This window comes from Dipodomys merriami, unplaced genomic scaffold (genome assembly GCF_024711535.1).
Source record: "Dipodomys merriami isolate MVZ:Mamm:240054 unplaced genomic scaffold, mDipMer1.0.p SCAF_11, whole genome shotgun sequence".
NCBI lineage: Eukaryota > Metazoa > Chordata > Mammalia > Rodentia > Heteromyidae > Dipodomys > Dipodomys merriami.
The window spans coordinates 3056227-3300019 of NW_027202382.1; the positions used below are offsets into that span (position 1 = coordinate 3056227).

General features: G+C 41.8%; 3 protein-coding genes and 1 long non-coding RNA gene across 9 annotated transcripts; 2 read left to right on the plus strand and 2 right to left on the minus strand.

The window, feature by feature from the left end:
* The first annotated feature begins 63427 nt into the window (after positions 1–63427).
* Positions 63428–176347, plus strand: Dennd4c (DENN domain containing 4C). 5 transcript variants are annotated; one of them, XM_070007875.1, is made up of 33 exons: positions 63428–63445; positions 77825–78146; positions 83773–84025; positions 87073–87142; positions 89558–89727; positions 91687–91925; positions 94919–94985; positions 97408–97466; positions 99865–100009; positions 104886–105061; positions 111061–111161; positions 113938–114156; positions 117927–118072; positions 121205–121240; positions 121341–121471; positions 124204–124336; positions 128924–129130; positions 131379–131507; positions 134910–135054; positions 135311–135457; positions 140454–140576; positions 143365–143511; positions 147285–148435; positions 152536–152713; positions 155157–155266; positions 155671–155846; positions 160741–160923; positions 162531–162726; positions 165379–165624; positions 166961–167078; positions 171604–171754; positions 174395–174459; positions 174760–176347. In XM_070007875.1, the coding sequence occupies exons 2-33, from the start codon at positions 77842–77844 to the stop codon at positions 174894–174896; spliced, it is 5859 nt and encodes a 1952-aa protein (XP_069863976.1). In that variant the 5' UTR covers positions 63428–63445; positions 77825–77841; the 3' UTR covers positions 174897–176347. The 5 variants fall into 5 exon arrangements, with proteins under 5 accessions (XP_069863976.1, XP_069863974.1, XP_069863977.1 ...); XM_070007873.1 differs by lacking the exon at positions 63428–63445 and adding an exon at positions 63560–63771; XM_070007874.1 differs by lacking the exon at positions 63428–63445 and adding an exon at positions 67795–67895.
* A 2446-nt stretch (positions 176348–178793) lies between these two features.
* On the minus strand, positions 178794–182836 carry LOC138817470 (small ribosomal subunit protein eS6). Its single transcript, XM_070007878.1, has 6 exons — positions 182742–182836; positions 182131–182262; positions 181382–181592; positions 181064–181210; positions 179039–179196; positions 178794–178927 (listed from the first exon to the last, which is right to left on the minus strand). The coding sequence occupies exons 1-6, from the start codon at positions 182745–182747 to the stop codon at positions 178832–178834; spliced, it is 750 nt and encodes a 249-aa protein (XP_069863979.1). The 5' UTR covers positions 182748–182836; the 3' UTR covers positions 178794–178831.
* Positions 182837–187930: 5094 nt separating this feature from the next.
* Positions 187931–201127, minus strand: LOC138815924 (uncharacterized). The gene is made up of 3 exons (XR_011368526.1): positions 200764–201127; positions 197909–197994; positions 187931–188825 (listed from the first exon to the last, which is right to left on the minus strand). It is a non-coding gene; the product is annotated as an uncharacterized lncRNA (long non-coding RNA).
* Positions 201128–201445: 318 nt separating this feature from the next.
* Acer2 (alkaline ceramidase 2) lies at positions 201446–243089 on the plus strand. Of its 2 annotated transcripts, XM_070007883.1 has the most exons (6): positions 201450–201636; positions 215333–215447; positions 216197–216338; positions 223189–223326; positions 234338–234475; positions 237922–243089. In XM_070007883.1, exons 1-6 carry the CDS (start codon positions 201529–201531, stop codon positions 238106–238108), a joined length of 828 nt encoding a protein of 275 aa, XP_069863984.1. In that variant the 5' UTR covers positions 201450–201528; the 3' UTR covers positions 238109–243089. The 2 variants fall into 2 exon arrangements, with proteins under 2 accessions (XP_069863992.1, XP_069863984.1); XM_070007891.1 differs by lacking the exon at positions 223189–223326 and having other exon boundaries at positions 201446–201636.
* Positions 243090–243793: the final 704 nt, after the last annotated feature.

Genomic DNA, 243793 nt, shown 5'->3' on the forward strand with positions numbered 1-243793 from the left:
TGGATGTTAAATCCAAAATGTTAGGTGATACGACAAAATTAACAGGACTTAAGAAACAAAGAACCTCCATTCATCTGGTCAAACCACTACTAAATATCCCCATGCTGCTGATCACATGTATGGTGTATATGTGTATACCGTTATATGTTATAGACCGTGATAGACAATTTGCTCCAGGAAAGTTAGAATGAGCTTGTGACTTTAAATGAGCATCATTATTCCACAATACTGTGAAATTTGGGAAATTATGTAACCACTTAATCACAATAAAAAAAAAAAAAAGCACCAGAAAACTAGAAGTGGCACGATGGCTCTAGTGGTAGAGCATGAGCTTTGAGCTGAATTGTTTAGGAACAGCTCCCAGGCCTAGAGCTCAAGCCCCACAACTGACAAAAAAAAAAAGAGAGAAGGGCTGGGAATGTGGTTTAGAGTGCTTGCTTAGCATGCATGGAGCCCTGGATTCCATTTCTGGGTACCACATAAACAGAAAAAGGCGGAAATGGCACTGTGGCTCAAATGGTAGAGTGCAAGCCTTGAGCAAAAGAAGCTCAGGGACAGTGCCCAGGCCTCAGTTCTCAGGCATGCAAGGCAAGCACTCTACCACTGAGCCAACTTCCCAGCCCTATTTTGTCATTTCTAATGGCTGCATAATATTCCATTGTGTATAAATACCACAATTTTTTGATTCATTCATCTGTGGTGGGGCATCTGGGTTGTTTCCATATCCTAGCTATTGTGAACAGTGCTGCAATAAACATGGAGGTGCATGTGTCTTTGTATATTGGTTCCTGTTGTTCAGGGTAGATGCCTAGAAGTGGTATGACTGGGTAGTAAGGGAGGTCAATCTTTAGCTTTCTGAGGACCCTCCAGACTTCTTTCCAAAGTGGTTGTATAAGTGTACATTCCCACCAGCAGTGTAATAGATTTCCTCTTTCTCCACATCCCCTCCAGCATTTGTCATTGGCTGATTTGTGGATGTGGGACATTCTGACTGGGGTAAGGCGGTATCTCAGGGTTGTCTTTATTTGCATTTCCTTCACCACCAGGGATGATCAACATTTCCTCACGGTGTTTCTTTGCCATTTTTATTTCTTCATCTGAGAAGTCCCTCTTTAGTTCCCTTGCCCATTTAATAATTGGTTTGTTAGGTTTGGGAGGGATTAGTTTCTTGAGTTCCCTATATATACTGGATGTTAACCTTTGTCTGATATATTCCAGCCCCTCTCTTTATATGTATAAAAAGCTGAGTGCAGAAGATTCTTTTGCTAGTCATTGATTACCTTACAAGTGATTATGAAACCAGGAGTGATGTGCTGTGGCTACAAATCAAGCGGGGGGGGGGGGGGGGAGTACAGAAAAGAAAAAAGGAGATGGCTGGTGGTTGTAGCTCAAGACAAAAGTGTTGCCAAAAAACACTGTAGGCCCTAGTTTCAATCCTCAATACTGGAAGAGAAGAAGGAGGAGGAGGGAAGGGAGAGGGAGAGAGAGAGAGAGAGAGAGAGAGAGAGAGAGAGAGAGAGAGAGAGAGAGAGAGAATGTAGGAGCTGGTGGCTCTTTTCTGTAATTCTAGCCACTCAGGAGGCTGAGATCTGAGGATTCTGGTATGAAGCTACTCTAGACAGAAAAACCCTGAAACTCTTATCTCCAATTAACCAGCAAAAATAATAATACTTTAAAAAAAAGGCCCACTTGAAGTGTGTGGTTCAAGTGGTAGATCACTAGCCATGAGCCACCAGGGAGGAGAAGGAGGAGAGGGCAAGGAGGTGATTTTTTTTTTGTCGGTACCAGGGCTTGACCTCTGGGGCTGGGCACTGCCCCTAAGCTCCTTTTGCTCCAGGCTAGCGCTCTGCCACTTGAGCCACAGGTCCACTTGGTGGTTTTTCTGTGATTAATTAGAAATAAGAATCTCAAGGACTTTCCTGTCTTACAAACTTTCCTGCCTCAGATGGCTTTGAACCATGATACTCAGATCATAGTCTCCTGAGTAGCTAAGATTACAGACATGAGCCACAAGTGCCTATCAGGAAGAGAAATTTTTAAGGAAGAGTGGCGTGGGTTGTGATAACACATGCCTGCAATACCAGCACTCAGGACTGAAGTAGGACAATGGCAGGCTTGAGGCCAGTCTGGTCTACGTAGGGAGACAATGGATGAGTAAAATGAAAGGTATATGTGAGGAAGCAGCAGGTGCAAAAGCCAGATCCTCAAGTCTGTGATGAACCCACTTTAAATTTTGTTCTGAAGGCTATTAGAAGAGGGATAACATGGTTTCTGGAAGCAATGTGGAAGATAGATTAGAAAAAGCTTAGTGGAGGATTTAAGAAAGATTTCAGAAAGAGAGCTACCTTGAAAAGAAGAAAGTACTAGCTTTGTCTGGTTCCTTTGGAAACCCTGAAGCAAACCAGAAATCTCTAGGAAGCCAGGGCTGTATTGAGGGCAAAGCCCGACTCCATCTACTTTACATTGGAGGTCATCTGTGGTTGTCCTAGAACACAAAGCAATCCCAAGGCCTGTTGCAACTCCCTTCACTAATTTGTTGGGCCTCTGTATGAGGTCTGTGGTAGTCACTGAAATCTCCTTAACTATCATGAAGTTGCTGATAATATTATCATCTCATCATCAGAAAATCATGACATCTGGAACCTGGATCAGTTTTGGGCTATGGTGGTAGAGCACAGGGGTGGTCACAGGCAGGATAGGAAGACAAAAATGGGTGTTTAAGTCAGGTGAAAAGAGCAGTTGCCCTAATGCAGACTGAGGGCCTTCCATGCTAACAATTATAGTATGTGGCATAGTGATTAACCACACCAGAGTGCAGGGTATGTGAACCTGAACCAACATATTTAACCACATAATAGTTCAGTTTCCTCACTTATAACATGAGAAACTAATAAAAACAGAATCCATCTTTTCAGAGCATTACCTAAAAGGTATGTGGTAGGGGCTGAAAAAAAGTATTAACTAGTAAGTACTGATTTCTCTGGCTGAGATAGCCAAGAGAAGTTTTACCTGTAAATATATGTACTGATAATGTTTTTCCCCATATTTATCATTTTGTGCTAATAATGTTTAAGAAATACTCAGACATCCCAAATATTTATATATTATTGAAACATTATTAGGCTGCCTGCTGTACTATTAATAATTTCAGGAGATCAGATTTCTAGGTGAAAGTTCGCAAAGGAGTATTGTCATTGCAACTAGAGCAAAGTTCAAAGTTCCACAGAGCAGCTGAGTTATTTTATCCTAAGATCAGTAAACTTTCCACCATCATGAGATGGATGTATGATGTTAACAGGAAATGACTCAAATCTAGAGCAAAGTTAGTCCCATGCACATTAAAATGTTGTGCAAGACAAAAATCCGTGCTAAGTGTCACAGACAAGGGGACAAGATACTGCATTGCTCAAGGTGCTGGTGTGCAATCAGTCTTTATAGCAGTCAGAAAATCGTTTCAGACTGGGGATGTCAGTCAGTGAACAAAACACTTGGGCTAGCCTGTGAGAGGCTTTGGATTCCATCTCCAGAACTGGAGGGAAAAAAAAAATGGAAAGGCAGATCACCATGTCCCAATGATGTGGGGATACTGTGAATGCCCTTCATGTACGTTCTCTGCTTTTTGGTTTCAATCGCATCTGTTTCCTAACCACCACCTCCTCCTCCTCCTCCTCCTCCTCCTCCTCCTCCTCCTCCTCCTCCTCCTCCTCCTCCTCCTCCTCCTCCTCCTCCTCCTCCTCCTCCTCCTCCTCCTCCTCCTCCTCCTCCTCCTCCTCCTCCTCCTCCTCCCCCCCCCCTCCTCCCCCCTCCTCCCCCTCCTCCCCCCTCCTCCCCCTCCTCCCCCTCCCCCCCCTCTTTTTGTCAGTTGTAGGGCCTGGGTGCTGTCCCTGAGCTTTTTTACTTCTACCACTTTGAACCACAGCTCCACTTCAGTTTTCTAGTAGTTAATTGAAAAATAAGAATCCCATGGAAGGGCTGGGAAGGTGGCTCAGTGGTAAAGCGCTTGCCTTGCATGCTCAAGGCCCTGGGTTCGATTCCTCAGAACCACATAAGCAAAAAGAAAAAAGCCGGAAGTGGCGCTGTGGCTCAAGTGGTAGAGCGCTAGCCTTGAGCTGAAGAGCTGAGGGACAGCGCTCAGGCCCAGAGTTCAGGCCCCACCACCGGACCCAAAAAAAAAAAAAAAAAAAAAAAAAAGAATCCCATGGACTGGGCTGGGAAGGTGTCTCAGTGGTAGAGTGCTTGCCTTGCATGCATGAGGCCCTGGGTTCAATTCCTCAGCACCATATAAGGAGAAAGAAAAAGCTGGAAGTGGCATTGTGGCTCAAGTGGTAGAGCACTAGCCTTGAGCTGAAGAGCTGAGGGACAGCGCCCAGACCCAGAGTTCAGGCCCCACAACTGGACCCAAAAAAATAAAGAAATAAAAGAATCCCATGGCCTTTCCTGCCGAGGCTGGTTTTCAACAAAGATCCTCAGGTCTGAGGCTCCTGAGAAGCTAGGATTACAGGTGTGAGCCACTAGTGCCTGGTTCCTAACTTCTTTAACTCTTTTCCATAGATCTCAATCTATTTATTGTCTTGCCTCAGCTAGTTTGCCTACTCTGTTCCCATGGTGGTAGAAGAAGAAATTATGTGATTATTATTATCATGCAGCTGTTAGCATTTAGCAGTTAGCATTTCAGAGCAATGCCTGATTTGCACTGAACACTTGAATGGTTTGTTTCAACCATGCTTTTGTTTACTCTCAGAAGATTGGAGAGCAATGATTTCCTTTCATGAGTTTGTCTCAAATAATCCTTAAACTTTGGACATCACATATGAAAATGTGGCCTCACCCCAGTTAGCTTGACTTGGACTGCTTTTAAATGTCATGTCAATTGAGAAGCAAGAAGCAGAGCACTCAAGAGTGGAGCTCCTTCTCTAGTAACACTGGCATGTTTTCAATTAGCAGACGGGATTCACAAGCAGGAAGAATGTGTTCTTAGGAGATCATAGCTAAGAAAAGATGGAAAATCTAGGAAACTTCATCTTAGGATCTTCAAGGCTTTCATTAGTCATGGGCTTTGGAGAAACTCAAGGAAGTTCCAAAGCCCAAATCAGCTGGCCTAGGACCAGATCCCTGGGATGAAGGGGTGGGGAGATTTCTGCTTAGAAGGTTTGCTCTCTCCTTAACCTAAAGAGACTAGGTGAAGGCTTCAGGACATTAGACAATCTCCCTTGGTGTCTCCTGTTGCTCCAGAAGGGATTTGTTCTCTCCTCTCTCCCTCTCTCCCTCTCTCCCTCTCTCCCTCTCTCCCTCTCTCCCTCTCTCCCTCTCTCCCTCTCTCCTTCCCTCTCCCTCTCTCCCTCTCTCCCTCTTCTTCCCTCTCTCCCTCTTCTTCCCCCTCCCTCTCCCTCTCCCTCTCCCTCTCCCTCTCCCTTCCCCCCTCTCCTGGTCCTGGGGCTTGAACTCAGGGGCTGGGATCTGTCTCTGAGCCTCTCGGTGCTCAAAGCTAGTGCTTTACCACTTGAGCCACAGTGCCACTTCTGGCCTTTTCTGTTTATGTGCTACTGAGGAATCGAATCCAGGGTTTTATGCATGCTGAGCAAGCACTCTAAGCCACATTCCCAGCCCATGCCTTTTGTCCCTTACAGAAGTAGGAGGTATCTAGTTCATCCCAACTTACTCCCTTCTGGAATGTACTCAAATATTGGAAGCATGGGGCTGGGAATGTGTCTTAGTGGTAGAGTGCTTGCCTATCATGCATGAAATCCTTGGTTCAATTCCTCAGAACCAAATACACAGAAAAGGCTGGAAGTGGTGCTGTGGCTCAAGTGGTAGAGTGCTAGTCTTGATCAAAAGAGCTCAGGGACAGTGCCCAGGCCCTGAATTCAAGCCCCAGGACTGGCAAATAAAAAATAAAAAAATAAAAAAAACATATATATATATGTATATGTGTGTGTGTGAATATGAAGCAACTATCCATAGACTTCTTCAAGAGGACAGTTCTGGTCTATTTCTGTAATGTAGTCTTCCCCAGTGTAAAATGGAGAAGGGAAATTTGGCTTGAGAATGGGAGTTGAAATAACATTATTTTGCAAGTACATCTTTTCTGTAAGAGGCAGAGCACCTAGTCTGAGATGTCATATATATATATACATACATCTTAGGGCTCTGAGGGACAAGCCGAACTCATAGCATCAGTGCTCCCTGGAAAAACATAACTTATCCTTATACCCCTGCAGGTTCCTGAGCTTCCACCCTGGGTACTCTAACCTTGGGCCTGAGTCAACTGAGGTAGCTCCTTCCCAAGCTCTGGGACACCTATTCATCTACAAGCCCCATTTTCCCACCATGCCTGAACCAGCCTCCCCATACAACTCCAATACCATGGTGGTAGAAAACACCCTACTGCTCCAGAAATACTATACTAAGACCCATTTTACTGGCTAGTTGACCCAGACATTAGGAAAAGTATCCCAATGCTGGCACTGTGCCTCTAAACCTATCATATTCTAGAATTATTATAGAAATATAGCCTTCTTTTTTTTCTTTTCTTTTCCTTCTTTCTTTCTTTCCTTCCTTCCTTCCTTCCTTCCTTCCTTCCTTCCTTCTTTCCTTCCTTCCTTCCTTCCTTCCTTCTCTCTCTCTCTCTCTCTTTCTTTCTTTTTTTCTTTCTCTCTTTTGTCAGTTGTGGGGCTTGGGTGTTGTCCCTGAGCTTTTTCCACTCAAGACTAGTGCCTACTACTTCGAGCCACAGTGCCACTCCTAGCTTTCTGGTGGTTAATTTGAGATAAGTCTCCTTCATCTTTACCAGCCAAGATAAAAGAGGAGGAAAGACAGAGGGCAGAAGATGAGAGATGAAATCAGAGACTAAATTAGAGGCAAGACAAGTTTAGGCCACCCATCAGAGATCGCTATAACTCCAAAAAGTCTGGGTATTGGGGCAAGCGATGCCCTTGAGCAGAACGGGCATGTTGAATTGAAACCTTCTTGTAGAACTACTTAAAGAAAATAAAATTATAATTTTTTTTTGTTGGTTGTAGGGATTGAACTCTGGGCCTGGGCGCTGTCCCTGAGCACTTCAGCTCAAGGCTAGTGCTACCATTTGAGCCACAGTGCCACTTCCGGTTTTCAAGTGCCTTATTGGATATAAGAGTCTCACGGACTTTCCTGCCTGGGCTAGCTTTGAACCATGATCCTCAGATCTCAGCCTCCTAATCCTAGCTAGGATTACAGGAGTGAGCCACCAGTGCCTGGATAAAATTATAATTTATTAAAAATCCAAGAAGGAGCCGGGCGCTGGTGGCTCACACCTGTAATCCTAGCTACTCAGGAGGCTGAGATCTGAGGATTGCTGTTCAAAGCCAGCCCGGGCAGGAAAGACCATGAGACTCCTATCTCCAATAAACCACCAGAAAACCGGAAGTGGCGCTGTAGCTCAAGTGGTAGAGCGCTCGCCTTCAGCTGAAGAGCTGAGGGACAGCGCCCAGGCCCAGAGTTCAAGCCCCACGACCGACAAAAAAAAAAAAAAAAAAAAAAAAAATCCAAGAAGGGTTGAGCTTGTGGCTCCTGTGGTCAAAATACCTGCTTAGAAAATACAAGGCCCTGAGGGCTGGGAAGGTGGCTCAGTGGTAGAGCACTTGCCTTGCATGCCTGAGGCCCTGGGTTCCATTCCTCAGCACCACATAAGCAAAAAGAAAAAAGCTGGAAGTGGTGCTGTGGCTCAAGCGGTAGAGTGCTAGCCTTGAGCTGAAGAGCTGAGGGACAGCACCCAGGCCAGAGTTCAGGCCCCACAACCAGACCCCTCCAAAAAAAAGAAAAAAAAAGAGAAAATACAAGGCCCTGGGTTCACACATCAGAAACATTATTTTTTTTTTTTTTTGGTTGGTCCTGAGGCCTGAACTCGGGGCCTGGGCACTGTCCCTCAGCTCTTCAGCTCAAGGCTAGTACTCTACACCACTTGAGCCACAGCACCACTTCTGGCTTTTTCTGCTTATGTGGTGCTGAGGAATCGAACCCAGGGCCTCATGCATGCAAGGCAAGCACTCTACCACTGAGCCACCTTCCCAGCCCCAGAAACATTACATTTTAAAACACTAAAGAAAAACTGTAACACCTCTGTACATCATCTTTTTGTTTTGTTTTGTTTTTATTTTGACCAGTCAAGGGGCCTGAACTCTGGGCCTGGGCTCTGTCCCTCACCTCTTCAGCTCAAGGCTAGTGCTCTACCACTCAAGCCATAGCACCACTTCTGGCTTTTTCTGCTTATGTGGTGCTGAAGAATCGAACCCAGGGCCTCATGCATGCAAGGCAAGCGCTCTACCACTGAGCCACCTTCCCAGCCCTGTACATCATCTTTATAATAATAATTTTTAAAAATTAAAGAAAAGAAAAACACCCAAGAAAAAATTCCAATCAGTAGTAAAGTCTGCATAAGACTTGCAGCAAACTAAAACTCTTATAGTTTAGCTATGTGTGAACCGGCGATCTTAATTTATTACATTCTGTCATGAATATAGGTTAGATTAAAGAACAATGTAGAAAGAAACCAGTAAGTAGGAGATAAGGAGACCTAAGAACAAAATAGCAAGTGAAGGGGAAAAGAACTCCCTGCACTTTTTTATTACCCTACAAAGATTTCCATTTGTTCTATAGTTACCTTTGAATTCTGTGTTCTGATCTGATTTATCACAAAAGTCTATGAACATTTATTTCTTTGGAAGACTCTCCGGTGATAACAACTAATAATGAAAATGCTCAGCTGTATCAGACTTGCCTTACATCAAACCAAAGTTTCTAACTGTGCTGACTTTCTGGTGACAGATAATACATGTCTGTTTTTGACTCAGATCCACTGATGGTGAAAAAAAGCTCCCCTTATTATATTTACAAATGTAGGAGAACTGGGTGTGATCCTCGCTGCTACTCAGGTGGCTGAGATCTGAGGATTGCAGTTCAAAGTCCATAAGATTCTCATCTCCAATTAACACCAGAAAACCAGAAGGGTGCTGTGGCTCAAATGGTTGAGCACTCAACGTGAGTTGAAGAGCTCAGGAACCGTGCCCAGCCAGGCCCAGAGTTCATGCCCCATGACCAACAAAAAAACATTTTTTTTAATGTAGGAGAAATGTTAAAGGATAATGAAGCACTGTAAAAATGGAGAAGGGAGAGAAAAGCCAGAAGAGGATCATGTTTTGAATATTAAGAAAGGAAAAAAAAATGTGAGAAAACCCTGAGAGGTTTTGAACTGACATTTTTTTCCAGTCCTGAGGTTTGAACTCAGGGCCTGTGCTCTGTCCCTGGGTCTCTTTGTGCTCAGGGCTAGCACTCTACCACTAGAGCCACAGTGCCACTTCCAGCTTTTTCTGTTTATGTGGGACTAAGGAATTGAACCCAGGGCTTCATGCATGCTAGGCAAGCACTCTAACCACTAAGCCATATTCCCAGCCCTGAACTAACAATTTGGACTGACAACAATATTCCATTTCTGATTAGTCTTTGAACTCTTGCTTGTATTCATCCTAGTAGCAGCACCTGAATAGTCTGAAACCCGTATGTTTTGTCTGCAATGTATAAACATATTAGTATAATGTACATAGTAATATAATTTTCAGTAAGTACAGAAAGTCATTATATTTGAATTTGAGGAAGTAACTGAACTAACATTATTGTCCCCACTCCCTCTTTTTGTGCCGGTCCTGGGGTTTGAACTTAAGACCTGCCTTGGGCTCCATCTTGAGCTTTTTTTACTCAAGGCTAGAACTCTGTCATTTGAGCCACAGCTACACTTTTGATTTTTTGGTAGTTAATTGGAGATGAGTCTAATGAATTTTCCTTGCCTGGCTAGTTTTGAACCGTGATCTTCAGCCTCCTTAGTAGCTAGGATTATAGGCATGAGCCACTGGTGCCTGGCTATGTCCCCCTTTTAAAGTCTGCAACAGTTATATAAGCAAAACAAAATAATCCAGAAAATAGTGACTGAAAAAAGTAAAGACTGGGCTGGGAATGTGGCTTAGTGGTAAAGTACTTGCCTGGCATGCATGAAGTCCTGGGTTCAACTACTCAGTACATAAACAGAAAAAGCCACAAGTGGTGCTGTGGCTAAAGTGGTAGAGTGCTAGCTTTGAACAAAACAAGCTCAAGAACAGTGCCCAGGTCCTGAGTTCAAGCCCCAGGACTGAAAAAAAAAAGAGGTAAAGGTTGTTTATATTCCATTTATAGCACTTAATTTCATAAGCTGAAAATGGAAAACTGAAGTGTTAATGGTTTTTTTTGGTGACTGGAATTTGAACTCATGGCCTCATGCTTGCTCAGAAGCAAAGGATTCCTCCCAACTCACAGCTGCCCGCCCTGACAGGATAGCCAACGTGGTATGCAGATTGGCCACAGATCCCACATTACATGTGAACACAATGCATCTGAAAACTTTGAGCAGAATGGGTCTGTAGGTGGGTAGGGAGATAACAAAATTCAAATGAAGAAGACCAGGCTATCCTGGAGATGAATAACTGTGTCCCCTGGGAGTATTCTGACTTGATTTCCCCACTGCAAGAAAACTTACTAGAGATGGATGTACTTCTGGGGCACGCCTACATGCCACAACTGGATAGTTCTATTAGAGGGTGCCAACAGTAAATATAATATCACAGGGCTGGGTGAGGCGAGGCTGCCTGCCTCTTATAGGGTGATTAGTATCAAGCATGTCCAGGAGGGTATAAAGAAATTGGCTACAAGTTGGACACTAGTGACTCATGCCTGTAATCCTAGCTACTCAGGAGGCTGAGACCTGGAGAGCATGAGTTGAAGCCAGCCTGGGCAGAACAGTTCCCAAGAGACTCTTGTCTCCAATAAACTACTCAAAAAAAAAAAAACAGAAGTGAGCCTGGCGCCGGTGGCTCACGCCTGTAATCCTAGCTACTCAGGAGGCTGAGATCTGAGGATCCAGGTTCAAAGCCAGCCCGGGAGGAGAGACCGTGAGACTCCTATATTTAATAAACCACTAGAAAACCGGAAGTGGCGCTGTAGCTCAAGTGGTAGAGTGCTCGCCTTGAGCTGAAGAGCTGAGGGACAAGCGCCCAGGCCCAGAGTTCAAGCCCCACAACCGCCAAAAAAAAAAAAAAAAAACAGAAGTGGTGCTATTGCTCAAGTGGTAAAGGGCTACTCTTGAGCAAAAGAAGTTCAAGGGCAGCCAGTACCCAGGCTCTGAGTTCAAGCCCCAGTACTGACACACACAAAAAAATGGCTACAAATGTGGCACACATATTTAAAACAACTAAAGAGTTTAAATAAAGGTGCCTTGTGTAGGTGAAAAAAAGAGGGCTTCCAAAAGCCAAAATAAAAACTCTAGTGTAGCCGAGTGCTGGTGGCTCATGCCCATAATCCTAGCTACTCAGGAGGCTTAGATCTGAGGATCGTGGTTCAAAGCCAACCCTGGCAGGAAAGTCTGTGAGACTCTTCAATTATCCACCAGAAAGCAGAGATGGAGCTGTGGCACCAAGTGGTAGAGTACTATCTTTGAGCAGAAAAGCTCAGGGATAGCACCCAGGCCTTGCCCCATGACTGACAAAAACAAAACAGTGCTAGGAGTGGGTACTTCCCTTTGAGTGTTGGCTAGGTAGACCACCCACATTCTCCTGCCATCACATCTGCTGGCGCCACTACTGTTGGCTGCACATCAGATCTGGACAAGTCCCTATTGCAAAAGATACCACATGCTCTGGTTGTAGGACATGGAGAAATCAACCTGAGAATGAACTGGAAGTTGCTTCCCTAATGGCTAGCATTCATAATGTGTTATTCCAGCTGCTGGGAGAAATGTCACCAATGCTCCTACTTGGCTACCCACACTATTTTGTTGTCCTCTCAGCAGGACCTGTGGATGTACCAGTATGAGTATAAGGAACGAAATTCTAATTAGTCTTCAGCCTGCTCCATGGAAGTGATCCATGCTTGATACTGTAAGCCAGGACAACAATCTGTGATTGGGAAAGTCATAGGCTCCAACTGGGAAGTTCTGGATTGTTCTGGTAATTATATGTGATAGGATAGTATACTAAAACTACTGCCTGGGCTAGGAAGGTAGCTTAGTGATAGAGTCCTTGCTTTTCATGCATGAGGCCCTGGGTTCAATTCCTCAGTACCACATAAGCAAAAAGAAAGCCTGAAGTGGCGTTGTGGCTCAAGTGGTAGAGGGCTTGCCTTGAGCTGAAAAGCTGAAGGACAGTGCCCAGGCCCAGACATCAGGCCCCAAGACCGACAAAAAACAAAAACTACTGTCTGAGCACTGTGCCCACAGGGAAGTGCTGCTGCCAGCCACAGTTCAGGGCAACCTCTTGCAATGGGTAGTGAACATAGTGATAACTCAAAACAAATACAGGGCTGGGAAGGTGGCTCAGTGGTAGAGTGCTTGCCTAGCATGCATGAAGATCAGAGTTCCATTCCTCAGTACTACATACACAGAAAAAGCTGCAAGTGGCACTGTGGGTCAAGTGGTAGAGTCTTAGCCTTGAACAAAAGAAGTTCAGGGACAGTGCCCAGGCCCTGATTTCAGACCCCAGGACTGGCAAAAAAAATAAATAAATAAATAAAAGTAAAATAAAATAAAAAATCCAACTGTTGGGCCTCCAAAGTTTCACCTACCAGGGTTTTCAGCTAATATTGTAAGATGATAGCATTATCATCAATCAAACATCCATCAACCCCTAGTTCATTCCATCACAGCATTCTGATCTCAGTCTCAGCCATCACCTGTAAAGGACAAGGGCAAAAGAAGAACCTGTAGATGCAGCCAATGGCCTGTTCAGAAGGAAGACGTTTTGGAAAAGTATTTATGGTATCCTTTCCTTTTTTCTTTTATATGTTATGTACAGAGGGGTTACAGCTATGTTAAGTCAGGTAATAGTGCATTTCTTTTTGGTCAATGTTACTCCTTCTCTTGCTGTCTCCTAATTTTTCCCTCCCATCCTCTCTCTCTCTCTCTCTCTCTCTCTCTCTCTCTCTCTCTCTCTCTCTCTCTCTCTCTCTCTCTCTCTCTCTCTCTCTCTCTCTTTCTTTATTTTTGCCAGTCCTGGGGTTTGAATTCAGGGCCTGGTCACTGTCCCTGAGCCTCTTTGTGCTCAAGGCTAGTGCTCTACCACTTGAGCCAAAGCATCACTTCCTGTGAGATTTTTGTCTCTGAGTAGTTTATTGAAGATAAGAATCTCACAGACTTTCCTGCCAAGGCTGGCTTCAAACTGCCGGCCTCAGATCTCAGCCTCTTGAGAAGGTAGGATTACAAGCTTGAGACACTAACATCTGGCATAAATATACGAGTTCTTTATAAATTCTGGTTTCTTTTATTTTGTTTTTGATTATGGGGCTTGAACTCCGGGCCTGGGCACTGCCCTGAGCTTCTTTTGCTCAAGGCTAGCGCTCTACCACTTAAGGCATAGCACCATTTTCTGTGAGACTTTTATCTCCAAAAGTACCCAAACAAATCCAGAAGTAGAGCTTATCTCTAAGGAACCACCAGAAAACCACAAGTAGAGCTGTGGCTCAAAGTGGTAGAGAATTAGCCTTGAGCTGAAAAAGTGCAGAGATAACACCTAGGTCCTAAGTTGAAACTCCATGACTGACAAAAAAAAAAAAAAAAAAGATGATGGATATGGAAACTATGATATTTATATACATATATATATATATATATATACACACACACACATACATACATATATACATACATACAATGGAATAATACTCATCCACAAAAAAAATGATGTCCTGTCATTTGTGACAATAAATATATTAAGTGAAATGAGCCAGGCACAGAAAGATAAATATGTATGTTCTTGTTCCTATGTGAAACCTGAAAAGGCTGGCTGCTTTCTAACCATGATCCTCAGATCTCAGCCTCCTGAGTAGCTAGGAATACAGGTGCGAACCACCAGTGCCTGGCATCTCTTCATCTTTTTTTTTTTTTGGTCGGTCGTGGGGCCTGAACTCTGGACCTGGGCGCTGTCCCTCAACTCTTCAGCTCAAGGCTAGTGCTTCACCACATGAGCCACAGTGCCACTTCTGGCTTTTTCTGCTTATGTGGTGCTGAGGAATAAAACCCAGGGTCTCATGTGTGCAAGGCGAGCACTCTACCACTGAGCCACCTTCCCAGCTCCATCTCTTCATCTCTGATAGATATCTAGGTTTATTCCATATCTTGGCTACAGTGAATTCTGTGCAGCAGGTGTGGATGTTTGTGCCTGTGTCCAAGTGCTCAGCACCTTTAGGGAAGATATCTAGAAGAATTACTTCATTTAAAGGTTGGAAAATATGACCAAATTATCTTGTAGCAAACATAAACCAGTCTACATTCCTACTAACAAGGTAGGAAAATGCCCGTCCTAACAGGATTGTGGTTACTTACCAGAAGTTAAAAGGGCATCTTCGAGTAGCTTCAATGTGCATTTCTTTTTCTTTCTCTCTCTTATTTAATTGTTATTATGAAGGTAATATAAGAGCAGTTAGTTACATAAGTCAAATAAGGAATACATTTCTTTTTCTTCCTTCTTTTTTCTTTTTTTGCCTGTCCTGGGGCTTGAACTCGGGGCCTGGGCACTGTCCGGAGCTTCTTTTGCTCAAGGCTAGCACTCTGGCTTTTTCTGTGTATGTGATACCGAGGAATCAAACCCAGGGCTTCATGCATGTTAGGCATGCACTCTACCACTGAGGCATCTTCCCAGCTCATGAGTACATTTCTTTTTGGACAATGTCACTCCTTGCCTCACTGTCTCCCAGTTGCTTCTTTTATTACAAAGGAGATTGGGAATTTGTTCCAGAATTTGGGAAAACAGGTTTATACACAAAGACGGGATAGATCTACTGTGACAAAGGTTTTCCCACAGTGCCCTGGTTTAGAAAGGAAGGTCAGGTAAGGCTCCACAGAGGAAGTGGTGAAGGATCAGTGGCAATTCTATGGCATACATTGATGATCACTGCATCTAGTTGTAGTAACTCTAACTGTAAAATTCAGGCAATTGAAGAATATATTTTTCTGGAGAGTTGAGCGGATTTCTGGCTCTACTAAGCAAGATACTGAAACCCCCTCTCTCCTCCCTCCCCCCTCCCCTACATGACTAAGCAAACCACACAACACAGGTTCTCCTGGAGGATCAAGTAGGAACGCTACAATACTTTTTCTACTTTCTGGATGTTGAGCGACATCTAATGGCCAAATGATAAATAACATCGTGTGTGTGTGTGTGTGTGTGTGTGTGTGTGTGTGTGTGTGTGTAATTGTAGAGTTAATATACAAAGGTGTTACAGTTACATGAGTCAGGTAATTAGTACAATTCTTTTTGAACCATGTCTCCCCTTCCCTTGCTCTCTTCCCTTGTTCTCTTCCCCTTCCCGTCCCTCTCTCTTCCCGTCCCCACCCACAAGACATACAGTTCATTTTCCACATAGTGTCTAGGGGTCTAGTGAGTACCACTGCTCTATTTGTTCACCCTTTATTTTGAGCTGAAGAGCTAAGGGACAGTGCCCAGGCCCAGAGTTCAGGCCCCATGACCAACAACAAAAGAGAGAGAGACAGAGAGAGAAAGAGAGAGAGAGAGAGAGAGAGAGAGAGAGAGAGAGAGAGAGAGAGAGAGAGAAGAAAAAAATAAATATAAATTTAAAAAGCTAGAGAGTATCAATTATTTTACTCTTGCTACTTGAAAACCAAAAAACAGTACAGATCGTGAGGAAGATTTCATCAGTCATAGTAGCAATAGGTAGAAGTTATAGTAGGAGGGCTGGGAATGTGGCTTAGTGGTAGAGTGCTTGTATGGTATGCATGAAGCACTAGGTTTGATTCCTCAGTACCACATAAAAAGAAAAAGCCAGGGGGCTGGGAAGGTGGATCAGTGGTAGAGCGCTTGCCTTGCATGCATGAGGCCCTGGGTTCGATTCCTGAGCACCACATAAGCAGAAAAGAAAATCCGGAAGTGGTACTATGGCTCAAGTGGTAGAGCGCTGGCCTTGAGCTGAAGAGCTGAGGGACAGCGCCCAGGCCCAGAGTTCAGGCCCCACAACTGGACCCCCCCCCCAAAAAAAAAAGAAAGAAAGAAAAAAAGAAAAAGCCCGAAGTGGCAAAGTGGCTCAAGTGGTAGTGTGCAAGCCTTGAACAAAAGCCTAGGCCCTGAGTCCAAGGCTCAGGACTGGCAAAAAAGTAATAAAAGAAATAGTTGTAGTAGGAATATTGAGTTGAATTGCCCTTATATCAGAGAAAGGAGAACTTTGTTGTTTTGGTTTGGTTTTTTTTGTTTTGTCTGTCGTGGGGCTTGAACTCTGGGCTTAGGCGCTATCCCTCAGCTCTTCAGCTCAAGGCAAGCTCTCTACCACTTGAGCCACAGCGCCACTTCCGGTTCCCTAGTGGTTTATTGGAGATAAAGAGTCTCATGGACTTTCCTGCCTGGGCTGTCTTTGAACCGTGACCCTCAGATTTCAGCCTCCTGAGTAGCTAGGATTACAGGCATGAGCCACCAGCGCCCGGCTAGAACTTTGTTTTTTTAAGACAAGTTGTCAGCTGAGCGCTGGTGGCTCATGCCTGTAATCCTAGCTACTCAGGAGGCTGAGGATGGTGGTTCAAAGCCAGCCTGGACAGGAAAGGCCATGAGACTCTTATTTCCAATAAAGCACTCAGAAAATCAGAAGTAGCACTGTGGCTTAAGTGGTAGAGTGCTAGCCTTGAGTTGAAGAGCTGAGGGTCAGCGCCCCTGCTCAGAGTTTAAGCTCCATGACAAAAAAAAAAAACAAAAAACAAAAGACAAGGTCTCAACATGTAGTCCAAGCTAGGCTAAAATTCACAATGCCGGCTGGGACGTTGGCTCAGTGGTAGAGTGCTTGCCTCACATGCATGAGGCCCTGGGTTCAACTCCTCAGCACCACATAAGCAGAAAAAAACAGAAGTGGTGCTATGGCCCAAGTGGTAGAGCACTAGCCTTGAGCTGAAGAGCTGAGGGACAGGGCCCAGGCCCAGAGTTCAGGCCCCATGATTGACAAAAATAAAAATTAAAAAAATCTCAATGCCTCTGTTTTAGCCTCCCAGTGCAGGAGAAAGGAAGGAAAAACTTTATGACACTTTGAACAAAGATGAGAGACTGACCCCTGAACTACATACACAGGCAGGTAAAATAGATTTGAATAAGTAAGACTGTTAGTTTTTTATTGTTCTAACAACTCCCTGAAGAAAGCAATTTAATGGAAGAAGGATTTCCTTTAGCTTATGGTTTCGGATGTGTCAGTCCATGGTCAGCTGGTTCCATTGCTAAAGACCTGGGGTGAGGCAGAGCATCATGGCAGAAACATGGAGCAGAGCAGAGCAAACCCACCGCCTCTCATGGTCAGTTAGCAGGGAGGATCCAAGCATCTGGTTGTTCACTATGCCTCCTCTGGGAAATGAAAATTAAGAGATTACAACTAAGCTTTAAAAAATTATATATAAAACAGAAGCAGAAGCTAGTGCCAGTGGCTCGTGCCTGTAATTTTAGCTACTCAACAGATTAACATCCTAAGGATTCTGGTTCAATGTCATCCTGGCCAAAAAAGTCCATGAGATGCCATCTTTAGAATAACCAACAAATAGCAGAGCTAGAGGGTTGGCTCATGTGGGTAAGGTATCAGTCAAGCAGGCCTGAGGCCCTGTGTTCAAACTTTGATACCAGCAAGAAAACACAAAACTATGAGAGAGAAAGAGAGATAGAGAGTGGCAGATAGGGAGGAGGTGGATAAGATATATCCTTCAAAAGCATAGCCTCAGTGACCTACATCCTACAACTAGGATGTATGTATGCATATATGGAAATGTCCCAATGAAACCCCTATTGTACAACTTATGTATGCCAATTTTAAAAAAGAATCAAACAGGGGCTGGGAAGTTGGCTCCGTGGTAGAGCGCTTGCCTTGCATGCCTGAGGCCCTGGGTTTGATTCCTCAGCACCACATAAGCAAAAAGAAAAAACCCGGAAGTGGTGTTGTGACTCAAGTGGTAGAGGGCTAGCCTTGAGCTGAAGAACTGAGGGACAGCGCCCAAGCCTAGAGTTCAGGCTCCACGACCAGACCCAAAATAAAATAAACAAACAAACAAACAAACACATAAATAAATAAATAAATAAATAAATAAAAAGAATCAAACAGGGCTGGGAATGTGGCTTAGTGGTAGAGTGCTTGCCTACTTTGCATGAAGTCCTGGGTTCCATTCCAGGTAAACAGAAAAAGGCAGAAGTGTTGCTATGCCTCAATGATAGAGTGCTAGCCTTGAGCAACAAGCTCAGGAACAGTGCCCAGGCCCTCAGTTCAAGCCCCAGCACTGGCAAAAACAAACCAACAAGCAAGCAAGGCTGCTGGGTGCCGGTGCTTCATGCATGTAATACTAGTTACTCAGGAGGCTGAGATCTGAGGATAAAGGTTCAAAGCCAGCGTGGTCAGAAAGTTGCCATGAGAATCTTATCTCTAATTAACCACTCAAAAACTGGAAATGGAGCTGTGGCTCAAGTGGTAGAGTGCTAGCCTTGAGCTGAAGAGCTGAGGGACAGCACTCAGGCCCAGAGTTCAGGCCCCACGACTGGATAAAAAAAAAAAAAAAGTAAAAACAAACATTATGCCATTGTTCACTCCAATTATTTCAGCTTCTCAGGAGGCTGAGGCAGGAGGATTATAAATTTGAAGTCAGCCTGGGCTACATAATGAGTATCTATCTTAAATGAAACAAAGGTAGAAAAAGAGATTCAAGGTTTGTGAACCAGACAGGTTGAGGAAGGTCTCACTACTGGGGGCTATTAGAATTTCCAACAGTGCCAGACATGAGGACATCCACTGTAGTCCCAGCTATCCAGAAGGAAAAGATAGAGGTAGGACTGAAGTTACAGGCCAGCTCGGGCAAAACGTTATTTTGACCTCATCAATCAATAAACCTGGGATCGTGGCTCATTCCTTTAAATTCAGTTATTCAGTTACTGGGAAAATGGAGGATTGTAGTTGGAGGCCACTCTGAGATGCTATCTCGTTATTTTTTTAAAGCTGGACATTGTGACATATGTCTACAAGAGATGAGAGTAGGAGGGGCACAGTGTGGGCAAAAATGGAAGACCTCTCCAAAAACTATAAAGCAAAAAGAGCAAAGGGTAACGTTCAAGGGGTAGAAGCCTGCCTGATAAACATGAAACCTCAAGTTCAAACTCCAGATCCACAAACAAAACATCAGTACTTGTCTGGGAGCAGAAGAGCTACACAGATCAGGAGTGGACTCACAGTCGGCCTACCAAAACCTGGAAGGTTCTTGAACTTGTGACTCTGTTGGCTGCATATCTTGGCAGCCAATAATGATTCTCTGCCTGGCACTGGTGATTTGTGGAAGTGAAAATACACCAAAGCTTGGAATTTAAAACAACCAAATTTTTTTTTTTAAAAAAGAGAGAGAGCAAAAGTTGAAGCAGTAATTACAGAGAGATAGCTGAAAGAGAGTCAATGAGTTTGCTCTTTAAATGTCAGCTTGGGTAGATTCCAACTGAGAAAAAAAAACAACTTTAGTAATTACTGAATGTGTCAGAGGATATACTTCTAGCCCATACTTGAACTGAAAATAATGTGATTTTTATATCATTTTAAAAGAACCAATAATTTTTTCTAACTGAAATAAAATACCTTTGTAAAAAAAGGCAAACAACAATAAAAACACTACTGAGTCCTCTAGAGATTGTAATGATATAGTCATCTAAATGCTTCAAATAGAGGTAGCCCTCAGACCACATTTGGAAAATAGTGACCTAAATCTGCTTAGAAAATGGAAGCTGTAAGAAATTGTGAAAATGTTTAGCCTCTTTGGAAATCTAGAGACTGGCCATAAAATATTGGCAGCTTCATTTTCCCAACTAGTGAAAAGGATTCCTGTTGGAAGGAATTGGTTCATTTTGGAAAGAGTGTGTTCTGTTCAGTAATCTCTGAAATACAGAAACATTTGTTTTCCCATCCTTGCTGTGCAAAAGGCTCACCAACCTTCAGTGAGGCAGGTCCAGACAAAATCTCAGCAGGCCTCTCTGGATATTGATGCACAAATGAAATTAGGTCAAAGAGAACATCCACAGCTGTATGAGGAAGGAAAAAACAAATCACGGAAATGCAACATAAAAGTACAAAGATCTGCAGCCCCCGACAGGAAACAGTTGTGCAGGATATGTGACACAGAGAGAATGGGGCTATGGCTGAGAAGTGGGGCACTCCATGCCCAAGGCCCAGAGTTCAATCCTCAGCATTCTAACTATATTTGTAGATCCCAGAGGTCCTCCTCTCATCCCAGATTTTCAATCTAGATGCTGCTTTTCAAGACACATATTTTTTAGTTTTAACTGGCACATAGTAATTTATATATTTGTTAATCTGGGATCCTAATGGCAAGAGTCTTTCAATATGCTTTCTTTCTTTCTTTTTCTTTTTTCTTTTTTGCTAGTCCTAGGGTTTGAACTCTGGGCCTGGGAACTGTCCCTGAGGTTGTTTGTGCTTGAGGCTAGCACTCTACCACTTGAGCCATAGCACCACTTCTGGCTTTTTCTGAGCTGTTTTTATTGGAGGTAAGTCTCTCGGACTTTTCTGCCCAGGCTGGTTTAAACGTGATCCTCAGATATCAGCCTCCTGACTAGCTAGTATTACTGGCGTGAGCCACCTGTGCCTGGCTGAATATGTTTTTAAAAAATAATTTAGAGGGCTGGGAATGTGTCTTAGTGGTAGAATGCTTGCTTTGCATGCATGAAGCCCTGGGTTCCATTCCTTAGCACCATATAAACAGAAAAGGCCAGAAGTGGAGCTGTGGCTCAAGTGGTAGAGTGCTAGCCTTGAGCTAAGAAGCTCAGGGACAGTACCCAGGCCCTGAGTTCAAGCCCCAGGACTAGCAAAAAAAAAAAAAAAAAATCATTTGGAATCTTGCAAAACATCTCAAATTCCCAGAGATTCTGAGTTCATCAATTCCCTACAGAAGCGAGGAAATATCATTTTAACAAGCTCTCAAAAGCTCAAAAATCTCAAATTAAAAATACTGTTAGAAGCCAGGAGCTAGTGGCTCACACTTGTAATCCTAGCTACTCAGGAGGCTGAGATCTGGGGATCATGGTTCAAAGCCAGCCTGAGCAGGAAAGTCTGTGAAACTCTGATCTCCAATTAACCAACAAGAAACTAGAAGTGGCTCTGTGGCTCAAGGTGGTAGAGTGCTAGCCTTGAGCAAAAGGGACAGTGCCCAGGCTCTTAGTTCAAGCCCGATGACCAACCAAAAACAAAATAAAAAATAGTGTTAGCCCAGTGCTGGTGACTCACATCTGCAATCCTACCTGCTTATCACAGTTTAAAGCTAGTCTAGGCAGGAAAGTCTATGAGACTTATCTCCAATAAACCAAGAAGCCAGAAGTAGAGCTGTGGCTCAAGTGTTAAAATGCTAGCCTTGAGCCAAAAAGCTAAGGGACAGCATCTAGGTTCAAGCCCCATGACCAGAACACACCAAAAAAAATGTGATCCAGGTATCTGTAATCCTAGCTTCTGACAAGGCTGAAATTTGAGGGTTACAGTGTGAAGTCAGCCCAGGCAGAAAAGTCTGTAAGATTCCTAATGTTATGTAAGATTTGATCACAAGACACAGAGAAACCACATTTTGAGAAGTTGAACCAGCAGTCCTTATTATTTATTAATATTATTAATAATAATATTATTATTGAAGAGGGATCCCATAGTGACCTGAGGATAATCAGGACACATGAGGCATGGTGCAAAATGGCGGCTGAGGTGGTCGGGCTTAAACAGGGTCATGGGCAGGGGGCAAGGTCACAGGGAGCTTGAGAGTTCAAAGTCTCCTGAGTTCCTCCTACAGGTCTGGCTGGTCTGGTAACTGTTATGCCAAGGTCGCAGGACCCCCCCCCCTCCAAGAAGACCACCGAGAATCAGACTCTACAGCTGTTTTATTTAAACGGGCTGCAGCTCGGGCCTCGTCCTACACTCCGACACAGCGGAGCCTAGGAAGAGAGCCCTGAGCTAAGGATTTGCAGGGCTTATAAAGGCACACAGTCAACCAGGTGTTTTGATTACCACCATGTGTTGCTTTGTTAGACAGAAACAAGCAACACGTGGTGGTCACTGCCTCAAACTTTAACCTTTCAGTAACCTATTGTCCAAGTCTCAGCCCCTGCCTCTGGGATTTCAGGCATATCCATCACCTGGGGGTGGGGATGGGGTTTCACCTCTAAAAGTTTTTGGAAATTCCCTATCATCCACCTTTCCAAGAAGGCAACAGTTAGACGCAGTATCCATTCATTATCTCTATTCAGCAACAAGCCAGAGGTGGAACTGTGGCTCAAATGGTAGAGTGCCAGCCTTGAGGGGAAACACTAAGGGAGCTCTGGCCCTGAGTTAAAGACACACACACACACACACACACACACACACACACACACAAAGACACACACACACACACACACACACACACACACACACACACACACACACACACACACACACACACACACACACACACACACACACACACACACACACACACACACACACACACACACACACACACACACACACACCAAGGGCTGGGAATGTGGCTTCCTCTATATCACATAAACAGAAAACGTCTAAAACAGCACTGTAGCTCAAGTGGTAGAGTGCTAGCCTTGAGCAAAAGAAGCTCAGGGACAGTGCCCAGGCCCTAAATTCAAGCCCCAGGACTGGCAAAAATAAACAAACAAACAAAACTAATTAATTAATTTTAAAGAAGGTACACGGAGGAGAGTGAGCTCCTTCACCTACATTGCTTGCAGTGGTGAAGGCTAGTGCCTTGTCACATGACTCTCATGCCTTCCGGTTCTGGGCAGCTGCCTTCTTAGTCACTGTGGGCACAGGGCAGGGCCCACTAACATCAGGGAACTTAACCATCATCTAGATGACCCTTAGGAGAGGCCCTTGTGGCAGGCCAATTTAAATTAAAGGACAAGGACATTGTTGCTGATTCTCATTTATTTTAAGAAATTCTTTAGTCTGTTTTTGTCAAAACTTCAAATTACAGAAGACATAAAAACAAGCTGGTAAGTGAAATTCACATCTGGTACATAAGACTGGTGCCAATCTGATTAGTCACCGAGCTCAGTTCAGGGTGGAGAGCATAACGGGGTAAAACATTAAACCAAAGCAATACTTTCTCATAACACATGGAGCTGCTTAAGAAATCTTTAAAATGAAAATCCAGCCTGTCTAACAGGCCAACACTATATTTTAAAAGGTAATTTTTACTTTTCTCTTCCTGCTGTACTCAGCTAATGGATTTTGTTGGGTATATATTATACTCTGTAAAATAAGATTTTCTTTTCTATTAAATAGATTTAGGGCTAGAGGCATAATGCAATGGTAAAGTACCTGCCTAGCAAGCATGAAACCATGAATTCAAACTCCAGTATTGCTAGGGGAAAAAATAAAAAAATAAAGAATATATATATATATATATATGTATCTATACATATATATTAAATTTAAATTGTATGAAAGCCTCCTTAAATTGAAGAAAAAAATTAGTCCTTTATGATATTCAACAATTATTCCAAGTTACAGAGACAACACTGAGGTTTAATTTATTTGAACTTGAACCCAATGTATAGTTGCAAGAAATCTTCAATAGAGACTTAACTATGTGATCAGTTTACAAGCTATATAATACATAGTTAAGGTAGTTAATATCTTTGAGCTTTTCTTTTCTTTTTTTTGGGGGGGGGGTGGGGGTCTGGTCGTGGGGCCTGAACTCTGGGCCTCAGCGCTGTCCCTCAGCTCTTCAGCTCAAGCCTAGCGCTCTACCACTTGAGCCACAGCGCCACTTCCGGCTTTTTTTCTTTTTGCTTATGTAGTGCTGAGGAATCGAACCCAGGGCCTCAGGCTTAGCAAGGCAAGCGCTCTACCACTGAGCCAACTTCCCTACCACTGAGCCAACTTCCCAGCCCTGAACTTCTATTTTCAATTCTGTGATTAGGGTAGAAATCTCTTAAGCCTAACTTAGAGGATCCAATGAAATAGTATATATGGAACCTCTTCTCATCCCTGCTGGAAACTGAACCCAGAGGTTTGCACATGCTAATCAGACACTCTACTAGTGAGCTAGATACCCAGCCAAGATTTGCTCTTTTTTTCCCCTATGTTTTCTTTTTCTTTCTTTCTTTCTTTTTTTTTTTTTGGGGGGGGTCCAGTCATAGAGCCTAAACTCTGGGCCTGGGCACTGTCCCTCAGCTCTTCAGCTCAAGGCTAGCACTCTACCACTTGAGCCACAGCGCCACTTCCGGCTTTTTTCTTTTTGCTTATGTGGTACTGAGGAATCGAACCCAGGGCCTCATGCATGCAAGGCAAGCACTCTACCACTGAGCCACCTTCCCAGCCCCTATGTTTTCTTTTTTTTTTTTTGTCGGTCCTGGGGCTTGAACTCTGGGCCTGGGCTCTGTCCTTCAGCTCTTCAGCTCAAGGCGAGCGCTCTACCACTTGAGCTACAGCGCCACTTCCGGTTTTCTGGTGGTTTATTGGAGATAGGAGTCTCATAGTCTCTCCTGCCCGGGCTGGCTTTGAACCGTGATCCTCAGATCTCAGCCTCCTGAGTTGCTAGGATTACAGGCGTGAGCCACCAGCGCCCGGCTTATGTTTTCTTTTTCTGATCCTGTGGTTTGAACTTGACCTGGGAGCTGTCCTTGAAGTTTTTTGTTGTTTTTTTTTTTTGGGTCCGGTCGTGTGGCCTGAACTCTGGGCCTGGGCGCTGTCCCTCAGCTCTTCAGTTCAAGGCTAGCGCTCTACCACTTGAGCCACAGCACCACTTCCGGCTTTTTTCTTTTTGCTTATGTGGTGCTGAGGAATCGAACCCAGGGCCTCAGGCATGCAAGGCAAGTGCTCTACCACTGAGCCACCTTCCCAGCCCCTGTCCTTGAAGTTTTGTGGGGTCTTTTTGTTTTGTTTTGTTTTTGCCAGTCATGGGGACTGAACTCAGGGCCTGGGAACTGTCCCTGAGCTTCTTTTTACTCTACCACTTGAGCCACAGCACCATTTCTGGCCTTTTCTGTGGAATCGAACCCAGGGCTTCATGCATGCTAGGCAAGTACTTACCACTAAGCCACATTCCCAGCCCTGAAGGTTTTTTGCTCAAGGTTAGTGTTAAGGTCCACCCTGGGAAGGCGGAGCAGACCCCTCCCTCCTCTTGGTTAAGCCTCTGCCCAGTACCTGTGTCACCTAGGTAACTGACACACCTGGAGGCCGTCACCTCCCCCTCCCTTCCTGAGGTCACGTCGGAATCTTGTGTGGCCTTGATAAGTCATGGCCAGGCTGTGGTTTGACCCTTTTTATTCCTGCTGCGTGGGCTTCCAACTTGACCAGATGTGGCCTGCAAATAAACCTTTCCCTTGCCTGAATACCACGCGCTAGTCTTTCCTCAGCTGCCAATTTAATTTACCTAACAGCACTCTACTACTTGAGCCACAGCTCCACTTCTGGCTTTTTAGTGCTTATTTAGAGATAGAGTTTCACAGCCTTTCATGCCCTGGCTGGCTTCGAACCTCGATCCTCAGATCTCAGCCTCCTGAGTAGCTAGGATTACAAGTGTGAACCACCAGTACCCAGCTAAGTTTTGCTTTCTGTTTTTAGATTTTTTTTTTTTAATTGGTCATGGGGCTTGAATTTAGGGCCTGGGAGCTATCCCTGAGCAATTTTGCTCAAGGCCAGTGCTTTATCACTGTGAGCCACAGGGCCACTTCCTGCTTTTGAGTGGTTTCTTGGCGATGAGTCGAGTACTTTTCCTGCCCGGGTTGACTTCAGACCATGATCCTTAGATCTCAGCTTCCTGAGTATCTATTATTACAGGCACGAGCCACAGGTGTGTGACAAGTGTTGCTTTCTTATATCAGAAACATGTATTGACTGTCTCCAAGAAAACATGTTAGAAATCAGGTCTGGTGGTCATCTTAGTCAAGGGAAATCAAGACAGTGGGGTGAGGATAAAGAACTTCCTTTTCACTATACAGTGCTTTTTACCATATGGAAAAAAAATGTAGATGTAACCATGATGGTCATAAACTTTAGGCTTTCATTTTCATTTTTTCATAAAGACACAGAAATAGAATTCGCATTTCATTTGTGTTCATGTTATGTTTGTTAGCATATCCTCCTCCATTTTGACTTAACCTCCATCTTAGGTCAGCAGCCCTTTCCCCGAAATCAGGTGACCAGACTGCAAGCAATTGTTAACTCCCAGGTCAGAGTCAGATAGCCTCCAGCTGCAGTAGCGGAATGCCTTCAGCCCAGACATAACCTCAACAGTTGCAAAGAGTAAACCTTGTTCTTGCATCCCTAGCCCCTGGCCCTGTAAAGCTATCCCCTCTGCAAGACAAGTTGCCTGTGTTGCTCCTACCTGAAAGGCACAGCATTGTTAGTTTGCCAGCAATAAACGTTATTGTCCCTCTGTTTGGTGTCTGTGTGATACTCTGGGCTGGGGCTTTCAATCTTGACCTTGAAGGCATTAAGGACAGGCCATCTTAAAATGTGTTGAAGTAATATATTATGTATTTCAAGTTAAATTCCTGGAAAACTGTAACTTTGGAAAGGTGTCCTTCCTTACATTCAGCAAAACTATAAAGATTCTTTGGTGAGGGGTATTTCTTTCATATACCAAGGCTGTCGCCAAGCTAGGATTACCAGAGATTTTTAATCTGGGCCTCAGTGAATATGAATAAAAACTGAAGTAGCCAGTCGCCAATGGCTCACGGCTGTAATCCTAGCTGCTCAGGAAGCTGAGGATCACAGTTCAAAGGCAGCTTGGGGTGCTGGGAAGGTGGCTCAGTGGTAGAGCGCTTGCCTTGCATGTTTGAGGCCCTGGGTTCGATTCCTCAGCACCACATAAGCAGAAAAAGCTAGAAGTGGTGCTGTGGCTCAAGTGGGGGAAAGTGCTAGTGTTGAGCCAAAGAAGCTCAGGGACAATGCTCAGGCCCTGAGTTCAAGCCCCAGGACTGGCAAAAAGAAAAATGGTCAAGCCTTTCCTTAAGGTCTTCTTTTTGAGTACATTATAACAGCAAGTATGAATTTTCAGTTACTTAGAAAAGTATTGGTATCTGTAGGAGGGTGGAGGGGAAGGCACAAAATCTGAGGATAAAAGGGTGAAAAAGTACAGCAGTGGAGTGCACTCACTGCGCACTGATGAAAGTGAACTATACAATTGGTGGATGGAGATGGGAGTGAAGGAATGGGAGAGAAAAAAGGAAGAGATGACACTGTATGAAAGGAAAGGTACTTATTACCTGATTCATGTAATGTAATTCCTCTGTATATCACCTCTATAATAACAATAGATTCTAAAATAATAATAATAGTTATAGTAATTCTCACTTAAGTAGAAAAGAAGCATTGGATGATAAATGTAATTATCATTGACTGGAGATTTATTCACTTTTTGCAAACGAATATTTACTCCTTGCCAGTCGGAGTTGGCTTACATTGTATAATCCTAGCTACTCAGGAGGATGAGATCTAAGGATTTAAGTTCAAAGCCAGCCTAAACAGACCAACTTGTAAAATTTTTTTTTTTTTTGGTCAGTCGTGGGGCTTGAACTCTGGGCGTGGGCACTATCCCTGCACTCTTCAGCTCAAGGTGAGCACTCTACCACTTGAGCCATAGCACCACTTCCAGTTTTCTAGTGGTTAATTGGAAATAAGAATCTCACAGACTTTTCTGCCCGGGCTAGCTTTGAACCGTTATCCTCAGATTTCAGCCTCCTGAGTAGCTAAGATTACAGGCGTGAGCCACCAGTGCCCGGCTTGTAAAATTCTTTTTTTTTTTTTTTTGTCCAGTCGTGGGGTCTGAACTCTGGGCCTGGGCGCTGTCCCTCAGCTCTTCAGCTCAACACCAGTGCTCTACCACTTCTAGCTTTTTTCTTTTTGCTTATGTGGTGCTGAGGAATTGGACCCAGGGCTTCATGCATGCAAGGCAAGTGCTCTACCACTGAGCCACCTTCCCAGCCCCATAAGTCTACAATCTTTTTTTTTTTTTGGCCAGTTGTAGGGCTTGAACTCAGCCTAGACACTGTCCCTGAGTTCTTCAGCTCAAGGCTAGCACTCTACCACTTAAGCCACAGCGCCACTTAAAATTCTTATCTCCAATAAACCAGCAAAACACTGGACCTGGAGTTGTGGCTCAAGTGGTAGAGCACTAGCTGAAGGTAGAGAAGAATGCAAAACTAATACAGTATTTTTTTCCCACATATTCTGTGTTCCTGCAGAACACTGGAATAATCATAACTATTAGTGAATATTAATTACTTGACACTCTCCTTCCCATTCTTCCTTATTGTTACTTCTGGCTTGGCTCTGGATCTACAATCATAAGTTGATCTTACCCTGAAATTTTACTATTTTTGTTTTATTTTATTATATATATATGTATGTATATGCATATGTATATCTATATCTATATCTATATCTATATCTATATATATATATAGTGGGGGGGGTCTTGGGGCTTGAACTCTGGGCCTGGGTGCTGTCCCTCAGCTCTTCAGCTCAAGGCTAGCATTCTACCACTTGAGCCACAGCGCCACTTCTGGCTTTTTCTGTTTATGTGGTGCTGAGGAATTGAACCCAAGGCCTCATGCATGGGAGGCAAGCACTCTAACACTGAACCACCTTCCCAGACCTTTATTTATTTATTTTTCCAGTCCTAGGGTTTGAACTCAGGGCCAGGGCACTGTCCAGGAGCTTCTTTGCTCAAGGCTAGCACTCTACCACTTGAGCCACAGGGCCACTTCTGGCTTTTTCTGTTATATTATACTGAGGAATCCAAGCAGGGCTTTATGCATGCTAGGCAAGCAGTATACTCCCAAGCCACATTCCTAGCCCCCTGAAAGTGTGTGTGTGTGTGTGTGTGTGTGTGTGTGTGTGTGTGTGTGTGTGTGTGTGTGTGTGTGTGTATGTGTGTGTGTGTTGGTCCTGGGGTTGAACACAGCATGGACATAGTCTATAAGCTTCTTTTGATAAAGGCCAGTGTTCTACCACTTGAGCCAAAGCTCCATTTCCAGTTTTTTTGGGGGTAGTTTATTGCATTTAAGAGTTTACTACTCCCCCACGGTATAAGCCCTGCTTTCACTGTATTTGATGTTGGTATATCTTGTGGAAGGGAAGGGAAAAAACAAATTGTTTAAATAGGGATACAGGTGGACCCATTGCAACAATGAGATGTACAAGTCGTTATGTCAAAAAATGAACTTTACAACTTTGGCCGGGAGGTAGGGGTAGGGTTGGGGGGGGAGAGGGGGAGATGGGAAGGAATGGGAAGGGGAAACAAAGGAGGAGGCAATAATGCTTGTTAAGAAATGTACTCATTGGAAGTGGCGCTGTGGCTCAAGCAGTAGAGCACTTGCCTTGAGCTGAAGAGCGCAGGGACAGCACCCAAGCCCAGAGTTCAAGCCCCACGACTGACCCCCCCCCCCCCCCGCAAAAAAATTACTCAAAAAAGAAATGTACTCATTATCTTGCCCATGTAATTGTAACCCCTCTATACAGTATTTTCACAATTAAAAAAAAAAAAAAGAGTTTACTGGGGGCTGGGAAGGTGGCTCAGTGGTAAGAGCACTTGCCTTGCATAAGGCCCTGGGTTCAATTCCTCAGTACCACATAAGCAGAAAAAGCTGGAAGTGGCACTGTGGTTCAAGTGGTAGAGCACTAGTCTTGAGAGTTCAGTCCCCATGACTGACCAAAAAAAAAAAAAAAGAAGAGTTTACTGGGATAAGATTCTTGAACTTTCCAGCCTGGGCTAGTGACCCTCAGATCTCATCCTCCAGAGCAGTTAGGATTATAGACATGAGCCATTGGTGCCCAGCTTATCCTAAACAATTTGAAAATTTTTGAAAAACTTTTGAAAGCATAACAAGACATAATGAGACCTTTGCAAAATATAGAATCTTGAACTAAAGCACTTTAAAGATGACCTTGTTAAGTAATGTTATGGCATAATTCTTGTATAAAAATAAAATAAAAGATGAAAGCTCCAGAGCTTTGGTTGGAGAAGGCAGGTATTTGGCTTGCATGGTTTCTTACCCTTGTAGTCCTCCAGGGAGCTCAGAGGCTCCAGGGCCCACCTAACCTGACTTAGTCCAACCTTCCCAGTTCACAGAGTAGTAAAACCTAGATATAGAGAGACTAGGGAGCTTTTACAGTTAATTGCAAATTAATAGGAAGTTAATAGATGTTCTTTTTTTTGTCTTTATGGTAATAACATTTGCTGAAGGACTTGTTTGGGGTAAGCATCTCTTTCTGCTATCTCACTTATTCCTGGCAATAACCCTCCTAGGAATAGGACAGCTAAGAACAACTCAATAGGTTTAAAGGTGAGAAGATAGATAATTTGTTTTTGGTCACTTAATTGCTGGCTAGCCTTTTAGGCTTCAGTTGCTTCATCTCCACTACATGCTAGTGTGCTAAAATGACCCAGACAGTGTTGCTGATGTAATACACTCTATTGTAAGGAGTCAGAACAGACCACCCTAAGCAAAAAGTTTTGGCATTTGGATTCTACTGAGCTGAAGCCCTGTGAGAAACAGCTGTCCTCTTATCGACTAAAAGCTGGGCATAATGTTTCCTTTTCTATTCAGGAAAAAATTACTAGTGATTTTCTCTTTCATTTAATCTTGTGTTCTTTTAATCTCCAGGATGAGGGTATAGAGTGTTTGTCTTGCACATACAAGTCCCTGGCTTTGAATCCTAGCCTCAAAATAGTAGTAGTAGTACTAGTAGTAGTAGTAGTAGTAGTAGTAGTAGTAGTAGTAGTAATAATAATAGGGCTGGAAAGGTGGCTCAGTGGTAGAGTGCTTGCCTTGCATGCATGAAGCCCTGGGTTTGATTCCTTAGTACCACATAAATAGAAAAGGCCAGCAGTAATGTTGTGGCTCAAGTAGTGGAGTGCTAGTCTTGAGCAAAAGAAGCTCATGGACAGGGCCTAGGCCCTGAGTTCAAGCCCCAGGACTAGCAAAAAAACAAAACAAAACAAAAAAAACAGATAAGTAATCTGGGTGCAGATGGCTCACACCTGTAATCCTAGCTACTTAGGCTTAAGATTTGGAGGATTGCAGTTTAAGACCAGACTTTGTAGAAATATTTGTGAGATTTTATCTCCAATTATCCAGTAAAAAGCCAGACTGGAAACATGGTTCAAACAGTAGAGCATTGGCCCAGCTAGCAAGCTGAGCAAAGCCAAGGCTGAGTTCAAAACCTAGTATCAAAAACAGTCTGGTGAGAGGGGAAAACTGGGAGAGTGAGAGAAGGGGTGACATTGTCCAAAAAGAAATGTACTCATTACCTGACTTAAATAACTATAACCCCTTTGTATGTCACATTTATAATAACAATTTTAAACAAAAAACAGGCAAGGCACTGATGGCACATGCCTGTAATCCTAGCTAGTCAGGAGGCTAAGATCTGAGGATCCTGGTTTGAAGCCAGCCTGGGCAGAGAAGTTCATGAGATTTTTTTTTTGGGGGGGTCCAGTCGTTGGCCTGAACTTTGGGCCTGGCACTGTCCCTCAGCTTTTCAGCTCAAGGCTAGCGCTCTACCACTTGAGCCACAGCACCACTTCTGCTTATGTGGTGCTGAGGAATCGAACCCAGGGCCTCATGCATGCAAGGCAAGCACTCTACCACTGATCCACCTTCCAAGCCCCATGAGATTCTTATCTCCAATAAGCTACTCAGAAAAAGCCAGTAGCCCAAATGGTAGAGCTCTAGTCTTGAGCACAAAGAGGCTCAGGGACAGCACCTAGGCACAAAACAACAACAAACAACAACAACAAAACAACAAATTTATTGTTTTAGCTAGGTTTGGTAATGCATGTCTATAAATTAAGATCTTTTCTGCTAAATGGCTGCTTGACATAACAAAGCCATGTTAGAATCAGCCATCATCTCCTAAAGCGTTATGCAACCTAAACTGTCTACATGTTCTTTTATTTCCATCCATCTCATGAAATAAGACGTTATTTCAATTGAGCCACATACTGCTATAAACAAAGGGCTGTTTTTCTTTTGTTCTGCTCTGGGGGTGATTCTTTGGGTTAACCCATTTCAAATTAGACGTTGGCCATCTTATATGACACCATGTTTCCTCAATCTGAACAAGAAGCAGTGACACATTAGGGACAAAACCTGGAAGGATAAAACCTGGGCAGAGGGCCTGTCCAGCTGCTTGCTAATCAGACTCTGTGTATTCTTCTAGAAATAAAATTTGTTTCATTCCATAGTGACACCTCGGATATGAAAATTCATTCCCCCAAATGCCTATAATCCCTTAGCACTTCAAGAAACCTCAGGATAGCAAGTTCAAGGGCAGCCTAAGCAATAGAGTGAAACTTGTCTCAAAAACAAGGGCAGGGGAGTGTGTGTGTAGGCTGGGGATATAGTTCAGTGTAAAGTACTTGCCTAGCATTTAGGAGACCTTGGAATTAGTCTCTATTTTTGATGATGATGATGATGATGATGATGTGTGTGTGTGTGTGTGTGTGTGTGTGTGTGTGTGTGTGTGTGCTGTGTATGTGTGTACCCCAGTACTAGGGCTTGAACCATTTTTCCATTCAAAGCTGGTGCTTAACCACTTGAGCCATACTTTTACTTCTGACTTTGTGCTGCTTAACTGGAGATAAGAGTCTCATAGACTTTTCTGCCAGGGCTGGCTTCAAATCTCAATCCTCAGAACTTAGCCTCCTGAGCAGTAACTAGGACTAAGTGAGCCATAGCCATTTATTATTTAAAACAAAACAAAACATCAAAAAAAATGTTGTTTTACAATCAAGCTGGTTAAAATTTAATGTTTTACATGAAAAACAAAACTTACCCCAATACTCCTGGAACTATTATAATAACTCACCTTTCAAAGATGAGCAATCGGTCTATAAAGATAACAGTTCTTGCACTTTGACCAAATTATTATGCACAGAAATGATTTCATCTGACATCAAAGTGGCATGACCCTTTCATCTTACTCATTTTATTGTTTCAAATAACATTTAAACTCAAGGATAGTTTGATACTTCCCCAGGTTCAAATTTCCTGCACCAAGGTTAGATCTCTTATCTCTTGGTATGTACATACCAGGCTAAAGAATACATTGCTCACTCAAAAAGTAAAACTACACTGACTTATGTAAATGTAACCCCTCTGTACATCACATTTATAATGATATTTTTTTAAAAAGTTAAACTACAGTGTTAACATTGATGTTATGGAGCCTGGGATGTAGCTGAATAGCTGAATAGCATGTGAAAACACACTGGGTTAATCACCAGCACTACAAAACAACAAACAGATACTGCAATTCTGTTCTGCCACTGCCATTCTCCCCCTTTTCCAATCTTCTATCAAGCCCCCTTCACAGCTTATCCCTTGCTCTGTAATGAGAAATTGCTCATAGTCCTTTTTTTTTTTTTTTTTTGCCGATTGTGGTGCTTGAACTCTGGGCCTGGGCACTGTCCTTGAGCTCTTCAGCTCAAGGCTAGCATTCTACCACTTGAACTACAGCACCACTTCCAGTTTTCTGGTGGTTAATTGGAGATAAGAGTCTCATGGACTTTCCTTCCCCAGTCTGGCTTTGAACCTTGATCCTCACATCTCAGCCTCCTGAGTAGTTAGGATTACAGGCATAAACCACCAGCAACAAGCTCATACTTCTTTAATACACCATTATACTCTGCACATCTCAGGACCTTGGCATATACTGCTTCTTTTACCAGAACTACTTGCCTTTCTCCCAGTCCTCTTCCTACTGGTCTAGAGAACTCTAAGATCCACTCAAGGATCACTTCTTCTTGGTGACCTTTACTATTATAATGACCATCCTTGTGTGTATTATAATTACTATCCTTGTGTGTATGTGTATGTTTATGCATATATTCCCTGGCACATCACTTGGCATACATTTATACTTGTGTCCTTAGTGGAAATTATGAAGTGGGAAGTTCCTGGGATAGAGATTATTCTGTTTATAAGGATCTTAAATAAACATAAGAGCAGTTTATCTTAAAATAGTCAGGATTATAAAATGTGTATAAAGTTGCATAGTTCCCACAGTCAGGCACTATTGGCTCAGATCTGCTCACATCCTAACTACTCAGGAGGTTACAGGAAAGTCTGTGAGACTTTTATCTCCAAATATCACCACACACCCAAAAAACACAGAAATAGATCTATGCCTCAAGTGGCAGAACACTAGCCAGAAGTGCAAAAGGTAAGGATAGCACCCAGACCCTGAGTTCAAGCCCCACTACCAGAACAAAAATAAACAAAGTTGCACAGTGTTTTGTTTTGTTTTGTTTTGAATAGATCAGCCAGGTCAGCCTGGTCAGCCAGGCACTGGTCACTTCTGTAATCCTAGTTACTCAGGAGGCTGAAATCTGAGGATCACCATTCAACGGGTCCAGCCTGGGCAGGAAAGACCATGAGATCCTTATCTCCAATTAACCACCAACACACCAGAAGTGGCACTGTGGCTCAAGTGGTAGAGTGCTAGCCTTGAGCAAAAAACCTCAGAGACAGTGCTCAGGCCCCTGAGTTCAAGCCCCAGGGCTCACAAAAAAAATAAATAAATAAAATAAAATAAAAATAAATAAATAAAAATCTTTGGTCAGTTTCCAGAGTATACTTATTATTTTGGGTAAGCAAGCAGGGTTAAAGGGAGATAACTGCTCATTTTCTGTTTTTTTTTTTAAAATCAAGCTTAAGGGGACATATAAGGCTTAAAATAAAAGAAAAATAGTGTTATTTATTTATGATAGAGTAACTCATTACTACAGCATATGTCTCTGAATTCCTGGCTGTTGTTTTCCATGCTTCCTTTTCCCCAATCTACCCTACCTCAAATTCATTGACAAGGATGCTGGAAAATTCAATGGAGAAAGAAAAGTCTTTTCTACTGTGCTGAGACAAGTGGCTGTCACATGAAAAAAGAATTCAGTTAGATTCCTACTTCATATAGTATATAAAAATGAAATCAAGCAGACCACCAGTGGCTCACATCTGTAATCCTAGCTACTTAGGAGGCTGAGATCTGAGGATCGTGGTTTGAAGCCAGCCCTGGCAGGAAAAGTCTGTGAGACCTCCAAGAGGTTTAGGGGCAGCATCCAGACCCTGAGTTCAAGCCCCAGGATCTGAAAAAAAAAATCAAATGTCATAGACCCAAATGTATGAGCTAAAACAATAACACTGTTAGGAGAAAATAAGACCTTTAGAAGCTTGCATGAGACAATGGCTTCTGAGATTATGACATTTAAAACACAACAAACCAGATCTGGTGACCATGTCTGGCATCTCTGCTCTCAGGAGGTTGAAGCAAGAGGATGAAGAATTTTATTTTTATTATTATTATTATTATTAATCTTTTGTCGGTCATGGGGCTTGAACTCTGGGCCTGGGTGCAGATCCTCAGCTCTTCAGCTCAAGGCTAGCACTCTACCTCTTGAGCCACAGCACCACTTCCAATTTTCTAGTGGTTAGTTGGAGATGAGTCTCTTGGACTTTCCTGCTGCGGCTGGCTTTGAACTTTGATCCTCAGATCTCAGCCTCCTGAGTAACTAGGATTACAGGAGTAAGCCAGCGACGCCGGGAAGGATGAAGAAGCTGAGGTCAGCTCAAATGACTCAAGTGAGATTCAAAGTCAGGAAGAAAGAAGGAAAGAAGACAGGAAGAAAGGAAGGGAGGGGGAGGAGGAACAGGAGGAGGAAAGAGTTCTATGGAACACAGTTTAAAAAGTACTTATCCTAAAAGACCCCAACTGTGTCTAATTGTTAGCAAAGCAAAGAAACTCCAGGAGCCTGTTTCTGTCCGCCTAAGGGGTTGCACTAAAACTCTGTCCAAGTCTACAATTACACAGCATTGAAAGAGCTAAAAACAAAAGCGAGTAACTATATGTAAACAATCTAAAATGTCTACCAATCATCCCAGTGTTTAAGAAATTGGAATTAAGATCAAAATAAGCAGAGAACTAAAACTACCTTTCTCAAACAAAACAAACAGTAAACTTTGGAAGAAAATAGAAAGTAAGTTAAGGTTTACTTCAAAGTGAACCGAATTGAACAAAGGGCAGTTGGTTTCATTGATCTTTTTTATCTCTTAGATAAAGGTAGCTAAGGGACCCTAAACACAAAGAATCTGGTTTCTATGCATCCCAGGAAGAGAGAGAAGCAGTGACTCAGAGAGGGAAACCTCCTGGAGAAACAACACAAATCCTTTCTAAGAGGCCACTGGGCTGGCAAACACTCATACCACAGATCAGAGTGGGGATGGGTAGAGATCTATCTGGCCAAGGTGCTGTCAATGAAGTAAGAAGCTATATTGAATAAGGGCCAGGGTAGCCTTCATATAGAAATACGGATATATGACTCCTGACAACATCATCTAATGCCTTGATACTTAAGTGAGGTCTGACAACCATCACCATGTACTAGAAATCAGAATTTACTAAAAATGCAGACCCTCAGTTTAATATCTCTTGAACTGAATCGTACTGTAACAGGATCCTGGCAATAATCTATGCATCAAAGTTTGTATGTAAGCTGGTAATAAGGGAAAAACCCCTGAGTTGGAGGCATGGCTCAAATGGTAGAGCACCAGCCAATAGGATCAGATGCTGAGTCTCTTCCACAACCAAAAAATTACAGCTGTGAGCTCTACCAATCTCAATAAAGAAGGCACCAAAGGCTAAATATCACTTTATGCTAATCCAGGCAAGGTGGCACATGCCCTAAAACCACAGCATTCAGGAGGCTGACACAAGATCTTGAGTTCAAGGCCAGCCTAGACTGTATGGAGAGACCCTATAGTAAGGTCTGTCCCTGGGCCATGCAGGCCCTTTGCAGACACCTCCTTATCTCTTGGCTAAGATTCCACCCAGTATCTGTTAAGTAGGTAACTGGCAACTTGGAAACAGTCACCTCCCCCTCCACCCACACGCAGGTCACATCCTGGGCCCTTGTGGTCACCTTAGGAGAGTTTCAGGCCCCGAGGTCACATCCAGATCCAACATGGCCGCACCTTTCCCCCACCCGGCCTCGCCTCTTCCAGTCCCTGGCCTACGAAAATCCTGGCCTGGGAGTGGGTCTCCCCTTTTCAGCCTTGCCTCTCCACTATACTCCGTGGGGGCAGCAGTTTGGTAAATAAACTTATCCTGCCTGAATAGTGCGTGGTGTTCTCTTCATCAGCTACCTAAGGAAACCTACCTACTTAATATACCTTAAACCTATCTCAAAAAAAAAAGTCACTTCCTGATAAAAGTGAAAACCCCTCTGTATATTACCTTTGTAACAACAAGAAATTTGTTTTGTTTTGTTTTGTTTGTGTTTTTTTTTTTTTTTTTTTTTTTTTTTTTGCCAGTCATGGGGCCAGAACTCTGGGCCTGGGCGCTGTCCCTCAGCTCTTCAGCTCAAGGTTAGCATTCTACCACTTGAGCCACAGAGCCACTTCTGGCTTTTTCTGCTTATGTGGTGCTGAGGAGTTGAACCCAGGGCGTCATGCATGCAAGGCAAGCACTCTACCACTGAGCCATCTTCCCAGCCCCACAACAAGAAATTTAAAAAAAAAAAATCTCATTCTTTAATTTGGTGTATGTATAGATTAAATCTAGTTAATCTTGGGGTATAATAGATTAAAATAAGGTAAGATTAGAAAGCAGTCAGGTGCCAGGGGCTCATGACTATAATCTTAGCTACTTAGAAAGGATCACAGTTCAAAACCCGCTGGGAGGGGGCTGGGAAGTTGGCTCAGTGGTAGAGTGCTTGCCTTGCATGCATGAGGCTCTGGGTTCGATTCCTCAGCACCACATAAGCAAAAAGAAAAAAGCTGGAAGTGGTGCTGTGGCTCAAGTGATAGAGCGCTAGCCTTGAGGTAAAGAGCTGAGGGACAGCACCCAGGCCCAGAGTTCAGGCCCCACAACCGGACCCAAAAAAACAAAACAAAACAAAAAAAACCGGCTTGGGCAGGAAAGTTTGTGAGACTCATCTCCAATTAATTGGCACTGTGGCTCAAAGAGGTAGACCACCAGCCTCTAGTAGAAAAAGCTCAGTGACAGTGCTAAGTTCAAGCCCTGGAACAACAACAAAAATTAGACAATAGAAAAAAGGAAGCAGATTTGAACTTTAAAAAAAAACTGTTTTGCCTGGCACAGGTGGCTCACACCTGTAATCCTAGCTACTCAGAGGCTGGGATCTGAAGATCATGGTTCAAATCCATCCTGGGCAGGAAAGTCTGTGAGACTTTTATCTCCAATTAACCACCAGAAAATAGGAAGTGGTGCTGTGGCTCAAGTGGTAGAGCACTTGCCTTGAGCTAAAAAGCTGAGGGCTGGTGCCCAGGCCCAGAGTTCAAGCCCCACAACCAACAAAAAAGAAAATAAAAGAAATTTCCAGTATTGGGGCTAGAATTCAGGGCTTGCAACTGTGCTTGCTCACAGTTGTCCCTTACCACTTGAGTCACAAGTCCAGCCAGTCTCTGCTGGATATTTTGGAGATGGAGTCTAGTGGATTTTTCTGCCTGAGCTGGCCTCAAACCATGATCTTCAAAACCTCATCTTCCTGAATAGCTATCAGCACTGAGACTAGTGCATTCTACATGGAAATCCTATGAGGATTGAGTCCATATCTTTCTCATTTTTTATTTTATGAATTCCTCTGCTTTATCCTCAATTCCTGATACCTTGTTTTCTACTTCACTCATTTTTTGCCTATTGTGCTTTGTAATAGGGAGACAGAGCCTTTCATATTTTCTAGCTCTTGATATCAGTTCTCAGAGTATTATTTTTGTCTTTCATTGAGCTATAAAACCTCTTCCTCCTCCTCTTCTTCCTCCTCCTCCTCCTCCTCCTCCTCTTCCTTGCCAGTCCTGGATGCTGTCCTGAACTTCTTTTGCTCAAGGCTAGCACTCTACTACTTGAGCCACAGCACCATTCTGGCCTTTTCCGTTTATGTAATACTGAGGAATCAAACCCAGGGCTACATGCATGCTAGGCGGGCATCCTACCACTAAACCACATTCCCAGCCTGACCTTTCTATCTTCTTATCCATGTTTTCTTGGGTGTCCTGCATTTTCTTGATCATTTCCTCCTGTATTCTTCTATTTACTTTTGGATTTGCCATTTAATTTCATCAGCCAATTCATTGCTTTAACAATTCTGTTGTCCTCCTCCTCCTCCTCTTCCTCCCTCCTCCATCATTTCCTCCTCCTCCTCCTCCTCCTCCTCCTCCTCCTCCTCCTCCTCCTCCTCCTCCTCCTCCTCCTCCTCCTCCTCCTCCTCCTCCTCCTCCTCTCCTCTCCTCTCTTACTGGAGTTGTTGATTTTTGTGTGTGTGTGGGGGGGGGGGTCCGGTCGTGGGGCCTGAACTCTGGGCCTGGGCACTATCCCTCAGCTCTTCAGCTCAAGGCTAGCACTCTACCACCTGAGCCACAGCGCCACTTCTGGCTTTTTTTCTTTTTGCTTATGTGGTGCTGAGGAATTGAACCCAGGGCCTCAGGCATGCAAGGCAAGTGCTCTACCACTGAGCCACCTTCCCAGCCCAGATTTTTTTTTTTTTGGTCGTTCGTGGGGCTTGAACTCTGGGCCTGGGCACTGTCCTTCAGCTCTTCAGCTCAAGGCGAGCGCTCTACCACTTGAGCTACAGCGCCACTTCCGGTTTTCTGGTGGTTTTATTGGAGATAGGAGTCTCAAGGTCTCTCCTGCCCGGGCTGGCTTTGAACCGCGATCCTCAGATCTCAGCCTCCTGAGTAGCTAGGATTACAGGCGTGAGCCACCAGCGCCCGGCTCCAGCCCAGATTTTTTAAGAGTAGCATGTTGTCTTGATTGCTCATGAATTTTGTGATCTTTCATCTAGATTTATTCATCTGGGTTCAGGATTTGTAGAGATCATTAAGATTATATATTGGGAGGGGCACAGAAATGAAGGGACAAAGGGTGAACAAATGCAGCAGTGGTATTCAATAGATGCTATGTTGAAAACGTACTATACAACTTGTGGGGGCAAGGATGGGAGGTAAAAACTGGGAGAGGGTGAGGGAAAGGGTGATTTAGTCCAAAAAGAAATGTACTCTTTGTAAGGTCCGCTCCTGGATGGCTAGCAGACTCCACCCTCCTCACAGCAAAGTCTCCACCCAGTACCTGTGTTACCTAGGCAACTGGGACACCTGGAAGAGGTCACGTCAACATCCGCTGAGGTCACATCTGAATTTGATGTGGCCACACCTTTCTCCGCCCATACCCCAGATAAAGGCCTAGCCCAGGCCCAGACGCCTCTCTGCTCTTTTCTAGCTCTTTCTCAGCTCTTTCCTTCTCTTCTCTTTGCCAGCTCCCTTCTCTTTCCTAGCTCTCTCTTTTCTAACTCTTTTCTCTCTCTTTCCCAGCTCTTCCAGCTCTCTTTCCCAGGCCTTTCCCCACCGCATGGAGGACCAAGATGGCCTGGTGCTAGGGGGAACGATGAATAAACCTACCCCTTACCTGAATACCACGGGCGTGGTGCTGTTCTTACTTGGCTACCTCTTTTTAAAAACCTAACACTCGGGGCTGGGAAGTTGGCTCAGTGGTAGAGCACTTGCCTTGCATGCCTGAGGCCCTGGGTTCGATTCCTCAGCACCACATAAGCAAAAAGAAAAAAGCCGGAAGTGGCGCTGTGGCTCAAGTGGTAGAGCACTGGCCTTGAGCTGAAGAGCTGAGGGACAGTGCTCAGGCCCAGAGTTCAGGCCCCACAACCGGACCAAAAAAAAAAAAAACAAAAACCTAACACTCTTTGACTGACTTTGGTAACTATCACCTCTATACACCACCTTTATAATAATTCAGAAATTTAAAAGATTAGGCATTAGGTTCCATGGCTGTTTTTCAGGTGGGTGCTGTGCAGTTGATGTCCCCTGGTGAGGCATGGGCAGGCTTTTGGGTCCAGCTGAGTGCCGTCTCTGGCTGTGCTGTGTCCAAGGTGTTGTGCACAGGACACACAGAAGCCTTTTGTGCCTGGTTAGGCATGAACCATGGAGCTGTGGGCTGTCATTGGTTCCAGCACTAGGATGATCAGGCAGGCTTCTGAGGGCAACTGAGCATAGACCCTTGCCCCCCTCCCCCCCCATGCTGTGGGCGAAGCCATCCTGCAAGGTAAAGCAAAGAAGGGCTTTTGGGGGTCAGCTAGGCACAGCCCCTGGGCACTGTGCATGGGGGTGTCCCACATATGGATGCCCCAGCTGCCTTTTGAGGCTGCCTGGTTTGGGTTGCAACTCTTAACATTGTGGGCAGCAGTTTCTCAAGTCGGGATGCACATGTGGGCTTTTGGGTCTGGCTGAATGCAGATCTTCCCATCCCAATGCTGTTGGAGGCCAGCAGTGCCCTGCTCAGGAGTGTACGTTCCAACTTGTGTGGGTGAAATAGGCCCTGAGAGGAGACTTAAGCTGGTACAGCTTCTTTCCAGGCTTTGTCTCTGGTTTAGGGATTTTAGGGGAAAAAAAACAAAACCCTCTAAACAAGGTTAACTCAACGTTGGCTCCGACCAGCCCAGTTCCTGGAATAGAAAGAATGCTTCTAGGGGCTGGGAAGGTGGCTCAGTGGTAGAGCGCTTGCCTTGCATGCATGAGGCCATGGGTTCGATTCCTCAGCACCACATAAGCAAAAAGAAAAAAGCCGGAAGTGGCGCTGTGGCTCAAATGGTAGAGCGCTAGCCTTGAGCTGAAGAGCTGAGGGACAGCGCCCAGGCCCAGAGTTCAGGCCCCACGACCAGACCCCCCCCCCAAAAAAAAAAAAAAGAAAGAAAGAAAGAATGCTTCTAGGTCCCCTCCCCTCAACAACCTAACCCACCTTGATTGTTCTGTTAAGGACTGACCGATAAAACAGATAGGTTGTAATCTGGCTCCTACTGGAAACATCATGAGTTTACCTCTGCCTTTTTTACGTGTTTATGGTAAACTCCTTTGTGTATGTTTACTGTAGGCTCTGCCTTACCGTTGAATTCTTGAGTCATTTAAACCAAAAGTGATAGGCTGGTTTAAACAGCCATTGTGTGACAAACTGTAACCTCATTGGTCACCTGCATGTGGTCTAGTAGGACTGTGCAATCTTTTGGGTGTGTGACAATCTCATTGGTCACCTGCGCGTGACCAGGCTCCACCTCATGGATTTTGCCTTTAAAAACCAAAGTACGTGGTCTGCTGGGGGTCGCAGTATCAGCTCCCGCGTCTGTGCTGCGGCCCTGGCCGGTCAGTGTAGGAACCTTCTCAATAAAGTTGCTTCTTCATTAACAACTTTGTTGTGGTGGGCTTTGTCACTCCAGACAACTAGGTGGGCTGGCCTGCCTGAGTAAGGGTCTTCCTACTACAGTGGGTACCGTCCCTGGTGCTATGGGGAGCTGGCAGTGTCCCTCTCGTGGATGCATGGATGGGCAAGTTTGTCTGTAGACCCCCAGCAGGACATTGGCAGCGTTATGGGGGGTGGGGGGCGCACATGTGGGCTTTTAAAGGTCCTCTGCACAGGGCAGCTTGAGAAGTATCACCGAGGCCTTTCCCTAAATTAGAGGCCCTGCTACCATCTCACCAGAGTTAGAGTTCCACCATGCCTATTCAGGCTTTAGGGACCAGCCAAGACCTTTCCCAGATTAGGGCCCCCACTGAGAACAATACAACACAGGGGACTGGGATGGGGGGAGGGGTAATGGAACTCTCAAATGGTTGCCTTCTGGTTCCAGGTAGCACTGGCTGAGCTCAGGGACAGGACTCTGGTTTGGAATTCCACCATTCAGTCCCTCTTCGTGTGGGTTTCCGAAGGTTCTAGCTCCTGCCTGTATTACTGGTGGACGGGATTGGAAGCCTTAGCCACTCATCTCTGACTCACACCTCAGGCACAGGTATGGTCTCTGAGTGGGAGCCTCAGGCTTTGTCCTTTGTCCCAGGTTCATCAAGTCCAATCTCTGACACAATTAGCTAGAGGCAGAATCCTCTGTAGCCTGGCGCAGACTCAGATGGAAGCCATCTGAGTGTTAAGCAGCCAACTTCATTCCTCGTCCCAACTTGGGAGACTGTAAGGTCTGCACAGGAATACCTCCCTACCTCTTGGCTAAGTTTCCACCCAGTATCTACTACCTAGGTAACTGGCAGACCGGGAAGCAGCCACCTTCCCCTCCTAGCTCACATCCTGGGCCACCTCACATTTGACCTTAGGAGGGTCCCAGACCCTGAGGTCACATCCAGATCCTGTGTGGCCACACCTTTCCCCCACCTGGCCGCACCTCTTCCTGTCCCTGGCCTAGATAAGTCCTGGCCTTGGGGTGAGTTGATCCTTCCTTCTGATTTGTTTTCTTCTGAGTTTGGATGTTTCTTGGTTGGCACTAGGCTCTTACTGCTTGCCTTTCCCTGGTGTACACTTCCAACTTAAATCCAACTTTGGATATAATTGACACTTAAAAGTAAATAAAACATAGTTAAAATTCAATAAGTTATTGAGAGCTGGGGCTGCAGCTCAGTGGTAGAGAGATGGTCTAGCTGTGCAAGCCCCTGGATTCCACCTCAAACACCACAAAATATTAAATTAGAGAAGCTGAATGAATGATATAATTGCTAAACTAAAGGGTGTTTTTACTTTTATTTATCTATCTACTGATTGATTGATTGATTGTGGGGCTTGAACTCAGGGCCTAGGCCCTGTCCCTGAGCTTCTTTTGCTCAAGGCTAGCATTCTACCACTTGGGCTACAGCACTGCTTCCGACTTTTTCTGTTTATGTGGTACTGAGGAATCAAACCCAGGGCTTCATACATGCTAGGCAAGCACTCTACCACTGAGCCACATTCCCAAAAACAATCTGTAAGGCTACTATGCCATAACACACTTCTTGAGGACTGGCTGGTGGCTGGGGCAGCCAGGATGATGTCTGGTTTGTTCTTCAAAATATCCCCAGCTATCTTTTTAAAAAAATTGCTATGGGGCTGGGAAGGTGGCTTATTGGTAGAGTGCATGCCTCGCATGCATGAGGCCCTGGGTTCGATTCCTCAGCACCACATAAGCAGAAAAAGCCAGAAGTGGTGTCCTCAAGTGATTTAGCACTAGCCTTGAGTTGAAGAGCTCAGGGACAGCATCTAGGCCCAGAGTTCAAGACCCACAGCTGACAAAAAAAAAAAAAAACCTATATTGTTACTATAGAGGTGATATACAAAGGGGTTACATTTACATGTGTCAGGTAATGAGTATATTTCCTTTTGTACAGTGTCATCTGTTCCCTCATTCTCTCCTATTCCTTCCCTCCCATAGCCACCCACAAGCTGTATAGTTCACTCTTATCAATGTCCAGGGAGTTCCACTGAAGCACTTTTTTGTGCCCTCCTCCCACCTTCCCACAGATAGGCACATATACAGATATACCGTATACAAGAATGCAGAATCATCAGAAAAAGCAAAAACAAATGAAAAATAAATCAATTTTAAAAAGAACAAGAGGGCTGGGAAGGTGGCTCAGTGGTAGAGCACTTGCCTTGCATGCATGAGGCCCTGGGTTCGATTCCTCAGCACCACATAAGCAAAAAGCCGGAAGTGGCGCTGTGGCTCAAATGATAGAACGCTAGCCTTGAGGTAAAGAGCTGAGGGACAGTGCTCAGGCTCAGAGTTCTGGCCCCACAACCGGATCCCAAAAAAAAAAAGAACAAGAAACCAAATTATACCTAGAGAGCTGGGTGTTGATGGCTTATGACTATAATCCTAGTTCCTCAGGAGGCAGAGATCTGAGGACTGTGTTTCCAAGCTAGCCAGGTCAGGAAAGTTCAAGAAACGCATCTCTAACTTACTACAAATAACTGAGGGGCTGAGAATGTGGCTTAGTGGTAGAGTGCTTGCCTAAGCTTGCATGAAAACCTGGGTTCAATTCCTTAGTACCACATAAACAGAAAAAGCCAGAAGTGGTGGTATGGCTCAAAGTGGTAGAGCGCTAGCCTTGAGTGAAAAGGCTCAGGGACAGTGCCTAAGCCCTGAGTTCAAGCCTCAAGCCCCATGACTGGTCAAAACAACAAAACCAAAAAAACAAAAACAAAACAAAACAAAAACCCAAAAACTGAAACTGAAGCTGAGACTCAACTGGTAGTGCGCTAACCTAGCAAAAAAAAAGTGTAATGCCAAGATCGCAGGACCCCCCACAAGAAGACCACCGAGAGTCAGACTCTACAGATGTTTTATTTAAACAGGCTGCAGCTCGGGCCTCGTCCTACACTCTGACACAGCGGAGCCTAGGAGGAGAGCCCCGAGCTCAGGATTTGTAGATCTTATATAGGCACACAATCAACCAGGTGTTTTGATTATCACCACGTGTTGCTTTGCTAGACAGAAACAAGCAACACGTGGTGGTCACTGCATCAAAAGCTCAAGGACAGCACGCAGGCCCAAGTTTACGCCCTAGGAACTAGTGCACACACACACACACACACACACACACACACACACATACACACATACACATACACACATACACATACACACACACATAAATCCTGGCACAAATTGCTCAAGAAACATTTGAGAAAATGGATACATGAAATAGCTGATTTTCCATGAACATACTTGAAAATAGGATATAAATTAGCTACTCTTAGAGGAATCAAACCTTACCCTAATCCCTGAGGTCTTATGAAATCAAAGATGAATTTACCTGACACTGAAAAGGACTATGAATCTTATGAAAGTAGCAATCATATGATGATATTATATAAAAAATTATAGAAACTTGGGGTTTCTTTTTCTTTTTCCTTTGTTGGCTGTGGGGTTCTGTGCACTGTACCTCAGCTCTTCAGCTTAAGGTGAGCACTCTACCACTTGAGCCACAGAGCCACTTCCGGTTTTCTGAGTGGTTTATTGGAGTTAAGAATCTCATGGAGGAGCTGGGAAGGTGGCTCAGTGGCAGAGTGCTTGCCTTGCATGCATGAGGCCCTGGGTTCGATTCCTCAGCACCATATAAGCAGAAAAAGCTGGAAGTGGCGCTTTGGTTCAAGTGGTAGAGCCCTAGCCTTGAGCTGAAGAGCTGAGGGACAGTGCCCAGGCCCAGAGTTCAGGTCCCACGACTGACAAAAAAAAAAAAAAAAAAAAAAAGAATCTCATGGTCTTTTCTCATGGACTTTTCTGCTCAGGCTCACTTTGAACCTTAATCCTCAGACCTCAGACTCCTGAGTAGCTAGGATTACCAGGGTGAGCTACCAGTGACCAGCGAAACTTGAGCTTTCTATAAAGTTGAAGTATAGCTTGGCTTAGCAGCTAAACTCTTGCATTGTAAATGTGGTGCAGTGAATTCAAAGCTCAGTACTAAACACACACACACACACACACACACCTTCCACATATACACGTGTATATACATGCGCACATAGCCAACGATTTGAGCTAGACATGGATTACATGCCTATGATCCCAGTCCTTAGGAAGTTGAGGTAAGGCAAGGAATATGGTAAGATTGAGGCTAGCCTGGACTAAATGTAGAAACTCCGTTTAAAAAAGAAAAGAAGAAGCCAATGTTTGGACTAAGTTCCTACACAGACCCCAACAGACCAGACCCAGACACACACAAAATCAAAATATAGTCATTCATTGAAGTTCCTAGTTACTAAGCTGTTTGATATTCAGAGGAATTAGTCAGGAGAGATAACAGCCAAATTTCACAAAGGCATATACTTCTTTTCTTTCATTATTAATATTATTGATAGAATTTTACTATATAGCTCAGGTTCCAGGTTAAACTTGTGGGCAGTACTGGGGTTTGAACTCATAGACTTTCCCTTACTAAGCAGATTGCCTACCATGTGAGATTCTCTGTGTACATTTTGTACTGGTTAGTTCTGCTTTTTTTTTTTTTTTTTTTTTGGCCAGTCGTGGGGCTTAAACTCAGGGTCTGGGCACCGTCTCTGAACTCTTTTGTTCAAGGCTAGCACTCTACCACTTGAGCCATAGCACCACTTCTGGCTTTTTTTCCCTGTTTATGTGGTACTGAGGAATCGAACCCAGGGCTTCAGGTATGCTAGGCCAGTATTCTACCACTAAGCCACATTCCCAGCCCTCCAGCTTAATCTTTTCCTTTTCTTTTTCTTTCTTTCTTTTTTTTTTTTTTTTTTTGGTCGGTCATGGGGCTTTTGAACTCTGGGCTTGGGCGCTATCCCTCGAACTCTGAGGTCTGAGCACTGTCCCTGAACTCTTCAGCTCAAGACAAGTGCTCTACTGCATGAGCCACAGCGCCACTTCCCCTCCAGCTTAATCTTAACCTTAAACTTGTGATCTTCCTGTCTCAGCCTCCAGAGTGCCCGAATACAAGAATTTCAGCTGTGTAGTGTCAAGTTTGGCCTAATAGGCTACTTTCAGTCTGCCTGATAAAAAATTCTCTTTGTCTAATTCACAAAGGAAGTGATTTGGGCTGGGCGCCTGTAATCCTAGCTACTTGGGAGGCTGAGATCTGAGGATCAGGGTTCAAAGTCAGCCTAGGCAAGAAAGTCTGTGAAACTCTTATCTCCAATTAACCACCAGAAAACCGGATGTGGTGCTGAGGCTCAAGTGGTAGAGTGCTCACCTTGAGCTAAAGAGTTCAGGGACAGTGCTCAGACCCCAGAGTTCAAGCCCCACGACTGACAAAAAAACAAACAAACAAAAAAAAAAGTGGTTTGAAATAAATTTCTGTGCACCAATCATTTTTTATTTTCCCAATTTTCCATCTCAGCTTTGAGATGTTAATCCAATTTTTGTTTTTGTTCAATCTATCTTCTATCTATAAAGCCAATGTCTTTTGCTTGTTCATTAGAACAAGTATTCTACTATATGCAAGAATTGCTAGAGGGCTGGGAAGGTGGCTCAGTGGTAGAGCACTTGCCTTGCATGCATGAGGCCCTGGGTTCGATTCCTCAGCACCACATAAGCAAAAAGAAAAAAGCCAGAAGTGGCACTGTGTGGCTCAAGTGGTAGAGCGCTAGCCTTGAACTGAAGAGCTGAGGGACAGCACCCAGGCCCAGAGTTCAGGACCCATGACCAGACCCCCCCCCCAAAAAAAAAGAATTGCTAGAATCAAAAAGGAAGCCAACTGATGTTGAAGCACACTGATGTGCACCTATATTTAAACTGTGGAGGCGGAGGCAAGAGGATTGTTTTGAGTTCAAGTTCAAGACTAGTTAACTAGTATTACACTGAGTACTGCCTACGTGGGTTCACTGAATTTGTATCATCCCCACCTTCCCTAATCAGTTTTTTGTTTTGTTTTTGTTCTGGTCCTGGGGCTTGAGCTTATAGCCTAGACACTATCCCTTAGTTCTTTTGGTCACCAGGACAATTAATGATTGTCAAGTAGGTGATAACCTGAAATAACCATAGAGTTGCTAAACAAAGTAGTTTCCAATTCCAGGAAAATCTCCACCCATTCCCAGGAAATACATGAATATAATTTTCTCTCTCTCTCTCTTTCTCTCTCTTGCCAGTCCTGGGGCTTGAATTCAGGGCCTGGGCACTGTCCTTGAACTTCTTTTGTTCATGGCTGGTGCTCTACCACTTGAGCCACAGCACCCCTTCCAATTTTTCTGTTTAGGTGGTACTGAGGAATGGAATCTAGGGCTTCATGTATGCTAGGCAAGCCCTCTACCACTAAGCCACATTCCCAGCCTAATCTGTACTTTTTTTAATTTGTTGGTCGTGGGGCCTGAACTCTGGGCCTGGGCACTGTCGCTCAGCTCTTCAGCTCAAGGCTAGCACTCTACCACTTGAGCCACAGCGCCACTTCCAGCTTTTTCTGCTTATGTAGAGCTGAGGAATTGAACCCAGGGCCTCATGCATGCAAGGCAAGTACTCTACCACTGAGCCACCTTCCCAGCCCATCATTTCTTTTACTCTACATCTTTAACCTCTCACACCAAGAGCTAAGATTGATTTGACTTGATCTCTTCTCTTATTCTTGGCCAAGAATAAAAAAGTCTTTTTTCACTGTTCAGTTGGTGCTTGGTCTTGTAATGGTTCCATATTCTGAGAGAGAAAAAAAGATCTAGTGATAGAAAGCAGTTTTAGAGTTCCAGTGAACAGTCCTAAGCCAGAGAATCACACCAAGTGTGCCATCACAGGACAGAGAGTTAGTCAAGAGAGGGGAAGCCAAGGAGACACATCTGAGCGCCTGCCAGCAGCTGCCGCTGCGGCGGCAGGGTCGCGGTCATACCTGAGACACAGAGAGTCCGGGATGAAGGATCCAGACGCAGTGGAGGAGAGGATTCTACTCAACACCAACAAGAACCGACAAGGAGCGGACATCTTCATCCTGCAGTTTGCAGACCAGAGACGACCCAGGATCCAAGACTCGGCATTATTTCTTTGTTGCTTTGTATGTCCCTCCCCCACAGTATAACCCCTGCTTTCACTATATTTGATGTCAGTATAACTTGTGGAGGAGATGGGGACAAACAAGTCGTTTAAGGATTCAGGTGGACCTGTTGCAACAATGAGAAGTACAAAATGTCATGTCAAAACCAGCTTTACAATGTCGGTGTGGGGGGGGAGGGGGGTATGATTGGGTGGGGGGGAGGGGGGAGGCTGGGAAGGGAGGTGAAGGGTAAACAAAGGAGGAGGCTGCAATGCTTGGTAAGAAATGTATGCATTATCCTGCCCATGTAATTGTAACCCCTCTGTACAGTATGTTCTCAAATAAAATTAAAAAAAAAAAGATCTAGTTAAAGAAAAACTAATAATAAGACATCAAGTCATGAAAGGAAGGCTGGGGCATGTTTAAGTGGTAGAGCACCTAAATGAGGTCCTGGGTCTGATTCTCAAACTACAGAAAAGAGGAGATGGGGAGGAACATAAGGGAGAGGAAGGAGAGAAAGAAGAGGAGGACAGAGAGAGGAGGGGGAAAAACTGTTTAAACATAATATCAGCTGGGTGCCAGTGGCTTATACCTATAATCCTAGCTTCTCAGGAAGTTGAAATCTGAGGATCACAGTTTGAAGCAACTTGGTCAGGAAAGTCTATGAGATTCATATCTCTAATAAACTACCAAAAAAAAAAAAAAAAGAGTTCAGGAGCACTGCTCAGGCCCTGAGTTTAAGCCCCAGGATGGTACACACATATATAGTAGTATTAATAATAATATAATAATGCAACCAGCAAGTGTGCTAGAGACACAAAGATATGAACCCCTAATCATAGGAATTTAAGGTACCGTGACAGGATTATAGGTTATTTATTTCGGAATAAGTCTTCTCAAATTGTTTTGTTTTGTTTTGTTTTTTGTCAGTCGTGGGGCCTGAACTCTTGGCCTAAGCTCTGTCCCTCAGCTCTTCAGCTCAAGGCTAGTGCTCTATGCTTGAGCCATAACTCCACTTCTGGCTTTTTCTTCTTATGTGGTGCTGAGGAATCAAACCCAGGGCCTCATGCATGCAAGGCAAACAATCTACCACTGAGCCACCTTCCCAGCCCAAGGTCTTCTCAAATTGTATCAAATAATTTGCATTTCCAGAAAGACAGCAATAAATTCATATTCCCAGGTACTCAGAAATTAAGTAGCTTAAACAACACAGGCTCAAGATGACTATTAACAATTTAACATTATAATTCAAACAAAGTGACAACAAAATTACATTCCTATCATGACATTATATGAATATTCAGCTAAATGTTAAGCAAGCCTAAGCAGCATGGTCCAATGGAATGTGCCGTTACATAGTACCTATGGGGACTGATGAGTGGTAACAATATCAGGAAACTTAGTTCTTCCTACTAAACTATCCCCACACTACACACAATGTGCAGGATAAGTGGATCTGTATCTGGTGAACAAATAGAGGACCAACACTAAATGAAAGACAGGTTTCAACTGTGTTTGAATTCAGGATGACAACTAGTCAGGCAGGTTCTTCTTGTCCCTTGGGGAAAAGGCCTGTTCAAACAGATGACTCTTGCATAATATCTTTTGGATGAATTAATTTAGAGTTTTTGTTACTGTCACTTGAGACAGGAGCTTGCAAAATTGCTCAGATTGGCATCGAACTCACAATCTTTCCAAATCCACTTTCTGAGTAGCTGGGAGCGCCATCACACTCAGTTCAAATTTAGGGTTTTAGCGACAACCCTTCACCTAAAAAGAGCTGGGTTCATGCCTGTAATCTTAGCTACTCAGGAAGCTGAGATCTGAGGATCATGGTTCAAGGCCAGCCTGGGCAGGAAAGTCCCATGCAACTGTTATCTCCAACTAAGCTACAAATGAAGCTGTAGCTCAAAGTGGTAGAGTGCTAGCTTTAAGCACAAAAGTTCAGAGACAGCATCCAGGCCCTGAGTTCAAGCTCCAGGTCTCTCTTCCTCTCCCTCTCTCTTTCCCTCTCCCTCTCCCCACCCCCCCCCCACACACACACATCTGCCTTCCTCCTCTCATATGAAACCATATATAGGACTGTTGTTAACTGACAATGTTTAGATGGTATTTACACTTAGCAATATTTTATTGAAAACACACCAGATAGTTTATTACATTTCAAAATATCTTGGATTTAGTCACAGACTAAAAAGTTTTTCTTCTAGCTGATCCTGAATATAACTTTTATAAAAGATCTCCTGCGAAGATGATCCTGAACTTTGAACCAATGTAGTCTCAAAATTCCTCTGGAAACATGAGCTCATGAAGTTTTTCTCCATCTAATCAAGTCCAGACTATTCTCTTGCAACATAAAATGACTCCCTCCAAACAGCTAAAGGTCCTTATCAGTTTCTTCTGCCTGCTTTGTTCTCTTTCCACTTGGCAGAAGAAGAAAGGGATGATAGTCACAAAAACATACTCCTATATTGGCAAAATAAACTCCATATTCACAGGGAGTCATTTGCTATTCTCTTATAAAGAACAAACCTTTCTTATGAGCAGAAATCCAGCTGTCTTGTTTGCTTTTGTTTCTTTCAGTCAACTTCTGATACACTATCACTGTATGGCTCAGGCTGGTCAGGAACTTGACATCCTGCCTCTACCTCCCAAGTACTGGAATTACAGGTGTGGGCCATCAAGCCTGGAAAACTCCTAACTCTAGATTCTGACTCTTCCCAGGACACTATTATTTCTCTCAAAGTTAATAAGAAACTCTAAAATGAACTTGATCATTAATTTATTTGAAAGAGCAAAATATACAATACTTCACAAATTTGAATATCATCTTTTCAGGGCACTTTGTGTTTATATGGTTTGCATTTCTATAAATCACTAAAATTAAATAATAATTAATTGATCAATCAATTTTGTGTGTGTAGGTACTGGGGATTGATTGAGGGCTTTATGCTCCTGGCTTTTTTGCTCAAGGCTAGTGCTCTATCACTTGAGCCACAGCTCTACTTTCAGCTTTAAAATTTTTTTTTTGGGGGGGGGATGTTGGTACTGGGGCTTGAACTCAGGGCCTGCATTATGTCCTTTAGCTTTTAAGCTCAAGGATGGTGCTCTACCACCTAAGCCACAGCTCCATTTCCAGCTTTTTATTGGTTAATTGGAGATAAGAGTCTCAGAGACTTCCAGCATGGGTTGGTTTGAAACCTCAATCCTCAGGTCTCAAACTCTTGAGTAGCTACAAGTGTGAGCCACTGATGTCCATTATCATTTATATATTATATATATATATATATTAAAAAAACTCATCAAACTCAAAATATAAGTAAAATGGTTCCAACTTCGCTTTTACTATTGAATTTTTGCTGATCTTGAATGGCAGTCTTCCAATATCTGCCCCTCAAGTAGCCTCTCCAGCTTGAGACACCATCCTTGACCTTTTTTTGGGGGGGAGGGTGTCAGTTTTAGGACTTTAACTCATAGCCTGGGTACTGTCCTTGAGCTCTTTTGTTAAAGGCTAGTTCTCTACCACTTTGAGACACAGTTCTACTTCTGTTTTTTTTTTTTTTTTTTTGCCAGTCCTGGGCTTGAACTCTAGGTCTGAGCGCTGTCCCTCAGCTCTTCAGCTCAAGGCTAGCACTCTACCACTTGAGCCACAGTGCCACTTCTGGCTTTTTCTGCTTATGTGGTGCTGAGGAATTGAACCCAGGGCCTCATGTATGCAAGGCAAGCACTCTACCACTGAGCCACCTTCCCAGCCCTCTACTTCTGGTTTTTTGAGTGGTTAATCAGAGATAAGAATCTCATGGGAGCTGGGCGATGGTGGCTCAGGCCTGTAATCCTAGCTACTCAGGAGGCTGAGATCTGAGGATCGCTGTTCAAAGCCAGCCCGGGCAAGAAAGACCGTGAGACTCGTATCTCCAATAAACCACCAGAAAACCGGAAGTGGCGCTGTAGCTCAAGTGGTAGAGCGCTCGCCTTGAGCTGAAGAGCTGAGGGACAGTGCCCAGGCCCAGAGTTCAAGCCCCACGACCGACAAAAAAAAAAAAAAAAGAATCTCATGGGGACTTCTCTGCTCTGGCTACCTTTGAACCGCAATCCCCAGTTCTCAGCCTTTTGAGTAGCTAGGATTATAAGTATAAGCCACCAGTGTCCGGTGCTACCTTTTTTTTTTTTTTTTTAACCCAAACTATACTTATACCAAATATGAAATAAAAATGATCTGTTCACACATGGGGAGAATACTACGCAAATTTTATTGCTGCTTGGATTTCTAAAAGGGTTTCTTTACCTATCTTCTCTCCCTTTGTTCTAAGAGTTACAGAATGTTATATTACAGCTAGGACTGCCCAAGATAACAGAACTTTTAAATGACCTTGAGCAGCAAAATATCTTAGTAAAGCAAGAAGGCAGAAGGGAGAGAAGAATACATAGAGAGCCCCAAATCTTTATATGATACAAAAAGCAAATTGATGTGTGATCCTTTGGTCTTTGTAGACATGGGAGAAAGAGAGAGTAGACACCCTCTGTTGAGCAAGTTTTGCAAGACAATATTCCAGGAGGTGATTCTCCTGTAACAATGAGGAAATCAGGTAAGTTTACCAGAATCAGAGGAAAATATCAGTGGTTCCTTGAATTATTTTCCTTGCTTAGCTTGGCTTCTCAGGGGATTCTGATCACTGGGTTTCAGAGGCCAGAAAGTTCTGAAAATTCTGAGTCTTATCACAGAAAGAATTTAAGACTGAACATAAAGGTGACTTAAACAGGAGTAAGTTTATTCATGCAAAGCAAAAGCAAAACCAAAAGCAAAGCAAAAGCAAAAGCAAAACACATGACACCATCAGGAGGCTGAGCAGACCCAATGAAGGTCCCAAGACTTCAAGCTTTTTTTTTTCTTCTTTTTTTTTTTTTTTATTTGGGTCTGGTCATGGGGCCTGAACTCTGGGCCTGGGCGCTGTCCCTCAGCTCTTCAGCTCAAGGCTAGCGCTCTACCACTTGAGCCACAGCTCCACTTCCAGCTTTTTTCTTTTTGCTTATGTGGTGCTGAGGAATCAAACCTAGGGCCTCATGCATGCAAGGCAAGTGCTCTACCACTGAGCCACCTTCCCAGCCCGACCACAAGCTTTTATTGGGATCTGAAGCCATGGGAGTGGTCAGTCCTAGAAAATTCCTTTATTATTTTTAATTTTGGAGATGGGACTATGTGTCATCAACTCCTCCCACACGCTGGGTAGAGGGGAGTTCTTGGACTTGGATAGTCAGATGGAGACTATTTCTTGCGAGATCCAGGGACTGTGGGTCAGCAAGACTGCTTGGTATATGTCACAAGCTTTTCTGTTAAAGTCAGCAGTCTAGAGTATCTGACTTCTTATCAACATCCAAGCCATGGTTCGAGCTGTATGTTTTCTTAACTCCCTGCCTAGCCCCTATTCAAATAGAGGAATCATTGGAGATGACCTTTTTATCTTTCACTTAATATTTTATTCTGAAACATTATGAGTAATATTATACAAGTGGTAGAGCACTTTGTTTAGCAAGCACAAGGCCCTGAGTTCCATGCACAATACTATAAAGACCAAAACCAAGAATTTACACACAGTATTCTATCATATGGATATATTACATCTAAGCAGTCTAATACTATTGAATATTTGTTGTTTTCAATTTATTCTCAGAGGTCATAGGTTCTAATAATGTTTTTATTTTTACTTTTTATTTTGTAAGACAGGGTCTGGCTATGTATATCCCAGTCTATACTAGAACTCATGATCTTCCTTGCCTTAGCCTCCTGAGTACTGACTGGCATTATACCCAAAACAACATTGACATTGATTTCCTATTTATTTCTTTTTATTTTTTATTTTATTTTATTTTTTTTTGTGGTTAGTGGGGCCTGAACTCTTGGCCTGGGTGCTGTCCCTCAGCTCTTCAGCTCAAGGCTAGCACTCTACCACTTGAGCCATAGCGCCACTTCTGGCTTTTTCTGCTTATGTGGTGCTGAGGAATGGAACCAGGGCCTCATGCATGCAAGACAAGCACTCACCACTGAGCCACCTTCCCAGCCCCTCTATTTATTTCTTTAGCCAGTCCTAGGGCCTGAACTCAGGGCCTGGACATTGTCCCTGAACTTCTTTTGCTCAAGGCTAGCACTCTTTCCACTTGAGCCACAACACTACTTCCCACTTTTTCTGTGTATGTGGTACTGAGGAATGAAACCTAGGACTATTGTGTTTCTTAAGTACTACATAATATTAAATTTCCTTAAATCACCTTGCCAATTTTCTAGACCATCACTACAGCGGAAGTTCCCACTACAATACAATCATGGTCTCACTGTGTAAATGCCTTGAATCTGGAATAATAACTTTTACACACCAATATTATTATGTGTTAGCATGTGCAGATAGGCCTTTTCTCCATACTTAAATTGTTTCCTCTATTCTTCTGAGATGAAAGTGTGAAGGTACCTACCACTTTGCAGCTGCCTCTTTTAACTGTGAAATCAATGGATTCTTTTCAGAGACCATTGTAGAGAAATGTCTTCACAGTTATATAAGTATACATTTCCCTCTAAGGGAAGTTCAAAGACCAGAAAAATCACCTTTGCCTTTTAACTTTACATAGGTGAAATGTTTGTTTGTTTATATATTTTGCCAGTTCTGGGACTTGAACTTAGGGCCTGGGTACTGTCCCTTAGCTTCTTTTGCTCAAGGCACTCTACCAGTTTAGCCACAGCACCAATTCTGTTTTTTTTCTGTGTATGTGGTACTGAGGAATGAAACCCAGGGCTTCATGCATGCTAGGCAATCACTCTACCACTAAGTCACATTCCCAGCCCTATTTACTTTTTTTTTTTTTTAATGTGCTGGTACTGGGTCTTGAACTCAGGATCCAGGCACTTTCCCTGAGCTTTTTTGCTCAAGGCTAGTTCTATATCACTTTGAGCCACAGCATCATTTCTGGTTTTCTGGTGGTTAATTTGAGGTCAGACAGAGTCTCATGGATTTTCCTGCCCAGGCTGGCTTCAAACCATGATCCTTACAACTCAGCCTCCTGAGTAGCTAGGATTACAGTCGTGAGGCACCTGGCCTTAAAAAAAAAAAAATTCACCCTCCCCCCCAGACCTGGGTTTTGAACTCAAGACCTTGTATTCTTTGTTTTTTTATTCAAGGCTGGTATTTTACCACTTATGCCACACTTCTACTTTTTGGTATGCTCTTTGAGGGTTCATTTACATTATAGTATTTATTGGTACTTAATTTTATTGCTGAGTGACATTCCATTATTTGGATATACCATATTTTTTTTTTCACCGAGGAGGATATACCATATTTTTTAATCAGTTGATGGACATTTGGATTTTCCTGGCTTTATGGCTAGTATAAGTCATACTGTGATGAATATTTATGTATGTTTTTGTGTGACTGTATGTTTCCAATTGTTTTGGAATTGTGTTAGGAATGACATTTCTGGTCATATGTTCACCAGAATGGTATGTATCATATTGAGAACTCAACCCATTTTCCTAAGGAACTGAACCATTTTACCATTTCACCAGTAGACTATGAGGGTCTCATCCTATCTACATTTTTACCAATGCTTGCTATTTTACTTTAAAAAAAAATTATAAGGGCTGGGAAGTTGGCTCAGTGGTAGAGTGCTTGCCTTGCATACATGAGGCCCTGGGTTCGATTCCTCAGCACCACATAAGCAGAAAAAAGCTGGACGTGGCGCTGTGGCTCAAGTGGTAGGGCTCTAGCCTTGAGCTGAAGAGCTGAGGGACAGTATCGAGGCCCAGAGTTTAGCCCCCACGACCGACCCTCCCCCCCCAAATATATATATAAGCTGGCTACTGATACCTCCTTCTAGTTATTCCAGAGGCTGAGATCTGAGGATCATGGTTAGAAGCCCAACCTTGGGCACGGAAGTTTGTGAGACTTTTTTGGGGGGGGTCCGGTCTGGGGCCTGAACTCTGGGCCTGGGCGCTGTCCCTCAGCTCTTCAGCTCAAGGCTAGCACTCTACCACTTGAGCCACAGAGCCACGTCCGGCTTTTTTTCTTTTTGCTTATGTGGTGCTGAGGAATCGAACCCAGGGCCTCAGGTATGCAAGGCAAGCACTCTACCACTGAGCCACCTTCCCAGCCCAGTTTGTGAGACTTTTATCTTCAATTAACCACCACAGAAGAGGAGCTGTGGCTCAAGTGGTAGAGCTCTAGCCTTGAGCTGAAGAGCTGAGGGACAGCACCCAGGCCCAGAGTTCAGGCCCCACAACCGGACCCCCCCCCAAAAAAAAAAAAAGAGTCTCTGGGACCAGGCCCCAGTAATGGCCTGTAATCCTAGCTACTCAGGAGGCTGAGATCTGAGGATCACGATTCAAAGCCAGCCGGGGCAGAAAAGTCCGTGAGACTCTTAAATCTCCAATTAACCACTAGAAAACTGGAAGTGGTAATATGGCTTGAGGTAGAGCACTGGCCTTGAGCTAAAGAGCGCAGGGACAGTGCCCAGGCCCAGAGTTCAAGCCTCACAACTGACAAAAAAAAAAAAAAAAAAACGGTCACGGAAGTTGAGACCTTTTTATTATTGAACTGTATTTTTATTTATTTTTAAATTTAATTGTTTTTTTTTTTTTTTTGGTCCAGTCGTAGGGCCTGAACTCTGGGCCTGGGTACTGTCTCTCAGCTCTTCAGCTCAAGGCTAGCGCTCTACCACTTGAGCCACAGCGCCACTTCCGGCTTTTTTTTTCTTTTTGCTTATGTGGTGCTGAGGAATCGAACCCAGGGCCTCAGGCATGCAAGGCAAGTGCGCTACCACTGAGCCACCTTCCCAGCCCTTAATTGTATTATTGAATTGTAAGAAGTGTTAAATATATTCCGGGTACCTATCTGTAAGGCCTGGTTTTATAACAAATCTGATAACTGAAGAGTATTGTACCAGAAATGCTCCCCTTCTTGAAAAAATAAATTGGTAGCTTAACTTAGGATGTGACAATGAAGTAATGGATTTTGGGTATTTTTAGAGGTGGAACGCAAAACATTTCCTAAAAAAATGAATGAGGAAAGGGTAGGAAGAAAAGGGAAGAATCTTCAATAATGCAGGTTTTGGGCTGGGCATAATTCAGTGGTAGAGCACCTACACAGCAGCAGAAGAGTATAGGTTTGATCTTTGCTACTGGAAGAAAAAAAGGAAAGCTAATGCAACTAATCTCTTTTAAAGTGACTTGGTGACTTGCTTTAGTAGAATCAGGCTGAAGTGACACCATGTGTCTTCCAAGAGTAATCAGGAATAAAAGATACTATGTTTAACATTTTTTTGTTTTGTTTTGTTTTCTTCGTGTGTGTGTGTGTGTGTGTGTGTGTGTGTGTGTGTGTGTGTGTGTGTGTGTGTGTTCTGGGGTTTCAACCTAGGGCCTTAAGCTTCTTCTTGGCTTTTTCAATAAGGCTGGCACTCTACCATTTGAGCCACACCTCCACTCCCTACCACTCTGGTGTATGTTTTGTGCCAGTCCTGGGCTTGAACTTAGGGCCTGAGCACTGTACAGACCTTTTTTTTCTCCCTACCACAATTTTTTGAGGCACAGTCCCACTGTATAGACCAGCCTTACTTTAAACTGTTAATCTTCCTACTTGCGCTTTCTAAGTGCTGGGATTACAGGAATGTACTACCATTCCTGGCTTTGCCCACTTTTCTCCCTCTTTCCCTCTCTATTTCCCTCCCTTCCTTTCTGTGTGTGCTGGTATTAAAGCTTGAACTCTAGGCTTTATAGTCTCCTTTGGCTTCTTTGTTCATGGCTGGTGCTCTACCACTTGAGTCATACTAACTTTTTATTTTTATTTTTTTGGGGTCCGGTCTTGGGCCTGAACTCTGGGCCTGGGCGCTGTCCCTCAGCTCCTCAGCTCAAGGCTAGCACTCTACCACTTGAGCCACAGCACCACTTCCAGCTTTTTTCTTTTTGCTTATGTGGTGCTGAGGAATCGAACCCAGGGCCTCAGGTATGCAAGGCAAGCGCTCTAACACTGAGCCACCTTCCCAGCCCCCATACTACCTTTTTAGCTGGCTAACTGGAGACAGACTTTCTTGGATTTTTCTGTCCAAGTTGGCTTCGAACCTAACATCTCTACCTCGTGACTAGCTAAGATTACAAATGTGATCCACTGGTGCCTAGATTGCTCCTACTCTTTTTTATGACCTCTTAGGATACTGTCCTGGGGGTCACTTACAGAGCTTTGTGCCAGTCCATCCTACTAGCCACATTTGGCTCCTGGCTAGACAGAGAAGGTGCTGAGTAACTGTAAGATTCTCACTGTGGCCGGGCGCTGGTGGCTCACGCCTGTAATCCTAGCTACTCAGGAGGCTGAGATCTGAGGATCGCGGTTCAAAGCCAGCCCGGGCAAGAAAGACCGTGAGACTCCTATCTCCAATAAATCACCAGAAAACCGGAAGTGGCGCTGTAGCTCAAGTGGTAGAGCGCTCTCCTTGAGCTGAAGAGCTGAGGGACAGCGCCCAGGCCCAGAGTTCAAGACCCACAACCGACAAAAAAAAAAAAAAAAAGATTCTCACTGTGAGCCCACAGTGATAGTGATATAAGATGTGAGAAGAGAACACAGAGTGGGCTACACTGGATCATTTGGATAAGACTAAAGCAGATCTAGTGTTTGCCAATGTCAATTTTATTTAGGATATTTTCTAAGCAGCCGCTAAAAACACCTGCAGATGTGAGGAACTGGGTCTACAAATATGTGGATTAGGTTTACCAAAATTGATAAGTTGAAGACTGGAACCAAATGACCTGCCAATCTACAAGCTTATTACACATAGAAAGTGGAGGCCACTCCTAGGAAATCCAGAGCAAGTTTTTCTGTTTTGCCAAATAAGAAAGAAAAATCTACAATTCAATAGATTTTTCTCAATGTGTAAATATGAAACCACCACAAATGAGACTGACAGATGGGGTCCGTACATTTTTCTGGGCTTTCATTTCTCCATTTGCCAAATGAGTTCATTTGAATAGATGATTTCTAAAGATTCCCTTTAGCACTAAACTTGTAAGTCTATAAAATATGTGATAGGCTTTTTTAGTTGTGGGAAAAACTTAAATATATAAAAAGTAAAGAACAAAATAAGGAAATCTCAAGTATCAACCAACAATTTCAACATATCCAATCCTTTTTTTATTGTTGTTGACAATCCTGGGGTTGTCCCTGAGCCTCTTTGTGCTCAAAGCTACTGCTCTTGAGCCACAGTGCCACTTCCAGCCTTTTTAAAATAGTTTATTGGAACTAAGAGTCTCATAGACTTTCCTGCCTGGGTTGGCTGTCAACTGTGATCCTCAGATCTCAGCCTTCTGAATAACTAGGATTACAGGCATGAGCCACTGGCACCCAGCATCCAATCCTTTTTACTTATAGCCCTACTTTACATTATATTCAATAACTTTTCTTTTTTTTTTTTCTTTTTGTCAGTTGTGGGCCTTGAACTCAGGGCCTGGGCACTGTCCCTGAGCTTCTCTGTGCTAAAAGTAGCACTCTACTACTTGAGCCACAGAACCACTTCTGGTTCTTGAGTGGCTATTTAGCAATAAGAGTCTCATGGGGACTTTTCCTGCCCAGGCTGGGTTCAAACTGGAATCCTCAGATCTCAGCCTTCTGAGTAGCTACATTTACAGGCATGAGCCACTGGCACCCAGATAGTTCGATAATTTTTTGGAATTTGGTAAAAACATGCCCCAAACAACAAAAACACCAGTCTACTTACTCCTCCTCCTGGAATCTTCCCCTGTACCTCTATATTATGCTAAAGCAAATCCTATTGTATGATTTACATTCTAACAAACTCTCTTTCATAAAAGGTATTCTACAAATAATTGGATAAAGTCAGTCTTTACAGATTTCCTGACTACCTTCTTGTACTACAATTATAAACATCGTCATTAAATCATTAAAGTAAGCTTGGGTGACATTATAGGATGGTAAGTTCACCAGGTAAGAATATACCTGATGGGGCTGGGAAGGTGGCTCAGTGGTAGAGCGCTTGCCTTGTGTTCATGAGGCCCTGGGTTCGATTCCTCAGCACCACATAAGCAAAAAGAAAAAAGCTGGAAGTGGTGCTGTGGCTCAAATGGTAGAGTGCTAGCTTTGAGCTGAAGAGCTGAGGGACAGTGCCCAGGCCCAGAGTTCAGGCCCCACGCTGGACCTCCCCCCCCACAAAAAATGCCTGGCAAACCAGGTATATTCACCAAAAGAAGAGCTATCATTAACAAGCACATTTTACCTTCTAGGCCTTACTGTGATATATCCATCATCAATTTCTGTGTAATTAGTCAACTCCCGCCCCCCCCCCCCCACTTGCTTTTTTTTTTTTGGGTCAGGTTGTGGGGCCTGAACTCTGGGCCTGGGCGTTGTCCCTCAGCTCTTCAGCTCAAGGCAAGTGCTCTACTACTTGAGCCACAGTGCCACTTCCAGCCTTTTTTTTTCTGCTTATGTGGTGCTGAGGAATCGAACCCAGGGCCTCATGTATGCAAAGCAAAGCAAGCACTCTACCACTGAGCCACCTACCCAGCCCATTGCCCCCCCCCCCCTTGCAACTAGAAAGTAGAAGTATTTGTTGTCTTATGGCTTCTGTGAATGAAAGAATGGCTTACTTGCAGGATTTTTACTCAGGGTCTGCTGGAAAGCTATAGTCAACTTGTAGGCTTGGGCTGTCGTCCCTTTAAGGCTGTCTGACATGGTAGCTGGTTTTCCCAAAAGCAAATACAAGAGGATGATATAATCTGTTCCAGACTGATGCATTCTTTGTAAACTTATCTTGTTAGTGATGTGCATCACTTATTAATATATTCTCTGTGTTAGAAGTCTGTAAGTCCATCCTGCATTCAAAGGAAAGGCCTAACAGCAGGATGTAGTAGGGCTTGTTGTATACATGAACGCCTATTACAGGTCCTGAAAATTACTTACTGAACAAGTCTACTCAATAGTGGGGCTGGGAATGTATCTGAAGGGTAGGGTGCTTATCTAGCTTGCATGAAGCCCTGGGATTCCTTAGTACCACACAAACAGAAAGAGCCAGAAGGGGCGCTGTAGCTCAAGTGATAGTGTGCTAGCCTTGAGCAAAAGCAGCTCAGGGACAGGCCCTGAGTTCAAGCCCCAGGGCTGGGGGCGGGGGGGGGGGGGGGGAGGAGAAGTAAACTGACCAACAGAGTATTAGACTGAGCTTTAGTCTCGCGCTTTTCACAAAAAGGCCGACGAAGGAGTCATTTGCAGGCATGTGCTCATTGTGCACCAATGTTGCCCGATCGCGTTTTGCTCTGCCGTGAAGTTTTTTTCTTCTTCGTGTGTGTGTGTGTGTGTGTGGGGGGGGGCGGTGGGAGTCAGGAGGCAACAGAAAAGTTCTGCCGATGCCGATGTGTTTTAAACCGCTTTCTTTCTGGACGATCACACTAGCTTACACACCGTCCTGGGACCCGCGTCGCCGTTCGCCTTCCGGGCCGGGCCGGGCCGGGCGGCGTCGGAGGAGAGCGGTCAGCCACCCCGAGAGCCGGGCAGGCTCCAGGAGCCCCCTCCAACCCGGCCCCGAGGTCCCGGAGAGAGGTGCAGCTCCATCCCGCGGGGGAAAGTCCGCGTTCCCGTCTGGAATTCTCAGTGACCTTGAGGAAGCCGAGCGGTGGCCACCTGCCTGAGGCCAAGGTAATCAACGCCCGTCCGCGCCGAGTCCCAGCCCCACAGGAAGGGGGCAAAGCCGCGCCCGGCGCCCCGGGTTCCGGGCCGACTCGACCCGCGAGAGAGCCCGCGGTAGAGCGAGCCCCACGGGGACCGGAGCCTCCCCAGCCACGCCGGGGTGGGAGAGGGTGGGGGAAGGGAGCGGGGCCGCGCGGCCCGGGGGCGGGGCTCTCCCAAGGGGCGTGGCTACCTCGGGGCGGGGCTCTCCTACCAAGGGGTGTGGTTATTCCCCGGGGCGGGGCCTGAGAATGGCTCCAGTAGCGCCCCGCCCCTCCCTTCCCCATCCCTCCCCCTTCTCACCCGCCCCCGCAGTAGGAAAAGGATGGGGGGGGGGAGAGAAAGTGCTGCTCTGTGCAAAGGGGCGGGAGGTGGGGGGGGAGGGAACAGAAGCATGGCTACCAGCTTGTGGGAACGGCCTCGTCCGAGGTAGCTCCTAGATCATCTTGCACCCGCCCTGAGGGCCGCGGGAGAGACGCCGCGCCCGCGCGAGCCCGCGCCCTGGGTCGTTACCCCCGCTCCCCTCTCCCGCCGCCAGAGGCGCCCCCTCGAGACCCAGCGCGCGCAGGCGCAAGCGCAGAGCGGCCGTGGCGGCGGTGGCTGAGACTGTGGGAGCGAGTCCCCTTGCCCCGCCCTGCCTTGCCCTGCCGTGCCCAGCCCTGCCCTGCCGTAGGCGCCCAGGCCGCGCAGCCGGCGCTTTCATGCCCCAGGAAGGAGCTGTGCTCGGGTGGCTCTCGCGGAGCGGGCGGCGGCAGGTGAGTCCGCGGCGCTGGGCCTCCGGCCCCGCCGCGGCGCGCTGCGCTCCCGCGGGGCCGCGCTCCGCCGCGGGGCGGGCTGAGTTCCGAGCGGCCGGCCCGCGAGGGGTCGCGGACGGGGGCGGGGAGCGGCGGCGGCGGCCGGATTCCTGGCCTGCTTTCCGCTCAGTTCCGAGGGCGGGGAGTCCCCAGAGCCAGCGGGCTGTGCGGGCGGAGGGGGTTGGCGGCGGGAAGGGCCTCCCTGCGCCTCCCGGGGCTCGGGACGATCGCCGGCTGGAGGCGCCAGGGCCCTGGGCCCGAGGGGCCGTCCGGGGCGGGGTGGGGGGGCATCACGGGCGGGGGTTCCAGGTGGGGTGCGGGTTGTCATCCCCGCGAGTGCTAGGGAAAGCTGGGGAGAGTGGTTGCGTCTTGGGAGAGGTTGGGTGGTCCGGGGACACCGGAAGTGCGATGGGGTGAGTGTGTGTGTTGGGGACCCAGACAGGTGTCGCAGGTGAACACATTTCCTTCTCTGCCCTGCGGTGGCCGGGGGGGGGGGGTGGGTGGTGGGCAGGGTGGTTCTATTCGACTCCAGAATGACTGCACGCGAATCCAGCCGACTCCAGAGCGAGCCCACCCCGTGCCGAGTCCCGTAAGAAGTTCTGACTTCTTTGAAGTGGAGGATGGTGCCTGTTTTTGTTCCTTTTTGTTTGTTTCCTGCTTCTTAGGCCTTTTCTTTCCCGAAGACCTTGCTTCTTCATCCGAACAAATACGGAATGACCCAGTTTTTCATTGGTCTCCCCCCCCCCCCCCCGGGTTAGTTTCACGTGGGAAAATTGAGGACAGAGAACGTAGTTACTTGAGCAAATGGGAGCGAAAGTATCACCCAAAACGTTGAATCCGTAGTGCTGCCAGAATGCTTGAGCCTTAGAGACATTGTCCTGCTGAGACTGCATGTTGAGATGTTGCCAGGTCCTAGGTTACCCGGGAACAGGTCTTCATTTCCAGTCAGCCCTGTTCCCAGGTGAAGTCAGGTAGAGGAAGTCCTGAGGTTACAAGGGGGCTAGGTTCTCATTAAATATTTGATTTGATGTCACCATGTACATGAATTACAGAACCTTTGGTGTTGTTTTTCTGTGCACACAGGTTAAAGGGAAAATGCAAAAAGAAAACATCTTTTTGCATTAAAGGATGCTTTTACTTAATCAGTACCGTCTGTTCTTTGTGTTACTGTTAAAGAATTAGTAAGCTGCCTTCTTGGTATCAGCCTTAGCACTCAGAAGGAAACTTGGATTTGTATTAATGAATATGATCTGTCTGTCTTTATAAGCTGTGTTGACTCACTTTTCTCGTAATGGCAAAGGGTTTCTGTACTCACTTCACACTTACCTCTGACTAGTATCCCTGGTTTCCATTTTGCAGAAAAGTTGATTGTGATTTAGAGGTCCACTCTGAACTGATCATATGTCACTTAACTATTAATTGGCCAGTAGTACCTTACCTAATGTACAGCTGTGTAGACTTGTTAATTTGAGTTAACAGAATAGCTATGATGTCAGAAATGTTGAAGTTGTATGTTGGAGTAATTTACTCCTGTGTAATGTGAAAATGCTGTTGAGAGTAAATACAGTATTATGTAGTATAAACTTGAGTTTTTATTAGAAGAAATTGGCAGCAAACTTGGTGTGTGGGGACTATTTGTAAAAGCAAAAGTTTTAAATTACAACGAACTGCAATGGTGTGTAGGCTGCAAGGATTCTTGGTGCCAAATTTGGAAGATTGTTTGGATGAGGTCTCCCTTAAAAAGAAACATGCTAAGGAGGTCTTTAAAAGCTAATTTGTAACTATGCAGAAGGATTTCACATGATCAGTAAAAACAAGGCATCTTTACTCTTTCTGTGTCTGCTAGGTAAGACCTAACCTCTCATATTTTCATTGGAGTTCCCTGCCAAGGCAAATATGGGTTTTGCATTGGCTTTGCTGTTCAGTTTGAAAGTTAGGTTTCGTTCAGTCTTATGCTTGTATCTTAAGAACAGGTGGTGAAGTGGAAAAGAAAGCTGCTGAGTCAGTGGCAGGTTGGCTCATTTGATGTGATTTGCAAACAGAATTTTCTGGATGAAATGAGTCTCCAGTATATGCTTGTTGAAACTTAGAGCAAATGAGTGTCATATTACATAAGCTGGTGCCACAAATTGAACCCCCTTTTTCAGACTGCTAGTTTAATTTTGTTGTCCTGGGTATATTGGACTGGGAGATTCCTATAAGACTTAAAATTTAAGGAAAAAAATATAACAAAATTACCAGGCCTGATGGTTCACACCTATAATCCTAACTACTTAGGAGACTGAGATCTGAGGATCATTGTTCAAAGTCAGTCCTGTCAGGAAAGTTCATGAGACTTTTATCTCCAATTAACCATCAAAAAGTCGGAAGTGGAGCTGTGGCACAAGTGGTTAGCCTTGGGCATAAAAGCTCAGGGACAGCACACAAGCCCTGAGTTCAAGCCCTAGGGTCAGCATGAGAGCTTGTGCGCACATACAGACACAGACACAAATTTAACAAAATACCATTGGTATAAAACAGTCTTTAGCCTCAAATTATAAGGCATTCAATTGGATTTTTTTATGGAAAGAAGTTAAATAGCTTATTAATTAAAAGTTTTTTTTAAAAAAATACTTAATGTATGTAGGCATTTGGGTATGAGCTTACTGTGATATTTAAAAACATTTTTTTTTTTTTTTTTTTGCCAGTCCTGGGGCTTGAACTCATGGCCTGGGCACTATCTTTGTGCTTCTTTTGCTCAAAGCTAGCACTCTACCACTTGAGCCACAGCACCCTTTGTGGCTTTTTCTGTTTATGTGGTACTAAGGAATCGAAGCCAGGGCTTCATGAATGCTAGCAAGCACTCAACCACTAAGCCACTTTCCCAGCCCCTAAAAACATTTTTTTTTTTTTTTGAGACAGTCTCACATACCCCAGAATGGCATGAAACCTAAGACTTTTCCTTCTTCCTCTGTTCCTCTGTTTAAGTGCTGGGATTACAGTTATTCACTGCCATCTCTGATGAAAACTTTTTTGTTTTTGTTATTACGAAGGTGATATACAGAGGGGTTACAGTTACATAAGTCAGGTAATGAGTACATTTCTTTTTGGGCAGTGTCACCCAAAAACTTTCAGAAAAAAACCCCCACATAAATTCAAAAGAAAAATTGAGAGTGTTCTCATTTATCTTACATTTATATTTTTCTGTACTGTGTTTCTGTTATACTTGTATACATAGTAATTAGAATAATGAACTAATCTAACTATACTTGCATATGATTCTGTGTGTGTGTGTGTGTGTGTGTGTGTGTGTGTGTGGTGTGTGTGTGTGTGTGTGTGTGTGTGTGTGTGTGTGTGTGTGTGTGTGTGTGTGTTGCTATACCTGGCAAGGCTTGGGCACTGTCCCTGAGCTTCTTTTCTCAAGGCTGGCACTATAGTACTTGACAGTGCCACATCTGCCTTTTTGTGTTTATGTGGTACTGAGGAATCTAACCCAGTACTTCAGGCATGCTAGGCAAGCACTCTACCACTAAGCTATATTCCTAGTCCTGATTTTCTAGTTTATACTTGGCATGTTTTTCCTGGCATACTACTGTTTGTTTGTTTGTTTATTTATTTATTTTGTTCTGGGGTTTGAACTCTGGGCCTGGGCACTGTCCCTTAGCTCTTCAGCTCAACGGGAGCACTCTACCATTTGAGCCACAGCGCCACTTCTGGTTTTCTGGTAGATAATTGGAGATCAGAGTTTCACAAACTTTCCTGCCTGGGCTGGCTTTGAACCATGATCCTCAGATCTCAGCATCTTGAGTAGTTAGGATTACAGCCGTGAGCCACCAGTTCCCAGCTGACTACTGTTGTTTTGTAACTTTGTAGTATTCTGAAATTTTATTTTCTCTAGCTTAATTTTAATAGTATACCTTTGTACCCTTAAAATAATGGTATAGTGAGATAATTTTGCCAATGTAAAAGTTTATAGCACTTTTCAAACTTGTTTTTTTGTAAGGTGGAGGCAGAGATAGGGGGACCCAGAGCCTTGTGCAAGCTTAAGCAAGTATTCTGCTACTGAGCTGTATCCCCAACCTTTGGATTTTTGGGACAGGATCTTGGTAGGTAGGTCAGGTGGCCATCAAATTCATGATGCACCTACTTTAGCCTCCTAAGTGCTGGGATTACAGGTGTGCACCACCATGCTTGGATCTTTTTGATTCTTTGAAAAGGGTAATTTTTCTTGGTACTACTTCTTTTGCAGTAGAACTATTTCAGTATTGTATCTAATGGAGAATTGAAGCGTATGGAACATGTAGAGTGAAGATTGAGTAGAAATAAAAATCTAATTCAAAATTCTGACAATTGTTAAAAGTTTATGGGAGGGTTAATTTCTTTTGCAATATAAGAAATAACATGGTTCTTAATTTCAGTAATACTGTGGGACTTAAATATTTCTAAGTATTCCTGTTGCAACAAACTTAATATCTACAAATTCATATTTATTTTTGGAATATAGAATAGTTATAAGAAGTCTTACGGTTATAAAACAGTAATAACAATCTTTAAAATATTTTGGGGGTTCTTCTAATGTAGTTTTTTAAAATGTGTATGTGTTGTTCACTAATCTTTTAATTTAGGAATGCTTAGATCCTGAAAGCATAAATGTTACTTTATGCTTATAGAACTTTTTTTACTCATGAAAAAAGTTCTAGCAAATACTGGTATCTCTGCTAGGGATCAAAAGAGGAGTAGGGTGACATAAAAAGTCAATATTGGGCTGGGAATGTGGGTGAGTGGTAGAGTGCTTGCGTATCATGCGTGCAGCCTCAGTACCACATAAACAGAAAAAACCAGGAGTGGTGCTGTGGCTCCAGTGGTAGAGTGCTAGCCTTGAGCAAAAGAAGCTCAGGGGACAGTACTCAGGCCCTGAGTTCAAGCCCCAGAACTGACCGTCCCCCCCCCAAAAAAAGAAAGTGAATATTAAGGCCTAATAAGATAAACAGTCTTAGATTAGAATAAGCACCATAACTACAGCCTAACAATTACAAAATACAGCAAACAAAAGATGAAATAAACACCTAATTTATAGATTGAGATGGTTACAAAGTAGAAAACGTTTGACCTCAAAGAATGTTCAAAAGGCACACAGTAGCCAGGCGCTGGTGGCTCATGCCTGTAATCCTAGCTACTCAAGAGGCTGAGATCTGAGGATCGCAGTTCAAAGCCAGCCTGGGCAGGAAAGTCCGTGAGACTCTCACCTCCAATAAACCACTGGAAAACCAGAAGTGGCACTGTGGCTCTAGCGGTAGAGCCCTCGCCTTGAGCTGAAGAGCTGAGGGACAGAGCCCAAGCCCAGAGTTCAAGCCCCATGACTGACCAAAAAAAAAAAAAAAAAAAGGCACACAGTAATGAAATAATGTGACAGATATTGGACTAGGGAGTATGAATCAAGCTGTAGAGCCTAGCAAGTCTGAGGCCTGAGTTCATACCCTACCACTGCCAAACAAAACAAAATGATTTTTTTTTTTTTGTCGGTTCTGGGGTTTGAACTCTGGGCCTGGGTACTGTCTCTCAGGTCTTCAGTTCAAGGCAAGCACTCTTATCACTTGGGCCACAGCCCCGCTTCCAGTTTTTGAGTGGTTAATTGGAGATAAGAATCTCATGGCAACTTTTCTGCCTTGGCTGGGTTTGAACGTTGATGCTCAGATCTCAGCCTCCTGATTAGCTAGGGTTACAGTCGTGAGTCACTGGTGCCCAGCAAAATGATTTTCTTTTCTTTTCTTTTCTTTTTTTTTTTTTTTGGGTCCAGTACTGAACTATGGGCCTGGGCGCTGTCCCTCAGCTCTTCAGCTCAAGGCTAGCGTTCTACCACTTGAGCCACAGCGCCACTTCCGGCTTTTTTCTTTTTGCTTATGTGGTGCTGAGGAATTGAACCCAGGGCCTCTTGCATGCAAGACAAGCACTCTACAACTGAGCCACCTTCCCAGCCCCGAAAATGGTTTTCTTTTAAAGTGACTTGTACAAGTACTTTCAGAGAGAAGTGAATGCGAAATTGGAGGAAATAGGGGATATGCCATCACGCTTTATTTATTTGTTTATTTATTTATTTTTGCTTATTTATTATTGGTACCAAGACTTAAAACTCAGGGCTTCATGCTCACTCAGCTGTCTTGCTTAGTGTTGACGCTACCACTTGATGGAGGAATAAGCAGAACTAAAAAGTAAGTCAGAAAGAGGGTACAGGGGTTGGGAAGGTGGCTCAGTGGTAGAATGCTAGCCTTGAGCTGAAGAGCTGAGGGACAGCGCCCAGGCCCAGAGTTCAGGCCCCACGACCGGACCCCCCCCCCCCCAAAAAAAAAAAAAAAAAAAAAAAAAAGAGGCTACAAAATGGCCTATACCAGGGCTGGGAAGGTGGCTCAGTGGTAGAGTGTTTGCCTTGCATGTATGAGGCCCTAGGTTCGATTCCTCAGTACCACATAAACAGAAAAGGCTGGAAGTGGCACTATGGCTCAAGTGTTAGAGTGCTAGCCTTGAGCTGAAGAATTCTAATCCCAGCTTAGAATTCAAGCTCCAAAACTGACAAATAAAAAATAAAAAAAATAAAAAATTGCCCATACCAGATATATAAAAACAAAACCAATACAAAGAAAAGTCAGAACCAGAGCGCTAGCTTTGAGCTGAAGAGCTGAGGGACAGTGCTCAGGCCCAGAGTTCAGGCCCCACGACTGGACCCCCCCCCCCCCCAAAAAAAAAAGTCAGAACCAAGAGGTGACATTGTCCAAAAAGAAATGTACTATTTGCAGGCTGGGAAGGTGGCTCAGTGGTAGAGCTCTTGCCTTGCATGCATGAGGCCCTGGATTCGATTCCTTAGCACTACATAAGCAAAAAATAAAAAAGCCGGAAGTGGCGCTGTGGCTCAAGAGTGGTAGAGTGCTAGCCTTGAGCTGAAGAGCTGAGGGACAGCACCCAGAGTTCAGGCCCCATGACTGGACCAAAAAAAAAAAAAAAAAAGAAAACAAAAGAAATTACTATTTGCTTGCCTTGCATGCATGAGGCCCTAGGTTTGATTTGTCAGCTCCGCATAAGCAGAAAAAGCCGCAAGTGGCACTGTGGCTTAAATGGTAGAGTGCCAGCCTTGAGCTGAAGAGTTGAGGGACCGTGTCCAGGCCCCGAGTTCAGGCCCCATGACCTACAAAATAAATAAATAAATAAATAAAATGTATTCTTTACCAGACTTATGTAACTGTAACCCTTCTGTATATCATCCTTATACTAAAAATAAAATATTTTTTTTCTTTTCTTTTTTTGGGTCCGGTCGTGGGCCCTGAACTCGGCCTGGAAGCTGCCCCTCAGCTCTTCAGCTCAAGGCTAGCGCTCTACCACTTGAGCCACAGCACCACTTCCGGCTTTTTTTCTTTTTGCTTATGTGGTGTTGAGGGATGAAACCCAGGGCCTCATGCATGCAAGGCAAGCGCTCTACCACTGAGCCACCTTCCCAGCCCAATTCATTTTTTTCTAAAAAAAAGTCAGACCCAACACAAAAGGAGCAACAAACACAGACTTTTATAAACAAAGTATGAATATTTATTTTTTGTTGGTTGTGGGTCTTGAACTCTGGGCCTGGGCACTGTCCCTGCGCTCTTCAGCTCAAGGCAAGCGCTCTACCACTTGAGCCACAGCCACTTCCAGTTTTCTGGTGGTTAATTGGAGAGAAGAGTCTCACAGACTTTCCTGCCTGGGCTGCTTGGAACTGCTATCTTCAGATCTCAGCCTCCTAGTAGGTGGGACTACAGGAGTGAGCCACTAGTGCCCAGCCAAACTATGGATTTTTGATTGTTCTTGTTTGTGTGTGTATACACATATGTTGTGAATGTATGTATTGTAGGAATCACATAATTCTGAGTGGGTGGCCTCTGACCCACTCAGGAATCAATGAGGACAGATCGCAGACAGTTGGTACTTCACAAGCCTAAAGCATAAAGCTTTATTGCTATAGTCTCAGACCATGGGATTTTCTCCTGGTTACCGAGGGTAGAGACACGTGCCATGATCAAGTCTTCAAAATCCCACTTTCCGTTAATGGTCTCTCTGTGGGTAATTTGAGCAACATCTGTTCTCTGAGGACAACTGTAACATCAGCATAAGAGGCCATCTAACCTGCTCCTCTACTGAGTGTCCTGCAGGGAGTTCCAAGGCCCCTTCACTTCTAGGCAGCTGGAGCAGTAGCTCTGGCATATTAGCTTCCTTTAATGGTGCCCTAATAGCCATTTTGAGCTGCACCTTCAGTCCTCTGTTGGCAACTGCATTGTCTGCAACACCAATACCTCTCCTGCATGACTTGGCAGGGAGCCTCATGTCTTCATTGAATACTGGCAGCCATTCCAAGCAGCCTCTAAGCTGCCTATAGTTTAAACATCCCTGTGGAGCCAGGTTGGACACTCTTGTTACTAACCACCCCTTAGGACTGACCTACATCTGAAGTCTATGACAATGACGTCCTGTAACTCATTAAGCATGATTGTTCTTTGTTCCCAGGGCCCCAGAGTAACAGAATCTCCAAGAATAGTCTGTCAAGATGGCATCTTATTGTTGCCCTCTGGGATAAGGGGAGCCATGGAATAACTTTTTCACCAAGATGTTTCCCACACCAGAGCCGTTAACTGCCTCACAAATCCATGTACTGGAGTTAAAGCTTGTGTGTTGTGTGGACTTTTCTTGCAAATAGAATTGGTTGTCTGGGGATGAGAATGTGGCTTAGTGGTCGAGTGCTTGCCTGGCATGCATGAAGCCCTAGCTTCCATTCCTCAGTACCACATAAACAGAAAAAGCTGAAAGTAGTGCTGTGGCTCAAGTGGTAGAGTGCTAGCCTTGAGCAGAAGAAGCTCAGGGACAGTGCCCAGGCCCTGAGTTCAATCCCAGGACTGGCATGAAAAAGAAAGAAAAAGGAAAGGAAAGGGAAGGAATGAATGAATGAAGGAAGGAAGGAAGCAAAGAAGGAAAGAATTGGTTGTCTGCTTTACCTTGTAATGGAGCTTTCAGTCCCTCTTTGCTGCATTTGTTTCTCTCTACTTTTTTTTTTTCCCTCCCTACTACCGCCTTTGTGATTGATGGTTCTCTTTCTTCAGAATCTAGTTTCTTCTGTGTCACTAGACTCTCTTCATTCACAGAGGAAAAGTGGCAAATGCTCCTAATTTGGCATCTTGTCCTCTCTGTTAGTAACAAGTTCTTCTAAAGCTCTTTATGCATAAATCTTAGACATTTTCCAACTCTTATTTGTTGCATGTTTGTTTGTTTGCTTTGGTGGTCCTGGGGCTTGAACTCAGTCCTGGGCACTATCCTTGAGCCTCTCTGTGCTCTAGGCAAGCGCTCTACCACTTGAGCTACAGCTCCACTTCTGGCTTTTCTGTTTATGTGGTACTGAGGAATTGAACCCAGGTCTTCATGCATGTGAGGCAAGCACTCTACTACTAAGTCACATTCCCAGCTGTTGCATGTTTTGTTTGTTTGTTTGTTTGTTTTGCCAGTCTTGGGGCTTGAACTAAGGTCCTGGGCACTGTCCCTGAGCTTTTTTTTCCCCCTTCCCCCACTAAAAATAAAATAAAATCATTATACAGTATCTTTTTTTTTTTTTTGTCGGTCATGGGGCTTGAACTCTGGACCTGAGCGCTGTCTCTCAGCTCTGCAGCTCAAGGCTAGCATGCTACCAGTTGAGCCACAGCCCCACTTCCAGTTTTCTGGTGGTTTATTGGAGATAAAGTTTCAGGGCCTTTCCTGCCTGGCCTGGCTTTGCACTGCGATCCTCATATCTCAGCCTCCTGAATAGCTAGGATAACAGGTGTGAGCCACCAGTGCCCAGCTTATACAGTATCTTGAACTGTCAAAAGCAAAATAACTGTCAGCAACAGTCCTTCACAGTCCTAATCCTGAAGTTCTAAGCATCCCCTGCTCATACCAGCAGGGACATTTTCACAGCAAAATAGTAGAAATGAAAGGAATTATGGCACAATGGATTTCTAAATTCTGTTATCTGCCATTGGTTCTGGGGCTTGGTACCTGTCCCCTTTAGACTATCTGCTGTTCATTCCAAAATCATCTTTAATTGAAAAGGTATCAGCAAGATTAATGACTGTTAGGGAATAAAGGAGTTCTGCTTGCATGCTGGCTTCTGTAAGGAGAAAATTAACATGACAGTTTTTAGAGTGCTTGAACTACCTTTAGAAACTATCATACATTCTTTTTTTTTTTTTTTTTTTTTGGGTCCGGTCATGGGCCTGAACTCTGGGCCTGGGCGCTGTCCCTCAGCTCTTCAGCTCAAGGCAAGCACTCTACCACTTGAGCCATAGCGCCACTTCCGGCTTTTTTTTTTGTCTGCTTATGTGGTGCTGAGGAATCGAACCCAGGGCCTTTGGCATGCAAGGCATGCGCTCTACCACTGAGCCACCTTCCCAGATGTTACACCTGATTTCTACAGTAGTGATACTTAGAAGGGAAAAAGTGATTATCAGCTAAGTGTGCTCTAAAACTCAAAGAAGACTGCTTGAGCACTTATTACCTAGACAAATCAAATTTGGGAGAGAGAAATGATTAAAAAAAAAAGTATTACCACTGAGCCACCTTCCCAGCCTCTCATACATTCTTTTGGTAACCTTTTAGGGAGAGCAAATAACAGTTCTAATACAAACTTTAAAGCTACCATCCAATAGCTGGTTAGTTTTACCATAGTCACAGTTATTATATTCAAAACATGGAGTGAATATAGTTCCAAATACCGTGTGTAAGCATTGAGCATTTCCCTGTACTGAGTAAGATTCTAAGCAATGTGAAAATTTTCACATTTCTGGACTGATTGCACAGCCAAATGGAATGAGACAAGAGAATGATAGTGGGTAGAATTTTAGAATATACCAATTCCACTAGAAACCAGCTGTTCTCTTCAGCTTTAAAATTCCCGCAATTCATTCTTTGGTAATAAGTTGAAGTGTATGGGCTAATATTTTATTGAGTTCTCCTGAACTCTATAGTTTTTGAAGAGCAGTCTCTAAAATCACTGAGCCCTTGGAGTCCCTACCAGCATGAAGGAAATAATTTACAAGAAGGTTCATTAAGTAAGAGTGCTTACATCTTGTTGTACCCAACATTCTAGTGCAGTGCTGTTATTGTAGGGGCAATGACCCCATCCATTTGCAGTAGATATTGTTCAGTTTTTAATAAGCCTTCTAAATATTGTAGGTAGAAAACAATTACTAATGTAATCTTATCCAAACAACTCAAGCTTCTTGCTTAGTAGGCAGGGGTCCTACCACTGGGAGCCACAAACTACAGTCCTTTTTATTTTGGTTATTTTTTAATTAGCTTTGCCTTTTGTGTGGGCTGATCTAAACTGTGATATACCTGTTTACACTTTGATTTATAGCTGACATGGCAAACCTGCCGTTTTGCCTAGCCTTTTCTGTGGAATGGGGCCTAATGAGTTGTCCCCCCCCCCCACCCCTCCCCCCGGCTGTCCAGGAACCTCAGTCCAATTTCAGCCTCTCAAGTAAGTAGGATTGCAGGTGTGAACCACCTCACTCACCTATATGTTTTTTAATCCCTCCCTGTTAGCCTTTATCTTCGCCTGGATAATGGATGCTTATAGAATTATTGTTTTGTTTTGGTTTGGTTTTTTTTACCTGTCATGGGGCTTAAATTCAGGGCCTGAGCACTGCCTCTGAGCTTCTTCGGCTCAAGGCTAGTGCTCTACACCTTGAGCCACAACGCTTCAGGCTTTTTTCTGTTTATGTGGTACTGAGGAATCAAACCCAGGGCTTCAAGCATGCTAGGCCAGCCCTTTACCACTGAGCCACACTGGCAACCCTAGAATTATTATTGAAAAGTTGTGTTGTAATTCTTTTCTTTGTTTATCTGCTTACCATGGAGATTCTGTATTGTTATGGCTGTGTTTATCTTTCTTTTCTCTTTTTAGGATACTGTTAAGTACCTTTTGCAGTGCTGGCTTAGTGGTGGTTAAGTTTTTGTTTATCATGGAAGGTTTTTATTCTTTATAATCGAGAAGCATAGCTTTGCTGTATTTGGTAATCCAGGTTCCCAGTTATTTTCTTTTAGAGCTTGAAGTACCTTATTCCATGCCTTACTTGCTTTACAGTTTCTATTGAGAAATTTGTTATAATTCTGGATAGTTTAACTTTATATGTGACTTGGTGCCTTGTTCTTGCAAATATTCTTTTCCTTGTTCTGAATACTTGCTGCTGTAAGTATGCTATGATATGTAGGGAGTGCTTTTTTTCTGGTCTTGCCTGGTATACTAAAAGCCTATTGTACATAGAAATTTGGGGATGGGGAATTTTCTAGCATTATTTTATTGAACATATTTTTTTTGGGGGGGGGTCTGGTCATGGGGCCTGAACTCTGGGCCTGGGCGCTGTCCCTCTTCAGCTCAAGGCTAGCACTCTACCATTGAGTCACAGTGCCACTTCCGGCTTTTTTCTTTTTTGCTTATATGGTGCTGAGGAATCGAACCCAGAGCCTCATGCATGCAAGGCAAGCGCTCTACCACTGAGCCACCTTCCCAGCCCCTTGAACGTATTTTCTAACTTTAGCTTGAAAATCTTCTTCTATGCCTGTGTTTTCCAGGTTTGGTTTTTGTAATGGTGTCCCAGAGGTTTTGTACATACCAGAGGGTAATTATTTGTCCCCTTTGGTTTTTTTTTTTTGTTGTTGTTGTTGTTGTTGGTCATGGGACTTGAACTCTGGGCCAGAACGCTGTCTCTCACCTCTTCAGCTCAAGGCTAGTGCTGTACCACTTGAGCCATAGCGCCATGTCTGGTTTTCTGAGTGGTTTATTGGCGATTAGAATCTCATGGACTTTCCTGCCTGGGCTGGCTTTGAACCACCATCAGATCTCAGCCTCCTGAGTAGCTAGAAATTACAGGTGTGAGCCACCGGTACCTGGCTAGTTCTGGTTTTTTTTTTTTTTTTTTTTTTTTTATTGTAAAGATACTATACAGAGGGTTACAGTTACATGAGTGAGGTAATGAGTACACTTCCACTTTAGTTCTGGGGTTTTAACTCATGGCTTGGCACTGTCTTCAAGTCTCTTTGTGCTCAAGGCTAATGCTCTACCACTTGAGCCACGGCACCACTTTGGGCTTTTTCTGAGTGGTTTATTGGAGATAAGCGTCTTGGGTTCTTTTCTGCCCAGGCTGGCTTTGAAGCACAATCCTCAGATCTCATCCTTCTGAGTAGCTAGGGTTACAGACATGCACCACTGATGGCCGGCTTGGCCCTGTTTTTATTTAGTTTTTAACCAGTCCGGTGGCTTGAACTCAGGGCCTGGTCACTGTCGCTGAGCTTCTTTTGCTCAAGGCTAGGACTTTACCATTTGAGCCACATCACCACTTCTGGCTTTTTCTATTTGTGTGGTACTGAGAAATTGAACCCAGGGCTTAATGCATGCTAGGCAAGTACTTTACCACTAATCCACATCCCAGCCTGTCCCCCTTGTTTTTAAACCTAATACTGTTTCTTTCTTTCTCTTTTCTTTTCTTGTCGATTGTGGCTCTGGGCCTGGGAGTTGTCCCTCAGCTCTTCAGCTCAAAGCGAGTGCTCTACCATCTGAGCCACAGCACCACTTCCGGTTTTCTGGTGGTTTATTGGAGATAAGAGTCTCAGGGACTTTTCTGCCTGGGCTGGCTTTGAACCGTGATCCTCAGATCTCAGCCTCCTGAGTAGCTAGAATTGCAGGTGTAATCCACCAGTACCTGGCTCCTGTTTTATATGTTTTTATATTTCTGTAGAAATCTGAGGGAAAATTAAATAAGTGATTATTGTTATGTGCTATATGACACATTGTTGGAAAAAGACACTGTAGGCAAAAAACTGTTAAAATGATAATAGCAAGAGTGTAGAATGACAATTTGATTTTAAGTCTGAAGAATATTCTAATTGACTCTTACTAACTCAAGGACTTGTTTTACTTGTAGTGAACCATGATAAAATACTTTCCTTAGTTAATGTTCCCCTTGCCCCCCCCCCTTTTTTTCCTTTTTAGGAAAGTGAACAGCAGCCATGATAGAAGACAAAGGTCCAAGAGTCACAGACTACTTTGTTGTGGCAGGTCTCACAGATACATCTACTCTTTTGGATCAAGAAATAAATCGTTTAGATACTAAGTCAACTGGACCTAAGGCTCCAATTACAGATATTGCTGTTATTAACAAATCAGCTGGGGAAACAGTACCTGAAGGCTACACCTGTGTTGAAGCCACTCCGTCAGCGCTCCAAGCAAACTTGAACTATGGAAGTCTGAAAAGCCCAGAAGTTTTCCTTTGTTACAAGAGAGGGAGAGATAAACCACCCCTTACAGATATTGGGTAGGTGACTTTTCTTTTTCTTTCAAAGGGACATTTATTAACTACCTCTTACAGATTTGGGGTACAGTGACTTTTCTTTTTCTCTCATGAAAGGAATAACATTTAAGGTATATAGTAGTAGAAATTTAAAGTCCTTGATGATGATGATTATTTCAAGATTAAGTCAAGTAGTCAGGTGCTGGTGGCTCACTCCTGAGTGCTGTCCTTCAGCTCTTCAGTTCAAGGCTAGTGCTCTACCTACCACTTGTGCCACAGTGCCACTTGGGGTTATCGGGTGGTTTATTGGAGATAAGAGTTTCATAGCCTTTCCTGCCTGGGCTGGCTTTGAACATTGATCCTCAGATCTCGGCCTCCTGAGTAGTTAGGATTAGAGGTGTGAGTCACCATCGCACAGCTTGACTGGCTTCTTTTACACAGTGTGTGTCGGCTTTATCCACTTTTTTTTTTTTTTTTTTTTTTGGTCCGGCCGTGGGGCCTGAACTCTGGGCTGGGGCGCTGTCCCTCAGCTCTTCAGCTCAAGGCTAGTGCTCTACCACTTGAGCCACAGCGCCACTTCTGGCCTTTTTGTTTTTGCTTATGTGGTGCTGAGGAATCGAACCCAGGGCCTCAGGCATGCAAGGCAAGCGCTCTACCACTGAGCCACCTTCCTAGCCCCGCTTTATCCACTTTGTACCAGTTGTTAGTACTTCATTCCTCCTTATTGCTGAGCTATACCACATTAATTGCCATGTGGCTATACCACAATTTATGACCATGATACATACTAATGCTGTTGTGAATATATGTGCACAAACATTTTTGTGGATGTCTTTTCATGTTTTTTGGGTACCTAGAATAGGCTTGATGGATTGTGTGAAAATTGAATGTTCCTTTTGAAGAACTGTCAGACTTTTCCAAAGTGGTTTCTTTTTTTTTTTTTGTGCCAGTCCTGGGGCTTGAACTCAGAGCCAAGACTCTTTCCCTGAGCTTTTGTGCGTAAGGCTAGTGCTCTACCACTTGAAGCCACGGCTCTATTTCCGACTGTTTTTGGTAGTTAATTGGAGATAGGAGTCTTAGGCTTTTCTGCATTGAACCTTGATCCTCACATCTCAGCCCTAGCTAGGATTAGGCATGATCCACCGGCGCCCCAGGAAGGGGACTGGTTTCTGCCAGCAATATATGAGGATTCAAATTTCTTCACATCCTCACCAAAATTGTTATTATCTTCTTCTTTTTGTTTTTTTTTTTTGTCCAGTCGTGGGGCCTGAACTCTGGGCCTGGGCACTATCCCTCAGCTCTTCACCTCAAGGCTAGAACTCTACCACTTGAGCCACAGCACCACTTCCAGCTTTTTTTTTTTTTTTTCTGCTTATGTGGTGCTGAGCAATCGAACCCAGGGCCTCATGCATGCAAGGCAAGCGCTCTACCACTGAGCTACCTTCCCAGCCCTGTTATCTTCTTTTTTTTTTTTTTTTTTTTTTTGTCAGTCGTGGGGCTTGAACTCTGGGCTTGAGCCCTGTCGCTACACTCTTTAGCTCAAGGCAAGTGCTCTACCTCTTGAGCCACAGCGCCACTTCCGGTTTTCTAGTGGTTTATTGGAGAGAAGAGTCTCATGGACTTTCCTGCCCGGGCCGGCTTTGAACTGTGATCCTCAGATCTCAGCCTCCTGAGTAGCTAGGATTACAGGCATGAGCCACTGGCGCCCGGCTTGTTATTATTTTCTTGATTGTAGCTATCCCAGGGGACACGAAGTGGCCTCTCACTGTAGTTTTGATTTGTGTTTGCTTGGTATTGTCTTTCATGTGTTTCAGACATTTGTGTATCTTATGACAAATGTATGTTTATATCTTTGCCTGCTCTTTGAAATATAAATTATTTTTTATAAAAGAAAAGCAAATCGTTTATTAATAATACAGCATGCATATATGCAGTCTGAACTCAGGGCAGTAGTTGTAATTTGGGGCCTTTGTGTCATTGAACAAAGAACTGTATGTAGAGAATTGACAGTACAAAGGGAGAGGAGTTTTCAGGAACAGCAGACTGGGCAGATTAATATATGGGAGAGCTAGTACAATATATGAGATTTGTTACACAGTGCCATTTCTGGACAGGTGTATCTGATAATTAGGAGCCTAAAATTTCTTTCAGGCAAATGGGTGTTTGGTAGGAAAGAGAGGTTTGTGTTCTGTTTCTCAGTTATCTTCTGTTCAAAGTCATTTTCCTGGAAAGGGGAAAAGAAAAAGGGAAAATGCCAGAGGGGGTGACTCTGATCTAGATTCATTGTATGTATAAATGTACTTGTTAAAAACCCCTATGCAACTAATTGGTGCTAATTTAAAAAAGAAACAACAGCAAAAGAAGCTTAATGACAAAGTAGAATATTTGGGATGTGGCAGGGGTGGGGATGTTTTTTGATCTCCTTTTGTGCCAAATACTGTTTAGAGCTGATACTACAGTACTGACAAATAATAACCCAGGATCCAGTATCCAGATGACTTAGAAGCTGTGTATATTGTGGTACAAGAGAGGCAGGCCTGGTCTGTAAGTTGGCAGGCCAACATCAAGGTGCTATTTATAGCCTTTTATATGTTGACAGATTTTGTGAATGGTGAGCCTTCACATGGAAGAAGTAGAAGGCCAAAAAATGAAATTGTTTTATTGTATCTTGATTTGTTTTGTTTTTCTTGTCTCATTTTGGAGATCAGGATGACCTTGAACTTCTACTTTTCAGTCTTAGGAATGCTAGAATTACAGACATATGCTACCACATCCCAGAGGCTAGCACTCTAACACTTGAGCCACAGTGCCACTTCTGGCTTTTTTCCCCCTGTTTATGTGGTACAGAGGAATCAAACCCAGGGCTTCATATATACTAGGCAATCACTCTAATCACACTAAACCACAAGTCCTTTTTTTTTGGGTCCGGTCGTGGGGCCTGAACTCTGGGCCTGGGCGCTGTCCCTCAGCCCTTCAGCTCATTCTAGCACTCTACCACTTGAGCCACAGCACCACTTCCGGCTTTTTTTTCTGCTTATGTGGTACTGAGGAATAGAACCCAGGGCCTCATGTATGCAAGGCAAGCACTCTACCACTGAGCCACCTTCCCAGCCCCAGCTGGCTTATTTTGAACTGTAATCCTTCTGTTTACCCTTGAAGTAGCTGAAATTATAGATATGAACCACCACACTCAGTCTTGAATTTGTTTTTCACATAGGGTCTCCCTATGTAGCTCCAGGCTGGCATAGAACTTGATATCTAGTCCAGGCTGTCCTTGAACTCAGAATTCTCCTATTTTAGCCACATGAGTACTAGCATTTATACCATCATGCCAAGCTTTCAGTCTAAAAATGAATGAATGAATGAATGAATTTAATAGTTTGGTTGTATGCGTACTGGGGCTTGAACTCATGGCCTCGAGCCTGCTTGGGTTAATTGCTCACTGTCCTCTACCTCAGGCCACACCTTTAACCTAGCCAGGTTTTTGTTGTTGTTATTGTTGTTGTTTGTCCATAATGGGGCCTGAACTCAGAGCCCTGGTACTATCCCTGAGCTCTTGCTCAGACTAGTACTCAACCACTTTGAGTCACAACTCTTGGTTTTCTAATTGAAGAAAAGCATCTCACAGACTTTCCTACCCCAGCTGGTTTTGAACCACAATCCTCAGATTTTAGCTTCCTGAATTTCTAGAATAACAGGCTTGAGCCACCAGGCACACAGCTTAACCTGACCTTTTGCTAGTTAATTGGAGATGGAATCTCATCGACTTTCCCACCTGGGTTGGCTTTAAACTGTGAAACCAGAAATAGAGGTGTGACTCAAGTGATAGAGCATCAAGTAGCTAGAGTAGCAGGCCCTGAGTTCAGGCCCCTAGTACTGGCATAGAAACAAACAAAAGGGGCTGGGAATGTGGCTTAGCAGTAGAGTGCTTTCCTAGCATGCATAAAGCCCCGGGTTCGATTCCTTAGTACCACATAAACAGAAAAAGCTGGAAGTGGCACTGTGGCTCAAGTGGTAGAGGGTTAGCCTTGAACACAAGCTCAAGGACAGTGCTCAGGCCTTGAGTTCAAGCTTCAAGACCAGCAAGAAAAAAAAAGAAAAGAAACAATCCTTAAGATTTGAGAAACTATAGGAGAGATCAAAGTTTTCATATATGTATTTTTTTTTTTTTTTTTGCCAGTCTTGAACTCATGGACTGAGTACTATCCCTCAGCCTTATTGTGTTTATTTTTTGGGTTTTTTTTTGTTTGGGGGGGGTCTGGTCATGGGGCCTGAACTCAGGGCCTGGGCGCTGTCCCTCAGCTCTTTAGCTCAAGGCTAGCACTCTACCACTTGAGCCACAGCGCCACTTCCGGCTTTTTTTTTCTGCTTCTGTGGTGCTGAGGAATCGAACCCAGGGCCTCATGCATGCAAGGCAAGCACTCTACCACTGAGCCACTTTCCCAGCCCACCTTATTCTGTTTAAGACTAGCACTCTACCACTTAGCCACAGCCCCACGTTAGGCTTTTTCTGAGTAGTTTGTTAGAGATAAGAGTCTCATGGACTTTTCTGCCCGGGCTGCCTGCGAACCATGATCCTCAGATCTCAGCCTCCTGAGTAGCTAAGATTACAGACGTGAGCCACTGGTGCCTGGCTAAAAATTTCTTTGTTACTATTAAGGTCATATACAGAGGAGATAACATTTCATAAGTAAGGTAATAAGTACATTTCTTTTTGTGCTATGGCATCCTGTCCTCTCTCTTTGCCAGTTTTTCCCTCTGGTCCTGCCCACAAGCTCATTTTCACCCTAGTGTCTACTAGGTACCACTGCTGCATTTGTTCATTGTGTGTGTGTGTTTTGGGTCCTGAATTCTGGGCCTGGGCACTGTTCCTGAGCTCCTTTTGCTCAAGGCTAACATTCTACCACTTGAGCTATAGCACACCACTTCCAGCTTTTTCTGTGATTAGAGATAAGAGTCTCAGGCTGTTCTGCATGGGCTGGATTTGAACCTTTGTCCTCAGAGCTCAGGTTCCTGAGTTGCTAGGATTACAGGCATGAGCCATAGGCACCTGGCCTTTGTCCTTTTTTTTTTTTTTTTCTTAGTTGTGGGCTTGAACTGAGGGCCTGGGTACTGTCCCTGAACCTCTTAGTGCTCAAGGCTAGTGCTCTACCACTTGAGCCATAGCACCACTTCTGGTTTTTGAGTGGTTAATTGGAGATAAGAATCTCACAGAGACTTTTCTGCAGGGCTGACTTCAACCTGTGATTCTCAGATCAGCCTCCTGAGTGGGTAGTATTGCAGGCATGAGCCACCGGTGCTCAGCTCTTTGTCTTTTTTTTTTTTTTTTTTAAAGAAGACTACTATCCTTGCCTGGAACTTGTAGCTCACGCCTATGATCCTAGCTACTCTGGAGGCTGAGATCTGAAGATCTTGGTTTGAAGTCACCCAGACAGAAAAGACCCTGTGAAACTCTTAATCTCTAATCAGCCACCAGAAATGGAGCTGTGGCTCAAAGTGGTTAGAGTGCTAGCCTTGAGCAAAAGAGCTTAGGGACAACACCCAGGCCCTAAATTCAAGTGGACAAAAAAGAAAAAAAATCCTTAAATTGAAAAGAAAACCATCCTTAACATGAACCTGTCCTTCTTTTTGTCTCCTCCCTTCAATGCAGTGTTTTATATGATGGGAAAGAAAGGCTTATTTCAGGATGTGAAGTGATCCTCGCAACTCCCTATGGTCGCTGTGCCAATGTCAACAACAGCTCTACTTCCTCACAGAGAATCTTTATCACTTACCGAAGGGCTCCTCCAGTTCGACCCCAGAACTCCTTGGCTGTAACTGATATTTGTGTCATTATAACCAGCAAAGGAGAAACCCCTCCTCATACCTTCTGCAAAGTTGACAAAAATCTTAATTGTGGCATGGTAAGAAGAAAATTGTTTCATTTTCAAAGTTTTCTTTTGAAAAACCAAAAGGGATACTTTTGAATTCCTGTTTACTGGAAGGCACATAATTCTCATTTTTTAATGATTCTTAACTTTAATTTTTTTAAGAACAGTGCTGAATATCAAGTCCAGAGCTGACTGGCTTCACATTTTATGATTCATAATGACTTTCTATTTAATGATGTAGAAAAAATCCTGCATATTTAATCCTATTCTATTTAATCATGTAGAATAAATCTTACATATTTAATATATTTAATCCTACATATAATGGATATCCAGGAAAAGGATACTTTAAGAATTGTTTTGCTTTTTTAAAATTTTGTTTTAGTTTGGGTTTTTGAAATAGGGGCTCACTATGTAGTTAAAAGATTGCCTGCCTTGTCGGGTGCTGGTGGCTCACACCTATAATCCTAGCTACTCAGGAGGCTGAGGAACTGAGGATCGCAGTCCAAAGCCAGCCTGGGCAGGAAAGTCCATGAGACTCTTATCTCTAATAAACCACTAGAAAAACCGGAAGTGGTGCTGTGGCTCAAGCGGTAGAGCGCTCGCCTTGAGCTGAAGAGTGCAAGGACAGCGCCCAAGCCCAGAGTTCAAGCCCCACGACCAACAACAACAACAAAAAGATTGCCTGTAACTGGCTGTAGACTGGCTTTATGCCTTGGCCAAGTATTTTGATTATAGGTATGTATTACTCTTCCTTTTTCCCGTCCCTTTTCCTTTTCCCTTTCCCTTTCTTTCTTTTCATCCTTTTTTCTTTTCCCTTTCTGTTTCTTTTCATTCTGGTGTTTTCTTTTCCTTTCGCTTCCCCAACTTCATAAATCCTAGTATTGTTTCTGTTGCAACAATAATGGTTTTATTAATTTTGGTTTTCAGTGATATCCTCAAGGACAGTTGCAGAGAGAGTGGGTGGAGTGTCCTTTACATTATCAAAAGAATTGTAGCTTTGGTTCCCTCCACCCCCCAGTCTTGGGGCTTGAACTCTGCCTGGGCACTGTCCCTGAGCCTTATCACCGAAAGGCTAGCTCTCTCCCACTTTGAGCCCTAGTGCCACTTCCATTTTTTTGGGTGTTAATGGAGATGAGAGTGTCACAGGCCTTCCTGTTTGGTCTTGCTTTGGACCACAGTCCTCAGATCTCAGCCTCCTGAGTAGCTAGGATTATAGGCATGAACCACCTGCACCCTGCTTTGTAGCTTTGCTTTTCCTGAACCATCAACTATTACTCTCTGACTTTCTTCCTTTGTTGGCAAGAGGGCTTAGTGAAAAAACTGGCTCATCATAATCACTTTTAATATTTAATGTTATAGCATCTGTTTATCTTCAAGGGAAGGCAAAGTGGTTTCTTCTCATCTGCTTACACAAACTTGAAATGATAGCAGCACTGAAGACTTCCTAATGCCAAACAAAAATACTGTGGCTTTTTAAAAGGACTAGTGAAAAGAATTCAACATATATATTTGAATTATAGTTATAGCCTAAAGTTTATAGCAAAAGTTTAATGTTGAGTTAGATTTTTTGGAAGTTATTCCAGGCCAAACTGTAGTATTGGCTGAATGTGGCATAGGCAGAGGTGACCATGTGCACCATTGCTCTGAGTGAAGGTAGGCTGATCTTTGGGCCTGATTACCTCACTGCACCTCAAGGACCCCACTTCCCGTGTGGGCCTCAGTGCCTGCTCTGCTTCATGCTTCCTTTTGCAAACACTTGATTGTAGAAATCTAAACCTTGTGAAGCTTTACTGTTTCCTTACTCCTTTCTTTTCTTTTAGTGTTTCTAACCATGTTTTGCTGTTTTGTGCATATAGTTGATGTAGGGTTTTGGCTTTTCTTGTTTTTGTGGGTCGTGGCCTGAACTCTGGGCCTGGGTGCTGTCCCTCAGCTCAAGACTAGCTCTCTACCACTGAGCCACAGCGCCACTTCCAGTGTTTTCTGTTTATGTGATGCTGAGGAATCGAACTCAGGGCCTCATGCATGCGAGGCAAGCACTCTACCACAGAACCACCTTCTCAGCCCCTGGATTTTCTTGGTTCTGGGATCACACTCAGGCCCTTGTGCATGCTAAGCATGCATTTTTCTTAATTACATTTTCAACCCTATAAGCATACTTTTTTTTTTTTTTTTGGTTGGTCCAGGGGCTTGAACTCTGGGCCTGGCCCCTGTCCCTAAGCTCTTCAGCTCAAAGCAAGCTCACTCTATCTCTTAAGCCACAGTGCCACTTCTGGTTTTCTGGTGGCTGATTGGAGATAGGAGTCTGCCAGACTTTGCTGCCCGGGCTGGCTTTGAACCACAAACCTCAGATCTCAGCCTCCTGCATAGCTAGGATTACAGGCGTGAGCCACTGGTGCCTGGCTTAAGCATACATTTTTTTTTTTTGTTGTTGTTTTTTTGTTTTTTGTCGGTCGTGGGGCTTGAACTCTGGGCCTGGTTAAGCATACATTTTAATTTAGCATTTTTTGTTTAGTTTTTTGAGACAGTTTTCAGTATATGGCTCTGGCTTAAACTTGCCACAGTCCTGCCTCTGCCTCCTGAGTGTAGGGATTACAGAAATGTGCTACCGCATCTGGCTAATCATAGTATTTAAAAAATTTTAAATTGTTATAATAAGGATGATGTACATAGGGGCTATGTTACATAATTATATATATATATATTACATAATTATAGGTTTTATTTATTTATTTATTTTTTTGGTCGGCCGTGGGGCTTGAACTCTGGGCCTGGGAGCTGTCCCTCAGCTCTTCAGCTCAAGGCGAGCGCTCTACCACTTGAGCTACAGCGCCACTTCCAGTTTTTCTGGTGGTTATTGGAGATAGGAGTCTCACGGTCTCTCCTGCCCGGCCTGGCTTTGAACCGAGATCCTCATATCTCAGCCTCCTGAGTAGCTAGGATTACAGGCGTGAGCCACCAGCGCCCGGCTTAATTATAGGTTTTAAATAGACTCTTAAATAATTAAAATCTTTAGTTGACATTTAGGAAAATAAATTTCACCTTTTTGTTTTTTGTGAAATTTCATTTATGTTTTACAGTGGGGTTCCAGTGTGTTTCTGTGTTACAAGAAGTCTGTGCCTGCTTCAAATGCATTAGCATATAAAGCTGGTAAGTGAATTAAAGATTTGTCTCTTTACTGTAGATAGTAATTGGCCTCAGAGAGGCAAAATGTGTTCCATTATGCCATTTATGTAAGCACCTATTCATAAAATTGAGCTGTGTATAATTTTACAATGTAGGACAAGTTTTCTTAAATGTATTATCTACTACAAGTTATACTAATATTTCCTCTTCCCCAGTACAGTATTAGTTAAATTAAAACTTTTACCCAAAGCAGCTTATGTGGACTAGACATTCAAGTTTTTGGTCTACACTTACAGATTTAACAATGTAATGAAAAAATACTTATTCTCTGACCTTTTATATTTTGGAAATCAGAAAGGTTTCAAACTGCTTCTTTACTTCTTGTATATTTCCTTCTCTTATCTTTGTGTGTCTGATTTGAAACATATGCTGCTTGCCATGAAAAGTGGACTTGCTTCCTTTCTCCCTTGTTGCAAAGAATCAGCTATATGAAGGAGAGGAGGCCTGAGAAACTTCTCTGCCATGAAGGTTTTGAGAATTCTATCGCCACATTCTTACCGCACAATAGAGTGTCAAGGGCTGTAAAGATTTAAGTGTGACCTCTTCATCCCACTGGTATGGTGGGGTAAATCTGAAAATACAGGTATGCTCCAGTTGCAAATAGAAGAGATATGGAATACTTTTTTGGGAAATGAAGCAGTGCCAATTACTTTTTAATTATGCACAGTTTTTGAAATGAAGGAAAGTCAGGAAAACCCATATTTGAAAACTTTTGTCTTCATAGAAATATATATATATATATTTTTTGGGTCCGGTTGTGGGGCCTGAACTCTGGGCTTGGGCGCTGTCCCTCAGCTCTTCAGCTCAAGGCTAGCGCTCTACCATTTGAGCCACAGCACCACTTCTGGCTTTTTTCTTTTTGCTTATGTGGTGCTGAGGAATCGAACCCAGGGCCTCATGCATGCAAGGCAAGCACTCTACCACTGAGCCACCAGGGCTGGGAAGGTGGCTCAGTGGTAGAGTGCTTGCCTTGCATGCATGAGGCCCTGGGTTCGATTCCTCAGCACCACATAAACAGAAAAAGCTGGAAGTGGCACTATGGCTCAAGTGGTAGAGTGCTCGCCTTGAGCTGAATTGCTGAGGGACAGCGCCTAGGCCCAGAGTTCAGGTCCACGACTGGAAAAAAAAAAAAATAATGATGGGCTGGGAAAGTGGCCCTGTGGTAGAGCGCTTGCCTTTCATGCAGGAGGCCCTGGGTTCAATTCCTCAGCATCACAGAGTTCAGGCCCCACAACCGACAAAAAAAAACAAAAAAACAAAAAAAAACGACAAAGACTAATGATAAAAATTTAGGGTCATAGCTGGGCGCTGATGGCTCACGTCTGTAATTCTAGCTACTCAAGAGGCTGAGATCTGAGGATCACATTTCAAAGCCAGCCCAGGCAGGAAAGTTCATGAGACTCTTATCTCCAATAAACTGCTAGAAAACCGGAAGTGGTGCTGTGGCTCAAGCGGTAGAGTGCTCACCTTGAGCTGAAGAGCACAAGGACAGCACCCAAGCCCAGAGTTCGGGCCCCACGACAAAAAAAAAAAAAAAAAAAAATTAGGGTCATTTTAAAGTATGATGCTGTTAATATGGCTGTAATATATCAGTTGTACATGATTCCCTAAGGTTTTTGGGGAAGGGAATTGGAGGAGAGATATCACTTAAACAGAATTTGCAAAGAGAAGCTTTATAAAAATATTATGCACTTGGTAGGAGACACTTTATATACAGACTTTTGGAGACTTAATTTGAACTCTGAATTCTACCACTTGGACTTGGAAGTTTTTAACTTGGGAGTGGTCCTTGTATTGGCGACATTTGAGTTGATGAGTTGATGTGTGGCTGCTTTGATCAGAAGGGGCTTGTTTATCACTGTTTTTAGAGTGCTTTCTGCTCCTGCCTCCCTGGTCTCCATCTCCAGTTTCTTTTCATTTGTTTATGTTGCATGTTTCTCATATACTGCTTTTATCTCAATACAAGTATAGAGGTGTTACAATTTCTCTTGCCTTGGCATTTTTTCATTAGTACACATTCCTTCATTTTTTTTCCCCAAAGACTAACTGAAATAGTTGATAAATTATGTGTATATTCTTAGCCATTCTTCACAGGGTGTTGGCATGTATAGAAAAAAGTACACTTAAGATTGGTAATCAGGATTGATTAACTAGAGAATATTGATTTGCATTTTTGTTATATTTCCTTTGAGATAAGCCCATGGGCAATATATAAAAAAGTAAGTTTATTTATTTCTGCTATAGTCAGAGGAAAAATGGGTTTTGAAAGTTTACACAAATGTTTCCAAGAAAATTGTTATTACAATATCCCCTGCCAATATAACTTAGGAAAAAGTGACTTTTAAGGGAAAAGTTGTCACTGTCTTTTTTCTCTAAAAGGTTTAATATTTAGGTATCCAGAAGATGACTATGAGTCCTTCCCACTCCCTGAATCTGTGCCTCTCTTCTGCCTTCCTATGGGAGCCACTATTGAATGTTGGGATCCCCAAACCAAATATCCACTTCCAGTTTTTTCAACTTTTGTCCTGACGGGTTCTTCAGCTGAAAAGGTACATCTTTGCCTTAGTGACTAAACCTATTTTGTCCATGCTTTTAATCCTATATTGTGATTCATCTCATATAATATTTATTCAAATCTTGTAAGTAGGGCTGGGAATGTGGCTTAGCGATAGAGTGATTGCCTTGCATGCATGAAGCCCTGGGTTTGATTCCTCAGCACCACATAAACAGAAAAAGCTGGAAGTGGCACTGTAGCTCAAGTGGCAGAATGCTAGCCTTGAGCAAAAGAAGCTCAGGGACAGTGCCTGAGTTCAAGCTCTAGGACTGGCAAGAAAACAAACAAGAAAAAATAAAAAACAACAAAAAACACAAATGTATATGATATTCATAGCAGTGTTATTCACCATACACAAGAGGTAGAAACAATTCGTGTTTATCAGTGGATGCATGAGTAAAAGAAAGTGGTAGGTCCATGCAATAGAATACCATTTAGCCTCTAAAACAGTTGAAATTCAGATATATACAGCAAATTGGATGAAGTTTGAAAACATGCAAAGTAAAATAAGCAAGACACAAAAGGATAATATTATACGATTCCACTTATAGGAGGTACTATTAGAATAGGTAAGTTTCAGAGACAAACAGTAGACTAGGTTAGCAGTGACTTGATTGGAGGTGGGGGAATAGAAAGTTATAAATGTAAAGGATAAAGAGCTTCTCTTGGTAGAGAGTGGTGGTAATAGTTGTACAACACTGTGAAGTTCAATACTGCTGAATTATGAACTTAAAATGGTAAAAGTGCTTTTTTTTTTTTTTTTTTTTTTTTTTAAACCAGTCCTGGGGCTTGAACTCAGGGCCTGAGCACTGTCCCTGAGTTTTTTTTTGCTCAAGGCTAGCACTCTGCCATTTGAGCTACAGCGCCACTTCCAGCTTTTCTGTTTGTGTGTTACTGAAGAATTAAACCCAGGTCTTCATGCATGTACTCTACCACTAAACCACATTCTCAGCCCCTAAGTTTTATCTTGTATGTATTTTACTACAGTAAAATATACAAACAAGTGTTGGTTGAGTGAGGACATTAGAGCACATTCTGTAGTGAGTGCTAAGCAAAAATACACTATATGGTTGGAAAATGAAAATAAATGACGAGATAACTGTCTATATGTTATATGCTTGGATGTGTAATTACAGTGGAAAAAATGTAGAGGGATGTAGATCAAAGTCTGTTATCTCTGGGATGGAATTTTGAATAAGAGTTTTAATTTCCTTTATCTGTGTGATATATATCATAAGAGATCTTTTCTCTTTACTTCTTGGCAATACTGGGGTTTAAAATTTAGTGCTTTGTGTTTCTTTTTTTTTGGGTCCGGTCGTGGGGCCTGAACTCTGGGCCTGGGTGCTGTCCCTCAGCTCTTCAGCTCAAGGCTAATGCTCTACCACTTGAGCCACAGCGCCACTTCCGGCTTTTTTTTTTTGCTTATGTGGTGCTGAGGAATCGAACTCAGGGCCTCATGCATGCAAGGCAAGCGCTCTACCACTGAGCCACCTTCCCAGCCCCTGCTTTGTGTTTTTTAGGCAAGCTCTCTATCACTTGAGCCATGCCTGTGGCCCTTATTTTATATTTAATGAAAGTAAAAGAAATGACTGGGACGTAGCTTGAGGTATAGCATTTGCAGAGTATATGCAGTCCTAGGTCCAATTCCTAGTAGCACAAATGAAAAAACACCCTGTTTATGGTATCATACATCTGTAATCCAAGCTCTACTGGGGAGGCAGAAACTGAGAGGATAGTATTTCGCCTGGGAAAAAAGTTGGTGAGACCCTATTTCTACCAATAAACCCAGTGTGGTGACACAGCTCCCAACTGAGGAAAGCATAGGTGGGAGAGTCGAAGTTCTTTCCTAGCCCAGAGGAAATGCTCTATGAAAAACAACTAAAGTAAAACTGGGCAAGGAGCGTGGTTGGGGAACTTAATTTTTAAAAACAAACAGAATTCTGTTACTTTATAGGTATATGGAGCTGCTATCCAGTTTTACGAACCCTATTCTCGGGAACTTCTAACAGAGAAACAGCTTATGCAGCTGGGCCTATTGACACCTGTGGAAAGAAAAATGGTCATCAAATCTATCAATTCAAACAAATGCATTTGCTTATTGTCACATTGGCCTTTTTTTGAAGCTTTTAAAAAATTTCTTATGTTTATCTACAAGCTCTCTGTGTCTGGACCACATCCTCTTCCCATTGAGAAGTACGTGTAATGAGTATAGAGTGCTGTCTGGTGGGAAATTGGAGGTGTAAATACATGTTTCATTGTTTTACTTATAGCTCTGAAGTTGAAAGGGCAGGTAAGTCATACTCACCCTGCTTTGTACTTAACTCCCTTCTCTAATGATTGACTGTGAACTTAAGAGTGGTGCTAATGATGTCCAAATGTAACTCTTCTGAGAATTTTGGCTGAAAAGTAACATAAAAATTGTATTGCATGTATTCTATTTTCTTATTCTCTAATAAACATGACATACTCATATACTCTCCAGACAAGTGGCCAATCCAAGTTCTAAATATAAAATTGATGTAGACATTAGTAAGGGCGAGCTAGTTGATGTTAAATGTAAAGTTTTGGTCTTAGTATGCAACACAATTCTTGTTTTTCCTCAGTTTGTAATTCTCTGTCATAAAAATCTTTTGTAAGAAAAAAAAATAAGGGGCTGCAAAGGTGGCTCAGTAGAGTGGTTGCCTTGCATGCATGAGGCCCTGGATTCGATTCCTCAGCACCACATAAGCAGAAAAAGCCAGAAGTGGTGCTGTGGCTCAAGTGGTAGAGTGCTAGCCTTGAGCTGAAGAGCTGAGGGACAGTACCCAGGGCCAGAGTTGAAGCCCCACGATTGACCAAAAAGAAAAAAGTGAAGCCACTGTCCTTTCTAAGCTTTCTTTTCTTATTTCTAGTGTTCATTAACATTAGCAGTTAGAAAACTTTTGAAAAATTAACATTCTGTGAAGTTTATGAGAAGAAAATCTGTGCATTTGATCAGGATTTCATATAAGATTACATCTTGCAGTTCAGTGGCTCCCAAGAGCCACTTGGGAGAAGCTTAAGAAACGTGCTCTTTCCTTTCCTTCCTTCCTTCCTTCCTTCCTTCCTTCCTTCCTTCCTTCCTTCCTTCCTTCCTTCCTTCCTTCCTTCCTTCCTTCTTTCCTTCTTTCTTTCTTTCCTTCCTTCTTTCTTTCTTCCTTTCTTTTTCTTTTCTGCCTTCTTTCTCTCCTTCCTTCCTTCCTTCCTTCCTCTCTCTCTCTCTTTTTCTTTCTTTCTCTCTTTCTTTCTCTCTTTCTCTCTTTCTCTCTCTTTCTCTCTTTCTCTCTTTCTCTCTTTCTCTCTTTCTCTTTCTCTTTCTCTCTCTCTCTTTCTCTCTTTCTCTCTTTCTCTCTTTCTCTCTTTCTCTCTTTCTCTCTTTCTCTCTTTCTCTCTTTCTCTCTTTCTCTCTTTCTCTCTTTCTCTCTTTCTCTTCTTTCTTTCTTTCTTTCTTTCTTTCTTTCTTTCTTTCTTTCTTTCTTTCTTTCTTTCTTTCTTTCTTTCTTTCTTTCTTTCTTTCTTTCTTTCTTTCTTTTGTCGTGGGGCTTGAATTCTGGGCCTGGGCACTATCCCTGAGCTCTTCAGATCAAGGCTAGCCCTCTACTACTTGAGCCACAGCACCACTTCTGGTTTTTTGGTGGTTAACTAGAGATAAGAGTCTCATGGACTTTCCTGTCTGAGTTGTCTTTGAACTGTGATCCTCAGATCTTAGACTACTTAGTAGCTAGGATTATGGCGTGAGCCACCTGCATCAGGCAAGAAAAAATATTTCTGAGTGGGTAGGTGGTTATCCAAAGGTAGTAAATCTAGGATTACATTCTGTATTAGTTAATTCTTTTTTGTCTGTCATGGGGCTTGAACTCTGGGCCTGAGCGCTGTCCCTCAGGTCTTCACCTCAAGGCTAGTGCACTACCACTTGAGCTACAGCGCCACTTCTGGTTTTCTGGTGGTTTATTGGAGATAAGAGTCTCATGGTCTTTCCTGCCTGGGCTGGCTTTGAACCGTGATCCTCAGATCTTAGCCTCCTGAGTAGCTAGGATTACAGGCGTGAGCCACCTGCGCGCCCGGCTCATGTATTAGTTAATTCTTTATGTCACAGTTAGTTGGTGTCCTGTTAACCAGGGCAATAAAAACTAACTTCTTTCTGCATGAGAGCTGTTTTTAAAATTTTTTTTAAAAAATTTTCCTGGTGATTACTGGGAGAAATCAGTATAGATTTTGAATCAGTGAATATATATAGGAAGTTTAGTGGTCATTTATTTAGATTAAGAAAATTCTTTGAAGTGGGACTGTGGCTCAAGTGGTAGAGTTCTAGCCTTGAGCAAAAGAAGCTCAGGGATAGCACCCAGGCCCAGAGATCAAGCCCCAGGATCAACAACAACGAAATAAATAAAAATTCTTGCAGGGTACTGGTGGCTCATGCCTGTAATCCTAGCTACACAGAAGGCTTAGATCTGAGGATTGCAGTTCAAAGCCAGCCTGGGCAGAAAAGTCCTCATCAGACTTTTATCTTCCATTAACCACTCAAAAACTGGAAGGGGCCCTGTGGCACAAGTTGATAGAGCACTAGCCTTGAACAGGAAGAAGCTCAAGGAAAGCACCAGGCACTGAGTTAAAGCCCCACAACCCCTATCCCCCCAAAAAAATTCTACCCTTATTCATGAGTTTTAAATAAATAGACTTGTCATAACTTGGATATTATATAGTGCTTTTTGTTTTCTTCTTTTTCTTTCTTTCTTTTTTTTTTTTGTCAGTCATGGGGCTTGAACTCAGGGCCTGAGTGCTGACCCTGAGCTCTTCAGATCAAGGCTAGCACTCTAGTCCTTTGAGCCACAGTGCCACTTCCAGTTTTCTGGTAGTTAATTGGAGATGAGTGTCATGGACTCCTGCCTGGGCTGGCTTTGAACCCAGTCCTCAGATCTGAGCCTCCTGAGTAGCTAGGATTATAGGCCTGAGCCACCAGTGCCCCACTGGCTTATTTTCTTTTGAGATAAGTTTTCACTATGTAGTTGAGGCCGACCCTGGACTCACAATCTTGCCTTAGTCTTCTGAGTGCTGGGACTATAGGTATATGCTACCATGCCCAGCTATAGTGATATTTAAGATTTGTTAAAATCCTTGATAGAGTTTATGAAAGTAATTATGTTTTTTTATTTCACAATCTTTCCTAGGTACATTTCACATTTTATGCAAAACATCCCTTTTCCTTCAGCACAAAGACCAAGAATACTTGTACAGGTAATTAAAAAGAAATGTACTTTGAGGGAGTTTTGCATACATTTTATTCCAGTCATTAGAGAAAGGATTCTCATAACCCTTTGAGGCGAACTAGTATGCATTCAGTATGTTTTTAAACATCCTGTATTTAATAGCTTTATTGGGGAGCCTTTCTTATGGAATTTTGGATTCCCTGACCTAAAGAATTGTAATAATGGGGCTGGGAAGGTGGCTCAGTGGTAGGGCGCTTGCCTTGCATGCCTGAGGCCCTGGGTTCGATTCCTCAGCACCACATAAGCAAAAAGAAAAAAGCCGGAAGTGGCACTGTGGCTCAAGTGGTAGAGCACTAGACTTGAGCTGAAGAGCTGAGGGACAGTGCCCAGGCCCAGAGTTCAGGCCCCATGACCGGACCCCCCCAAAAAAAAAGAATTGTAATAATTTATTGTTGTTGTTCGTGGGGGCTGAACTCTGGGCCTGAGTGCTGTCCCTGAGCTCTTCAGCTCAAGGCTAGCACCCAACCTGTAATAATTTTTTGATTTGCGACATTGTCATCATAGTTCATAAAGCCCATTCATAACCTTACGTAGCTAATTTTAGTAATATAAACTCTCAGGTTATGTTATGGTCATGTTCTTAGTATCAGAGTGACAAATATCAGTATGAAATAAACTGTGGTTAGGAGAAACTGAAACAGTCTATAGAAATTCTCACATTATCTGGAGGGAATTCTTTATTTTTCTCTGTAATAAATGGCAGACTTCAAAAAAATGGAGGGAGGAAGGGTAAACAAATGCAATTGTTACTATTTGGTATACACTATATGGAAAATGACCTATATAACTTGTTACTATTTGGTATACACTATATGGAAAATGACCTATATAATTTGTGGGCAGAGATGAGAGGAGGGAAACTGGGGGAAAGCAAAGGAAGGGGTAACATTGTCCAAAAATAGAAATCTGCTCATTGCCTAACTTATGAAGTGGCAACTCCTCTGTACAATACCTTAATAATAACAAAATTATATTTAAAAATAAATAAATGGAGCCGGGCACCGGTGGCTCATGCCTGTAATCCTAGCTACTCAGGAGGCTGAGATCTGAGGACTGTGGTTTAAAGCCAGCCCAGGTAGGAAAGTCCGTGAGACTCTTATCTCCAGTAAACCATTAGAAAACTGTAAATGGTGTTGTGGCTCAAGTGGTAGAGCGCTTGCCTTGAGCTGAAGAACACAGGGACAGCACCCAAGCCCAGAGTTCAAGCCCCAAGACCAACCAAAAAAATATACATATATATATATATAAATGGGAGGTCTTTCACCTAGGTGGCTCCTTCCTATGTAATCCTAATTCCTCAGGAGGCTGAGATCTGAGGATTGTGGTTCAAGGCCAACCCAGGCAGGAAAGTCTGTAAGATGCTTATATCCAGTTAACTACCAAAAAAAAAAAAAAACCAAAACAGACCTGAGCTGTGGCTCAAAATGGTAGAGCACTAGCCTTGAGCACAAAAGGTCAGGGACAGCGCCCACATTCTGAGTTCAAGCCTGCGATTGGCACCAAAAAAAAGAGGCAGACCTATGTAGATACATAGCTTGTTACATACATAACTTGCTAAGTAAGATTAGTATAGGATGAACAGGTCTGAACCTATTCAGAGATGTGATTCCATGGATTGCTTGCTTGGATAGGAAAGTTGCTGAATTTTTTTTTTTTGTCAGTTGTGGGGCTTGAACTTAGGGCTTGGGCACTGTTCCTGAGCTCATTTGCTCTTACCACTTTGAGCCACAGTTCCACTTTTTGTTTTTGAGTTGTTAATTGGCAATAAGAGACTCAATGGGAACTTTTCTGCCCAGGCTGATTTTGAACCATGATCCTCAGATCTCATCCTCCTGAGTAGCTAGGATTACAGGTGTGAGCCACTAGCACCTGGCTTGCTGAATGTTTTACGTCACATTTTTATACTACCTCCTTTTGGACAGTTTGCATACTCTCTTTGAGTAGCAATGGTGTAAAGAAGAAAGCTATTTAATATTTTCTCTAAGATATCTACATTATATATGATAGGATTGAGGCAGATAATTGTTGATCTTGGAAGTAAGAGGAGAAAATATTAATATATACAAAACAACTACCAAATAAAAGTACATACTAGTCTAGGGAGGAAATAAATTTGAGATTTTTCTAAAAAAAAGTTACTATAAACATTTTAACTAACTGAGTTTTAATCAGTACAATTACTTAAACTGCATTCAAACAGATCTCAAATTAACCTTTAAAAAGAATACAAATACTTTTAATTATTTACAAATACCTCTAAGTAAATACAGGTATCATTTTACATATTAGTTTTAAAAGAAAGTCTTGCTACTTACTATACTATTTTCCATTGATCTGAATATTTAGATTGCAAAAATGGTTTTGTTAAATTACTTTTTTGTTTCTTTCAGCTGTCAGTTCATGATGCATTAATATTATCACAGCCTGTGTCTACACCTTTACCACTAAGGTAATTTATGTTATTTATTTTTCTCTTTCTTTGGGGATTAGAGTGCCAGGAATTTGAACCCAAGACCTCTTAAGTGTCCAACACAAACTCTTAACACTGATCCATATCACCATCCCAATTATTGGTGTTTATAGTGCTTTAAAATGCTTTAGGGGTTACGATGTCAGAGTTAAATGTTATTTTGCAAACTAGGTAAGGCTATCGTAAATGTTTCTAAGTTTGGATATATGGAATAATTCTCTTTTCTTTTCATATCCTTCCTTGTCCCATATCTAGTTCATAACTAATGTTCAAAGTGTACTGAATTTAATTAGGCAGATACTGTGAATCTATTTACTTTTCCTCACATGCATCATTATTCCATACTGGAATGTCTGCCTACCTGTACTGCTTTATTATTAATTGATCCTTTTCCTTGCCTTCAGTTCCTTCCTTTCTTCCTTCCTTCCTTCCTTCTCTCTTTCTCTCTCTCTCTCTCTCTCTTTTCTATCTTTCTTTCTCTCTCTCTCTCTCTCTCTCTCTTTCTTTCTTTCTTTCTCTCTCTCTCTCTCTTTCCTTCTTTCTTTCTGGCTGTCTTTCTGTCTGTCTTTCTGTCTGTCTTTTTGTCTTTCTGTCTGTCTCTCTGTCTGTCTTTTTTTCCTTTGTCATGGGGCTTTAAGTCTGGGCTGGGCTGGGCACTGTCCCTGAGAGCTTCAGCTCAAGGTGAGTACTCTACCACTTGAGCCACAGTGCTACTTCTGGTTTTCTGGTAGTTAATTGGAGACAAGAGTCTCAGGGACTTTCCTGCTCAGGCTAGCTTTGAACTGTGATCCTCAGATCTCAGCCTCCTGAGTAAGATTACAGGCATGAACCACCAGTGCCAGGCTTCTTTTTTTAATTTTAAATTATTGTTATTATAAAGTTGATGTACAGAGGGGTTACAGCTCCTTCACTACCACCACCACTACTACTACTTTTTCCTCCTTCCCTCCCTCTCTCCTTCCCTTCCTCCCTTCCCCCTTTCTTCCTCCCTTCTTCCTTCCTTCCTCCCTTCCACCTTTCCTCCATTCCTTCCTCCTTTGCTATACTGGGGCTTAAAGTCAGGGTCTAGACACTGTCCTGGAACTTACCTTTTTTTTTTTTTTTTGGTCGATTTTGGGACTTGAGCTCTGGGCCTGGATGCTGTCCCTAAGCCACTTTGTGCTCAAGGCTAGTGCTCTACCACTTGAGCCACGGCAGTTCTTCCAGTTCTTTTCTTTTTTTTTTTTTTTTGGTCGGTCATGGGGCTTGAGCTGTGGGCCTGGGCGCTGTCCCTGTGCTCTTCAGCTCATGGCAAGCACTCTACCACTTGAGCTACAGCACCACTTTGAGTTTTATAGTGGTTTTTATTGGAGATAAGAGTCTCACGGACTTTCCTGCCTGGGCTGGCTTTGAACCGTGATCCTCAGATCTCAGCCTCCTGAGTAGCTAGGATTACAGGTATGAGCCACTGGTGTTTGGCTTGTGTCCCTTACCTTTTACTCTCAAGACTGGCATTCTGCCACTTGAGCCACACTCCACTTCCAGTTTTTTGGAGGTAGGTGTCTTATAGTTTTTCCTGATCAGGGTGGCTTTGAACCATGATCCTTAGATCTCAGCCTCCTGAGTAGCTAGGATTACAGGTGTTAACCACCAGCACCTGATTTTCCTCAGTTCTTTATCTTTATTCATTCATTTATTCATTCATTCATTCATTCATTCATTCATTTATTTATTTATTTATTTATTTATTTATTTATTTATTTATTTATTTATTTATTTATGGTTGGTCATGGGGCTTGAACTTTGGGCCTGGGCGCTGTGCCTCAACTCTTCAGCTCAAGACGAGGGCTCTACCACTTGAGCCACAGCACCACTTCTGACTTTTCTGTTTATGTGGTGCTGAGGAATCGAACCCAGGGCCTCATGTATGTGAGGCAAGCACGCTACCTTCCCAGCCGGTAAATAATTTTTAATACAGTGGTTTTATTTATTTATTTTGGTCATGGGGTTTAACTCTGGGTGCTGTCCCTAAGCTTTTTTTGCTCAAGGGTAGTGCTATACCACTTAGAGCCACAACTCCACTTCTAGCTTTTAAGTGGTTAATTAGAGATAAATCTTACCACCTTTCTTGCTCAGGCTGGCTTAGAATCTTGATCCTCAGATCTGAACTTCCTAAGTAGCTAGGATTATAGGCTTGAGCCAGCAGTGCCTGGCATAATGTTTTTAAGAAGTTTCAATTGATCATGTCTGTTTATGAATGCAGTGCACTTCTCCCCATCTCTCAACCCACTCATCCTCTCGTTACCTCATTCTGTTTGCACATATGTACATTGAATGTTTAGGAAATAGTTTCATAAATTTTCCAAAGTAGTTCATAACCTCCTTTTCTTTCATCTAGTGGAGCCAACTTTAGCACTTTGCTGATGAACCTAGGTCCTGAGAACTGTGCAACACTGCTGCTCTTGGTTTTACTGGAGAATAAGATTCTACTGCATTCTCTTAGGCCAGCTGTCTTGACTGGGGTAGCTGAGGCTGTTGCTGCTGTAAGTATAGAATTTTCCTTTTAGGACAAAATTAATGACAGAATTTGTATTCTTAAGACAAATCTTCAAGAAAAGCAGCTTTGGAAATTACTGTCCCAGTAAAAGTTCAACTTAACTATAATCGAGTTGCAAAGAAAAATAGGAAGGATGAAAAAAAAAAGGTGGTTTCCATTTGAGAAAAAGGATTAATTTCTAGTTTTTTATATTACAAGAGTTGTCCCCAAAGTAGATATAAAACTTATAAACCAAGTATCATGTTGCATGACTGAAATCTCACTATTGGGAGGTTGAGGCAGGAGGATTGATATAAACCTGCATTACAAATTGAGATGTCTCCAAAACAAGACAAAATCTTATAAATGAAGCTGATCATATTAATGGAGAAGCGCTGACTAATTTCAGCTTACAACAGCATTTGAATTACATGATTTCTGCTCTGCTCATTGGAACTCCCCCGCCCACCTCAGGCCTGAAGCTTGAACTGTGGGCCTGGGTACTGTCCCTGAGCTAAGGCTAGCACTCTACCACTTAAGCCATAGCACCACTTCTGCCTTTTTCTATGATTTAATTGGACATAAGAGTCTCACAGACTTTCCTATCTGGGCTGGCTTTGAACTATTATCTTCAGATTTCAGTCTTCTGAGATCTGAAGCCACTGGTGCCTGGCTGGTTTGCTTTTTAGACAGTCCTCAATATATAGCCCACTGTGGCCTGGCCCTAACCTGGCCTTGACTACTATTGTCTCAAGCATAACCATGATGCCTGGTCTCTTTTCCCCGTTTTAAGAATATTAGTATCATAAAAGTAAGGACCTTCTTATTTATTCCCAGAACTTACTCTAGCTGCCTAGCATGGAGTAGGCACTCAGTATTTGTTTAAAAAGAAAAGAAAAGAAAAAAAAACCCAAGTAGTTGGAATAGAAGATACTATATGAAAGCAAATGTACTCATTATCTGACTCATGTAATTGTAATCCCTCTGTATATTAACTTTAAAATAATAATAAAGCCCAGTAAAAAATAAAAAGAAAGCAAAAGAGTTGATGAGAGGAGTTTCCAACCCCCATAAAAAAAAAGAAAACAAAACAAATACTTGTGTACTAAGTAAGTATTGGTATGTCTCCAAGAGAAATATTGCTAAAACTAAAAGTGATAGTGGCATAATGTAGCTTATGAGCATGCTCATTAAGTATTCTTTTCTTTCTTTCTTTTTTTTTTTGGGTCCAGTCGTGGGGCCTGAACTCTGGGCTGGGGTGCTGTCCCTCAGCTCTTCAGCTCAAGGCTAGCGCTCTACCACTTGAGCCACAGTGCCACTTCCGGCTTTTTTCTTTTTGCTTATGTGGTGCTGAGGAATTGAACCCAGGGCCTTAGGCATGCAAGCAAGGGCTCTACCACTGAGCCACCTTCCCAGCCCCAAGTATTATTTTCTAATTGGGAATGTTGATGACACGCAGCACACTGGATGGCAAATTTGAAGTCATCTTGGGTTTTGTAGTGAGTTCAGGGCTAGTCTGGTCAATATAGTGAAAATATCTTTAATAGTCAAATAGACCAACAAACAAAAGGTATTACTTTTCCAGGTTCCATCCTTGCATATGAAAGCAAAAGTTGTTATAATGAGATATTAATGAACTGATCAGGTTCAGAAAGTTACCACTCAAATACTTCTTCCTAAAATATTAGTGGTTATTTATGTCCTTTTGCTAGAACCTTTGTGGCCCAAGTCTTTGACTGATTTCCACAATATAATGCAAGATCAAGTGAGAAAAATGCAAAGAAGAATTGGTAAAATTATAATAAATGCAAGATTTTACAGGTTTATGTAGCTAATATTGGAGTCCTGTTTGAATTGTAGGCAAAACCATTAGTAAATCAGGATTTGGTGTTTAGGCAGGTTGTTATTTGAAGAGGAATGATGACAAAGTAATAGTTTCAGAAGGAAAAGAATTAAAATATAAAAAAAGTTAATAGGGGGGCTGGGAAGGTGGCTCAGTGGTAGAATGCTTGCCTTGCATGCATGAGGCCTTGGGTTCGATTCCTCAGCACCACATAAGCAGAAAAAGCTGGAAGTGGCGCTTTGGCTCAAGTGGTAGGGCGCTAGCCTTGAGCTGAAGAGCTGAGGGACAGTGCTCAGGCCCAGAGTTCAGGCCCCTTGACCGACCAAAAAAAAAAAAAAGTTAATGGGCACTCATAGCAAAGATTGATGTGCATTTTTTTTTTTTGTGCCAGTCCTGGGACTTGAACTAAGGGCCTGGGTGCTGTCCCTGAGCTTCTATTATTCAAGGCTGGTGCTCTATTACTTAAGCCATAGTTCTAGTTCTGGCTTTTTTGATGATTAATTGGAGATAAGACTATCATAGATCTCAGCCTTCTAGGATTATAGGTATGAGACATTGGTGCCTGGCCCTTACCTGCTTTTTTTTTTTTTTTTTTAAATCTCCCTGTTTATGAAGGCATTGTAAAAGTCAAAAAGTATAGAGAAGGATGTCATATTTCTAAGAGCTTCTTAGTTGCAGATGTAATTTATCTTTGGTTGAATAAATAACAGTTTTCGCTCAAGGCAATCTTAAGTTCTTATAGAATCTCATGTGAGTGTTTCTCTTCCTTAGCAATTTGATCTCTTTTTCTAGGACTCCTCCTCCTTGTTCACTCTCCAGTCACACTGCCTTTTTGCTATTCTTGGGGCAGTACTTATGCCTTAAGGCCTTTGCTCTAGTTGGTCCTACTATTTGAAGCATTCATCTGGCAGATATCCTCTCTTTGGCTAAATTCCTTACCTTCAGATTTGAGCTTACTTTCTTTTGAGCCCTATCCTGTTTGTCTAATACACCTGCTTTTTACTCTCTGAACTTTAACCATCTTTACTTAACTTTAATTTTCCTTTTTCCCATAGCACCATCATTTTCAAACATAGTATTTATCACTTCAAACATGTATCATTATTTTTGTTTATTTTTTATGTCTTCCTGTCAGACCAGGTATCAGCAAACTATGGTCAAAATCTGCCTTTTAGGATTTTTGCTAATAATGAAATTATATTGGACATAGACCACTATTTGAATATTACCTATTACAGTATTACCAATTATTGTATTTATGCACAACAACAGAATTGTAACAGGGACTACAAGGCCTAAGTTGTTTGTAAAATCCTAGACTGTGAAGAGGACAGGAATCTTTGTTTTATTCACTGTTATAAGAACACAGCTTATTAAGATAAGTGTTAATATATTTGTTGAGTCAATGATTGAATACAAAAAAATCCCAATCCTGAATAATGGTGTGTAATTGGCTATAAATGCTAGAGGCTTTTCTTTGTGATGAGTGATGATTGAGAAAGGTGAGAAGAACTGAACAAAATCTTGAAAGACAGCAAGGATTTTGTAGTAGGAAAAAAATATCAATTATTAAAATTTCAATATTAGCTGGTTATTTAAAAAAATCTTTATGTAAACCCTCTCCTTTTCCTTTTTGTACTAGTCCTGGGGCTTGAATTCAAGTCCTAGACACTGTCCCTTGAGCTTTTGTGTTTAAGGCTAGTCCTGTACCACTTCAGCCACAGCTCTACTTCCAGGTTTTTGGAGCTTTTTGGAGCTTGTTTTGGAGCTTTTTTGGGCTTTTAAACCATGGTCCTTAAATCTCAGCCTCCTCTGAGTACTAGGATTATAGGCTTGAACCACTGGCACCAGCTTGTGAAACCCTTTCTAAAGCACAAAGGGCTTTGTTATAGAAAATTGGTAAAACTTCTTTTTTTTTTTTTTTTTTTTTGGTTGTGGGACTTGAACTCTGGGACTGGGTGCTGTTCCTGAGCTCTTCAGCTCAAGCTCTACCACTTGAGCCACAGCACCACTTCTGGTTTTCTAGTGGTTTATTGGAGATAAGAGTCTCTCAGACTTTCCTTCCCAGACTGGCTTTGATCTCAACCCCCTGAGTAGCTAGGATTACAGGTGTGAGCCACCAGTGCCTGGCTGGTAAAACTTCTTCTTCTTCTTCTTTTTTTTTTTTTGGGTGAGGTCGTGGGGCCTAAACTCTGGGCCTGAGCGCTGTCCCTCAGCTCTTCAGGTCAAGGCTAGCGCTCTACCACTTGAGCCACAGCACCACTTCCGGCTTTTTTCTTTTTGCTTATGTGGTGCTGAGGAATCGAACCCAGGGCCTTAGGCGTGCAAGGCAAGCGCTCTACCACTGAGCCAACTTCCCAACCCCTGGTAAAACTTCTTGAGGTATGTTTTATACTATTTTTCAGAGGCCAAGCTTGACTGAAATTGAGGTAAATTTTTTGATTATATTAAATATTTACTTCAACAGTTAAAAAATTTTGCTTGAAATCTTCAAGTGATTGTTGTCATTCCCCAAAGAATCATTAACTTTATTTTTTCAATTATATTTGATGTGGTGCTTAGGATTAAACTTAGATTTCAAGTACATTAAGCACATATCATGGTGCTATACCCCTAGCCCACGTTAATTTTTTTTATTGTTTTTGTTTTTCAGTTATTGTTGCTCTTAGTTTAATTTTGGTCAGAGTTTAATATTAACAATCTCAAAATGAATACATTTAAAAAGCATAAGTTTATGATTTTGGTGGCAGTTTTATCTCTCTTCTTTGACTCTTTCCATAGAAAGGGAATGTGGATTTTATATAGGTTTGAGAAGAATTAACATGGAAAGAGCTGTTGGAATTTTTATTGTGCTTGTGATCATTGACATGCTTGAATTTTTTAATTTCATTGGCTTATCATATTAAGTATTTCATAGTTGTATTTTTTAGAATGAAGTTTAAAGTTAAAAAGAGACTTCTGCTTTTCAGTAGTCCTTTTTCAGTAGTATTAGTTGATTATCATTGCAAATTTGGTTAATTTTTTAAAACTTTTTCCCCAGATGATCTTTCCATTTCAGTGGGAATGTCCATACATTCCCCTTTGTCCTCTGTCACTGGCTGCAGTGCTTAGCGCACCCTTTCCATTCATAGTTGGAGTTGACTCAAGGTATTTTGATCTTCATGACCCACCACAAGATGTTGTTTGCATTGACTTGGATACAAACATGTTGTATGTGTAAGTTGACTTGTTTTATATTATCTCCCTGAATAATTTTCACAATAATACAGCTTTTTAAAAACATCTAGAAATATGCTAGGAGGAGGATTCTTTTCTTTTCCTTCCTTCCTTCTTTTCTTCCTTTCCTTTCCTTCCCTTCCCTTCCCTTCCCTTCCCTTCCCTTCCCTACCTTCCTTCCTTCCTTCCTTCCTTCCTTCCTTCCTTCCTTCCTTCCTTCCTTCCTTCCTTCCCCCTCTCTCCCTCTCTCCCTCCCTCCCTCCCTTCCTCCCTTCCCCTCTCCCTCCCTCCCTCCCTCCCTCCCTCCCTCTCTTCCCTCCCTCCCTCCCTTCTTTCTTGCTCTTTCTTTCTTTCTTTCTTTCTTTCTTTCTTTCTTTCTTTCTTTCTTTCTTTCTTTCTTTCTTTCTTTCTTTCTTTCTTTCTTTCTTTCTTTCTTTCTTTCTTTCCTCTGTTCTTGAAAGTTGTTATAAATTTTCATCTATAATCCACAATTCTCAGCTGGTGACTGGTGGCTTACCCTTGTAATTCTAGCCACTCAGGAGGCTTAGCTCTAAGGATCCCAGTTGGAATACAGGTGGACAGACAAACCCAAGAGACTGTTATATCCAGTTAACCAGCAAAAGTACACATGGGGGTGTGGTTCATGAGCAGAATATCAGCCTTGAGTGAGAAAGCTAAGGGATAGCACCTAGGCCCTGAGTTCAAGCCCCAATATTGGCATACCAAAACAAATAAAAATCTCTAAAACAACAAAAAAAACAACAGTTATGTACAGGGCAGATATCAGAATCTGGGAAAGCTGTGTATTTGAAAAAAAATGTTCATTAAACTATTTTACATTTGGTTAATATACTCAGGGGATACATGTGTTTATCAGAAGAGAATGAAGGTTTGAAAAGAATGAGCTCCTTTCTGAGATTGAGAAAGGATATCTTTCTAGGTTAGTTCATAATCAGTGTAAAATAGGTTTACCTGTTTGGAATGTAATCATGAAGTAATGTGGTATTATACCATTTTCTTAGTTGTCAGGATATTAATTTTTGGTTTTTTTTTTGGTACTGGGGATCGAACCCAGGACGTTGCACTTGATAGGCAAGTGCTTTGCCACTGAGCTACATCCCAGCCCTAGGATATTAATTTTTAATACAAAGTTCTGTTCTTTAAATCACAGTTTGTGTTTACTGAAGATAGTAAAGTACAGCAGTGGTAGAGATACCAATTCAGACCATAGCAAACCACATTAATGAAAGAAAGAAGTAGCTTGGGATGGAGTCTAAGAGCTATTCCCCTCAAAAAAGGAAAGCAGGAAGAATTGAGAATTCTCTTAGAATTGGTGCCAACTTTCAGTTTCTTCTATCCTTTAGTATTAGAGATTGGCAAAAAATGACTAGATAAAAATTTGGGGTGCTGGGCACTGGTGGCTCACGTCTGTAATCCTAGCAACTCAGGAGGCTGAGATCTGAGGATCGCGGTTCAAAGCCAGCCCGGGCAGGAAAGACCATGAGACTCCTATCTCCAATAAACCACCAGAAAACCGTAAGTGGCTCTGTAGCTCAAGTGGTAGAGCACTCACCTTGAGCTGAAGAGCTGAGGGACAGCGCCCAGGCCCAGAGTTCAAGACCCACGACCGACCCCCCCAAAAAAAAAAAATTTTGGGTAAGGCTGGTATAGTCATAGTAGTAGAATCAGTAGGGAAGCTATACTTGTATATGAACCAAAAAAATTAGTTTAAAGAAAAAAAAGAAACATTTTTACTATTAACTTAAAAAATACTGAAATGAATGTGCCACTGTATTTTTAAGTTAGTATTGTGTATATTTGGATTTATTTAAATTGTAGGAGTAATGAACCACTTGTATGAAACAAAGTTTTTTGTTTTGTTTTTGTTTTGTTTTTTGCCAGTCATGAGTCTTGAACTCAGGGCCTGTCCCTGAGCTTCTTTTGCTCAAGGCTAGGACTCTACCACTTGAGCCACAGCACCACTTCTGACTTTTTCTGTTTATGTGGATACTGAGGAATTGAACCCAGGGCTTCATGCATGCTAATTAAGCACTCTACTACTGGGCTATCATGGCACAAAGTCTTATTCTTTTTCAAGTTGGAATAGATACCATCACAAACCTCTGTGGAGCATGTTTGACAATATTTGTCAAAACTAAAATTACATGTTTTGGTGCAGCAATTCTTGTAGGAGCTTATCCTGAAGTTTTATTTTGTATAAAATAATACGTGCATAAAGTTACTTATGGACTGACAATGTCACTCAGTGGTAGAGCTCATGCCTATCACTTTTGAGGCGTAGGGATAAAAAAATTGAGAAAAAGTTACTTACTAAAGCATTCATTCAAAACAGCATCAAAACAAAATAGTGGCTGGGTGCCAGTGGCTCACACCTGTAATCCTAGCTACTCAGAAGCCAGATCTGAGGGTCATGGTTCAAAGTCAGCCCAGGCAGGAAAGTGTCCAAGACTCTTCTCTCCAATAAACCACCAGAAAATTGGAAGTGGTACTGTGGCTCAAGTGGGAGAGTGCTCACTTTGAGCTGAAGAGCTGAGGGACAGCACCTAGGCCCAGAGTTCAAGTCCCATGACCCACCAAAAAAATAAAAAAATAAAATAAAATAGTATAGGTGTCCCAAATTTGAAAAATGGTTTGCTCACAAGTAGAATACTACTATTAATGCTAGTAAGTGAGTGAAGATATGTTCCATGTTGGGAAAGATTACAAAATGTTTACTACTAAATGAAACAGTCAAGCTGTACAACTGTGTACATCAGTTTGCTATAACTTATAGAAGAAAGACCAGGGCATAATTGTGTGTATTTGCATTTGCTAGTTTTGGCATGAAGAATCACTGAAAATATGTCCAAAATATGTAGGGTGGGAGAGAGCTGAAGGTCTGTAGATATGTTTAAATTTTTTTTGAGATAATCTTGCCATATAACAGGCTGGCCTTGAACCTGTTTTAGCCCCCTTAGTTCTGGGATTACAGGCTTGTACCACAATGCCCAGTCTTAAACTTATTTTTGAACTATGTGATCATATTAGCTATTTAAGATTTTTATTATTATTATAAAGTTGATATACAGAGGGGTTATAGTTTTGTATTAACTATGTTTAAAATTCCCAGTGGGTTGATGATTTGTCAATTGCATTTTGTAGTTATTTGGAAATTTTCTGTATATACTTAAATCTTTCTTGTGAAGGGCACTCAAGTGCAGAATTGTTCTGTTTTTCAATTAAAAGCATATGCATTGTATATGTTATGCAAGTGTTTTATCACTGAGCTACATGCTAGCCCATCCCTAGTGCTATTTTTGGGTCAGTTGTGTGCCTTGAACTCAGGGCCTGGGCTTTGTCCCTGAGCTCTTTTGCTCAAGGCTAGCACTCTACCACTTTGAGCCACAGTTCCACTTCTAGTTTTCTAGTGGTTAACTGGAGATATGGACTTTCCTGACCAAGCTGGCTTTGAACCATGGTCCTCAGATCTCAGCCTCCTGAGTAGGTAAGATTACAAGTGTGAGCAACCAGCACTGGGCTAGTTTTTTGTTGTTGTTGTTTTTGTTTTTTGTGGGGTTTTTGCCGGTCGTGGATCCTGAACTCTGGGCCTGGACACTCTCCCTCTGTTCTTCAGCTCAAGGCTAGTGCTCTACCACTTGAGCCACAGCACCACTTCCAGCCTTTTCTGCTTATGTGGTGCTAAGGAATCGAATCCAGGCCCTCGTGCATGCAAGGCAAGCACTCCACCACTGAGCCACCTTCCCAGCCCTCGGCTAGTTTTTTTAGTTCTTATGACTGTACTTTTTTCACTGTTTTTTCCCTCCTCCCTTCCCTCATTCCCTCAGTGAGTATAAATGAAAACCCATACTGTGGCTGTTAATTTTTACTTGGAGTTTTGAGACCATCCTGGTAATGTGCAGTCAAAGTCTAAAGGTTGACTGGCCTATAATAATGAATTCTTGAGGGATATTTTTCTTCTCCAGTTGAAATCTAAGTTGAGCCAACCTTACAGGAGCCTTAATTTTATTTGGATCTCTTAGTTCTAACATCCTTAGCAAGATTTTCTCTTGTTTACTGAGAGCCCTTTAAAATGCACAGCTTTCTGCTAATCCATTGGGCAGATGTGTTCCTCATGGTTTTGAATCACTGAAGACTTACCAGATTTCTTGCCAGCTAAGCATAAATTTAAAACAAAGTCTTATATTTATGCCAGCTTTTTGTAAGAAGAGAATTTTGTAAGCCCTTGTGTCTGCTTGCTTTATGTATGTATGTATGTATGTATGTATGTATGTATGTATTTTGTTGGTCATGGGGCTTGAACTCTGTTCCTGGGTGCTATCTCTGAGCTCTTCTGTTCAAGGCTAGTGTTGTACAACTTTGAGCCACAGCACCACTTCCATGATTTTGTTTTGCTTTGCTTTGCTTTGCTTCTACCAGTTCCAGGGCTTCACTCAGAGTCTTGTACTTGCCTGACTTTCTTATTCACAGCTGGCATTGAGCCACACCTCCAATCTAGTAATACCTCTGTGTGTGTGTGTGTGTGTGTGTGTGTGTGTGTGTGTGTGTGTGTGTGTGTGTGTGTGTGTGTGTGTGTGTGTGTGTGTGTGTGTGTGTGTGTGTGTGTGTGTGTGTGTGTGTGTATTTGTATCTATGTGTGCAAGTTCTGTAGCTTGAACTCAGGACTTGGGTGTGTGTCCCTGAGCCTTTGTGCTCAAAGCTAGTACTCTACCATTTGAGCCAGGGCTTCAAATCTGACTTTTTAGTGGTAAATTGGAGATAAGAGTCTCACAGACTTCCTGCCCAGGCTGGCTTTAAAGTGGGAACCTCAGATCTGAGCCTCCTGAGTAGCTAGGGTTTCAGGCATGAGCCACCAGCATCCTGCTTGTGTCTTTGATTCTTTAGTGCCTTATGATCATGAATAATGTTAATGGTGGAGTGATTAATTCTTTGACATCTTTATTAACTTAGTTTTATAGAGGAAAATTTCATTGTTACATTTCCACACATATTTATAACATTTCAGTTAGCTTCACTGATTAATCTATTTTTAACCATTATGAAAACAATGTATTTTAATCCATAAAATTCCAGTTCTAGTCCCTCAGTTTGGGGACCTAGTATTTTAGAAACCTACCAATAAATAGCTTGAAATCTTTTTCTTTTTTTCTTCTTTTGTCGTGGGGCTTGAACTCAGTTCCTAGGCACTGTCTGTGAGCCATTTCACTCACGGCTCGTGCTCTACCACTTTGAGCAACAGTGCCACTTCCAGATTCTGTTGGTTAATTAGAGATAAGAGTCTCAGGGCTGGGAAGTTGGCTCAGTGGTAGAGTGTTTGCCTCGCATGCATGAGGCCCTGGCTTCAATTCCTCAGCACCACATAAGCAGAAAAAAGCTAGAAGTGGTGCTGTGGCTCTAGTGGTAGAGCGCTAGCCTAGAGCTGAAGAGCTGAGGGACGGCACCCAGGCCCAGAGTTCAGCTCCCATGACTGACAACAAACAAAAAAGAGTTTCAGAAACTTCTGCTCAGGCTGGCTTCAAACCTTGATCCTCAGATCTTAGCCTCCTGAGGAGTTAGGATTATAGCCTGAGCCATTGGTTGGCTGTGAGACTTTTTTCTCCAATACACTACTCGTAAAAACTGAAAAGTGGTGCTGTTACTCTAGTAATAAACGATAGCCTTGAGCAAAAAAGTTCAAGACAGCACTCAGGCCCTGAATTCAAGCCTCAGGACTGGCATCAAAAAAAAACACCCCAAAACAACCTACTTCTGAAATGTAACTATTAAAGTTAATACTTTAATTTAGTATTGTACTTCTAAGTCCAGTCTTGAAATTTTGAGGGTTAGAATAGGAAAGTCAGATTTGCCTGAATTCCATTGAATGTCCTTAAAAAGCGCTTACTTGGACTGTAAAGGCAGTAAAAATTATTTTCTTTTCGTAAGTATTTTGTTTGATAAAAACAGATTTGAATTAACTCTTTAATTATGTTCCTATTTAATAGGTCAGATGAAAAGAAGAACATGAACTGGAAGCATCTTCCTAAAAAGCCATGCAAAAATCTACTTGGTACCTTAAAGAAATTGTATCCTCAGGTTTGTTCAGGTAAATAGAAGAGAATATTTAGTGGAAAGTAGTAATAGGGATGAAACCCAAGAAAAGCCTAAATAGATCTTTCCTTGTATCTTTTTTTTCTTTTTTCCCCTTCCCTCCCCTCCCTTGAACTTTCTCCTTCTTCCCTTCCTCTTTCTTCCCCCTCCTCCTTTCTTCCTTTCCTTGTCCCTTTCGGTTCTCCTCCTCTTCTCTCTTTTGAAATAGTCTGGTATGATAGCCTAGAAACTTGTCTTCCTACCTCAGCCTCCCAACTGCTGGGATTAGAGAAGGTGCCACTGTACCTAGTTTGGACTTTTTTTTTTTTTTTTTTTGGGTCCAGGCGTGGGGCCTGAACTCTGGGCCTGGGCGCTGTCCCTCAGCTCTTCAGCTCAAGGCTAGCGCTCTACCACTCGAGCCACAGCGCCACTTCCAGCTTTTTTTTCTGCTTATGTGGTGCTGGGGAATCGAACCCAGGGCCTCAGGCATGCAAGGCAAGCGCTCTACCACTGAGCCACCTTCCCAGCCCTAGTTTGGACATTTTTGTTGTTATTTTTACTGTGCTATGTATCAAATCCTGAGTTTTGCACATTTTAAGCAAGTGTTCTACAGCTGAAGTACAACTCCAGTCATTGATTTTGTTTTATGAGAGTAAACCTTACTATGTAGTCTAAGCTGGCCTTCAACTCCCTATCCTCCTGCTTGCCTTCCCCGAAAGGGGTAGTTTTAATGAAAGAATGCATATGAGAGTACTCTTAAATTTAAGCATAATTTTGAACCACTTAAAATTCTGATCCACTTAAAAAGACTTAGTTTTTATATAACACTTATATTAATGCGTTTTTAAAATTATCTTTATTTGTACAGAGGAGTTGGCAAGCAATTTAGGAATACAGTGCATCTTGATCAGTGTCACTCCTATCAGCATTCTCATTTAATCCCTCCTAACCCATTTCTTCCCTCACTTTTTCTTCATTTTGTAGGATATACATTGAATCTTGAGTATATTCTCTTTCCTTTCTCTTCATTTATTTACCCCTCTTCCTTTGACCCTACCTTGCATCTTTCTAGTACTGTTTCCTGGTATTTATTTTGTTGAACTGAGCCTTTCTAAGAAATTCCAGTAGTGCTGGGAAGGTGGCTCAGTGGTAGAGCACTTGCCTTGCATGCATGAGGCCCTGGGTTCGATTCCTCAGCACCACATCAGCAAAAAGAAAAAAGCTGGAAGTAGCACTGTGGCTCAAGTGGTAGAGTGCTAGTCTTGAGCTGAAGAGCTAAGGGACAGCGCCCAGGCCCAGAGTTCAGGCCCCATGACTAGACCCAAATAAAAAAAAGAAAAAAAGAAAAAAAGAAATTCCAGTATTTGACTTTTTCTTTCAATATACATATTCCAATTATGTGTCCTGCCTGCTAGCATTAATCAATTATTCTGCTCCCCCCCGGTTGTGGGGCTTGAACTCTGGGACTGGGCGCTGTCCCTCAGCTCTTCATCTTAAGACTAGCGCTCTACCATTTGAGCTACAGCGCCATTTCCAGCTTTTTCTGCTTATGGAGTGCTGAGGAATCAAACCCAGGGCCTCATGCATGCAAGGCAAGCACTCTACCACTGAGCTACCATTCCAGCCCCAATTATTCTTTTTTTGTTATCCATTTCTTCTTTTTCTTTTAGTGCCAGTATTGGGGCTTGAACTCAGGACCTCACATCCTTTTTTTTTCCCCTAAATGATTCTTTATTGAAATTAAGTATTGCATAAATCTCACAGTACTATGGCATAGTTATACTTAGCTAAAGTCACAAATACCTTTTACCTCTCATAATAATAATCATCATTATCTTAATCTACAAAGCTTATGAACTCTAGGAACTTTAAATAAAACTAGTTCTACTAAATCGGATATGTACATTTCTTTCCTTTTGCTTCGTGTCAGCTGTTTTTTCTTTCTCTCTCATTCTCTCTCTCCGATCACTGCCCTTGAGTTGCTTAGTTCACTTTCATTAATGTCCAGTGCAGTTGATGGGCCCCTATGCTGTATTTTTTCACTTGTTTTCCTCTGATTTTGTGCCTTTTTCCCAGCTTCCCTCATATGTGCACGTGCACATGTATATACCATATATGAGGTAAAGAACAAAGAGTCATCTAAAAATGATAAAACAAATTTAGAAGAGAGGACCTCACATTCTTGCTTGGCCTTTTCTGCTCAAGGTTAGCACTCTACCACTTGAGCCAAATCTTTACTTCCAGATTTTTGCTAGTTAACTGGAGATAAGAGCCTGGCAGACTTTTCTTCCTTGGTAGCTTTGAACCTTGACCTTCAGATCTTACCTTTTGAGTAGCCAAGATTACAGTTGTGAGCCACTGGCACCTGGCCTCTATCAACTCTTCCCCTGCCCGCGTGCCCCTTCTCCCCCCCACCTCCAGGCAGTGTCTTGCTATGTAGGCCAGGTCTCTCTTAAACTTCCCATTTCCTGTTTCAGAGTCTTGAGTTATGGAATTATGAATGTACAGCAACAAATACACTGGGCATTCAGTTCTCTATTTAATGTAGAGAGGAATTCCACCAAGTTATGTATAATACAGACTTGGTGGCCCACTTGTAACTCATGAGGTTGAGGCTGAAGGATTGAGAGTTTGAGGCCAGCCTAGGCTACACAGTGAGACCTTGCCCAATCCTCAAAAAAAAAAGGGTGAGAACTTTATATTGACTATTACTATGATCCATCAGTAAGTATAAAGAGATTCGTTCTAGTAGTATTAGTATAGATGATTAGTGCCATTTTTGTCTTCATCAGTTCACCAAAAAACTCAAGAAGGTTCAGCAATTGAAATGACTCCAATTGAAGCAGATTTCTCCTGGCAAAAGAAGACAACACAACTGGAGATGGAAACTCAAGAGGCTTTTTTGCGATTTATGGCATCTATTTTAAAAGGGTATAGAACATATCTCAGACCAATTACAGAGGCTCCTTCAAATAAAGCCACAGCTGTAGATTCATTGTTTGATCGACAAGGTGAGTAGCATTGCAAATGCAGTTATTTTTAATTGAAGTAAAGGACACGTTCTACTTAGTATTTCTTTCTTTTTTTAAAAATGTTTTTAAAATTGTTATTGTAAAGGTTACAGTTACATAAGTCAGGTAAAGAGTACTTTTTTTTTAAAAGTGTTATCCCTTCCCTCATCTATTTAGTTTTTTGTTTGTTTGTTTGTTTGTTTTTCCAGTCCTGGGGTTTGAACTCAGGGCTTAGGCTCTGTCCCTGAGCCTCTCTGTGCCCAAGGTTAGCACTCTCCGTACAACTTGAGCCCCAGCACCACTTCCTGCTTTTTCTGTTTATGTGGTACTGAGGGTTTCATGCATGCTAGGCAAGCACTCTACCACTAAGCCATATTCCCAGCCCATTTTTTTTTTTTTTTTAACTAGTTCTGGGGCTTGAACTCTGGGCCTGGGTGCAGTCCTTGAGCGCTTTTTTTTTTTTTTGGTCGGTCTTGGGGCTTGAACTCTGGGCCTGGGCACTGCCCTTGAGCTCTTCAGCTCAAGGCAGTGCTCTACCACTTGAGCCACAGTGCCACTTCCAGTTGTCTGGTGGTTAATTGGAGATAAGACTCTCATGGACTTTCTTTGCCCCTGGGCTGGCTTTGAACCATGATCCTCAGATCTCAATCTCCTGAGTAGCTAGGATTACAGGGTGAGCCACCAGCGCCTAGCTCTTTTGCTCAAAGCCAGTGCTCTACCACTTGAACCACAGTTCCATTTCCTGTTTTTTCTGTGATTAATTGGAGGTAAGAGTCTCACAAATTTTCTAGCTATGCTGGCTTTAAACTGTGATGCTCAGATCTCAGCCTGCTGAGTAATATTTAGTATTTTTATGAAGAAACATTCACAGCAGGTTTAAGAAATTGTATTAAAATTTAATAGATTTCTATGTATTTGTTATCCAACTCTGAATAATTTATTTTTAAATTTTTCTGAAAAATTTGAAAGTGGAGGCTTTATTAAAAAAATCAAATTGGGGACAAATTGGGGAAGAACAATGGACAGATGACTTTGGTCAAGATGCATTGTACTTATAAACTGATGCGTTGAATTGAATTCCCCTTCTACAAGTATTTAAAGATAATAAAAGAAAATGCCAAATAGTCAGTTATCTTAGTTACAGCTATTGATTTGCCTTTGTTTCCTTAGTTTTGTAGTTTTTGGCTTTGAAAGATTCCTGAGGGGCTGGGAAGGTGGCTCAGTGGTAGAGTGCTTGCCTCCCATGAATGAGGCTCTGGGTTCGATTCTTCCGCACCACATAAGCAGAGAAAGCCAGAAGTGGCGCTGTGGCTCAAGTGGTAGAGTGCTAGCCTTGAGCTGAAGAGCTGAGGGACAGCGCCCAGGCCCAGAGTTCAGGCCCCATGACCAACAGAAAAAAAAAAAAAAAAGATTCCCGAACAATTGTTTTACAGAATGAGGCATTTAATTTTTAACATTTTGATGAATATGACTTTGTTCCAGGAGAAAATATATGCTTGTTCTTTTCAGAATGTATTTTATGAATTACAGATTTTTTTATGTTATTCACTTGTTCTTACTGTGGTAACAACTCTAAATCTATATGAATTTTCACATGAAAATTACCTTCTTTTTTTTTTTTTTTTGTCAGTTGTGGGGCCTGAACTCTGGGCTTGGGCACTGTCCCTCAGCTTTTCAGCTGAAGGCAAGTGCTCTACCACTTGATCCACAGTGCCACTTCCAGTTTTCTGGTGGTTTATTGGAGATAAGAGTCTCACGGAGGGCTGGGAAGGTGGCTTAGTGGTAGAGCGCTTGCCTTGCATGCATGAGGCCCTGGGTTCGATTCCTCAGCACCACATAAGCAAAAAGAAAAAAGCCGGAAGTGGCACACTGTGACTCAAGTGGTAGAGCACTAGCCCTGAGCTGAAGAGCTGAGGGACAGCGGCCAGGCCCAAAGTTCAGGCCCCACGACCGGACCCAAAAAAAAAAAAAAAAGGAATATAGTAGGGTTGCTGTCATAAGTGCCTCTGGTCTGTCTGTAGAACATTTTTTCTTCATGTGTCTAGCCATCCAGGTTCAAATTCAGAAAAAGTAGGCTTTCCATTCCTCCAGAACTGGGTTATGCAGGTAGGTTTGAAGGGGGAAAAAGGGGACAAAAGATAATTGACTAACTGAAATATATACTAGATAGACAGAAAAGTGATAATTGAAAGGAAGGGGTAGATAAAAGGTCAAATGGTCATTAATTGGAGGTTTTAATGAGTTTACTCCCCTTCCCTCAATACCCCTTACCTTTGCCCCAAATAAAAACAAACAAAAAATTGGTAGAAGTAAATTAACGTTTTAGAAGCAAACCAAATAGATGAGAATAATGGAGTGAGAGTGATAGGAAAATTAGAGATTTAGGAGACAGAGCGGTTTCAGTAATGACGAGGAAAATGTAAAGAATGTGACTATATAGAAGTTGGAGAATGAGGTGAGATAGATCATAGGATCACTGAAGTCATGGAATTAAGAGCCTAGAGTATTCTATGATTTGTGTGTTAGTAAGCTTTTTGTCATTATGACAGAATACTTGAGAAAAACAACTTAAAAGGGAAAAAATTCATTTTGACTTGTTTTAGCCCATAGTCAGGTGGTTTCATTGCTTTTAGGCATGTGGCAAAGTGGAATAAACATGGATATGGCAAAAGAAAACTGCTCAAATTAATGGCATCTCGGAAGCAGAAAGAAAGATAAGAAAGGGCATGGGCTGGGAAGTTGGCTCAGTGGTAGAGCGCTTGCCTTGCATGCATGAGGCCCTGGGTTTGATTCCTCAGCACCACATAAGCAAAAGGAAAAAAGTCGGAAGTGGTGCTGTGGCTCAAGTGGTAGAGCACTAGCCTTGACCTGAAGACCTGAAGAGCTGAGGGATAGCGCCCAGGCCCAGAGTTCAGGCCCCACGACCGGACTAAAAAAAAAAAAAAAAAAAAGAAATGGCAATATACACCCTTAGAAGACAAGCTTCCATGGCCTATTCTTTTCAGCCAGGTCCAACCTCCTAATAGCTTATTTAGTGTGAAGTTTATTGATGAAGCTAGTGTCCTCATGATCCAATCACTATTTTTATGATACTAGAGATTAAACCCAGGACCTCATGCATGCTTAGCAAGCTTTCTTCTACTTTAGCCACATTGTCAATCACAATCACTTCTCAATAGCATCACAAGTTGGAGACCAAGCTTTTAACAGATGTGCCTTTTATGGGACACTTCATATTCAAACTATAATAGTGTGTAAGGTTATTGTCACTTTGAATCAAGTGCCCTTTTCTTCCTGAATGAAAGAAAAATGTTCCCGATGTCAGTATATGACTATATGATCAATAGGGAGAAGAGTGGACTAGCCAGATGCTTGAACTTCAGCTGAACATCAGACATGTAATGACTTTCAGAGGAAGGACATTGACTCATTGCTGTAGAGTATCAGAAGCTAAGAGAAGTGGCTCAAGCCTCAAGCCTATAATTGTAACTAATTAAGAGACAGAGATAGGGAGATTACAGTTTGAAACTAACTCAGGAATGAGTTTCCATAGTGGGAATCCAAAACTCAGTGAAAAGTTTAATCATTTAAATGCTTCTTTTTCATGAGTGAATCATGCAGACCAGACCTACGTATTGTTAATAGAAATTTTTTATAAATATTTGTGTATTTGTGTAAAGAGAATGTAATGTAGATGAACATTAAAACAATGTTTAAATATAGGTTTACTTTAAAATGGGAATTTTATTCTTACTCTGTTTGCTTTTCAGGATTTTTAAAAAGCCGAGATCGTGCCTATACAAAGTTCTATACCCTTTTATCCAAAACACAGATTTTTATTCGTTTTATTGAAGAATGTAGTTTTGTAAGTGATAAAGATACTGGATTGGCATTTTTTGATGATTGCATAGAGAAGGTAAGTTTGTCCTATATTCATTATTAAGAAAAAACAGCTGGGTGCCAGTGGCTCACGTCTGTAATCCTAGCTACTCAGGAGGCTGAGAACTGAAGATCACGGTTCAAAGACAGTCCAGGCAGGAAAGTCTGTGAGACTCTTATCTCCAATAAAATACTAGAAAACCAGAAATAGTGCTGTGGCTCAAGTGGTAGAGCACTTGCCTTGAGCTGAAGAGCTGAGGGACAGTGCCCAAGCCCTGAGTTCAAGCCCCACGGCCGACAAAAAAAAAAAGAAAGAAAGAAAAAAGAAAAGAAAAAAACAGCTTAGGACTGGTAGCTCATGCCTAAATTCTTACCTACTCAGAAGGCTGAGCTTTGAGGATTGTGGTTTGAAGCCAGCTGGGGCAGAAAAGGCCTCATGAGTCTCTTTACTCCAGTTAACTGCTGAAGGTGGTAGAGCACTAGTTTTGAGCAGAAGAACTCAGGGACAGTGCCCCACATGTCCCGAAAAAAAAAAAAAGAAAAAAGAAAAAGTTTGGCACACATGCAATTTTTTTTAATGGTTCGCTTTTATAGTTTTCCTGTCTTACCACATACTTTTTGTTAATTATTGTTGTTGTTGTTGTCTTGAAGGTATTTGGAAGTACGTTAGAATAGAAAGCTTTTCCTAAAGTATGTGTGTGCACACGTATACACACATGTGTTTGTGATCAGACTCGAGCACAAGTGTTTTAGAGGTTGTTTTTATCTGGGTTAAATTCAGGACTTCATGCTGCCTAGACACAGACACGTGCTCTACCACTTGACCCATGTTTCTAGCTTGATTTTTAACAGTGATATTACTTATATATGTCTAATTTTTTTGTGTTGTGTTGGTTTTGAGGTTTGAACTCAGGGCTGGAATGAGGCTCCTGAGCTTTTGTGCTCAAGGCTAGCATTCTTCTGCTTGACCAACAATTCCACTTTTTTTTTCTTTTTTTGGTGGTTAATTGGAGATAGAGTCAGATTTTCCTGCCTAGGCTGGCATCAAATAGTGATCCTCAGATCTCAGTCTCCTGTAATCCTTGCTGTATCTTACACCTGAGCTTTTGCTCACTGGCTAGAGCTTTATGACTGCCAAACCCTGTTTTTCTAATTTTTAATAGGCTTCTTAGTTTTGCTAAGCAGATCTTGGGCTTGATTTTTTTTTTTTTTTTTTGGGTCCGGTCGTGGGGCCTGCACTTGTAGCCTGAGCGCTGTCCCTCAGCTCTTCATCAAGGCTAGTGCTCTACCACTTGAGCCACAGTGCTACTTACGGCTTTTTTCTTTTTGCTTATGTGGTGCGGAGGAATCAAACCCAGGGCCTTAGGCATGCAAGGCAAGCGCTCTACCACTGAGCCACCTTCCCAGCTCTTAGGCTTGATTTTTAATACAAACTATAAAATTTGAGATTGTGTCCATAAAAAGCAGAATATTACTGTATTTCATTTTTTTGTGAGCCCTTGTGTTGCAGAAGACTGGAATAATTTGTTCTTGACTTTCATTAATATGATATAAAACTTCAAGGATGTGAATAAATCTTTATGTTGGTCCTGGAGTTTGAAGCTCAGGGCCTAGGTATTGTAAAATTTCAAGGATGTGAATAAAACTTTATGTTGATCCTGGGGTTTGAAGCTCAGGGCCTAGGTAATGTCCTTGAGCTTCTTTTTTTGGCTCAAGGCAAGTGCTCTTCCACTTGAGCCATATCTCCTCTTCTAGAACTTTAAGATTTTTGTTCATAAAATTGATGTTCTGGGCTGAGAAGGTGGCTCAGTGGTACAGTGCTTGTCTCACATGCATGAGGCCCTGGGTTCGATTCCTCAGCAACGCATAAACAGAAAAGGCCAGAAGTGGCGCTGTGGCTCAAGTGGTAGAGCGCTAGCCTTGAGCTGAAGAGCTAAGGGACAGTGCCCAGGCCCAGAGTTCAAGCCCACGACTGACAAAATATAAAATACAATAAATGTTCTAATATTTACTTAGGTGAGTTAGATAATTTCAGTCACTAACACAGTTCAGTAATAGTTTTTTTTTAACTTGGGAAGTCAAATTCTCTTACTAAATTAATCATTTTTATTTATAAATAAGATTTAGTGAAAGAACTATTCAAGTCTGGGCCAGATGGCACTGCCTAAAATCTCAGCACCACAGGGTGAGGAAGGAAGAGTGAGTTTGAGGCCTACCTGGTCTACATAGAAAGTTCTAGTTTTGTGTTTTGTGTTTTGTTTTTGTCGGTCAGTTGTGGAGATTGAACTCTGGACCTGATTGCTGCCCCTTAGCTCTTCAGCTCAAGGCGAGCACTCTACCACTTGAGCCACAGCGTCACTTCCGGTTTTCTGATGGTTAATTGTAGATAAAGAGTCTCACAGCCTTTCCTGCCCAGGTTGGCTTTGAACTGTGATCCTCACATCGCAGCTTCTTAAGTAGCTAGGATTACAGGCGTGAGCCACTAGTGCCCAGCTAGAGAGTTCTAGTTTATCTAGTAAAACCCTGTTGATAAAAACAAAAGAAAAAACTGATCAAAATAAAGCACTTGGTAGGTTTTTGTTTGTTTGTTTGGGTTTTTTTTTTGAAGGTTAGTGACTAACTGAACCCAGAGCCTTGTGTGTGTGTGTTTTTTTCTTTTTTTCATTGTGGGGCTTGAACTCTGGGCCTGGGCCTGGGCCCTTAGCTCTTGAGCTCAAGGTGAGGAGGGCTGTACCCTTGAGCCACAGCACCACTTCTGGTTTTCTGAGTGATTTATTGGAGATAGGAGTTTCACAGAGTTTTCTGCCCAGGCTGGCTTTGACCCGTGATCCTCAGATCTCAGCCTCTTAGGTAGCTAGGACTACAGGTGTGAGCCACTGACACCTGGCCAGAGCCTTGTTTTTGAGATAGCGTTCATTGATACTTTTTCCCTGGCCGGCCTTGAATTCACCATTACCCTGCATAGCTGAACTTCTGTGTATCACCATGTCAGACTGTATTTTCTATTACGTATAAGATATATATGTCTTAACTTAGAACTACAAGACTTAAAAAAATTATGTTGTGAAATTTTTATATCTGCTACTGAAAAAAATCAGAATTTCAGAAAAAGTCTATTATTAAATTCACTGTGGAGATTTTCATTAAAAATCTTTTTTTTCTTTTCTAGTTGTTTCCTGATAAAGGCATAGAGAAAACAGATAAGGTATTTTTTCTTTAGTGTTAATAAGAAAATAAAGAGTAAATTTAAATTTATATGTTGAAATTTCAGAATTAGATCTTACATGCACATTAATTATTTTCAGGTTGATTTGGATTCAGCAGAAGATACCAAATTAATAGAATTAGATGATTCACAGAAAAGTGAGCACACTGTATTTATAATGCCACCTGAGCCACCTCCTGACGATGGAAAGGACCTGTCACCAAAGTACAGGTAGCAGAATTTTTGTAATGAGCTAACTGGATAGTTTACTTCAACTTTTTTCGATTATTGGTAGAGATTCATGGCTGGGCTCTGGTAGCTCACGCCTGTAATCCTAGCTATTCAGGAGGCTGAGAACTGAGGATCTTGGTGAGGATCTTGGTTCAAAGACAGCAGGCAGGAAACTCTATGAGACTCTTATCTCCAGTTAACTACCAGAAAACCGTAAGTGACGCTGTGGCTCAAGTGGTAGGGTGCTCGCCTTTAGCTGAAGAGCTGAGGGACAGTGCTCAGGCTCAGAGTTCAATCTCCACAACTGACCCCCCCAAAAAAAATTATAAAAGAAAATAGATGTTCATCTTTGTGATTTGTGAAGGTTCAGTATTATTTCAGTGAACTAATAAAGATAAATTTTATATGGAGAGGCCTTATTTAAGAATTGTATGGCTTTGTTGTAAGGAAAACCAGATATTGATCATTATTTTCCTAGATGTTTAATTTATTTGAATCTTACAAATTTCTCAGTTATGAAGAAGAAAAATATTTTAACTTTCTGTGAGAATCTCCTTTTGGGAGTTTTACTGTTAATATAAACTGTGAAATACTTTGTATGTCTGTGCTTGTACTTGTTTGGCTTTTTCACTCAAGGTTGTACTTTACTACTTGAACCACAGTACTGTGAAATTACCAAAGTTACTGTAAATTAACAAAATCAAGAAAATTTAAAGTAAAGGATTAAGTCTGAGTAATGGGACTCAGGCCTGTTGGTGTCTCATCCTTTTATAATCCTAGGTCTTTAGGAAACTGAGGTTAGGAGGATTGCAGTTCAATGGCAGCCTAGGCAAACATTTCTTATCAACCCAGTAGCTGGGTGTGGTGGTACTTAATAGTCATCTCAGCATCAAGGGCTGAAATTGGGAGAATTGTGGCTCTAAGCTAGCCCCAAAGAAACTTCCATGAGACTCCATCTCAGTCTAAGAAGCTAGGTGTGTTGGCATGTACTTGTCATCCCAGCTATGACTGTAAGCATAAAAGAGGTAGATTGTGGCTCTGGTAATACATACCCATGCAAAAAGGATGCCATATTAAAAAAAAACAACAACCAGTATAAAGAAATGCTGTAGGGATGGTCCAATGTGCAGAAGACTTGAGTTTAAACCCTAGTACCACAGAAAAACAAAGAGGGAGAGAGAAGGGAGGGAGCAAGAGAAGGAGGGAGGGGAAGGGAAAAGAAAGGGAGAAGGTAAGAGAGGGAGGAAGATAGAAAAGAAGGAAGAAAGAGGGTTGATAAAAGAAAAAATAGAGAAATAGAAATCATTGCTAAATCTAAAAGAATAGGATTTGGATGAAAATTCGTTAAGAAACTAGAATGAGTTTGATATTGTTTATTATTATAAGCATGCTAATACACAGTTTACAAAATGTAATCAAGCAAAAAAAAAGAAAACATACATCATTTTAATATCAATACTTACATCTGATAATAACTTTATATATGCATGTCTATATTGTATGGATAAATTCACTTCATACATTTTTTGTAACCTGTTTGCCTTTAATATATTTTTCCATGCTGTGAAATTTTTTGCCTTATGATTTTTAATTGTTGCATGTAATCACTATAATTTAATTAGTTTCCTGTGCATTTGTTTGCAATTCTGTGCTATTTATATTTTTGTGGACATATGTAGTTACTTTGTGGGGAGCTATATTCCAAAAAAAATTCTGAAAAGAAAGTAAAATGAATACTTTCTTAAAATATGGAATTAATATAAATCTCAGTAGGACTGCATGAGAATGGAGAATATATGTATCTGGAACTGAGAGTTCTTCAATACTATTTTGATTTCATGTTACAGAATTCTATTTTACTTTGTCTTCTATAAGTTAGAATTTTGGTGCTGATATGCAAAATAAAAATCAAGGAGGGATAAAATAGTATCTCCTAGAAGATAATTGGCAAAGGAAAACAGACAATTTCTTAGAGGAAATCGAAAAGCAAAAATTAAATATATTCAGCTTTCCCAAAATTTCAAGAAATGCAAATCAAACTAATGAGTAGAAATATTTAAAACTTATCTGAGAGTAGATTATACTATTAGAGTGGGTTTTAAGAATTCTGGAAATAATTTGAGAATAGTTACCATATTTGGGAAAAGGAGGGAAGAAGAGTGGGGGGGAGTAAGATTGGTTGGAATAATTGTAAATATGTGGGAAATGTAATAATGAAATCCCAGCTGTATAACTAATGTAAGCTAATTTTAAAGAGTTCACAGATATGTATACAAAGATATTTATTGCTGTACTCAGAAATAACTTAATAATGTCCAGTAGTTGGTTAACTTATAGCACATCCTCCAAATAAAAATATGCTTTAATCTTTTAGATTCCAATGAAAGGTAATTTTAGGAAGAAAAACTTAAAAAAGCTTTAGATACTAAATTTTTTCTTTTTAACTGTGAAACACACGGATTCTGTTCAAATTATTATTAATTCTTAAGTAAGATGTTAGGGATTTCTGGTTGAAAATTATAGTATATGGGGAAGAATTAGAATTTCCATGTAAGAAGTTATATATCTTATAGATACATCTTATATTTTTGAAAAACTATTTCTTTATGTAAGGATTTCAAAGAACACTACTGGGTACTAGTAGAGGTTTAGAATATTTATCTAAATACTAGAATAATATGAAAAGTCAATGCATTTTAAATCATCAGTTCTATTTTTGCTTTTTATTTTAGTTACAATTTCTTTCCAAGACTGGATCTTAAGCTTTTTGACAGACCACAAGAGTTGAAACTTTGTTTTAGTAGACACCCTACTGGGAATAACATTACAAACAGTCCAGCTCTCATGGCTAAAAGAACTAAACAGGTCAGATATTCTTCATTTAAAACATGTTAATTTAAAATGTAAAGTATACTCATTACCTTGCTCATGTAACTGTAACCCCTCTGTACAGTATTTTCACAATAAAAACTTATTAAAAATAAAATGTAAAGTATATATATGTTAATACATAGTTTATATAGAATTTTCCCCCTCAGCAACCATGTAAAGACCTACTATAGCTGTTAATGCATTTAACTAGATTTCTTTTTTTTCTTTCTTTTTTTTGGTTGGTCTATGAGGCTTGAACTCTAGGCTTGGGCTCTGTCCCTCAGCTCTTCATCTCAAGGCAAGCGCTCTACCACTTGAGCCACAGCACCACTTCTGGTTTTCTGGTAGTTGATTGGAGATGAGTCTCAGGGACTTTCCAGCCCGGGCTGGCTTTGAACCATGATCCTCAGATCTCAGACTCCTGGCATAAGCCACTGGTGCCCAGCTTTACTAGGTTTTTTGCAGCCCTCCTTATTCATATTAAGACTAAATGTTTTGAATGCTTATGTTTATGCATTAGGATTGAGGTAGAGAACCTGCTTTCTGTCAAGGACCATTTAGATACTTATATCATTGGAAAGCCATAAAAAATTAGCATAGGCACACAGCTGGAGCAGCCAGCTAAAAGTATATATATCATTTTGTCATGTGCTAAATCAAATGATTTTGTGGCCCTTGTGTGGCCAATGGGCCAGATATTCCCAAACTGCATTTAAAGGAATCCTTGGGAACCAAGTATACTTTAAAATATAACTTCATTGAGACATAAATCGTATGCCACACAAGTTTATTATTTAAACTTTACAATTCAGTGGCTTTTAGTATATTCTCAGCATTGTACAATCACCACCAGGATTAATTTTGGAAACATGAATCTCCCAAATGAAAGCCCACATATTTTAAGCGTTAGCCTCACTGCCTTTGTCCTCCCCAGCAACCCTAATTTATGTTTTGTCTCCATAAGTATGTCTATTCTTGTCAATTTATATGGTGTTATTATAGTGTATGTTTCTCTGTGATTGTTTTCTTTCATTTAACATAATATTTTCACTTAGCATAATGTTTTCAAGGTTTATCCATATTGTAGCTGTATCAGTATTTCATTTCTGACAGTATTATTCCATTGTATGTATGTACTGCATATTATTTACCTATTTGTGGAAATGAAAGTGGTTCCTGCTTTTTTGGCTATTATAAATAGTGTTCCTGTGAACATTTGCATATAAGTGTGTGGATGTGTTCTTTCACTTCTCTTGGTTATATATGTAGGAGTAGAATTGCAATGCAATTCTGTGTCTAACCTTTTGAGGAAATGCCAAGCTGCCATCAAATGTGGGTATATCATTTTGCACTCTCACAAATATTGTATGAGTTCCAATTGCATAATATCCTTGTTCTAGTTAAATGCCTTTTGAATATAGTAAGTATGGAGTGATAATGTGGTTTTCATTTGTACTTCATCAATATTTAATATACTCTTTATAGTAAATACTGCATTTTAAAGGAAATTAGAGGGGCTAGGAAGGTGTCTCAGTGGTAGAGCACTTGCCTTGCATGCATGAGGCCCTGGGTTCGATTCCTCAGCACCACACAAGTAAAAAAAGAAAAAAAAGCCAGAAGTGGTGCTGTGGCTCAAGTGGTAGAGCGCTAGCCTTGAGCTGAAGAGCTGAGGGACAATGCTCAGGCCCAGAGTTCAGGCCACACAACCGGACCCCCCCCAAAAAAAAATAAAGAAAGAAAGAAAATTAGAGGAAATTTTAACTTAGGACAACCTAGATATGTTGCTTTACAACTATATCTTTACTAAAGCCAGGGTTACTTATATACCCCAATTCAATATCCTTAAACTGTGTATGATGGCTCATGCTTCAAATCTTAGTACTTGGGATGTAGAGGCAAGAGGATCTTGAGTTGGAGGCCAGACTGGACAAGTGAGGTACTGTCTCAAAAAAAAAAATCAAAGGAAACATCTTTTTTTACCTCAAAGGAAACATCTTTTATACCTATGTATTTTGAGGTTCTTCAAACAGGAAAATCTAGAATTAAATACTTAATCAAGGTTTTACTAATCCAACAAATATTATAAGATATTCCTTAATTTCACACAGTTCATGTTTCTTTCAGTGTTTGGAAACAATACCAGAGACTTTTTAAAAAATGTTATTAGCAGCAGTAATATTTAACAGACATATGTGAAAATGGAGCCATGTTACTTGAGTGGATGACTAGGTTGGGACTGATGAAAGAAGAAAATGATAGAAGTGATGATAATTATATATTTAAAAAAGCATTGTATTTAAACATATGTTGAATTGAAATCCCTTTGTACAACTACTTAGAGATAAGTTTTTAAAAATGTTACTTGAGTGAAGTCGAGTTTCTAAAATGGGATAATTTAATCACCCTCTTAGCTCTCATTTTCAACAGATTTTCCCCTCTAGTTAACTAGTCAGATAGAAAAGAAAAATACCTTAAGATCTTAGAAAAACAAGTACATCTATTTCATGTATACCTTCAAGTCTCATGGAGAAAAAGCTCACAAGAACAGTGCAGATAGGGCTTGGAAGGTGGCTCAGTGGTAAAGCGCTTCCCTTGCATGCATGAGGCCCTGGGTTCGATCCCTCAGCACCACGTAACAAAAAGAAAAATGCTGGAAGTGGCGCTGTGGCTCAAGTGGTAAAGTGCTAGCCTTGAGCTGAAGAGCTGAGGGACAGTGCCCAGGCCCAGGCCCAGAGTTCAGGCCCTACGACTGGACCTCCCCCCCCCCAAAAAAAAAAAAAACAAAACAAAACACCAGTGCAGATATGCCATTCTGACATATCTGGAAGGCTCTGTAGTTTCTGGGAGTATATAGGTTAACAAATCATCAGCAAATGATTTTTTTTTTTTCTTCAGTCGTGGGGCTTGAACTCAGGGCCTGGGCACTGACCCTTAGCTTTTTACTCAAGGCTGGTGCTCTACCACTTTGAGTCACAGTACCACTTCCTATTTTCTGGGGCTTAATTGGAGATAAGAATCTCATGGACTTTCCTTCCCTTATTAGCTTTCAACCACGATCTTAAGATCTTGGCCTCCTAAGTAGCTAGGATTACAGGTGTGAGGCACCTGTGCCAGGCAAAGTACTTTGTCTTTGTCTATGGTAGGGCTTGAACTCAGGGCCTGGATGCTTTCCCTTTGCTCTTTTTTGTTGTTGTTTTTTTTTGGATCCAGTCGAGGGGCCTGAACTCTGGGCCTGGGCGCTGTCCCTCAGCTCTTCAGCTCAAGGCTAGCACTCTACCACTTGAGCCACAGTGCCACTTCCGGCTTTTTTCTTTTTGCTTATGTGGTGCTGGGGAATGGAACCCAGGGCCTCATGCATGCAAGGCAAGCGCTCTACCACTGAGCCACCTTCCCAGCCCCTCCCTTTGCTCTTTTACTCAAGCGTAGCACTGTACCACTTTGCACCATACTGCTACTTCAGCAGATGATTTTAACTTATCTTTCTTCCACCTAAGAGAATGAAAACAGAAACTGAAAATATGCCAGTCGAACTACTAGAAGACCTATCATCATCTTTTATGGCTATGTTGCTTGCAAAAGAATTAGTATTTCCACTTTTTTTTTTCAGTGCTAGATATTGAACCCAGGGCTTCATGCATGCAAGTACTATATATACAGCAAATACATTCATGCAAGTACCAGAGGTATTGTACCACTGAGCTACACCCCTACTCAAGAAATAAGTTTGTTTTTTTTTTCCTGAGAGCTTTCACTATACTGACCTGACTGACTTTGAACTCATGATCCTCCTATTTCAGCCTCCTGAGTAGGTAGACCAGGCATATCCCACCTTGCTCATCTGGATTTTTTTTTTTTTTTTTTGGCTGGTCATGGGGCCTGAACTCTGGGCCTGGGCACTGTCCCTCACCTCTTCAGCTCAAGTGTAGTGCTCTACCACTCGAGCCACAGCACCACTTCTAGCTTTTTCTGCTTATGTGGTGCTGAGGAATCAAACCCAGGGCTTCATCATGCAAGGCAAGCACTTTACTACTGAGCCACCTTCCTAGCCCATCATCTGGATTATTTTTGTTTTTGTTTTTGAGCTCAGACTGGCATTGGACTCATCTGTTTAGCCCTGGTTGGTCTTGAATTTGCTGTCTTCTTTTCTCAGCCTTTCAAGTGTTAGACTTGGTATAGGGAGAAGGTTGGCAGGAAACAGCTTAGAGGAGTTTTAACTTTAGCAGGAAGAAGAATAAGACTATTGTTTATTAAGATTGGAATAGAAGAGCTCTGGAATTATAAATGATTAAGGCTGCGTTGTATAGTTTTGGTTACAATCTTATCTATGAAACACCTGTACCTTTTTTCTGTGTTATGAATGGTTTTTGCTTTTTAAGTAATTTCTAGTCAATGAATGTCTATAGAGTAGTAAAAAGTATTACTGTAAATGAATGTTCAGGGAACCACATGACAGTGTTAGAATCCATTCACAAAAGTTAAACTATGAAATGCCTTTTTTTAGGGCCAAATTTTGCCTGAAAACTTGGTCATTTCCTTCTTTCTTCCTCACTCTGGTAATCACATATTTTATTCTCTTTCTAGGAGATAAAGTCAGCTCATAAATTGGCAAAGAGATGTTACACAAATCCACCACAATGGGCCAAATGTCTGTTTAGTCATTGTTACAGTTTATGGTTTATTTGTCTCCCAGCCTATGTTAGAGTTTCTCATCCAAAGGTCAGAGCACTTCAACAGGCATATGATGTACTTATTAAGATGAGGAAAACAGATGTGGATCCACTAGACGAGGCAAGTATTACAAACTCAGTTACTGTTGTAAATTTTTCCCCCCACAATGCAATGCTAGGGATAAAGTCCAGGACTCACTTGCTTGGAGAGTGTTTTACCACTCCATTATGTCCATAGCCAAAAGATGAGTTTAAAATTAGGGCCTCATGCTTGCTAGGTAGGCACTCTATTTCTTGAACTGCCTCATTTTTTGTATTGCTATTTTCTGTGGGGCTTGTGTGTGTGTGTGTGTGTGTGTGTGTTGAGCAAGCACATACAGACACATATAGCCTGGAACTGGGACTTGAACTAAAAAGGCCTCATACTCATTCTCTGCCACTTGAACTACACTTCAGTTCCAGCATTTTGCTTGTTAGTTGGAGTAAGAGTTTGATAGATTTGTCTACTTGGGCTGGCTTAAAAACTATGTTCTCAGACCTCAGCCTTCTGAGTAGCTAGGATTGCAAGCTTGAGCCACTGGTGCCAACTTGTGTAGTTATTTTTGGGGTAGGGTCTTGCTTTATTATGAGGATGGCATAAACTATTCACTTAGCATGTGCACCACCATGCCCAGATATTAGGTGGCATGGAGCCTCAAGAAGTTCTTTTTGCCTGGAGTAGTGTTAAACCTTTATCTCCCATTTTAGCCTCTTCAGAAGTTAGGATTACAGTCCTAAACCATACCACACCAGGGCTAGTTACATACATGTCTTATGTTTCAGATTATTCATTTGAAATTGTAGCTCCTAGTTTTTCAACTTTGGCATAATTGGCATTTTGGCCAAAACAATTATTATTTGGAGAACCTTTCCTTTATATTGTAGGATGTTTAACAATGTGCCCATTAGATGCTGGTAACATCCTCTTCTCCACAAGTTATGACAACTACAAATGTCTCCTTGCCAATATGTCCTGGAGAATAAAATTGCCCCTGGAAAACTACTAATATATACTAATAATAGAATTATTTCATGTGATTGCAAGGTTAAATCAGTTGATAATACAATTGTGCCTTGTTTATAGTAAACATTCAGTGAACAATATGCTACATGCATTTGTTTATCTTTAAATTCTGAAAGAGGTAGGCATTGATATAATTCAGTTAACAGTTAAAGGAAAGTGAGAAACCTACTGCTTTTTCTCTCCACTATTTTTTTCTTTAAAAATTATTTTTGTGTCACTGAATGCTAATGGTGCACACCTGTAATTTTAGCTAATTCGGCAGCTGAGGTCTGAGGATCCACAGTTCAAAGTCATCCTGAAGAAAGCCTGTGAGATTCATATCTCCAATTTACCCCAAAAGCCCAGAAGTGAAGCTGTGGCTATTGGGACTATGATCTTATTTATGTTTCTGAAGGTATAGTATGACAGGCTATGTGTCACTACACCCATCTTTTCGTTGTGATGGGGTCTGGTGAATGTTTTGCCCAGGCTGGCCTGCAGCTGTGTTCCTCCCAGTTTCTGCCACCTCTGTAGTTAGAATTATAGACATGAGTCACCACCCACAGCTCTTGGTGTGCGTGTGCGTGTGCGTGTGTGTGTGTGTGTGTGTGTACACTTGAGTATTGGGGCTTGAACTCAGGTCCTGAGTGCCAGTCTGAGCTTTTTTACTCTAGGGTAGCACTCTTTTTTTTTTTTTTTTGGTCCGGTCGTGGGGCCTGAACTCTGGGCCTGGGCGCTGTCCCTCACCTCTTCAGCTCAAGGCTAGTGCTCTACCACTCAAGCCACACCTCTACTTCCAGCTTTTTTATGGTGCTTAGTTGGAGATAAGAGTCCCACAAGGACTTATGCCCAGGCCAGCTTTCAACCATGATCCTCAGATATCAGCCTTCTGAGTAGCTAAAATTACAGGTATAAACCATTGTTGCTGGGCTTGTCATTTTCTTTTAAAGACGTGAGTTTACAGACCTTTTTTGTTAAACTGGCATCTGGGAGCTACAATCTTTAATTACTTTAGCATAGAATATAAAGCATGGTGAGTAGGGAGATAGATATTTTAATTTTAGAAGGGAATTATTTTTCATAGTAAGGAGAATAATCATTTGCTGTGTAGATTTACTAGCTCGAATAAAGAGCATGTACACATAGGTCTTATCAATAATGCTGATAAATAGGTTTTAAAAGTCATCTATAAAAATGCTAAAGCCATTACAAAAGATGAAAGTGCTTAACAACTTCATGCAAAGAATTGAGTAGAATCTTTTAAGAAAATCTCTACAAGTTGTAAACAATAATATACTATTAATGGTTTGATATTATTTCCTGTTAGGTATGCTATCGAGTAGTAATGCAGCTTTGTGGACTTTGGGGTCATCCTGTTTTAGCAGTGAGAGTCTTATTTGAAATGAAAACTGCTAAAATAAAGCCAAATGCTATTACTTATGGTTATTACAATAAGGTAAGTAGGATTGACATTAAGTAATATATCTTATTAAGAATGACAGTTTTCTGTACCTTTTTATTCCGGGAAAGTTTCCTTAAGAGGAGATTTGGGGGACATATTCCTTTTTTCTCTTCTGTTAATTATGTACATGTTTTCAAATATTTAAACCTTTTGGAATGGCTCAGTCAAGTTAATTATTATGTATTGCTTGATTCCCTTTATGTGGTAAGAACACTTAAAGTGTACTTATAGTAATTTTTAAGTTTTTTATTGTCGGTCGTGGGGGCTGAACTCTGGACCTGGGCACTGTCCCTCAGCTCTTCAGCTCAAGGCTAGCGCTCTACCACTTGAGCCACAGCGCCACTTCTGGCTTTTTCTGCTTATATGGTGCTGAGGAATCGAAACCAGGGCCTCATGCATGGGAGGCAAGCACTCTACCATGAGCCAACTTCTCAGCCAATTTTTAAGTTTTTAATTAAAAATTTTATTAAGTTTATTATGTATTATTAATTTTTTTTAATTTTTATTTATCTTTTGCCAGTCATAAGGCTTGTACTCTGGGCCTGAGCTCTGTACCCCCACTCTTCAGCTCAAGGCTAGCGCCCTACCACATGAGCCACAGCTCCACTTGCGCCTTTTTTTTTTTTTTTTGCTTATGTGGTGCTGAGGAATCAAACCCAGGGCCTCATGCGTGCAAGACAAGCACTCTACCACTGAGTCACCTTCCCAGCCACTGTATATTAAATTTTTAAAGGCATGTTTACTAAGTGAAACCATAGAGCTCTTAAATGTATCTCTCTTGTTTGAGTGAAAATTTGCATCCTTCAATCATCCTTAATTATCCCTATCCAAAGTCCCTATAACCACCACTCTGTTTTTCTCTGCTTCTGTGAGTTCAGTTTTTTAGGTTCTATGTTTAAGAAAGAAAGGCAGGCTGGGAATGTGGCTTAGTGGCACAGTGCTTGCCTAACAGGCTTGAAGCCCTGGGTTCTATTCCTTAGTACCACATAAACAAGTGGCACTGTGGCTCAAGTGTTAGAGTACTAGCCTTGGGCAAAAGAAGCTCAGGGACATGCCCAGGCCCTGAGTTCAAGCCTAGGAGAGAGAGAGAGAGAGAGAGAGAGAGAGAGAGAGAGAGAGAGAGAGAGAGAGAGAGAGAGAGAGAGAGAGAGAGAGAGAGAGAGCAGGCAGTTTCTCTTACTTCAAGGTTCACTTAATGTTTTCACTTGTTTCACTTAATGTCTTCAAGGTTGTTGCAAGTGAGAGAATAGTCTTTTTTTCTTAAGATAGAATGTATTCCATTGCGTGTATGTACCACACTCTTTTTTTTTTTTTTTTTTTTTTTGGTCTGTGTGAGGCTTGAACTCAGGGCCTGGGTTCTTTCCCTGAGCCTCTTTGTACTCATGGCTAGTGTTATACAACTTGGGCCACAACACCACTTCTGGCTTTTGAGTAGTTAATTGGAGGTAAGAGTCTCATGAGGACTTTTCTGCCTGGGATGGCTTTGAATCGTGATCCTCAGATCTCAGCCTCCTGAGTAGCTAGGATTAAGGTTTGAGTCACAGGGACTCAGCTGTAACACATTTTTTAATTCGTTTGTTCATTATGGACATGTAGATTAATTCCATACCTTGGCTAATGTGAATATGGCTACAGTGAACATGAGAATGCAGATACCTGTTTGAGAGATCCTGATCCTATTTCTTTTAGATGTGAAACCAGTAGTAGGATTACTGGATTGTGTGGTAGTTCTGTTTTTAGTTTTTTGAGGTTCTCCATATTGTTTTCCATAATGGCTGTACTAATTTATATCTGATCACCATTTTACAAAGATTTTCTTTTTTGTATATTCTTAACACTATTGTTCTTTTTTTATAATACCCATTCTAACAAGTGTTTTATGATGCCATGAGGTTTTGTTTTTTTGTTTTTTTGCCAGTACTGGGGCTTGAAATCAAGGTCTAGGCACTGTCCCTGAGCTTCTTTATTTTTTTTTTTTTTGCCGGTCATGGGGCCTGAACTCTTGGCCTGGGCGCTGTCCCTCAGCTTTCAGCTCAAGGCTAGCGCTCTACCACTGGAGCCACAGTGCCACTTCCAGCTTTTTCTATTTATGTGGTGCTGAGGAATCGAACCCAGGGCCTCATGCTTGCAAGGCATGCACTCTACCGCTGAGCTACCTTCCCAGCCCCCCCTGAGCTTCTTTTGCTCAAGGCTAGCACTCTACCACTTGAGCCACAGCACCACTTCTAGCTTTTTCTGTTTATGTGGTACTTAAGGAATGGAACTAGAGCTTCAAGCATTCTAGGCAAACACTGTACCACTAAGCTACATTCTCAGCCCCCCCCCCTTTTTTTTTCCTTTTTGTGGGAAAGAGCAGTACTGGAGTTTAAACTCATAACCTTCTGCTTGCTAGGCAGGCATTCTACCACTTGAGTCATGTCCCAGCCTTTTATGCTCATTATTTGTCAAGTAAGAGCTTATGTTTGTGTCCAAACCAGCTTGTACTTCAGTCCTTTTATTTATGCTTCTATGTAGCTGGAATGATAGGCAAGCACTACCATATGTCTTAAGAACTTTTTGCTTGACTGGCAAGCTTCCCAAACTGTGCCTCCCATGTAGCTAGGAGTATAGGTGTAAACTATTGCTTTCTCCTAAAATGTTAATCTTCATTATTTTGGTGGGGAGAATGGTACTTGAGTTTGAACTCAGGACCTTGCAATTGCCAGCTAGATATTCTACCACTTGAATCACTCCTTCAGTTTTAATTACATTTCTGATGACTAATTATATTTAGTGGTGTTTTTTGGTGGTATTGGAGTATGAACTCAGGGATTGCTAGTTGGGCAATTCTACTCTTTGAGCCACATCTCCAGCCCTTTTTAAAATTCAACTTTTTTTTTTTTTTTTTTTTTTGCCAGTCCTGGGCTTGAGCTCAGGGCCTGGGTGCTTTCCCTGAGCATTTTTTGCGCAAGGCTAGCACTCTACCGCTTGAGCCACAGTGCCACTTCCACCTTTTCCTGTTTATGTGGTACTGAGAAATGGAACCCAGGGATTCATGCATGCTAGGCAAGCACTCTACCATCTAAGCCACATTCCCAGACCCCTACTTTTTTTTTTTTTTTTTTTTTTTTTGAGATGTAGGTTTCATGAACTTTTTTCTCCAGGCTGGCCTTGAATTATGTTTTTTTTTTTTTTTTTTTTGGTTGTATTTTGTTTTTCTCTGAGAAAGGTTTTCTCTGTGTACTCCAGGCTAGTCCACAACTAGTGATCTTCCTGCCTCAGTTTCCCAAATGCTATGCACTCAGTTCAAATATTTTTTTAATACGTGTGGCTGGCTGGTATAACCTTTTATATGTAATTGTATATTTTTCAATCAAATATTCCTTGTGATGCTTTTAACTTTTATTTTACTTTTAGGTAGTTTTGGAGAGCCAGTGGCCTAGTAGTACCCGCAGTGGTATCTTTCTTTGGACAAAAGTACGGAATGTGGTACATGGCTTGGCACAATTTAGGAAGCCACTTAAAAAGAGTATGCAAATCTCACCAGTCTCCCCAATATCAGGTACTGTGGGAAGAGCCTTCCTTTTTGAATCCTAGCTTTTTAGGCATATGAGTTTTTAATATGTAGTAGAGCTTAAATTATATTCTGGTTGATATTTTCATATACAACTAAAGACAGGATAGCTTAGTTCAAAGGCATTTTTAAAATCAGAAACCTAGAAAGTGTTGTGTAATTACAAATGAACTTTGGGTCATTCGTGTTTAGCATCAGAGGTGTTAGTGCATGAGTTATTGAACTGCATTGTTCTTACCTTTAGCTCCTCAGAGTGCCACAGGTGGAAGTGATGGGGACACGGTGAGCCACGGTAGCGTGGATAGTTCTAATGATGCTAACAATGGGGAGCACACAGTCTTCGTCAGAGACTTAATCAGACTTGATTCCATTGATAATCACTCTAGCACAGGTACTAAATCTGTATTTAACTAACCCTTCACTTACTGTCATGTTGAGCCTTTCCTCTTTCAGAGTTTTACAAACCTTCAGAGTTTGTGCAATATAAATGAGTTTGCAGAGTATTAATGAGAGAAAATGACACTGTACTTCTCTTTTTACCTAAAGTATAAAATAAACAAGAATGCTATAGACAATGTTCTGCCATAACACTTCATATTGTTCAGTATTAACTCATGAAGTATATGATACAGTTGTTAGAAATTGAGAGCACTTCAACATTAGTGACACAACTGTAAATTTTTTAATTAAATGGAAAATACATCTTAGAAAGTTGAGATTATGGGTATGAAAGAGGAAAGAAAGTAAGCCATGCACTATGAAAGTAAAAGATAGTCTGTTCACCTGAAAAGACTTTTATTTTTTTAATCTGAGAAGTTATTGTATATACATAACCATGGGCAAAATCTCTGTCCTCTAAAGTTAAAAATAAGTGTAATAAAAGTACCACTTTGGGCAGAAATATGTGTGTTGCACATCCTTCTTGTGTTGTTTTTTGTTGTGGTGGTGGTAGTGGTTGTTAATATCTCAAGTCTTCCTTTAAAAAGAATTCTGAATCTAATTCCTATGCTTCATCTGATGAACTTGTCTCAGTGACTGAAGTTTCCTTTTCTCTGCTCTTTGTTGCTCTGCTTTTTTTGCTCTGTGCTGTTTCTTGGTGCTGCATTTGTCCTTGGCTGTCATGGTGTGGGTTGCAGACAGACTTTTATGACATGAAGCTATGGATACACGTGTGCATTAATTCTACCCTTGAATGTTAACCACTTCAGGTAATTTTCCATTTATTAGGTTAAACTTTGCTGACATTCAAGGGTGGGGGAAAGATGTCATGTTTTAGTGTAAATATCATTACAAGTAGAAGCAGTTTCTTGGCTTCAGATAAGAGTAATGATATTAGCCCCTACTGAAATTATCCATCTAACATTTTTTGGTCAGTTTACAAAATGAATTTATTGTGGTATTTGAAAATATATTTTGCTTTGTTAATAGTTCTTACAAGGGCTGGGAAGGTGGCTCAGTGGTAGAGTTCTTGCCTTGCATGCATGAGGTCCTGGGTTCGATTCTTCAGCACCACATAAGCAGAAAAAGCCAGAAGTGGCTCGAGTGGTAGAGCACTAGCCTTGAGCTGAAGAGGTGAGGGACAGCGCCCAGGCCGAGAGTTCAGGCCCCATACTAGCCAAAAAACCAAAACAAAACAAAAAATAGTTCTTACAAGGTTGAGTTGTAGCATCATTGTATTGTGTAAAATAGTATTATTGACATTAAAGAACCCATTCATTGTTCACCTGTTGAGGTGTCTTTTGCTTTCCAAAAACCAGTCTGCTTGATTTTTGTGCCACAAACTACATTCCTGTATACACAGCAACATATATAAATCATTAATGCAACCTAAGGCTATATATAAACCACAATTTTGTTTGTAAAATTTTCAGTCCTATTGGTAAATGAACAAGTAGAAATTTTTGGGACTTTATTATTTTTTTTTGCCAGGGGGATTGGTCGTGGGTCTTAACTCTGGGCCTGGGAGCTATTAGCGCTTCGGCTCAAAGTGAGCACTCTACCACTTGAGTCACAGCTCCATTTCCAGTTTTCTGAGTGTTTTATTGGAGATAAGAGTCTCAGACTTTTCTGTCTGGGCTGGTTTTTGAACTGGGATCCTTAGTTCTCAGCCTGCTGAGTAGCTAGAATTATAGGTGTGAGCCACCGATGTCTGGCTAAGACTTTAATTTTAAAGCTGCTTTGTTTTGTTTCCTGTGGTATTTGTTTATTTTTCCTAATACTTGAGAAGAAATGAGTTTGACATATGAAAAATAAAGAATATAATTTTTGTTCTGAATCCATTTTATCAGGAATGATGATGATAACATGCAAATAAATCTCCTTCCCTTCTTACTCCTCTAAACTTTTATACGGCTCATTTTAAGGCAGTTTAGTTCTTTTTTTTAATTTTTTTTGGCAGTTTAGTTCTTTAATAGAAAAATAGCCTGCTAGTAATTGCAGGTAACTTGTGTAAAGACCAATACTTGGGGAAGATCCTTTGCCTTTTTCATATTTGTACATGAAACTAAATATTGAACCTTCATGTCATAGGTTATCTAGTGAAGGCATTCGATACTTTTGGAGTCTTCTAGCCCAAGTGTATAAATTGCTCATTTCATTAAGGCTTATTTTATGGAATCTTTCTACTTAGTACCTGATACTGAGTCACTGAGCTCCTTAGGGGTATATATGGATATAATCAATCCACCCTGTTCCCAGTATATTGTCCCATCTCATGGCCCCATAGTTAGGATACCAGACTTTCTGAGGGAACTGACACAACAGCCACTGAACGTAACAATTTAAAACAGTAGTATTTAAAGATACTACTTTTGACATATGGCAAACCTAAAGTCTGGGTGACAGTGTAATAAGTAGCAGAATATGGAAGGTACTACATAATTTGTATCATTCGTTGACATCTTTTTTGTTTTGTTCAGTTTTAGTTTTGAGATGGTCAGGTGGCTCAGGCTATGTAGCCCATGCTAGTCTCAAAGTCTTGCTGCCTTAACACTCCTAAATGCTTGGATTACAGGTGTGCACTATTTACCAGTACATTGACATCTTTCTGATTTCTTTCTCTGTGCTGGTACTGTGGCTTGAACTTAGGGATTTGTCTTCTCACTTGGCTGGTGCTATACTACTTGAGCAGTACCTCTTGTCCCCCTATTCCTCCCCCTCTTTTTTTTTTGGAGATGGAGTCTTTCAGATTTTTCTGCCCAGGATGGGTTCCAGCTTCAGTCCTTTGATCTCAGCCTCCTGAATAGCCATTGGAGCCCTGTTATAATGGAGTTCTTTAGTTACTCAGTTTTATTTTTTAAGTTATAGAACATTAGTTAAAACAGACTTTTCAGAAACTTACTTTGAAACAGTTTCAAACATACAAAAAGTAAAAATTTAGAAAAGTTTTGAATATCTTTAAACTCATTTCTTTTCAGATTGCTATACTGATTGGTTTCATTATATATACCTACATACTTATTTTTCCTAGATCATATGAACAGATTTAGCCCTTTTGCCTCTTCATGCCTCAGTGGTGTTTTCTGAAATTTGAGTCAACAAATTCAGGAACATATGGTACACTACTTTATCTATGTCTATATTCCATTTTTGTTTTCAAATTTACTTTGTAGTACTTTAATTGCCTCTCCTTAGTTACCTTTACCCTAGCCCAGTTCCTCAGCCTTTTTTTGGTCTCTTATGACCTTGCCCTTGTTGGAAAATTCTTTGTTATTATGTAGAAAGTTACTTAATTTGAGTTAGTATGATACTTTAAGAGTTATTTAGGTTATACATTCATGGGAATACTATAGATTCATACTCTTATCTTTCTTTTTTATTTTTTTGGGAGAGGGGGGGTTCCGGTTGTGGGGCGGTTCCGGTCGTGGGGCCTGAACTCTGGGCCTGGGCGCTGTCCCTCAGCTCTTCAGCTCAAGGCTAGTGCTCTACCACTTGCCACAGTGCCACTTCCGGCTTTTTTCTTTTTGCTTATGTGGTGCTGAGGAATCAGGGCCTCATGCATGGGAGACAAGCACTCTATCACTGAGCCACCTTCCTAGCCCATGTATGCCTATTTTTAAAAACATCTCCAATCCAAAATCAACCCCACAAGATTCTTTACCTTTCCTCAGTTCACTTTTTTTTTGGGGGGGGGGGTGGTCTGGTTGTGGGGCCTGAAATCTGGGCCTGGGCGCTGTCCTTCAGCTCTTCAGCTCAAGGCTAGCGCTCTACCACTTGAGCCACAGCGCCACTTCCAGCTTTTTTCTTTTTGCTTATGTGGTGCTGGGGAATTGAACCCAGGGCCTATGCATGCAAGGCAAGCACTCTACCACTGAGCCACCTTTCCAGCCCCCTCAGTTCACTTTTTAAAAACAAAACTACTTTGTCCCATAGTAGGAATCTTGTCTTCTAGTAACATCTTCTCACTTAATTTGCTCAGTTGTACTACACATATAAAACGATTACAGATTCATCACACTCATTCTCCTGTGAGAAATAAGCCTACTAAGCTATTCTAGGTTTGGCTTTTTCTCCCAGGTTTGTTATACGTACTTAAATAGTTTGGAGGATTAGGGGGCATAGCTAAAGTGGTAGAGTGCTGGCCTAGTAAGCATGGAAGCCCTGATTTCAATCCCCAGTACTGCCTGCCACCAACTCAAATAAAAACATTATTTGGATTTGTCCTCTTCTGACCCTTTCAGTGAGGGTTTTAATATTTCATATGAAAACGTGTTACATCTCCAAAAATAATACCAATAAATCACACTTAAGGAACTTTCTTTCATCTTTATATTTTCCATCTTATTTTCTTTTATGTATGGGAGTGGCGCTGTGGCTCAAGTGGTAGAGCGCTAGCCTTGAGCTGAGAGACAATGCTCAGACCCAGAGTTCAAGCCCCATAACCTACCAAAAAACAAAAACAAAAACAAAAAAAACCCAACTTGCAATGTTATCTTCTTCTATTTATGGTATATAACTATTTTCATTGCTTTCTTGTTTGTCATCCCAGTATTGCTTTTTGCAAACGTAAGCAGATATATGTGCTTTCTTTCTTACAAATAGGCAGCATACTACAGGCATACTTTAAAGGAGACTTCAAAGCATCTTACCCACATTGTTTTAATTTACCATGAAGAAAGTAAGATTCAGACAGTGCTTCAGACAGTGCTTTCAAATGTAGTATGGTCTTCAGTGTTGGATGTTCCTGTTTCCAATGTTCTTTACTTTTCACTGTTTTTAAAATGTGTTCCTTTGCTTTTCACTGTTTTTAAAATGTATTCCTTGTTAGCTTCCTTGTCTTTTTTTTTCTCAGAGTTTGCCTGTATATTTCAGTGGGATTTTCTTTTTATATTTTATGAATGGATTGTAAGTATACGAAAATATTTACAAACTTACATTCATTTTAACAGGTGGTCAGTCTGACCAAGGCTATGGGTCTAAGGATGAACTGATAAAAGATGATACAGAAACTCATGTGTCTGAAGAACAAGTGGCACAAGAGTTGATCACTAAAACAAAGGTTCAGATACAAGGTAAAGTCCTAATGCTTATGAATTGTACTTATTAAGATAACTATTAATTAAAATATTAATCCTGATGGATAATTGTGGTGATGATTTTCAGGAAATAAAGCCTAATTCATAGGCCTATATATTAAGGTAGATTTTGATAGTCTCTGAAATTTCAAATTTAAAATAAAGTTGCCTTTAATTTTGCACAATCTATTGAAAGATTCACTTGTCAAAGTTATATGGATACTTTGTGACAAAAGTAGGACTAAACTGAGCCATGAAATTTGTATTCCAGGGTTCCATTTATTTTAAAATGCTTTTTTACTAGCTTTCAGATACCTTTTTTTTTTTTTTTTTTTAATTAGTCGTGTGGCTTGAAATTGGGATTTGGGCGCTGTCCCTGAGTTTTTTTGCTTTGAGCCACAGCACCACTTGCAGTTTTCTGGTAGTTGATTGGAGATACAAGTTTCATGGAATTACCTGCCTGGACTGACTTCAAACACCATGATCTTCAGATCCTCAGCCTCCTGAGTAGTTTGGATTACAGGCATGAGCCACCAGTGCCTGACTAGTCTTCAAATACCTTTTTTTTTTTTTTTTTCCCCTGTCATAGGGCCTGAACTCTGGGCCTGGGTGCTGTCCCTCAGCTCTTCAGCTCAAGGCTAGCACTCTACCACTTGAGCCACAGCGCCACTTCCAGCTTTTTTTGCTTATGTGTGCTGAGGAATCAAACCCAGGTCCTCATGCATGCAAGGCAAGCACTCTACCACTGAGCCAACTTCCAGGCCAAGGCTTCAAGTATCTTTTTTTTTTTTTTTTTTTTGGTCGGTCGTGGGGCCTGAACTCTGGGCCTGGGCGCTGTCCCTCAGCTCTTCAGCTCAAGGCGAGCACTCTACCACTTGAGCTACAGCGCCACTTCCGGTTTTCTGGTGGTTTATTGGAGATAGGAGTCTCAAGGTCTCTCTTGCCCAGGCTGGCTTTGAACCTCGATCCTCAGATCTCAGCCTCCTGAGTAGCTAGGGTTACAGGCGTGAGCCACCAGCACCCGGCTAAGAATTTGATTTTTTTTTTTTTTTTTGGGGTCCGGTCGTGGGGCCTGAACTCTGGGCCTGGGCGCTCTCCCTCAGCTCTTCAGCCCAGGGCTAGTGCTCTACCGCTTGAGCCACAGCACCACTTCCGGCTTTTTTCTTTTTGCTTATGTGGTGCTGAGGAATTGAACCCAGCGCCTCAGGCATGCAAGGCAAGCGCTCTACCACTGAGCCACCTTCCCAGCCCCGGCTTCAAATATCTTAAGTTGATATTTTCCCCTGGTTTGTTAAAAAGTCTGTTTTCCCTTGTTTTTATAGGACGCATTGAGGTAGAGATGATTTGTTGTAATCATTTTGTGGAAATACAAGGAATACTTTGGTATATGGTAATAAGATATTCTCCCATTGTCTTTTTTTTTTTTTTTTTGCATCCAGTCGTGGGGCCTGAACTCTGGGCCTGAGCGCTGTCCCTCAGTTCTTCAGCTCAAGGCTAGCGCTCTACCTCTTGAGCCACAGCGCCACTTCCGGCTTTTTTCTTTTTGCTTATGTGGTGCTAAGGAATCGAACCCAGGGCCTCATGCATGTAAGGCAAGCACTCTACCACTGAGCCACCTTCCCAGCCCCTCCCATTGTCTTTTTTAAAAAAATTTCTTTTTGTGCCAGTCCTAGGGTTTGAACTCAAGGGCCTGGGCACTGACCCTGTGTGTTTTTTTGCTCAAGGATAGAGCTTCATCAGTTGAACCACATATCCACTCCTGTCTTTTAATTAAAGATAAAAGTCTCATAAAATGTTCCTTTCTAGGCTGGCTTTGAACCACAAATCCTTGGGTCTTAGCCTCTTTAGTAGCTAGGATTAGAGGCATGAGTCACTGGTGCCCAGTTCCCCTGTTTGTTTTTTGTTTTTTTGTTTTTTGGTGAGGCCTGAACTCTGGGCATGGGTGCTATCCCTCAGCTCTTCATCTCAAGGCTAGTAGCACTCTACCACTTGAGCCACAGCGCCACTTCCGGCTTTTTCTTCTTATGTGGTGCTGAGGAATTGAACCCAGGGGCCTCATGTATGCAAGGCAAGCACTCTACCACTGAGCCACCTTCCCAGCCCTCCCCTATTGTTTTACATAGATTTCTTATTTTATCCTTCAGATTTTGTAGAATCAAATTTTTTTCCTGTTTATCAAGTAATAAGTGTAGCAACTGAAGGCCAGTTCACTGAAAAATCAAGTTAGGATTATTGAATGCTAAAAATAAAACAATTTCAGTCAATAGTGGTAACCTTTATGACTGACATAAGTTAAGCCAATCAGCAATAAGTTATTGAAAATAGACATATATAGGCTGGGCGCCAGTGCTCATACCTATAATCCTGACTACTCAGGAGGCTGAGATCTTGAGGATCGAGGTTCAAAGCCAGCTCGGGCAGGAAAGTCCATGAGATTCTTATTTCCAGTAAACCACTCAGAAAACTGGAAGTGGCGCTGTGGTTCAAGAGGTAGAGCGCTAGCCTTGAGTTAAAGAGCTGTGGGACAGCACCCAGGCCCAGAGTTCAAGCCCCACAACCACCAGCACCAGCACCACCAGCACCACCACCTATCTATCTATCTATCTGTCTATCTATCTATCTATCTATCTATCTATCTATCTATCTATCTATCTATCTATCTATCTATCTATCTATGTATCTATGTATGTATGTATCTATCTATCTAGATATATATGTTTACTCTGATAAGTTTACTTTGATATTGGCACAAGTAAGAATGATAACATCCAAAAATTTTTTTCAGAGGTGTGTGATGTGTCTGCTATTGTAGCAAAACATTCACAACCTAGTCCAGAGACTCAGAGTCCTATTGACCATCCTGCCTGGGGCAGCAGTATTGTGAAAGCTCCATCTGGAATATTTGATATCAACAACAGGAAAGGTAGCACTGGTAAGTCTTTATATATTTTATTAAATATTGAGGCTGTGTCTTTAATGGCATTAGTTTGCAAACTTACTATAGTAGACATGTTAGAAATCCAGAAGTGAATCTGAATCTTATACATAAGCTAAAGAAGAGGTTAAAGTCTTGTTATTTAATGGTGTAGTTGGGAACTAAGTGTAATAGTAAGTGCCTACTGTCCCAGCAATTAAGAGTCCAAGACAGAAGGATCTTGAGTTTGAGGGCAGCCTGAACTATGTATCAGTTTCAGGCTACCATGAGCTACTTGGAGAGACCCTATCTTCCAAACAAGCCAACAGCTACAACAACAGATACAGTTGGCTCTCCGTGTTTATGGGTTCTATGCAACAAACCATGGATTGAAAATATTAGAAAAAACTTGCATCTGTGTCCAAGCTTTTTTTTGTTGTTGTTTTTTGATCAGTCATGGGCCTGAACAATGTGCCTGGGAGCTGTCCCTCAGCTCTTCAGTTCAAGGCTAGCACTCTACCACTTGAGCTACAGCGCCAATTCTGGCTTTTTCTGCTTATGTGGTGCTGAGGAGTCGAACCCAGGGCCTCATGCATGAAAGGCAATCACTCTACCACTGAGCCACCTTCCCAGCCCCCCAGGCTTTTTTAATGTCAGTATTTAATAATTGTATGAGGTATTTTAAATAAGCTAGAGATAATTTAAGGATATAAGAGGATGTGTCCTAAGTTATATGTAAATATGATGCCATTTTATATGAGACTTGAGCATAGGTGTATTGTAGTATAGAATACAAAGAGATACCTGTTTTAACTCTGTGTGTATGTGTGTGCACACATGCGCTTGGGCATGCGTGCCTATATTGGGGCTTGAACTCAGGGCTTTGAACTGTGATCTTCAAATCTCAGCCTCCTGAATAGCTAGGATTATAGGCATGAGCCATCAGTGCATAGCATTGCATTTAATTTTTTTATTTTTATTTTTATCATGAGTGTCCAGTGTGCTCTACTGCTGCATTTTTTTACCCTTTTGTATTTAAGTTGTTTTTTTTTTTTTGGTGGGTGGAGGGGTCTGGTCATGGTGCCTGAACTCTGGGCCTAGGCGCTGTCCCTCAGCTCTTCAGCTCAAGGCTAGCGCTCTACCACTTGAGCCACAGCGCCACTTCCGGATTTTTTTCTTTTTTTGTTTATGTGGTGCGGAGGAATCGAACCCAGGGCCTCATGCATGCAAGGCAAGCGCTCTACCACTGAGCCACCTTTCTAGCCCTGCATTTAAGTTTTTAAAGGATAGCTATGCTTGTTATTTGGGATGTCTTTCCACTTGTAGTACTTAGTTTCAGTTTGGCCACTCTTTTTATAAACCATGAGAGCACTATGCAGGGCTCCCTGTACTTGTCAAAAACCACACATGGCACATATATATACTCCTAACTATGAAGGAGACCTACATAGGAGGTTCTGGGTTGAAGACTATCTGAAAAATAACTGAATTGGTCAGTTTTATTTTAAAATTGAAAGTAAAGTGTGCCAATAAATTCCTATATATAAAATGAGAGCCAATGATACTTACAAAAATCTATTTCTCATACATTGGGAATAGTTTTCAAAGCAAGTATAATTTTTTGAGCTAATATTTCTAAATGCTTATTAACTCTAATAAGTTGACCTGATTATGACCAGTAGTACTAATTTAAAAGGTCAAAAAGAACCTTGAGGGCTGGAGATGTGGTTCATGTGAAAGATCCTGAATTCAAACTCTTAATATTGTTTCTCCATCCACCCCTTAAAAAAAAAAAAAAAAAAAGCAAGCCAGAATCCTAGCTACTGAGGAAGCTGAGATCTGAGGATTGCTGTTCAATGCCCGTCTGTGCAGGAAGGTTGGTGATAACTCTTATCACCAACAAACAGAAAACAAGCAAAACCAAAAGTGGAGTTGTGGCACAAGTGGTAGAGCATTAACCTTGAGTCAAAAAAAAAAAAAAGACGTCAGGGACAGTGCTCAGCCCAGGCGTTGGGTTCAAGCCCCACAACAGATGCACTCATGTGTGTGCGCAAAAAAAGAAGACTAGATCAGTGTGTATTAGAGACAACTTTTCCCCCCAACACTTTTAAGTCTTTGTTTAAACAAAACTAAGAATCTTGGGGCTGGAGGTATGGCAAAGGCATCAGACCCTGAATTCAGGATCAGGTTCTGGGAAAACAGAAGAGAGAATCTCAAATAAGAATAAAGGTTTTTTTTAGTTAGTTGAAGGAGTGTTTTATAACAGTATCATATCACTAGGTAGCTTACAAATAACAGAAATTTCTTACAGAGGCTACTGTCTTCATAAAGGGTTTTCTTTGAAATGTAAACTGCCTACCTTTCCTTGAATCATCTTGTGGTTGAAAGCGAGTGACAGTCTATGGAGCCTCTTTTCTAAGGATCTTAATCCTATTAATGAGAGTTCTACTTTATAACCAGTGATCTCCTAAAGGCCTTCCTTTAAATCATCACAGTAAAGGGATTAAAATTTCAACATAGGAATTTTATAGAGAAACATTCTGATGGATAATAATTCAAATAGAAAATAGCTTTTGGTCTGGGAGTGGAAAAAACTGTATAACAGCAGAGTGAAAAAGACTTACCCACTTCTTTCAAATCTGGGCTTATTTAGACTAGTGGCATATTTTTGGTTCACTTGATCAAATACTGAATCTTTGAGAGTTGGGCTCAAAAAAAATGTCTCCTTTATTTACCATTGCTTTGGTGGCATTTCACATAGTTGAAAATAGTAGGCTTTCTGATATTTGTTGAAGGAATGAATATATATGAAAAATTGTTAAAAACTCAAGGTATCAGCCTCCTTAGAATTTTCCAAGCCTAAGATACAATTCTGGGTTTTTCTACTTGAAAGCAATTTTTTTTCCTTTAAAATAGTAATGCTTTGGTGATTATAAATATATAGTTCCTTTGTGATTACAAATTTGCTTTGTGCAAAGTAGATTCTTGGTCAGCTTTTTGTTTTCCTTTTTGTTTGTTGTGGGGCTTGAACTCTGGGCCTGGGTGCTATCCCTCAGCTCTTCAGCTCAAGGCAAGTACTCTACCACTTGAGCCATAGCGTTATTTCTGGTTTTCTGGTGGTTAATTGCTCGTAAGAGTCTCACGGACTTTCCTGCTTGGGCTGGCTTTGAACCACAATCCTCAGTTCTCAGCCACCTGAGTAGCCAGGATTACAGACATGAGCCACTGGCACCAGCTTTTTTTTTTTTTCTTTTACACATGCTTGGGACCAATCTAGAGGCTTCTACATGTTAAGAAAGCACTCTACTCCTGAATTGTATCCCTAGCCCCATTACAAGTATTTGTTCAATTGAATATATGCAATCTAAGACAGAAGAGATTATATTTTCCAAGGTCTTATATTTAACTCAGAATATTTTTTGTAAATGAGCTCTTAAAATGTAAGAAATAAAAGTAGATCTGTGCTTACTGATAAAGGTGTTTAGTGAGGGATGCAGGGTACTTCTGTTTTGTTGATGTTTTTTTACAGGTATCCCTATGCCAAGACAGTGAAAACACATGGTAAAATTAAGACATCCAGAAAATTTAGAAGGTATTATCCCTGAGAGTCAAGGTTGAATAGATCCTGTAGGAGTACTTTTTTATATCTTCTCTATCTTCTTTATATCTTCCAAGTTTTCTGAACATTTTACTTATATCAAGTGTCACTTCCACAATGAGAAAAGACAATACGCATTTGTATGTTACATTGGAGAATGAATTCATTTTTAATTTTTCACTATCCTTTTTAGGTAGTACATCAAATTCATTATTTTCTACTCAAGATCCACTTGAAGATACAGTATTTGAAGTTTCTAATTTCAAGAAGAATGGTGACAAAGGAGAAAGAAGACAAAAGCATTTTTCAGAGAGGAGTTGTAGTTTTAGTTCTGAAAGTCGAGCAGGAATGTTACGTAAGAAGAGCAGTTTGGATTTGAATTCAAGTGAAATGGCTATCATGATGGGAGCAGATGCCAAGATTCTCACAGCAGCATTGACATGTCCTAAGACTTCTCCACTTCATGTTAAAAGAACCCATAGCTTTGAAAGTGCTAGTGGTCATCTCGTTGACACCAGGACTCATGTATCTGAGAGCAGTTGGGATTCTGAACGAAAATCATCTCCTGTGTTAGAGATGCTTGAGGAAAGCCAAGAATTCTTAGAGCCTGTCATTGATGATAATGTAGCTAAAACTACGTCATCAGTTACATTTGATAGTCTACAAAATGATACTAATAGCAATCAGTCCAGAGACTTGAAAGTGGGATCCAAACATCTAATGAATAAGAGAAGCAATTCACATGGTGCTGTTAAAGCCATTGAGAGGGAAGATGTTGAAACTGGACTAGATCCTTTGTCTCTTTTAGCTACTGAATGTATAGAAGAAAAATCTCCTGATTCTGAAGAAAAGATGCTATCTCCAGTTATTTCAAGGAATCTGGCTGATGAAATTGAAAGCTACATGAACTTAAAAAGTCCCCTGGGGAGTAAATCTTCTAGTATGGAGTTGCGTGGAGAGGGAAACACTGGTATTGCAGTCAGTCATCCTTTAAAAAGGAGATCAAGTCTACCTTTTGATCATGGTCCACCAGCACAGGAAAATCCAGAAAGTGAAAAGAGCTCCTCCGTCGTATCTGGGTCTAAAACTTTTACTGGGCGGCTTAAGCCACAAACTCCATATCGAACTCATAAGGATCGTTCAACATCTTTATCAGCATTGGTACGGTCTTCACCACATAGCCCACTGGGCTCTGTAGTAAATTCATTGTCAGGGCTTAAGCTGGATAATATACTCTCGGGACCCAAGATAGATGTCCTAAAATCTGGTATGAAGCAAGCAGCAACAGTAGCCAGTAAGATGTGGGTGGCTGTAGCATCTGCCTACAGCTACTCAGATGATGAGGTAAGAAAGTTGTATGTATATGTGTCTGAGATAGGGATGTTTTTGTGTGTGTTCTCTTTCTTAAAATAATGTAAACATGTGAGAAAACTAATAATGTAGATATATCACAACAGGATCACTTTGTAATTATATAGATGTAAGTTAAGTTTATTTTGTTGAAAGCACTAATGATTTGTATTTGAAATTAATAATACTTGGATAGTACTTTGAAATAACGTTTATTTATCTCCTTAAGACATATTGTTGCTCTGCAGCTTAATTCACAGATGTCATACTGAACAACAAATGATTGTCTTTAGAAAATCACTGTACATAGAATTATTAGATTCTTTTTTTTTTATTATTTTTTTGGGGGTCCGGTTGTGGGGCCTGAACTCTGAGCCTGGGCGCTGTCCCTCAGCTCTTCAGCTCAAGGCTAGCGCTCTACCATTTGAGCCATAGCGCCACTTCCGGCTTTTTCCATTTTGCTTATGTGGTGCTGAGGAATCGAACCCAGGGCCTCAGACATGCAAGGCAAGCGCTCTACCACTGAGCCACCTTCCCAGCCCGAATTATTAGATTCTTATGAAAATGTCAGTGAAGAAATATTTCTTACTTAGTGGAAAAACATTAAATTTTACTTTTGTGTCCACAGAATTACAAAGTACTAGAGTACTTATGTTTAATTTTAATAGCAACCCTATGAAGGTAGTAGTATTGTTATCATTTTATCAGAGAAGTTATTAACTTAACAAGTTCACGGAAGTAGTCAGTGATAGAACTAGGAATTGAAGTTAGGGAGATTGGTGGTAGAGTCCATGCCCTTATCTTAGCACTATCTTAGACATATTAAAAGAGATTCATGTTGAGGGCTGTCCAGAACAACTAACACCAGGTGAAACTTAACTTGGGCCAGGAAGGATCTCTTGGAAATTTATGATTAGTCAAAATGATAAGGTAGCAGAATGATGTGTCTGAGAGAATAGTGTGGAAAGACATGAATTTAAGATAATATAATTTCACATTGCTAAAAGAGACACAGGAAAAGAAATTTTACAAATAAGAATTTGTATGCTATTTGGAGGAGAGCTCCATAGAAAAAGTAATAACGGGGGCTGGGAAGGTGGCTCAGTGGTAGGCCTTGCATGCCTGAGGCCCTGGGTTTGATTCCTCAGCACCACATAAGCAAAAAGAAAAAAGCTGGAAGTTGGGCTGTGAGTTCAGGCCCCACGACTGGACCCCCCCCCCCAAGAAAAAGTAATAACGGGAAGGGGGGTGGTAAGAAGGGGTGGGGGCAGGGGAGGAGATGGGAAGGGGAAACAAAGGAGGAGGCAACAATGCTTGATAAGAAATGTACTCATTAGGGCTGGGAAGTTGCTCAGTGGTAGAGCGCTTGCCTTGCATGCATGAGGCCCTGGGTTCAATTCCTCAGCACCACATAAGCAAAAAGAAAAAAGCCAGAAGTGGTGCTATGGCTCAAGTGGTAGAGTGCTAGCCTTGAGCTTAAGAGCTGAAGGACAGAGCCCAGGCCCAGAGTTCAGTCCCCACGACTGGACCCAAAAAAGAAATGTACTCATTATCTTGCCCATGAAAGTATGGTATTTTCACAATAAAAAAAAAAAAAAGTAAAAGTAACAACAGAGATCGAACATCTTATTACATTTTTATATATATTACATTATATTCTTTTCACCTTATCATTTTCACTTGGAATTTGACAGTGTAAAATTCCATGTAGTCTTGGATCTTTTCATGCCATAGTCCTGGCATCAGTAGCAGTACTCTGAAAGGACAAATAAGATACACTGAATAATTTGAAACTGAAACAGTGAATTAAAATTCTTCCTGGGCATTGGTGGCTTATGTCTGTAATCCTAGTTACTTTAGGCTGAGATCTAAGGATCATAGTTTGATGCTAAAATGTCAAAGTGCATCTGTGTCTCAAGTGGTAGAGTGCTAGCCTTGAGCAAAAAAGCTCACAAATAATGCCCAGGCACTGAGTTCAAAACAAAACAAACAATAACCTTCTGTAAATTTTATGTTTATAAATTTTATCCAGAATTTAAGGTCAAGAGATATGAATAAAAATGACTCAGAGGGCTGGGAAGGTGGCTCAGTGGTAGAATGTTTGCCTTGCATGCATGAGGCTCTGGGTTCGATTCCTCAGCACCACATAAACGGAAAAAGCTGGAAGTGGCGCTGTGGCTCAAATAGTGTGCTAGCCTTGAGCTGAAGAGCTGAGGGACAGCGCCCAGGTCCAGAGTTCAAGTCCCATAACTGACAAAAAAAAAAAGACTCAGAAGAGCTTTTTTTGTATAAGTTCTAAAACATTTTTTATATTTAAATAGTAGGGAGATTAATTAAATATATAGTATATCAATAAAGCACATTGTAGGAGTTTAAATATAGTGGACACATTTAGAGGCAATAAGATACATGAGAAATGCAGTTACATGAGGAATATAGTTACATGAGAAATATAGTTTAAAGCATTCTAATTTATAAAATATTATATAATTATACATACTTTAAAACAAGTAGATGTATAACAAGATTGATATACTGTGGAGGGAACGAGGTTGATTGGGAGACATTGTGTACTCATATGGAAGTGTCAGAGTTCAGCCACCTTTACAAGTAATGCTGCTAATTGGATTTTCAATACCAACATCATGATAAAGGAAATACTTTTTGTACATTATGAAAATGGAACAATGAAGCTTGTTCTAAAAGTAGGGAGGAAGTATAAGGGTGAATGACAGGGAGGTGAGTATGATCAAGGTACATGATGTGCATATGTGGACATGTCAAAATGAAATCCCCTTGTATAACTAATTGATGCTAATAAAAATGTAGAAGCTGGGCTGGGAAGGTGGCTCAGTGGTAGAGTGCTTGCCTTGCATGCATGAGGCACTGGGTTTGATTCCTCAGCACCACATAAGCAAAAAGAAAAAAGCCACAAGTGGCGCTGTGGCTCAAGTGGTAGAGCGCTAGCCTTGAGCTGAAGAGCTGCGGGAAAGTGCCCAGGCCCAGAGTTCAGGCCCCATGACTAGATCCCACCCCCCTCTCCAAAAAAATGTAGAAGCTAAAAATGTTTTAAGCTAAAATTGATACTTGTTACTCTGAATAATCAGATTTCTTGTAGAAAATTTCAGGACAATTTTATTTGGAAAGATACTCTGTGTGTGTGTGTGTGTGTGTGTGTGTGTGTGTGTGTGTGTGTGTGTGTGTGTGTGTGTGTGTGTGTGTGTGTGTGTGTGTGTGTGTGTGTGTGTGTGTGTGTGTGTGTGTGTGTGTGTGTGTGTGTGTGTGTGTGTGTGTGTGTATTTTTCGGATGGCATTAAAAGCTAGAGAAGTTTGTAATTTCTGTGTGGTTAAATGACTAATAAGTGATAGAGAGCCTAGATCATCAACTCTTCTAAAGCACTTACCTTAATTATACAATGTCTCTTTAGTATGTAGCTTTTAGTATTCTTTCATTTCATAATGAATATTGTGACAACAGACCTTCTAAACATCTGTTGTTGCATAGTACAATTTAAAAAAAATTTTTTTTTTGTCAGTCATGAGGCTTGAACTCTGTACCTGGGTGCTGTTCCTTAGCTCTTCAGCTCAAGGCTAGTGCCTACCACTTGAGCCACAGCACCACTTCCAGCTTTTTTCTGCTTATGTGGTGCTGAGGAATCGAACCCAAGGCCTCATGCATGCAAGGTAAGCACTCTACCACTGAGCCAACTTCCCAGTCCAGCATGGTACAATCTTAACTTTTTTTTTTTTGCCAGTCCTGGGGCTTGAACTCAGGGTTTGGGCACTGTCCCTGAGCTTCTTTTGTTCAAGGTTAGCACGCTACCACTTGAGAGCTACAGCGCCACTTACAGCTTTTTCTGTATGTGGTACTGAGGAATGGAAACCAGGGCTTCATGCATGCTAGGCAAGCACTCTACTACTGAGCCACATTCCCAGTCCCAATCTTAAATCTTATGGGTCATTTGTTAAATTTCTTAAAATGTGAGAGAAGTTTAAAATGACAGTAGGATGAGTTTAAAAATGAGCGATAGTTTACGATGTGGAGTTTAATTCTGTAATCATTATATGTATGGTTTTATTCTTTTTAATTAAAGGAAGAAACTACTAGAGATTACAGCTTCCCAGCTGGCCTAGAAGACCATATTTTGGGGGAGAATGTGTCAACTAACACAAGTATTTCAGAGTTGGTCCCCAGTGAACTTAACCAGAGCAACACAAGTCTTGGAAGTAGCAGCAGCAGTGGAGATGTTGGAAAAATGCATTACTCAACAGGTATGAATTATGTATGTGTGTATTATGTATGTAAATAAGTATGTACTTGGGGCTAGACAAGTGCTTTACCATTGAGCTCTTCCTGTTTTAATAACCTGGCCATAAGTCCCCACTATTTTAAATGCCGCTTGATAAAATGATCTGATGTTTTAATTTTAATTTTAATTTTTTTGTCAGTCATGGGGCTTGAACTTGGCCTGGGCACTGTCCCTGAGCTCCTCAGCTCAAGGCAAGTGCTCTACCACTTGAACCACATCACTACTTCTGGTTTTCTGGTGGTTAATGGGAGATAACAGTCTCACAGGCTTTGCTGCTTGGTCTGGCTTTGAACGTGATCCTCAGATCTCAGCCTTCTGAATACTAGGATTACAGGCATGAGCCACCGCGCCCGACGCAATATGTTTTAAATAATAACTCTATCTTACTATTACTCTGTTTTTGGGTCCGGTTGTGGGGCCTGAACTCTGGACCTGGGCGCTGTCCCTCAGCTCAAGGCTAGCACTCTACCACTTGAGCCACAGCGCCACTTGCGGCTTTTTTCTTTTTGCTTATGAGGTGCTGAGGAATCGAACCCAGGGCCTCAGGCATGCAAGGCAAGCACTCTACCACTGAGGCACCTTCCCAGCCCTGTTACTCTGTTTTTGTCTGAGCTACAAGTACTCTGTTTTCTATTGTGTTTAATTTTAGGTGTATATATTTGTATATTTTTGTGAATTATATCAATTCTTAGGCTTTAGCATGCTTACGAATCATCTAGTGTTTTCAGATATGTACAGTTATCTAGCTGGATACCAATGGCTCATACCCATAATCTTAGCTACTCAGAAGGCTGTGTTCTGAAGATCAAAGTTTGAAGCCAGCCCCGGCAGACAAATCTGAGAAACTCTTACCTTGAGTTAGCCAGCAAAAATCAGAAGTAAAGGGCTGGCTCAAAAATAGTAGAGTGCAGCCTTGAGCAAAAAAGGTAAAGGCTAAAGGCCCTAAAATCAAGCTTCAATCTTGATGAAGACCAAAAAAAAAGCCCAACAAAAAAATAATTATGCACATAAATACATTGACTAAACTTTAGCCTAAAACTAGATTTATGGAATGGGGCTTTGGAAATATGTATTTTTAACTGTCTCTGGTTGCGTAAGTATTTGGCCAGATTTTAAAGATCATTAGAATTTCTCAGCTTTATTGTTAGAAATTGAATTCTTTTTTTTTTTTTTTTTTTTGATGCCAGTGGCTCACACTTGTCATCCTATCCTCTCAGCAGGCTAAAATATGAGGTCTGAAGTTCAAAACCAACCCAGGCAGAAAATTCTAAGAGACTCTTATCGCTAATTAACCAGCAAGAAGCTGGAAATAGAGCTGTGATTCAAGTGGTGGAGCAGGAGCAGAAAAGGCTGAAGGAGAGCTTGAGGGCCTGAGTGAGTTCAAGCCCCAATATGAGCACACAAAAATGAAATAGGACTTTTTTTCCTCTTACCTTTTTTTTTTTTTTTTTTTTTTTGGATATAGGGTCTCACTATGTAGTCTAATCTGGTCTCCAATTCATTATCTTCCTGCCTTAGCCTCCTACCTGCTGAAATTATAGCTGTGTGCCACAATATCAAGAGGTTTTTTTCCTCTAATTTTTTTATTGTGAAAAATTCCAAATGTTATGAGAAATTGGAAGAATTAAGTAAGTGAACAATTACATATTCTCTACTTAGACCTAATTAACTGTGGGGGGCTTGAACTCCTGGTCTTGCATTCTTGCTTGGGTTTTTTGCTCAAAACTGGCTGGAGCTCTAGCACTTGAGTCACAGCTCCACTTCCAACTTTTTGCTGATTAATTATCTTATGAGTCTTAAAGACTTCGCCTACTCTGGCTTGAAACCTGGATTCTTAGATGTCAGGTTTCTAAGTAGCTAGGGATCCACCAGCCCCCAGCCATAGACTTAATTTTATCATTTCTTTTTTTTTTTTTTTTTTTGGTCGGTCGTGGGGCCTGAACTCTGGACTTGGGTGCTGTCCCTGCGCTCTTCAGCTCAAGGCAAGCACTTTACCTCTTGAGCCACAGTGCCACTTCCCGTTTTCTAGTGGTTTATTGGAGATGAGAGTCTCATGGGCTTTCCTGCCTGAGCTGACTTTGAACCACGATCCTCAGATCTCAGCCTCCTGAGTAGCTAGGATTACAGGTGTGAGCCACCATCACCCGGCAATTCTTTCTAAATATTTCTAAGTATACCTAATTCTATATTGTAACCATTTGAAAAAATAGAGTAACCATTTGAAAATAAAGCAGATTTCACAATCGTTCCCTCCTAAATACTTTGGTATTTATTTCCAAAGCATAAGGACAATCTCCTACATGCTTTGGCTATTTGTGGTCCTGGGGCTGAGCACCTGATAGCCAAGCACTATACCACTGAGATTTGTCCCCAGCACATAATGTGTTATGTTTATTCTTTTCTAGGTGAAGTTCCATTTCCAAGAGGAATAAGGAGGCAGGACTTTGAAAAATCAGACCATGGTTCATCTCAAAACACCAGCATGTCTAGCATCTATCAGAACTGTGCAATGGAGGTAAAAGTTCTGTCTTCTGCCCATGATAAAGTGATATAAACTTACTTTTATTTCAGAGTATCATTTAACAGTATTCATTTTGTTGGGTTTGTTATCTTATAAGGCAATGAACTGATAGTTTCACCTGTAACATAATAAAGCTATTAATTCTGGATATGATCAATAGAATAACTAAAATTCTGTTAAGAAAATGACCTTTCCCAGATCTGAAGGATGAGACCCATGTGAATAGAAGCCTGAAGCTTTGGAGAATATTAAAGGAAAATTTCAGACCCTTTTCCAATCCAGTTTCAACTTGCTCATTCTCATTTCCTTAATAAAGCTGCATTTCTATTGTGAAAAAAAAATGACCTTTACAATGCAGTTTAGATTCTCAGTATTCTTGTTTTTTTTTTTTTAAGCAGGTTTTGATGTCAAGTTGTTCACAATGTAGAGCTTGTGAAGCATTAGTTTATGATGAAGAAATTATGGCTGGGTGGACGGCAGATGATTCAAATTTGAATACAACCTGTCCATTCTGTAAAAGCAACTTCTTGCCTTTTCTCAATATAGAATTTAAAGACCTAAGAGGCTCTGCAAGGTTAGTAATCTAAATGTTCCCTCAAGAGGTAAGTGCCCCCTGGAAGGCATGACTCCTGGGGCAAGAAAATAAATATCATAGCATGTTCCAGGCCTGCCTTTCTTCTTCTTCTTCACCATCAGTATTAGATTAGAGGATATTAGTAATAAAATGAAGACTGCTTTTCCTTTTTGTTGTTGTTTTTGATGGTGGTGGTGGTGTGGTGGTGGTGGTGGTGGTGTGTGTGTGTGTGAGAGAGAAACAGAGAAAGAGAGAGAGTGTGTTAGTTATGGGGCTTGACCTCAGGGCCTGGGCAATATCCCTGAGCTTTTTTTGCTTAAGACTAGCACTCTACCACTTAGAGCCACTTGAGATTTTCTGGTGGTTAACTGGAGATAAGAATCTCATAGAGGGGCTGGGAAGGTGGTTCAGTGGTAGAGTGCTTGCCTTGCATGCTTGAGGCCCTGGGTTTGATTCCTCTGCACTACATAAGCAAAAAGCAAAAAGCCGGAAGTGGCGCTGTGGCTCAAGTGGTAGAGCGCTAGCCTTGATGAAGAGCTGAGGGACAGCGCCCAGACCCAGAGTTCAGGCCCCACAACCTGACCCCCCCCCCAAAAAAAAAAGAATCTCATAGACTTTCCTGTTTCTCTGATCTCAGCTTCCTGAGTAGCTAGGCTTATAGGTGTTAAGGTGTGAACCACCAGCACCCAGAATACTTTTCCATTTTAGCATGTGATCATCAGTAGAAATATTCTTGGAACTGAACTTTGTAGGTAATTCAAAAGTCTTACGTTAGGGATTGTTTTAAGCTTGTCTTTGTGACCTTAGTTATGTCTCCTTAATTGTTGTCATTTGGTACAGTGAGATGGCAAATTTTAGATGGTAGAAAGGTACGGCTCAGTTTGTAGAGCACTAGACAACGAGTGTTAGTGTCAGGTATCCAGTTTGAGTGAACCAAAAAAATAAAAAAGTGAAAAGAAAGGGGCTGGGAAGGTGGCTCAGTGGTAGAGCGCTTGCCTTGTATACATGAGGCCCTGGGTTCGATTCCTCAGCACCATATAAGCAGAAAAAGCCAGAAATGGCTCTAGTGGTAGAGTGCTAGCCTTGAGCTGAAGAGCTGAGGGATAGCACCCAGGCCCAGAGTTCAGGCCCACGACTGGACCCCCCTCCCCCCCCCAAAAAAAAAAAACAAAAAAAAAATCTCACTGACTTTCCTGCCCAGGCTGGCATTGAACCACTATCCTCAGATCTCAGCCTCCTGAGTAGCTAGAATTACAGGCGTGAGCCACCGGCGCCAGGCGCAGATTATATTCTTGATGTATTATTTTCATTGGTCTGGGCCTCATTAATTCTCTTCCATTTCCACTCATTCCTTTATCCAGCAGACACCAATGAGCTAGATGTGACATATTCTTAAACATAGATGCTTATAAAATACAATATTTTGTATACTTGTGTATTTTAATTTGTATAATTAGAATAATATAGAAAAGCATTGGGGGGGGTATTGGAGTTTGAACTCAGGATTTTGTATGTTGGTAGGCAGTACTCAATTTTCAGGGGTTTTTTTTGTTTTGTTTTTGAGACAGGGTCTCACTACTTATTAACCTAGGCTGGCCTTGAACTCATGATCTTCCTGCCTTAGTTTCCTTAATGCTAGGATCATAGCTTTATACCACCACACCTGGATTTTATTATTTTTGTTTGCCTTTCTGAATACTAATAAGTTTAACTATTTCTTCATTATTAGTTCAGCATTTTCTTTTCCTTTTAATGAATTTTTTAAATAAAATTATGTTTTTGTTTGCGTAGTTCAAGCTGGCCTAGCCTTAGCCTCCTTTGACTGCTAGCACTGTATGTGCTTCACCATGACCAGCTGTTCAATATGGTCTGCAAATTGCCTTCCTATATTCCTTGCCTACTTTTCTGTTAAGTTTTTATTTGTGTTGATTTGACTTTAATGTTCTTGATAATCTTTGCAGATAAATCATTAATTTGATGTCATAGTCCACTAATTTGAATTGTGATTTGAATTTTGTTTAAGAAGTTGTGTTCCGTGTCTAGAACATTTTTTTCTCCCTAAATCATCTTTTTCTGGTTTTTGTTTTCTTTTGTTTTTCTTGGGCTGGGTATTGAACCCAGGGCCTTGCATGTGCTAGCTTTAATATTCTTTATATTATACCCTTGCTTGATATTTAAGTCCTTCATCCATTTGATGTCTACCTTTTATGGAAGAGGGTAAAATCTAGCTTATATTTCTCTCCATCTAGCCAGCCATTATGATCTACTCAGTAGCCTGTCTTTTCCTCTCTGATGTGTAGTGTCCTCTCTCCCCTGTAGGCCTCTTCCTGATCCTGCCTTCTTCTGTCAATACAGTGCTTTTCGTGAATCCCCAGGAAAATTCATCTAAATTTTCTATTGTAATTGGATTAGATTTATAGATTAATTTATAGAAAACTGAAGTTTTCAATGTTACTATCTTTTTTTTTTGTGGTCAGTTTGTGGGGCTTGAACTCTAGGCCTGAGCGCTGTCCCTCAGCTCTTCAGCTCAAGGCTAGCGCTCTACCACTTGAGCTACAGCGCCACTTCCGGTTTTCTGATGGTTTATTGGAGATAAGAGTTAAGACTTGTTTCACGGACTTTTCTGTCCGAGCTGGCTTTGAACCGCGATCCTTAGATCTCAGCCCTCCTGAGCTAGGATGACAGGCATGACCCACTGGCGCCCGGCCTCAGTGTTATTATCTTAAATATGAACAATGTATATCTATTTTTTCAGATTATATATGGTCTTTAGTATAAAGCATTTGGAATTATTTTTCCTATGTCTTATACTTTTTTCATTGAGTTGTGGTTTTTTAAGCTACAATGACAAGAACCTTTTAAAAATACACTTTCTAATTAGGTATAAAGTAGCTTTTTAAACAATTTTTATTTTATTGTAAAGATACTGTACAGAGGGGTTACAGTTACATGAGTAAGGTAATGAGTACATTTCTTGTCGAGCATTGTTACCCCTCCTTTGTTGTTCTCCCATTATCCCTTCCTTCCCCCACCTTCACCACCCCCCAAGTTGTAAAGTTGATTTCCAACATAGTGTCTTGTGAGTATCATTGTTGCAATGGGTCATCCCGTGTCCTTGTTTCAGCATTTTGTTATTCCCCTCCCCAAATTAGATAAATTTATACACAAAGATGTAGGGTACCAAAATCAAGTACAGTGACCACAGGTATAAAGTAGCATTTTTGGTCACCCCCTACATACACATATCAATATGAAAATTTCAAGTTTACAACAAAGTTTAAAGATAGGACCAGGATAGGAAGTACTAGGGATGGTGCTCTACCACTGAACTATCCCAGCCACTTAAAAAAATTTTTTTTACAGTGCATACCTAAATGTATCCACCTTTATATTCTCCAGTTTATATTTTACTGTACTGGCTCTAATCACCTGTTTATTTCCTATTTATCAATATATACTTTTATTCATTTAAAAATATGGAGAAGTGTTGGGCGCCAATGGCTCATGTTTGTAATCCTAGCTACTTAAAAGTCTGAGATCTGAGGGTCACAGTTTGAAGCTCACTGCCTGGGTGGGAAAGTTAGTGAGATCCCTATGTTCAATAAACTGCCAGAAATGTGGAAAAGTCCTTATGTGTATACACCCACATACACACACATACATGAAAGATGTTAGCACATGTCTCCTCCAAACACTTCAGCATGTGTATTACTAACTGCAATTTAGAATTGTAGTACTGGACTGGGAATATGGCTTACTGGTAGAGGTCTTGCCTAACATTCATGAAGCCCTGGGTTCAATTCCTCAGTAGCACATAAACAGAAAAGGCTAGAAGTGGTGCTGTGGCTCACGTGGTAGAGTGCTAGCCTTGAGCAAAAAAAACTAAGGGACAGTGCCCAGGCCTTGAGTTCAAGCCCTACCACTGGCAAGGAAAAAAATCATGAATTGTAGTACAAGTAATATGCTAACTTCAGATGTACCATTTGAAGAGTAAATGCATATATTTGTGCCCTTAGCAAGTTACAGAATATTAGTATCACTTCAGAAAATTCTCCAGTGTCCGTTATGAGAATCCTTCCTCACCTAATCCCTACTGAAAGGGAGAAGTATGAAAATAAAAGAACAGATATGACTAGAGACAAAACAGATTCCGGGCTGGAAAGGTGGCTCAGTGCCTTGCATGCATGAGGCCTTGGGTTCGATTCCTCAGCACCACATAAGTAGAAAAAGCTGGAAGTGGTGCTATGACTCAAGTGGTAGAGTACTAGCCTTGAGCTGAATAGCTGAGGGACAGTGCCCAGGCTCAGAGACCAAGCCCCACGACTGACCCAAAAAAAAAAAAAAAAAAAGCATTCATAAGCTGTAAAAATGGTACTGTAGGGGCTGGGAAGGTGGCTCAGTGGTAGAGCGCTTGTCTTGCCTGCCTGAGGCCCTGGGTTCAATTCCTCAGCATCACATAAGCAAAAAGAAAAAATGGTACTGTAAACAATTACAAATTAATATATTTAAAGTGCTATTGCTATACCTTTCCCCTTTTTCCTCCCCCTCTCCTTTCAACCTTTTCCCTCCCTCCCAACATCTTCCTGCTAAATTAGCTTCCCAATGGATATGATTATAGGTATATGCCAAAATGTCGGTCTTTTTTAAAATCACTATTTTTAATTTTTAAAAATTCCTTCAGGACTTTGTTTAGTAGTTCTCAAAACACACCATCTTGTATCAAGCTGATTTTAGGAGAAGAGGGAAGAAGGATTGAAAACAGAAGTATATGTTTGTAATAGGCAGTCTTTCCCTTATAAATTCATTAATGGGTATCACAAAATAATTCTAAATACAATAAAAATTGTAAGACTCGGATTTTTAAAAAGACTTCCTTCCCCTTGCTTCATTTTAGTTTTTTCTTGAAACCAAGTACCTCTGGTGACAGTTTACAAAGTGGGGGCATGCCATTGGCCAGTGAGCCCTTGGAGCACAAACCTGTATGCAGTTCAGCAGAACCTGACTTGATTAACTTCATGGATTTCCCGAAAAATAACCAGACAATATCGGAAGAAGCAAACCATACAGTTGACTCAAGGTACCATAGGAAGTAGAGAACTTGCCGTAGCAAGTTAGACACTCTTGTAAAAATTATATATTTAATGACAACCTGAATCTAGTCAGTTCTGGCATTTAAAAACTTAATCTTGATGGTCTTGGTGGTGCATATTTGTAATTCTGGCTCTCAGGAATGAGATTGAGGCAGGAGGATTGTGAGACTGAGGCCAGAGTAACTATGTACTATATTCAAAGCCAACATGAGTTACTTTATGACCCTTTGTCTTCATAAAACAAGGGTTGGAATTTAGCTGGTGGTAGAACACTTGCTTGCTTCATATGCATCAGACTCTTGGTTTGATCTCTACATAAAATTTAACTTGCACTTTTTACTACCACATAGCTTTTAAATATTTAATGAATAAAGCTTATGATACAACATTTTAAAAATAAGTTTAATGTTTTAACGTATATTTTACAAAATGAACTCAATAGTTAAAATGCTTTTCTGCTTAGGGCAGGTTCTTTTGTATAAAGTACATATTTTATTTTTTCCTGTTTGGCAATATTGTGATTTGGACTCAAGAGTCTCACTTACTAGGCAAGCAGTCTACCATTTGAGCCATTATACCCAGCACTTGGTTTTTCAGATAGACTCTCATACTTTTGCCCAGGGCTAGATCTGTACACATTGTCTTGGGTTTGTGTCCATGTCCAGTTAGGGGTTTGTTTGTTCTTTTTTTTCCCCATAGTGCCCATCCTAGGGCTTGAACACTGGGCCTGAGTGCTGTCCTTGAGTTTTTTGCTCAAGGCTTGTGCTCTACCACTTAAGCCTCAGCTCCATTTCCATTAGAGATGAGAATCTCACACACTTTTTTGCTTGGGCTGTATTTGAACTGTGATCATCATATATCAGCCTCTTGAATAGTTAAAATTACAGATGTGAGATGCTGGCGCCAGGTTTCCAGTTTGTTTTTTGAGACAGATCTCACCAACAATTTTCTTTGAGTTGGCCTCTTGTCTGCCCCCCAAATATTTGAGATTTCAGGTATGTGTCACCATGTTCAGCTCATATTTTACTTTTTGGCAGAGAGGCAGTGCTGAGATTTGAACTCAGGTATGCAGACTTACCAGGTTTACTTTTGTTATTTTGTTATTTGTTGTTATATTTGTTATTTTTTGAATAAGACCTTATGTTTGAATAAAGCAATGAAATGTAACTTATAAGTTACACCATAAATTCTCTTTTCAGTCCTCATTACCATCCATGTTCTTCTGACCAATTGTATAAAACTATGTGAAGAAAAATGAATTTCTTTTGTTGGTGGGAATACTGGGATTAAACATAGGGGCATAGGTGGGAGACAAGTGCTTTACCACTGAACTCTACCTTAAGCTCCAAATTTAATTCTATTGTGGAAGAGGAGGGGAAGGGATTGAGTCAGGATATCTCTCTGTAGCTCTGAGCTTAAGATACTCTTGCCTCAGTCTAGGATTACAAGTATGTGCCACCATATCTGGCACCAAATTTAATTCTTAAAAGGAAATGGTAATTCTTTTACATTTAAAATCTATTAAAGAAATTTGTCTAGCTCTCTGGATTTAGATTAATTTTCATGACTAACAGCATTTCTTCATTTTTTAAAGTGGTGAATTAAAGCAAGCCAGTGAAAATGTCCAAACTATGAAAATTTCATCTGTGCCTAATAGTTCATCAAAACGAAATGTATCTTTGACTCGAAGCCACAGTGTTGGAGGCCCTTTGCAAAATATTGACTTCTCCCAAAGACCTTATCATGGCATTTCAACAGTCAGTCTTCCAAACAGTCTACAGGAAGTTGTGGTATGTAATACTGCAATCATATTGTATACTCTTATCAGTACAGAGTGGAATATTGCATAGTTTGTAATCGAATTAATTACACAGAAAGTAGTAGACAAAAATTTCCTCATGAACTAATAACTTTTTAATTTTTAACATTGAGATTTTGAAATACTTAAAAAAATACACAGGAGAGAAAATGAGTCCCATGAATCATTCTCTAGCTTCAGAAACTTGTAGTTTATGACTATTCATTTTTTTATGTCAATCTTCATTCATTTTCTATTTTCTAAATTATTTTGCAGGAAGTTTCATCCTCTTTGTAAATGTTTTCAATATTCATTCCTAAGTGATTTGTTTCATAATAAAATCACAATGCCATTATATAAAAAATAAGAACTAATATGAAGTTGTTTAATCTTTGTTCAAATTTCTAATTATAATGCAGTTATCCAGAGTGTGTATGGGGGGGTGTTGTTAGAGGCTTCAGGATCAAGTAGAATACCTGCCTTGCAGTTATTTGGAATTTGCTCTAATTCTTTTAAATCTGTACAGTCTTTTTTTCTCCTTTTATTGTTTTTCATTGGTGTTACTAGAGTTTGAACTCAGACCTTGTGCTTGCTAGGCAAAAATGCTCTACCACTTCCCAGCACTCTTCTTGCAATTTGTTGATAAAATTGAGTCATTTGTCCTTTAGATACTGCAGTTTTCTACTGTCTTGATTTGGCTGATTGTAGCCTTGTAAATTGATACTTGTACTAGGTGCTTGATCAGATTCAGGGTTTTATTGCTTGTTTAGTTTTGTCTGATGTCATGGACCAGTGAAATTGTATGGTATGTTCTCATCAGTATTTGTGATATTAGCAGCTATTAATGTCCCAGATAACTAATTCATTAATAGCCTCTACTTTTTTTTTTTTTTGGTCCGGTCATGGGGCCTGAACTCTGGGCCTGGGTGCTGTCCCTCAGCTCTTCAGCTCAAGGATAGTGCTCTACCACTTGAGCCACAACGCCACTTCCGGCTTTTTTTTTCTGCTTATGTGGTTCTTAGTAATTGAACCCAGGGCCTCATGCATGCAAGGCAAGCGCTCTACCACGGAGCCTGGCCTCTATACTTTTAAATTATTATATAAAATATATCTATGAGCTGGGAATGTGGCTTAGTAGTAAAGTGCTTGCCTAGCATGCATGCATTAAACCCTGGGTTCACTTCCTCAGTACCATATAAACAGAAAAGGCCAGAAGTGGCACTGTGGCCCAAGTGATAGAGTGCTAGCCTTGAGCAAAAGAAACTCAGGTACAGTGCCCAGGCCTGAAGTTCAAGCCCTAGGACTGGCAAAAAAAATAAATAAATAAAAGAAGTAGGAGGAGGAGGAAGAGGAGGGAGAGGTAGAAGAGAGGGAGGAGAAGAGGAGAAAGAAATATATCTGTAAAGAGAAACTTGCCAGTGCCTTTTATTTGGTATTTTAAAGATGCATATTGTATTAAAAAGTCAGAAAAAAGTAGTCCTCCTTCCTCCTTCCTTCCTTCCCTCCTTTGACCAGTTTTCAAAATAATAAATGGCATTCCTAACACTCTTGAAGGTGATAGTTCAATTTGGGGGATTGAGTATCATAATTAATTTTCTAATTTAAGCATTTAAAAATTGCTGTTTATGCTGAGCACTGGTGGCACAAGCCTGTAATCCTAGTTGATGAAGAAAATGAAAGTATGAGGGTTGTGGTTCAAAGCCAGCTCAGGCAGAAAAGTTTGAGATTTTTTTTTTTTTTTTGGGTCCGGTCGTGGGGCCTGAACTCTGGGCCTGGGCGCTGTCCCTCAGCTCTTCAGCTCAAGGCCAGCACTCTACCACTTGAGCCACAGAGCCACTTCCAGCTTTTTTCTTTTTGCTTATGTGGTGCTGAGGAATCAAACCCAGTGCCTCATGCATGCAAGGCAAGCGCTCTACCACTGAGCCAACTTCCCAGCCCACTATATCTGGTTTTTATGCCAGTGCTATGTGTATCCTTTCCTTAAGAAGCCTTGGTTCTTTTTAGAATTAAATGGAATTTGAGACCACAATCTAGGCACTATTTAACTTTTCTAGGGGTTGTTATAATCAAATGTAAATTAATAAGATATAATTTTCAAAGGACAAAAAATACAGATATTAACACAAAGAATATCCTATTTATTAGAGTTGCAGAAATAAGGTCATCATTCTATACTATGTAAACTATATAAGCTATATAAATTGTGTCATCATAAATTATGTAAAATGTACATGTTTTTATATTAACTGAAAAGAAAAAATGCATAAATATATGATATAAAAATTAATGTTAGGGCTGGGAAGGTGGCTCAGTGGTAGAGCGCTTGCCTTGCAATGCATGAGGCCCTGGGTTCGATTCCTCAGCACGACATAAGCAAAAAAAAAAAAAAAATTAATGTTATTTTAATAGGTTTATTGAAATACAGCTAATTCTCTTGCAGTGGTTTAACTTAAGAGAGATTAAATAGCTTAAAGAAAGCTTAAGGACAGAGATTAAGGTTTTCATTTACTAGGATGTTCTGTTACATGTAATAATTTGTACCAAAATAACAGGACAAATAGAGAAGTATGATGTCCCTGAAAAGCACTGTTAAGCGTGTAGAATTAAAATAGATAATGTTCACTTCTTGTACTTTTTTTTAAAGGACCCTTTAGGAAAAAAACCTAATCCTCCCCCTGTATCTGTGCCGTATTTGAGTCCTCTGGTACTTCGTAAAGAACTTGAATCTCTGTTAGAAAATGAAGGTGATCAGGTGATTCACACATCCTCTTTCATCAATCAACATCCAATCATTTTCTGGAACCTTGTGTGGTATTTCAGACGTTTAGACCTTCCTAGCAACTTACCAGGACTTATCCTCACATCGGAACATTGTAATGAAGGTGTGCAGGTAGGATATCAATTTCTATACTTACAAAAGTAACTTAACAAGATAATAAGTCTCTCACTTAAAAGTTGAGGGATAGCACACTGGGACCTTCTATCTTTTTGCTTAGCTGTACATGACTTCCATTTCCAAGGTCTTTTCTTGCTCTAGAATTTATTTCTGCTCTTTCACAGTCTAGAAGTAATGAGACATATGGATGGAAAACAGTGTGTCTTCTCACTGATAGAGAAGTTATAAACAGTATTTCCACATGTAGCTATGTGGCCTGATATGGTCATACCTAGCTGAAAAGTTACATAGCTCTACAAGCTTTTCCCTTGATATTGGTGGCTCTTGCCTATAATCTTAGCTCCTCAGGATGCTGAGATCTAGATCCTGGTTTGAAGTCAGCCATGCAGACAAATTGGTGAGACATATATCTCACAATTAATGAGCCAAAAGCTAAAAGTAGAGCTGTGGCTCAGCCTTAAGTGAAAAAGCCAAGCAAGCATATAAGGCTGTAGGTGAATCCTGGTAGCTCATGCCTGTAATCCTAGCTACTCATGAGGCTGAGATCTGAGGAGTAAGGTTCAAAGGCAGTCCTGGCAGAAAGGCCATGAGACTTACCTCCAATAAACTACTCAGAAAAAGCCAGAAGTAGCACTGTGGCTCAAGTGGTAGAGTGTTAGCCTTGACAAAAGAAGCTTAGGGACAGTGCACAGGCCCTGAGTTCAAGCCCCAGGACTGTCACAAAATAACTCAGAAACTCTAATTTGACTTTGACTTTTTATTTTGAGATGATACAATACTATTTGGTAAGAAAATAGAAACACCCAGTTTGTCTTACTTTGCAATTTGTTGTAATGATGTTTATTTAACCTTTCATCTAGACTTGTGCTAGTTAATAAGTTGTCATTCCAGTCCTTGAAAGTCAGAATGAGAAACCTATGTCAGAACAGCAAAGAAATTTCTCATCCGACATTAATAGTTCAAAATTTTGCTTAAAATTCTAGGGCCAAAGCCAGGTGCCGGTGGCTCATGCCTGTAATCCTAGCTACTCAGGAGGCTGAGATCTGAGGATCACGGTTCAAGCCAGCCCGGGCAGGAAAGTCCATGAGACTCTTATCTCCAATAAACCACTAGAAAACCAGAAGTGGCATTGTGGCTCAAGCAGTAGAGCGCCCGCCTTGAGCTGAAGAGCGCAGGGACAGCGCCAAGCCCAGATTTCAAGCCCGATGACCGACCAAAAAAAAATGTAGTGCCAAAGTTTTGAAATAACTCATCTATTTTATATGTAATCAAGCTGTGTTCAGCCCATATTACATTTGGAATGCTAATATTTTTTATTAATGTCTTTTAGCTTCCTCTGTCATCTTTGTCTCAAGATAGCAAACTTGTATATATTCAGCTGTTATGGGATAACATTAATCTTCATCAGGAACCAGAAGAACCTCTGTATGTTTCTTGGAGGAATTCTAGTAAGTAAAATAGAATTAAAAACATAAAAGATTCAGTTACAACCCAAATCTCTTTCACAGGTAATGGATAAGCAAATTGTATATAATAGTAGAATAGTACTGGGGATGGGAAGGTGGCTTAGTGGTAGAGCGCTTGCCTTGCATGCATGAAGCCCTGGGTTCGATTCCTCAGCACCATATAAGGAAAAAGAAAAAAGCCGGAAGTGGCGCTGTAGCTCAAGCGGTAGAGGGCTAGCCTTGAGCTGAAGAGCTGAGGGACAGTGCCCAGGCCCAGAGTTCAGGCCCCACAACCGGACCCCTCCCCCCCCAAAAAAAGTAAAATAGTACTATTCAGCAATAAAGAAGAATAAAAAAGGAAAAGAATGGTATTAGATATTAACAATTAGGAGGCTAAAATAGGAAAATCATGATTTTGAGGCCAGTCTGAGCAACAAAGCAAGACCAAACAAAAGTCAGGAAAACAAGTGATTTTTATTATACTAATTCAAATTGATTTGCTATTCTGCTGACACTTTATACCAAACATCAACTAAGTTGAAGAGCAAGTTTTTATTAAATAGCAATTTGCTGGTTATTTTGAGAATAAATTTCCATAGTGGAAAAGTAGTATTGATATGTTGGTATAAGATTATAATTCCAATTATAATAAAAGTCTCATAGAGACTTCCAAGGATTCATGTTTCATTTTTACTCTTGTATAGTTAGAAGCTATTTTCACAAAAGAGATAGAGGCTTATCATCCATGTATTCAAAAGTTTTATTAGACAGAACACATCCCAGTATAAGCAGGCAAGTTATATTAATAGGCAGCACATAAGAGAAATGTTAAAATGGTTTATAAATAGAATAGAGCTGCCATAACAAAATACCACAGATGGGTGGTTTAAACAACATAAATTAATTTTCTTAGAATTTTGTAAGTCTTTTTTTTTTTTTTTTTTGGTCTGGTTGTGGGGCCTGAACTCTGGGCCTGGGCGCTGTTCCTCAGCTCTTCAGCTCAAGGCCAGTAGTTTGAGTAGTTTATTGGAGAAAAGAGTTTTATGGGGACTTTTCTGCCTGGGCTGGCTTCAAATTGTGATCCTTAGATTTTAGCCTCGTAAGTAGCTAGGATTACAGATGTGAACCACCAGGGCATGGCATAGGAGCATTTTTATAACAGCTAAAAAATGGAAACAACCTAAATGTTCATCATCTTATGAATAGATAAGTAAAGCAAAAAGGAAAAAATCAACTCTGGGGTTGGAGGCATGCTCATGTAGCAGTGTCAGCCTCAGTCAATGAGTTAACGTGTCAGATACTAAGTTTGAGTTCCAGTTTCAGACCAAAAAAGAAAAAAAAGAAAAAAGAAAAGACGCAAAGCAATTGGAAATTGTATATCCTAAAAGAGATTTGTATATCCTTACATTGGAATAATGAAAGGCCTTGAGTTCAAATTGGGTACTGAAAAAAAATCAGTGAGATAGCAATTCATAGCTACAACATGGATGAAGCTTGAAAACACAGGAAAATCCTGTCTCAATGAGAAGTGGTGGCCCATTCCTGTATTCTTAGTTACTGGCAATTGAAGGCAGAAGGATGTAAAGTTTGAGGCCACCCTGAATTTGAGGCTAACACTGTCAAACTTAGCAAGACCCTATTTCAAAAACCAAATATAAACAATTAGTCCTACGTTCAACCACCAGTACCAAAAAAAAAAATTGGGGGTGGGGGGGAGATCCGGTGGGGGGCCTGAACTCTGGGCCTGGGCACTGTCCCTCAGCTCTTCAGCTCAAGGCCAGCGCTCTACCACTTGAGCCACAGCGCCACTTCCAACTTTTTTCTTTTTGCTTATGTGGTGTTGAGGAATCAAACCCAGGCCTCAGGCATGCAAGGCAGGCGCTCTACCACTGAGCCACCCTCCTAGCCCCTAATTTTTTTTTTGTCGGTCGTGGGGCTTGAACTCTGGGCCTGGGCGCTGTCCCTCAGCTCTTCAGCTCAAGGCGAGCCCTCTACCACTTGAGCTACAGCGCCATTTCCGGTTTTCTGGTGGTTTATTGGAGATAGGAGTCTCACAGTCTCTCCTGCTCCGGCTGGCTTTGAAACACGATCCTCAGATCTCAGCCTCCTGAGTAGCTAGGATTACAGGCGTGAGCCACCAGCGCCCAGCCCCTAATTTTTTTTTTATTTAAGTAGTTATACAAGAAAGTTCCCATTCTACAAAACAGTATATGAATACAAAGTGTCTGACAACAAAGAAGTTGGTCACAAAAGATCATATAAAGATTCCTTTATATGGAAATTTCAGAAAACATTGCAAAAATATATAGGGAGAAAGCAGACAAGCATTTGCCTAGGGCTAAGGCTAGTCTTTTGGGGGTGGTCAAAGTATTGTAAAATTAGCCATGCATCAGTGTTTAATCCTGTAATTCTAACTACTTGGGAGGCTGAGATGTCAATTGAAGCTTGCCCAGGCAACCAAATCAGACTGATCACCAATTAACTAGCAAAATGGCAAAAGGGGAAGTGTGGCTCAACTGGTAGAACACAAGTAGGAGGTCCTGGGTTCAAGGCCCAGTACTAGAACAAAAAAGATGTTGTGATTATGAATATACTAAATACCATTGAATTGTAAACTCTTACAAAGTTATCAACATCACCATCATCATCACTGCTTTTTGAGATGCTATGTATCCCAGTCTGGCTTTGAATTTTCTGAGGAGCCTAAGTTGGTCTCTACCTAGGTTGAATCCCCAGTAACCAAAAAAAATTTTTTTTTGGTCAATAAACCAATTTTAAAATTGAATTAAAGGAGAATACTGAAGTTGCATATTATGTGTACTCTAAAGTTACAGTAATATAGTTTGAAAATCAAGTCTATTCAGTTGAAGAGCTGAGAGTCAGTTCATAACCCTTATTTCCTCTTGCTGTCATATTAGAGAACTGTCTTTATTTTTCCTTTTCTTTTTGTGTTTTCTTTTGACAGTACTGGATTTGGAACATAGGGCCTCACCATACTAGGCAGATGTTCTGCCACTCAGGCTACCCCCTGCAGTACTCTGCAGATAGGAAGACCACTTTTGCTGAGGCTGATCTGTATCATGATCTTCTGCTTCTGCTTCCCACGTAACTGGGATGAATGGCTCATGGAACCGCACCCAGCTTTTTAAAATTGAGATGTGGTCTTATGAATTCTTTTGCCTCATTTGACCTAGAGCTGTGATCCTCTTGATTTCATGCACTTTCTTTGAATTAAACAAATAAGTTGTTACTGGTTTATTTTGGAGCTGTGTTACATAAAAACTACATTACTTCATGACAAGCTCTAAAATGAGGCTGACGGGGGAGCTATTGTGTAGACATTACTCTCTCATACTAACATAGATAGTTAGCTCCCAGAATTACTTGCCATATTAAAATATTGTATTTACTTTATCCTAGCTAAACACCTGTTTTTTAGTTTATAGTTTTAATTTTAGCATGGTTCCACTCCACTCTTATGACAAAAGCACTTTTATAATGTGAGATCTGTATAAATGTTTGCCTTAAGTAGCTCTAGAAATATATTTGTCCTAATTAGGATTAGACTTTGCTGTGTTTAGTAGGAAATGACAGAGGCTTAAACAAGTAAGATTATTCTCTCATATAAAGATGTTACAAACTATATAGTATTGTATAGCATACATCTTTATTTTTCAATTAGAAAAGAAACAATTTTAAAGAAATAGTGAATTAGAAAATTTAGGAGAAGTAGGCAAACTCCTCTGCCATCAGAGGACCAGGATGCTTGTGTCTGTTTTATAATCAGTAGTTTTTGCTTCATGGCCACAAGATGGCTGCTGGAGCTCAAATTAGCTATCACATCTCAGCCTCAGGTAAGAAGCTATAATGTTGCGGGGAAAGGGATAGGTCCCCATTATCTTTTTTTTTTTTTTTTTTGGTTGCTCGTGGGGCCTGGGCTCTGTCTCTCAGCTCTTTAGCTCAAGACTAGCACTCTACCACTTGAGCCACAGTGCACTTCCAGCTTTTTCTGCTTATGTGGTGCTGAGGAATCAAACCCAGGGCCTCATGCATGCAAGGCAAGCACTCTGCTACTGAGCCACGTTCTCAGCCCATGGTTTCCATTATCTTAAGAGAGCAGAAAAATTAGTGTGTGTGTGTGTGTGTGTGTGTGTGTGTGTAAGTGCGTGCGTGCGCGCGTGCACGCGTCCCTCAGCTTTTGTGCTCAAGGCTAATGTACTACCATTTGAGCCATACAGCTCCACTTTTGGCTTTTGGTGATTAAGTGGAGATAAGATTCTTTCAGGTTTGTCTTCCCAGTCTGACTTTAAACAGTGATCCTCAGATATCAGCCTTCTGAGTAGCTAGGATTACAGGTGTGAGCCATTGACATCTGGCTGGTAGAGTAAGTTTTAGTTAGCATATTGTCACCTAATGTTGCAGTCAACAGAGAGGTAATGTTTACTAGACAACTAGAAATTGACAGAACTCTGGAAAAGAAAATGTCATTAATAATTGGAAAAAAATCTTACTGTGTTCTTATTATTAGATTCTGAAAAGAAATTGTCCCTTCTATCAGAGGAACAACAAGCCACAAGCACTTTGGTAGAAGCTATTAGGCAGAGTATTCGGCATAATGATGTGCTTAGGCCCATCCACCTGCTCTCCCAGCAAGTGAAACCAGACATGAAAAGACAAAGGTAATAGTATTCATATGTTTTACTTGATGCAACTCAATTTCAAGTTTTAAATTTATATACTTTTTTTTTTTTTTTTTTGGTTGGTCGTGGGGCTTGAACTCCAGGCCTGGGTGCTGTCCCTCAGCTCTTCAGCTCAAGGCTAGCGCTCTACCACTTGAGCTATAGTGCCACTTCCGGTTTTCTGGTGGTTTATTGAAGATAGGAGTCTCATGGTCTCTCCTGCCCGGGCTGGCTTTGATCCACGATCCTCAGATCTCAGCCTCCTGAGTAGCTAGGATTACAGGCATGAGCCACCAGCGCCCAGCCTATATACCATTTTTTAAAATAGCTGTAAAAGAAATACGAATTTGTTGCCTAATATGTATTTGTTGTTGTGATAAATGCTACCCAAATATATCCTTTCATTATTGCACACAAAGATATAATAAAAATACCTGTACACAGATTAAATTTTAGGATAATAAATCATTGCTATTTAAGATACACTGTATATTTTGGAAACTACTGCTGATCTTCATTGGAAATGATTTGTGAATTTATTCACAACAGTAAACATACGTGCTACTCAGGTAGGCTCTGTGATTACACACAGATCTTTTTTGTTCATTGTAAAAGTATGGAGGGTCAGAGGCGTAGCTCAGCAGTTGAGCACCAGATTAGGAAGTTGAGGCTCTGAATTCAAATACTAGTAATAAGTAATATATATAAAATGGGATTAGGATTAGAAGTCGAAACAATTTAGGAAAGTGATAGAAACAATATTCTATAAAGGACCTGACACTGTGTTGGTCCTTTAGTGTCAGCTAAACTGTTTGGCTCAGTACTGATCCCTGCCTATCTTGCTGAGTGAAGCTTAGTAGAAGCTTCTGAAAATTCAATTACCCGTGAATACTATTAATGTTTTTCATTCACGTTTTCTTTGAAGATAAACTCAGAAATGATAGGGCAAGAATTGACTGAAAAATGAATGGATTCACTGATTACAACTATGGATGTAGAGATGACCTCTTTACAGTTTAAAGTGTACGTGTCTGTAGTTTTAGAGTAGGAAGTAATACCAGAAATGTCTTACTATGGTTTCTGGCTTTTTGTAAAGAAAGCTACATGAGGTGTCATAGAATTAGTGTTAGTTGCTAATTTTTTTCTCCCTATAAATTAGTTTATCTTTTTTTTTTTTTTTTGTCGGTTGTGGGGCCTGAACTCTGAGCCTGAGCACTGTCCCTCAGCTCTTCAGCTCAAGGCTAGCGCCCTACCACTTGAGCCACAGTGCCCCTTCCGGCTATTTTCTGCTCATGTGGTGCTGAGGAATCGAACCCAGGGCCTCATGCATGCAAGGCAAGCACTCTACCACAGAGCCAACTTCCCAGCACCTAGTTTATCTCTTAAGTTTCCCACTCATCCTTATTTTTAATTTTTTTATTCTGCAGTGCTGGAGATAATTGAACCCAGGCTTTATTGCATGCTAGGCAAACACAGGGCCACTGAGCCATATTCCAAGCTCTTTATTTTTAGCTGTTGTGAAGCCTTTCCTTGTCCTTTTCCCTTTTCTTTTTCCTCCTTTTTCCTTTTTTCTTCTTTTCCACTTGTTTTGGGGAGGTTTTGTTTGGTTTCTTCTTGATTTATGATCTCATGTAGCCCAGGCTGGCCTTGAACACCGAATCCTCTTGATTTATGTTCTGGTGAGCTCCACCAGGCCCAACTGCGAAACTCATTTTTAATGTTTAACTTTGTGACATTCATATGTTCACACCAAATAAAAGTAATTTAATTTATTCTTTGCTATTGGGATGAGCAATAAAGAGGCAATACCACATCTTACTTTTGTCCAAGGGTTAAAAGACCCTTTTCTCCAAAATCATTACTTCGTTGGATGGCAAGAGACTTAAGACTCTGCTATTATAAAATTTAATTATAAATTTTAGTTAAATATTACTATACTTTTAATTGTAATAAAGTTACAAGTTCTTTTTGTCATTGAAGTAAATAAAGCTTTATGACCTCTACTTTCCTTTTTTTCCTTCCTGTCTTCCTTCACTCCTTCCTTTCTTCCCTCCCTACCTTCCTCCCTTTCTCCTTTCTTCCCTTTAATTTTTTTTTTTTTTTTTTTGGTCGGTCGTGGGCTTGAACTCTGGGCCTGTGCGATGGCTCAGCTCTTCAGCTCAAGGCTAGTGCTCTACCGCATGAGCCACAGCTCTTCTTCCTGCTTTCTGGACTTTCCTGCCCAGGCTAGCTTTGGACTATGATCCTCAGATCTCAACCTCCTGAGTAGGCGTGAGCCACCAGCACCTGGCTTTCATCCTTCTTTTCTCTTGCTGGCAATCAAACCCCAGGCTTTGAGAATGTTAGGCAAACACTATACAACTGAACTCCATCTCCAATTCTCAAGACTTTGAAACAGACACAGGACATTGCAAAAATAGCTCAGAATTCAATTTAGCATTTTCCACCCTCCTCAAAAGACATCTCATATACCTGTAGTATGCTAGCAAACCCAGAATGTTTATGTGGTTACATAAGTGTTGGTCATACAAAATGCTAAAGAACTTAATCTGTTTTTAATATTTTAAATGAGCCTACATCTGTGTATACATGACTTTATATTATTTGCCCATTAACTTTCAAAATACATTTGTTTTACAGGAGTTTATACAGAGAAATCCTTTTCTTATCATTAGTGTCTCTTGGAAGAGAAAATATTGATATTGGTAAGTTTGTTAAGTGAGGGATTACTAGAGTGGTTCTTAATTTTATTTGATAAAGTTCAGGTTTTTTTTTTTCACTGTAGCTGGTAGAATGGTGTTAGTCAAATGTTTAGCCCAGTGGTAAACTGTGTAGTATACACAAAGGTCCAGATTCAACCTAGCACTGAAAAACAGACCTGATAGCCAATATATAAATACTTGCTTTTAGAAAGATCACTATCTTTAAATGTCTGACTTGAATATGCAGAACTTGATTATTTGCAATTAACCAATTACAACTACATTTTTGAAAATGTCTTTCAGAGGCTTTTGACAACGAATATGGACTTGCATACAATAGTCTGTCTTCAGAGATTCTTAAAAAGTTACAGAGAATTGATGCCCCACCAAGTATCAGCGCGGAGTGGTGCAGGAAGTGTTTTGGAGCGCCTCTCATTTAAGTAAATGATTCATTTGGCTTTCAACACAGTGCTAGGGGAACAGATTGTGTCTGGAAACATTAGAAGTGCTTTCCAAATCCTAAGAAATGGTGAAAATTGAAATGTCTCAAATGGTAATTCACACTGAATCATCTAAAAATGCCATTAACATGTCCTTAGGTTTATTGATGTTGAAAAGTTTCAACTCCTAAACTTTCTCTGCTGCAAACTATTTTTGGATTTCACAGTATTTGTAGTAGGATAGTAATAGCGAAAAGAAAAAACAAGTCAGCTGAAGCATTTGTTATATTTGTTTATATTTTTGAAAGATTTGGGGAATGGCAAATCAAACTTGCCTAACCTCAAAGGAAATGAAATATTTCAATTGTAAGAGCAACTATTTGTGTGACTATATATGTAGGGAAGTTGTGTAGTTATGTGTATAAGTGTATATTTATTAAAATACTTAAATTGCATGTTGCAATAGTTTTCTGAAAGGGTTGTCTCATTGCCTTTTAAATGACTACTGCTAAACTAATCTGTAGTCATTAATCCCTAAATTACCTAAAAGTCATGACAACTGCCTTCCCTGATTTAAAATTTTAATATATATATATATATCACCTTTTTATTATGAAATATTTTGCTTAATGAATTATATCTTGAATATCCAGGTACTTCCATATTCTTCCAATACTGTGTTCATTTGCAGTAGCCTTAAAATTAACTTCATAACAGTTATTTGGAACATACCTAAAATGCACAAGTGTATAGTTTATGTCCTGAAATCTTTTCTTTTTCAGGCACATAAATCAGCCACTTTTTTTAAACCTGTGGGATAAACTTGCACTGCAAACATGTTTTATTCTTGTACAATATTTAGATTTATATGCTTTTGAGTAAAAATGTGCATTTGTAAATACTTTTTTTTAGGTTGAATTAAGTCTTAAAACTAAAGCTCATTGAGCTTGTTGCCAGTAGGTTTAAGAAAATTATGACCTCACATGCCTTACTTTTGACATTTATCATGCTTTTTGTTAAAAACATCCATTATGAACAATATACGTTTGCCTTAACTCTACATTTAAAACCCAAGTTTGTATGTGTGTGAATTTACAATAATTATGCAGGTGACTGAATCAGTTGACACACAAAATAATTACCTCCATCTGATACACTTAACAGCACAAATCCTACTATATGGCATAACCTTTTAAAAATTAGTTATTGTATCAGTGTTTCAACATTTGAAGTTTAATCTGACCTATGCAAAATTCTAGTCTGAATTTGTTAAAATGCTAAAAAAAGAATTTATCGGAAGTTGTGTACATCTTTATTAACTTCAAATTGGATCTTTTGCACTGTCTCAGGAGTATATATTTTGCAATTTAGAACACTTATTGACCCAACACATTTTGGATTTAACTTGCATATAAAACTTGCAGCTGAATAAAATGAAAAATAATTTTAAATTCACTGTGCTTGTCTGTTACATTTTAAGGGTCTTTGCAACCTGTAGTTAGAATTGTTGGGATCCCAGTATGTTTTTTTTCCTTGTCTTCTTCATAGCTTGAAATGACTTGTTCACCAATTTCTTTACTAATGTGTAAACAAGGTCTCTACACATGTAGGAAAATATAGGAAAGCATGGTGGCACATACCCATCCCAGTGAAGTTAAGGCAGAAATCTTGTGGAGCCAAGGAAAAACAAAATCTTTTTGTAACATTATTTATGGTGGTACTAGGACTTGAACTCAGTGTGCTGTCCCTCAGCTTTTTCACTCAGACCTGGCCCAGCTCCTTTTTGGTGGTTAATTGGAGATAAAGTCTCACTGAGTTTCCTGTCTGAGTTGACTTTGATTGCTTAGCAAAACCCGAGCTTGGTATTGTGAACTGTCTTCAGTTCAGCTTGACCATAGCAACTGAAAGAGCGTAAATTTTTTTTTGCTGTGTAGCAAAAATATCTAATAGGAAATTACCATCGTTTAGGGAGTTTTTGTTTTGAAAGCTGAAAGTATCCTTCACATCCATCCCAGGGGACCATGCAGAGGCAAGCAGGCACAGGATAAAGATCATTATTAAGATTAGAGGAGCCATATTTCTAAGAGGTGGGTCTGGGTGGAGAGAGGGAGGGGCCAGCTACATGTTGGGAACTCCAGGGCTGGGAGCTCAGGTCTAGGTGGAGCTGAGGACCAAAGGTGGGCATAATGCTGGTAAGTTTTATTGTAGAAAAATTATGCATTCACTTTTCTCCAGTTTGCTCTTGGCATACTTCTAATGACATCAGAATCCATAACAGAACCACTTGAATCAATGATAGCCAGTGTGCACACTCTGTAGTTAATTCCTACATGCTGCCCAGCTCAATATTATTGCCATTCAGATTTTCTCAAGACAAGGCAACTGTAATTTCCCTATACCCAGTCTGATAATCTTCAGAGTGCTTATACCCCACCTTGTAATTTCCACTTTTAAGTTGGAGTCTAGAGTAAAGCAGCTGACTGCACACCTGGGTGCCCTAATAAGAGCTTAATGTAGATCTACTGAATCCAGACTGCATTTCACCAAAACTACCACGCTGGTAGTGTGGTTGGCCATGGGGCTTGGGCATAATGAGTTTTGGGAAGTTAGCACTTTGCACCTTTTTGGTGGCACAATTGAGTCTTAGGGATTTTACTGCCTGGGGTTAGCTTTCCCCTGTGATCCTTACACTCTCAGCCTTGTGAATAGCTAGGATTATAGGTATGATTACATTTGCAAAACACTGATTTGGGATTTACATTTTAAAGCTACTTGAAAGGAGGTGCTGGTGGCTGACTCCTGTGATCTTACTCAGGAGGCCAAGATCTAAGGATCTCAGCTCAAAGCCAGCCCATTCAGTAAAGTCCATAAGATTCTTATCTCCAATAAGCCATCAGAAAACTGCAAGTGATGCTGTAGCTCATGTGGTAGAGTGCTCACCTTGAGCTGAGACAACACCCCAGGCTCCATGAGCGACAAAAAAAGCTACTTGGCATTTTGGTACCCTGCGATTCTCCCAGTCAGTTCACTGCCTGCCAGTGCTACATTAAGACCATTTCAAAAACAGATCCTAAGGGTCCTATTCCATTCATTTTCAGAATGTAGATAAGGCTCAGGTAGAACACCAACATGGTCAATATTGGCAGTCATCTCTCCATTACTCAATCACCTTTTGAAAATAGTATGTTCAATATTTTATGCCTAAGAATCTTTTTTTTTTTTTTGGGTCCGGTTGTGGGGCCTGAACTCTGGGCCTGGGCGCTGTCCCTCAGCTCTTCAGCTCAAGGCTAGCACTCTACCACTTGAGCCATAGCGCCACTTCCGGCTTTTTCCTTTTTGCTTATGTGGTGCTGGGGAATCGAACCCAGGGCGTCAGGCATGCAAGGCAAGCGCTCTACCACTGAACCACCTTCCCAGCCCTATGCCTAAGAATCTTAAAATTTCCCTCCCCCACGATATAACCCCTTTCACCGTACTTGCTGTTGGTACAATTTGTGGAGGGGAAGGGAAAAAAATCATTTAAATAGGGATACAGGTAGACCCATTGCAACAATGAGATGTACAAATTAACTTTACAACTTTGGCAGTGGGAGGGAGACGATAGGAAGGAGAAACAAAGGAGGCAACAAGAAGTAAGAAATGTACTCATTATCTTGCCCATGTAATTGGAGCTCCTCTGTATTTTCACAATAAAAATTTGAAATGTGGGCTTTGGTGCTGTCCTTCAGCTTTACCGCTTGAGCCACAGCACCACTTCTCGTTTTCTGGTGGTTTATTGGAGATGAGTCTCTCGGGCTGGCTTTGACCCGTTATCACTATCCCGATTTTTTTTAATACTTTGTCTGCTAAACGACTCTTTCCCCCCCATTTATCCCACTAAATAAAGCCAATAAAGGAGACAATTAAGGTCTTATTTATTTGTTATTTATAGACTCTTATTTTTGACTGGACTCAGACTTAGAAGTAGAAGCTCTCAGAGAGGACAGCCTTCGTCTCTTGGCAATCTGTTCCTGCCGTTTTTCTTTGGCTTCCTAAAAACAAAAGGGCACACAGTTATGGTTCTTATCTATGAGAAGCACAAATCCAAACAAAGCCAGTTCTGCTTTACATCCCCCCCTCTCCCACAATCATCTTAGATTTACCTTCATTCTCTTAGCCAGAAGCTTAGCATATTCTGCAGCTTCCTCCTTGTTTTTCTTAGTACGTTGTTTCTTCAGAGCAATACGGCGGCGTTTGTGTTGCAGGACACGTGGAGTAACAAGACGCTGAATCTTGGGTGCTTTGGTCCTGGGTTTTTTACCTAAAAATGAACATGACCCAATCAAGTTTCAGTAATATATTTACTGGAATGCAGTTATAGCCTAGTTGTAAAGCACTTGTCTAATATGCATAAACCACTTAAGTATTTATTGCTAAGGGTTTACTATGTGCCAGCGTTATCCTGTAAGTGTAAACTACTCAAGAGTCTGAAACCTTGAAGACTGAGTTTGAAGCTAGCTTGGGCAGAAAAATCAGGGAGACTGTATTTCCAAATAACCAGCAAAATGTAGGATTTGGAGGTATTGCTTAAGGAGTACAGCAGCAGTTTCAATTCAAGCAAGAAACAGTGAATTCAAGCTACAGATAAAAAAACACAATGCCAGGGGCTGGGAAGATGGCTCAGTGGTAGAGCGCTTGCCTTGCATGCATGAGGCCCTGGGTTCGATTCCTCAGCACCATATAAGCAAAAAAGAAAAACAAAACCTGGAAGTGGTGCTGTTGCTCAAGTGGCAGGGCGCTAGCCTTGAACTGAAGAGCTGAGGGACAGCGCCCAAACCCGGAGTTCAAGCCCCATGACCGGACCCTGTCCCCCCAAAAACAAAAACATAATGCCATTATTTTCCAGTGTCACTGAATGTTTAAGTGTGAGCTATCAAAATTGTAGAGCACACTCGATATCATTTATGCTTGAATCTCTTTCCTGACAGATTCTGCCAATTTGAGCAAATAAAACTGAAGCTGACTACCAATGGCTTCCATCTCTAATCCTAGCTACTTGGGGGATTAATATCTGAGGACTGCAGTTTGTACCCAGCCTGGACAGGATCGAGACTTATCTTAGTTAGAACTTTGTCTACTTGTTCTACATAGGTACCTAAATATTTGGTTTGACCAAAGAACATACCTAACAATTTTATGTGATAAAATGCCTGACAACAAAACCCACACATTCCAGGCATGTCAGAAAAAAAATGCACCCTATTCTCTATAAAGAATTTACTGCTATGCATCACTGGTTTGGACCCTTCCCACTCTGGTGGGGAGCATGTTGCATAATGAACATAATATATGCCCTTAAAATTACAAAACCTCAGGAGATGGGAAGGGATAGTAAGGGAAACAAAGGAGGAAGTAACAATGCTTGGTAAGAAATGTACTTATTACCTTGCTCATGTAATTGTAACCCCTCTGTATGGTACACGTACACGTACGTACACACACACACACACACACACACACACACACACACACACACACACACACACACACACACACACACACACACACACACACACACACACACACACACACACCCCACACACACACCCCCAAAACCTCCAGCTGGGATTTGGTGGCCCATGCCTGTAATCCTAGCAACTCTAGGAGGCTGAGATCTGAGGACCTTGATTTGAAGCCAGACCAGATAGGAAACTATGCAAAACCAGAAGTGGAGCTGTAGCCTTGAACAACAATTTAAAAAAGCAGCTCAGGGACAGTGTCCAAGGCCCTGAGTTCAAGTCCCAGGACCGGCACCAACCCTTCTTCCCCAAACCCAAACTTTATACCCTACCCTTTCATTATGATACTGCAGTTTTGCAACATCTCACTTTCATTCTGCTAAACTATTACTGGCAACAGAAAACCAGTTTAAATTGCAGTAGAAAAAAAGCATTGCTTCTATTTCTTTTTTAGCCACCCCAATGCACTAATTATGTCCTTGATATGAAAACCTTAAAGAATGTGTAGGTAAAAATACAAACACCTTTATTTTTCTTCTTCCTTGGCATTCCGAAGTCTGAGGTAATGAGCTTAAAATTGGTAAGTTACCTAAACTCATTCTCTAGCTTTTATGCAAAAATCTGACCAATCACTGTTTACACAAGTCCAAATTTCAAAATTCCACTTACCTTCTTTGTTCAAGGGTTTTCGAACAACATACTGGCGGACATCATCTTCTTTAGAGAGATTGAAAAGTTTGCGGATTCTGCTAGCCCGTTTGGGTCCCAGACGGCGGGGTACAGTGGTATCTGTCAGTCCAGGAATATCCTTTTCTCCTTAGGAAACAAGACAAAATGTTTTAGGGGTCAACATTTCATAATTATGGGTTTATGTTGAATTGCAGTTAAAACTAGTAAGGACGCTCACTGGCTAATGCATAGACTATATAAATAAGAAAGCTACTGGGACAAGTCAATATGAAAATTGGACTTTGTGATAAGGCTCACCTTTTTTTACAATAACCAAGTTGAGAACACTCAGATTGGCATCCACAATGCAACCCCGAACAGATTTGCGTTTTCTCTCTCCAGTTCTTCTTGGTCTGTAACAGGAATGCCCCTTGCTCAGTAGCAAGCGAACTCTTCCATGTGTCAAAACACCTTGCTTCATGGGAAAACCTTGTTTGTCATTCCCACCACTGATTCGGACTACATAACCCTGCATGAATATAAAATGACATATTAATATTCGGACTCACTTCTAAAACAATATACAGTTCACTAAAACCAATTTGAACACTCAGGGCATGCCTCAACTGGAGCATGAAGCAGAGTTAAAACTCCAGCACCACTACTGCCAATATTGTTTTCATTTCCAATCTGCCAGGTATCTAGCAAATGTCTTTCAACTCACATTTTTTCTAACATGTTTTCCAAGAGAAAGCCCTATGACAAAAATGTATATACCAATTTACTAATGAGCAAAAAACAAATTACACCTCTTGCACTTAATTCTTTGGAGGATAACTGACCATTTGGCATTGGCATGATAAATGTAGCAAATACTATAATTCATGTTAATTTTCCAGCTTAATGCAATGGACAAGTCCACTAAGTGACTGCTTCTACTACATCAACTGACACTTGGAAGTAACCTAAGGCCCAAGTACAGAACACAAAATTTGAGCTTCACTCCAAATAACTAATCGTGTCTTCTCCCATTATGACTGCCATAATTCGAGAGCCAACTTTTTTACCTTCCATTCTTCACCCAGAGCGTCAGCGGCAACTTCTGTGGCCATACGCTTCTCATAGAAAGTACGGAGTTTGCGTTCATCGTCCACTTCAATGAGTTTCTGACAGCCAGTGGCTGGGAAGGAGATATTCAGCTAAGGTTTTAAAGGGAAACATAGCTTAGAAGCCACTCACACAGAAAACTGTAGAACCACACACAACGGTTATACCACTGCAAGAGACGTGAAGTGATTTTACTACAAGCACGATAATGGGCGACTAGCAGCAGGACGCACGCTTGCCTCAGACCCCAGAGGGACGCCAGGAACTGAACGTAACTGGTCTAAGAGCCGAACCACAGGCTTGTCGCACACTAGGCCCCAAGACCCACGTCCGCCCCGGATGGGCAATGAGGGCGCCACCATGGCGCTTCCCAAGCCGACCGGAGGTCTAGCTGAATCGTCCGCCATCCGCTCACCCGCAGGAGGACGGGTCCCCAAAAAGAGAGCTTTATCCTGCCTCAGACCTTTTCCTACCCAGATCCGGGTTTTCAGAGCACCAGGACCCCGGTAAGAGTGCTAAGGCCAGACACAAGTTCCCTAAGTCAATTCAGACAGCCGCTACCACCGCGTACCTTCATGGTGAAGCAGCTGCTCGCGCGGGAGGCGCCACGGAAAAGAGGCCTGACTTCCGCTTACCCGAGGTCACATAGCGCTCCGAGTTCTCGCGAGATTGGGAGGCACTGGAGGCAGCGGAAGTGAACGCCTCAGAGGCGGGGCTCCTGACGCTGTTCTGCGTCTGGGCAGGTTGTTCGCGGACTTGAGCTTTGGGCGGCGCCGGTGGATCAGCTTCGTAGACTCGTCTCTGGGTAGTGAGGTTTTCGCTCCTGCCCTGCCTGCCTGTCTTCCACGCTCCGGGCCTTCGTGTCTGTCACTGTGGGAGCCCCGCTCGTTCTCCCGGCCCTTGCAGCTGGTGAGGAAGCCAGAACTGGAGTGGGTTCTCCGGGAGCAGGCCTGTGCCGCGGCCCTGCCCTGCAATTGGGGAAACCGTCGTGCTTTTGTTTCCTTGCCCTCTCCAACTGCTCTGAATTTTTTTCTTTTCTTTTGTTCCTTTTTTTTTTTTCTTTAAACCAGTACTGGGTCTTGAACTCAGGGCATTGGTGCTGGCCCTGAGGTTTGCTCAGGTCTAGAGTGCTCTACTGTCTGTTTTAATTGGAGAGAAGAGTCTTTCAGACTTTGCTCCCCCGGGTTGGCTTTGAACCTCAGATCTTAGCCTCCTGAGTAGCTATGATTACAGGCGTGAGCCGGTGTTGGCTCACCGGCCCAAGCTTGCTTTGAAATTTTCTTTGCAAATATCACTTTTTTCCCCCCAGTGTTATTCTCCAAAATAACATCCTCTGTGCGTGACACTCAAGCTAGTAGACAGGATTATCCTAAGTACAATCACCAGATGCCTCTCAAGTCAATACTTTATCTCTTTCATCTGTGATTTTTTTTTTTTGGCGGGGGCTGGGGAGGGGGTGGAAGGGCAGGGGGAAATGGAGATTGGGGTATAAAGTTCTGCAAGCTAACTGAGCAATGCTTTCTACCACTGACCCCTGACCTTCCTGGCAATCTTTTAAACAATGCGAAACTGGAAGTGCTTCGTTTGTTCGGCTGCAGATGAAATTTAAACTCTACCACAACTATGCAACTTTCTAGCCTCAAAGCTATTGTCACTAGCTCAAGGCATGTAGGTCTTTCGATTTAAATGTCCCTCTAAAGAAGTCTTTCTTACTCCCACCACGTAAATTAGGATTCCTCTCCCCTTTTTCTATAGCATTTTTCCTTTATAGCACCTGCTCAAGATATATAAGTGATTTATATCCCTGTACAAGATGATAAATGTGGTCAGGGTTCCTGTGTTTGCCCCATTCTAGTATACCTAAGATTCAACAATGCATAGTACATAATGAAAAAAATGCTTAGTAAATATTTGTTAAATGATTTCAGTTTCAGCTCAGGTACGTTAACTAGTCTATTAGAATGTGGTAGTTCAAAATCAGCCAGCAGAGGGAGAATAAATGAAGCAAATCTTCAAACAGCAAGGATGCAGTTCTCATAGTTAAGAAAAATGTGTTAAACAAAAAACAAAAACAGTTCAGTGCATTTTCATTAGTCTTCAAAACATTTCTGGGGAAATCAGCCTAGGAACTCAACATCTAACTCTGAAGCCTATACTTTTAATCCATATCTTGAAAGAAGTAACATTTGTTATCTATTACATTTTTACTCCATAGTTTTTCTTCAAGAAAAAAAAATATATTGGCTAGGCTGAAATGGCACAGATCTGTAATGTCTATAATCCCAATACTTGGAAGGTTGGAGGAAGAATGGTCATAGTTCAAATATATCCTGGACTAAATAATGAAACAAGATACAGCTTAGAGTTCTTACCTAGTAAGCACAAAGCCTTAGGTTTGATCTCCATCAGGAAAAAAAACAAAATCACAAAAAATCCATACCTCTTTTATTTCCCTAGAGTATTACATAGCATCGTCTGCATCACTACTATAGTTTTGAGTTGAAGCCTACTTCACATTCAAAGTCAAATGGTTTCTTCTCAGCTGGGTGCCAGTGGCTCACGCCTGTAATCCTAGCTACTCAGGAGGCTGAGATTTGAGGATCCCAGTTCAAAGCCAGCCTGTATTTCTTTTTTTTTTTTTTTTCTTCTCTTTGTTCTGTTTTTGTTTGTTTTTTTCATGCGGTCATGGGGGTTGAACTCTGGGCACTGTCCCTCAGCTCTTCAGCTCAAGGCTAATGTTCTACCACTTGAGCCACAGCGCCACTTCTGGTTTTCTGGTGGTTTATTGGAGACAAGAGTTTCACAGCTTTCCCTGCCCAGGCTGGCTTTGAACTGGGATCCTCAGATCTCAGCCTCCTAGGTAACTAGGATTACAGGCATGAGCCACCAGCACCCAACTCGTTGTTCTGTTTTTTTGAGACAGTCTATTTAAAAAAACGGTTTGTTCTGTTTTTTGAGACATAGTCTCTATTTAAAAAAAAAAATTGGGGGGGGGGGGTCCAGTCGTGGGCCTGAACTCTGGGCCTGGGTGCTATCCCTCAGCTCTTCAGCTCAAGGCTAGCACTCTACCACTTGAGTCACAGTGCCACTTCCAGCTTTTTTTTCTGCTTATGTGGTGCTGAGGAATTGAACCCAGGGCCTCAGGCATGCAAGGCAAGCACTCTACCACTGAGCCATCTTCCCAGCCCTGTTGGAGACAGTTCTAAAAGAACCCCAAAATAAGTACTTAAGGCCAGGCACTGGTGGCTCATGCCTGTAATGCTAGATTCTCAGGAGGCTGAGATCTGAGGATCACAGTTCAAAGCCAGCCTGAGAAAGGAAAGTCTGTGAGACTCATTATCTCCAATAAACCACTCAGAAAACAGGAAGTGGTGCTGTGGCTCAGGTGGTAGAGCACTAACCTTGAGCTGAAGAGTTGAGAGACAGTGCCCAGGCCCAGAGTTCAAGTCTCATGACCAAACAAACAAAAAGCACGTACTTAATCAGTGCAAGGTACAAACTTTGATAAGACCCCAGATATATGGATAAATTAAAGATCCTTTTTTTGGGTAATGATGATTAAACCCAGAGCCTCAAACATGCTAGAAAAGCATTTCCCAGCCCTTTAGCTCTTACTTTGTTTTTGATACAGGGTCTCACTACTTTTCCTGGGCTCATAATTCTTCTGTTTCTACCTCCTGAGTAGCTAGAATTACCACCCTGCCTGGTAAAAAAAATAAAATAGGTATGGTAGATTAGATTGCATTAATGTTAATTTTTAAATGTAAGATTTTAACTGAGGTATCAGGTTATCAAGGTAGAATATCCTTATTGTCAGTAAATGCATACCAAGAATTTAAAGGTGAAATAGCATGTTGTTTATGATTTACTTTCAGGTGGTTCAGGGAGGGACAAAGTATATAGAATTGTCCCTTAGTATCTGGGAAAAAAAGATTGGTTCCACCAGCCCTGTAGATACCAAAATCAGTGGACGCTCAAGTATTAGTATTCTCCTAATAGTCTGTACACATCTTCCATATACTGCAAATCATCTCTACATTACTCCTAATACCTATCACAGAGTAAATGATAGGTAAATGATTATTGTATTGTTCAGAAAATAATGACAAGAAGGTTATATACGTTCAGTAATCTTTTTTTTCCCCTAATATCTGAGGTAGCTGAATCCAGGGATGCAGATTCCATGGATGTGGAGAGAAAGAGAAAATAACAAATTGCAGATTTTGTGAAAAATGTTCTTATTCTTTTCTAGGTTTTTTTTTTGTGGGGGGAGGGAAGTGGATGTTCTGAAATTTTCAAAGTTAAAAAAACCCTAAGAAACAAAGATTTAGGAGATGAAATGGATAAAGCTTTCCAATACAAAGTAGGAATGGAGAAGTGAGAACCAGAATGATGACTGGATTTTTGGCTTGTGAGGAGGGGACCCTCACTGAGCTGGGGACACTGAAGGAAGAGCAGTCACACTGAGAGCTGTGAGAGATGTGTGAATGGAGACAGCCAGGAGGCTGTAGCCTATAACAGATTTGGAGAAATAGTGCTTGACACAGTGAAAGAGGTAGCTTAAGGGCCTGTGTTAGGGCTGCCATAAAAGTAATTGGGCACCGGTGGGTGCCTCATGCCTGTAATCTTAGCTATTTAGGAGGCTAAGATCTGAGGATTGCCCCAGGAAAGATAAAAGTGGACCTGTGGCTCAAAGTGGTAGAGTACAACACCCAGACCCTGAGTTCAAGACCATTAAAAAAAAAAATAGGGCTGGGAATGTCTTAGTGGTAGAGTGCTTGCCTAGCATGCATGAAGCCCTGGGTTCCATTCCTCAGTATGACATAAACAGAAAAAGCAGGAAGTGGTACTGTGGCTCAAGTGTTACAGTGCTCTAGCCTTGAGCCAAAGAAGCTCAGAGATAGCACACAGGCTCTACACCAGATTGCACGGGCTAAACAACAAAAATTTTTGTTTTGTTTTTTTTTGGGGGGGGGTCCGGTCGTGGGGCCTGAACTCTGGGCCTGGGCGCTGTCCATCAGCTCTTCAGCTCAAGGCTAGCGCTCTACCACTTGAGCCACAGCACCACTTCCGGCTTTTTTCTTTTTTCTTATGTGGTGCTGAGGAATTGAACCCAGGGCCTCATGCATGCAAGGCAAGCGCTCTAACACTGAGCCACCTTCCCAGCCCCAAAATTTATTTTCTCACAGTTCTGTAGATCCAAAGTCCAAGATTGGAGATACCATCAGGGTTGGTTCTGACTCTTCTCTCCTTGTCTTGTAGGTAGGTGTCTATTTTCTCCTTGTGTCTTTTTGTTGATGATCTGTGGCCTAATCTCTTTTTTCATAAAGACACTAGTTGTACAGGATTAAAGCTCATGCTAGTAACTTTATTTTACCTTCTTTTTTTGTTGTTTAGTTTTTGGTAATATTGGGGGTTTTTTTGGTTTGTTTTTTTTGGGTCCGGTGGTGGGGCCTGAACTCTGGGCCTGGGCGCTGTCCCTCAGCTCTTCAGTTCAAGGTTAGCACTCTACCACTTGAGCCACAGCGCCGGCTTTTTTTCTTTTTGCTTATGTGGTGCTGAGGAATCAAATCCAGGGCCTCATGCATGCAAGGCAAGTGCTCTACCACTGAGCCACCTTCCCAGCCCCTTTTTGGTAGTATTGTTAAGGACTGAACCTATCCAGGACCCATGCATACTACTATATCCCTACCTCCCTTGTTAACTTAATTAACTCTAAAGATTCTATCTCCAAGTACAGTCAGATTCTGAGGTAGTGGGGGTTAAAATTTCATGTGAATTCTTGGGGGAACATAATTCAGCCCATAACAGAGGCTGAGGGCAGAGTTAGCCCTGAGATTCCTGGCTAACAGAACATTTTATTTAGCAGTTCTAAAAGTAATCCTAAAACCAACCAGAAAATTGCTTCCAATTCATTCTTTTAATTACATTATCAGTGAGGGTATTCAGTGGTAATCATATGAGTTTTTCAAGTGCTTGGGGGAAATGGGGACATCCTTCAAAGAAAAGTGGTGATAGAGAAAGGAAGAGAATTAGTAAAAGAGGAAATGAGTTCCAGTGTTTCAGTAAGCTGTCTCCTTTCTAGCCCAAGTTAAAGAAACAGGAAGGAAAAATGATTTTAGATACCAACATAACTAAATTTCAAGGACAATTTCTATTTATAAGGAGGGGAAAACTAACAATTTTAAAACATGCCATTCTGTGTTTTTGAAGTAAAAGAAATGAAGCTAGGAAAACTTGGCATTATTTCTGAAAACGATTTCCGGAAACAAGAATTACAATTGGATTTCTTACAATGGATGACAGGAAAAATACAAGGATGAGTCTGTTCTTTTTATCCATTCACCAGATCAAGTCACTGTATCAGAGCAACTTGTTTCTCTCTCCATGCATTTAGTTTCTATGTCTCTGAATGAAATTAATTCTTTCCTCATAGACCTTTTGTCAGGACTCCATGAACAAAGCAGTTCTTGGGATATCACAGATTCTCAATGGATGATAGCTATCATCATTATCACCACCATCATCTTCATTACTCCAGTTCCTCTGACTGTACTTGTGCTGCTCTATCTGTGGGAAATATTTTCCTTTCTCCTCTCATCTTCTGCAGTGGCTGGGCATTTTTCCCCTGAAGACTCCAGCCCAGGTTACCTTGCTGGAGGAGAAAGAAGTTGAAACTTAGCATTGAGAGGTTGTGGATTAATTTAGATGGTGGACAAACATGGGACAAATCTTAAACAAAGTCACTCCACAAGTGAGCAACTCATGTCAATACCAGGCTAGGGGAAGGAAATACAGAGATGAAAAGTAATAGTTTTTGTTTGCTAAGAATGTTTTATCTAATGGAAAAAGAAACAAGGAGGCAGTTATACCAGAGGAATTTAAAAGACACAGTAACGTAACATGAGGGAGGAAATAATCTAAATGTCTGGATCATTCTCCATCAGCCTAAAACTGTACTGAAATATTTCCTATCTTCAAAAACCTCATCCTGGCCCAACAACCTCTTCTGGTTATCATAGTTTCCAAAGGCAATCACCCTCCTTTAGTGCAAAGAAAAAGAAAAGATTGTCTTACTAATTACTTCTATTCTTTCCCCTTTCATTCTTTCCTCTTTTTGTAACTATGCTTCAAACTTTAAAAATTATGAGTTTTGTTTCTACTTCTAATACTGTACAGTTATCTAGTATTATTAGTTTATATATTCAGGATTTCTGTTGATATAAATCTACTCTGCTTTCTTGTTTATAAATGTCATCATATATATATATATATATATATATATATATATATATATATATATATATGTCATGCTTTTTCTTGTAGTTTTTCCATTTACAACCTATTAAGAAGAACTTTCTCTTTTAAAACATCAAGATCTTGCTTGTTGCTTTACTGGGTCCCCTCCAATAGACAGGCCATTTCTGGTTATTTGTTCTCACAAATAAAAGCTGCAGCTATGCAAATTCCTAATCTCTGAGGGTATAAATGTAATCTCATTTTTGGCCAGTCCTGGGACTTGAACTCAGGGCCCGGGCACTGCCTCTGAGCTTCTTTCTTTTAATAATAATTTTTATTGAGATTAAATGATTACATAAATTTCTCAGTATTGTAGGATAGTGATACTTAGTTAAAGTTATTTTTAACCTTCACAAGGCAAACTGCCATTATCTTGGTCTAGAAAGTTTGTGAATTCTACAAGCTTTGACAGTACAACTATTTCTTCTGCATTGTGTGATATGTACGTTTCTTTTCTCTTGCTTAATATTAGCTGTTCTCGTTTTCCTTCTCCTTCCCTCCTTCCCATCGCTGCCTTTGAGTTGCTTAGTTAATTTTCATCAATGTCCAGTGCAACTGATGGGCCCCTCTGTTGTATTTTCCCCCGTTTCCCTCTGATTCTGTGCCCTCCTCCTAGCTTCCCTTTGATTCTGTTTTCTGTTCTTTTTCTATTGGATTGTTAATATCCATTATATAAGGGAAATTAGCCCTGCATAATAAGTCCGTATTTTTTCCTGTGTATGACTGTACCCTTCCCTTCCCTTCCCTTTCCCCTTCCCTTCCCTTCCTTTTCTTTTCTTTTCTTCTGGTCCTGAGCTTTGAACTCTGGGCCTAGGTGCTGTCCCTAAGGTCCTTTTGCTCAAGGCTAGCACTCTACCACTTGGACTACAGTACCACTTCTGGCTTTTTCTTTGATTAATTGGAGATAAAAGTCTCATGGTCTTTCCTGCCCAGACTGGCTTTGAACCATGATCCTCAGATCTCAGCCTCCTGAGAAGCTAGGATTACAGGCGTGGGCCAACAGCGCCAGGCTCTTTCTTTTTTCAATAATTATATGGAAGTATGATTCACATCTTGGTATGGATAATCTTGTCAACGTGGTTGGATTGAAAAGAGCCTAGGAAATTAATATAGCCCACTTCTGGGTGCATCATCAAGGCTGTTTCCAGAGAGGATTAACTAAGTGGTGGACTTGCCCTAAATGTGGGCAATACCATTCCATAGGCAGGGACCCTGGATGAATCCAAGGAGCCAGCCAAGAAAGCCTATCTGCTCTGTTTCACCATGCAATCTCTGCTATAATGAACTGAAACTATGAATGAAAATAATTCCTTCCTGCTGTATTGTTTTCTCCCAAGCTGCATTGCTAATAAGGCTAAAGCTTTTTGAATCTTAGTGGCTAGCCTGGAACTTTCCTGGCAATGACTGTCCTTACCTGAACATACAAACTACATTTCAGATTTTTGCCTCTGTTAAAAAGATAAACTTGGGTGCTGGTGGCTCATGGCCTATGATCCTAGCTACTTAGAAGGCTGAGATCTGAGGATCATGGTTCAAAGCCAGCCCAGGCAGAAAAGTTCCAGTGAGACTCTTATCTCCAGTTAACCACTCAAAAACCAGAAGTCGAGCTCAAAAGTGGTAGAGTGCTATCCTTGAGCAAAAAGAACTCAGGGGTAGTACCCAGGTCCTGAGTTCAAGTTCCATGACTAACAACAACAACAACAAAAGGATAATTTAACACAAAAAGATGACTTCACTGGTTCCAGTGTTTTCCTGTTTTCAAGGCTCCAGTCTCATACTCATGCCTCAAATTTCTAGTAGATAATGTTAGAAATGTGAATTGCTTCATCTTCCCTCATCCTCCAAATATGTCGTGGTATTTATATATACATACATTCCACATTCCCCTCTTTCTTAGCATAGACTACAGTTAGGACATTTTAGTGACAAAAACCGAACTCAAACTACATTAAGCAAAAATATGCCTATACTATTGAAGTTCTTGGGCACCTTTATATGGAGCTGAATCACCAGGCACAGCTGGAGCCAGGGATTCAGTCCCATCTGGATGTTCTCTTATCTACAGCTCTCTTTGAGTGCATTATTAAGCTCTGTCATTGGGGACCACCTCTGAAACTTCTCCCATCCATCTGGCAAAACCAACCATAAGTGTGACCAAATTTACATCTCTATTTCATTAGGCAACCAGAAGGAATGGGAAAAGCTCAGTCCTGATCCTAAATTCCCAGCAGGGCATGCTGCCTAGCCAGGTTGGGTCAAGACTGGTTCCTGGATCAATTAATAGAACCCCAGGATCTGGCTGTTCCATGGCAGCCATCTGAATGTAGTTGGGTTTGGGGAAAGATGGCAAGTGGTCAGTCTACTGAAGATGGAGAGAATGCCAGGAAAAACAGATTAATTACATGCCATCCCTTCTTTCCATGCAAAATGAAAGAGTATGAATTTACAATCCCCATCCCCTCCCATATTCTTTAGGATTGAATTTTGTTAACTGCTTATTTTTTCTTTCATACTGTAAATGTTTATATTCAAGATCATTTTCTTTAGGCTTAAACTTGCCTCACAATCTTCTATGCAAAGAAATATCCTATAGCCCTTCTTCAAGCTTCTGTCCTATCTACATACCTTCCTTTTCTGTCAAATGTTACATTCCTCTTAGTGATATTTTACCCAAATCTGGCCTCTTTCCTCACATTTTTCTCCAGTGCCGCTCTACTTCCTCAGGGTGTTTCTTGGTTTTTCACTGGCCCTGGAGAAGGCAGACTGAAGAAGCTTGAAGTGTACAGGCCACTACACAACTTGCCAGTAGATATGACAGGCAGTTTCTGAGGTTCTGATGCCAACTTTCTCAAAGCCCATCCTGAGAAGGCCGTATGGGCCAGGGACAGTGGCACCAACCAGTCCCTGACCTTCCTAACTTCCTGGTTCCAGAGAGTCTGAGGACATTGAACCACTGGGACCCACCCAGGTTGCTGATAGTCTGCTTGTTTACCAAAGCCTCCTTGGTTTCAGGGCCCTTCCTAGAGAATGTGCAAGCCCTCTCCCAGGGACTGTTTACTGAGGGCTTCCTCAGTCGGGGATGACCTCTGGATGCCAGTCTCTCTGGAATGAAGCATAGAAGTAACAATCACAAGTTCAACCAGAACTGAAACATATATATGCTCCCTCACCAACTTGAGTTTCTTATGTCCTCAGCTACCTGGAATGTTGGGGGACAACTTCATATGCCCTTTGCTTCTTAACACATTTATGATGGAACTGGGTGCCTATGGCTCATGTTTGTGATCCTAGCTATACAGGAGACTGAGACATGAGGATCACAATTTGAAGCCTGCCTGAAGAGGAAGTCTGAGACTTATTTCCAATTAACCACCAGAAAGCCAGAAGTGGAGGTATAGCTCAAGTGGTAGATCTCAAGTGGTAGATCACCAGCCTTGAGCATAAAAAGTCAGAGACAGTGCCCAGGCCTATGTTCAAGCCTTATGACCAATGCACACACAATGGAGATAGGGAGGCAAACAGTGTCTGTCGCTTTTGCTTATTAGCTAGGGCTCTACCAAAAGAGCCATGCATCCATCCCATGACACAATTTTAAGCATCTACAAAGTACAGAGTATTGTCCCTGATCCTAATATCAACAATCATCTGCCACGCCACGTACACTTGGTTGAAACTTTTGGAATAAAAGGTTCTGGACAGGAGTGGAGCCTGGCATAGACTCAAGCCCCAGGCATCCCCCAGGAGTTGGTGGAGAACTGGATTCCCTAAAAAAGACAATCTGGTCAGAATTAACCCGTTGTTCTCTGAGAAAGAGAAGTTCCAGTGTGACTGCTGCTCACCACAGTGACCCAGGGCCCAGTGGCAGGATGCCTGCCCTGTGCCCTGACAAGTCCCACCTGGGAGAGCGTCTGTCCTGCCTCCAGGCCAATTCAGGCCTGCCATTGTGTACAACTCTTGTTTCCTCCTCTAACAAGCAGCTCAGTATCCAACCACCATGGGAACCCAGTCCGAGAGGCACAATGGAGAGGAAGCTGCCGAAGCAAGCGTTTGGAAAGGAGCAGAGATCACAGCAGGCAAAGCAGCCATGAAGATGTGTCTGCAAGGAGTCCTTAGCTGGGTTCAGCAAAGAGAAGCCAGCGCAGGTGGGCGGAGCACTTCCATAAAGCTGCCTGTGGTGGACAGATGGCTTCTGATTTGACCTCGACAACAAAATAAGGGACTGCAAGTTCAATGAATAGTCTCTGGCCAGAGAAACAAGGTCAAACACTTAAGTTTCTTCATTTCCAGTGGTTCCTGGTATTTCCAGCTGAGTGGACATCTTTCTGTGACCAATGGGTGCCACGCCACCTTCTGCGGAGTCTGCGTGAGGAGATTGTGTTGGACAAAGAGCTTCAAGGAAGCATGCCCCCAGGAAGGGGGTGTTGGTTCAAGGCTTCCCATACACTTGGCTGCACCTTTATAGCCTCTACCTTTATTCTTACTATATTCTTCTTGGCTGTACATTCGTTGTCTTTATTCTCATTTTGGCTATTTTTCCATTGATCCGTGAACAGAGCATGTTGTATTTTTCCAGTCCAATAGAGATGGCTTCTCTAAAGTAATAAAGACTAAGGCCAAAGATTAAATGTGGGCAATCCCCCAATCAATCTATCATCTGATGTGACGTTGCCTCCAAAAACTCCTACAACTTCACAAGCGGTTTTACAGCTCATAAATAGTAAATATAAAGACTTAAAATTTCTAGATATGTCTAACAGACAAAATCAATAAACTAAACTAAGTTAGAAAGAGTTATCCCAGTAGCTCAGAGAGTTCTAAAAAGAAAGGACCTCTGCTTATAAAAGAAAAAGAAAGATTCTCCCAACAGTTATGATTAAGTTTAGTCCAACTTACATTATAGGGAATAGATGGTGTTTTCACACAAAATATAAAGTTAGTAACATATTTCCTGAACCAACCAAGAACCATTTCCTTATACAGGAGCTTATAAAGATGAAATTAGTTGGATAAAATTAAAAAGAGTATAATGTAAGTACAGCCCTGTCTTAGGTTTGTTAATTATTAAACATAAAAAAGGCTGAATAGATGACGTATTTTATTAAACAATATGCTAGACTTGTTTCGCACCACTTAGCTTAAACAGTTGGTGGGATAGTCATTAATTTTCATGTAATTCATCAATACTTTGCCTTTAAAAAATTGATTACGTGCTTAAATAAACAAAAAATCTATGTCACAATCACACACTGTATAAAAATGTTAATTCTCCTCAATAAAGATACACTCAGATACAACTCTTTTGAGTCTGTGTCTGTTTGTCACTTCGCCGACTCCTTTGCCCACCTATCCTGAGATCCCTGTCCCGTCGGTCCCAGTGCTCCGGCCGAGCTGGTCCGTCACAATCATCCATTTGGAGCCATAGTTTCTCCATATCCGAAATCAATACCCTCCCCCATTTATTTCATTCCAAATCTCAGATACTATATTTCATCTGTATTTCAGTTTATGTTTCTAAAGTATAGTTCTTTTTTGTTTATATTTGGGTTTGGTCAGGTTTATTGAGGTATGGTATATATGCACTAAAATTTAACTATTTAATATAGTACTGAGGTTTTAGAAACTCATAAAGTCATGTAGTTATCACAATCTCAATAAAGAACAGATTTACCACTTCCCCACATTCCCCATTTGCAGTGAACGTCTCTTCCATCCCCAGTGTATGCATCTGTTTTCTTTTCCATAGTTTTATCTTCTCCAGAATGCTTCAAAAGTAGAATCACAGTATGTGGCTTTTGGAAGCCTCTCCTTTTAAAACATAACTGTAATACTATCAACAAATCAATAAGAATTCCTTGATTTCATCAAATAGCCAATATTCACAATCCATAATTGTCCTAAAAAGTATTTTTAATGTCCTCATCTTGGGTCAAAATAAGGTCTGTACATTGCACTTGGTTTTTATGTCTTTCACTACTCCTGTATGCTTGTTCATCTTTTATTTAACAAATTGTCCTTTGACAAAGATGACAAAACTTATGTTTGGGGCTGGGAATGTGGCTTAATAGTAGAGTGCTTGCCTAGCATGCATGAAGCCCGGGTTTGATTCCTCAGTACCACATAAACAGAAAAAGCCAGAAGTGGTGCTGTGTCTCAAGTTCTAGCCTTTAGCAAAACAAGCTCAGGGACAGTGCTCAGATCCTGAGTTCATCAGGCTCCAGGACTGGCAAAAAGAACAACATCAAAACAAAACAGAACCTAAAATTTACATTGGAGAAAAGATAGTCTCTTTAACACATGGTGTTGGAAAAACAGTATCTGCATATAGAAGACAAACTAGATCCCCATTTTTCCACTCTGTAAAAAAAAATCACTTCCAAAAGATTCAAAGCTCTTAACAAACTTTAAAACTAGTATGTAAAAGCATAACTAAAGCTCTTGAAAATACAGATGGAATTAATACTTTTTAAAAAAGAGCTCTTAGATATATAGGCAAAGGTAACTTCTTTTTCATAAAAGAACCCCAGTTGCACAGAAAATAAGAACTGAAAAAATTGGGTTGTATTAAATAAAAAGCTTCTGTATGGCAAGGAAACAAGTACCAGAATCAAGGGAAGACCTACAGGATGTGAAAAAATCCTTGCCAGTTATTCATCAGTTACAGGATTTAATACTCAGAGAATATAAAGAGCTCTAAAAACTAAGCACTAAAAAAATAAATAATCCAATAGATAAATAGGCAAACGAACAATTTTTAAAAGAAAGCACAAATGGCTAACAAATTTATGAAGAAATGTTCAACATCCTTAGCAATAAAGGAAATTTAAATCAAAGCACCATTGAGATACCATCCCTCCTCCACTCTAAAATGGTAGGGACAGAAATTACTACAGCCACTGTGGAAGTAATTATGGAGGGCCTAAAAACTGAAGACATAACTACCATACAATTCTGCTACACCACTCCTGCTCCCACATTGAGTGTCTGTACTTCCATTTTAGCCATTATTAAGATAATAATACTAATAAATAGTTTGAGTGTCTCAACTTGACTTAAGACCAGGAAACCAAGAATTTTAAATTGAGACTTGCACAAAGCAGATGCTCAAAAAAAATGCTTGGTAAATGGAAATAAGAGGGTTTTTTTTGTTGTTGTTGCTATTTTTGTTTCCTTTTTGCTTGTTCATTTATATGTCTTTGGGAGTGTAAGGGAAGGCACAGAAATGGAGGGACAAAGGGTAAACAAATGCAGCAGTGGTACTCACCAATACTATGTTGAAAATGAACTATTTAAAAAATGCTTGTTAATGCCAGGTGAGGTGGAGCAAACTGATAAACTCAGAATTGGGGAAACTGAGGCAACAAGGTCACAGTTTGAGGCCAACTCAGGCTATATAGTGAAACTCTGTCTCAAAAAATTTTGCTTGTTACATTTTTCAAGGTACGGTTAATAAAACTGCCTTATCTGTACAGAGCAGCAGGCAAAACGTAACTAATTCCATTTCCTTCATGCATAGGCAAAATATCAGGCTTCTAATTAGAATCCACTTACATTTATTATAAACCCCGTCCTAACTCTGTGATTTTCCAGTACTGGTTAAAGAAAGGAAGAAGGCTTGTCTAGAAGGCAATGGCAGAAAAGTGGCTACTAAGAGCCTGTGAGCAAACGAGGATTAGGCCCCTGACCCAGTGAATGGTGGCACCTTATTGAGGATGCAGTGTTTAACTGGCAAATACCTGTTTGTGAAGGAGCCTTCGCAGAGTGTTCCTCAAACTTGAGCAAGAGCAGAATCATCCAAAGGCTTGTTAAACCAGATAACAACATTCCACTCCACTTTCCTGCAGTAGGTCTAGGGTGAGGACCAGTTTGCATTTCTGTAAAGTGCCCAGTGACATCAATGCTGCCAGTCTGCTCATAAGAATCAGTGGTCTAAACAGTGGGCCTTAAAGAAAACAACTGCAGAAAATCCCAGCCAAATTTCACTCTTGATCAGTCACTTCTTGCCTCATGTACTCAAGTGCCTGACATTTTTTTCAAAGATGACTTTATGACTTGATCATTTCCACTTGTGGAACCAGCTGAGCTGGATAGTTATTATCAGATAATAGAGTAAGTAAATATTGTTATAATAAGAGGAGATATGGGTATTCGGACTTCCTTGTGAGGGCTGTTCTCAAAACTTGCTCTATCATGGGTCTGTATCAGTGATTAATATTTAGACCAAAGGCACCAAAAGCAAATTCTATATTAGAATACATGTGGGCTTTGCTCCCTTGCCATGCCTCTACTCTCCCCACCCACAAGCTTTATGGAATAAGAAAGTTCCTAAGGCCTCCTATGAATATAACATTAATATAAATCAATTTCAAAATCAATTTCTGAATGTTAAGCTCTGATGTTAAATTATTAATTACTGAAAGTATTAATATTAGAATTTTTTACCTGTCATAAGAAGCCCAACACTGCTGTCTTGGAGGAACCTTTCATCTTCTGCCACCTGCCCATAGCCTGATGGCTGGACATGATCTCTGTAGTAATGAGAAAGAAATTAAGCAGTAAAGGAATTAAGGCAAGATATGTTGAATTGGTATATTGACTATTTTGAGCTGAAATCACTTCTGAAATGATCATTTGCCTGGTCTTTCCCTACATGCAGCAAACTGTAAAAATTCTTTTGGGGTGGCAGAACACTTGCATAACACACTCCATCCCCTGGATTTGCATCCCAGAACTGCCACACACACACACAAAAAAAGAAAAAATCAATAAGACTTTGGGGAGGGGTGTGTGTCTTTTCTATACCAGGGCTAGAAAATAGCTGTGATCATTAGAGACTCATAATTTGGCTTCAGTGAACTTGAAGAAATACTTCAACCCTTATTTTCTACTGTCTTCTACATCCCTCTACACTGTATATTTCTTATTAACATCCCTAGAACTTGCTACCTACTCCAAAGATACAGATGTCTTGTCATTCCCTCACAAAGTGATTTGTCTAAAAATTATAAAAGCATCATGTTTTTAGCCATTGCTTTGGATTTCATGTTCTTATGATTCCCCATGCATATGTGAAATTAATACAACCTTCATGTCATTTCCTTTGTTAATCAACTCATATTGGTTGGATTTCTAGTTCCATGAATATAAAGGGAGGAAGTTGGATAGGGTCTCTCTCTTCCCAAGAGAGGAGGACTTGGATTTTGAAGTAGAACTGTTATCGACAGTAAGTTCCTATGGTAGATGAAGAAAACCTATAGCTCCCTCAGTAAGACTGCATGAGAGGACACATTACTTTTTGTGAAATTCACATGTCATTGGTGCTAAAAATGTTTCATATCACATCTCTACAATCCTGATGCATTTACACTGTGTGATGGTTTATGATCCCACCGGCCTCGGTGGTGGTATGTCACGGTGTCATCTGCACAAACTCACTGATTCGTGATGGGATGGATCTGTTACTATAATCTCCATGGTCCTCTCAACAAATAATGTAAAAAAAGGAAGCATGATGTTGCCTGAAAAGCTTCCCTCAACAAGATCAAAAGTTGTGTCAGTAGCTTGCAAGCAAGTAATATTGGAATATTTCTTATTGTTATTATAAAGGTGCTATACAGAGGTATACATAAGTCAGGTAAAGAGCACATTTATTTGTTGGAATTATTGAATATTCTTAATAGAAATATGAGCCAATTTTGAAACTTCTGACTTTTCAGCCGATAGTAACTAGGACATAGAAGATATATGTGTGGAACACGGCTATCAACAGCCACAAGCTGGAAGTGTTTCTCAAGTATACAGAACCCAAATGTGAATATGAAGAATTCATGGGAGGGCTGGAAATGTGGCTTAGCAGTAGAGTGCTTGCTTAGCATGTACAAAGTCCTGGGTTCGATTCCTCAGACCACATAAACAGAAAAAGCCAGAAGTGGTGTTGTGGCTCAAGGGTAGAGTGCTAGCCTTGAGTAAAAAGAAGCTCAGGGACAGTGGTCAGGCCCTGAGTTCAAGCCCCAGGATTGGCAAAAGAAAAAAAAAGAAAAAAAAAGAAAAAGTTAAAAAAAAAAAAAAGAACAGAATTCATGGGAATTCAATAAATACATTTTTTGCTTATGTTTTTCTTTCTGTATATACACAAGAGTGATATAACAAGTATATGTTTAAATCAGACGATATTTTAAAATTCTGCATGATGAAACATATTACAAAGAGTTGAATGGGGGATAGTTTTTGGTGGTGGTGGTGGTGGTGGCAGTCATGGGGCTTGAATTCAGGGCCTGGGCACTGTCCCTGAGCTCTTTTTGCTCAAGGATAGCGCTCTAACACTTTGAGCCACAGCTCCACTTCTGGTTTTGTGGTGGGTAATTGGAAATAAGAGTCTCAAGGCCATTCCTGCCAGGGCTGGCTTTGAACCACAATCCCTAGATCTCAGCCCCCTGAGTAGCTAGTGATGAGATCCCCCAGCGTTGCACTTAGTTTTCTTTTTAACATTGGCTCCCAATCTGCTTGGCCTGATGTCTCCCCTTACACTTAAAAAAAGATACTTTGTGACACAGTCTTGTTATTTAGCCTAGGCTAGCCCCAAACTCAAATCTTACTAAGTACCTCCTGCATGCTAGTATTGTCAGTATGTGCTACCACTCTTGGATTCTATTTTCTACTCTTTAATTTTATTGAGGACCCTAAATAACTTGTGTATCATACTAAATTTCTATCATACTAGATATTTAAGTTGTGACTTTAACATCAAGAATCACAAACAGGGGCTGGGAAGGTGGCTCTGTGGTAGAGCGCTTGCCTTGCATGCATGATGCCCTGGGTTCGATTCCCCAGCACCACATAAGCAGAAAAAAAAGCCGGAAGTGTGGCTCAAGTGGTAGAGCGCTAGCCTTGAGCTGAAGAGCTGAGGGACAGCGCCCAGGCCCAGAGTTCAGGCCCCACGACTGGACCCCCCCCCCCAAAATAAGAATCACAAACATAGGTGATGGGTGTCATGTCACACATCATGCAGAAGCCTCCAGGGAAAGGAGTAAGTAAATAGTAAGTAGACAATGTTAACAGGAAAGGAGTTTTGACCTTATTCACTATTTGAAAGAGTGAATCATACTTTGAGAATCACTGGCACATAAAATGGTGTTTCCTGCCCTTAGAATTGGATGTGTCCAGGCGAGGTGGTGTACTGCTGTAATCCCAGCACCTGGAAGGATCAAGGCTAGCTTGGGCTACATAGCAAAGCTGTTGGGAACAGAGTTTAGGTCACCCTGCCAGGATTTGTTTTCTAGCCCTGCTACTTTTCTTACTGGGGGGGTCGGGGGGCGGTTCTCACAGAGTCCACCTCCGGGTCGGGGCTGGGAACACTGACTGACGCACTGATGTTCTTCAAGGGGAGCAGGCGCGTCCTGTTGCTTTTGTCAGCGTCCATCTCTTGGGTGACCGAGGCGTGCCTACCACGCTCCCTCCTCCGGTGGCTGTATGATTGAGGCCCTCAGCTAGGCACCAGGGCTTTACCCGGGAGAGGGTCGCCAGGCCTCCGCTCCGGCGAGACAGCGGGTCTTGTAAGCAGGCTCCCCCCCGGCTGCGGGGGGACCGAGGGCACTTCCCGCGTCATCAGTCATCCACAGCGGTGCGGATTCCCCCGGAGCCCAAAGGACCCGGTGGGTTTCTGTGAGGCTTCCAGGCCGGGCGCTGCAGCTCTTCACACAGCCCCGGGCGCCTGCGGGTCTGAGCGCGGACGCGCGCGGTGGGCTGGACCGGCCCAGGAGCCCCGCCCCCCTCCAGCAGACCCCCCCCACTCCCACACCCCTTCTCCCACGTGCGTCCCGCCCTCGTGGTGGGCGTGGCCGAAGCCAGCAGTGGGCGGGGCCTGGGGAGGGGTCTGCAAGCGGGTCACGTCCAGGGGGCGGAGCTGAGCGCGGGGCGGCCGGCGGCGGGGGAGGTGCCACATCCGGCGGCCGCCCCGAACTGCAATAAAGCCGAGGCCGCGGCAGTTTTGCCTCGGAGCAGCCACGCTGAGCTGTCCTCGGCGGCGGCGGCGGGGGCGGCGGCTCCAATGCCCCTGGGCGGCCATGGGCGCCCCGCACTGGTGGGACCAGCTGCGGGCTGGCAGCTCGGAAGTGGACTGGTGCGAGGACAACTACACCATCGTGCCGGCCATCGCCGAGTTCTACAACACGGTGCGGGGCGCGGGGGCCGCGGGAGCCTCGGGAGCCGGGCTGGCAGGCGGGCTGGCGGGGAGGGAGCCCTCGGCCCGCGCGCCCCGCGCGCCCCGCCGCGCCCGCGCCCGGACGTGGGTCGCCGCGAGCGCTCTGGGGCAGCGGCGCTCCGCGATCGCAGCCCGGGCTCCACGCCCGCTCTTGTGCGCGCTCCGGCCAGTTCCCTGCCCGGGCTGTCCTCCCGCTCCCGGTGCCCCACGCTTGGGCTCCTCTTCCCCCGCTCTTTTCCTGCTGGTGGCTCCATTGTCTGCTGCGGGTTCCCACGGTCCCGGGGTTAGGGGTTCACGGCAGTCCCTTCTTCCAGTTTGGGGGTCAGGTGGAATGGTGACCCGGTCCCCGACAGCTCGCGTCCCCCCCGCCATCCCCGGGGCGTGACGCACTTGGGTCGCATTGTGCGTTGGTGCCCTGAATCCCTGCTTGGGAGCACGGGCGAAGGGGAAGTCGCGGCTGGACCCGCGCCCAGCCCGCTGGCCCGCCCGCCCCCAGACCTGGCCACCGTGGTCCGGAATCAGGTTAATTGCTGTCAGTCAGTCAGTCAGTCTGTCTGTCTGTCTCTGTCTCTGTGTCTCTCTCGCTTTCTTTTATTTTTCGAATTCTTCCCTTCCCTCTTCTCTGTCTCTCTCCCCCACCCTCTCTCTTTCTCTCTCTGTCATGCTTTGTATCCACTGGGTCAACCCCCAAATTCAAGTCACTCAGGCCTGGTCTTGCTAGTTCTGAAAATCAGAGGATGAAAGGAGAGTGTGAGACTGATAATGTGTGTGTGAAGTCCCTAGATAAGGGCAAGCCGAAACTTCTCCCTGCAGAATCCGGACACTTCAGGGTGGGGGGGGAAAAGATGTCCCAAGGAGAGGAAATGCTTCCCTCACCAGGCGGGCTGCCCACGGGACTCTGGTACCTAATTGTAAAGCGTCATTTCTCTGGTTTATCTTTTCACTGCTCAGACACAAAAAAACAGGAACTGGTGGTTTGAGTCATTGTGAATTTGAAGTTGTTGTTTAGGATTTTTTTCCCCTTTGGATTTGCTGGGAAAAATGCCTCTGGCAGGACTTAGGTGTCTGTCGCCTCAAGAAACTGCTGGTCTTTGTATTCTTGTGAGAATTGGACTTTGAGGGGGAGAGCTGTCATACTGCCCACATTCTGGTAGGTTGGTGCCACAATCCAGAAATCTTCACTTTCCTTCTTCTCAGTGCTGAAATGCCCCCCTCCCTCCTTTTATGATCAGGTTTGTTGTCCAACACCAGACCCTCTGAGATTCAGAAATACTGGGAAAGATTGAGTTAGTGGAAATGGCCACACATTCCCCATTACACAACCTGGTACAGTAGACAGGTGCCAACAGGATGGGCTGGAGCAGGTCTGGGCACTTCAAGGAAAAAGAGACAGCAGGGGTAATTGAATGTCTGTTTCTAAGTGGGGAGTAGCATGAATAATGCTAAGGGTTCCACCAGACTTATAGAAGAAACACGATTGTGAAAAGATCTTTTCCTTCCTTCCTTCTCCTTCCCTCCCTCCCTCCCTCCCTCCCTCCCTCCCTCCCTCCCTCCCTCCCTCCTTCCCTTCCTCCCTTCCTTCCTTCCTTCCTTCCTTCCTTCCTTCCTTCCTTCCTTCCTTCCTTCCTTCCTTCCCTCCTTCTTTTCTTCCTTCCTTTCTGTCTCTCTTTCTGTCTCTTTTTCTCGGGTGTGTGGGGGGGGGGTCCGGTCATGGGGCCTGAACTCTGGGCCTGGGCTCTGTCCCTCAGCTCTTCAGCTCAAGGCTAGCACTCTACCACTTTAGTCACAGCGCCACTTCTGGCTTTTTTCTTTTTTTGCTTATGTGGTGCTGAGGAATTGAACCCAGGGCCTCATGCATGCAAGACAAGCACTCTACCACTGAGCCATCTTCCCCGCCCTCTTTCTTTCTTTCTTTCTTTCTTTCCTTCCTTTCTTTCTTTCTTTCTTTCTTTCTTTCTTTCTTTCTTTCTTTCTTTCTTTCTTTCTTTCTTTCTTTCTTTCTTTCTTTCTTTCTTTCTTGTGTGGTGGTACTGGGGTTTGAACTCGGGGCCCTAATGCTTGCTAGGCAGGCACTCCCCTTGAGCCATGCCCCAGTCCTTACACCCAACATAATTATCTGTTAAGTCTGAGGCCTGTTATTTAGGGTCTGAAAAACTAATGGTTAGCTGTTGTGAGCCTGCCTGAATGTTGGTTTCATTTTTTGAGAGGAATGTCTTGCATTATTGCCTAGACTGGCCTCAAACTCATGATCCACCTGACTCAGCTTATTGAGTAGTTGGGATTATGGATGTGTGTCTGGATGCTTGTCTATACTTTTAATCTAGTCCCATTGGAGCTATTATGTATCAAGTGCAAAAGTCTTCCTTTTTTTTTTTTTTAATGAATTGTTGATCTTCAGTTACAAATTGCAGTGTCTGGCTGATTAGTCCAGTTAGTCCACCAGGCAAGTCTTTGGAATACTTGTAAACCACAACATTTCCTCTGGCAATTTGGAAGGCTTAAGATCTCAGAGTAGGTGATCGCCTAGCTGTTGTGTCTGGGTCCAAAGAATTTAGCCAAAACTTAATTCCTGTTTTCTGCTCCCATGTCTCTACTTCGGATGTTTATTGTAGGACAGAACTGACCTATCTCATATTGGGGAAACCAGCAAACTATTACTTGGTCATAATTATAGCCCCAAATTAAGTTTTTATAATAATAAGGTAGTAGGTTTAATAATGCATATTATAATTATAATTATAACAATCAGTACCAATTCTAAGGAAAAAAAGTTAAAAGAATTTATGATGTTAAATCAGGAGAAGACTAGGGCATATCACTGGAACAATTTTATTCACTAAAGCTACCATTTATTGTGTGCTGTGTAGTGAGACTCAGCTAGATACTTTATTCCCATCCTGGGCAATAGGTGGCATTTATTATATTAATTTGATAGAGGAGAAAACTGAGGTCTGTTTGGTTTAATTTGCTTAGGTCAAGAAAGTGACACAGCTGGAGTTAGAACTTGGTACTTTGACTTTCCCAAGGTAGTTCTCTTGAAGAGCTAGTGCCATTCTTAGTACCTTATACTTATTTATTTGGCATGACATAAGTATTTACTATTCAGTTATTCCTTCACTTAAACTGCTATGTTGGGACCATTTTATCCACAGAATAAGACTAATGATAAGGAGAAAGTTTGTTTAGTTTGTTATTGTTTGATACAAAGCAGTACTGTAATCATGAACACGATTCTGAGTGTGGAAGTTATAAATTAACAGATACCTTCTCTCCTTTGTAGACATAGACATGGAAAAAGTACACATATTTATGTATACATGTAAAATAGGCACGCATATTGCATACACTTTTTTTTAACTCAGTTGAAACTACATGATGATAATCATTCTGTAACTTGTTTTTTTCCCCCACTCAATCTGTATTGCATAGTTCCTTGTTAGCTTATGTAAAGTTGCCATTCCCTTTACAGTGTCTCTACTGTATTCATTTATAATTTAACACTCAATTATTATTGGTGAACATTTAGGGTAACTTCTGTTTATATTATTTATATCTTTTCTTTTTGTGCTGGTCCTAGTGCTTGAACTCAAGCCTTGGGCATTATCCCTGAGCTTTTTGCTCAAGGCTGGCATTCTGCCACTTGAGCCATAGCTCCACTCCGGCTTTCTTTCTTTCTTTCTTTGTCAGTTGTGGGGCTTGAACTCTGGGCCTGGGTGCTGTCCCATAGCTCTAAAGCTCAAGGCTAGCTAGTGCTCTACCATTTGGGCTACAGCACCACTGCCATCCACTCTGGCTTGCTTCATTCTTCCCTCCCTTCCTCTTCCCTCCCCTCCTTTTCCCTCCCCTTCCCTTCCCTTCCCCTCCCTTTCCTTCCTTTCTTTTCACTTTCTTTCTTTCTTTCTTTCTTTCTTTCTTTCTTTCTTTCTTTCTTTCTTTCTTTCTTTCTTTCTTTCTTTCTTTCTTTTTCTTTTTCTTTCTTTCTTTCCTCTCTCTCTCTCTCTCTGTCTCTGTCTCTGTCTCTCTCTCTCTCTGTCTCTCTCTCTCTGTCTCTCTCTCTCTTTTTGGCTAGTTGGTGGTAAGTATCTCACAGACTTTCCTGCCTAGACTGGTTTTGGACCTCATTCCTCAAATCTCAACCTTCTGAGTTGGGAGTTGCTAGGCTTACCGGCCTGAGCCCCTGGCCCTCAGCCTTCTGTTTATTGTTTTCATTGTGGTTTATGGAAAAGTGACGCTTGAATATTCTCGAGCATGCATCGGGTATATTTTTACAAGTACTAATTCTGGGTGGGGAATTGCTATGTTAAGGAGAACATTCCCTTTAAATGATGATAATTGTTGCTAAATGGCAACTGATTTCATTCCCACTGATAGTGTTCGGCTATTGTGTCCACTCTGTCATCATGTTTGCTTCAGGCCAGGTCCACCGTTCTCTTCCAAGAACCCATCCTTTCCTTCCGCTTGTGCACATTCTGTACTGTTTTGTTGACATAGAGGTATGTTTGGACTGAATTCCTTGTTAGTGTTTGAAGCTTTAAGGTCCCAATGACATAGACCAAGACAATTTTGGAGAAAAGTACAATTTCCCTTCAGCTACTGGACTTATGTTTGGGGGAGAGAGACTCTAGTTCTTTATAGTGACTCAGGAGGAAATGATCTGGTGTTAAAGAGATTGTGAAGGAAAATACCTAAAACCAAGCCATGATCTCTTACCTCCTACTCTGCACCTAACCAAGTAGAGCGCGTATTGTCAAAGCATGTGTCCCATTATCTGCAGGGTAGAATCTATCTGTCTAAACATTTACTACTATGTATCTGTTGTAGAGATCTGGAAGTAGTCACTTGGGTAGTGACTTTGTGCAGGTGGTTAAGCATGGTGTTAGTACCTATATGGGGTAGGGTACTGTGGGCCCTGGGGTGTGGAGTGGGGGTTGTAAGAAGGGGTTTAGCTTAATATTTTTACTGATTTTTTTTTTGTTAGGTCTCAGGGCTTGAATTCTGGGCTTGGGTGCTGTCCCTATGCTCTTCAGCTCAAGGTGAGTGCTCTACCACTTGAGCCACAGTGCCACTTCCAGTTTTCTGGTGGTTAATTGGAGATAAGAGTCTCACAGACTTTCCTGCCGGGTCTGGCTTTGAACCTCGATCCTCAGATCTTAGCCTCCTGAGTAGTTAGGATTACAGGTGTGAGCCACCGGCGTCCAGCTCTAATTTTTTTTTTTTTTCTATTGTGGAACTAGGAAGGTTGAGGGCCTCATGCTTACTAGGTAGACTGTAGCGGCCCAAGAGACTTTTATGATTTTAAAACCAAAAGTCCCCAAAGATAATTATAATGGATGTAGTTTGTTTGTGTGTATGAAAATAGAACATAGAAACCTGCCTCAGTTGTCTTAAGAAAGTGTAGCGGTATGGGAGATAAAGGGGGGTGAGTTTGATTAGGATGCATTGTTTACATATGAGGAAATGTCACAAAGGCTCCCCCTCTGCCCAGTATACAACTAATGCACACAAAACATAAACAAGCAGAAAGCCCTGAAAATATCATGCATTAGGAGCCTGAAGTCCTAGGCACCCAGGACAGTGAGTCAGTGGAGTGGAGTGTTAAATTAGGGATGGATGTATGATTCAGATACATAGTCCACTTTGCCTGGGTAAGTCATTAGCTGCTGAGCCTACAGCAAATTTCCAGTGTTTTTATTTCAGTATTTGCTCTGTCTGGGAAACAGAATGGGGGAGATTGCACAGGTGGATGGAGATAGGTGAAATAATTTGAAAGTCAAAACCAAAAAGGCAAGAATGGCAGCAGCTAGAGCAGTTTTGGCAAAGGTGCAGTGGTACTTCTCAGAGCTCCTAAGATGTCTCAGGCATGCCAACTGCCTCTCCCATTCAGAGGCAGAATGATGAGATTGCAGTGTATTCTTTAGACTGTTTGGGAGCAAGTGCTGCCAAAGAATGCACAGTGTGAGGAACTTGCAAAGGAAATAATTACATGGTTTGAAATTATGGCTTCTTTTTAATTAAAAAGCAATCTAGGAGCACTCAGTTGTATGGAGAGCAGGCTAGAAGAGGCCAAGGCTGTTTCTCTTCACCCTGTAGGCATGGCATCACCTAGAATCTGATGGCTAGATCATGGTTTTCATAGACTACATCACTTCTTTCTTCAGTGACAAGGGTGTTGTTGCTGGCAGACTAAGTAGTCATGGAGTAGACAACAACAAGAAAATGCAACTATGAAAGGACTAGAAAGAATGAATGGCTTTGTAGGGGTTGCCCAAATATTCAGTTTTGAAACAGAATGGTGGAGATTGCACAGGTAGCTGGAGATAGGTGAAATGATTTGAAAGTCAAAACCAAAAAGACAAGAATGGCAGCAGCTGGAACAGTTTTAGCAGAGGTGCAGTGATACTTCTCAGAACTCCTAAAATGTCTCAGGCATGCCAACTACAAATCAGTCCATGAAAACAAGGAGTGTTTAACTGAAACAGTGACTGATCGTGAACCAAAGGCTGGACTATTACTTAATCTACCAGTATTTTTTTTAAACCAGAATTCAGTACGAAAATTGAAGGTCTTCAGGAGTATCCTTATTTTTTGGTCTCATCAGAACCTTTCCATTGCATTGGAAGCCACCTGGGAGAATGTGGAGGACTTCTGCTTCTGCCTACAGCAGCCATGAGCACAGAGAATGCCTCTTGGAACTATCAACTTAGGCAAGAATGAAACAGGGATTAAAACAAGAAAACTAAAATCATTGCTTTTAATCACAACCAGAGACAGCAAGACAGGATTCTGGGGACAAAAAAACCTGACAAAGTAGAGGAGAGGAAAGGGGGTACAAAGGGATCCAGTGCTCACTGGCTTCTGAACCCTGAGCTCCTGTTAACAAGCTTATTTATTTAGTTCAGCACAGGGGAGTTGACTACAGGTATGTGCAGAAACTAGGGTATCAGTCTATCTTGTGGTTGTTGCAGCCATTAACATGAGGTATAGCTTGTATACATAGTGATAATTGACTCCCTTGTCATTAGGGAACAGAGGGAGCAGTAAATATTTTAACTGTAACACAGACATTCATCTCATTTCCAAGGTCCAAACAGCTCTAACTTAAACCCGCTTAGGGTAGTAACTTATGCCTCTGTCTTGCCTTGACTGTTTGATCTTTACAGTCCAGCTCTCAGCCTTCTGAGTGCTGTTGAGATATGGCCTTCCAATCTCTTAACCCTTTCTAGTTCTTACAGTTCAGCTCCAGAGTTGCTGGAGAACTAGAAACTACTTGTTTTGAAAATCAATCATAGTCTCAGTGAACTCAAGAAACAACTACATAGTAGTTAGTTGCAGCTGGCAGCAGAGCCATTAAAATACCATACCAGTCAGGTGGTCCTAAAAGCATTAATACTCACTGGCATAGAAGGGAATTGAGAAGCTTTGGCTTAATATGCCTGCTGATGTTTGTGATGTGTGTCTGAGATGGAACATCTTGAAATAACCTGTATACAGGCAAAGAGACATTCAGGTGACTAGCTTTTAGGTAATTTCTGTGGCTGGAATACCGACATTGAGCTGATATGGTAATGTTGCTAAGGAAAAGATAGATGTATTTTGTGAAGTTTGGGAATCTTACATCAGTGAGAAGGAAATCAATGATGTCTTTGGAAGAGGACGAGGGCTGGGAAGGTGGCTCAGTGGTAGAGCGCTTGCCTTGCATGCCTGAGGCCCTGGGTTCGATTCCCCAGCACCCCATAAGCAGAAAAGTGGTGCTGTGGTTCAAGAGGTAGAGTGCTAGCCTTGAGCTGAAGAGCTGAGGGGACAGCGCCCAGGCCCAGAGTTCAGTCCCACGACCAGACCCCCCTCCCCCCCAAAAAAGAAAGAGGATGAGAAGAGAAAGAAATATGGCTGCCTTATATTTTGAAAGTATATGTTGATGTGAATGTGAACCTCATAGGAAAGTCAGGACAAGCCTGCCTGAGGAGAAAGCCAAAATAGAAAAGCTTGGACTTCCTTAAGCTAGTTTTTCTCACCGTCTGATATTGGGTATGAAATGTGAGGGCGGGAGGTCATGAAAAAGATCATCTGATATGGATGGAACATGTCTACGATGGCCTGTTCTCTCTATTTATTAGAGGAAAGGGGCCACTGATAGGCTCCCATAACTTAATTCATCACCTAATGTTTTGTCACAGAGAGATGAATGCTTGCTTCAAGTCTGCAAGCTCTTTCAAAACAGCTGAAAGATGACCAGCTCATGCTTCTCTTGGAAATAAACAAGTTCATTTCTCTATGCCACCAGCTCCAGAAAATACATCTTTGTGCAGAGTAAAGCATTTCTAAAGGTTGACAAGGTTAGGCAAGATCATATGGCTTTCTCTTGTGTTTAAAAAAGCTTAATTACTTTGATAATAGAGAGAAGTTTCATTTGATATATCCACACTTAAAAACAAATATATTTCAATCAACCTCATTCCCTTTATCACTCTCTTCCTGATGGTTCCCTTGGCCCAACTTCTCTCACCTTGCCATAAACTGCTGATGAAGCTTGAAAACAAGACACCTGGATGATAAAGCTTGAGATTTGGGCTAGATATCTGGAAAATCATAGGACTGACTTTGTGTGTGTGTGTGTGTGTGTGTGTGTGTGTGTATGTGTGTGCACATGTGTATTGGTACTGGGATTTGCTAGACAGGTGCTCTACCACTCTTAACTCTCTTGCTTTGTTACTTTATGGATAGGATCATATATATATATAGATAGATATGTATATATATTAACCTAGGCTGGCCTCATAACACAATTCTCTTAGTTTTACCTTCCATGTTAGTAGTCACCATAACATCCAGTTTATTTAGTAGGATGGTGATGTTGCTAACTATTAGTCTGGGTTGACCTTGAATTGTGATCCTCTTGATCTTTGCCTTACAGATGTGAGCCGCTGTATCCTGCTAGAACTGATTATTGAAAAAAGCATATGATCCCTTATTATTTTCAGCAATTGAACAGTATTATCTTTATAAAGACAATGCTGAAATCTTGCTTTTCTGATCTTTAGATTGTGAAACTTCCTATCAGCTAATAAGTACCATGGTAGTTGCTGGAATTCTAACTGTACAGCTATTTTAATATGGGACATTGTGTGAATGAATGTTCTTTGAGAGTTAAATATCCCAACTGTCAGGGCTGAGAAGGTGGCTCAGTGGTAGAGCGCTTGCCTTGTATGCATGAGGCCCTGGGTTCAACTCCTCAGCACCACATAAGCAGAAAAAAAAAGCCAGAAGTTGTACTGTGGCTAAAGTGGTAGAGCCTTGAGGTGAAGAGCTGGGGGACAGCGCCCAGGCCCAGAGTTCAGGTACATGACCAGACTCCCCTCCTAAAAATATCCCTACTGTCTTGATGATTGAATCCAAAGTTGAATGTGTGTTCACAATGGCATATCAAATTTTAAGTTTTCTTTATTTAAGCTGATTATGTAGAACACTAATTTCAGCAGTAAATATTAGTATTGTGATGTGGTTCAGTGCAGGGTTTTTCTTAACCAAGTGAACGCTTCAATCTCTTCATCAAGGGTGAGAAGTGTCCTTCAGATGCTTTGCCACAGACCATCCATGTTAGTGGCAAGGGGTCTTTTTTTAGTTGTTGTTGTTGGTCGGGCCTGAACTCTGGGCCTATGTGCTGTCTCTCAGCTCTTCAGCTCAAGGCAGGCACTTTACCACTTGAGCCACAGCATCACTTCCAGTTTTCTGGTGGTTAATTGAAGATAAGAGTCTCACGGACTTTCCTACCAGGGCTGGCTCTGAATTGTGATCCTCAGATCTCAGCCTCCTGAGTAGCTAGGATTACAGGCATGAGCCACTGACACCCAGCTCCAAGGTATCTTTTAAACAAGGTAAGGGTTATCTGTTGGTCTTTGCACATCCTTCCCTGCTCCCCAAAGCAGGGTAGCGGATCTCAATCCACAGACCCTGGGAGCAACTCCTGCTGAAGAGAAGATGGCTGTATTTTGGTTCTAGATATAGCATAACTAGCCAGTCTTCTCTGAAAAAAAAATTTTTTTTTTTTTGTCAGTTGTAGGGCCTGAACTCTGGGCCTGGGTGCTGTTCCTCAGCTCCTCAGCTCAAGGCTAGTGCTCACCACTTGAGCCACAGCTCCACTTCCATTTTTTTCTGCTTATCTGGTGCTGAGGAATCGAACCCAGGGCTTCATGCATGCAAAGCAAGCACTCTATCACTGAGCCACCTTCCCAGCCCCTCTGAATATTGTTTTGAATCCTGTCTTTTCTTACTGGCTTAAAAAACACTCAGAATTGTCCTCATTTTTGACTGCTGGACTGGCTGATAAAAAGGATGGTTGAAACCAAATCCTTTTTAAATTACTAATTATCCTATGTGTTATGTAGTATGTTGGTATGTTCATTGTAAGGCAAATAAAATACTTTTTTTGTGTGTGTGTATGTGTGGTGCCACGCTGGGGCTTGAACTCAGGGCCTGGGTGTTGTCCCTGAGCAAAAAGCTTAAAGTTAGCCCTCTACCACTTGAGCCACAGCTCCACTGCTGGCTTTTTCTGTGATTAATTGGATATAAGAGTCTCAGGGACTTTCCTGCCGGGGCTGGCTTTGAACCACCATCCTCAGATCTCAGCTTCCCCAGTAGCTTATCTTTTTCTTTCAAAAAATCTGTCTTGGGCTAGTAAGGTGGCTCAGTGGTAGAGTGCTTGCCTTGCATGCATGAGGCCCTGGGTTCAATTCCTCAGCACCACATAAGCAGAAAAAGCTGGAAGTGGCACTGTGGCTCAAGTGGTAGAGTGCTTAGCCTTGAGCTGAAGAGCTGAGGGACAATGCCCAGGCCCAGAGTTCAAGCCCCACAACTGACAAAAAAGAAAAGAAATGGTTAGTTTTAAGCTAGGCATGATGGTACATGCCTGCAATTCTAGCACTCAGGAGGTTGAGGCAGGAGGATCCTTAAGGCCAGTATGGCCTATCTAGGGAGACTCTGTAACAACAACAACAACAACAAAAGCCTCCAAACCCAAATAAGCAAAAAAATGTCATAGTTTCCAATATGGCTATCTCTGGTCACATGTGTCTTTTGAACACAGGAAATTGTGGCTAGCTTAAATTAAGATATGATGTACATGTGAAATAAGCTCTAGACTTCAGAGCTTTGGTATGAACAGAAAAAGTAAAATATTTAATTTTTTTCTTTTTGTAAAATATTTTATTGACACCGTTTAACTTTTGTTTATTTTCTATGTGCTCAGGCTGGCCTTGATTCTCACACTTCCTACTTGAACCTCCCACATGATGGGTATATTAAGTACATGCCACTTTGCCTGACCAATGAAATTTTAATATTTAATATTTTAATAGTGTTCAAACAACAGTAATTTGAATATATTGTATTAAGACATAAGACATATCATTAAACTTATAAAAGCCAAATGTCCTGTGAAGACAGAGGCTTAAATCTATATTAAGTTGGCAAGGTTAATGATATGATCTCTTTTTTGTCTTTGGTCAGTCCTGGGGCTTGAACTCAGGCCTGGGCACTGTCCTTGAGCTTTTCTGCTCAAGGTTAGCTCTACTACTTTGTCCTTTTTTTCTTTTTTTGGCTCCAGTCATGGGGCCTGAACTCTGGGCCTGGGCGCTGTCCCTCAGTTCTTCAGCTCAAGGCTAGCACTCTACCACTTGAGCCACAGCGCCACTTCTGGCTTTTTTTTTTTGCTTATGTGGTGCTGAGGAATTGAACCCAGGGCCTCATGCATGCAAGGCAAGCGCTCTACCACTGAGCCACCTTCCCAGCCCCAGCTCTCCACTACTTTGAACCACAGCTCCATTTCCAGTTTTTTGGGGTGGTTAATTAGAGATAAGAGTCTCATGGAAACTTTTCTTCCTGGGCTGGCTTTGAACCACAGCCCTCAGATCTGTCTCCTGATTAGCTAGGATTATAGGATAATCTCATTTTAAAGCTGAGAAAAAACGGTTTTAATTTGGAGGGAAAAGCTGATGAGCAGAGATTTGCTTTGATGGCAGAAAATTTTCGAGTGCTGGAAAATATTTTTTTTTTTTCTACCCATTTTTTCCCAATGGCCATTATTTTATATAGGCCTCATTTTTAGGGGGTGGCACTAGGGTTTGATCTGGGGCCTGTGTGCTTGCTAAGCAGGTGCTCTACCTCTGAGTCACTCTGCTAGCCCCTGCTCCCCCCCCCTTTTTTTTTTGGTCAGTCGTGGAGCCTGATCTCTGAGCCTGGGCGCTATCCTCCAGCTCTTCAGCTCAAGACAAGTGCTCTACCACTTGAGCCACAGAGCCACTTTTTTTGGGGGGGGGGGTCCGGTCGTGTGGCCTGAACTCTGGGCCTGGGCACTGTCCCTCAGCTCTTCAGTTCAAGGCTAGCGCTCTACAACTTGAGCCACAGTGCCACTTCAGGCTTTTTTTTTTTTCTGCTTATGTGGTGCTGAGGAATCGAACCCAGGGCCTCATGCGTGCAAGGCAAGCGCTCTACCACTGAGCCACCTTCCCAGCCCCCCACTTTTTTTTTTTTTTTAAACTTTTACTGCTTATGTGGTGCTGAGGAATCGAACCCAGGGACTCATGCATGCAAGGCAAGCGCTCTACCACTGAGCCACCTTCCCAGCCCCACTGCTTCCCCTTTTTGAGATAGAGTCTTGCCTTATTCTCAGGCCAGCCTGGACCATAAACTTCCTATTTGTGCTTTTCTGTATAGTTGGGAGTAAAGGCACAAGCCACTGCATCTGGCTCTTATTGGTTGAGTTAAAATCTTTTTCTTTTTTTCCCTTTATATGGAATCCTAAAGTCTAGGCTAGCTTGAACCATGATCCCTCAATCTTCACCTTTCAAGTAGCTAGGATTGCAGGCCCCAGATACTGCTCAGGGATTAGGCATCATCGCGCGCGCGCGCGCGTGCGTGTGTGTGCGTGTGTGTGTGTGTGTGTGTGTGTGTGTGTGTGTGTGTGTGTGTGTGTGTGTGTGTGTGTTCTGGGACTTGAACTCAGGGCCTGGATATTATCTCTTAACTTTTTCACTCAAGGTCAGTGCCCTACCATTTGAGCCACAGCTCCACTTTTGGCTTTTTGCTAGTTAAATGGAAGTAAGAGTCTCATGGACTTTCCTGCCCTGGTTGGCTTTGAACCATGATCCTCAGACCTCAGACTTCTTAGTAGCTAATGTTGTAGACATGTAGTTGGTTTGTGAAAGTCCTTCCAAGAGCTGTGTCTGGCTAGGCATCATCTTTTACAATGGAAATGAGAATAATTGAGAATGCTTCATAATTAATCTGTGCAGAAAAAGCAAAAGTTAATGTTACTTTGAGTCAGGAGTAGAGCCTGCATAATTTTCATAGATAGCACTGTTTGTAATTCCCCCCCTAAGTGGTAGAGATTGAAGGAAGGGTTTTTGAGTGTAACATGTTGCTATAATCCTGGCTGTGTTTGCATTGTTTCTAGCTATTCCTGTTGTCCAGAGGCAACCAGGACTCCTCCATATGGTCATTAAAGAAGCTTTAAGTTTTCCTGGCTGTGTATCTGCAATGTTAAAAGTGCCCAAGCTTAAACAAGATGTATGACCGCATCCATCCCAGTTTGCAAAGTACACATTTGGAACAAGCCTCTGTGTTATGACCTTTTACTTAATAGTCACCTTTCATTTCCCTTTGTTTCTCTCCAGATCAGCAACGTCTTGTTTTTTATTTTACCTCCTATCTGTATGTGCTTGTTTCGTCAATATGCAACGTGCTTCAACAGCGGCATCTACTTGATATGGACTCTCTTAGTTGTAGTGGGTAAGTGCGGGGGGGGGGGGGAAGAGGGGGGGCACATGGACTGAAAGGGAGGAAATGGGATTCCACAGGCTTCCTGTCTCTTTGGACATAGTGTTTTGTAAACCAAAGTCACTCTGACGTCTTAGCAATTGCCCCCCTGATGGACACCAAAAAGAGTCTTTTCAACTCAGACTTGATAACAAGTCTGCCTGGAACTATCACATAACTGTATTGCAGACTGATTTGGGGGACTGACAGTATTGGTGCTGTGCCAGTGCAGCTTTCTGGAAGCTTCCACAGAAAGTCATGTGAAACAATTGAACTCTGATAAGATGTGGTTTCTAATGGACTTAAATGAAAAAAAAAATTAGATATTTGGTCCCTCATTGTTCAGTGAAATATTTGTGTAATTTCCATTTCCTCTTCCAGGCTGTTCAGGAATTCTTAACAGTGAGATAATGTTGACTTTTATTTACTGCCTGTTCTCATGAAAGCTCAGTGGATAGAGCCAGAGTGTTTTTACTGTGGGATTACTTAAATTTGATAGGCTAATACCAGGCCCTAACTAAAATTCCCTTTCTAGTTTTGAAGCCTGCAGGCTGGGTGGTGTGAGTTTCTTTCTGAAGTTTCTTTTTTTTCAAAGAGAGAGTGATCTAGTGATTTCTGATAGCAGCTAGTAAAGTCTCTTTAAGCAATGTGTTGAATTAGTGAGTTAGTGCTTCTGGGCTGACTGTTTTTTGTGTTTTGTTTTTAATTGTAATCAATTCTAGGAATTGGATCCGTCTACTTCCATGCAACCCTTAGTTTCTTGGGTCAGATGCTTGATGAACTTGCAATACTTTGGGTTCTGATGTGTGCTCTGGCCATGTGGTTCCCCAGAAGGTATCTACCAAAGATCTTTCGGAATGACAGGTAAGCTCATGCTTAAATGCTTTTACAATTACTACTAGGTGCAGTCCCCAAGATAACTTAGCACCAAGAAAAACAGCACACAATTAAGTTCTACCTAGTGATGAACTTACTTAATGAATAAACTTGTTTAATAACTTGTTTAATATATTTGCTTAATGTCCACTGATTTTTTAATGATCTGACAGTATAATCAAACTGAGAGATAAAAGAGGAAACTTAAGTAGTATTTGGGAAAGCATATATGTAATGGTAGGGGCAAAAAAATAGCTGACTTGTTCATTTATGAACAAGTGTGGAAAGACTCATTGGGAGAGACATATCTGGGCAGTAGTTTAAAGACCTTTGATTTCCTGCCTAAATGTTTCCTTGAGTGTCACCTAATTTCACCAGTTTTATACATATGGAAGTAGAAAGTCTGATTATCTTATTCTTGAAGTCATAGGATAAGATTTAAGATTTGTATCATTGTTTTACATATGTTCAACATACACAATACACATGCACTCATATATATATGTATATACACATACATACTTCTATTTGTACACACATGCACACACACACAATCTCCAGCTGGAAATCAGAATTCAGGAAAAGATGCATTTTTAGTATCTTGCATGCTAGGATTATAGTGTTTTTGAACACTTATTTTGGACCGTATTTTTTCGAAACACTGAGATACAGCTGTAAACAAAGTGGCAACATTTCTGGCCTCTCATGAATTTCCCCTAATTTGGTAGTAGAGCACCAACAGAGAAATACCCTCATGTTGGAGTATGAGTAGACAGGGTGTTGCCACGATATCATGCTGATGTAGTTAGGCCACAGAAGTCCTCCTAATTACTGTGTGAGGTTTGTTGCTATCTGAAGGGAGGTACAGGGGAAGTCAGCCTAATTCAGATGAGTAATGTGCTCAGAACACAGCATCTGCATAGTTCTCTGCAGGACACTCTGTTTTGTCAAGTTATATAGTCTAAAAATATGGGTACAATGAAGCAAGCTGTGCCAGCCCAGGGAAGAGATCCCAGGAAAAGAATTCATAATGGTTTTTTTTTTCTTCAATTTTGAAAAGGAATAGCAGCTACATAGCTATTAAAGACTAAGGCTGGACTTCAGGAAGGACTCAAGTGTTGGAGCACTTGCTAAGCAAGTGTGAGGCCCTGAATCCAGTTCCCAGGAATTCACATCCACACTCTCACACTCACACACATATACTCCAAACCAAAATGAAAAAGACGAAGGCTTTTTGGAGGCACCTGAGGTGGGAGAGTATCTGAAAAACACCGGGTGTAGAAAGCACATGGAAGCCAGGTGCCGGTGACTCACGCCTGTAATCCTTGCTACTCAGGAGGCTGAGATCTGAGGATCATTGTTCAAAGCCAACCCAGGCAGGAATTCAGAAACATTGAATTTATTCTCTGTATTCTCTTAGACCACAAGAGAATAAAATTAGAACCCAACACCAAAAGCCACCAAAGAAAATTCTGTAACACATATAGACTGAACAACTGTTGAACTACTTTTGGGTCACGGAAGGGAGGAAATTAAAATGTTTATGATATCTAACAAAAATGAACATACAGGGACTGGGAAGGTGGCTCAGTGGTAGAGTGCTTGCCTTACATGCCTGAGGCCCTGGGTTAAATTCCTCAGCACCACATAAGCAGAAAAAACTGGAAGTGGAGCTGAAGAGCTGAAGAACAGCACCCAGGCCCAGAGTTAAGGCCCCATGACTGACAAAACAAAAAAAAGTGATTTCCTGTTTAGAATGAATGACCCAAGCAGGGTGCTGTTGACTGACACCTGTAATTCTAGCTACTTAGGAGGTTAAGATCTAAGGATTATGATTTGAGATCAGCTCAGGCAGGAAAGTCTGAGGGACTCCAGTTAACCAGCAAGAAATTGAAAGTAGAGATATGGCCTAAGTGGTAGAGCACCAGCCTTGGGTAAAAACAAAAAGCCAAGTAAGAGCATGAGGCCCTGAGTTCAAGCTCCAGTACTGGCATGTACACACACACACACACACACACACACACACACACACACACACACACACACACACACACACACACACACACACACACACACACACACACACACACACACACACACACACACACACACACACACACACACACACACACACACACACACACACACACACACACACACGTTCTTCTCCATCCTGCTGATGCTTCTTTTTTACAGAGAAAGTTTGCTTTACTTTTTTTTTTGTGGTACTAAGAATTGAACCCAGGGCCTTGCATATACTTACTGTATGCATTTTGTTCCAGAAAGTGTGTGCTTTAAAATGTAGCCAGGTTGCTTTAGACAGTCTCCAGCTTCCAGTCTTATTCTTTGGTTTCTGTGTTCAGCTTCAGCAGCAGGCTGGTGAGTTCAGGGTACAGGTGGAAAGAGGAGGCAGCCCATGAGGTTTTGCAGGTAGAGACTTTTTGACCCTGCTTGAAAATCAAACCATTTGCCTTTTCCCAGTATCTCCCAACTTACAACATGACCAGCAGTTGCTTCTGTCCTTTACCTGCACCTGGCATGTGTTAGGCTGAGAGCAAAAAGGCTACTTTTCCCTCAGAACTTAGAAGTGGGAGTAAGGGTTTTACTTATTTGTTTATGAAATCTGGGAGATCTGGGTCAAAATTCATCTTTGCCTTCTTCCTTTGCCGCCTCTTCTTTCTTCTTTGCTTGAACTCAAGACCTCACTTAGCTTGCTTGCTCACAACTGGCCCTCTACCACTGGAGCCATGCCTCCAGCTTGACATTTTACTGATTAATTGGAGACAGGGTCTCCAACTTGTTTCGGAACCTTTCTGCCAAGTCCTGGCTTCCTGAGTAGCTGGGATTTTAGGCATGAGCCTTGGAGAATGATATTTTGAAGCCATGCCCAGCAGAAAAGTTAAAAACAACAACAACTCACCTTAGGGTGTTTGAGATAATCTTGAAAAGTACTTGTTAGCCCAGTGGTCCGTGTGGTCACTTAGCTCACGTTGGTATCAGTGGCCCTTTTTTGAGATATAGGTAAAATCTCAGGGCTTAGAACTGAACTCAGGGCCTGAGTGCTGTCTCTGAGCTTTGTTGTTGTTGTTGTTTTTCTCCCAAGACTAGTGTTCTACCATTTGAGCCAGTTCCACCTCCAGCTTTTTGGTGGGGCTGGCTTCAAATCACAATTCTCCTGAGTTGCTAGGATTACAGGAGTGACCCAACAGTGCCTGGCTCCCACTTCATTTTTTTTTTTTTTTTTTTTTTTTGAGTCATGAATAGCAAGGGAGCGGCTTAGGAGCTGCATATCTTTAGTTCACTTGCTGGATGATGTGGGTCCAGTATCTTAATCTCTTTGGGCCTTAGAACCTTATTTACAAAATAACAGGGTAGCACTAAACTATTGAGGTCTCCCTCAGGACCAAATGCCATAGAACCATGACTGTGAAGGGCTGGCATCTCAGAATAATTCGTATTTTGATCTTAACAGGTAGCTTAAATAGTGAGACCTGTCAGGGACATTTCTAGCTTTTAAAGGCCATGTGGGAAATTTGTGCACTTTGGCTGGAAGTCCACAATGGCAGGTTTCATCATCCATATATTCCCTTTCCTTTAAGAAGGGTAAAGGGACATTATCAAACATTTGACAGATTTTGAGAGGGTAGAAAATTCCTGCTTTAAAGGGTAGCTGATGAGAGCAACAGCAATAGTTTTATTATTATACTCTGATGACTGTGCTGTAGGGTTGCTAGATTTTGTTTGGAGAATGCAGGAAAAGGGGGGAGGTACTAAGGGCTCTGGAGTGAGAATATCTGGGCCAGAAAGTTGAATACAGGGCCACAAACTACTGGAAGGGATGTTGTCACCACAATTTAAAAAATGCCCTATCAGGACTCCTGGATCCTAGAAATTTCTAGCTCTATTGTATGTAGGGCCTCTGGAAACCCTGGAGTATGCTGGGCAGCTGGCTTTCTGTTTGGCCACGTGACCTCTATTTACTTCTACTGTTTGTAGAACTGAGTGTGTTCACAGGATGTTCTTGTAGGTCAGTACATTCCAACACATCTCTGGACCCAATGTGTGTGTGTATATCTATGTGTGTGTGTGTGTGGGGCGTTGTATTTGTTGTTGGTGTTCTGAAAGAAAGCACGTGCCTTTAAATAATTCGGCAATCCGTACGGGGGCTTTGGGGATTGTAGCACCAGTTGTAATCAGTCTGATCCCTCAGTATGGTTCTCCCAATAACAATGATATTACTAAAATAGTATATATTCTCATTATGATAGGAAAGATGGAAGTAAAGGACTTTTAGCACATAACTTGTACTAGGCACTGTCTTAAGTCATTAATACTCACCAGAACACCATCATGGTACTGTTTTAGGAATAGTTACTATTGGTTCCACAACTACCCAAGTGGTGAGGAAAGGATTTGAACACAATTGTCTACATGAAGAAACATACATACATATACATATATATCTTTCCCCCTCCTGTGTCAGTCCTGGGGCTTGAACTTAAGGCCTGAGTGCTGTCCCTGAACACTTTTTTTTTTTGGGTCCAGTCATGGGGCCTGAACTCTGGGCCTGGGCGCTGTCCGTCAGCTCTTCAGCTCAAGGCTAGCGCTCAACCACTTGAGCCACAGCGCCACTTCCGGCTTTTTTCTTTTTGCTTATATGGTGCTGAGGAATCGAACCCAGGGCCTCATGCATGCAAGGCAAGCGCTTTACTACTGAGCCACCTTCCCAGCCCTCCCTGAACTTTTTTTGCACAGGTTAGCACTCTACCACTTAGCCACACCTCTGCTTCTGGCTTTTTGGTGGTTAATTGGAGATAAGAGTCTCAAAGACTTTTTTGTCTAGCATGGCTTAGAATGGCATTCCTCAGATCTCAGTCTCCTGAGTAGCTAGGATTACAGATTTGAGCCACTGGCAGCCTGTAAAACTGGGCGGTTTTAATTGCTCTATTGGTCTTTCTAATCTGGGCCTGAACTCTAAACCACTGGGCAGGATGGTGCTGCACTTTGGAAATTTCTGATGAGATATTTTATCCTATATAAAAAATTTTAAAATACTTTTTAAAAGACAAGAAGAAAGTAGAATGAAGTTCAGACAAAAACATGAAAAATGTAAGGGACACAGGGGAGATAGTGAGAAGGTAAAGCAATGCACATAATTAGTATCCCAGAAGGAGAGAAGAGAGAATGGAAGAGAAACAAACACCCAAAAGGCCAAAAAGTCCTGATGTGTCAGAACCTTACACCCAGTGCCCAGCAAAAGAGTAGCTGTGGGTCATGAAGAATGGCTGTGGGCCGTGGTCCTCAGACTTGGCTGGAACAGGCAGCTTCTCATCCAGTAGCCAGCTGAAGAATGCTGACCAAGGTCAGGAGGAAAACACGATTCTCCTGAGAATTTGCTGCCTGGACTTTTCCCCACACATCTTTTTCTTTCTGGTAAAAGTTCAGAACTACACACAATGCCTGTTCATTCCACTCAGAAAGCTGGCAGCTTGATCAATGATTTCCTGTGCCTTGATGATAAATGGTTTTCCTATTTAAGAGATAAATTTGTATTTTGGAAGTTCAAGGCCCTTTGATTTCTTTATAATAGAATTTCATTCAAATTAGTTTCCTAACTGTGACCTGTTCCAGGGCTCACGGCCAAAGCAAATTCTGCTAATGAGGAAGAACAGAACTTCAGGAAAATCATGTGTTCTTCAGTCTCAGTCATGGATGGGGCATTAGAAATGCTGTGGTCTGACCTTTCACTTTATAGATCAGGAAATGGGGTTCCTGGGAGGAAAGACGAATATGTCTAGGATCACGTCGGCACTGCTCACACTTCACTGAGATGAAAAGTTTGTGCAGGGTGTGAAGAGAGAGTCAGTGGTTTTTCCAAGGTCTATTATGTCAGAAAATTGTCAAGCTGGGCTCCCAGTGGCTCATGTCTATAATCCTAGCTACTCAGGAGATTTGAGCTCTGAGGATCGTGGTTTGAAGCCACCCTGAGTAGTAAAGTCTGTGAGACTCTTATCTCTACCTGACTAACCAAAAGGCAATTGGAGCTGTGGCTCAAGTGGTAGAGTGCCAACCTTGAGCAAAAAAGCTAAAGGATAGCACCTAATTTCTGAGTTCAAGCCCCAGCACCAACACAACAAACAAAAACAAAAAACCTTGTCAAGACAAATTTAAGTGTATGCTAGATTTGTAGGTTGCCAGTAGGTAGTAATATATTAGAAGAATTTTCATTTTGCATGCTGGTCATGTAGGACTTTTTTTTTTTCTGTTAAACTGAAAACCTTATAGTTTATTAATGGTCTCTGCTTTTCAAATAAAAGTCACGCATGTTCACCTAGTGGAACAGGGATTGGCAGGCTATTTACCCTGGGCCAAATGGAATCTGTTTTTGCAAATCAAATTTTATTGGCATAGACATGCTTAATCATTAACTTATCTTCTATAATGGCAGAATGAAACCCTTAAGACCCAGAAAACCTAAAATACTACCTGACTCTATGGAAAAAGTTTGTTTAAATGAACATGTAGAACCATCTGAAAGAAATACAGAGAACTAAGGCCAGAGAAATGATTCTCACTCTCTCACCCCCAGATACAAAGGTTAACTTCAGTCTTGTCATTTTCATGGCCGAACCTTTGGGAAATCTCTGATTATTTCCAAAGAATAAATTCCTAGGAGTCCAATTACTGAGCCAGTGAGTGTGAATGACTTTTAGATCCTTAGGGCAAAATTTCTTTTCAACTTACATGGATGGCAGTGTCTGTTCCCTTCTCAACCTTAATAGACAAACTAGCAGGAACTCCTTGGTTAATGGATGTGCTTTTCCTTCTGCTGATTCAGGGGCAGGTTCAAGGCAGTGGTCTGCGTCCTGTCTGCAGTTACAACATGCCTGGCATTTGTCAAGCCTGCCATCAACAACATATCTCTGATGACCCTGGGGGTTCCCTGCACTGCACTACTCATTGCAGAACTGAAGAGGTGGGTGCCATTATTCCTGACTACTCCTTAGGCTTCGACCTGAGATGGGAGTACTCAGATCCATGTTCCTGGGTTGCCCTCTGGCCTGGAGGAGGCATATTATTTTGTAGAAAGAGTTAATTCCTTCCTGATGTATTGGGACAGGTTTGATGGGTTAGTTCAAAATATGATTTGTTTCCAGAAGATGGAGCAGCAGCTCTTTAGTGCATGTCTGACATCTCAGTGATTAAAAACTGGCTCATCAGGAATGCCTCAGCCCCAACATCAAGCTTCTAGACTTAGTACTGTAGAAAGGAGAGTTTCTTTGTCCATGCAACAAGAAAAAGGAGAAAGGAGAAGTTCTGAAGATGTCATTGCATTCACATGGAGTGGAAGAAGCGTCAAGGAAAATCCATTTCTCTACATAAGGAAAAGCTCACTTCAAGCTGACTGCTGTTGACTGTGAAACTTTCCTCTGAGGCCTTATCTTTCTTAGTTCAGGCTGTCCTTGATCCCTCTATGTATCCCAGCTACTTTCTTACTTCTATCTCTCAAGTGTTGGGATGGTAAGTTCCATGCCTAGCAACTATCTTTTTTTTTTTTTTTTTTTTGGGTCCGGTCATGGGGCCTGAACTCTGGGTCTGGGTGCTGTCCCTCAGCTCTTCAGCTCAAGGCTAGCACTCTACCACTTGAGCCACAGCGCCACTTCCGGCTTTTTTCTTTTTGCTTATGTGGTGCTGGGGAATCGAACCCAGGGCCTCAGGCATGCAAGGCAAGCGCTCTACCACTGAGCCACCTTCCCAGCCCTCTAGCAACTATCTTAATTGAAGTTTTGATCTCTTTTGTGGTATAGTTGCTCTGTGTAATGTGATGTCAGCTAGAATTAATTCTCTCTTCCTTATTTAGAGAGGAGACACACATTTGTGTGTTTTTTCCCCCTCCCTGGATTGCTTTGATCTTCAGCAATAACTGTTAAGGGTCAGAGGTGTCTGAAGAGCTATTTGAGCTTGCTGCCCTGCAGTCATCGTCCGTCAGGAGGGGATCAAGTCTTGTCTAGTTGGCTTCTTTGCATAGCCTTAAGGAGCAGGGCTGTTGAGACCCATTTCAGAAACAGACTAAAGTTGATCCTGCAAGAAATGAGTATAAAAAGCAAATATTTGAATAAATAGTGAAAGCTTCAGTTTCTACCCTCTATAATGATCTTAATTTTTTTTTTCGAAAACAACTTTTTGGCTGCAACTGTATCTTAGTGGTAAAGCATGTGCTTAGCATGTGTGAGGCCCTAGATTTGTTCCCCAGCACCAAATAATTTGACAGACAGATACATAAAAGATAAAGAGCAACTTCCTACTTCATCTTCTGTTGTACTGCTTGTTAGAGTCAGAACATTCTTTGCAACCTGAACTGTGCTTGTTCCCTTGTTTATTCATTCATGGTAGGAAAGCCTGGTGGTTCCTAAATGTCAGCTCCCATAGTTCTTAGGGAGACGTGGGACTCACTCAGGAAATACATTGCACAAATGGGAGGCCTGCCTAGCTAGTGATTTTGATTTCTGAGGTCTAACATGTTGGCCTGGGAGTCTTGCATTTAAAAACCCTCAAAAACTTGGTTATGCTGGGCGCTGGTAGCTCACGCCTGTAATCCTAGCTACTTAAGAGGCTGAGAGCTGAGGATCATGGTTTGCAGCCAGTCTGGGCAGAAAAGTCCATGAGACTCTTATCTCCAATAAACGACTCAAAAAAAGCCAAAAGTGGGGCTGTGGCTAAGTGGTAGAGTGCTAGTCTTAAGGACAAACAGGCTGAGGGATAGCACTTAGCCCATGAGTTCAAGATTGGCAAAAAAAAAAAAAAAACCCAAAAAACAAAAACATAAAAACTTTGATCTCTCCTATAATTTCTCAAATCTTAAGGGTTTTTTGTTTGTTTCTATGCAAGTACTAGGGGCCTGAACTCAGGGCTTCCTACTCTTGCTGATGCTGTATCATTTAAGCCAGACCTCTACTTTTGGCTTTTTTGGTGGCTAACTGGAGATAAGAGATAAGAACTGAGAATTGAGGTTCAAAGCCAGCTGGGGCAGGAAAAACCCGTGAGACTTATCTCCAATTAATCACCAGAAAACTGGAAATGGTGCTGTGGCTCAAGCAGTAGAGCACTTGTTTAAGCTGAAGAGCTAGCTCAAGGACAGCACCCAGGCCAAGAGTTCAAGCCCCATGACTGAAAAAAAACAAACAAAAAACCCTCAAAAACTTGGTTGTTTGGCGGTTGAGGTGAGACTGGGGTGGCATGGGCATGCGAGGGTATGGTGAGGGAGGGAAAGGGAATGACTGCTAATAAGCAAAGGCTTTAAAAACATGTAAAATCTTTCCTTTGGAGTGTTGGAAAAATTGTGAAATTAGATTTTGGTTGGTGATGGTTGCATAACTATTTTAAATGTACTAAAATGCACTGAGCTGAACACTTCAAGTGAACAAATTGCAATGTATCTTAAGAAAGCCGTAAATTAAAAAAAAAGACCTTCCATAACCTGCTCAGGTGATTCTGTCTATTGTCCACCTGTCCTTTGTGTGTGTGTGTGTGTGTGTGTGTGTGTGTGTGTGTGTGTGTGTGTGTGTGTGTGTGTGTGTATGTGTGTGTGTGTGCTGAGCCTGGGTTTGAACTCAGGGCCTGGATACTGCCCCTGAACTTTTGTGTTGAAGGCTAACACTCTGCCACTTAAGCAATGCCTCTACTTTTGACTTTTTGGTGGTTAATTGGAGATGAGTCTCATAGACTTTCCTGCCTGGCTTTGAACTGTGATCTTCAGGTCTCAGCCTTCTATGTAGCTATTTTAAACTGTGAATTTCAGGTGTGAACACTTTAGAAGAAACACCTTCTCCACTTTGGCATAGTAAATTCGAGTCTGTGTTCTTTAATAAAGAGATACAGAGAGTGAGAATTTGTGGTCTTTAATACAAAATCAATACAAAATAAGTCCTTACTACAAGATAATACAAAATAAGTCTGAGGTCATTATACTACCATCAAGCTATGGAGAAAGTTTTCACTGAATCTTATGTCAAAACTTTTTCATAAAAACATTCTCTCCTTTTTTTCTTGCGTTTAGCACTCTGACTTAGCTAAAGCCTGTGTCTGGAATGCTTTTTGCCTGAGTGGCTAGAGTTGTGCTCAGAGCTGAGCACATCTGTGCTGTGACTGAGATCACTGAGGACCTCAGATGCCTGCAGCGCTGGGCCAAGCAGCTCTCCTCTCTGTCCCCTCACAGCCGGGCTTCCTAAGAGAGCTGTCTCTACTTGCCCCTTTCATCTTCTGCCTTCTCTCCCCATCTTTAGTCTGGAATCTTCAAATTTACTTCTGTAAAGTTGTGTCCTGTACCATTCCTCCCTCTCTAAAGGGTCCTTACTATCAGCACTGAAAGAATATACTGGGGTCTCTCCCCTCCGCTTTTCACCTTAACTCTCAACCTGGACTCTTTACACCTGCCCCCAGCACTACCTGTTATCTCCTTTGTACGTCACAGCCAAACTTCTTTATTTTCTTCTCTTCTTTATTATGTCCCTTTATGCTTGAAATACAGCCAAACATTTTTCTTCTTCTCCACATTATTACTACCTTTATTTTATTTTAACAATTTTTATTTTAAAAAAATTTTTAAAGGTGATTGCAGAGGGTTTACAGTTACACTAGTTGGGTAAAAAGTACATTTCTTTTTGGATGTCACTCCTTCCCTCACACTCTCTTATTACTAGCTTTAAGAGTTGTCCAGAGAGCCCTTATTTAACATGCACATTTTGTGTATCATACAACCAAACTTCTTTTTTTTTTTTGGATCCGGTCATGGGGCCTGAACTCTGGGCCTGGACGCTCAGCTCTTCAGCTCAAGGCTAGCGCTCTACCACTTGAGCCACAGTGCCACTTCTGGCTTTTTTCTTTTTGCTTATGCAGTGCTGAGGAATTGAACCCAGGGCCTCATGCATGCAAGGCAAGCACTCTACCACTGAGCCACCTTCCCAGCCCAGCCAAACTTCTTTAAAAGCTTTCTTTTCCTCTCTTTCTTACTCTTCAGTCCCCCCCCCCCCCCACTGGTTTCTGTCTGCTTTCTCAAGCCCTGCTTGCTATGTTGCCCATCCAGTGGTCATTCTTCAGAGCAACTTACACGTCCTCACCAGTGTTTGTACAATTGGCCCAGCTCTGCACTAGCATCCTTGAAATGTTTCTGGTGGCTTCTGTGAGAGTGCATCGATTTGATTTTTCTGTGAACTGTGGCAGTTCCATCAGTCATGTAGATTTCTTTTCTCCCAGCTTTGCATGCAAGGATCCCTTAAGGGATCCTGGGCTCTCTGCTTGCTATGGTTTGAATGCTGTGTGTCTCCAAATTTGTATGTTGAAACCTGATCAAGAAGGTGATAGAGGTGAGGACTTCTAGGAGGTGTCATAAATTAGTCTCTTTATAGAAGAGGCTCCAGATTGCTGCTTTCCTCTTTTGACATGGGAAGACACAGTGGGAGGCCAGTCTGTAGGGAATGGGCTTTCACTAGACAGTGATTATTCTATCTATCTATCTATCTATCTATCTATCTATCTATCTATCTATCTATCTATCTATCTATCTATCTATTTTGTCTGTTGTGGGGCTTGAACTCAGGGAGCCACAGCTCTACTTCTGGTTTTTTGGTGGTTAGTTGGAGATAGGAGTCTCATGGACTTTCTTGCCCAGGCTGGCTTTGAACCATGATCCTTGGATCTCAGCTTCCTGAGTAGCTAGGAATGAAGCCACTGGTGCCTGTCTTATGCTGGTATTTTGATCTTGGACTTCCCAGTCTTTTGAACTATAAGGAATAACTCATTAAAAAATTTAAAATTGTTATTATAAAGGCAGTGTACAGAGGGGGTTACAGTTACATGTCAGGTAAAGAGTACATTTCTTTTTGGACATTGTCATCCCCCACTATCTCCCAGTTTTTCCCTCCTGAGAACTCTTTAAAAGAACTCTTATAAAGAAGTAACTGTGCTTCCCTTTTCCCTCTCCAAATCAGATAAGCATATAAACATATACAAGACAAAGAGTACAGAAATAGTAACAGAAGGGAATAAACCAAATTAAAAAAGGAAAGAAAAAAGCAGAACTAAAGGTGAACCAGTTCAACAGTGAAAACCATTAGATACTATGTTGGAAATGAACTAAACAACTTGGAGGGGAGGGAAGTCAGGAGAGGAAAAACAGGGAAAGGGGAGAGGGGGTGACACTGTTCAAAACGAAATGTACTCATTACCTGAATCATGTAACTGTTACCCCTCTATATTATCACCTTTACAATTAAATTGAAAATTTAAACAAAGAAAGAACTTTATAAGGTGTTTACTGTAGGGATATGAACAGACTAAGACACACTTATTTTTCTATGCGTCCCCTTGAAGTAGCTCACGCACGGATTTCCATGGCTTAATTCCTCTTCATATGCAGATGACTTCCACATTTATATATCTAACCCAGTCCTCCCTTCTAACTTTGCTAATGTCTAGCTAGCTATCAGCCTGACCTCCCTAATTCCATGGGTCATGGAATGTAGGTTTCAGCTTGTCCCAACCAGATTCCTTATCTGTCTTTTCCATTTCTGCTTCTTTTCATAATAGCCCTTCAGTTTCCCATCATTTACCCAGTTATTTGAGCCAGAATCCTGGCTTTCTTCCCTGAACATCCCATTTGGTCATTCATTTTCCTGTAAGATATTGCAATTAAAAAAAATACAGTCCTTGACAGGCCTGTAACCACCCCACATGAAGCTTCCCTTACATCTGCCCAAACTGTTCTGCCTCTTTACACGAACCAGACCCTCCAGTCTCAGTCTCTGTTCATACTTCCTTCTTTCTGACTCTCCTTGGCTTACAGCTACTCATCCTTCAGGTTGAGGCTGAACTGTTTACATTGTTTCCAATCACCCCAAACCCATGGCACTCATTCCAACCATAATTAGAAAAGTATTTGTGTTATTATTGTGTGTGTGTGTGTGTGTGTGTGTGTGTGTGTGTTGAAATGGGTGCTGATACTGGTACACAGGGTCTGGATGCTGTCTTTAGCCTTTTTTGCTCAAGGATGGTGCTCTACCACTTGAGTAACAACTCTACTCGATTTGGATGGTTAGTTGGAGATAAGAATCTCATGTTTTTTCCTGCCCAGGCAGGCTTCAAACCACAATCTTAAGATCTCAATCTCCTGAATAACAAGGATTTCAGGCATGAGTCATTGGTGTACATCTGTGTTGTTGTTTTGTTCAACCTCTACTGGTGTGGATTTCTACATGGGCATGGGCATGGGCAGAGCCCAGGTCTCCCTGTTCACTGTTACCACCCCAGGCAAGTCCCAGCATTACTAGACAAGAGGGTACCCTTTGTATCCTTTTCGTTTCCTTCTCACATCTCCTTCATTTGTCCTAGTATGGTCTGCAGTGTCTAAGCCAACTGTTTTCATTGCACAGCTCTTTCTTTGTTAAGGGGTAGAGCGGGGGGGGGGGGGGGGGACTATTTATTTATTTATTGTTTGGTCGGTCATGGGGCCTGAACTCTGGGCCTAGGCGCTGTCCCTCAGCTCTCTTAAGGCTAGCACTCTACCACTTGAGCCACAGCGCCACTTCTGGCTTTTTTTCTGTTTATGTGGTGCTGAGGAATTGAACCCAGGGCCTCATGCATGCAAGGCAAGCACTCTACCAGTGAGCTTCTCCTCAGCCTTATTTCCAAAAGCTTGTGTCTGGTATTTTCATAGTTTCATGGTCTTCCCTGGACCTTCTATTACATCCTGAAGACATGAAAGTTTATTCTGATTTGGGTTATGACCTTACATGTACTGAAATTCGTGGTATTGAATGATACTGCTGAGAAACTCAGCTGTATTTAAAATTATTTTAAAATGTACTTTTTTCTGGTAATAAGAGCAGTTTTTTAAAAGAAAAACCTCAAGTTAATGATAAAAGAAGACATAGTGGACATTCTTGTCAGATATTTCTATCTTAAAATAGGATCCTAGTATATATATTATTTTTGTTCCACATTAAAAAAAAACCCCAAACACCTAACCTTATATTGATAGTTTAAGAAACAGTAAAAATCAGGCTAAAGCTTAACAGAGCCCCAAATACATCCCCATTGGAAGTGCCCTCTCTCATCCAGTGTATTGGCTTCCTTCTGCCTCTGGTGCCAGCCCTGCTCTGTCCTGGCTCTCAGAACTATGCATCGGACTTCCTGTGTTTTGGACACCTCCATGCACATTGCTCTCTGTTCCCTTGAGTTCTTCAAGCCAAACTTGTAGATTTCATTGCATCAGAAGTTCATGGAGGCTGGGAATGTGGCTTAGTGCTAGAGGGTTCCATTCCTCAGTACCACATAAACAGAAAAAAACCCAGAAGTAGTGCTGTGGCTTGAGTGGTAGAATGTTAGCCTTGAGCAAAAAGAAGTTCAGGGGCAGGGCCCAGGCCCTGAGTTCAAGCCCAAGGACTGGCAAAATGAAGAAGAAGGAAGAAAGAAGAGGAGGAAGTAGAGGAGGAACAGAAAGAGGAGGAAGAGGAGGAGGAGAAGATAGAGGAGGAGGAGAAGATAGAGGAGGAGGAGAAAGCAGCAGCAGCAGCAGCAGCAAGCAGAAGAAGGAGAACAACAACAACAACAACAACAAGAACAAGAGGAGGAGGAAGAAGAAAGTTGAAGAAAGAAGTTCATGGAACTTCCTGTACCATACTGATTGTCTAATTATTCATTAGTGTTCTTATTCCCTTCATTTTATCTTTTTTAAATTGAAAGGCAACAGGTCTGTTTTGTCTTCTTCAGTGTCTACCATGGACTCTGAGAATTTGAGCATTTCATTCTTTTTTTTTTTTTTATTAGGAATTCTAGGGACACAGCACTCCGGGCCAATAATTATTGTTATCTAACTGCTTGTGCTTAAAAGAAATTGCAAGTCAGTTGCCAGTGGCTTGTGCCTGTAATCCTAGCTACTCAGGAGGATGAGATCTGAGGATCCCATTTCAAAGCCAGCTAGCTGGGCAAGAGTGTCAGCAAAAAGTCAGAAGGGGAGCTGTGGTTCAAGTGGCAGAGTACTAGCCTTGAGCCAAAAAATTTAAGGCGTAGCACCCAGACCCTGCATTTAAGCCCCAGTACTGGTACCAAAAAGAAAAGTTCTAGGAGTGTCCTGTTAAAAACCTGAAATGCCCGACCATCCAGGGGTTGCTGGTTAGAGAAGAGTCAGATTTAAGAGTCAAGTTAGGAAAAGCCGACAGAATGGCTAGTGCAGCAGCAGAAACTGACAAGTTAATGAGGTAGACAACCCAGGTCTCGTGTGTCTGTGTGTAGGTGGGGATAGGGATTCCTAATATAAAAGCTGAAGTCAGGACCTGGTTATCCCACAAGTACCCTAGAGCATTTCATTCTTAATTCATAGGTTCTTTTTTTTTTTTTGGTCGGTTGTGGGGCTTGAACTAATTTTTCTTTTCTTTGAGCCATGATCTTCCTGCCTCAGCCTCCCAAGTTCTAGGATTACAAATAGGTGACCCCACGCATACATTTTTAACTGAAATTCAAAAAAATCACCAGAGTCTATTTGCAGTCGTCCTGTGCTATATAACTTGATCTATTCATTCAGCATGCATTTATTTAGCATGTTAGTAGGCACTGTTGCTAGGCAGTGGGTATACACTGATGAATGAAACATGTATAGTTCCTGCTGTCATTGCTCTTCTCAATATTAAAAATAGTTAAATAAATACATAATTTTAACTTGTAATAAGTGTTATGAAGGAAAATGGCAGGGCACTATGCAGGAATGTAACGGAGAGATTGCCATTAGAGGGTGCTGGTATGTCTAATAAAGGCTACTTAGGAAGTATTGAAGTGGGAGGCCTTAAGAAGAGCTAGGACCAGGGGAAGACCTCTTTGGGAGTGAGAACAGCCTTTGGAAGCTTAGTTATTCCAGGTACAGTATGATTAAGAAAAGGGGGTAATGGGAATTGTTCATCTCTTAGGAGCCACCAGTGACTGGCTTACATTAGTTATTTTTGGGATAAGGTCTCATTTCCTGTGAGACTTCCTGGGCCTGAACTGAGGTCCCCTTATTTTAGGCTTCCTGTTGTATTTGGGATTACAGGTGCATGCCACTATTCCTTGCTATTAATTGGGACAAGGTCTCATATATAAGCTTGGGCTGGCCTTGAACTGTGATCCTATCAATCTCTTTCTGTCAAGCAACTGAGATTATCTGTAAGAATTATTGTCATCCAGATTTAAGTTGTTTTGTCACAATGACAGAGATTGACTAACAAGAGTTTCTTCATGTTATGGGCCTGTGTTCTTTCCAAACAATTTTCAAAGGATCCACTAGCCTTCTGTCAAGAGGGTATTTTGGTATGTTTTTAAAAGCAGGTCTTTCTGAACCTGCTGTCCCATCCTACTTTTATTGCACTTTTACTTAACAACTCTATCTGGCAACTGGGAAAGATATTAGCAGGTTACGCTTTTGACATCTGCCCATGTGTTCAGCAAATAGGAATTAAGCTTTTTCTTAGTTGCAGATGTTGCCTTGGACTCTCGGCCCCTAAGGGACCTTGACTGACTCAGGAGTGAGCCTCTGGGGTAAAGAGAAGGGTGTAGAAGGGCCTTCAGCCACCAGTTATCTCTGGACATTCCTCTCCATTCCTTCCTATTAGCAAAGAAAGAAAACAGCCATTGACATTTTCCTTGAGGATCTGTTTCAGAACATTTTGTCCCATTGTGTAAGGCACTCATGCCTTCATTCTCCAAGTGTTGAGTCTTGCCAGTGTCTGGTGCTGTTCCAGGTGCTGGGAACATGGCAGCAAGCTGTACTCGTGTCAGTGGGGGATGCTGACTGCACAGAGCTGGTACAATGGAGCAGATGGGAACGGTTGAAATTGCTACAGGGAAAATAGAAGGAGGGAAGGTGACTAGAGGGAAAGTCACATGGGAAGGAGATGACTGATAAAACCAGTGGTGGGGAAAAAGAGGTACTGAGAGGCTTAAGTCCCTCTGGGGGAACAGCACTCCAGGCAGAGAGACAACCAAGATAAGACCATGCAAGTGCTATTCAGGCTAAGGCCTGGGATGTTTGAGGGGCAGTTCAGAGCTCACTGTGGGTTAGGCAAAGATGCCAGGGGCAAGAGGAGAGGAGGTGAAGAGGAGGGGATGGAAGTCCATGAGTTCCTATGACTCAGTGAGTTCTGTGATTTGTCCTCTGGTTAAAGGGGAAGCTGCTGGAGGCCCTGGGGCAGAATACTGAGAATTGCTCATAGGGGCCATGGGAGGAGCAGGCTACCAAGGAGATGATGGTGGCTTGGACCCAGGTGGGTAGAGGGATTCATTCTAAGGCAGGGCTTACAGACTGAATATAACAATAGTTTTGAGGTAAGGAGAGTTTTCTAGGGACATGGGGAATTTAGATTGATACTAGACACATCAGGGTGCAAGTCAAGAAAGTTGTTTGCAAGCAAGGTGCCAGTGGCTCATGCTTGTAATCTTAGATACTCAGGCTGAGATCTGAGGAGTAAGGTTCAAAGCCAGCCTACGCAGAAAAGTCCATAAGACTCTTATCTCTAATTAACCAGCAAAAAGCCAGAAGTAGAGCTATAGTGGTAGAATGCTAGTCTTGAGAAAAAATGCCAAGTAAGATGGAGAGGCCATTTGTTCAAGCCCCAATATTTTCATGCGCGCGCACACACACACACACACACACACACACACACACACACACACACACACACACACACACACACACACACACACACACACACACACACACACACACACACACACACACACACACACACACACAGAGTGTTTTGTAAGTCTGGAGTGGGAAGTAGGGCCCTGTGAACCTTGTGTGCGATGTGATGTTTACAGCCTTGAGCCTGTGCCTGACTGTATGTTGGGAAGGAGCTCCAGGGCCAAGGCAGATGAGAGGCATCAGAGGACACGGATGAGGTGGCCAGTAAGGTATGTAGGAACCCAGACTGACGATGAGTCGCTCTGCCTAACCCACACAGGTGTGACAACGTCCGGGTGTTTAAGCTGGGCCTCTTCTCAGGCCTCTGGTGGATGCTTGCTTTGTGCTGCTGGATCAGTGACCGAGCCTTCTGTGAACTGTTATCGTCCTTCCACTTTCCCTACCTGCACTGCGTGTGGTAAGGCCCTACACAGGGGGAGTGGGCTGCAAGGCAGATATCAGACTTGCTGCTGAGCACGGTGTGCTTTATGAGGCACACAGGTGGACTTAGGGGACAATGGCCAGGCACAGATCCCAAGCCTGCCTCTCCCCTTACATCTCTTGTCTGACATTTCAGAAGCAACAGAAAGTATTGTAGAAAGGAGAATGGATGCCAGGCTGCAGGTTTAGCCAGAACAAAAAGACCAAATTGTTAGGCTGCAGGGCTGTAGTCTCTCACCTCCTAGCTCCATAATTAAAGCACAAAGGAGAGTGAAAACGGAATCTGTCATGCTCTCCCTGTAGCTCTGGCTACATGGGGACAGGGGTGGTTCTCAGGATTCTGAGTGGCCTAGTGAAGGTGCAGGCCTCACAAGTCATGGGGGGGCAGTCTTATCTGTTCTTTTTACAGGTAGAACAGAGAACTAAAATGAATTGTTCATGATCATTCATCTGTTTATATAAAAACAGCCTTGGAGTTCAGTAATAAGGAATAGGAGCCTCTGTATTTTGGGAAACTGAAGATTCATTATAAGTTTAAAGAAAAAAAAAAGTAGGTTACCAAACTTCATGCAGAAGCTCCACCCAGAAAGCCGAGGAGGAAAGGGGAGTAGTTTTCTTCCTAGATCTGCTTCAGCTTCAAAACCCAGGGTAATGTTCCTTCTCTGTCCTCCCAGGCTGCTGATTTCAAAAGGAGGACAAGGAGCCCTGGTAGATTGAAGATATCCAAGGCCATTTAGTACTGAAGAGCTGGAAGCTTTGTTCAAACCAGATTCTTAACTTTTATCCTGAGGTGGCTTTAAGATACCCCGCTTAAGAGCTGTGAATGGTTCAAGTGATAGAGTTCATACCTACAAAGTGCAAGACCCTGAGTTCAGACTTGAGATCTCTCTCTCTCTCTCTCTCTCTCTCTCTCTCTCTCTCTCTCTCTCTCTCTCACACACACACACACACACACACACACACACAAACACACACCATCCGAGAGTCTCACTTAGAAACTTAGCTTTAATTATTATTGTAATATTTTTGGTGCCAATCCTGGGGCTTGAACTCTGGGCTTGGACACTGTCCTTGAGCTTTTTTTTTTTCCATCAAAGCTAGCACTCTACCATTTGAGCCATAGATCCACCTCTGGCTTTTTTGGTGCTTAATTGGAAAGTAGAGTCTCCTGGACTTTCTTGCCCAGGCTGGTTTTGAACCTCGATCTTTAGATACCAGCCTCCTGAGTAGCTAGTATCATAGGAATGAGCCACCAGTGCCTGGCTTGGCTTTAATTTCATTGCACAAATGAACCTGAACTTGTATATACAATGCAACATGTATATATTTATACGAGTTCAGGGACTTCCAGATCAGTATACAAAAGACAAGACAAGACAAAACATCACAAGTTGGGGTTTTCAGTTTTAAGAGCCATTGCCTGAAATCTCTTAGGTTTAACTTCACTTTTTACAAAAGTCTGCAAGAGAATGCCTTTCACTCACTTATGGTGCTTTATTGGTTCTTTTAAACCTTTGCTAACTGAATACAAAATATGTTTACTTTCATATCTTAAAAATAGCATTGTTTGGCATCTTTTCAATTGGAAATTGGCTATGTGTATTTCCTTTTTGGAAATGTGCCTTCTAATTTTCTTCATCTTCTCTATTGTGTTTCTATTTTTATAAAGTTATACCAGCACCTCGTGCCTTTCACATAGCAGACAGTCATTATAGCCTCCATAACTGTGTGACATTTATTATGCAAATTTGTAGCATTTCCCAGAGCATGCAGAATAATACATTAAGCCCCCAAGTAGGCAACACCGGCTTCTGCTATATAATTATCAACAGGAGATCATGTCTTGTCTCTACCATGCCACCCACTCGTCACCCCATCCTGATTGTTCGAAAAATACCTCCCAGACAGTGTATGGAATGGTGAACTTTTCTAGTGTTCTTTGTAATGAAGAGCTTTGCGTGTGTGTGTGTGTGTGTGTGTGTGTGTGTGTGTGTGTGTGTGTGTGTGCATGTGCACGTGTGTGTGTACATGTGCATGTGTGTGTGTGTATGTGTGTGTGTGTGGCTTGAACTCAGGGTCTGGATGCCTCGTTTAGTTTTTTTTGCTCAAGGATAGTGCTCTCCCATGTGAGCCACTTCCAGCTTTTTAATGGTTAATTGGAGATAAAAGCTCATGAGCTTTCCTGTGCAGTTAGCTTCCAATCCAGAGCCTCAGATATCAGCTAGGATTATAGGCATAAGCCATCAGCAACTGGCTGTATGAACAACTTTAACTGTTTATCATCATGCCAATATTCACCCCCAGTTCTCCTTTTTTTATTGTGTTAATATTTTTTGTGCTATACTGGTTTTGACCTTTTGTGTTATCATATCTGTCAGGTGTGTGTGTATGTGTGTGTGTGTGTGTGTGTGTATGTATGTGTATGTATGCACATGTGTCAGTACCAAGGCTTGAACTCAGAGCCTCATGCCCTCACCCAGCCTTTTCACTTCATGGCTAGCACTCCACCATTTGAACCAGGCCTCTACCCTGGCTTTTTGCTGGTTAAATGAAGGTGGAGCCTCTTGGACTTTCCTACCTGGGCTGACTTTGAACTTTGGTCATCAGATCTCAACTTCCTGACTAGCTAGGATTACAAATCATCTGGACTGACTTTGTGTTGTTCTAAAAAAGGCCTCTCCTCCCAAAGTTTATAAAAAATTATTTTGGGGGAGTAGATTACAAAAACATAAATTAAATCATGAATTAAGTTCATCTCAAATTAAATTTAATATCAGGATAGGGAATAAAGAAAGCTTACAGGGCTGGGAAGGTGGCTCAGTGGTAGAGTGCTTGCCTTGCATGCATGAGGCCCTGGGTTCGATTCCTCAGCACCACATAAGCAGAAGAAAAAAAGCGGGAAGTGGCAATGTGGCTCAAGTGGTAGAGCGCTGGCCTTGAGCTGAAGAGCTGAGGGACAGCGCCCAGGCCCAGAGTTCAGGCCCTACGACTGGAACCAAAAAAAAAAAAAAAAAAAAAGCTTACATGCCACACGGTCCTTTGCTTGCTAAGATAATACTAAAACTTTTTTATGGGGACAGTAAAAGTAAATGTAAAGGAAAGGAAACTCTGAATGCTCGGTAGTGAATGTCAGCTTAATCTGGATGCAGGGTCTCCTTTATCTATACCCAGTTGTTTAGGTGAGAAGGCAGGATCTAAAGTTTGCTCTAGTTATCCTCTTGGAATATCTTTTGAATATTCTAAGATGGGGCTCAGATTGCTCAAGATCTACGAACCCTCCTGCTCTGACACTTCATCCCTTGCTAATTGTGAGGGTTCTGGTTCCTAATTCCCTGGGGAAGGGTGTGCTAGAGGGAGGGAGGGAGCAGGCAGGCCTCCGGCAGTCATTGCCTGCGTCTGACCTCACCGCCATCTCTTTTGCAGGCACATCCTCATCTGCCTCGCCGCCTACCTGGGCTGTGTGTGCTTTGCCTACTTCGATGCTGCCTCAGAGATCCCTGAGCAAGGCCCAGTGATCAAGTTCTGGCCCAGTGAGAAATGGGCCTTCATCGGTGTTCCCTATGTGTCTCTCCTGTGCGCCCACAAGAAGTCGCCAGTCAAGATCACGTGACGGCAAGGCAGAGTGGCTGGCCTCTCTGCTTCCTTTCCTTCATGCACTGGGCTTCATTTGCTAGCAAAGACAGCCAAAGGTGTTGGGTGTGTCTTTCTAAAAGTTATGTTCCTTTGGGCTCTAACTAGTTTCTGCGGACTGCCAGGATTCCACTTTGCCTGGAGAAGTGTGTGAAAGTAGATGGTTGGGGAGATGAGATGTACCTTTCCCAGCATCACTTGCAGGTGCATCAGCTTGCTGGGCTGGGGCAGAATAGTCTCTTAGGGCTCCTGAGCAGCCTATTGGCCTCTTCCTGGAGAAGGTTGGCCCACCCCAGACACCATTCCCACGCTCTTTTGAAGTGGATGCTACCCTGATAGATAAGGACCCCCTCTACCCCCGCCTGTCACGGCTGGAAGGTGCCAGAGACTTCCACTTGGGGAAATACTCTTTAAACCAAACCAAACCAAACCCCCACAGGACTGTGGCTCAGGAGCCTGTTTTCACTTGCCCTTGCCATTAGTCAGGTTTTCTGTACATTTGTGAATCCTTTTTACTACTACCTACCTCTGCTGAGAGATGGAGAGAGAGGCTAATGAGCAAAACCTTCTACACCAAAATCACACTCCACTTTAAGCCGTTCTTGAAGATGGGCACAACTTCTCAATGCTGACATCCTTTCTACCCTACTCTCCAGCCAGCTCAGTAGCCTCAAATCCACAGACTAGCTATGGTGCGAAGATGCTCTATGCCACCCCCTCCTCCCTCCTCACCTCGTGACCCCCTAGGTAAGATTACAATAGAGCTCTTTTCAGTTACGGTAGGGGGCGCTGGTTTAAACTTCGGAGCATATAGGCAGTTTTATTTTATTTTGAATTTTTCCTCTCTTGAGGCTGCCAGTATGCCACACCATTCTGCAAATTACCTCCAAGAACCTCACTTCTTATTTTTCCATCTTTCCTGTGGGAATTCTCTCCACATTCCCACAATGCCAGGTGCTTCTGGTCGTTTTCTAGAGCATCTGACTTGCTTGCTTTTCTCAGATGCTGGTGGTCACAATACACTGGCTGGCTGGTTGTGCTCATGGATACAGCAGGGCCAGTCTGTGACCTGGGGTTTTCTCATCTAGCCTGATGCTGGCTATAGGGAGTCTCTTCACTCAGCTGCATGGTAGGCTCTGGCATAGTCATCGGGTCTAGGGTGGGACCTCGGGCCCTCAGGGATACTCACTATAACTCAGGCATCTCCGGCTGTGTAGCACTGTAGTGTGAGGAGAGGGCACAGACATGGCCATCCCTTGTGGGTAGGTGTTGCAAGAACTGTTTCTCTGATTAGAATTTGTACAGGATCCAAAGTTTAGCAGCAAACCTCATTTATAGAAGAGTGATGTATGAACTAAGTGGTATTTTATTAGGTATATAATGGAAGATAAAATGTATAGGATTTCCTTAACATGTTAGGAAGTGACAGTGAACATGAATGTATTGATGTTTTGCAAGGTAGAGAACACTGACAGCAAAGGGGAATATACATGTTGCTTTGTAATAGCTTAGGATATATTTAAAAATGGTTTTGAGTTGAATATTTGGAGGAAATTGTACTTCTCTGACATCTAGTGGTTCGTGGATAGAACTGCTGTAACTCCTTTGGCTTTCTTGTCTAAACAGTTTTAAAGGGAAATATCAGACATCCTCATTTGTGGTTGACCTTACCAGGAATAGATTCTAGTCTCATTTCTTTGGCAATGTAAAAATGTTTTTAAGTAGTGGTATTGGCATATTTGGAGGCTAGATGTCTTAATAGGAATAAGGAGAAGTAAGGAGTAGAATGTAGGAAATGTGTGTGTGTGTGTGTGTGTGTGTGTGTGTGTTTGTGTGTGTGTGTGTGTGTGTGTGTGTGTGTGTGTGTGTGTGTGTCCCGTTTCCCTTATGACAGGGAACAGTCAAGGAAGGATCATTGCTCTTTATCAGGAAAAGGGCTTATTCCCTGGCAGAGCTGCTAAAAAAAAAATCCTGGAGCCATCACTGAAATTAGGGGTAAAATGCAACTGATGGGTATATTTGAATGACCTAGAAGAAAGGAAAAAGGTGCCCTGCCTTGTGGGTAATTTCCAGCTCTCTTTTGTAAGACAAATGACTGAGGAATCATAAGGAATGATTTTATATGAACAGCTGTATGCCCTTCTAGAGATTGTTTCCAAAGTGATAAGAGCTGAGAAAACAAGAAATGGATCATATTTGAGAAGGACTAGTTTTGAATAGAAGTCATTACAGCTTGCCCACACAGGGTGGTAACTCAGACATACAACTTACCTTATTTTAAATTGGGTGAGAATATGATCCATATTTATATTAAAGCACTACATGCTCTTTAGAGAAAGCTCAGAATTTACAAAAAAATGTAGAAGAAGAAAAAGCAACACACGTTTCTATTGCCTAAGAATATTCATTGTTAATACCTTGATATTTGGGTGCCTTCCTTTCTCATAAAACATTTTTTCTAAAGTAGTTGTAAATAGATGTCTTCTAGTGTTGAGAGTACATCTCGCAGCTTGAGTGGAATATGTGCAACAGTGGTGTGTGTGTGTGAAAAGCAGGAGTGAGATAACGAGAGTTTGCTGTATATTTAACTACTGATGGCTAGATTCTAGACTTACAACTGATCTTCCGTTTGTTTTTTGTTTTTTCCAGTCCTGGGGCTTGAATTCAGGGCTTGTATGCTGGCCCCGAGCTTCTTTTACTCAAAGCTATTGCTCTACCACTTAAGCCACCACTTCTGGTATTTTGGGTAATTTATTGGAGATAAGAGTCTCATAGACTCTCCTGCCAGGGTTGACTTTGAACCATGATCCTCTGATCTCAGCCTCCTGAGTTGCTAGGATTACAATTGTGAGCCACCAGTGCCCAGCTATGATCTTCCTTTTTAATTAAGCCTGACATGAATGGATCCTAAGACATGATAAGTGGAATCCTTCTTTATGACATTCTTTCTGCACTTAGAATGATGAGACATAGTAAATAGTAAATGTGTTACTTCATACGTTTTAATGGGTTTGGATTTTTTTAAAGATTAAGCTCATCTCAGTAGTTCATATAAGATTATGAATCTCTATCTCTCCTAATGTATTGACATTTCCTAATGTCTTGATTATGGTTGTCTGATTTCACTGTGGCTAGAATCTGCCTGAGATCTATATCCTGCAGGAACTAGGCTGAAGATATGGAAACCCACTAATGATAGCAAGTGATCATTTCCCACTGTAATGTTTTCATTTTACAGTGTTTGTTGGTTATTAGAAAAGGAAATCTTTCTTCTCTTTGTTATTACATTATTATAAAGCAATCACTTCAGTGCACACATGGAAGGTGTGTGGGGATAAAATGTCTGAATTCACTTGGTAACGAGCTACATGTTGGGGGAACTCCATGCCTGACCAATCATGAGTGCCTAAAACATTAATCATAGATCAAAGATGTCCTGTTGAAGACAAAGCTCAGTGGACATCAGACACAGGCTTTGTAAAAACACTGCCACCAATTCCGTTTATTGGGTATCTCAGGCGTGTAAAACTTCTCTCACCAGTTCCTTTATGCTTCCCTGAGCCAGGGCAATGGAGGCTGGGGGACTGGGATTTGAGCCTTCCCCTCACTTTGTCCCTTGGAGCTGATGTGGAACCATCTACCATCTCTGCAGGGGAGATCAGGACCCTTTCCTACCTCCTTCTCTCCATCCAGCTACACTTGAAATCCTCTTAGACACTGCTTCACCGGGGTGCTGTGATTCCAGCTAGTCAAAGAAACATCTTGGGCCAGACTGGGATTCTTTTTTGTTTATTTGTTTGTTTTGTTGTCAGTGGCAGGGCTTGAACTTGAGGCCTGGGTGCTGTCTCTGAGCATTTTTGCTCAAGGCTAGTGCTTTACCACTTTAGAATCACAGCTCCACTTCCAGTTTTGAAGTGGTTAATTGGAGATAAGAGTGTCATGGAGGCTTTCCTGCCCGAGCTGGCTTTGAACCATTATCCTCAGATCCCAGCCTCCTGAGTAGTTAGAATTACTTGTGTGAGCTACTGGTGCCTGGCCAGACTGGGATTCTTAATAATGGATTTTATAGATACCATTCTCCTTTAGACGAAAAACATAGCTATCTTTTAGAGGACTCATTGATTTGTTTTTCCTGACATGTCAAACCAGATTTAAAGATTTTTTATAACAGCTGTTTGTAATCAAAGAATACAGTATTTTTAGATTCTGTCTTGTACCTTCTCTAAGGTGTGCTGTATAAGGGGACAGTGCCCCCTGGTTGAAGTAGAATTTTAATCTCCATGACTTTGGGAGTGAGACTCTGAAATGGAGCTTTTGCACTTTATGCTCTTTCTGAACTCTGATAACTGGTTAAGATTAAAGATATAAGTAGCATTTCTTGTGAATAAATATGTATATATGTTTGTGACTATTTCCAAAATGATTTCTGAAGTATCTGCGGAGAAAATACATTTTAATTGACTGTAGAATGAAGCGTATTTACCTAAGTTAATTTGTTAACATTGCTAAACATGCTTTAAATTAGTGTTGCTCATCTTTGATTTCTTCTGAGAACTGTGAAGTTAATGCATCTAATATAGTCCTAGTACAAAGTGCTGAAACATATTTACTAGAAGTTCTTTCATTATGTCAGTTGGATATAAAATTGCAACTACAGGTTACTAGTTCCTTTGTGGTGGGTTTCATCCAACTACTGGAAGATCTTTTGACTTTCTAAAACAGTAAATGACATTAGCAGGAGAATCTACACCTGTTTACTTTTTCTTAGTTTCCTATGACAGAAAGAATGAGAGGCCAACAAAGAAGGATGGGAGTTCAAGGCTCTGAGTTCAATCCCAGCACTCCCTCCAGAAACGATGGTATCTGGATATGGGTTTGTCATGTATTTTATCTACCTTCATACTGTCAACTTTTTTCCTAATAAAAAGTTAAGAAAATAAAGCATTGAGTTTTGTTCATTCCTTTTGGAGTAGACCTTGTCTTTTTCGGGGGGGGGGGATGGGGAAATGAGGTCTTATCATGTTGCACAGCTACTTTGAATACCTGGCTCAAGTGATCCTCCCCAGCCCCCCAAGTACCTGGGACTCCACTGGCCTCTGACTCCTCTAAAGTGTTTTGGCAGCCCCTGTCCTGTTAGTTTTTGGTTCCAAATAACACTTCTGTCTCCATCCAGGTTGGTGACACCGGGTTATCTGGAAAGCCATATCTCTGGTTATTCACAAACAAAAAGGTCATCATGTCAGTCTATTTTTATTTATTGGTGTGTGTGTGTGTGTGTGTGTGCGCGTGTGTGTGTGTGTGCGCGTGCCAATATTAGGGCTTAAACTCAGGGCTTTAAAATGTTCCTCATAGTTGGCATTCTACCTCTTGATCAATGCCTCAAGTCTGGCATTTTGCTGGACTGGAGTAATCCAGCAAAATAAATAGTTAAAGTTACAGGTTGAACCAATGGTTCCTGGTTGTTTTATACTTGTTACAACATTCCATTCAGATGCTTTTGCTCTTGGATGCAGAGACCATCATGCTATTTTAAAAAATGTAACCAATATCAGTAGAACTAGTAGAATTTATTTTTACTCTAGAACTGGAGATAAAACAAATGGTGGCTGGAGGCAAGGCTGAGAAATGACAATGGAGGCATTGATACTTTCCTTACAGAGACAGA

Excerpts from the sequence above, each read along its gene's own strand:
- Dennd4c (XM_070007875.1), top strand. The coding sequence starts at position 77,842 with ATGATAGAAGACAAAGGTCCAAGAGTCACAGACTACTTTGTTGTGGCA. Across the intron at positions 121,241-121,340 it reads GCATAGAGAAAACAGATAAG|GTTGATTTGGATTCAGCAGA; the intron begins GTATTTTTTCTT and ends AATTATTTTCAG. Across the intron at positions 155,267-155,670 it reads ATCAGAACTGTGCAATGGAG|GTTTTGATGTCAAGTTGTTC; the intron begins GTAAAAGTTCTG and ends TTTTTTAAGCAG.
- Acer2 (XM_070007883.1), top strand. The coding sequence starts at position 201,529 with ATGGGCGCCCCGCACTGGTGGGACCAGCTGCGGGCTGGCAGCTCGGAA. Across the intron at positions 215,448-216,196 it reads GACTCTCTTAGTTGTAGTGG|GAATTGGATCCGTCTACTTC; the intron begins GTAAGTGCGGGG and ends AATCAATTCTAG. Across the intron at positions 216,339-223,188 it reads AAGATCTTTCGGAATGACAG|GGGCAGGTTCAAGGCAGTGG; the intron begins GTAAGCTCATGC and ends CTGCTGATTCAG.
- LOC138817470 (XM_070007878.1), bottom strand. Across the intron at positions 181,211-181,381 it reads CTTGGTTATTGTAAAAAAAG|GAGAAAAGGATATTCCTGGA; the intron begins GTGAGCCTTATC and ends TTGTTTCCTAAG. Across the intron at positions 179,197-181,063 it reads AAAACCCTTGAACAAAGAAG|GTAAAAAACCCAGGACCAAA; the intron begins GTAAGTGGAATT and ends GTTCATTTTTAG.